The following is a 228,948-nucleotide window of genomic DNA, read 5'->3' on the forward strand; positions in this document are numbered from 1 at the left end:
TTGGGCTGTTCTCACGTTTTGACTATTGTGAATAATGCTGCTGTTAACATTCCTGAACAAGTATTTGTTTAAGTTCCCATTTTCAGTTATTTTTGGATATATACCTAGGAGTGAAATTGCTGGGTCATATAGTAGTTCTGTGTTTAACTTTCAGAGGAAACACCAAGCTGTTCTGCACAGTGGCCAAGCATCCTTTTACATTCCTACCAGTAATGTAGAGGTTTTCAGTTTCTCCAAACCATTGCCAACAATTGCTGTTTTCTGTTTTTTTACTTTTTTTTTTTTTTGAGACAGGGTCTTGCTCTGTCACCCAGGCTGGAGTGCAGTGGCACGATCTTGGTTCACTACAACCTCCACCTCCTGAGTTCAAGAGATTCTCTTGTCTCAGCGTCCTGAGTAGCTGGGTAGCCCAGCTAATTTTTGTATTTTTTTTTAGTAGAGATGGGGTTTCACCATGTTGGTCAGGCTGGTCTTGAACTCCTGACCTCAGGTGATCCGCCCAGCTCGGCCTCCCAATCTGCTGGCCTCCCAAAGTGAGGTACCACACCTGGCCCTTTCTGTTTTTTTAAATCATCACTGTTTTTTGTGTTTGTTTGTTTGTTTGTTTGTTTTTTAGACTGAGTTTCACTCTTGTTGCCCAGGCTGGAGTGCAAGGGCGCGATCTTGGCTCACCGCAACCTCCCCCTCCCGAGTTCAAGCGATTCTTCTGCATCAGCCTCCTGAGTAGCAGGGATTGCAGGCATGCACCACCACGCCCAGCTAATTTTGTATTTTTAGTAGAGGCAGGGTTTCTCCATGTTAGTCAGGCTGGTCTTGAACTCCAGACCTCAGGTGATCCACCCACCTCGACCTCTCAAAGAGCTGAGATTACAGGCGTGAGCCACCACGCCGGGCTTGAATCGTCACTGTTGCGAAGTATGTCATTGTGGTTTTGACTTGCATTTTTTAATGACCAATGATGTTGAACATCCTTCATGTGCTTGTTGCTCATTTGTATATTTGTGTCATTCAAATCCTTTGCCCATATAAAAACTGGACTGTTTGTCTTTTTGTTGTTGAGTTGTAGGAGTTTTAAAAATATTCTGTAAACTATACTCTTATTGAATGTATGATTTACAAATACCTCCCCCCATTCTGTAGATTTTCACTTGCTTGATCATGGTCTCTGCTGCACGAAAATTTTAAATTTTGATAACATGCAGTTTATTTATTGTATCTTTTGTTCCTTATGGTTTTGGTGCTCAATCTAAGAATTCATTGCCAAATCCAAGGTCATGAAGGCTTGTCCCCTATATTTTTTTCGAACAATTTTACACTTTTTAACTTTTACATATAAGTCACTGATTTGAATTATACAAAGTGAAGGAACCAGTTTTATTCTTTTGCGTCTGGATATCTGCTTGTCATAGCACCATTTGTTGAGAGAATTCCCCATTGAGAAATCTTGGCACCCTACTCGAAAATCAATTGGTCACAGATGTTTGGGTTTATTTCTGGACTCTTAATTCTATTCCATTGATGTGTGCATCTCGTTTTATGCCAGTAACACACTGTTTTGATTATTGTTGCTTTGTAATAAGTTTTGAAATTGGAGAATGTGAGTCTTCCAACTTTATTTTCTTTTTTAGTATTGTGTTTGCTATTCAGTGCCTCCTTGGAATTGTATATGAATTTGAGAGAAGGCTTTTTTGTTTCTGCAAAAAAAGGCCATTGAAACTTCCATAGGGATTACTTTGAAGAGTATTGCCATCTTAATAATACTGTCTTCCAGCATATGGACACAGGATGTGTTTCTATTTATTGAGATCTTCTTTAATTTATTTCAGCAGTGTTTTGTAGTTTCCATGTATAAGTCTTTTACCTCTTTGGTTAAAGTTTATTCTTAGGTATTTTATTCTTTTGGATACTATTGTAAATGGAATAGTTTTAATTTCATTTTTCGATTGTTCATTGCTGATATTTAGAAACACAGCTGTTTTTTTGTGTTGATCATGTACCCTGTAACTTTGCTGAATGTGGTTATGAGCTCTAGTAGTTTTTTTTTTTTTTTTTAGTTCTTTGGGATTTTCTAGATACAGAATGTTATTTGCATATGGGAATGGAGTCTTCTTTCTTTTCAGTTTGAATTCTTTTTATTTCCTTTTCTTTCTTAATTTTCTTAGTTTATTTCCTTTTCTTCCTTAATTGTTATGGCTAGGATTTCTATTATGGTATTGAATAGCAGTGCTAAAATCAGGCATCTTTGTCTTTTTCCTGATAGTAGAGGCAAAGGTTTCAGTTTTTCACAATTGTATATGATGTTAGCTGTAAGTTTTTAATAAATTTCCTTTACCATGTTAAGAAAGTTTCCTTCTACTCCTAATTTGCTGAGTATTTTTATAATGAAAGTATGTTGGATTTTATCAGATGATTTTTCTGCATATTAACTTTTAAAAGTCTTGTTCAGATTAACACCAAATTAATTTTAATAGTTGTGTCAGGCCGTTCTTGCATTGCTGTAATGAGATACCTGAGACTGGGTAATTTATAAAGAAAAGGAATTTAATTGGCTCATGTTTCTGCAGGCTTTACAGGAAGCGTAATGCTGTCATCCACTCAGCTGCTAGGGAGGCCTCAGGAAGCTTACAGTCATGGTGGAAGGTGAAGCAGAAGCAGGCATGGTGAAAGCAGGAGTAAATGAGAGAGAGAGAGTGAGAGAGAGAGAAGAAGAGGTAGTACACACTTTTAAATGACCAAATCTTGTGTAAACTCAGAGCAAGAGCTCACTTATCACTGGGGGATGGCCCAAGCCATTCCTGAGGGATCTGCTCCTATAATCCAAACACCTCCCACCATGCCCCACCTCTGATAATTGGGAATTACATGTCAACATGAGATTTGGCAGGGACACACATTCAGACTATAGCAATATTATATAGAAACTTTGTTCCGGTGTAGTTCTATTCTCTCCTACTTTCTTGGTGCTAATTCTGTATTAGCATTCCCCAGAGAAACCGGACTGATAGGGTGTGAGCATGTGTATAGATTTATTTTAACAAATCGACTCACACAGTTATGGAGGCTGGCAAATTCAAAATCTGCAGAATGAACCAATAGGCTGGAGACCCAGGGGATAGCTGATGTTGCAGGTCAGCTTTAAGTTTATCCTGCTTGGTGTTCCTTAGGCTTTGGGGATGTGTCTGTTGATGTTTTTCCTCAAATTTGGAAAGTTTTTGTTAATTATTTATTCAGATATTCTTTTTGCCCCTTACTCTTGTTCTTCTCCTTTTGAGACAACAAATATTTATATAATGGTGTGCTTGATGGTGTCTCCCAGGTTTCAGAGGCTGTCTTCATTTTTCTTTCTTATTTCTTTTTATTATACTGGATATAATCTAAACTGACATCACTTCTGGTTTGCTGGTTATTTCTTCTGCTTGCTCAAATCTTCTGTTAAGCACCTCTAGTAAATTTTTCATTGCAATAACTCTACTTTCCCACCCTTGAATTTCTATTTGGTTCTTTCTTGTAATTTCTATGCCTTTATTGATAGTCTTTATTTGGTGAGACACATTCTCATACTTTCCTAAAGGTCTTAAGACATGGTTTCCTTTAGTTCTTTGAACAATATTTAAAATAGTTGATATAAAGACTGTGTCTATAGGACCAGTGTCTCGGCTTTCTCCATGACAGGTTCTGTTGACTTTTTTCCCCCATGCATACGTGTCCTACTTTTCTATTTCTTGGCAAGCATCATAATTCTTTGTTGAAAACTGGAAATTTAAACTGGGCACAAGATGGCTCACACCTGTAATCCCAGCACTTAGGGAAGGTGAGGCGGGTGGATCACCTGAGGTCAGGAGTTCGAGACCAGCCTGGCCAACATGGTGAAATCCCGTCTCTACCAAAAATAGAAAAAATTAGCTGGGTGTGGTGGCAGACACCTGTAATCCCAGCTACTCAGGAGGCTGAGGGAAGAGAATCACTTGAACCCGAGAGGTGGAGGTTACGTGAGCCAAGATTGCACCAATGCACTCCAGCCTAAGCTACAGAGTGAGACTCTGTCTCAAAAATAAATAAATAAATAAATAATAAATTCTGACTACAGAGGATTCAGGTAATTGATCAGACACATTTAAAAGTAACTTTTAGCCAAGGTGGAAGGATTGCTTGAGGCCAGGAGTCTGCAACCAGCCTGCTCGACATAGTGAGATCTCATCTCTTCTAATTTATTTTCTTTAATTTCTAAAGCCCAAGGAGTTTAAGGTTGCAGTGAGCCGTGATCGCATTACTGCACTTCCTCTTTCAACAGAGCGAGACCCTGTTGCAAATAAAAATAAAAATGACTTTTACTTAAATTATTCAAAGAAATGAAATACAACATTAAGAATTTTAACAAAGAATTAGAAAGCATGAGAAAAATAATTGGAATTTTTAGAAATGAAAACTACACTAACTGAAATCAAACTCAGTAGATGGGTGTATTAGTTTGCTACAAATGACTAACAAAGTACCACCAACTGGCTTACCCAACAGAAATTTATTTCCTCACAGTTTTGGAGGTCAGAAATCCAAGCTCAAAGAGTTGGCAGAGTCGGTTTCTTTTGGGGGCCTTGGTCTTCCTTGTGTCTGTGTCCTCATCTCCTCTTCTTATGAGGACATCAGTCATACTGGATTAGGGTCCCCTCCATGACCTCATTTAACCTTAAGTACCTCTTTTAAGATCTTATGTTTAAAAAACAGTCAACATTCTGAGGTATTGAAGTTTAGGACTTCAACATATGAATGTTGTGGAGGGCATAATTCATCCCCTAACAATGGATAACAGTAGCTTAGATATAGCTGAGGCTGGAAAGAATCAACTGAAAGATAGGTGAGCAGAAAATAATCAAACTAGCCTGTAATCCCAGCATTTTGGGAGGCTGAGGCGGGTGTTTCACATGAAGTCAGGTGTTCAAGACTGGCCAACATGGTGAAACACTGTCTCTACTAAAAGTACGAACATTAGCCAGGTGTGGTGCTGCACCCCTGTAATCCCAGCTTCTCGGGAGGCTGAGTCACGAGAATGGCCTGAACCTGCGAGGCAGGCAGAGGTTATAGTGAGCTGAGATTGTGCCACTACACTCTAGCCTGGGCTTACACAGTGAGACTCTGTCTCTCAAAAACAAAAATAAAAATGATCAAACTGTAACAGGCCAATAGATAGGGGGTTAAAATATAATATGTACATAAGAAGTGGCTCAGAAATAGGTTAAAGAAGGTAGAAACAACATCTGAAAAGACAATGGTTGACTTACATTGAAGGAAAATATAAAAAGCATTGTTCATCTAGAAGGAACATGATCCCAGATAGAAGTTTAGAAATGGTTAAAGGGATAAGTAACAATAAAAGTAACAATTATGAAGGTAAATTTAAATGAATCTATTCCATCTAAAACAAGAAAAAAATGTCACATGGCTATATATTTGTATGTACATATAAATTGAAATTTATGACAACAACACATATATCAGGAAGAAGTAAATGATGTCCCAATATTCATAGGTCTTTGAATTGTTGAGGAAAAGGTAAAAGTACTCATTTACATTACACTTTGATACACTATAGATGTTGTACTCTCTAGGGTAGCTACTAAAGGAAGAGTAAGAGAGTATAACTATCAAGCTATGAGAGGAAAGAACAATAATATAAATTTAATGTAAGAAGAATACAGGTAAATAAACAGGATCAACAGCAAGCAATACCTACATCTTGAAAACATGCTGTGTGAATGAAGCCAGTCACAAAAGATCACATAGAAGAAATGTTTCTGGGCCGGGCGCAGTGGCTCATGCCTGTAATCCCAGCACTTTGGGAGGCCGAGGCAGGTAGATGACCTGAGGTCGGGAGTTCAAGACCAGCCTGACCAACATGGAGAAACCCCGTCTTTACTAAAAATAACAAAATTAGCCGGGCATGGGTGGCACATGCCTGTAATCCTAGTTGGTTGGGAGGCTGAGGCAGGAGAATTGCTTGAACCCAGGAGGCAGAGGTTGCGGTGAGCCGAGATCGCACCATTGCATTCCAGCCTGGGCAACAAGAGCAAGACTCTGTCTCCAAAAAAAAAAAAAAAAAAAAAGTTTCTGAACATTTATAAGAAATGTTCAGAACACGAACGTCTATAGAAACCGGAAGGTTAGTGGTTGCCTGGGACTGGGGTCGAGGAGGGAACTGGAGTATGGATAGGGTGATTACTCAAAGTATGAGGTTTCTTTCTGAGGTGATGAAAATGTTATAAAATTGACTATGGTGGTGGTTACACATATATGGGTATATAATAAAAAACTTTAATTCAGTGAATTGTAGCGTATGAATTATAGCTCAGATTCATAGAGACCAGATGATTTGTGATTTCCAGACAGTGAGGAGGAAGGGCAAGAATGAGGAAGAACTATTGGGTACAGGGTTGTTTTGTTTTGTTTTGTGTTTTGTGTTTTTGTTTTTTGTTTTGTTTTGTTTTTTGTTGGTTTTTTTTTTTTTTTGAGACGGAGTCTTGCTCTGTCGCCCAGGCTGGAGTGTAGTGGCGCAATCTCAGCTCACTGCAAGCTCCGCCTCCCAGGTTCACACCATTCTCCTACCTCAGCCTCCCGAGTAGCTGGGATTACAGGCGCCCACCACCATGCCTGGCTAATTTTTTCTGTTTTTAGTAGAGACAGGGTTTCACTGTGTTAGCCAGGATGGTCTCAATCTCTTGACCTCGTGATCCGCCCATCTCGGCCTCTCAAAGTGCTGGGATTACAGACATGAGCCACTGCACCTGGCCTTGTTTTTTGTTTTTGTTTTTGTTTTTGTTTTGAGACAGTTTTCACTTGTTGCCCAGGCTGGATGGAGTGCAGTGGCGTGATCTCAGCTCACTGCAGCCTCCGTCTTGTGGGTTCAAGCAATTCTCCTGCCTCAGCCTCCCGAGTAGCTGGGATTACAGGTACCCACTGCCATGCCTGGTAATTTTTTGTATTTTTAGTATAGACAGGATTTCATCATGTTGGCCAGGCTGGTCTCGTACTCCTGACCTCAGGTGATCCACCCTTCTTGACCTCCCAAAGTGCTGGAATTACAGGCGTGAGCCACCCTGCCTGGCCCAGGGGACAAGGTTCTTTTTGGGGTGATGAAAATAGAAAATTTGGGGCAGGGTGCAGTGGCTCCCACCTGTAGTGAAACCCCATTTCTACTAAAAATACAAAAATTAGCTGGGCATGGTGGTGGGTGCCTATAGCCCCAGCTACTCGGGACGCAGAGGCAGGAGAATCACTTGAACCCAGGAGGCGGAGGTTGCATTGAGCCAAGGTCATGCCACTGCACTCCAGCCTGGGTGACAGAGTGAGACTGTCTCAAAAAAAAAAAAAAAAAAAAGAAAATACAAAATTTGATAATTTTGATAGGTACATGACTTTGTGAATACACTGAAAACTACTGAATTGTACAATTTAAAATGATGGATTTTATGCTATGTGAATTATGTCTTTTTTTAAAAAAAAGAGGAATTAAGATATTCCCAAATAAACAAAAACCAGGAGAATTTGTCACTAACAGACCTGTCCTACAGGAAATACTAAAGGGAGTCCTTTACACTGAAATGAAGTGACACCTAGACAGTAACTTGGATTCACATGAAGAAATAAGTACCACCAGAATAAATAACTACATAGATAAATATAAAGGACAGCCAAAATGTATTTATGCTAGTAATTTTTCTTCTCTCTGATTAAGAGACCAACAAACAAAGCAGTAATTGTAAATGTAGCTGGATATGAATGCAGTGTGTAAAGATGTAATTTGTACAACAATAAAGACATGAAGGAGATGGGAGGGAATGGAGCCACATGAGAGCAAAGTGTTTGTATATTACCAAAATAACTTTGCGTTAACCAAGCAAATGAGATTGTTGTAAATTTTATTTTTTTATGTTTTTGAGACAGCGTCTTGCTCTGTCACCCAGGCTGGAGTGCAGTGGCCTGATCATGGCTCACCGCAGCCTTGACCTCCCTGTGCTCAGGTGATTCTCTCACCTCAGCCTCCTAAGTAGATAGGACTACAGGCACGCACCATTGTGCCTAATAACTTTTAAAAGTTTTTTTCTTTTCTTCTTTTTTTTTTTTTGAGATGGAGTTTCGCTCTTGTTGCCCAGGCTGGAGTGCAGTGGCGCAATCTGGGCTGACTGCAACCTGCGCCTCCCCGCTTCAAGTGATTTTCCTGCCTCAGCCTCCCAAGTAGCTGGGATTACGTGCATGCGCCACCACGCCCCGCTAATGTTGTGTTTTTAGTAGAGACAGAGACAGGGTTTCTCTGTTGTTCAGGCTGGTCTTGAACTCCTGGGCTTAGGTTATTCTCTCACCTCAGCCTCCCAAAGCACTGGGATTACAGATATAAGCTACTGTGCCTGGCAAGATTATTGTAAATGAAGATGTTAATTTTAGCTGGGTGTGGTGGCTCACACCTGTAATCCCAGCACTTTGGGAAGCCGAGGCAGGCAGATTATGAGGTCCGGAGTTTGAGACCACCCTGGCCAACATAGTGAAACCCCATCTCGGCTAAAAATACAAAAATTAGCTGGGTGTGGTGGCAGGCACCTGTAATCCCAGCTACTCGGGATGCTGAGACAGAGTGAGACTCTGTCTCCAAAAAAAAACAAAAAAAAGATGTTAATTTTAATCCCCAAAAGGACCACTAAGAAAATAACTCCAAAATATATAGTAAATAAGAGAATTATAACAGTAACTGGAAAATAGCTATTTAATACAAAATAAGGCAGTAATGGAAAAATCAAAGAATGACCAAGATATGAGGGATAGAAGAACAAATAGCAAAAAGGTAGATGTAAATCTCACCTTATTAATAATTAAATTAAGTGCAAATGGACTCAACACTCAAAAGATAGTGGTTGACAGTACAAATTAAAAGAAAAATGTGGCTAGACGTAGTGGTCGTGCCTGTAGTCCTATTTATTTTTTCTTGAGACAGGGTCTGTGTTGCCCATGCTAGAGTGCAGTGGTGTGATCATAGTTCACTGCAGCCTTGAGCTCCTGGTCTCAAGCAATCTTTCTGCCTAGTATAGGTATACTGTAACCAAAAGAGATGAAATAGCTGGATTAATATTAGACAAAATACACTTTATTTTTTTGAGACGGAGTCTTGCTGTGTCGCCCAGGCTGGAGTGCAGTGGCATGATCTTGGCTCACTCCAGCCTCCACCTCCTGGGTTCAAGCAATTCTGCTGCCTCAGTCTCCCGAGTAGCTGGGATTACAGGTGCACACCACTACACCCAGCTAATTTTGTGTGTGTGTGTGTGTGTGTGTGTGTATTTTTAGTAGAGACAGGGTTTCACCATGTTGACCAGGCTAGTCTGGAACTCCTGGCCTCAAGTGATCCACCTGCCTCAGCCTCCCAAAGTGTTGGGATTATAGGTGTGAGCCACTGTGCCCGGCCTCAGACAAAACAGACTTTTGAATAACACTTGTAAATAGAGACAAGGAATGACATTTTATAATAGCAAAAGGGTCAATCCATGAGAAAGACATAACAATTATAAATATATGTGCCCCTAAGAGTAGAGACCCACAAATACAGGAAACAAAAACTGATATAATTAAAGGGAGAAATAGGCAATTCAGCAATAGTTTGAGACTTCAAAACTTTATTTTCAGTCTTAGATGTAACAATTAGACATAAGATCAACAAGGAAATGGAAGATTTGCACAACACTGTATGTAGTCTGACTGTACCTAACAGACATTTATGGAACACTCCACCCAGCCACCAAATACACACTCTTCTTAATGTATGTGGCATTGCTCTCCATGACAAGCTATAAAACAAGGCTCAATACATATAAAAATGACTTTAATCTTTCAAAATATATTCTCAACCCACAATAGAATGAAATTTGAAATCAGTAAAGGAAATTTGGGAAATTCACAAATACATGGAAATTAAACAAGACTGACTCCAAAATAACCAGTGGCTCAAAGAAGAAATTAAAACGGAAATTAGGAAATAATTGGGAGATGACTGAAAACTAAAAACATATCAAAATTTATGGATGTAAGTAAAGCAGTGCTTAGAGGAAAATTTATAGGTATAAACACTGTATTTTAAAATAATAAAGATCTAAAAACAAACTAGCTTCCACCTTAAGGAAACAGAAAAGAACAACAAACTAAACCCAAAACAAGGAGAAGGAAGGAAATAATAGACATTAGAGAGCTGGGTGCAGTGGCTCACGCTTGTAGTTACAAGTAGTCCGGAGGCTGCGGTGGGAGATCATATGAGCCCAGGAGTTGAAGACGAGCTTGGGTAACATAGTGAGACCCTGTCTCTAAAAATATTAATATTAGTAGAGATTAGAGCATAAATAAATGAAATGGAGACTAGAAAAAGAATCAATGAAGCCAAAAGTTGGTTTAAGGAAATAAAATTGACAACCTTTAGCTTAGCCCATTTATGAAAAATAGAAGAATCTGATAACTAAGATCAGGAATGAGAGCGGTAACATTGCCACTGACCTTACAGAAATGCAGGGATTATAAGAGAATGCTGTGAACAACTATATACCAACAAATTAGATGCCCTAAATGGACAAATCCCTGGAAATACACAAAATAACTGAAATTTTGGAATTAGACCATACATTTAAATAAGAAACCAGTTTTGTTTTGTTTTGTTTTTACAAACTTCACCCAAAATAGGAGGAACACTTCCCTGCTTATACTATGAGGTCAGTATTACTCTGATGCTAAAGCCAAACAAAAGCCATCACAAGAAAACTGCAGAAGGATCCAGACTGGAAAAGAAGTAAAACAATGAAAGGAACTTGTATATAGAAAATCCTAAAGAGTACACACACACAATTAGAGCTAATAAATGAGGGCAGCAAGGTTGAAGATACAAGATCAGTACATAATAATCAGTTGTATTTCTGTACACTAGCAATGATCAATCCAAAAATGAAATTCAGAAAACAATTTATGATAACATAAAAATAAGCTATGTAGGAAAAATTTTTAACAAAAAAGATACTAGGCCAGGTGCGGTGGTGCACGCCTGTAATCCCAGCACTTTGGGAGGCTGAGGTGGGTGGTCACCTGAGGTCAGGAGTTTGGACCAGCCTGACTAACATGGTGAAACCACCCTGTCTCTACTAAATACAAAATAATAATAATAATAGCTGGGCGTGGTGGTGCTTGCCTGTAATCCGAGCTACTTGGGAGGCTGAGACAGGAGAATCGCTTGTACCTGGAAGGCAGAGGTTGCAGTAAGCCAAGATTGTGCCATTGCACTCCAGCATGGGCAATAAGAGCAAAACTCTGTCTCTAAATAAATGAATAATACTAGACATACTGGAAACGACAGAGCATTGTTAAAGAAATTGAAGATGTAGGCCAGGCGTGGTGACTCACGCCTGTAATCCTAGCATTTTGGGAGGCTGAGGCGGGTGGATCACCTGAGGCTGGAGTTGAAGACCACCCTTGCCAACATGGCAAAACCCCATCTCTACTAAAAATACAAGAATTAGCAGGGTGTGGTGGTGCATGCCTGTAATCCCAGCTACTCGGGAGGCTGAGGAAGGAGAATTGCTTAAACCCGGGAGATGGAGGTTGCAGTGAGCCAAGATCATGCCACTGCTACAGCCTGCACGACAGGAGCAAGACTCCATCTCAAAAAAGAGAAATTGGGCCGGGCGCAGTGGCTCACGCCTGTAATCCCAGTGCTTTGGGAGGCCAAGACGGGTGGATCATGAGGTCAGGAGATGGAGACCATCCTGGCTAACACGATGAAACCCTCTCTCTACTAAAAATAGAAAAAATTAACCAGGTGTGGTGGTGCGTGCCTGTAGTGCCAGCTACTCGGGAGGCTGAGGCAGGAGAATGGCGTGAACCTGAGAGGCAGAGCTTGCAGTGAGCAGAGATCGCACCACTGCACTCCAGCCTGGGCGACAGAGCCAGACTGCGTCTCAAAAAAAAAAAAGGAAAAAGAAATTGAAGATCTAAATAAAGGGAAAGACATCTCATGTTTATGGATTGGAAGACTATTGTTAAGATGCGATATTGGGAAGATTGGGAAGGAGAAAAGAAAACTGTCTTTGCGGTTGGCATGATTATGTAGAAAATCCCAGGGAACCAACAACAACAAAAAACCTGCTAGAACTAGTAAGCAAGAATTGCAAGGTTGCAGGATACACAGTTATTACACAAAAAGTCAGTCTCTTAAAAGTCAGTTCCTTTCCTGTGTGCCAGCAATGAACAATTGGAATTTGAAATTAAAACAACATTTATGGCCAGGTGTGGTGGCTCAGGCCTGTAATCTCAGCACTTTAGGAGACCGAGGTGGGCGGATCACCGGAAGTCAGGAGTTTGAGACCAGCCTGGCCAACATGGCAAAACCCAATCTCTACTAAAAATGCAAAAAACAAAAAAAACAGCTGGGTATGGTGGTGCATGCCTGTAATCCCAGCTAATAGGGAGGCTGAGACGGGAGAATTGCCTGAACCCAGGAGGCAGAGGTTGCAGCGAGGCAAGATCACGTCACTGCACTCCAGCCTGGGTGACAGGGCGAGACTCCATCTCAAAAATAAATAAATAAAAACAACATTTATGTATTAGCAGAAAACAATGGCGTACTTTGGTTTAACTCTCCAAATGTGAATCTACAAATGCAACAAGATCCATTGCAAAAGTAACATTTTTTTTTGCAGGAGTGGATAAGCAGATATTCAAGTTCATATGGAAATGCAAAATCACAGAATAGTCAAGAACATCTTTAAAAAGAAGAACAAAGTAGACTCACAGTTTCTAATTTCAGAACTTGCTACAGAGATAAACAAGACTGTGGTAGTAGCATTGAGATAGACTCAAATCAGTGAAGTAAAAATGAGAGTCCAAAAATAAACCCATGTGCCTATGGCCGGTTAACTGATTTTCAGCAAGTTTGCTATTCAGTGCGGGAAAGAATAATGTTTTCAAGAAATGGTACTGGGACTACTGGATATCCACATACACAAGAATGACATTGAAGCTCTTCTGTACACAATATACAAAGAGTAACTCCAAATGGATCAAAGACCTAAATGTAGGAATTAAAACTATAAAACTGGTCGAGCGTGGTGGCTCATGCCTGTAATCCCAGCAGTTTGGGAGGCCGAGGTGGGCAGATCACGAGGTCGGGAGATCGAGACCATCCTGGCCAACATGGTGAAACCACATCTCTACTAAAAATACAAAAAAATTAGCTGGGTGTGGTGGCACATGCCTGTTATCCCAGATACTCAGGAGGCTGAGGCAGGAGAATCACTTGAACCGGGAGTTGGAGGTTGTGGTGAGCTGAGATCATGCCACTGCACACTCCAGCCTGGCGACAGGTGAGACTCCATCTCAAAAAAAAAAAAAAAAAAAAAAGTAAAACTGTAGACGGTAACATACATGTAAATCTTTGTGACCATCTCTATTAATATTAGGCAACAGTTTATTAGATATGACACTGGAAGCAAAAGCAACCAAAGAAAAAATAGATTTGATCAAAATTAAAAACTTTTGTGCTTCAAAAGACACAAGAAAGTTAAAAGTGCATACAATGGGAGAAGTCATTCATCCGATATGTGTACAAAGGTTCTAGTATCCAGAATATATAAAGAATTCTTACAACTCGGGCCGGGCACGGTGACTCAAGCCTGTAATCCCAGCACTTTGGGAGGCCGAGACGGGTGGATCACGAGGTCAGGAGATCGAGATCATCCTGGCTAATACGGTGAAACCCCGTCTCTACTAAAAAATACAAAAAAAAACTAGCCGGGTGAGGTGGGGGGCGCCTATAGTCCCAGCTACTCGGGAGGCTGAGGCAGGAGCATGGCGTAAACCTGGGAGGCGGAGCTTGCAGTGAGCTGAGATCCGGCCACTGCATTCCAGCCTGGGCGACAGAGCGAGACTCCATCTCAAAAAAAAAAAAAAATTCTTTCAACAAGAAAAGCACAACCCAATTTTAAAATGGGCAAACATTTTGACGACATTTCTTCAAAGAGTATATACAAATATTAAGCACATGAAAAGAAGCTAAATATCATTTGTCATTAGGGAGTTGGGAATCAAAACCATGAGATGCCACTTCACACCAAAACCAGGTAAAGGCATTGCAAGAAAGGAAATCTACAGAAAAATCCTCAACAAAACATTAGCAGAATGAACCTAACTGTGTAAAAAGAATTCTGCATTGAGACTATACTAAGTTAAATTAACGATCCTCCAGATTTATGTCCACCTGGAACCTGTGAATATGATCATATTTGGAAGCAGGGTCTTTGTAGATGCAATCAAATTAAGATGAGGTAAGACCAGATTAGAGTGGGCCATAAGCCAGTGATGGGTATTATTGTAAGAAGACAGGGATAGGACACAGACAGGGAGAACACCATGTGAAGATGCAGAGAAACGGGAGAAGGTGACGGGAAGAAGGAGGCAGAGATTGGAAGAATGTCTCTACAAGCCAGAAATGCCAAGGATTGAGACACCAGAATCCTGAATAGACAAAGTTTTTTTCTTTTTTTTTCTGAGACAGTCTTGCTCTGTCACCCAGGCTGGAGTGCAGTGGCATGATCATAGCTTACTCCCTCCCAGGCTGAAGCAGTTCTCCCACCTCAGCCTCCTGAGTAGCTGGGTCTATGGGAATGTGCCACCATTTCTGGCTAATTTTTTAATTTTTTTGCAAAGACAGGGTCTCACAGTGTTGCTCAAGCTGGTCTGTAACTCCTGGATTCAAGCAGTTCTCCCGCCTTGCCCTCCCAAAGTGCTGGGGTTATAGGCATGAACCACTGCAGCCTAGCAAAAATTTGTTCATAGAGCCTTTGGGAGAAGCATGGCTCTGCTGATACCTTGGGAACCATCAGAGAGTAAATCTTTGCTGTTTTGAGCCACCCAGTTCGTGATACTTTGTTACAGCAGCCCTAGGAAGCTAGTAAAATCACCAAGTGGGTTTTATTCCAGTTATGCAAGGCTGGTTCAACAGTCAAAAATCAGTTAATGCAATCTATCCATCAACAAACTAAAGAAAAATCGTACGACCACTTCAGTAGATGAAGAAAAATCATTTGACACTCATTCATGATTTAAAAAAAAAAAAAGGCCAGGTGCGGTGGCTCACGCCTGTAATCCCAGAACTTTGGGAGGCTGAGGTGGGCGGATCACCTGAGGTCACGAGTTGGAGACCATCCTGACCGACATGGAAACCCTACTAAAATACTATTTTTAGTCTCTACTAAAAATACAAAATTAGCTGGGCATGGTGGTGCATGCCTGTAATCCCAGCTACTCAGGAGGCTGAGGCAAGAGAATCACTTAAACCTGGGAGGCAGAGGTTGTGGTGATCCGAGATTGTGCCATTGCGCTCCAGCCTAGGCAACAAGAGTGAAACTCCATCTCAAAAAAAAAAAAAAAAAACGGATTCCCAGCAAATTAGGAATAGAGGGGAACTTCATCAATTGATTTAAAAATCTACAAAAAACCTACAGCTAATATCATACTTAATTGTGAAAAACTAGATGCTTTCCCCCTAAGATAGATGCTATAGTCTTTATCACTACTTTTTTTTTTTTTTTTTTTTTTTTTTTTTGAGACGGAGTCTCGCTCTGTCACCCAGGCTGGAGTGCTGTGGCCGGATCTCGGCTCACTGCAAGCTCCGCCTCCCGGGTTCACGCCATTCTCCTGCCTCAGCCTCCCAGGTAGCTGGGACTACAGGCGCCGCCACCTCGCCCGGCTAGTTTTTTTGTAGTTTTTAGTAGAGACGGGGTTTCACCGTGTTAGCCAGGTTGGTCTCGATCTCCTGATCTCGCGATCCGCCCGTCTCGGCCTCCCAAAGTGCTAGGATTACAGGCTTGAGCCACCGCGCCCGGCCTATCACTACTTTTAATCAACTTCATGCTGGAAGTCCTAGCTAATGCAGTAAGAAAAGGAAATTAAAGCGTTGCAGATGGGGAAGGAGAAAACAAAACTGCTTTTGCAGATAGCCTGATTGTCTATGTAGAAAACCCCAAGACACCAACAACAACAAAACCCTGCTAGAATTAGTAAGTGAGAATTGCAAGGTTGTAGGATGCACAGTTATACAAAAGGCTATTGCTTAAAAAAAAAAAAAAAAAAAAAATCAATTTCATTTCTGTGTACCAACAATGAACAATCAGAATTTGAAATTTTAGCCGATAAATGTTTGTATTAGCAGAAGAAAATGGAGTACTTTGGTTTCAGCCTAACAAATTACATACAAGATGTACACATGGAAAACTATAAAACTGATGAAAAAATCAAAGAATATCTAAAAAATGGAGAGAGATTCTGTATTCATTGATAGGAAGACTCAATATCATTAGGATGTCAATTCTTGCCAACTTTGATTGCTAGATTGAATGCAATCTTACTCAAAATCCCAGCAAGTGATTTTGTGGATATCAACAAACTTGATTCTAAGGTTTATATGGAGAGGTAAAGACACAGGATAGCCAACACAGTACTTACTGCAGAGGTCTGATACTGCCCAGCCTAAAGACTTACTGTAAAAACGACGGTAATCAAGATTGTGTGGTATGATGAAAAGACAGTCAGATAGCTAAGTGGAACAGAATAGAAAGCCCAGAAGTAGACCCACACAAATATAGTCAAGTGATTTTTGATAAAGGAACAAAGGCAAGTCAGTGGAAAAACAGTGGTCTTTTCAAAAAATGGTGCTGGAACAAGTAGCCACCTACATGCAAAAAACTCCATGCATAGACCATACACCTTTTGCAAAAACTAAAATTATAGACATATGATTAAAATGCAAAACTATAAAACTTATAGAAGATAGCATAGAAAATCTAGATGACTGAGTTTGGTGATTACTTTTTAGATATGATGTCAAAAGCCCGTGAAAGGAAAAATTGATAAATTTTCATCGAAAATTCATCAAAATTAAAAACTGCTGGGAAACACTGATAAGAGAATGAAATGACAAGCCATGGTTAGGAGGAAATATTTGCAAAACACATATCTGATGAAGAACTGTTATAAAGTATACAAAGAACTCTTAAAACTCAACAGTAAGAAAATGAACAACCCAATTAGAAAATCAGCAAAAGACCTGAACAGACATCTCACCAAAGTGTATAGATAAGTAAGGACAGGTGTGGTGGTTCACGTCTGTAATCCCAGCACTTTGGGAGGATGAGGCAGACCACGAGGCCAGGAGTTTGAGGCCAGCCTGAGCAATGTGGTGAAACCCCATCTCTACTAAAAATACAAAAATTAGACTGGGCGTGGTGGCTCACATCTGCAATCCCAGCACTTTGGGAGGGGCCGAGGTGGGCTGATCACCTGAGGTAGGGAGTTCAAGACCAACCTGACCAACATGGAGAAACCCCATCTCTACTAAAAATACAAAATTAGCCGGGCGTGGTGGCGCATACCTGTAATCGCAGCTACTCAGGAAGGCTGAGGCAGGAGAATCGCTTGAACCTGAGAGGCAGAGGCTGCGGTGAGCCGAGATCATACCATTGCACTCCAGCCTGGGCAACAAGAGTGAAACTCCATCTCTTAAAAAAAAAAAAAAAAAAAAAGCCAGGCATGGTGGCACATGCCTGTAATCAATCCCAGCTACTCAGGAGGCTGAGGCAGAAGAATCGCTTGAACCAAGGAGGCAGAGGTTGCAGTGAACCAAGATTGCACTGCTGCACTCCAAGCGGGGTGATAGAGCGAGACTCCATCTCAAAAATAGATAGATGGCAAATTAGCTTACAAGAAGATGTTCAATATCACATGCCCTTAGGGAACTGCAAATTAAAACAATGAGATACCACTACACACCTGTAAATGACCAGAATTCAAAAACTGGTAATGCCAAATGCTGGTGAGGGTGTGGAGCCACAGGAACGCTCATTCACTGCTGGTGAGAATAAAAGTGGTATAACCACTTTGGAAAACAGTTTGGCAGCTAATTACTAAACTAAATATGTGCTTACATACACATACCAGCAGTCACGCTCCTTGATATTTTCCCAAATAAGTTGAAAACTTACGCCCACACAAAAACTTGCAGGTGAATGTTTATAGCAACTTTATTCATTATTGTCAGAACTTGGAAACAGAGATGTCCTTCAGTAGGTGAGTGGATAAACTGTCATGCATCCAGACAAAGGAATATTAATTGTGTTAAAAGAAATAAGCCATTGAGCCATGAAAAGACATGGAGGAATCTTAAATACATATTGCTCAGTGAAAGATGGTAATCTGAAAAGGCTATATATGATTCCAGCCATATGATAAATGGCATTCTATAAAAGGCACAAATGTAGAGACAGTAAAAAGTGACTGTCAATGGTTTGGGAGGGGAAGAAAGGAATAGGTGGCACACAGGATTTTTAGGGCAGTGAAACTAGCTAATATTATGTATTTGTCAAAACTCATAGAACTGTACAACACATGTAAACTGGACTATAGATAATGTGTCAACATTTAGTAATCAGTTGTAGCAAATGTATTGTAATGCGGTATGATAACAAAAGGGAAAACTGTTTATGGATGGGAATAGAGGGTGGGAGGGCATATGGGAACTCTGTACTATTGCCTCAGGTTTTCTTGTAAACTTGAAAATTCCTCTAAAAAATAGTCTCTTAATTTAAAAATGCACAGACACACAGTGAGGTACCACATCATATGCACAAGGATGTCTAAAATTTAAAAGAGGCCAGGCATGATGGCTCATGCCTGTAATCCCAGCTCTTTGTGAAGTCAAGATGGGAGGATTGCTTGTGCCCAGGAGTTTGAGACTGCCTGGGCCACATAGGTAGACCCCTATCTCTACAAAAATAATAAATGGCTGGGCGCGGTGGCTCATGCCTGTAATCCCAGCACTTTGGGAGTTCGAAGCAGGTAGATCACGAGGTCAAGAGATGGAGACCATCCTGGCCAACATGGTGAAACCCCGTCTCTACTAAAAATACAAAAAGTAGCTGGGCGTGGTGGTGGACATCTGTAGTCCCAGCTACTCAGGAGGCTGAGGCAGGAGAATGGCATGAACTCGGGAGGCAGAGCTTGCAGTTAGCCGAGATCGCGCCATTGCGCTCCAGCCTGGGTGACAGAGCGAGACTCCGTCTCAAAAAAATTAAATAAATAAATAAATAATGAAAATAAATTACCTGGGCACGATGGTGCACATCTGTGGACCCAACTACTCAGAAGGCTGAAGTAGGAAGATGGCTTGAGCCCGGGAGGTCAAGGCTGCAGTGAGCTGCGATTGTGCCACTGCACTCCAGCCTTGGTGACAAGAGTAAGATCTTTTAAAAGAAAAAAATTAAGTAGCTGAGCGCGGTGGCTCACGCCTGTAATCCCAGCACTTTGGGAGGCCGAGGTGGGGGGATCACAAGGTCAGGAGTTCAAGACCAGCCTGGCCAAGATGGTGAAACCCCGTCTCTACTAAAAATACGAAAACATTAGCCAGATATGGTGGCACACGCCTGTAATCCCAGTTACTCCGGAGGCTGAGGCAGAGAATTGCTTAAAAACCTGGAGGGGCAGAGGATAAAATTTAAAAGACAAGTAATAAAAGTGTTGTCCAGGACATGGAGAAATTGGAAACTTCATAGATTGGTAATGGGATTGTAAAATAGTGCAACCACTTTGGAAACCAGTTGGGCAGTTCCTTAAAAAGTTAAACATGCCGGGCTTGGAGGTGCAAGCCTGTGGTCCCAGCTACTCTTAAAGATAAGGTGGGAGGGTCACTTGAACCCAGGAGTTTAAGGCTGTAGTGTGTGATGATCACACCTGTAAATAGCCACAGTACTCCAACCAGGGCAACATCGACTCCATATGTAAAATAAAATAAAAATCAAAGTTAAACAGATTTACCACATGACCCAAGAATTCTAGTCCTAGGTATGTACCCAAGAAAATTGAAAACATAAGTCCACACAAAAACTTATACACAGGTGTTTGTAGCAACATTATTCATAATAACCAGAAATTGAAATAATACAAATGGGCCAGGTGCAGTGACTCACACCTATAATCCCAGCACTTTGGGAGGCTGAGGCAGGCGGATCACTTGAGGCCAGGGGTTCGAGACCAACCTGGGCAACATGGCGAAGCCGCATCTCTACTAAATATACAAAAACTATCAGCTATGCGTGGTGGTGTGCATCCGTAATCTCAGCTACTAGGGAGGCTGAGGCAAGAGAATCACTTGAACCTGGAAGGCAGAGGTTGCAGTGAGCTGAGATCACACCACTGCACTCCAGCCTGGGCGACAGAGCAAGACTCTGTCTCAAAAATAAAATGAAATTTTAAAAATCCACAAATGTCCACAGACTGACGAATGGACAAAACAAAATGTGACATGCATACAATGGAATATTATTCTGTAATAAGGAATGAAGGACTGAGACATACTGCAACATGGATGAACTGTGAAAACATTATGTTCAGTCAAATTATTTAAACATAAACCGTTTATGATTTTATTTGTGTAGTCCAACCCATGAAGACAAAACACATTAGTAGTCCAGGAGTCAAAGGAAGGAGGCACTGGGGGAGTGACTGCCAGTGGATATGGGATTACCTTTTGGGGTGATGAATATGTTCTTTTTTTTTTTTTTTTGAGATGGAGTCTCAGTCTGTCCCCCAGGCTGGAATGCAGTGGCTCGATCTCGGCTCACTGCAAGCTCCGCCTCCTGGGTTCACGCCATTCTCCTGCCTTAGCCTCCTGAGTAGCTGGGACTACAGGCACCTATCACCATGCCCGGCTAATTTTTTTTTGTTTTTTTTTTATTAGTAGAGACGGTTTCACCGTGTTAGGATGGTCTTGATCTCCTGACCTCGTGATCTGCCTACCTCGGCCTCCCAAAGTACTGGAATTACAGGTGTGAGCCACTATGCCCAGCTGGGGTGATGAATATGTTCTAAAATTAGATAGTGGTGATGGTTTCAAAATTCTGAAAGTATAAAAAAACTTTGAATTGTATAGTTTAAGTGGGTGAGTTTGGCCAGGTGTGCTGGGTCACATCTGTAATCCCAGAGCTTTGGGAGGCCAAAGTGTGAGTATTGCTTGAGGCCAGGAGTTGAAAGCTGTAGTGAGCTATGATCACACCACTGTACTCAGGCCTGGGCGACAGAGTGAGAACTTGTCTCTAAAAATAATAATAGTAAATAAAAGGATGAGTTTTATGGTATATCAAACTACATTTCAGTAAAGCTGTTCAAAATAAAAAGCACTCCTCCACCTGACAGCTTTTTAGTTCCCTTGGTGGAATCAGCAGCCCTGCCAGGGAAGCATGCCTTCGCATGCTTGACTGATTTCGCCTGAGCCCCGTCCTTCCTCCTCTGATGCTATGCTGCATCTAAGGCCTTCACAAACTACATGTTTTCATATTTTGCCCAGCTTTTCCAGATGTCCTGAGTTGTGGGGCTTCTCAGAATTTATGGTTCACCACCTGAAGCCCCCCAGATAATCTTAAGCTCACATGTGATTTATTTAATTTAATATCTGTATTTAGATTTGTATCTCTAGTTCAGGAGTTCTCAAAGTTTTTGATATTCGGGCCCCTTTATATTCTTAAATATTATTGAAGGCCCCCAAAGAGTTTTTATTTATATGGATACATATCTGTCAATAATTAGCATATTAGAAGGTAAAATTTTCAATGTTTATTAATTTACTTAGAAATCACAATAAGCCAGGCATAGTGGTGCATGCTTGTAGTTCCAGCTACTCAGGGGGCTGAGGTGGCAGGATCTTTTGAGTTCAGGGGTTTGAAACCAGCTTGGGCAACATAGCAAGACCCATCTCTACGGAAAATTTTTAGTTGGGCAGAGTGGCTCCTGGCTGTAATCCCAACACATTGGGAGGCTGAGGTAGAAGGAGCACTTGAACCCAGGAGTTCAAGACCAGCCTGAACAACATAGTGAGACCTTGTATGTATAAAAATTGTTTAGGTTAGCTGGTCATGGTAGTATATCCCTGTAGTCTCAGCTACTCAGGAAGCTGAGGTTGGAGGATTGCTTGAGTTCAGGACGTTAAGACTGCGTGAGCCATCATCACACCATTTTACTCCAGCCTGAGCAACAGAGCAAGACCTTGTCTCAGTCAATCAGTCAATCAATCAATTCAGCATGTTAACATAAACAGATTTTTGTTTGTTTGTTTGAGACGGAGACTCACTCTGTCACCCAGGCTGGAGTGCAGTGGTGCGCTCTCGGCTCACTGCAAGCTCCGCCTCCCGGGTTCACACCATTCACCTGCCTCAGCCTCCCGAGTAGCTGGGACTATAGGCATTTGCCACCGTGCCCGGCTAGTATTTTTGTATTTTTTTTTTAGTAGAGATAGGGTTTCACCATGTTAGCCAGGATGGTCTCTATCTCCTGACCTCGTGATCCACCCACCTTGGCCTCCCAAAGTGCTGGGATTATAGGCGTGAGCCACTGCTGCCGGCCTTTTTTTTTTTTTTTTTTTTTTTTTTTTTCTTTTGAGACGGAGTCGTGCTCTGTTGCCCAGGCTGGAGAGCAGTGGTGTGATCTTGGCTCACTGCACCCTCCACCTCTCGGGTTCAAGTGATTCTCCTACCTCAGCCTCCCAAGTAGCTGGTATTACAGGCACCCACCACCACGCCTGGCTAGTTTTTGTATTTTTAGTAGAGACGGGGTTTCACCGTGTTGGCCAGGCTGGTCTCGAACTCCTGACCTCAGGTGATCCACCCACCTCGGCCTCCCAGAGTGCTGGGATTACAGGCGTGAGCCACTGTGCCCGGCCAACTCATTCTTTATGCCTTTTCCTGACACATTTCTCCCTCTAGGGAGCAAATCTCTTACACTCCTCTGTTGCCAAAGCATTTTATTTATATCTTTATTATGTTATTTATAATATATTGAGGGCATTTACTTTATGTGTCTGCCTCCCTGCCTCCCCTTTTTGAGTTCCGTGAGGATCTAGATTGTATTAAAATAATGTTTTAGCTGAGTGCGGTGGCCCATGCCTGTAATAATCCCAGCACTTTTGGAGGCTGAGACAGTGAGGCACATCACTTGAGGTCAGGAGTTCGAGACCAGCCTGGGCAACATGGCGAAACCCCATCTCTACTAAAACTACAAAAATTAGGCCGGGCGCGGTGGCTCAAGCCTGTAATCCCAGCACTTTGGGAGGCCGAGACGGGCGGATCACGAGGTCAGGAGATCGAGACCATCCTGGTCTACACGGTGAAACCCCGTCTCTACTAAAAAAAAAAAAAAAAAAAAAAAAAAAAAAAAAAAACTACAAAAATTAGCCAAGCGTGATGGCGGATGTCTGTAATCCCAGCTACTCGGGGGGCTGAAGCGGGAGAATCACTTGAACCTGGGAGGCGGAGGTTGCAGTGAGCCTAGATCATGCCATTGCATTCTAGCCTGGGTGACTGAGCAAGACTCCATCTTGAAAATAATAATGTTTTAATTTTCTGAGATAAATGCAATGGCTCATATCTAGTGGACACGAAGTATTTGTTCCGTGAATGAATGGAGCCACACGTAAAAACATCTCAAACACTCAGCAGATATTTTTTGCCTAACTAACCCTTGCCCAAGGGATACCAAGATTAATAAGCACAGTCTTGTTTTCAAGAGCATTCAATACTTACTGTTTCATGTGTCTACTGAGTATTGAAGTGATTTTTTTTTTTTTTTTTTGAGACGGAGTCTTGCTCTGCTGCCCAGGCTGGAGTGCAGTGGCCGGATCTCAGCTCACTGCAAGCTCCGCCTCCTGGGTTCACGCCATTCTCCTGTCTCAGCCTCCCGAGTAGCTGGGACTACAGGCGCCCGCCTCGTCGCCCGGCTAGTTTTTTGTATTTTTTAGTAGAGACGGGGTTTCACCGTATTAGCCAGGATGGTCTCGATCTCCTGACCTCGTGATCCGCCCGTCTCGGCCTCCCAAAGTGCTGGGATTACAGGCTTGAGCCACCGCGCCCGGCCCTGAAGTGATTTTTATAACATACATTTAGGAGTTCCAACGTGGACAACATATTGAGACTGTGTCTCTACTATAAATTAAAAAATTAGCTGGGCTTGATGGCACATTGCTGTAGTCCCAGCTATGCTTATAGTCCCAGCTGCTCAGGAGGCTGAGTCAGGAGGATCGCTTGAGCCCAGGAGGTTGAGTGATAGAGCAGGACCCTGTCTCAAAAAAAGAAAAAAGAAAAAAAAAAACACATTTAGGAGTTATGTTTCAGCCTTGTAATTTGTCTTATATTCTGACTCCTCCCTCAACCATAGTTTTATAACTTATAAAATGAAGAAAATAAACTGGATGACCTAGACAGCTTAACATTGTTGATTATTTTTAGATTTTTCAGTTCCTTGATTCCTTTCAGTTCTGTTGGAGGCCTACATAGGGCTGAGTGTGGTGCCTTGAACTCAGTGGTTGGTTGGCAAATGTTAAAGAAGGAGGTGATGTCAGTAATTACCAAGGTCAAATTTGATTTCTATTTTTCTTTTTTTTTTTGAGATGGAATCTCACTCTGTCACCCAGGCTGGAGTGCAGAGGCACAAACTCCACTCACTGCAACCTCTGCCCTCCGGGTTCAAGCGATTCTTCTGCCTCAGCCACCCAAGTAGCTGGGATTATATAGGTGCACGCCACCATGCCTGGCTTATTTTTGTATTTTTAGTAGAGACAGGGTTTCACCATGTTGTCCAGGCTGGTCTCAAACTCCTGACTTCAAGTGATCCGCCTGCCTTAGCCTCCCAAAGTGCTGGGATTACAGGCGTGAGCCACTGTGCCCGGCCCTCTATTTCTCACTCTGTTGATTTATTAAGTCCCTTCTTTGTGCTTTGGAATATCTATATATCCTTGATATAGCTCAGTCTCAACTTTTGTGTACAGTATATATTATATATATATATATATATATTTTAAGATTTTACGTTATCCCTTTTAACAACCCTGAGAAGATGAGGTGATCATTTTTCTTCACTTCTCAACTGAAGAAACTGAGTCCTGAAGGTCATAGCTAAAGGAGCAGCAGAGTCAGACTCAGTCCCAAGGTCTCCTGATCCCAAATCCAGTGTACGCTCTGTTTCCTTGTCTGTCAAATGAGGGGTTTCTTCCAGATCTGAGCTCCTGGGTTATCTACCTTTTAACACAGCGAGTCAGTTAGGAGTCTGGGAATTAACAGGAACTGGTAATTTGAGCAGAATAGAAATTGGCAAGATCCTGCAGAGTCTCAGAGGATTGGTGAGAAGGTGGAGCCACAGGCTGGAAAATGGGCATGATTCAGGCTAACTCCTGGGGTTTCAGAAGCAGGGGCCTGAAGGGGCACTGCCACTGAAGGGCCAAATTCCAGTGTTTTTCATTCCCTACTCAAGATGGAGAGCAGGGGAGGAGCAGTCTGTTGGTGTGGCTTGAGTCATCTACACATCCTTTGGTTAGTGAAGTGGTTCTCAACTGGGAGCAATTTTGTCCTCCCAGCGGGTGATATATAAAGGCATTTTTAGTTATAAGGGTGAGAGATTGCTCCTGGCATTTAGTGGATAGAGGCCAGGGATGATGTTAAATGTGGATTCTGCAGTGCACAGGACAGCCCTCTAGGATGAAGAATTATCCACCGACAGATGTCAGTAGTGCTGACAGGTTGGGAAGCCTTGGGTTGGGTTAGGGCACACTGACTAATAGTCCCACCAGACAGGAGGAAACTCAAGTGCTATTACCGAGAAAAGATGGAGTAGATGCTGGAAAGCCAAAAAATTTTTTTAAAGGTACTACAGGTCAGGTGTGGTATCTCACACCTGTAATCTGAGCACTTTGGAAGGCCAAGGCAGGCATATCACTGAGTCCAGGAGTTCGAGACTAGCCTGGGCAACATGGTGAAACCTCTCTCTCTACAAAAAATACAAAAGTTAGCTAGGCATGGTGGCACACACTTATAGTCCCAGCTACTCCGGAGGCTGAGGCAGGAGGGATGGCTTGAGCCCGGGAGGTGGAGGTTGCAGTGAGCAGAGAGGGTGCCACTGCACTCCAGCCTGGGCAAGACAGTGACACCCCGTCTCAAAAAAAATAAAGGTATCATAAACTGGGGCAATCTGAGACTGTGAGGATGAATTACATACTTGTAATGCTTGAGGCTTCTTAGGAAAGGGGGTCATTAATAAAATATTTGAAATTCTGGGCCAGAAGTGGTGGCTCATTCCTGTAATCTCAGCACATTGGGAGGCTGAGGGAGGAGGATCACCTGAGGCCAGGAGTTTGAGACCAGCCTGGGCAACATAGTGAGACCCTGTCTCTAAATGTTTTGTTGTTGTTGTTGTTGTTGTTGTTTTTGAGACGGAGTCTTGCTCTGTGGCCCAGGTGGAGTGCAGTGGCGCGATCTTGGCTGACTGCAAGCTCCACCTCCCGGATTCACGCCATTATCCCTCCTCAGCCTCCCAAGTAGCTGGGACTACAGGCACCAGCCACCATGCCCGGCTAATTTTTTCATATTTTTAGTAGAGGCGGGGCTTCACTGTGTGTTAGCCAGGATGGTCTCGATCTCCTGACCTCGTGATTCGCCCGTCTCGGCCTCCCAAAGTTCTAAATGTTTTAAAATGAAATTAGGTTGGGCGCAGTAGCTCACGCTTGTAATCCCAGCACTTTGGGAGGCCAAGGTAAGCGGATGACCTGAGGTCAGGAGTTTGAGACCAGCCTGCCCAACATGGCAAAACCCCGTCTCTGCTAAGAATACAAAAATTAGCCAGGCATGGTGGTGCACACCTGTAGTCCCAGCTAGTCTCGGCTACTTGAGAGGCTGAGGACCAAGAATTGCATGAACCTGGGAGGCAGAGATTTCAGTAAGTCAAGATTGCATCACTGCACTCCAGCCTGGGCAACAGAGCGAGACTCTGTTTCAAAAAAAATTAATTGATTTAATTAACTGGCATAGTGACAAGCACCTGTAGTTCCAACTACTTGACAGGCTAAGGCAGGAGAATCTTTTGAGCTTAGGAGTTTGAAGCTGCAGTGGCTATCATTGCACCACTGCAGTCTAACCTGAGCAACAGAGTGAGACCTCAATTATTTAAAAAAAAAGAAAAAATTGAAACTCAGAACTTTTTAAAGGGATTCTAAGTGCTTATTTTTTAAAAGTATTCTTGGAAATCACATTTTCATGTAGTGTAACCTGTGCATACATATATGTAATTTATATCTAAACCTAATTCATAATTTAGGTTTTTAGGTGGTTTTTTTTGTTTGTTTTTGTTTTTGTATTTTTTGAGACAGAATCTCGCTGTGTCACCCAGGCTGGAGTGCAGTGGTGCAATCTCGGCTCACTGCAACCTCCACCTCCCAGATTCAAGCAATTCTCCTGCCTCAGCCCCCTGAGTAGCTGAGACTATAGGTGTGCACCACCACACCTGGCTAATTTTTGTATTTTTAGTAGAGACGAGAGTTTCACCATGTTGGCTAGGGTGGTCTTGAACTCCTGACCTCAGGTGATCCACCCACCTTGGTCTCCCAGAGTGCTGGGATTACAGGCGTGAGCCACTCATGCCCAGCCCATAATTTAGGTTTTTGAGGGTAAGCGTGAACACAAACTTAGAATGAACCACACTCCACTAGAATCAAAACCAAATTAAATTAAGGCACTTTTAAAGAGAACTTCCATTTTAAGTTGAACTGAACTTATCCTCCTGAATTTATTTTATTTTATTTTTTTTCAAGATGGAGTTTCGCTCTTGTTACAATCTCAGCTTGCTGCAACCTCCGCCTCCTGCGTTCAAGTGATTCTCCTGCCTCAGCCTCCCAAGTAGCTGGGATTACGGTGCTCGCCACCATGCCCTCCTACTTTTTGTATTTTTAGTAGAGATGGGATTTCAGCATGTTGGCCAGGCTGGTCTTGAACTCCTGACCTCAGGTAATCCACCCACCTTGGCCTCCCAACGTAGTGGGATTACAGGCGTGAGCCACCGTGCCTGGCCCTTCTTGAATTATTGAAGTTGAACACCTGCCGGGCGCGGTGGCTCACGCCTGTAATCCCAGCACTTTGGGAGGCCAAGGCTGGTGGATCATGAGGTCAGGAGATCGAGACCATCCTGGCTAACACAGTGAAATCCCGTCTCTACTAAAAATACAAAAAATTAGCCGGGCATAGTGGCGGGCGCCTGTAGTCCAGCTACTCTGGAGGCTGAGGCAGGAGAATGGCGTAAACCTGGGAGGCGGAGCTTGCAGTGAGCCGAGATCACGCCACTGCACTCCAGCCTGGGCGACAGAGCCAGACTCCGTCTCAAAAAAAAGAAAAAAGTTGAACACAACTAGAACACAATTATATTCCCTAAGTGGGGAAAAAAGTATTCTTCAAATTGATTCAAGCAAGCATTTAATTTAATTTGGACCCATAGACAATTCACATATCTAGCTGTTTGCTCATTACTTAGTTCCAGTACAAATGTTTCACAGCATACCAGGTTGTAGGATAATACTTAGTAAAGGTCCTTTTACCCATTGGCAACTTGAAATGTTGCCAATAGGTAAAAATCTGATGGCGGCGGATCTGTGGCATATGTGGTCTTATGTTAGAATTTCTGTAACACTTTTACCTTATTCTTTGCCCAGACAGTTATTAGTGTTAAATCCAAGTAGAAGGAAAATTGATTCAGCCTGTAGTTTTCCCACCATTCCTTTGAACTTGTTTGCATTGTTTGTGGATAAGCCGTATGCATGTGACTCATAACTTGCTTGTTTTGCTTTCATGTTTTATAACACCTTTGCTGCACCAGGCGTGTTTTACTACCCCAAGGAAGTCTAAAAATGATCAGAAGCTTTTTTTCCCTGCCCTCTAGGCACAGTAGCTTTGAGACTAACTGCAAAAGGATCTGCCCTGATTCCAGGTTGCACAATGTGAGTGGGCCTGTCACTGACTGTGGTCCGTAGCCTGAGGGCCCTGTGAGTCACCACATCCTGGCTGTCATTTCAGGTGAACCACTGTCTACCAGAGAAGATTGTGGTATACCGTGATGGAGTGTCTGATGGCCAACTGAAGACAGTTGCCAACTATGAGATTCCTCAACTACAGAAGTGTTTTGAGGCTTTTGAGAATTATCAGCCCAAGATGGTGGTGTTTGTAGTTCAGAAGAAAATCAGTACTAATCTATATCTGGCTGCTCCTCAGCACTTTGTGACTCCTACTCCTGGAACTGTGGTAGATCATACAATAACAAGCTGTGAGTGGTAAGTGAGTAAAATATGTAGTATTGGAGGAAGAATAAGTTGGAGATGTTATCGCTTTCCTGAGTATTGGAATGGGGAGGTTTCCTGGAGAGGTGTGGACTAGAATCTCAGAGATGCTACCATTAAAAGAATGAAGCTTTAAAAAATATTTAAGGGCCTGGCACGGTGGCTCACACCTGTAATCCCAACACTTTGGGAGGCCGAGGCAGGTAGATCACCTGAGGTCAGGAGTTCAAGACCAGCCTGGCCAACATGGCAAAACCCTGTCCACTGAAAATACAAAAATTAACCAGGTGTGATGGTGTATGCCTATAATCCCAGCTACTCAGGAGATTGAGACAGGAGAATTGCTTGAACCCAGGAGGCAGAGGTTGCAGTAAGCTCAGATCAGGCTACTGTAATCCAGCCTGGGCAATAGAGAGAGATTTGTTTCAAAACAAAAAAAGATTTAAAAACAAGAAAGCTTTTACCTCTTAAGTGTAAAGTTGAACATGCATTGTTTTGCTAAGATAGTGTATGCTTAACTTCTAAAGGTAGATAAGGGAGTTTCTACCACCATTTTTTTTTTTTTTTTCCTTTTTGAGGCAGGGTCTCTCTTTGTTGTCCAGGCTGGAGTGCAATGATGTGATCTCAGCTTACTGCAGCCTCAACCTCCTTAGGCCCAGGTGATCCTTCCACCTCAGCCTCCTGAGTAGCTGGGACAATAGGCATATGCCCAACTAATTTTTATATTTTTTGTAGAGATAGTGTCTTGCCATGTTGCCCAGACTGGTCTTGAACTCCCGGGCTCAAGCAATCTGCCTGCCTCAGCCTTCCAAAGTGCTAGGATTACAGGTGTGAGTCACTGCACCCAGCCTGCTACCACCACCACCATTCTTCAGTAGCCTCTTGAATCAGGAGACCTGGGTTCTAATACTGGCCTGGCCTCTGTGTCCTTGGTCCAATCATTTGACCTCTCTGAGCCTTAGTTGAAGGAACTAGAATGATCTCCAGGATCTTTGCCAGCTCTGTCTGGCCGAATCCGACCATATCACTGATTTGTGGTTTTTCCTTCCTAGGGTGGATTTCTACCTTCTTGCCCATCATGTACGGCAGGGCTGTGGCATTCCTACGCATTATGTCTGTGTTCTCAACACCGCAAACCTGAGCCCTGATCATATGCAGAGGTGGGCCCGTCAGTAACTTACTCTTTCTCTTTCTTAAATAATTCCAGCGTGCTAGCTAAGATGGGTTCACTGTTCAGCCCCAAATATATTTACCTCTTGACTTTCTTCTTCATATCTGTAACAATACTGGTGTCTTTTTGAGGAGTGATTAGAAATCCTGGTTTTATATTAAAATTACTTTTACTTAAAGAGCTTTAAAAAATATTGATGCCAGGCTTCCCCCCAAATATTCTGAGGCATCTGTATTTTTTAAATCTGTTCCAGGCGATTATGATATACAGCCAGACTTGAGACCCAACGTCATTGAGTTCAGATTATATAAATACTCCACTAGGGTACTTACCTTTCTCCAGCCTTTTCTTGTAAACAAGAAATATTTTCTCTTTGTTTTCCTCCTGTTCCTATAAAAACAGGAGGCCGGGTGCAGTGGCTCTTGCCTGTAATCCCAGCACTTTGGGAGGTTGAGGCGGGCGGATCACCTGAGGCCAGGAGTTTGAGACCAGCCTGACCAACATGGCAAACCCCTCACCCCCATCTCTACTAAAAATAGAAAAATTAGCTGGGCGTGGTGGCGCATGCCTGTAATCCCAGCTACTCGGGAGGCTGAGGTAGGAGAATTGCTTGAACCCGGGAGGAGGAGGTTGCAGTGAGCCGAGATTGCGCCATTGCACTCCAGCCTCGGCAACAGAGCAAGACTCCGTCTTAAAAACAAAAACAAAAACAAAAACATAAAAAACTGGGAAATGCCTACATTGAGAAGATTTACCCATGTCGTCTGACTTATGAATAGTAGGAATAGAAACAAGTCCACTTAAAAATAATGATTCTAAAAGGCTGCATCATGTATTCCTCTGCTCCCCAGTTTTCAGGAAGGTGTGCTCTGTGTCATATCCCTGTGGGTATTGTATTGTATTGCATGCCACAAATTCAAGGTGGAGGATGATGAGAATTATATTTTCTTCTTGGCCTACAGGCTGACTTTCAAACTGTGCCACATGTACTGGAATTGGCCTGGCACCATCAGAGTTCCAGCTCCTTGCAAATATGCCCACAAGCTAGCTTTCCTGTCAGGACACATCCTGCATCATGAACCAGCCATCCAGCTGTGCGAGAACCTGTTCTTCCTGTGACTGCACAGCCTGGAGATGGGCTGGTGAGAAGAAAGGCAGCCTCTGAACTCAGCTGTGACTATTGCAGAATCAACGGAGACTGAAGTGTGCTTTTGTGTTATTTTCCCTTTCTCCAACCCTGTAGAATAAGATTTCTTTTTTATCTTTTAAAGCTAATATTGCCAAGAAGTAAGTTTCTAAGTAACAGCTGAAAATGGCCTTGTTGTCTATGTAGAGCAAGTTACGGTAGTACTGCCGCTCTGCAGGTAGAGCAGGTGACTCTGGGGGACCATTAAGAGCCTCCAGGCCAGGCGCGGTGGTTCATGCCTGTAGTCCAAGCACTTTGGGAGGCCGAGGTGGGTGGATCATGAGGTCAGGAGATCAAGACCATCCTGGCCAACGTGGTGAAACCCCATCTCTACTAAAATACAAAAAAATTAGCCGGGCGTGGTGGTGCACGCCTGTAGTCCCAGCTACTCAGGAGGCTGAGGCAGGGGAGTCGCTTGAACCCGGGAGGTGGAGGTTTCGGTGAGCCGAGATTGCGCCACTGCACTCCAGCCTGGTGACAGAGCAAGACTCTGTCTCAAAAAAAAAAAAAAAAAAAAGGCCAACATGAGCTGCAGAAACCTGAAGAAGCAGCCATTATACTTCTAAGCTGTGCCCACTAAGTGGTTCCCATTTCTGGAGCCAGAGATGATAATTAATGAAGTCATTGCATGTTTCCTAAAGAGAATAACTCAGGCAACTGGGAAAGGTGGAAGGTCTGTGAAGCAAAGTTTTCAAGTAGATAACTGTTATTACTGGCACGTGTGCAAGGCGTGTAGTAAAATCAGTTTGTGGCATAGGTAGGTCCTTGCTGACTAAATCCTCTCTGGGGATTGAATTGATGATGTCCTGTGACTTGAGTTGGATTTGAAAATGGCTTCCCTTGGCCTCTTGAAAGAGTGCAGATGAAGCTTTTTCCGTGGCTTTTGGTAACTTTCCAGCATACCATGTCGATTTCTTCCTCCCCCAAATATACGCATGCTCTTTTGTGCTTTGTGCCTGGTCTTCAGTAATTTTTAGTTTTTTAACAGGTGGAAAAAATCTAGCAGCTAGGAAAGTTCAGGTTGGTGTGGGAGTTTTTAGTGAGCTTTTCTCCCAGGTATGTGGCCTTTATTTCTATTTATATATGTTTGTAAATAGAATGACCCCCTTTCCCTTGCAAAATAATCTCTTCCTGGCTGTTGGCTCACTTTGCTGGAATTTTTCTGAATCCAGGTTAAGATTTCCAGAAGTCAGCTTTGGAAAACGTGACACTCCTACCAAAGTCCAGACGGTTTAGAAAGTTGTCACATACCATGGGTTTCAGTGTTTTTGGAAAGCCATTTTTTTCTGGTTTTTTTCCCCCTTTGCATTTTAGAATCTTCTCCCAGTCCCTTCAGGCCTAGTTCTGTCTCATCTTGCTTTATTGGGTTTTAAAAGCCAGTCTTATTTAACCTTTTCTAATTTGTATTTATGTACTTACTTATTTTTTGGTATGATGGCAGGGAGGGGACAAAGCAGAAATACCCCTTTTATATGACTGTGTGTGAGAAAAGAAACTTTTGCTTAAAAATCCTTAAAATGTGCTCACTTCAGCAGCACATATACTAAAATTGAAATGATATAAAGAAGATTAGCATATAGAAAAAAAGAAAAAATATTTCCTTAAAAGAATAATACCAAGAATGTTTTTAGTTTGTTGCGGTGCTCAGCAGAGGTTGAGGAGGGATGGGTGTTGTTGGTGCACTTCTGGTTTCATTTGGAGCGTGGGACATTAGGGTGAGACAAGGACCTGGAATTTAAAAACCGCGGAATCAAACACTGTGAACCACTGGTCTCTGGCTAAACAGATCAGTTTTCTGATTTTCTTTGGAAGCATTTTGAATTTTTCTGTTGAAGTCAGATTTCCTAATAGTCTTTTTCTCTTAGATAATCAGAACAAATGGTTAAATACATTATAATACAAACATTTCTTCACTTTTTATTCTTGATTTTCTTGCCTTGTTTTTCGGTTTTAATGCCAAATGATTGGGTCATGGGGTGGGAAATAAAAACAACTTTGTATAACAATATGTAGTTGTGTTTGAAATAGTGTCATTTATTTATTATTATATTGATGTAATTATTTTTCTTCAGAGAGCTGCAGCACTTCCTAGAAACACTCATTACTCTGCTTTAAGGTACAACTCCAGTGTTAGTAGTCAGGTAATTTCATCATGAGCTGGATAAGAAGACTTACTGAAAAAGACAGTAGCCGCCTCACTTCTCGGACAGATGAGGCACTTTTACTCTGTGTGTGTGTGTGTGTGTGTGTGTGTGTGTGTGTGTGTGTGTGTGTGCTTTTTAGCTCTCTTTTTCCCATCAGACAATTTCTGTTACCCTGGTGAGAGCCAGAGTACGTCCACTTGCAAGGGCAGCCTCCTCACCACTCCACTCTTTTAACGCTTGCCCTTCTTTACATATACCTCACTGTGTGTCTGTCACCATTGAAATACCTTCCCTGGGTACAAAAATCCTGTTAGAAGGAATAAAATCCGGTGTTCAGTGGCACAGTAGAGCAACTATAGTTAACAAAAATTTATTGTACATTTCAAAATACAGGAGTGGAATTGGAATGTCCCTAACACAAAGAGATGATAAATGAGCCAGGTGCCATGGCCCATGCCTGTAATCCCAGCACTTTGGGAGGCTGAGGTGGGTAAATCATTTGACCTCAGGACTTCAAGACCAGCCTGGGCAACATAGCAAGACCCTGACTCTACAAAAGATACAAAACTTGGCCAGGCTTGGTGGTGTGTGCCTATAGTCCCAGCTACTCAGGAGACTAAAGCAGGAGGATTGCTTGAACCTAGGAGGCAGAGGTTGTGGTGAGTCAAGATTGTGCCACCACCCTCCAGCCTGGGTGACACAGCAAGATTCTGTCTCAAAAAAAAAAAAAAAAAAAAAAAGATAAATGTTTGAAGTGATAGTTACCCTGATTTGATTCTTACACATCATATGCTTGTATCAGAATATCACATGTATGCCATAAATATGTACCACTACTATGTATCCAAAAAATTTAAAAGTTTCAAGTACCTTCCCAAAGCACCTAGCTGCTCACTTAAGCACTACATTTATTTAGAATACTACAGTTTTCCTATTTATTTAGAAACTCTGTGCTTCCTGAACTCATTCTAGAAAGAACCTCATTTCTGTGCAGTAGTCTCTTATCCATGGGGAATACATTTGAATACCCCCAGCGGTTGCCTGAAACCTCAGATAGTACTGAATCCTATATATATGGTACTATGTTATTTGAATCTGAAACTCAGGATGTCTATTAAGTGACTAATGTGTAGCATCACTGGTGTGGATATTCTGGACAGACATGATTCATGTTCCCGGGGGATGGAGTGGGACAACGTGAAGTTTCATCACACTCAGAACAGTTTGCAATTTATAACATGAATTTCTGGAATTTTCCATTTAATAGTTTTGGACTTTGGCTGACCAAGGGCAACTGAAACCTCAGAAAATGAAACCATGGTAAGGAGGGACTGCTGTATGGTGTGACAGGGTCCTTTTTACTTGGGCAGCGTTTTGTTGAATGGTGTGAAAAATGAAGGAATTTTAGAAATGACTGTGTATTTTAAAACCTTGAAATTTGAGCCTGAAATTAATTTTTCTAGAGACTTGGGATTATTAGAGAAGACCCTGGTTTTTCTTTCTGGCTCTGTGGCTAGCTGAGTTACTTAGTAACTTTTCCTGCCTAGAGTTTTCTTTTTTTCAAAAAATGAGGAACATCAAGAGCATGAGAAGAAAAGCCACAGACTGAAAGAAAATATTTGCAGAATACACATCTGATCAAGGATTGTTATCCAAAATATACAAAGAACTCTTTAAACTTAATAAGGAAACTAGTCAGTTTTTTTTAAAAATCGGCAGTAGACCTGTACAGACATCACCAAAGATGCACAGATGGTAAATAAGTGTATGAAAAGATGCTCCACATCATATATCCTTAGGGAACTGCAAATTAAAACAAGGTACCCATTCCATACCTGGTAGAATAGCCAAAATCCAAAACACTAACAACACCACATGCTGGTGAGGTTGCAGAGCCACAGGAACTGATAGAGCTACTTGAGAAGAGAGTTTTCAATAAAAGTAAACAATTACAAAACAACATACATAATCTTATCACATGGTGCAGCAGTCATACTCCTTGGTGTTTATTTACCCAAAGGGGATGAAAACTCATGTCCACACAAAAGCCTGCACACGGACATTCATAGCAGCTGTATTCATCGTTTCCAAAACTTGGAAGCATCCAAGATGTACTTCAGTAGGTGAATGGATAAACTGCACCACGACAGTGGAATATTATTCAGCACTAAAAGGAAAGGAGCTATCAAGTCATGGAAAGACACAGAGGAACTTAAATGTATATTACTAAATTGGAAAAAGCCAATCTGGAAAGGCTATATGTGACTGCAACACATGACATTGTGGAAAAGGCAAAACTTTGTACGTAGATAGTAAAAGGATCAGCAGTTTGGCCAGGTGCAGTGGCTCACACCTGCAATCCCAGCACTTTGGGAGGCTGAGGTGAGCAAATCATGAGGTCAGGAGTTCGAGGCCAGCCTGGCCAACATGGTGAAACCCCGTCTCTACTAAAAGTACAAAAATTAGCTGGGTGTGGTGGCAGGCACCTGTAATTCTAGCTACTCGGGAGGCTGAGGCAGGAGAATCGCTTGAGGCAGGAGGCGGAGGTTGCAGTGAGCTGAGATCACGCCATTGCACTCCAGCCTGGGTGATAAGAGCAAAACTCTGTCTCAAAAAAAAGGATCAGCAATTGTGGAGAGAGAGATGAATGAGCAGAAACAAAGGATTTTTAGGGCAGTGGAACTATTCACTGTGATGCTGTAATGGTGAATACATGTCATTATGAATCTGATCCCACGGAATGTACACCAAAAGTGAACCCTGATATAAACTGTGGACTCTGGGTAATATGTCAGTGTAGGTTTATCAGCGATAACAAACTTACCAGGGAAGAAAGGAGAAGGGAGTGGGGGAGGGAGGAAGGTTAATATTTATTACAAGAAGGAAAGGGAAGCCGAGTGGTACTAGCACAGCTCCCAGGATTCTGGTTTCATTCCAGGTAGGGCCAGGACATAACAGCCTGAGCCCCTGCGAAGTGCAGGATTGCTACAGCTGAGTCTCCTGCATGAAGAGAGCAGGAAGCTGGAAGGAGACTAGAGAACCCCGTGCCAATCATGCTGGGGCAGCCACAGGGAAATGGATAGGGTGAAAAAGACATCCATGAAAAATCCCCAAGCCTGGGCCACGTACAGATGTGTGTAGCCTGAATTTTTGTTATCAGCAGGCTGAAGGGCCACAAGCTGAAAAATTAACGTAAAGATTGGCCCAGATTGTGAAAGCTCCAGAGCCTTGCGGACACCAATGCGGTCCATTCGATTGTCCCACAAAGAGGTATAAATAGGACCTATGGAGGAGAAGAGAGCAGAGAGAATGAGCAGGTCCAACATGTGTCTGAGAAGTTCCTGCAGGTTAGAATGGGTGGCACACAGTATGGAAGATGCAAAGACTGAGAATTTTCCAGAATGAAAGATATGTGCCAGTGTGGTGGCTTATACCTGTAATCCCAGCACTTTGGGAGGCCAAGGTGGGTGGATCTCTTGAGCTCAGGAGTTTTAGACCAGCATGGACAACATGGTGAAACCCTGTCTCTACAAAAGAAATAAGAAATTAGCCAGGCATGGTGGCATATGCCTGTAGTCCCAGGTACTCAAGAGGCTGAGGTGGGAGGATCACTTGAGCCCAGGAGGTTAAGGATGCAGTGAGCTGTGATCGCACCACTGCACTCCAGCCTGGGTGACAGAGTGAGACTTTATCTCAAAAAAAAAAAAAAAAAAAAAAAAAAATCATCCAACTGAAGAAACGTACGGGGATAAAGAAAAGCATATATGGCTGGGCACTGTGGCTCACACCTGTAATCCCTTTGGGAGGCTGAGGCGGGCAGATCACATGAGGTCAGGAGTTCGAGACCAGCCTCCTGGAGAAATCCCGTATCTACTAAAAATACAAAAATTAGCCAGACGTGGTGGTGCATGCCTGTAATCCCAGCTACTCGGGAGGCTGAGGCAGGAGAATCGCTTGAACCGGGGAGGTGGAGGTTATGGCGAGCTGAGATTGCGCCATTGCACTCCAGCCTGGGCAACAAGAGTGAAACTCCGTCTCAAAAAAAAAATTTAAAAAAAGCATATCCATTGCTAGATAAACTACAGTGAAACTATAGAACATGAAAGACTGAGAATCATGAAAACAAAACAGCCAGATATGATCCAGCAATTCCACTATTGGGTGTATACCCAAAGGAATTGAAATCAGTATGCTGGGTGGGGCGTGGTGACTCACACCTGCAATTCCAGCACTTTGGGAGGCCGAGGAGGGTGGATCATTGGAGGCCAGGAGTTCCAGACCAGCCTGGCCAACCTGTTGAAAACCTGTCTCTACTAAAAATACAAAAATTAGCTGGGTGCGGTGTTGCACGCCTGTAATCCCGGCTACTCAGGTGGCTGAGGCATGAGAATCGCTTGAACCCTGGAGGCGGAGGTTGTAGTGAGCCGAGATGGTGTCACTACACTTCAGCCTGGGTGACAGAGCGAGTCTCTGTCTCCAAAAAGAAGAAAGGCGGCCGGGCGCGGTAGCTCAAGCCTGTAATCCCAGCACTTTGGGAGGCCGAGACGGGCGGATCACGAGGTCAGGAGCTCGAGACCATCCTGGCCAACACGGTGAAACCCCGTCTCTACTAAAAAAAAATACAAAAAACTAGCCGGGCGAGGTGGTGGGCGCCTATAGTCCCAGCTACTCGGGAGGCTGAGGCAGGAGAATGGCGTAAACCTGGGAGGTGGAGCTTGCAGTGAGCTGAGACCTGGCCACTGCATTCCAGCCTGGGCGGCAGAGCGAGACTCCGTCTCAAAAAAAAAAAAAAAAAGAAGAAGAAGAAGAAGAAGAAAGAAATCAGTATGCCAAAGAGATATGTGCACTCCCATGTTCATTGCAGCACTCACAATAGCCAAGATATGGAAATAACCTAAGTGTCCATCAACAGATGAATGGATTTTTAAAATGTGACACATTTACACAATGAAATACTATTCTGCCTTAAATAAAAAACAGGACATTCGGTCACTCGTGACAACCTGAATGAACTTAGAGGACATTATGTTAAGTGAAATAAGCCAGGCACAGAGAGACAAATACCATATGATCTCACTTGTATGTGGAATCTAAAAAAGTCAAACTTATAGAAGTAGAGATAGAAAGGGAGTTACCAGATACTGGGTGGGGGTAGAGGGAGGTTGACGGGGAAAAGGGGAGACATTGGTCAATGGGTATAAAGTTACAGTTAGGAAGAATAAGTGCTAGTGTTCCATTGCACAGCACAGTGACTGTAGTTAATACTGTATATTTTGTTTGTTTGTTTGTTTAGATGGAGTTTCGCTCTTTTTGCCCAGGCTGGAATGCAATGGCGCGATCTTGGCTCACTGCAACCTCCGCCTCCCGGGTTCAAGCAATTCTCTTGCTTCAGCCTCCCGAGTAGCTGGGATTACAGGCATGCGCCACCATACCTGGCTAATTTTGTATTTTTAGTAGAGACGGAGTTTCTCCATGTTGGTTAGGCTCGTCTTGAACTCCCGACCTCAGGTGATCCACCCACTTCGGCCTCCCAAAATGCTGGGATTACAGGCGTAAGCCACCACGCCCCACCTAATACTATATGTTTTAAAATAGTGAAAAGAATTTTAAACGTTCCCACTACAAAGGAATGAATTTTTTTTAAAGGAATAGCCTGACAAAGACAAGGCAAAAAAGAATATGTATATATAATATATATATAATATATATATATTTGAGATGATAGATATGCTAAGTACCCAGATCTGATCATTCCACAATGTATACAGGTATCCAAACATCACATTGTACCCCATAAATATGTACAATTATTATTTGTCAGTTAGACAAAACCAACCAGAAGTTAGAGAGATTGCTTACAAAGAAAGTCAAACCACCAGCATATACTTCCTGAACCACAGTAGATGCCTTAAGACAAGAGGAATAGAAATTTTAAAATGCAACTGTAGGCCGGGCGCAGTGGCACATGCCTGTAATCCCAGCACTTTGGGAGGCCAAGGTGGGCAGATCACCTGAGGTCAGGAGTTCAAGACCAGCCTGGCCAACGTGGTGAAATCCCGTCTCTACTGAAAATACAAAAATTAGCCGAGTGTGTTGGCGTGCACCTGTAATCCCAGCTATTCCGGAGGCTGAGGCAGAAGAATCACTTGAACCCAGGAGGCAGAGGTTGCAGTGAGCCAAGATTGTGCCACTGCACTCCAGCCTGGATAACAGAGCGAGACTCCATCTCAAAAAAAAAAAAAAAAAATTGCAACTGTAAACTTGGAATTGTATTCCCAACTAAACATTCATTCACAGGTGAGGACAAAAATAATATTTTAAAAATAAAGATCAGGACAGAAATTAATGAAATGAAGAACAGAAAACCAATAGAGAAAATCAACAAAACAAGTTGATTCTTTGAAAATATTAGCAAATTGGGCAAACCTTTAGCTAGAATGACAGAGAAAAAAGACTCAAATTACCAAAATCAGGAATGAAAGAGGGCATATTGCTACCAAACTTATAGGGAATAAAAAATATATATACTATAAGGGAATACTATGAACAGTTGTTTACCAAAAAATTAGACAACTTAGCTAAAATGCACAGATTTCTATAGCTTACTAAACCAAGTACTTTTCCCAGTTGTCTTTTTTTGTGTGTCAAAACCATCAGATGACAACAGAAATGAACAATTGAGGCCTCTAAAGCTGTTCTCTTTCAGCTGACAATGCAGGGAGCTAGTACTTGAGTCCTCTGACATGATTTGGGGTTGAATAGAACCTTCACATTCCTTCCAATCCTCTTAAATTTGTTAAGCCATCCCAAAACAGAAAATTCATTTTCCCCTGAGAAAGTACCAGAGAAATCTGGTCACTGACCTCCAGACAGACTAAGAAAAGCGGGCCTAAGGCCAGCACGGTGGCTCACGCCTATAATTCCAGCATTTTGGGAGGCCAGGGTGGGCGGATTGCCTGAGGTCTGGAGTTTGAGACCAGCCTGGTCAACATGGCAAAAATCCATCTCTACTAAAAATACAAAAATTAGGCAGGCGTGGTGGCATGCACCTGTAATCACAGCTACTCGGAAGGTTGAAGCAGGAGAATCATTTGAACCCGGAGGTGGAGGTTGCAGTAAGCAGAGATCATGCCATTGCACTCCAGCCTAGGCAACAAGAGTGAAACTCCATCTCAAAAAAAAAGAAAGAAAAAAGAAAAGCTGGCATAAGACCTGGGGTGCAGAGGGATTTTGCTCCATCCACCTTATCAAGTTGCTTACCTCGTCACCACAAACCGCACCGAGGCTTTCATCTGGAGTCCCCAGCCCGCTCTCTGCACAATCAGGGCTGGAATCTCATTTCTCTGGCTTATTTCCCAAGGCTGTTCTGTTCACCTCAGCTACGGGAAATCTGGCTATGTATCTTTTGGCAGGTAGCTGTGGTGTCTTGTCAGAAGCGAAACAGTAGCAATGAAAATGTCAGATTTTTGCGCTAGGTTCCCTTAAATATTGCCCAACACCAAACTTTTAGTGAGCCAGCCCGTTCATTCATCCAGCAAATATTTATTGAGACTCTGTTATGTGCAAGATGTTACATTAGGAGATACAGGTATATAGGGAAATCTCATGTAATCAAGGCAGATTAAGGTCTAGTTGGAGATTAAAGTGAAATACTTTTTTTTTTTTTTTGAGACGGAGTTTCACTTTTGTTGCCCAGGCTGGAGTGCAATGGTGTGATCTCCAGCTCATCGCAACCTCCGCCTCCTGGGTTCAAGCAATTCTCCTGCCTCAGCCTCCCAAGCAGCTGGGATTACAGGCATGTGCCACCACACCTGGATAATTTTGTATTTTTAGTAGAGACGGGGTTTCTCCATGTTGGTCAGGGTGGTCTCTAACTCCCAACCTCAGGTCATCCGCCTGCCTCAACCTCCTGAAGTGCTGAGATTACAGGCGTGAGCCACTGTGCCTGGCAAAGTGAAATAATTTTAAGGGAAAAAATATAAATACCATAAACCATATAAAGTTTTAATTCTGTGGATTACAACCTAATAATGGTCATGAAGTCAACTTAGTGGGTTTGTTACCATTTAAAAAAAAAATTGAACTATAACAAAATATCATTGCAATGCATTTCTTTATGGATATTTTGTGAATTTTTTTTTTAAACAATCATTTTATTGCTTGAGTACACAGACAAATTTATGCGACCAGGGCAGAGGCTGTAGATGATTCATATTTCCAATTGGGAGGGAGGACTCGCTTGGTCTTATAATATCAAGCCAAACGGTGAATCCGGCTCTCTATCAGAATCAGATGGAATTTAGCATCCTTATCCTTTCTGTTCCTCTCAAGATGCTTTCGAACAGCAACTGCTTTCTTAATTAAATGGTAGAGATCTTCAGGAAGATCAGGAGCAAGTCCCTTAGACTTAAGAATTCTTAAGATTTTATTGCCTGTCACAAAACGTACTTGTGCAACACCATGTGAATCTCTCAGGATCACACCAATTTGTGAAGGAGTCAGGCCCTTCGTGGCCAGTTTGTAAATCTGCTCCTTCACATCGTCAGATATCAACTTCAACCAAGTGGGGAGGCTGCGTCGATAGGGCAAAGCTGACTGGGACAGGCCCTTCCCGGGAGCATGCATGCGACCCATGATGGCGGCGGTCAGGCCTATTTTGTGAAATTTTTGTTTGCTATATTGTTATTTATATTGGAGTTGCAGTGTTAAATGTTTTTAATGTGGGTTACAGTCAAAAAATATGAAAGGGTAGTTCAAACTTCTGGATTCAGAAAAATCCAGAAGTTTGCAGATGAGAGGTGACTTTGGGGAGTTAGAATTTTGACAAGTGAAAATGGGTAATGAGAGGAAAAAGTGGAGAGCAGAGGCCGGGTGCAGTGGCTCACGCCTGTAATCCCAGCACTTTGGGAGGCCGAGGTGGGCAGATCATTTGAGCTTGGAGTTCGGGATCAGCCTGGCCAACATGGTGAAACCATGTCTCTAGTAAAAATACAAATATTAGCCAGGCAGGGTGGCGGGTGCCTGTAATCCCAGCTACTCAGGAGGCTGTGGCAGGAGAACCACTTGAACCTGGGAGGGGGTGGTTACAGTAAACTGAGATTGCGCCACTGCACTCCAGCCTGGGCTACAGAGTGAGACTCTGTCTCGAAATAATAATAATAATAATAATGTGGAGAGCAGAGAGAAGTGGGTCTCCAAGCCTGGCACCAGGAATGAGAAACTGAGAACTACCCAGCAACAAGGAAGGATTTAGGGGATACCTAAAGAATTTTGTGCGTGGAAAGATATGGAGAGTAAGACCTTTTGTTAATAATTAATTGTATTCCCTAATGGATTACTGATAGCTTATCAGCTCTGCTTGCCTATGTGGACTTTGACAGCTCCACCTTTAGTGTGGTTGAAAACAAGTCAGAACGCCATGATAGGCCCGGTGGTGGGGTGTCTGGTCCTGCCCCCTCTCTGCCCAGCAATCTCCTTGAAGGGTGCCTAGTTCTCCTGTGGACAGTATTGACAACTAGCCTGGAAAAGCCATGGGATTGCTCTCCAACTTTGGTTTTAAGAGATTAGCAGTCCTATAGGATACGTGTTTACGGGCTTCATACCCTTCAGAGCTCTGTGTTGGAAGCATGCTTATTTCACTTTATCTCTTGGTGGACTTCTCACTCCTTTTCCAGTGCTTCAACAAAAGGTGTGGTGGGGATTGGCCCCTTTCTGACGGCCCACTACAGTGGGACGAGAGTCCCAAACGGATGACATAATGTCTGGAAAGCACCAAGTTTAACCAAGAGAGAAATAGGGTTATTACAAAGATGAAGGGGCTCTGAGGAAAATTCTGCAAGAGATATCATTACTTTGAAATCACTTGGAAAATAAATGAGAGGAATATCACCGCTGCCCCCATACCCACTGCAGCACTGTAATTACGGGGTGAGGATAATTGAATTTTAGAAACGCCCGGGGCCCAGCTAGACTCTTCAAAAGTAACATGAAGAATCTGACCCCCTCTGGCCTGGCGAAGAGCAAGCTGCTGAGTTCTTGCCACCGGCTCCAGCGACTGTCTGCTTTCCTTTCCTCCTTAGAGCCGCCATCACGGGGGTCCTCCCCGCAAGACCTACAGAGAGTGGGATGTGGCCCCCTTCCCTGCGCAAATTCAGAGAGAGCTAGTGCCGTCTGGGGATCAGTCACTGTGCTAGGAGCAGATCGAGTACTAAGCCGCGACAGTTGGGCTAGAAAGCCCTTCCTCCGAGCCCCGAAAGGCCCAGGTGGCAGCTGGCACAGCTCATAGAGGAAATAGTCCTGATGTCCTGCAGAACAGAAACAATGGGAGTCGAAAGAGTGGTTTATTTTCTCAAGAAATCTGCATTTCCCAGGCCTGATATACATCTCAATGGGATGTCCCACAGCGGAAGAGTCTACTCGGACATTCTTCACCCAATTAACATTTCTCCCAACTTTGGGTTAGTAGGGTTCTTTAGGCGTCTGATCATTGTGGGAAGCGGTGCGGCATCAAGTCTGAAAAGTGAATATAATATGGTTTATTTGGAACTCGACCAGGAAATTCTGGTTCTTTTGGCTGGTGGAAATATGCAGAAGAACCTTCGTCTAAGGGCGCGTCCCCTTCTGGAGTACCTTTCCGAACTGGGGAGGGAAGAGAAAAGCTTTTCGGATGAACCAAAAGTGGTAAAATGCACCTTCAAATCGAGTGGGTAAGGACTCTCCTCCTGGGGGAGCGGGGTGGAGGCTAGGCGGTGAGAGCTTCCCGCGCCCGGGGAGCAGGTCTTCAGGGGAGGTTTCCGGAGGCAGGAGGAGTCAGAGGTCCTCGGGAGTCACGGCCGGATGGAGGGTGGGAGCAGGCGCCACCACAGCCAGGGCCGCGAGGCGCAGGAGGGCGCAGGCTGGCCAGGTCCCGGGTCTGCCGGCCCCACGTGGCAGCCCCGGGGCGAGCGGGGCGGGTCGGGGGCGGGTCGGGGGCGGGTCCGGGCGCTGACGCGCCGGGTATATAGCCGGGCATGCGCGCGGTGCTGCGGCCCGGACGCAGCGGGGGGGGGTGGTCGGCGCGCGTGTCTACGCGGACGCACGGGCTGAGCTGCTTCTCCAGGCGCCGCCGGCCGCCTAGGACCTTGTGGTGAGGCTGCGTGGGGCCGGGGCCGCCTCCGAGCGCCAGGTGAGGGCGTGGACGCGAGGGGCCGCAGGATGGGCAGCGGCGGAGGAGCCGCGCGCCCCAGGCTGGGGCAGCGGGTGGGGGCGGGGACAGCGCTGCGCCGAGGACAGGGCACTGCTCCGGGGCACCAGCGCACGCCCGGACTGCTGGGTGGAGGCTACACCTGGCTCTGGTGCCGCGCTGGCGAGGGGAGAGGTCAAGGCGCGGCCCGTCCGCCTGGAGGGTGCAGGATGCTGGAGCCACAGAAGGGTGCTCAGAGCGTGGGTCGCCGCGCAGAAGGCTGAGCCCGGCTCCCGGAGCCCCCGCGCGGACACGGACGCAGAACGCAGACAGTAGGTGGCCAATCCGAGGGGCGGCTCCATGGAGCTCTGGGATCTGGACTTTGCTTTTCAAGAGCTGCGTCCCCGGGCCCCCGCCGGTCGGTCCATCTCCCCCCGAAGATAAATGTACTCGATCTTCCGCCTGAGCGAATCTCCAATCTGGCTTGCCCGCGAGGATGGCTTTCTGGCTATTTTTGGTCCTTAATGACCAAGTTAGGTGGTCGGGTTCAGGCTGCCCCCTCTTGGTGGGTGAGGGCAGTGGGACAAAGTCGCCATCGGAGCAGTTTCATCATCTGATCCTGAGATCCAGTTGAGCCGGGAAGATTTCCTCACCTCTAGACTGGGGGTTCACTTTTGAGGATCTGGTGCTTGCCAGGGCCTGGGCTCCAAAGAGAGGCTTCTCTAAACAGTTAAAGGGCTCGGCTGTGGAGGGTTGACTCCGGACACGATTTGGGGAGTGGCCAAGTGCTCTCTTGTGGCCCGAATAGTAGAAGCGTGGGGGTAGGAGCAGCTTTGACCTGACCCTTCTTCCTGGAGCAAGCCTGGTTTGGGTTTATGTCTTTAGTGGCCCTCCCCTAGGAGCCCCAGGCCATTGGGACGGCTGTGCTCCTGCCGAGGAGTGGCCTGGGAGTTAGCCCTGGCCTCTGTCCCTGCTCTGCACTTAACCGGCCCTGTGACCTTGGGAGGGTCAGGTCAGTAACACGGTCAGACTAGATCAGCTTATCCACAGCATATACAATTCCGTAACCCTTACCTTTTTTTTTTTTTTTTGGAGGCAGAGGCTTGCTCTGTCGCCCAGGCTAGAGTGCAGTGGCGCAATCTGGGCTCACTGCAACCTCCGCTTCCCAGGTTCACACCATTCTCCTGCCTCAGCCTCCCGAGCAGCTGGGACTACAGGCGCCTGCCAACACACCCGGCTAATTTTTTGTATTTTTAGTAGAGGCGGTGTTTCACCGTGTTAGCCAGGATGGTCTTGATCTCCTGACCTCAGGTGATCCGCCCGCCTCAGCCTCCCAAAGTGCTGGGATTACAGGTGTGCGTGAGCCACCACACCGGGCCTATCCTTACCTCTTAAAACACAAGCCCTAAATATGGACCAGAACTTGCATCCTTGGTAAAGCTGCAGAAGGGATGTCCAGAATCATAACTTAGCAGTTGGAATTAAAAGCCGCATGTTCCTTTTCCTGGTGGAGGCTGAGAGAAGTGAGTTTCCCATCACCTGTGTGGTAGCCAGGAGATAGGCTTGTGGTCCTCCTGCTGCGGTAGGTTTGCAGGTAAGACTAGAGGGCACCAGACAGTGGAAGGAGATCCTCTGGATACTGTCTTCCCAAATGGCCAGTCCAAAGCAAGTTCTTGCTTAATTTATCATTTTTTACTCATCTGGCCTCTGGGGCCTTGAGAGAGGGCAGTGCTGAGGGGGCGATACGATCCAGGTGTTGACTGACAGCTGGCCAGCCAGTGCAGAGGCTGACCTGAGAACTTTGGGGCTGGAGCAGCTGCATCATTGGCCTTGTAATTTAGGCCAGAGTGAGAATTTTGGGCTCTGGGACTCAGCCTGTAGATATACAGTGCCTGGTCTGTTTTGGGCTCAGCAGTGGCCACCGTGGCAGGTGCATGCAGACGGCCTGGCCCCCACCCTTCCAATGCAGACTCTGGGGAGAAACAGCATCCATGGATGAAGAACAAGATAACAACACAAGAGAAGCTTCCGTGCTGTGCACAATTCAGTTCAGAGAGTGAGCGCTGTGCTAGACACGGTTGTGCTGGTGGCGGAAGAATTCCTGCCTTTTCAGATAGGTGGGTCTCTGTTCAAATCCTGGCCCCGTTACTCTCCAGCAGTGAGAAATTTCTTAACTTCTGTTCTCACTGGCTTGCAGGATGTCGTGATTTTGCCTGGAACATAGTAGAGGGCTTGTCATCATTCTCATCGTCATAATTTTTGTGGGGTGGAGTGGGTTATTTAGGGGTGCCAGAAGCTGGTAGTTGGGTTGGGTTGTAGGAATGGTGTGAGCCCAGGCATAGGGTTGATTCATCTCTTCCTTGGCAACATGGATGCAATTTCCCTACCCTTCTGGGAAGGCCGCTTTTCTGTGGCCTGCCAGGGATTGTCCCACAGATCAATTGGGCAATCTTACGGAAAACAAAGTTTTTTCTACCTTTATTTCTGGGAGCTACTCTGATTCAGAGAAGAAATGCTCCTTCTCTGGGCTCATGGTGGCCAGGAAGGAGTAACAATGCCTTTGTGTGCCTGGGTGGTGTGTGTGTGCTTGTGTGTGTGTGCATGTGTGTACACGTGTGTGTGTGTAGGGTATATATCACTCACAAGACTGGTTCTGTTTTTATTTATTTTTTTTTATTTTTATTTTTTTTGAGACGGAGTCTCGCTGTGTCGCCCAGGCTGGAGTGCAGTGGCCGGATCTCAGCTCACTGCAAGCTCCGCCTCCCGGGTTCCCCCCATTCTCCCGCCTCAGCCTCCGCGTAGCTGGGACTACAGGCGCCCGCCACCGCGCCCGGCTAGTTTTTTGTATTTTTAGTAGAGACGGGGTTTCACCGTGTTAGCCAGGATGGTCTCGATCTCCTGACCTCGTGATCCGCCCGCCTCGGCCTCCCAAAGTGCTGGGATTACAGGCTTGAGCCACCGCGCCCGGCCTGGTTCTGTTTTTAAACCCTGCTTACCTTCTTCCTCCTTCCTTACCTGCTCACACCCTGCACTGTTCCAAGAGGAACCTCAATCCCTGTTTAATATTTGCAGAATCGTGGGGTTTACACAGTAGTGTTGTGAATAGATTGTGTGTGCCTGGGAACCAGGACCTCCCTGTCCCCACTATGTCAGGATAATAGCCTGCCCGCACCTGACTTGGCGAAGGTAACGCTCCGCCATGTTGTTGAGCCGCAGAACCATGGAATGTTGACTGGGGGGCTTTGGTGATCTTAGAGTCCAGCCCCTTTATTTTACAGTGAAAGAAACGGGATCCAGGGAGGTGAATTGGTGTACCCGAGTCACATGGTTGCCAGTGGCCAAGAGACTTGATGGAGAAGACCAAAGAAGGGTTCTATTTTTGATCCTAAATGTGATTATGAAATTGCTGACACCTCCAGTCTTTACTTGGAAACTAGAAGAGGAAGGGGCCATTTGTCCCTGCGCTTATTGAGGGAGGGGGTGTTAGTTTCTTCTGGAGGAGTGTCTGTCTTTCCAGACTCCCTGGAGACATGAGAGGCTGGGGAGTGAGCAGGGAAGGGGGCCTGCTGCTCAGCCCAGCCGGGACTCACCGCGTGTCTGCAGTGGGGCTTCTCTGACCTCCCGGCTGGCAGGCTGGTGGAATGCCAGGAGATAAGGAGTCCAGAGTCCGTCCCCTCGACTGTGGCCAGCCAGGGCCTCATGCCCACCTAGGGGACAGGAGGACAGCCCCTAGGACACAGGATCATGAAGCCCCACTGTCTTGTTCCCCCACCCCCTTACCATGGGCATTAAACCTCTCAGAGGCGGCCCCTGGTTAGGCCTGGCAGAGGCAGAGATGCAGAGGCTGGGCGCTCTGACCTGCACAAGGAGAAGAGGCTGGGGAAGCCACAGAATTGGCCTGCCCAAGGGAGCAAAGAGTGCCCAACCATGGGAAACTGAATTCCCCACCTTGGCAACTGGAGATCGGGCTGTTGTTAGAACTCCTAACCTCCCTCAAATGGCAGGCCCGGGAGAATCTTGGAGCTTGGTGGAATGAGACGGTGACTGTCCTACATTTATTACCACCGAGTTCCTAATGGCCCTCTTAGGCAGTGCACTCAGTATTAGTAGTTAATAAAAAAAATCAGATAAAAGTTGGGAATCTAAAAAAAAAATACATGTCTTAAATCATTTTTAAAATTTATTTTATTTTATTTTATTTTAGAGACGGAGTCTCACTCTGTCGCCCAGGCTGGAGTACAGTGGTGCGATCGACTCACTGCAACCTCCGCCTCCCGGGTTCAAGCAATTCTCTGCCCCAGCCTCCCGAGTAGCTGGGATCACAGGCACCTGCCACCAGGCCTGGCTAATTTTTGTATTTTTAGTAGAGACGGGGTTTCACCATGTTGGCCAGGATGGTCTCGAACTCCTGACCTCAAGTGATCCACCCGCCTTGGCCTTCCAGAGTGCTGGGATTACAAGCATGAGCCACTGCACCCATCCAGCCTGATCTTATCTGGAGCAACTCCATGGCCCCACATCCCTGTCCTCTGTACTGGTCCACTTCCTCCAGCCTCCTGCCATCTTCCTCAGCCCTCAGAAGCATGGAGCAGCCTCCAGTCTGAACACAGCCCTTAAAAGTCTCTCCCAGAAACTGTAATAGATGTGACTAACTATACACAGAATTCCCCCAAACAATTGTTTGGTATTTTTGTCAACTTTATTTTCTTCTGATTATCAGAAGTAATGCATGCATATTGTAAAGCCCAAAAAAATATTTTGGGGAAAGTCGATGATCCTGCTCCAGTCTCTGTTTTCATATTGGCATGTTTTCTTACAGTTTTTTTTTTTTTTTTTTTTTTTTTTTTTTTTGCGGGGGGTGAGGGAATAATACGATTGGCTGTCTACCCCCATCTTACCTTGACATCAAAATTTCTTCCTGTTTAGTCTGTCTTATGACTGTATCTTTTTTTTTTTTTTTTTTCCCCGAGACAGAGTGTCACTCTGTTGCCCAGGCTAGAGTGCAATGGCCGATCTTGGCTCACTGCAACCTCTGCCTCCCAGGTTCAAGCAATTCTCCTGCCTCAGTGCCCCCTAGTAGCTGGGATTACAGGCATGCGCTACCATGCCCAGCTAATTTTTGTATTTTTAGTAGAGGCGGGGTTTCGCCATGTTGGCCAGACTGGTCTCAAACTCCACCTCAAGTGATCGACCCGCCTTGGCTTTCCAAAGTTTTGGGATTACAGGAGTGAGCCACCGTGCCCGGCCATGGCTGTATCTTAGTTTGCTTAACCATTTCCTTTTATTTTAAACTTTTATTTTGAACTAGTTTTAGATGTGCAGAAGAGTTGCAAAAATATAGCAGAATTCCTTTATATTCCTCACCCCAGAGTATAATTATATAATCAGGAGCAGGAAATCAACATTGGCATAACACTGTTAACTAAACTGCAGGCCTTATTTAAATGCCACCAATATTTTCACTAATATCCTTTTGCTGTTTCTAAGATCTGATCTGGAATCCCACACTGTTTAGTTATTTCTCCTTAGTCTGCTGCAATCCGTGGCAATCTCTCCCTCTTTTCTTGCTAGAATGTTGGAACACAAAGTGATGTTGCATCCTTTCAAGGTATTCATAATGTCATGGGTTTTTTTCTTTTTTTTTAATTTTGAGACAGGGTCTCACTCTGTGCCTAGGCTGTAGTACAGTGGCACGATCTCGGCTCACTGCAGCCTCCACCTCCCAGGTTCAAGTGATTCTCCTGCCTCAGCCTCCCAAGTAGCTGGGATTACAGGCATGAGCCACCACACCTGACTTTTTTTTTTTTTTTTTTTTCCAGTAGAGACAGGGTTTCACAATGTTGTCCAGGCTGGTCTTGAACTCCTGAGCCCAAGTGATCCACCCACCTCAGCCTCCCAAAGTGTTGGGGTTATAGGCATAAGCCACTGCACCCAGCCATGTCGGAGTATTTTTTTACTGGTGATATTTATCTGGATTACTTGGTTGGTATCTGCTTGATTTCCACACTGAAAAAAGGTGGGTTTTTTGTTGTTGTTTTACAAAAACTGAATGGGGCCAGACACGGTGGCTCACACCTGTAATCCTAGCATTTTGGGAGGCTGAGGCGGGCAAAGGCTGAGGTCGGGAGTTCAAGACCAGCCTAGCCAACATGGTGAAACTCAGTCTCTACTAAAAATATAAAAATTAGTCATGCGTGGTGACGTCAGTGCACCTGTAATTGCAGCTACTCGGGAGGCTGAGACAGGAGAATCACTTGAACCCGGGAGGCGGAGGTTGCAGTGAGCTGAGATGGAGCCACTGCACTCCAGCCTGGGCAACAGAGTGAGACAATGTCTCAAAAAAAAAAAAAAAAAAAAAAAACCCGAATGGGTAAATTGAAAAAGTTATCTTTCTTTCCCTTTGTAGTTTCAGGAGATACTTTGAGACTATGCAAATCCTGTTTCTCCTTGTACTTTCATCCCCTAATTTTAGCATCCATCTGTGGACCCTGCTTGCAACAATGATCACTGTGATGTTTGCCTGATGATTCTCTATTTCCCTCTTGTACATTTATTTATTGGGATTCTTTGTAAGCAAGAGCTGGCCCTGCTTCCCCATTTATTTATGCATTTGATTATTCTTAATCAGATTTTGTTCTATGGGTGAAAATTGAATAATATTTTTTGCCTCAAATTGTTCTCGCTTTGACCGTTTTAGGAGCTCCTTCCGGTTGTCTCCTGTGTTCTTCTGGTAAGCCCCTGTCTTTCTTTTCAGTGTTTCCTTAATTTCCTTTACTATAAAATAGTCCAGGCTCGTCTTGTGACTTTGCTGCCCCAGCCCTAGAGTCAGGCACTTGTCCACGGAGTCTGGTTTCCTTTATTGGAGAATGCTGTTTAGAAACCAAGATCTGGTTGCTAGGTGTGTTCATTGCTATAGGAGTTATCATTGCTTCTGGGTCCTCTTAGCAGACAAAGCTAGGAAACAGATTATTCAGCACCTATCTGTATACATGTATGCTAAAAAATGCAAGTTTGTACTGATACCTCTTATTCTGATCTAACCTTACAAATTTCATTTTATGTTAGTCTTTCCCTTTTCATTATGACTTCTTTCTCCAACAGTGAAAAACCCTTTCAGTCATTTTCTTAGCTGGGGTGAAGGTTATTTTCCACTGGTTTTGCTCCTATTGTCGTGGCCCTGATGAACACACATTTGCAGGTGTGGACTGTAGAGTATTTGACTCAGCTCACCTTTCAGATAGTAACATCTGGAGGCAGAGGTGAGTGTTTGTGATTTTATGTTATTTTATTTATTTATTTATTTATTTATTTATTTATTTATTTATTTATTTTGAGACGGAGTTTCACGTTTCACTCTTTGTTGCCCAGGCTGGAGTTCAATGGCGCGATCTCGACTCACCATAACCTCCGCCTCCCAGGTTCAAGTGATTCTCCTGCCTCAGCCTCCCGAGTGGCTGGGATTAGAGGCATGCGCCACCATGCCCGGCTAATTTTATATTTTTTAGTAGACACGAGGTTTCTCCATGTTGATCAGGCTGGTCTCCAACTCCCAACCTCAAGTGATCCGCCGCCTCGGCCTCCCAAAGTGCTGGGATTACAGGCGTGAACCACCGCACCTGGCTGAGTGTTTCTGATTTTAAATATTCTGTGATTCTGCACGCAGAGCTGCACTAGGATGTACTGAATGCTTGATCAGTGTCTTACCTGCTGAATACCCTGTTTGGACCTGTACCTACTCGGCTACACTGTCCCTCTCTACAGTTCACAACTCTCTTGCCAATTGTATTTGTCTTAAACAATACTCCTGTCTAGTTCCTAGCTTTAGAATTCTTTTTTTTTTTTTTTGAGGAGGAGTCTCGCTCTGTCGCCCAGGCTGGAGTGCAGTGGCGTGATCTCGGCTCACTGCAAGCTTCGCCTCCCGGGTTCCCGCCATTCTCCCGCCTCAGCCTCCGAGTAGCTGGGACTACAGGCGCCCGCCACCTCGCCCGGCTAGTTTTTTGTATTTTTAGTAGAGACGGGGTTTCACCCTGTTAGCCAGGAGGGTCTCGATCTCCTGACCTCGTGATCCACCCGCCTCGGCCTCCCAAAGTGCTGGGATTACAGGCTTGAGCCACCGCGCCCGGCCTAGCTTTAGAATTCTTTGTGAGATGAGAACTGTAGCCTAATGTTAGAAGCTATAAAGCCTGCCCGGTCCAAGATCAGAAACCACTACCACTCATTTACCTACCACCCACTCTTGGTAGGCATGTGTCAGTAGAATGGATTAATTGGAAGTAAACTGGAATAGGACGGAGTGCAGAGACCCATACTGCCTGGCCCTGCCACCTGTGACCAGAACTTATCACAGAACTTATCACTTCACTGCTCTGGAGAGTGGAGGTCTATCAGAGCAGGCAAGCGTATTAGTATGACAAACTTAGTGGTTTAAAACAACACCCATTTATCATTTCACAATTCTGTAGGCCAGAAGGCCGAGCATTGCATGACTGGCTCCTTTGCTGGGGGTCCTAGAAGACTAAACTTAGAGCGTTAGCTGGGGTTTCAGGGCCTCTGCCAGGCTCATATGGTTGTGGAAAATTCAGCTCCTTGTGGCTATAGGATTGAGGTCCCCTGCCCCCTCACCCCTATTTTCCATTGCTGGCTGCTAGTCAGGGGCCACTTTCAGTTTCTAGAGGCCCCCGTATTTCCTTTCCATGTGGTCCCCTCCATCGCTGGTGACACAGCCTTTCTCCCACATGGAGTCCTGCTCACGCTTCAGTTCTTTTTGCCAAGAGGAGCCATGCTTGTAAGGGATCACCAGCTTCGTTCTGGCCCACTCAGGGTAATTTCCCTGTCTCACGTCAACTAATGTGGTCGACAAATACCTGCAGACTCGCTTTTGCTACACAGTGTGCCATGATCCCAGGAGTGATGTCTCATATTGATGGGTTCCGCCCACACACAGCAGTGAGGGTCACTGGAGGTATCTTAGCGTTCTGCCAGCTGCAGCTCAACATGATCAGGTCTTAATTCTGGCACCAAAGTATTTACCCATGGATCTGTGTCCCATGGTTCCCTTGACAAGTTACCAGAAACTTGGTGGCTTAAAAACGACAGACATGTATTCTCACAGGTCTGGAGGCCAGCAGTGTGAAATGCAGGTATTACCAGGACCACACTCCTTCTGACACCTCTAGGGGAGAATGCTTCCTTCTTTTCCCAGCTTTTGGTGGCTCCTGGTGTTCCTTGGCTTGTGGCTGCACCACTCCCTTCTCTGCCTCTGTCTTCACATGACCTTCCCCTGTTGGTGTGTGTCTACATGTCCAAATCTCCCTCTCCTTTTTTTTTTTTTTTTTTTTTGAGGCGGAGTCTCGCTCTGTACGCCCGGACTGGAGTGCAGTGGCCGGATCTCAGCTCACTGCAAGCTCCGCCTCCCGGGTTTACGCCATTCTCCTGCCTCAGCCTCCCGAGTAGCTGGGACTACAGGCGCCCACCACCTCGCCCGGCGAGTTTTTTATTTTTAGTAGAGATGGGGTTTCACCGTGTTAGCCAGGATGGTCTCGAGCTCCTGACCTCGTGATCCGCCCGTCTCGGCCTCCCAAAGTGCTGGGATTATAGGCTTGAGCCACCGCGCCCAGCCTCCCTCTCCTTTTTTTATAAAGACATACGTCATTGAATTTAGGGCCCATCCTAAATCCAGGACAATTTCATCTTGACATCCTTAACTGATTTTATCTGCAAAATCTGTATTTCCAAATAAAGTAACTTTCTGAGATTTCAGGTGGACAGTTATTTGAGGGGATAGTATTCAACCCACTAGATTCAGGGTTGCGGGAAGAGTTGCTTACTAAACTCTGGTTCACAGAGCTGCCAAAGAAAAGAGATTTCTTTTTAGACCTAGGAGAGAAGGCAGGCTTGGCTGTGTGGAGGCTGGGGCCCATCCTTAGGCCATCTGCTCCCCTCATGGTGACACAGATCTGAAAACCAGGTGGGTAGAAGGCTGGCCTAGAGGCCCTGTGTCCTTAAGATCCAGACACTTTGCAGTATAGTCAGCTCGCAGTCTCTGTCTCCGTGGATTCAACCACTGATGGAAAGTATTTGAGAAAAGAAACAAAACTGGCCAGGCGCGGTGGCTTACTCCTATAATCCCAGCACTTTGGGAGGCTGAGGCGGGCGGATCACAAGGTCAAGAGATCGAGACCATCCCGGCCAACATGGTGAAACCCTGTCTCTACTGAAAATACAAAAATTAGCTGGGCGTGGTGACATGCGCCTATAATCTCAGCTACTCAGGAGGCTGAGGCAGGAGAATTGCTTGAACCTGAGAGGTAGAGGTTGCAGTGAGCCAAGGTTGTGCCACTGCACTCCAGCCTGATGACAGAGCGAGACTGCATCTCAAAAAAAAAGAAAAGAAACAAAACTGACTATATAATGATTAAAAAGAGTACAAATAAAAAAAAGTATAAAAATTATTACATGCCGTTTACATTGTATTCGATACTGTAAGTAACCTAGAGATGGTTTAAAGCCTATAGGGAGGAAGTGCGTAGGTTATATGCAAATACTATGCTATTTTATATCAGGGACTTGAGCAATTGTAGATTTTGGTATCCTGGAGGCGGAGGGGGTGTCTTGGAACCAGTCCCCTACGGATGCCAAGAGATAACTGTACCAGCAACTTGCCTCTGTACAGAGAGCTCTGGTTGAGTGTGACACTGTCGCTGTAGGATGGTCAGGGGACAGATTGTGGTACCCCTGTGGCAAAGAGGGAAAACTGAGGTCAGAGAGCTGAAGTAATTGCAGAGTGTCGTACTTAGAAGGGACAGCGTGTTTGGTCCAGCAGTCTTGAAGTGTCAGGCCAGTTCCTGGGGCTAGAGAGAGGCTGATCCATCAGCACCTCTCTAGCCCGAGGTGGCCTGGGCCTCACCTAGAAAGTTCTGATTCAGAACCAAGATGAGGCCTCAGTGGTGCCACTGGGTTAGGGACCCACGCACAGATGCAGTCCAAGACTGGAATCTGTTTAATGCCTCCAAGTGAAGAGCTTCAAAAAGGGAGCAAAAAGCACCCCCCACCCCACCCCGTCCAGCCACCGAGCACCCTCCCACCCGCCCAACTTATCAGTAAGCCTTTCCAGTCCCGGTTTGTTTGTTTTTTTTTTTACCCCCTGAGACAGGGTCCCACTCTGTCGCCCAGCCTGGAGTGCAGTGGCTCCATAATGGCTCACTGCGGCCTTGATTTCCTGGGCTCAAGTGATCCTTCCACTTCAGTCTTCCAAGTAGCTGGAACTACAGGCATGTACCACCATGCCCAGATAATTATTGTATTTTTAGTAGAGACAGGGTTTTGCCATGTTTCCCACACTAGTCTCAAACTCCTGGGCTCATGCAATCCACCCCCTTTAGCCTCCCAAAGTGCTGGAATTGCGGGAGTGAGCCACCATGCCCCGCCTCTAAATTTTTTTTTTATACAGAGTCTTGCTCTGTCCCCCAGGCTGGAGTGCAGTCTCGCTCTGTCCCGCTGCCTCCCGGGTTCACATCATTCTCCTGCGTCAGCCTCCCAAGTAGCTGAGACTATAGGCGCCCGCCACCAAACCCGGCTAATGTTTTGTATTTTTAGTAGAGACGGGGTTTCACCGAGTTCGCCAGAATAGTCTCGATCTCCTGACCTTGGCCTCTCAAAGTGCTGGGATTACAGACTTGAGCCACAGCACCCGACCCCTAAATTTTTTTAAATGCAAGAAAATACAGCTGTATTGCCTATACTTTCAGGGCAGGAGAGGATTTTCCAAGCATGTTACTAAAAGCAGAAACTTTAAAAAGGAGAAGTATGATATATGTGCCTTTACCTCTTTAAAAATTATGTCAATAATACCAGTTAACAAAATTAAAAGGCAAACAACTAATTAGGAAGAATATTTATAACATGTGACAAAAGGTTAATATTTTGCCATATAATAAACCAATAAAAAAAATGAATGTATCAGCAAAAATGGGCAAAGAAGGCTGGACGCAATGGCTTATATCTGTAATCCCAGCACTTTGGAAGGCGGAAGTGGGTGGTTCACCTGAGGTCAGGAGTTCGAGACCAGCCTGGCCAACATGGTAAAACCCCGACTCTATTACAAATACAAAAATTAGCCGGGCGTGGTGGCACGGGCCTGTGATCCCAGCTACTTGGGAGGCTGAGGCAGGAGAATCGCATGAATCCTGGTGGGGAGGTTGCAGTGAGCCAAGATCATGCCACTGCACTCCATCCTGGTCAACAGAGTGAGACTCTGTCTCAAAAACAACAAAAAAAACGGGCAAAGAAGAGTAACAGGCAATTTGTAAAAGGAGTAGAAATATAAAAGTCAACCTTGATAATCAAAGAAATGCAGATTAAAATAATTAAGTAATTTTTAACCTATCAAATTGTAAAGATGGAATAATTTAATACTCAGTGTTGGTGAGAATCCTGTGAAATAGGCATGCATACATAGGTAGTGGGAGTATGGAACTAGTTAAATCTTGATCAGGGACAGTGGTACGTGCCTGTAGTCCCAGCTACTTGGACAGATGAGACTGGGGAGGATTGCTTGAGTTTTGGAGTTAGAGACTAGCTCAGGCAATGCAGCAAGACCCATCTCTACAAAAAAAAGTTAAAAATTAGCCCACCAGGCTTGGTGGCATGTGCCTATAGTCCTAGCTACCTGTGAGGTGGGAGGATCCCTTGAGCCCAGGAGTTGAAGGCTGCAGGGAGCTATGATCAGGGCACTGCACTCCAGCCTGTGCCACAGAAGTGAGACCCTGACTCTATTTTAAAAAAAAAAAAAAAGAATAAAACTTAAAACCTTGAGGGTTTTGTATTGTTCCTTTTTGAGACACTCTTACTCTACCACTGATGTCAGAGTGTAGTGTCGTGATCTCACCTCACCATAGCCTCTGCCTGCCAGGCTGAAGCTATCCTCCTGCCTCAGCCTCCTCAAGAGTTGGAACCACAGAGGCATGCTACCATGCCTGGCAATTTTTTTTTTTTTTTTTTGTAGAGACAGGGTTTCACTGTGTTGGCCAGGCTAGTCTCAAACTCCTGGGCTCAAGCCATCCACCCGTTTGACCTCCCAAAGTGTTGGGATTAAAGGCGTGGGCCACCACAGCCAGTGGTGTTTTTCTTTTACCCAGAGGATAGGGATCCTTGTCCATGCTGGCTTTGGTGGAAAGCTGGCTGTGGTATAAGCCAGAAGGGACCACTGCCTCTGCTCAGGATGGTAGCTTCAGCAAATCATATAGTAAATTCCTAATAAATATTTGTTGACTGCAACCCCTGAGGCCAGGGACTGCCTCCCAGCCAATTTTGTCCCTGCATCTCAGGATTCCTTTCATTCTTGGAAGATCCCTTCTGATCCTTTTCTTTGCTCCCTGCTGGGGAACAAGGAGCGAGCAGAGGAGGAGGCAGCCAGCTCACCAGAAGCACCTCGCCCACCGGCACAGGGATTACTGGGCTGGAGGGACCAGGAGATGGGGCAGACCTGGACCAGCTATATTGTTTCACTTATTTTACTGGAAGCCCTAAAAGTTGTATTTGTGTGGGAGCAAGTGGGGTGGGATATATGGGTGTGTATCTTGTTATTTGAGAGAGCCCTGTAAGATTGAACAGTCTGCACTCTCTGTCCTTTCCTGGAAGCAGAGGGCCCCGGCCAGGCCCCAGGGACTGGGCGCTTGTTTTCTTAGAGCACAGCGTGCTTGAGGCTTGGGGCCAGATTTCGCCGTGCTGGCCTGCAGGGAGGTTGGCCCTGCTTTCCCTACCAGGAAACAGAGAGGACAAGGCTTTGAGCCCTGGAATTCCTCCCTGCCTCCGCCCTTCTATCCTCCTGCTCACTGAGGGCGCATCCTGTGCCCTGTCATCCCAGGCCCATGTGACTCCAATTGGCGTATCTATATTCCAATTCCAATGCTGACCATTTCTCCAGGGCTGGCTATTTTCCATCTGATAGACTGGGCAAGTTCTCAGGATACCAGGTCTCTGGGTGGTTTCCAGGGGCAGCAAGCCACGCTGTTCCCATCTCCCTTCCCAGAAAGGTGCAAAAAGTACAAAGTCACCCACTCCCTCAGGCCCAGGCTGCTGACCAAGTGCCAGGTCTCAGAACAGAAATTCCACGTCTCAGTTCCTGTTCCCGGCTCCTCAGGACGCTCTGTGGTGCCTCCCACGGCAGAAGCCTTGGCCGTGGGTAAACTGATGTGTGCAGTGGCTCTGCTGGCCAGCTCCCGGCTGTGGCCATGGTGACTCTGGCATCACTCCCTCTTGACAGCACTGGCCCCCTCCCCCAGCGTTTCAGGATGTGTGTGATGGCAGGGAAACTCAAAATTTCCATGAGCCAGTGAGAAATTCTAGAAACAGCCTGTACTTGTGGACTTTCCTTTTTCTTCCCCTGCCACAGGGAAGAGTGAGAATGTTATTTTTGGTGGAATTATCAGCTGGTTGACCTTCTCAGGGATGTGGAAAGGGAGGCTGCCTGCCCGGGCCTCTCTCCCATTGCCTGCCTTTGTGTCTCCTGCCCCACCTCACTTTATGTTTAAAAAAAAAAAACAAAAAACACTGGCAGGCGCAGTGGCTGATGCCTGTAATCCCAGCACTTTGAGAGGCTAAGGTCGACAGATCACTTGAGGTCAGGAGTTCGAGACCAGCCTGACCAACATGGCTAAACCCTGTCTCTACAAAAAATACAAAAATTAGCCAGGTGTGGTGGTGGGCGCTTGTAATTCAGCTACTCGGCAGGCTGAGGTGGAAGGATCTCTTGAACCTGGGAGGCAGAGGTTGCAGTGAGCCGAGATTGTACCACTGCACTCTAGCCTCGGCAACAGAGTAAGACTGTCTCAAAAAAAAAAAAAAAAAAAAAAAAAAATCTTGGTCAGGCGCGGTGGCTCACACCTGTAATCCCAGCACTTTGGGAGGCCGAGGCGGGTGGATCACCTGAGGTCAGGAGTTTGAGACCAGCCTCACCAACAAGGTGAAACCCCTTCTCTACTAAAAATACAAAAATTAGCCCAGTGTGGTAGCAGGTGTCCCAGCTATTCGGGAGGCTGAGCAGTAGAATTGCTTGAACCCAGGAGGCGGAGATTGCAGTGAGCCAAGATCGTGCCACTGCATTCTAGCCTGGGCAACAGAGTGAGACTCTTGTCTCCAAAAAAAAAACTCCACCTTATGTTTTACGTCTCTATTCCAGGCCAGCTTCTCTGGCTCTCCAGGGTCTTCAGTTCTGTTCTACTGAAACAACTGCAGGAGACGGGGGGCGGTGGGGGGGGGGGGGTCCCTGCCCTCTCCCCAAGGTTGCCTGTACTTCACCCAAGCATAAAGACCAAGGAACAGTAAAACTGAAATGTGTGGCATTTCATGAATGGGCAGTGGGAAAATAACATGCTTTCAGTGGGTGTTGTTTGGGGATGGACACCAGGTACTACCCGGCCCTCCAGTCTCTACCCTCCTGGAGCTGACAGTTTGGTTAGGAGGAGATGGATAATGAAAAAAGACTGATGGGCATTAGGGTTCTCAGTGCCTGGGAGTGGGCTTTTTTGTCCACATTGAAGAGGTGACACTTGAACTGAGACCTGTTAGGATGATTTAGGGGAAGAGCATTCTAGGCAGAGGGAACAGCAGGTGCAAAGGCTCTGAGGTCAGAATGAGCTTCATATGTTAAAGGGACGGGAAAAAGAGCTTGGGTGACTGGAGCCCAGTGAGTGAGATGAGCCAGTTATATGGTCAGCAGGCCGGGCGCGGTGGCTCAAGCCTGTAATCCCAGCACTTTGGGAGGCCGAGACGAGTGGATCAAAAGGTCAGGAGATCGAGACCATCCTGGCTAACACGGTGAAACCCCATCTCTACTAAAAAATACAAAAAACTAGCCGGGTGAGGTGGCGGCACCTGTAGTCCCAGCTACTCGGGAGGCTGAGGCAGGAGAATGGCGTGAACCCAGGAGGCGGAGCTTGCAGTGAGCTGAGATCCGGCCACTGCACTCTAGCCTGCGCGACAGAGCGAGACTCTGTCTCAAAAAAAAAAAAAAAATATATATATATATATATATGGTCAACAGGATGGGCAAAGGCCAGTTGACACAGTGGTTTATAGACCAGGAAGAGGTGTTTAGATTTTATTCCATGTGGGCTGGGTGTGGTGGCTCACACCCATAATCCTAGCACTTTGGGAGGATGAGGTAGGGGGATTGTTTGAGGCCAGGAGTTCAAGAGCAGCCTGGGCAACATAGTGAGACCCCCGTCTTGAAAAAAGTTAAAAAAGAAATTAGAATAAAAAAGATTTTATTCTTCATATACTGGGAAGACATTGGAGGGATTGAAGCAAGGAAAGTGATGTGATCAATTTGTACTTTATTTTATTTTATTTTTTTGAGACGGAGTCTCGCTCTGTCACCCAGGCTGGAGTGCAGTGGCCGGATCTCAGCTCCCTGCAAGCTCCGCCTCCCGGGTTTTTGCCATTCTCCTGTCTCAGCCTCCGGAATAGCTGGGACTACAGGCGCCCGCCACCTTGCCCGGCTAGTTTTATTTATTTATTTATTTTTTGTATTTTTAATACAGACGGGGTTTCACTGTGTTAGCCAGGATGGTCTCGATCTCCTGACCTCGTGATCCGCCCGTCTTGGCCTCCCAAAGTGCTGGGATTACAGGCTTGAGCCACCATGCCTGGCCTATTTTATTTTTTTGAGAGACAGTCTCATTCTCACCTAGGCTGGAGTGCAGTGGCTCAATCTCGGCTGACTGCAACCTCTGTCTCCTGGATTAATGCAATTCTCCTGCCTTAGCTTCCCAAGTAGCTGGGACAAGGTGTGCGTCACTACGCCCGGCTAATTTTTTGTATTTTTTTGGTAGAGATGGGGTTTCACTATATGTTGGCCAGGCTTGTCCCGAACTCCTGACCTCAGGTGATCCGCCTGCCTCAGCCTCCCAAAGTGCTGGGATTACAGGCGTGAGCCACCGCACCTGACCAATTTGTACTTTAGAAGGATGACTTTTTTTTTTTTTTTTTTTTGAAATGGAGTTTTGCTCTGTTGCCTAGGCTGGAGTGCGATGGCATGATCTCGGCTCACTGCAACCTCTGCCTCCCGGGTTCAAGGGATTCTCCTGCCTCAGCCTCCCAAGTAGCTGGGATTACAGGCATGTGCCACCACACTCGGCTAATTTTTGTATTTTTAGTAGAGACGGGGTTTCTCCATGTTATCTAGGCTGGTCTCACCTCAGGTGATCCACCGGCCTCGGCCTCCTAAAGTGCTGGGATTACAGGCGTGAGCCACCGTGCCCAGCCCAGATGAATCTTTGATTAAGCTGTAAACTTACGATTTGGGCACTTGATATGTGCATATGTTAAACTTAAAAGAGGGGAGTGGGAGACTCTGACAGAACAGAGCTAGGTGCTGAGAGGAAGCTGGAAGCCCAGGTAAGAGATTTTATTTTATTTCAATATTTCCTCCACTCAAATTCCTTGTACTCCATCCACTTTGCAAGGAAGACTTGCATGAGCTCTTGTCCTCAGGGAGTTTACAGTGCAGTGTCTTCAGATGCAGAGAGTCTTTCCAGATTTTCCTGGAGGGAGCCTTGAAGAATGAGCAGCATTCAAAAGGCTATTGTTGGCCGATTGTGGTGGCTCACTTTTGTGATCCCAGCACTTTGGCAGGCTGGGGCGGGAGGATCTCTGAGCCAAGGAGTTCAAGACCAGGCTGGGCAACAGGGTGAGACCCTGTCTCTACAAAACAATAAAAAAATTAGCCAGGTATGGTGTTGTGAACGTCTGGTCCTAGCTGCTCGTGAGGCTGAGGTGGGAGGATCACTTGGGTCCGGGAGGTCAAGGCTACAGTGAGCTGTGATCATGGCATTGCACTCCAGCTTAGGTAACAGAGTGAGACCTTGTCTTAAAAAAAAAAAAAAAAAAAAAAAAAGCCAGTAGTTACTAAAAACTTGGCATGTCCAGTTGGTGTTGAAGTCGTATTGCAGTTCACTCCTCCCCTCTCTTGCTGATGGGCTTTTGGGTTGGCCCTGGTTTTTTGTTACTGCAAATAGCGGCTGCCATAAGACGTCCTCGGGGTTGAAAGTCACCCAGACAGGAGCCTGTCCGAGTTGCAAGCTAAAAGCAGAAACCCTTTCTTGGTGGTGATCCAATTGCTCCCTGGGGTTGGTGTTAGCTGGAAAGGGTAAGCCTTTAAGTCTGGTTAGAATTTTGATCCCTTGTTAATAGGCAGGCAGGTAGTTTGCAGGACGTGGAGGAGCGAAAGGGCAAGTGGAAGTACATAAGTGGTTATGTTATCAGGGAAGTCACTTCTTTTGTGCCATATTATCTGGAAAGTGCCACTATCCCCACTGCCTTGAGGTTTTTATTTTTATTTTATTTTATTTTTTGAGACGGAGTCTCGTTCAGTCCCCAAGGCTGGAGTGCAGTGGCGCGATCTCGGCTTACTGCGAGCTCTACCTCCCGGGTTCACACCATTCTCCTGCCTCAGCCTCCTGAGTAGCTGGGACTACAGGTGCCTGCCACCACGCCCGGCTAATTTTTTGTATTTTTAGTAGAGACAGGGTTTCACCATAGTCTCGATCTCCTGACCTTGTGATCCGCCCGTCTCGGCCTCCCAAAATGCTGGGATTACAGGCGTGAGCCACCGCGCCCGGCCTTGAGGTTTTTAAACCTGAGGATAGGAGGCCTTGTGTGAGCGGCTGTTGGATCGTCTGGCCCTAAGTGAGAGCTGGGTGTGATATGAGCCAGAAGCCTCTGTCCTGGAACCCATCTGTGCGTGTGCTCTAGGCAGCCTCTCTACAGAGTCTTGGGCGAGTCTCCTCCTGCTTCCTTTGCATCTCTGACAGGGAGCTTTAAGAAGACACCTGTAGCCATGCGCCTTGGCTCACACCTGTAATCCCAGCACTTTGGGAGGCCGAGGTGGGCGGATCACCTGAGGTCAGGAGTTTGAGACCAGCTTGACCAACATGGAGAAACACCGCCTCTACTAAAAATAAAAAATTTAGCCGGGTGTGGTGGCATATACCTGTAATCCCAGCTACTTGGGAGGCTGAGGCAGGAGAATCACTTGAACCTGGGAGGCGGAGGTTGCAGTGAGCTGAGATCATGCCATTGCACTTCAGCCTGGGCAACTGGAGCAAAACTCCTTCTCAAAAAAATAAAGAAGAGGCTGGGCGCGGTGGCTCAAGCCTGTAATCCCAGCACTTTGGGAGGCCAAGACGGGCGGATCATGAGGTCAGGAGATCGAGACCATCCTGGCTAATACGGTGAAACCCCGTCTCTACTAAAAAATACAAAAAACTAGCCGGGCGACGAGGCGGGCGCCTGTAGTCCCAGCTACTCGGGAGGCTGAGACAGGAGAATGGCGTGAACCCGGGAGGCGGAGCTTGCAGTGAGCTGAGAGCCGGCCACTGCACTCCAGCCTGGGCGGCAGAGCAAGACTCCGTCTCAAAAAAAAAAAAAAAAAAAGAAGAAGAAGAAGAAGAAGACACCTGTAGGCTCCTGCCCTTGACTTCTGGACTCAAATAATGCATCTGCATTGAAGTCCTTATCTTAGCCGCTGTGTCATGTCTGGGCACGGGGCTGAGGATGTGTCTCTCTGTTTATGTGTGCGTTTGCATGGTGAGTGTGTGCATGTACACATTTAAGCAGCAGGTGCTTATTAAGGTCCTACCAATCCTGCAGGACTCTTAGGAAACAACCTAAAATATAAGGCCTGTCCTTCTAGAACCGTATGACCTCGAAACTAAGCAGGAGGTGAGAATGTTTCCTGGATGGGGATGGAACTGGTGCTGGGGGATGGGACTGGTGCTGGAGGATTGGGGTGGATCTGAGGTGGTGCTCTGTCCTGCAGTATGCCTTGTTTTCTTCGTCCAGGCCCTTCACACCTCGTGGAGAGAGTGCATGGGGCGCGTGCAAACCACTGACATGAATGGGACTTCCTAGTCCTGTGGCAGGAAGGGGTGTGGAGATAGAAACATGCAGGGATGGAGGGGTAGAACATTTCAGATGCAGCCTAGGGCCCAGGCAAGAGAGCAGTGGCAGGTGAGGGTGACAGTGGGCAGGACCCCAGTTGGAGAGACCCCTGACTCCCAGGCAAAAGGGCTATAGTACATTGCTGGAGGGAGGGGAGTATTGGGAGGTTGTGCTTTGGGTGGGGAGGGGCAGTGATGAAGTAGGGGCAGGAGGTTCTGGAGAGGGGGTTGGACTGTGTGGCCAGGAGGGAACAGCAGGGGCTGGAGTGTTTCTTTCTCTTCAGGAGCCTGGAATCTAAGGGAGATGCTCTGGGTTCGTGGTGAGCCCCACAGGGAGAAAGCAGAGGATGTGGGAAGGCCTTAACTTCAGTAATGGGTTGGTGGCTGCCAGTGACCTTGAGCCAGAAGAATGTGTTGTGTGGGAGGTTTGGACAGCCCGAGGGAAAATGGAGGAATTATGATTCACTCGTCTACCTTTCTCACCCAATTTGGAAATATGGGCTTTTCCTTTCTTTCTTTCAGTAACCCTCTTTCTCATGAGAATAGGGCTTTTTTATTAATCTGTTGGTAAGTATTTATAGATACTGAGAAATCAAAAGTCCAAGATGCAGCCCCTGCCTTTCCTGCTGGCGCCCTGGTCGTGCCCTCTTGAGCAGTGACGACGCAGGGGCTGGGCGGGAAAGGGCCAGCGCTGAGCAGCAGCTCTTCTTACCTGCTTTGGTTAAGAGATCTGGAGATGGAATGAAAAAGCTCTGGCTCTGCCTCTGAGACTGGTGGCCCTCCGACTTCAGTGTGCATCATGATCACCTGAGCACTTCGTCAAACCCAAGTTGCTGGTCCAACCCCAGAGTGATTTAGTGGGTTGTGGCGGGAGTGCTAAGAGTTTGCACTTCCAGCAAGTTCCCAGGTGTTAGTGATGCTGCTGTTCCAGCAACCACACTTTGAGAACCCCTTTCCTGCAGAAATTACCACACACGACTCTGCATCTCAGCTGCAGACTGGCATGGGCGGGATCTTTGAGGAGGAGTTGGGCTTGAGTGGGCTTGAGTGGGCTTGAGGGCTAGGAGGTCGTCAGGGGGAGGTGGTGGTACAGGAGGCCCCGAGGGAGGTGGGGTAGGCTGGGGGCAGGTGGTCTTGGCTGCAGGCCCAGCAGTCGGGTCGCCACTGGAGCTTGGCTTCTGGGGACACTTGCTGTCCATCCAAGCATACCTCGCTACTGCTGCACAGGTGCTTGTCATGGGCCAGCGGATAGATGTGAGCAGAACACAAAGGCTAAAGGTCTGCCAAGGGCCCACCTCCCCTCCCCGGCGTGGTGAGGTGAGGGGCTCAGGGGGACTTCACCCATTTTGAGAGGTAGGGCGTACACAGGCTTCTTGTGAGAGGCCCTTGGAGGCACGTTTTGCCCAGTGTATTGCTGCCAGAGAGTTGGAGTTAGCATTTGTTAGTATTTATTTTACTACTTTGCTTTCTTTTTACAGTCCAGAGGTCTTTTGGTTTTTACACCTGTAATGCCGTGAATTCACAGGGAAGAGGTTCCAGCAGCTCAGGCCTGTACCCTTGGTCTTCACAGTGTCCTCCTCCAGGTGGGGCAGGCTGGCCCTTCAGTTGAACCCAGGTACTTTTCTCTCGGGCTTCCTTGTGTTTCTGGTCATTTTCCTGCACGCGTTCCAGGAAGCAGTCTTGGCTCTTAGAGCGCTCACTGTGCTCAATACGCACATTCATTCTCTTGGCCAGAATCTTGCCCTTGTTTGTTTACGGCAATGCCGACAGCACGGTAGGGAACACTGCAGATGCCTCCGGTTTTGCCATGGTAACATTTGTGGGTTATTCCTTTTTTGAACAGTACCCATTCCCTTGAGGTCTAATGTCTACAGTATCACCTTGTAGATTCCCATGTATGTGGTGAACGGAACAACTCCATGTTTCCTTCCTTTTTCACACTAGTATACTTTTTTTTTTTTATCTGGTCCTGACACCTGACCTCAGATAATCTGGGTTAAAGTTGGTCTGTGGGCCCAGGAGGATAGAATGTCTTTGGAAAATGGTTCTGAGCTCCCTGTTTTTTTTTTTTTTTTCTGAGATAGAGTCTTGCTCTGTTGCCCAGGGTGGAGTGCAGTGGCGCGATCTCGGCTCACTGCAATTTCCGCCTCCTGGGTTCAAGCAATTCTCTGCTTCAGCCTCCCGAGTAGCTGGGATTAAAGGTACCTGCCACCATGCCCTGCTAATTTTTGTATTTTTAGTAGAGACGGGGGTTTCACCATTTTGGCCAGGGTAGTCTTGAACTCCTGACCTCGTGATCCGTCTGCCTCGACCTCCCAAAGTGCTGGGATTACAGGTGTGAGCCACCACGCCCGGCAAGAGCTCCCTATTCTTTATCAGGCTGCAGGGGCGACGCAGGCAGATTTCAGTTAGGAGGGAGGCAAAGCTTCTCTGCCTCTAGCCCATTATGTGCCCAGCACTGTCCCAGGCACTGTGCTGCATGTAGGGAGGAGAGGAGGACATAGAAGAAACAGGAGGGAAGGATAACGTTTCAGGAAGTTATCTTCAAGGAATACAAATCTAGCTGGGGAGGCTCCCTGGGAGACAAGGTAATGAGGAGTCCATAAGAGCCAGAGAAAAGTGCTGGAAAAGTGATCCAAGACGACTTCTTCGATAGGGAGGTAATTGAACAGAAGCAGAATTCAGGACTAAGTAAAGGGGTTGTCCTAAGAACCCAGAATATAGGGAACTAGGAAGGTGCTGGCCTCAGTGCTGTGCCAAGCAGCCTTTAAGCTCTGTCTTGATCAGAGTGCCTCTGTGAGCTCGGTGCTTTCACAGTTTAATTGTGCCAGACACACTTGTGAAGTTCCTGGCAGGCCCCAAAGTTGAACCCAGGGCGTGTGGCACGTCGTGTCGTCCAGTGATTTGGCCACTAGATCATACTTTCTATTGATTTATCTGATCCTGAATAACAAGCCGGGAAGTTCTGCTTCATGGGGGTGACATAAGTGATGGATGTGAGTACCGCGTTTCCTAAGCCACATGCCTGGCCCCATGGTCTGACAAACGGGAGTGAACTTGGACGACAGGGAGAATTTTGCAACTGTCTGGGAAGTGTTGGGTGAATGATGAGAAGTGAGGTGACTCTGACCCTGACCTTGGGTGGGGAAAACACCGGCTGGCCACTGTGGGCTCTTCCCAGGTCCCTGCCCATCTGACTCAGTTGCTTTGGGAAGTCCCCTTTGCTCCAGCTCCAGCTGGGCTGCAGCAAGCCTGGCAAATGTGCTCCCTCCCTCCCTCCCTCCTCCTGGCTCCAGCGCCTGGGCCTGGCTGTCATTACACTCACTCTGTGCTCAGTGTGGGGCTAAATAAGCCATTCCCTGTTTGTCTGTGCCGGCTGCCTGGGGCCCTGACCACCCGTCTCTGCCTCATAACCTCCTCCCACAGGCGCTGGCACACACAATGGGGGCTCAGTAAATATTAGTTGGTGAACAGCAGGCTCAAGGTTCTAATTTTGTTCCCTGCTTCTGGGTCACCAGAGTTTTTATTATTATTTTTCTTAGTTTTCCCATCCTGCCCCTCCCAGCAGCGCGAGGTTTCACAAGGAGAGTGAGTGGGCTCTGCTGGCTGCCCTCCTGCACTGTCTGGAAGTTTCCCACCCTGGGTGGGCTTCGACTGTGCCAAGGCTTGAGGCGAAGGTCCTGGGAGCAGGAGCTGGAAGAGGAGAATGCATCCTTTTAGGGCAGGGCCAAGCCAGGGTTGGTTTTTCAACTGTGAGATTTGCTGTTTGCTTGAGTGAAGGTGTCAGCCTAGGTCAGCTTGTCTGGAGAGTGGCTTCTCACATGATGTTCCTTGGGTGAGTGGAGAGGGCCATGGGCTGGATGGTTTTTCTCAAAGCTCTTTCTACCCCAGAGAAGCCTGTAGGGCAGTATTCACTTGATGGCCAAGCTGGCAGATGATTGGTTTTCTGATTTCGTAAACTGGGACTTACACAGATGACTGTATCATTGTTAGTTTGACCATGAATATCCAGAGTGTATTTTTTTTTTTTTTTTTTTTTGAGACGGAGTCTCGCTCTGTCGCCCAGGCTGGAGTGCAGTGGCCGGATCTCAGCTCACTGCAAGCTCCGCCTCCTGGGTTTACGCCATTCTCCTGCCTCAGCCTCCCGAGTAGCTGGGACTACAAGCGCCTGCCACCTCGCCCGGCTAGTTTTTTGTATTTTTTAGTAGAGACGGGGTTTCACCGTGTTAGCCAGGATGGTCTCAATCTCCTGACCTCATGATCCGCCCGTCTCGGCCTCCCAAAGTGCTGGTATTACAGGCTTGAGCCACCGCGCCCGGCCTCCAGAGTGTATTAATCAAGCATTTGTAAAACATTTGGCAGTTTCTGTAGCCAAATGTGTTTTTTTAAATTGATTTATGTTATTTTGAGACAAGATCTTTTCTTTTTCCCAGGCTAGAGTGCAGTGGCACAGTAGCTCATTGCAGCCTTAAACTCCTGGGCTCAAGCAGACCTCCCACCTCAGGCCTCCTTAGTAGCTGGGATTACAGGCATGCATCACCACACCTGGCTAATTTTTGCATTTTTTGTAGAGACAGGGTTTCACCATGTTGCCTAGGCAGGTCTTGAACTCTTGAGCTCAAGCAGTCCACCTGCCTTGGCCTCCTATAGTGCTGGGGTTACAGATGTGGGCCACCACCCCCAGCCCTGTAATGATTTTTTATTATTTCTTACCTGAAGGGTTTTTGTTTGTTTGTTTGTTTTTTGAGACAGAGTCTCGCTCTGTCGCCAGGCTGAAGTGTAGTGGCGCGATCTTGGCTCACTGCAACCTCCGTCTCCCGGGTTCAAGCGATTCTCCTGCCTCAGCCTCCCGAGCAGCTGGGACTACAGGCATACACCACTGTGCCCAGCTAATTTTTGTATTTTTAGTAGAAACGGGGTTTCATCATGTTGGTCAGGATTGTCTCTATCTCTTGACCTTGTAATCCACCCGCCTCAGCCTCCCAAAGTGCTGGGATTACAGGCGTGAACCACTGCGCCCAGCCCTGTAATGATATTTTATTATTTCTTATCGGAAGGGTATTAATGCTCACCATCAGTCCTGTTACCATGCTTTCTGCATTCCTGAGCTCTCCGTATTTCCGTTTCTGTATTAATTACATGCATTTCATTGTTAAGTCATATTTCCCCCCAGGAAGGGGACTATATTTTCTGAGTTCTTTTATGCCCAAGAATTTCTGCCTATTGTCTTTACCTAATTGTGCGATGTGTTGGCTGGGGATAATATTCTTGGCTTATAGTTTCTTTTGCTCTGAATTGTGGAGACTTTCTGGCATTCTTGCATTCTCTTCTGACACTGAATGGTGCTATGGGGAAGAAGAAGGCAGTTGGATTTTTTCCTGTTTAAAAGACGTTTTAGTATGTTTCTCAATTTTCTTTTTTTTCTTTCTTTCTTTTTTTTTTTTTTTGAGACAGTTTCGCTCTGTCGCCAGCCTGGAGTCAGTGGTGCGATCTTGGCTCACTGCAACCTTTGCCTCCCGGGTTCAAGTGATTCCCCTGCCTCAGCCTCCTGAGTAGCTGGGACTACAGGTGTACGCCAGCCACCACACCCGGCTAGTGTTTTTTTTTTTTTTTTTTTAATAGAGATGGGTTTCACCATGTTGGCCAGGGTGGTCTCCATCTCCTGACCATGTTATCTACTTCCCTCGGCCTCCCAAAATGTGGGGATTACAGGCGTGAACCACTGTGCCCGGCCTCAATTTTTATAGTAACCCCTTCTGGGGGGAAAAAGAGTTTCTTCCAGATGCCTAAAAAACACTGTAATGTTTCAGTATTGAACATTGGCGGAATACAGTGCGTTATTTCAGTCTTCAGATTCTGTTTTTCCTTTAATTTCAGGAAAATCTTGTTTTGTTGTTGTTGTTGTTGTTGTTTTGAGATGGAGTCTCTGTGTCGCCCAGGCTGGGGTGCAGTGGCACAATCTCTGCTCACTGCAACCTTCGCCTCCCGGGTTCAAGCAGTTCTCTGCCTCAGCCTCCCAAGTAGCTGGGACTACAGATGTGAGCCACCACACCTGACTAATTTTTATATTTTTAGTGGAGTTGGGATTTCACCATATTGTCCAGGCTGGTCTGGAACTCCTGACCTCAAGTGAGCCACTGCGCCCAACCAGGAAAATCTTGTGTTTTATCTTAGAACACATCTTCCATTTCATTCTTGGGTTCCCCTCTCTGGGAACACGAGTTATCCTTTCGTTAGTCTCTTTGTCTTCTGTTTTTGCTTTAATTTGTCTTGTCCATCTGCATGTACTGTGATTATCTCAAACTTCCCTTGAGCCATTTATGCCTAGTGTTCCATTTTTTGAACAGCAAGCATATGGGAGTTAATTTATATCCTGCTCAAGGTCATCACCAAGGTCTGATTGCAAAAATTCAAAAAATTGCAACCTCAGGCATAAATGGGTTAAATGACCGGCAGAATTTTGTTCTGTATTTGTCATAATGTATTAGTTCTTCAGTGAGGTTTTATTCCTCTTTTTTAGTAAGCCTGCATCCTCTTCTGGTCTCATATTGGTTATAATCTCATCTTTGGGCTCTTGTCTCGTGGAATTGATGTTCTAATGAGGTTATTCCTTGGTGTGGAGCAGTGGTGAGGAACAGCTTTCTCTGGAGTTGTGGTTTACCTGTCTGTGGCTTGCTTTGCCTGCTGTTTCTTTTCCTCTTCCTCATGTGACTGCAGTTCTGCTCACATGTTCTGTTGGCTCTAAAATAAGAAAGCAACTTTCCTCTCCAGGTTTGTCCCCTCCTCTCAGCTCCAGGAGTGCTAAGGGCTAGGTATTTATGACCTGTTTACTGTAGCCTGAAGGAATGCTAACTGTGTGGTGAGGTGGGTCTGTCCTCTATTCAGGGATGTAGTTCCTGCAGTGTGGCTCAGCTCACTTCCCTGAGAGTGGTATTCTTTTCTGTTAGAAGAGAAGATACACTTGGCCGGGCATGGTGGTTTTACGCCTGTAATCCCAGCACTTTGGGAGGCCGAGACAGGTGGATCACCTGAGGTCAGGAGTTTGAGACCAGCTTAGCTAACATGGTGAAAGCCCGTCTCTACTAAAAATACAGAAATTAACTGGGTGTGGTGGTGCATGCATGTAATTCCAGCTACTCAGGAGGCCGAGGCAGGAGAAATCACTTGAATCTGGGAGGCGGAGGTTGCAGTGAGCCGAGATCGTGCTATTGCACTCCAGCCTGGGCAACAGAGCAAGACTCATCTCAAAAAAAAAAAAAAGAGAGAGAAGGAATACTAACTGGAATTTGGAATTGGATCATGTCCTCAATTCAGAATGTGGCCTGGGAGCCCTTATTTCCTTCCATGGGAGTCGGCCCATTGTTTTTGGTCCAGGTGCACTGTTTTTTTTTTTTTGCTCTTCCCCAGTGGCTTTTCCTCCTACTCCTCAACTGAAGAGGAAAAAGACTTCCTCTTGCCACACTTGGGGATGTGAGTGAGAATTCTGGATCTGCTCTTGTCATTCATTTGGTTTGTCAGTGTTGGGCCAGGAATAGAACATGAGCCGTGCGTGGTGCCTCCCTCATTTTTTCCTTGTCTCTGGTTTTGAAGTTAATATATATCTGATTAGATCTGTTTTCTTGTTTGGTTGCATTGGTGAATTTTTTTTTTTCTTTTAAAAGTTTTACTCATTTTGTTAATTATCAGGTGTAGGAAAATTACACTCCCATTTCATGTTTTCATCTTAAGTAGTTAGTGTTGCAATATGCTTTCTTGTATATACTCATTAAACTCTGCAAGTTTATTCTCTTCTTTTCTTTTTTTTTCTTTTTTTGAGACGGAGTCTCGCTCTGTTGCTTTGCCCAGGCTGGAGTGCAGTGGTGCAATCTCAGCTCACTGCAAGCTCTGCCCGTGGGGTTCTTGCCATTCTCCTGCCTCAGCCTCCCGTGTAGCTGGGACTACAGGCGTCCGCCACCACCCCTGGCTAATTTTTTTGTATTTTTAGTAGAGACAGGGTTTCACAGTGTTCGCCAGGATGGTCTCGATCTCCTGACCTTGTGATCTGCCTGCCTTGGCCTCCCAAAGTGCTGGGATTATAGGTGTGAGCCACCGCGCCCAGCCTGTTGTCTTCTTTTCAAACTAAGAATATGGGTTCATTGGCCAGGCGCGGTGGCTCACGCCTGTAATCCCAGCACTTTGGGAGGCCGAGGCGGGCGGATCACGAGGTCAGGAGATCGAGACCATCCTGGCTAACACGGTGAAACCCCGTCTCTACTAAAAAATACAAAAAATTAGCCGGGAGTGGTGGCGGGCGCCTGTAGTCCAGCTACTCAGGAGGCTGAGGCGTGAACCTGGGAGGCGGAGCTTGCAGTGAGCCGAGATTGCGCCACTACACTCCAGCCTGGGGCACAGAGCGAGACTCCGTCCCCCACAAAAAAAAGAATATGGGTTCATTGTAATAATACATCACTTGTAGTCCCTCCGAAAATTGGGCTTCAGATTCACGTCTGTGAGCCTTCCATTGCCAGGCAGCACTTCCCAGGCCACTAGCACCCACAGTCCTCAAGACAAGTAGTCCTTGATTTTTTTTTTTAATTCCTTAAGACCTCCGCCTTCCACCCTGAGGCCTGGCTTTGTCCTTTATCTGCAACTTGTCAGGGTTTTTCCTTATGCCTGGGCTCCAGATGGCTCTTGGCTCACCCCTGGCCTTTTGCTATTGTGTGAGTCACGGAGAGCTAGCCTTGAGCCATGGTTATCTGCTAGTGGGTATCTGCTAGCTGGAGATACATTCCTATCAGGCTCAGCGGTCACAGCCCTAGAGTGGCGCAGGGATGGGAGAGTGGAGAAAGCACAGTCTGCTTGAAGGACTGATGCAGAAATGAGCTGTTTTCCTGGGAGAGAACCCCAAGGGAGTGGTGGGAGCTGCCTTTGTAGTTACTGTCTTGTGGACAGTCATAAGCCTGGGTGATGTGCCAGGCAGGACCATGGGTCCCTCAGAGACCCCTTTCTCTGTCCCTGAGGAATATGTGAGAACCAGACGGCTCATTTTACATCCTTTAAGAAGACAGTTTGTGGGGAAGTGTTAGGATGATTCACTGAGGCCAGTCCGTGGTGGAACCAAGAGCTCTGGGGAACATAATTTCTATCAGCCTGGCTTCTACTTGGCTGACCCTCCACTCCCTCACCCACTCCTGCATCCCTGTGGTCTTTCTTTGTGTAGACCATCAGCCTTCTCATAATTTTAAGTGAAGTGCTTCATAAAACCCCAGTTTAGACTGCCTTCAAACCAACTGCCACCCTAGAGCCTGCAGCTGACTCTGACCCTGTGTAAGAGCCCCACTCTGGCGATGTCTTGTGCACCCACACAGCCTGTGCTTGGTGGAGCACAGTGGGCACTAGCGGACAGAGGGCAGACACACAGCTTCTTGGCCTCGGAAATCGTCTAAGTTGGGCACGTTTGTCTCTGGAGCATTTGAGCTTAGTTTTCATGTTTTGTTTCTGCACCCAGAATCTGAGAGCAGGAGTGTTGAGCTCCCTGGCCAGCGGAACACGGGTGCGGGGGGGTTAGTTATCAGGAAAGGGAGGGGACAGTGGATGCCCGGCTGCTCCGAGGCCTTGTTGGTTTCTGTTGCCTGTTCTCACATCTGTGCCCAGCCTGTAGACCCAACATCACAGAAGTGAATGTTTGCTTCTCTCAAGAGGGGAGGTGGGCTTAGAAAAGAATGCAGCAAGCTGAACATCACAGGTGCGTCCGTGCAGGACAGAAGCGCCGCTTCTAGGCAGAGCTACTTCTGGACCAAGTGAAGGGCGATGGTGGGTGGAATTCCAATTATGGGCCTCCGGATGGTAAGGCAACTTCTGAGCTTCCACGGAGGGTTCCAGAACAGGTGTTTCTTGCTTTCTTCTGTGTCTCCCTCCCACCTCCCCCAGGGTTGGGTCTGGCACCTTAGACACAGAAGGAGGGCACTAAAATAATTTTACTTCTTTGACCCCGAGGCAAGTGCACACTCAGGCAGAGAGATTCCAGCCTCTCTCCAGCAGGAAGAGCTGGCCTGGAGGCGTTCCCAGGCCACAGCACACTTCATTTTGTCTCCTTCCCACTTGTCTTTCTGCCCCTGAAAGGTGTCTATCCTTACTTGATGGCAGCTGACCCAACACCCTGGGGGGACTGGAGTGGCTCTCCAGGGGCCACATGTGGAATGGAACCTGGCATGGGGCTTCCTCCTGCAGCTGGGGCCACGCACGCGGACCCCTGCCCGGCCTCCCCGTCCCAGCAGCATCAGCCACTGTGTGTGGTTCCCTCTTCTTCCTTTCCTCTCTAGTACTTTTTATAAACCTTTACCTTGCTAAGAATAACTTGTAGTTAAGAAAAAAACAAAACTCCACCAGAGCAGAAAACTCCCCTTTCATGCCTGCCAAAAGGCCGGGGTCACGTGGACTTGAGTGTCACTCGCAGCTCCTAGATCCTCTCCAACCCTTGTGGGTGAGTGCATATCTCAAGCGCTGGCCAGGCAGGAGGGCTCTGCTTGTGAATCTGCACACCACATGGAGACAGGTCTAGACCTGAGCCCGGATGCTGTCTTGTGGGCGTCAATGCCCAGTGCATCACATGTCCTGGAGGAAAGAGCAGCTATGCTGCAGTGTAGAAAAGGTCACCTGGGAGAAGCGAAGGTGCTCTTGTGGGCTCGTTCTTCTCATGGTACAACCTGAAGGTGCCTCTTCCCTAGCACTCCAGGCTGTCATAGCCGCCACCTGAGGGGCCGAGGGGCCACTGGGTCTGGGAAAAGTAAATGCTTCATAAATGCTCACCTCTAGGTGAATACCAGCCAGGTAAAGCTGCTGAAATCACCCTGCGTTTCCCACACCTGAAGTCTTTTGGGGTTTGTTTGCTCAGTGGTTTGAAGTTACAGCAAAAAAGTTTGAGAAATGCAGCTGAGGGGGGAACATCTGTTGGTTTATCTTGTTGAAGTGGCCCCAGAGCACGAGCACTGTGACACAGTGTGTCCTCCAAAGGCTACCCGGGGCTATCCCTTCATAGCATTGCAGGGCGTTGTAAGCCAAGATCTGGATGCTTGTTGGGGCTGTTAGACATCAGGAAGGACCTGCACAGAGACATGCAGGACTTTGTGGATCTCCGTGGGTTCCAGGATGTGTATTTTTATGTCCGTGCAGAGGGTACGGTGGTGAAGAAAGCATTGAATTTAACGTCATTCAGACCAGGCTTCAATTTACAAAGCAATTCAACTTCTGGCTTTGCTGCTTGCTTCTGTGGGTCATGCTTCCTAATCTCTGAACCCCAGTGTCCTTGTCTGTTGCATGGTATAAGTTTCCCAGCTTCTGTTAAAGGAACTGGGGAATGCCAAGTGCTTAGCAAGGTCTGCGCTTGGTAAATGCTAGCTGCTGTCCATCATCTCTTTGCCTTTTCTTTTCTAAATGCAGGCAGACCTCCCCCTTGTTTTGACAGCACAACTCATGCCATCGACAGTTCACAGTCTGCTCCGATAGATAACTGCTTTCTTTGTACAACAGGTTTTTAGTCATTTTTGCCTAAGATCCACCCTGCTCGCCAAAATTTAACATTTGTCTCTTGGTGGAGATTTGAGAGTTGTGAATCTCAAAGTAGCACTTTTACAAACCGTCACTGTGGCTGATGCCGAATCCATCCATGTGGACTCAAAGTATATATTCCACTGAAGAGTGATATTTTATGTCCCCAGATTCTGTGCGTGCCCCATACGTGGATCCTAAAGCATGTAATGTCCCTGGGAATATCACAGTAGGGGACTTATGTGATGTGTGTGCCCCAGGGCCTGGGGTTAAGATACTTCAGTTGGCCACAGGATATTCCTGACAGTTGCATTAGCAGCCTAATGTTTGGGCTGAGGGAGTCAGAGTTGGGAACCCTGCTGATTATAAGTCTTATAATTATTATAGCTAAATTTTATTGAGTGCTTTCTATGTGGTTCAGGCAAGCTTGGCAAGGGCCTTGCCATAGCTTATGCTGTTAGATCCTCAAAGTAATATAATGAGGTGGATACCAATTTTATAGATGAAAAAGCTGAGGATAGAGGGAGACCGGGTTGCTTGTCTGTAGTTACTTATAAGCAACTATGTAGAAATTCAAGGTAGGTTTGTCTGACACTGAAGGCCATGATAAGCTGCATCACTGCTTTGAGTGATTCTAGAATATTGACTCGAGTTAAATAATTTATCCAAGATCACACTGCTGGTAAGTGGCAGAGCCAGGATTCAGGCAAGCCTGCTCTCAGCCTCTCTGCTGCTCTTCCTCTGTCGTAAGCAAAGCCCCAGGGCGTGTGATGTACTGAGATTAGTGCTTGAGCCCTGGGTGCCTGGGGAAGAAATGGCTGCAGTGATTGGCTGCTTCTTGGTCTGGAGCAAGGAGACTCATTTTCCCCTCTTGATAATTTGTTTAGATCACTAATGAAATTATAACCATACTACGGGAGATGGTTAACAAAAGAAAAATCGTCATCAATCTTACTTTAAGCTTTCGTTTGTCTGTTCTTTCTTTCTTTTTCTCTTTCTCTTCTCTTTCTTTTTTTTTTTTTTTTTTGATATGGAGTCTTGCTCTGTCACCCGGGCTAGAGTGCGGTGGCACTATCTCGGCTCACTGCAGCCTCCGCCTCCTGGGTTCAAGCAACTCTCTTGCCTCACCCTCCCGAGTAGCTGGGATTGTGTGTGCCTGGCTGATTTTCATATTTTTACTACAGACGGGATTTCACCCTGTTGGCCAGGCTGGTCTCGAACTCCTGAGCTCAAATGATCCACCCGCCTCGGCCTTCTGAAGTGTTGGGATTACAAGCATGAGCCACTGTGCCCGGCCTCATTTGTCTCTGTTCTTTCTCAGTTCTAAACTCTGCCAAATAATTGCTCTGCTTTTTAACTTGCCGTTATGCCATGACTCATTTATAGCTGCATAATATTCCGTGAAACTGATATGATTTACTTGACCCATAACACAACTTTCTGCATATAGCCTTTTTGCTTTTGGATTACGTCTGTTAGAGCAAATTAATTATTTAATTGTTAATTGAGGGATTTATATATTTTTATTATCACATAGCTTTTCAAGAGTCCCATTGTTTATCCAGTCACTGGTATCTTATTCTATTGTTTAGCCTCATTGATATGAAATGTTTTATCTTAAAAAAATCTGGCTGGGCGTGGTGGTTTATGCTTGTAATCCCAGCACTTTGGGAGCCTTGAGGCAGGTGACTCATCTGAGGTCAGCAGTTCGAGACCAGCCTGACCAATATGGTAAAACCCTGTCTCTACTAAAAATACAAAATGAGCCGGGTATGGTGGCCGGCACCTGTAATCCCAGCTACTCGGGAGGCTGAGGCAGGAGAATTGCTTGAACCTGGGAGGCGGAGGTTGCAGTGAGCTGAGTTGGCATCATTGCACTCTAGCCTGGGCAACAAGAGTGAAACTCCATCTCAAAAAACAAAAAAAACAAAAAAACTATGTTACTATTAATAAGTAGCAAAATGGAAGCAGCCAGGTTTTACATTTATGTTCTCAATACTATAGAGAGGCTGAGTGTTTTGTATGTGTTTACTAATTTATACAGTATAGAAATAAAACTATGTCATGTCATGGTATATATTTTTGCCAGTCTGTAATTGTTCTCTTTTAGTTATGGTGTTTGTTTGTTTATTTATTTATTTTGAGACAGAGTCTCGCTGTGTCACCCAGGCTAGAGTGCAATGGTGCGATCTTGGCTCACTGCAACCTCAGTCTCCCAGGTTCAAGTGATTCTCCTGCCTCAGCCTCCTGGGATTATAGATGTGCACCACCATGCCTGGCTAATTTTTTGTATTTTTAGTAGAGATGGGGTTTCACCATGTTGGCTAAGCTGGTCTTGAACTCCTGACCTTGTGATCCACCCACCTCAGCCTCCCAAAGTGTTGGGATTACAGGTGTGAGCCACAGCGCCCAGCTGATGTTTATTTTTTAATAGCTTTATTTCAGAGGATTTCAAACATATATAAAAGTAGACAGGGCCGGGCACAGTGGCTCACGCCTATAATCCCAGCACTTTGGGAGGCTAAGGTGGGTGGATTACTTGAGCCCAGGAGTTCGAGACCAGTGGACCAACATGGTGAAACCCCATCTCTACTAAAAATACAAAAATTAGCTAGGCGTGATGGCACACGCCTGTAATCCCAGGTCCTCAGAAGGCTGAGGCAGGAGAATTGCCTGAACCTGGGAGGCAGAGGTTGCAGTGAGCGGAGATCGCACCACTGTACTTTAGCCTGGGAAACAGAAAGACTATCTAAAACAAAAACAAAAAACTAGACAGAGAGTCTGATGAATTCCCATCTACCTGTCTCGTAATTCCAGTGAATGTCAGCTCATGCCTGATCATGTCTCATCCACACCCCCGTGCTCATACCCCCTCCTTTATTTTGAAGCAGACCCCAGATATAAGGATGTTAAATTCATGGTTATTTCAGTACCTCTAAAAGGACTTCTAAAAAATCGTAACTGGCCGGGCACAGTGGCTCACGCCTGTAATTCCAGCACTTTGGGAGGCTGAAGTGGGTGGATCACCTGAGGTCACGAGTTTGAGACCAGCCTGGTCAACATGATGAAATCCTGTCTCTACTAAAAATACAAAAAAATTAGCCGAGTGTGGTGGTGGACGCCTGTAATCCCAGCTACTCGGGAGGCCTGAGAATCACTTGAACCCAGGAGGCGGAGGCTATAGTGAGCTAAGATTGCGCCACTACACTGCAGCCTGGGCAATGAGTGAAACTCTGTCTCTAAATAAATAAATAAATAAAATCACCACATTGCTGTTTTTTTTTTTTTTTTTTTTTAATTTTTCAATCTAATCAAACCTGTTTAGTTTGTCCTTTTTATTTGTTTTTATTCTGTCCCTTCAAAAGAAGGGTTTTTCTCAAAGGCTAATTCAAGAAGGAGCAGAGAGGCAGAGACTGAGGGATAGTCAGCCTCACCATGTTTAGTGTGTGGCAGACGGGCCCGACGCAGTTGCCGGCACACAGGGAGAGGCCTCGGCTTTATCTGCCTTTTTCTCTCACAGGCTTGTTCAGTCACCATGAAGCTGCTGCACCCGGCCTTCCAGAGCTGCCTCCTGCTGACCCTGCTTGGCTTATGGAGAACCACCCCTGAGGCTCACGCGTCCCCAGGTGCGCCAGCTATCAGCGCTGCCTCCTTCCTGCAGGATCTAATGCGTCGCTATGGTGAGGGTGACAGCCTCACTCTGCAGCAGCTGAAGGCCCTGCTCAACCACCTGGATGTGGGAGTGGGCCGGGGTAATATCACCCAGCACGTGCAGGGACACAGGAACCTCTCCACGGTAAGGCTCCCTTGCAAGCCAGCAGCTCTGCCCAGCCCTGTCTCTGGCCTCTCAGGGTTCCCTGTCTAGTTGGGCCTAGGGCAGCGTGGCAGAGGTAAGATGAGGCAGGCAAGTCTCTGATAGAGTGGACAGGCTGATTCTTTTTCCCCCATTGTCTGAATCAGCAAATTCTGAGTCTTCTGCAGTACCTTCTGACCCCCTGCATAGGTGTTCTGAAGCCCTTAACAGAAGGCAGCCTGAGGCTGGGCATGGTGGCTCACAGCTATAAGCCCAGCACTTTGGAAGGCCAAGGCAGGTGGATTTTTCTGAGGTCAGGGGTTCGAGACCAGCCTGGCCAACATGGTGAAACCCTGTCTCTACTAGAAATACAAGAATTAGGCGGGCATGGGGGTAGGTGCCTGTGATCCCAGCCATGCAGGAGGCTGAGGCAGGAGAATCGCTTGAACCCAGGAGGTAGAGGTTGCAGTGAGCCAAGATCGAGCCACTGCACTCCAGCCTGGGCAACAGAGCGAGACTCTGTCTCAAAACAAAACAAAAGGCAGCCTGGAAGTGCAGTTCTCAGCGCCCCCAGAGTCTTCCCCAGAACCGCACTTGAGTGACTTAGAAATGCTGAGAAAACATGACTCCTAGGACAGTATTTCTCATAGAGTTTACCATTGACAGAGCCCATTACATCCCGGGTGAGCCCGCAGTCCCTCCAGGTGCAGGTGAAATTATCTGCATTTTATAGGAGAGGACACCGAGGGTCCTGCAGTGAGTCCCTGCAGAGACCAGGGCTAGAACGCCAGGTCTTTGGATGCTGTGTTCTTTCTTCCATATCATCTCTGCTAATCAGACTCTGGGGCTATTTGTGGCAGCCAAATATAAGTCAGCCAGCAAAATCTTTATATATCGACTTTGTTCCCTGTGCTGGTGTTGCGAGAAATAGAGAAAAGTGAGTCATATTTAGGGAGTTGACTATCATGATGGGGGGAGTTCAACCAACAGAGGACAAAGTCAGCAGGCGCTGAAATGAAGTGTTGCATTTTGTGGGTTGGACAGTAATTGTAGGATGCAGAAATGAGAGGGGGAGATGAGTATGCTGCAGTCATCAGGGAAGGCTCATGCATGGGATGTCCTCCAGCTGCCACTTGAAAGATGAGTGTAGTGTGGAGATAAAATGGATGGGGGTGCTGGACGTGCTGGCTCACGCCTGTAATCCCAGCACTTTGGGAGGCCTAGACAGGCAGATCACTTGAGGTCAGAAGTTCGAGACTAGCCTGGCCAACAGGGCGAAACCCCGTCTCTACTAAAAATGCAAAAATTAGCCGGGTGTGGTGGTGGGTGCCTGTAATCCCAGCTACTCCAGAAGCTGAGGTGAGAGAATCACTTGAACCCAGGAGGTGGAGGCCTCAGTGAGCCAAGATCTCACCACTGTACTCCAGCCTGGGTGACAGAGCGAGACTCCATCTCGAGAAAAAAAAAAAAAAAAAAAAAGGCAGGGCGGGGCAGGGTGGCTTAGCGCGATGGCTCATGCCTGTAACCCCAGCACTTAGAGAGGCTGAGGCAGGTGGATCACGAGGCCAAGAGAGCGGGACCAGCCTGGCCAACATGGTGAAACTCCGTCTCTGCTAAAAATACAAAAATTAGCTGAGCTTGGTGGCAGATACCTGTAATCCCAGCTACTCGGGAGGCTGAGGCGGGAGAATCACTTGAACCCGGGAGACAGAGGTTGCAGTGAGCCGCGATTATGCCACTGCACTCCAGCCCGGTGACGGAGCAAGACTCCATCTCAAAAAGAAAAAATTTAAAAAAAGGACAGGGGAACCACGTGGTGTGGATGCAGAACAACCTGAGCACAGCAGACGCCTAAGCCGGAGAGGAGCACACCCCCGTGCCCCCGCGGGGTGATGCAGCTGCATGAGCCTCAGGACCCGCCAGGATAGCAGCAGCATCTCGGGGTGGCAGGAGTTCAGCCCTCAGCCTTAGAGGCCCAGGCACTTATTTTGGCAGCACACCGAGAGGGCTGACTCTCAGAGATATGCCCATGTGAGACCGAACTCAGAAGAGGCCTGGCATGTTGGTGTAGACAGTATAGTTAGAAGTGGAGCTGCAGATTTCACAGGAACGGTTTGTGAGAAGCGCTTACCTGCCACCTCCCAAGGTGACTGTGTGTGGCGGCTGCCGGCCGGCCACGGCCCACTTTGAATCTTCAGGTTTTCCTTCCCTAACCTCTGTGAACATATATGTCTTTCAGGCTGACGGCAGTCCTATGGTTGAGGATGTGTGGGGCTGATCAGGCAGCATCACAGTTTTGGCAGAGCCCCACCCTCAGACATTTCAGCTTCAGAGAAGTAGCTGGAACCTGCATTTTAACATAATAGTGCCCTGGGCTATTGTGATGTGCAGCCAGATTTGGTACGAAGCTTGTATCTTCAGGCACATGCACAGAATGGTGTTTTCTTTCTTTTTTTTTTTTGGTGAGGGATGGAGTCTCGCTCTGTTGCCCAGGCTGGAGTGCAGTGGTGTGATCTCGGCTCACTGTAACCTCTGCCTCCTGGGTTCAAGTGATTCTCCTGCCTCAGCCTCCTGAGTAGCTAGGATTACAGGCGTGAGCTACCACACCTGGCTAATTTTTGTATTTTTAGTAGCGATGGGGCTTCACCATGTTGGCCTGGCTGGTTTTGAACTCCTGACCTCAAGTGATTTGCCTATCTCAGCCTCCCAAAGTGCTGGGATTACAGGCGAGAGCCACTGCACCCAGCCCCAGAATGGTGTTTTCTAGAAACCATACCACGCTAGTGACAATGGTTTTTTTTTTTTTCTTTTTTTTTAGAGGGAGGGTGTTGCTCTGTCACCCAGGCTGGAGTGCAGTGGCATGATCATAGCTCATTCACTGTAGCTCTAACTCCTGGGCTCTAGCAGTCCCCCGCCTCAGCCTCCTTGGTAGTTGAGACCACAGGTATGTGCCGCCACACTTTGCTGATTTTTCAACTTTTTGTAAAGAAGGGGTCTCATGTTGCCCAGGCTGGTCTCCAATTTCTGTCCTCAAGTGATCCTCCTGCCTTGGCCTTCCAAAGTGCTGGGATTACAGTGTTAGCCACCATGCCCGGCCACTTTGGTGACAATGATTGGAATCTTGTCATTCCCAAAGTTTCTCAGGCACTCATTTACTGATAGTTGTACTTATGATGTGTAACTTTCCTGGCTGGCTGAGCCATAAGGATTAGTTACTAGTTTTTTAAGTTTAGGGAACACCTTGCCCTCATCCCTAGACTAGATGAATCTACAAATTCCCTGAAATTTGGACATTTCTGTCTTCTTTTTTTCCTCTGGGAAGGCTGAGTAGGTTGCTGTTTAGCGGGGCAGGGCCTGACCTTTGGGGTCTAAGCGGCTTCCTGCCCTTCCTGTGTTTCAGTGCTTTAGTTCTGGAGACCTCTTCGCTGCCCACAATTTCAGCGAGCAGTCGCGGATTGGGAGCAGCGAGCTCCAGGAGTTCTGCCCCACCATCCTCCAGCAGCTGGATTCCCGGGCTTGCACCTCGGAGAACCAGGAAAACGAGGAGAATGAGCAGACGGAGGAGGGGCGGCCGAGCGCTGTCGAAGGTGAGCCAGGCCGGGAAGGCAGGAGCCCATCTCCCAGCTCGCCCTGGGCTCACGGGCTGAGCTGCTGCTGCTCCTCACTGAATGCCTCACTAGTGATGACCAGGATGAGGTTGTCAGTGTCAGGAGGGGGAGCGATGATTGGATGGATAATTTTTGTATTTGCAAGGATGGCCTAGACTCCTGGGCTGTAGCTGGCGAATGTTCAGAGCATTGGACTTTTTGAGCAGCCTATGGATGCCTTTTTGGTCCACTTTTTGTTTTATGTTGAACCACAGGGGCCCAACCCTTTGGTGTTTTTAATCTTTTTTTTTTTTTTTTTTTTTTTTTTTTTTTTTGAGGTAGGATGTCGCTCTGTCTCCAAGGCTGGAGTCCAGTGGTGCAATCATAGCTCACTACAGCCTCGACCTTCTGGCCTAAAGCGACCCTCCTGCCTCAGCCTCCTGAGTAGCTGGGACTACAGATGTGCACCGCCATGGCCAGCTAATTTTTAAGTTTTTTGTAGAGACAGGGGTCTCACTATGTTACCCAGGCTGGTCTCAAACTCCTGGGCTTGAATGATCCTCCTGCCTCGGCCTCCCAAAGTGCTCGGGTCACAGGCATGAGCCACCATACCTGGCTTACTTTGGTTTTATAGTTTTACCTTTAAGACCTCCCGGAGGCTGCTTTCAGCCCTGAATCCTTCTTCCCCTCCCTATCCCGGTATTCCTGATCCAGCCACAGTGGGATTGCCATGAGCTGTGAATGTACACCCTGATAGCCCTAAGCCCCATAGGGCCGGTGTGTGCTGCCTGACTCTTGGCACCTGGAATATATTGTCTGTGTTACTACAAGTCACTGTTTTCTGCTGTCATTATTTACTTATATGGCTTTTTCTTGTTTTTTGTTTGTTTTGAGATGGACTTTCGTTCTTGTTGCCCAGGCTGGAGTGCAGTGGTGCAATCTCAGCTCACTGCAATCTCCGCCTCCTGGGTTCAAGCCATTCTCCTGCCTCAGCCTCCTGAGTAGCTGAGATTTCAGGTATGTGCCACCACGCCCGGCTAATTTTTTTGTTTTTAGTAGAGACGGGGTTTCACCACATTAGTCAGGCTGGTCTTGAACTCCTGACCTCAGGTGATCCACCTGCCTCAGCCTCCCAAAGTGCTGGGATTACAGGCATGCGCCACCGTGCCTGGCCTACTTGTATGGTATTTAAGCTTCCATGCTGTTTGCATCTGTCTCTCCATGGAAAAGGTGTTTCTTTTGGATAGCAATTTTGATAGTTGCCGTAGGCTTCTCCACAGCATCTGGCGAGAGATGGACTCAGCGAATGTTTACTGATGGGCTGGTTGGTGGATCTCGGTCTGCCCCCATCACACCTGAATTCAGAACAGGCCCGCCCTAGACAGCAGGAATGTCCTCACCCTCAGTAATAGAGGCCCTCGTCTGTTCTTGTTCCTCCACAGTGTGGGGCTTTGGTTTTCTCAGTGTCTCACTGATTAACCTGGCCTCTCTCCTGGGAGTCCTCGTCCTGCCCTGCACGGAGAAAGCGTTTTTCAGCCGTGTGCTCACTTACTTCATCGCCCTGTCCATTGGAACGCTGCTGTCTAATGCGCTATTCCAGCTCATCCCAGAGGTGCAGTAGAACAGAAACGTGCGCGTCCTCTTTCCCTGGGGTGGTGCAGCTGAGCCAATCAATTCCTCCCCTACCCTGGGCTCCAGGGCACCCAGTGACTGCCACCTGAGAAATGAACCTGTCCCTCGTATCAAAGCCACAAACAACTTCTAACTCTGGATCTCAGGGCCCACGTCTCACTCCTCTGGCCTCTGCAGGTGCTGTCAGATGCAAGGTTCTTCCAATTTTCCCTCCTCCTGGGGACCTGACTGTCTCCTCTCCTTTCCTAAGCCCCATACATAGGGCATCAAAGGAAAGCTGCGGCTATCAGCTGCCATCCATGCCTTTGGTGCTAAGTACTCGCTCTGTTCTAAGGAGAAATCCTGGCAGGACTCAGGTCTGGGCACTAAGAGCTTATCCACCTGGAATGAGATGGAAGGAAAAGAGGTTACCAACTGATATGTAGAATTGGCCTAAAAAGCGAGTGTTCTTTAATTTTGAGCAGGCCATCATTTCCAGCATAGAGAGCCAAACATAGAACAAAGACTAAGACCAAACAAAATTAAAATGACAAGATAAATGGAAGGGGCTCTCCGTCCTTGGTACCTTGCATCTTGACTTTTTCCTGAAAGGACTGACTTCCTGGTACCTTGACTTGACTGTTTTGAAATGTTAATTTTGTTGTTTAATTGTTATCACAGAGGAGCTATAAAGATAAGACCCAAGTTGACAGTCTGCCCACTTTTGTAGCTCAGGCAGGGATGCTGCTGTCGGGGGTGAGGATACACAGATGCGTGGTTGACCCCATTAGGGAGTGGTGGACACTGTCCTTCACAAAGATCCCATGTCAGCCGCTTCCCAGGCTTTCTGAGTCAAAAGACTCACCCAGAAAAGACAGCAGATGGGATGCCATGCCTTGCCGGTTCTTCCTGGTTGAATGTGAACCATCTTAGTGCCATCTCAAAATTCTGCATGGATCTGACAGCACTCTGCAGGGGAGGCCTCAACTTGGGCTATTTTTTCAGCTTCAGCAATGGAATATGTTAATTTTTTAAAGATTTGAAATGAAGTGCCTTGTGACCTACTGGAATGGAAATACAGTTAATTGTGTGTGCTCTGCCCCTGTGGCCTGCCAGGGAGTGTCTCATCCTGGTCTGGTTCTGTCTTACCCTCTTTTGGGCCTGGATGGAGTGTCACACTGGGAAATGTTCAAGGAGATATTTTTGTGACAAGGTGTTCCTGGAACTCTGTTTTCTATGTTTCAGCCCCTCTCAGAGCACATGGAAATGAGCAAGGAAGTTGATAGGTGAAGACACTGAATTTTATGGGCATTGGGCATTCATTAATCGTTCTCTATCCCTTCTGCCCTGCACATCTGCCTAGGTTGTATCTCGCACAAAGCAAACCAAGTGGTCATGGTGTCACCTGACCCTGCGCTATATGAAATGGACATGTAGAAGCAAACACAGCAGCAGAGTGATCAGCCTCTTTCCGCCTGCCTGTATGTCCTATAAAGAGAGCCCTCGAGTCCAAAGTCTGTCCTGGACAGCCTCTGTGATAGGCCTGGGCAGACCTCGGGTGTGTGACAAGGCAGCACCCTGCCCTGCCAGTCACACCACTGGCAGGAATGATTTGGGGCCACCAGTGGCCACAGGGGCAGAAGTCACAGGATTCCAAGGCCACCTTGAATTCCTCTTTCTTCTGAACTGATTGGAGGGAATTTCATCAGATTTGAATCACTAACAAATTTTCTATTTCTCTCTCCCTCCCTACTTGTCTCTCTCTGATTTTTCTTTTTTTTTCCTTTAATATCCACCAAACTTTTCCTTGCGACCTCCTTATCTGCTCCACCTTCTTCCCCCTAAATGGTGGTTGCTGTGCAATGGGGCGCGTGCCTTCTCTCCCTGCCCTGGGTGGGGCTGGCCCTCCCTCCGCATGGCAGTGTGGGGATATGGTCTCCTCTGTGTGACCGTCATCTCCCTCTGCTCCCTCCTGGGGGCCAGCGTGGTGCCCTTCATGAAGAAGACCTTTTACAAGAGGCTGCTGCTCTACTTCATAGCTCTGGCGATTGGAACCCTCTACTCCAACGCCCTCTTCCAGCTCATCCCGGAGGTATGGCAAGCCAGGGCCTTCACCCCGGAGCACGCCAGCGGGCACAGTGGGAGGACCTCCGTTTGGATAGAAGGCATAGAGAGGGCACCTGGAGGCCCTTTCCTTTTGGAAAGTGAAGCTAGAACTTAGGCGTGAGCTAGGAGAGGGAGCCTAGCATAGGCAGAAGAGCTGCGTTCAAATCTCAGCTCTGTTATCAGTAGGTTCTGTAACTAGACACGCCACTGACCTCACAGTGCCTGTTTCTTCAGATGTGAAATGGGGAGAGCAATAGACCGGCCTCAGGACGATGCTGTGAGGGTGGAACGAGTGTTTTTGGCAGCACTGAGTGCCTGGTGCGGAAAGTGCAGTCTGATGCCGGGTGAAAAGATGCAGTGTAGCGAGCTCACTCTGGCTCAGTTATGGTGCTCAGATTGAGGCTTTGGGTACAGAAAAGTTTAAAACACATCATCAGCCGGGCGCAGTGCCTCACGCCTATTTTCTCAGCACTTTGGGAGGCTGAGGCAGGTGGATGATTTGAGGTCAGGAGTTCAAGACCAGCCTGGCCAACATGGTGAAACCCCGTCTGTACTAAAAATACAAAAATTAGCCAGGCATGGTGGCGCACGCCTGTAATCCCAGCTATTCGGGAGGCATAAGAATCACTTGAACCCAGGAGATGGAGTTTGCAGTAACCCGAGATCACACCACTGCACTCCAGCCTGGGTGACAGAGTAAGACTCGGTCTCAAAACAAACAAACCCCTATATCATCAGAACCCATAGGTCTCAGTAAAAAGATTGTCCATAGGGAGTTTTGGGGCAAAGGCAATGCAAGTCAAACACTCTCTGGTTTTATATACCTTGACGGTACCTTTGTCTGATAAGTTCATGAGAAAACTTGCCACAAAAGAAGAAGGCACTGATGGTTCACCTAATTTGGTGTAATCCCCTCAGCAGACCCATTAATTACAATAAGCGCAGGACGTCTCCCTTGTGGGTGATCTCGCAAGCCTGGACAGCACCTCAGTTGAAGCAGAGATGACTGCATGTGCCTCTTACAGCACTTGGTGTTTTGTAAAATGTCAGTTGGCTCCCTCCTAGTGGATCCTTAGATTAAATCCATGGCATCGATAAACAAGTAACGTTTCACCCCATTGGAATCTGACCTGCACCAGAGTGCATATCTCTGAGCCGAGAACCCAGCTTTTGGGATTTCTGAAGCTCATCTTGTGGTTCTGTATTCACCATCCTTTGTGGCTTTTTGCAGAGAGGTGTTAGTTGCCTGTTTTCACTTCACTTTTCCCCCAAGATGATTTGACTCCCCTGGAAAGTAAACACGAAAGTGTTGTTTCCCTGGAGGGTAGTGATTGGATTTGGCCCCTTTAAAACAGAAAGGCAACAAACAGCCCAGAGTTCCTTGAAGTTGGGATCAACTTTTATTTTGATCAATTCATGAGGGGGCTAGAGTTTATTCAAGGCCAATCAGAAAACAGAGGAACAACTGTAAATATATATACCTCCCATGTACCCACAAAAAATTTTAACAATAAAATAGGAGCAAGTCGTTACATACTGGTTTTTTTTTTTGGAGACGGAGTCTTGCTCTGTCATCCGGGCTGGAGTGCAGTGGCCAGATCTCAGCTCACTGCAAGCTCCGCCTCCCAGGTTTATGCCATTCTCCTGCCTCAGCCTCCCGAGTAGCTGGGACTACAGGCGCCCGCCACCTCGCCCGGCTAGTTTTTTGTATTTTTTAGTAGAAACAGGGTTTCACCGTGTTAGCCAGGATGGTCTCAATCTCCTGACCTCGTGATCCGCCCGTCTCAGCCTCCCAAAGTGCTGGGATTACAGGCTTGAGCCACCGCGCCCGGCCCCATACTTTTTGTTTTTGTTTTTGAGACGGAGTCACCCAGGCTGGAGTACAGTGGTGTGATCTTGGCTCACTGTGATCTCTGCTTTCTGGGTTCAAGCCATTCTCCTGCCTCAGCCTCCCTAGTAGCTGGGATTATAAGTATGCCACCAGGGCCAGATAATTTTTGCATTTTTTTTTTTTAGTAGAGATGGGGTTTCACCATGTTGGCCAGGCTGACCTCAAAACTCCTGGCTTCAAGTGATCCACCCACCTCAGTCCTCTAAAGTGCATGAGCCAGCGTGCCTGGCCAGGTCATTAGACATGTTCACAAGAACCTACCATAAATCAGGAGCGTAACCTAGGACAGAATTCTCTTGATTTCTCCTTCTGTCCTCTTCCCAGTGGATTCTCCTCTCCCTTTTTGATAAGTGACAATTTCAGAAAGGACTCAAAACAAAACCCAAAAACTGACGCTCGCAATAACACAGTCCGCTTTCTTGGTTCTGTGGTCACGGGGGAGTCTGCGGTCAGGAATATGCTGCAGTTCTTATTATTTAACTGGGAAATGGGTTTCCCGTTTTAGAAAGTATAATTACGCCATCTCCTTTTGTGTTTACAGGCAGGTCAGCCAGGAACACTAGATAAGATGAAAATAAATACAAGTGTCTGCTCCTTCAGTATGACATCTGCTGGCAGTGAATGCCTTCATAGCCAAGCACCCAGAGAAATCAAAAGTGGAAAACCATATTGGAGGTTTCTCTTTCTGGGATTAAAATTCTACAGATGATCAGTCTTTTGCATCAGGCAAATAAGCTGGAGAAGAACCTGGCAGGTTTAGTGTTGTCACATCCGGGAAACACCAAGGACTAGATTTTTGCTGGAAAGAGGATGGGTAGATGGCAGAGTTACTCCAGTATGCCTCTCTCCTTTCCTAGAGTCAAGGAAGTAGTTAAGAGATAAGACCAGTAAAGAGGGGGACCAGTAAAGATGCTTTATTTTCTTTAAAACTCATTTTCTTTTCCTGGGTCCACAGGCTTTTGGTTTCAACCCTCTGGAAGATTATTATGTCTCCAAGTCTGCGGTGGTGTTTGGGGGTTTTTATCTTTTCTTTTTCACAGAGAAGATCTTGAAGATTCTTCTTAAGCAGAAAAATGAGGTGAGGCTCAACTGTTGCTGAAGAAAGCTCTTGTAGGGAAAGCACCCATCTCAAAAAGTGTCGAGGTATTGTGCTGGTGGTGGTGACGGTCTTAGCCCAATATCACAAATTTCATGAAACTCGAATTTCTTGAGGAGACAATCCCATTTCACCTCCTGAGGATATCTGGCCAGAAGTGAGGCCAGACCAGAAACTAGATCTGGCCAGGGTGCCTTCTACTAAGCAGTAGTTTATCGGCTTTGTGTTGTTCTAGATTATTTTCTTAATATATTGGTATCTTTACAGGATGGGGAGAAGAGCTTGATAACATGCATTCATTCTGTATGAAGTATGAGGCTGCAGAGAAGCAGGACTATTATAGTACAGTTTCAAAAAGATATCTTTAGTGGCTGGCACTGCAGTTACTCCCTAAATAGCTGCCGAATTGAGTTGAGATTAGCCATTGCAAAAGAGGAGCTCTAAATATTTGAGCAGTAGCTGCCTTGCTGGAATAAGCATGTACCCCAAGGAGACAGCTTTGATATCTGTCTGACACCAGGTCCTTCGCACTTGGTGCAGCTTTATATATAGATATTAGAAACAGGGTCTCACTTCATTGCCCAGGCTGCTCTCAAACTCCTCAGCTCAAGCAGTCCTCCCACCTCAGCCTCCCACAGTGCTGGGATTACAGGTGTGAGCCACCGTGCCGGACCATGGCTTTATATAACAGCTTTTGCTACGTTTCTGGGCACGTGACCTGCTTGTGTCCTCTTTGATGGTAGGGCTGAGGTCTTCCAGTGTGTGAAGCGCTTCCTCGGAGCATGTGCTTAGTCAGGTTTGTGGTTTTGGTGAATGTCATGCTGATCCCTCCCTGTCGCCCCTCCAGCATCATCACGGACATAGCCATTATGCCTCTGAGACACTTCCCTCCAAGAAGGACCAGGAAGAGGGGGTGATGGAGAAGCTGCAGAACGGGGACCTGGACCACATGATTCCTCAGCACTGCAACAGCGAGCTGGACGGCAAGGCGCCCGTGGTGGACGAGAAGGTCATTGTGGGCTCGCTCTCTGTGCAGGTCAGTGGGCCACCAGCTGCTTGGTGGAGCCTCTAAGAGGTCAACTCAGGCTTACCTTGAGGGCACGCAGTCCAGCCTTTGACTCTGCGGGCCCCGTGGGTGTGCTTTCTTCCTAGGACCTGCAGGCTTCCCAGAGTGCTTGCTACTGGCTGAAAGGTGTCCGCTACTCTGACATCGGCACTCTGGCCTGGATGATCACTCTGAGCGATGGCCTCCACAATTTCATCGACGGCCTGGCCATTGGTGCTTCCTTCACTGTGTCGGTTTTCCAAGGCATCAGCACCTCGGTGGCCATCCTCTGTGAGGAGTTCCCACATGAGCTGGGTAAGTGTGCGTCCCCTGTTCCACAGGTGCTCCCTCGGGTGGTCGTGCAGGCCCTCTTCCTGTGGCCAGTTCCTTGCTCCCGTCTCCCTGTCTTCACAGTGCTTATTGTAGCTGATTAACACGCTCCCAAAGCTTCATGGACCCTAATCACCGTTCCTTTTTTTTTTTTTTTTTTTTTTTTTTTGGCAGATGGAGTCTCGCACTCTCGCCCAGGCTGGAGTGCAGTGGCACGATCTCTGCTCACTGCAAGCTCCGCCTCCCAGGTTCAAGTGATTCTCCTGCCTCAGCCTCCCAAGTAGCTGGGACTACAGGCGCCCTGCCAGCACGCCCCGCTAATTTTTTTTTTTTTTTTGTATTTTTAGTAGAGATGGGGTTTCACTGTGTTGGCCAGGCTGGTCTTGAGCTCCTGACCTCATGATCTGCCCGCCTCAGCCTCCCAAAGTGCTGGGATTACAGGCATGAGCCACCGCACCTGGCCTAATCACCATTTCTTAACAATTTAATAGATAATTTAAAATGATGGGGTTTTTATAGGGGTGTTTGTTTCCTGTTAGCCCCATATGCAGTGGCTCAGTTCTCACGTATACAGTGGGGTTAATAAGAATTGAACACGGGAGGCGGGTTTAGAATGATAGTGAGGATTAAAGGAAAACAAAGGGTGAGAGGGACTTCCCATGTGCCAGGTGCTATTCTGAGCACTCAGTAAAGGCTCTCTCTCCTAGCCTGTTAATATTGCAGGTGGATGAACCAGGAGGTAGGAGGGGCTTAGTTTGATCAGAGGGAGAGTGTAAAAAGCCAGTAATTACTCCAGAGGCTTTAGGGACAACTTAGGGTCAAGTTCTGGCTCTGCCATATATTGACTTGTGACTTTAGGCAAATCACTTAACTTCTCGCAGTCTCGACACTTCACTTCTCGCAGTCTTGATTTTGTTTCCATGGTAGTCGTGAGGAAGGGGGTTCCTTCTGTTTCACCATGAATCCAGAGAGAAATGAGGAGGCCAGTGCCAGCTGGTCATCTATTTTTAAAATCCTGGGAAAGATTTTCAGCCTCTAGGCTGGGTATACGGCCAGTTTGGTAAATGGAGACAGGTCTTGAACAGGAAGTTCAAGGGCCTGTCTTCTTCCTTCAGTCTTGAGTCTAGGGCTGTCTTGATTTTTTTCACCCACACTTTTAGCAGTCTGATGTCATCAGTGCACGCTGTCTCCCAAGACCTTGTATGACTGGCTCTCGCTCTGTTGCCAGGCTGAATTCAAACTCCTGAGCTCAAACGATCCTCCCACCTGAGCCTCCCGAGTAGCTGGGCTGACAGGTGTGCATCCCCATGTCCATCTGACTCTTCTTTCATCATCCCTCCTCTTTTCGTTCTCCCTGCTGTAGGAGACTTTGTCATCCTGCTCAACGCTGGGATGAGCATCCAACAGGCTCTCTTCTTCAACTTCCTTTCTGCCTGCTGCTGCTACCTGGGTCTGGCCTTTGGCATCCTGGCCGGCAGCCACTTCTCTGCCAACTGGATTTTTGCACTGGCTGGAGGAATGTTCTTGTATATTTCTCTGGCTGATATGGTAAGTGTTCCACAGTTCATTGGATGGGAGGGCAACTAAGGGGGCGTTAGGTAGGTAGTTTTTATTTGTATTTTTTGAGACGGAGTCTCACTCAGTCTCCCAGGCTGGAGTGCAGTGGCGTGATCTCAGCTCACTGCAACCTCTGCCTCCCGGGTTCAAGTGATTCACCTGCCTCAGCCTCCTGAGTATCTGGGATTATAGACGTGCACCACCATGCCTGGCTAATTGTTGTATTTTTAGTAGAGATGGGGTTTCACCATATTGGCCAGGCTAGTCTCGAACTCCCAAGCCTCAGGTGATCCACCCGCGTCGGCCTCCCAAAGTGCTGGGATTACGGGCATGAACCACTGCACATGGCTGATAGTTAGTTTTTAATAACAGCTTTCTTAGCTTTCATTCACATACCACAAAGTTTGTCTGTTTAAGGTGTACCTGCCATTCAGTGGTTTTTAAGAGGGCATTAGATTTTAAAGGAGGAAAAGTTTATGTTTTTGTTTGCATATGTCATTAAAGAAAATGATGATAATCAATCTATGGTCTTTATTACTTATTATGGAATAGCTGTATATAGATAAGAGACAGAAGGAAGGAAAGAAAACTACCCCGAAACAATAACGGCAATACTTTGGTTTGTTTCTTTTTTTATCTCAATGCATTGGACATGTCTTTGTCTTTAATATTTATTTTTATTTTTATTTTATTTTTTTTTTGAGACGGAGTCTCGCTCTGTCACCCAGGCTGGAGTGCAGTGGCGCGATCTTGGCTCACTGCAAGCTCCGCCTCCCAGGTGCACGCCATTCTCCTGACTCAGCCTCCCGAGTAGCTGGGACTACAGGTGCCTGCTACCACGCCCAGCTGATTTTTTGTATTTTTTTTTTCTAGTAGAGACGGGGTTTCACTGTGTTAGCCAGGATGGATCTCGATCTCCTGACCTTGTGATCCACCCACCTCAGCCTCCCAAAGTGCTGGGATTACAGGTGTGAGCCACTGCGCCCGGCCTAATTTTTTTTTAGACAGAGCGTCACTCACCCAGCCTGGAGTGCAGTCGCATGACCATAGGTCACTGCAACCTTGAACTCCAGAGCTGAAGTGATCCTCCTCCCTCCGTCTCCCAAGCAGCTAGGACTACAGGCTCCAGCCACCATGCCCAGCTAATTTTTTGAACTGTTATAGAATGGGGTCTCCATGTTGCCTAGGCTGCTCTTGAACTTCTGGCCTCAAGGGATCCTCCCATCTCTTAAAGTGCTGGGATTATAGGTGTGAGCCACTGCATCTAGCCTGTTAATAACATCTTGGTAACAAAAAGACCTCTTCAAGTGTTTAAAGTCCACAATAAGGCCAGGCATGGTGGCAGGCACCTGTGGAGCTACTCAGGAGGCTAAAGTGGGACAATTGCTTGAGCCCAGGAGTTCGAGGCTGCAGGGAGCTATGAGCACACCACTGCACTCGAGCCTGGGCAACAGAGCAAGACCCTGTCTCAAAAACGGTGGAGGGGGGGAAGTCTATAATAAAAAGTTTATTTTTTTATCAGAGTATATTTATATTTATTTTTAGCCAGCCTCTCAACTCATCCAGAGCCACATACACGTTGAGTACTTTGTGTTACCTGGATCGTTATAAAGACATGGCACCTGCTATTGTTAATTTTTTTTGTTTGTTTTCTTTTGTTTTGTTTTTGAGACGGAGTCTCGCTCTGTTGCCCAGGCAGGAATGCAGTGGCATGATCTCCACTCGCTATAGCCTCTGTCTTCCGGGTTCAAGCGATTCTCCTGCCTCAGCCTCCCAAGTAGCTGGGACTGCAGGCCTGCGCCACCACGCCCAGCTAATTTTTATATTTTTAGTAGAGACAGGGTTTCACCATGTTGGTGAGGATGGTCTCGAACTCCTGACCTCTGGTGAACCACTGCACCCGGCCCTGTTAATTTTCTTTGTCAACCAACCTGATCTGTATCTCCATCACTGTATTGCCCTGGACTTACAAGATTAAGCAAGGAATTGCAGCTGTGTTGTTTCTTGCTTCTTTCCCAGTTCCCTGAGATGAATGAGGTCTGTCAAGAGGATGAAAGGAAGGGCAGCATCTTGATTCCATTTGTCATCCAGAACCTGGGCCTCCTGACTGGATTCACCATCATGGTGGTCCTCACCATGTATTCAGGACAGATCCAGATTGGTTAGGGCCCTGCCAAGAGCCTGTGGGACTGGAGGTCGGGCCCTGGGCTACCCGATCGCCAGCCCGAGGACTCACCATCCACAATGCACCATGGAAGAGACCATTCTATGAAAAACTGACACAGACTGTATTCCTGCGTTCAAATGTCAGCCATTTGTAAAATGCTCTATCCTAGGAATAAGCTGCTCTGGTAACCAGTCTCTAGCTAGTGCCTCTTGCCCTCTTCTCACCTTTTCTCTCAGTGACTCTGGAACCTGAATGCAGCTTACAAGACAAGCCTGACTTTTTTCTCTGATTACCTTGGCCTCCTCTTGGAACCAGTGCTGCCAGGTTTTGAATCCTTTACCCAACAATGCAAAACTAGAGCCAGTGGTTAGAACTTGGCTAGAAATATCAAGAGTTGATTCCATAGTGTAGGGCCCATGACTCTAACTGGGCACCTTGGACCTCCAGCTGGCCAACAGAAGAGACAGGAGACGGGAAGCCTTCCCATTTTTTCAAAGTCTGTTTAATTGCCTATTACTTCTCTCAAAGAGAACCTGAAGTCAGAACACAGGAGCAGGGTGAGAGGCGAGGCAAGGTTCATCCTGAATGGGAGAGGAAGTCAAATCGCTGTTGTGTGTCTTGTCAGGATGCTCACTTGTTCCTACTGAGATGCTGGGTATTGATTTTGTAACAGCACCTGGTGTTTCATGGCTGTCCAAGTGAGCTAACGTGGCGGTGTGGCTGCCTGGACCCACTCTTTCAGGTTAACAACTGACAGAATGGAGGCTCGGGCTGTCTGCAAGAAAACAGTTGGTTTGGCTGTGATTTTTACCTCGTCTTCCCCACTGCCATCTTCTAAGAGACTTTGTAGCTGCCTCCCTAGAAGCACATTCTGAGCACATTTGAGACCTATGTGTTAGATAGAGGGGAGACTGCACAAACTATCCTCCCCCCCCAGCTGAGATGTCTGCAGAGTGGCAAGCTGAGTTGTAGAACTGGGGTGCCATTGATGCTGTACTTAGACAAGGATAATCAGAAATGGAATCAGTGCAGGCAAAATTTAGGATTTACTGCTTCCATAAATCAAAGCATGACTAACAGGGGGTCTCTGAAACATAAGGTCACAAACTTCACTTAGGGCATCGCAGATGTTTGCTGAATGGTGGGCCTAATGATTCTGCTGCAGATGGGTTTTCAATGACCCGTCTAGGTTACTGCTTCCTTGCAAAAAAGTCGAATCCTGTATTGAATTGAATATGAATTGCTCTAACTCTCTCCAGAAAATGGATGGAAATACTTGTCTGCAAAACTATAGGCCAGCCTCAGGCACTGTGGAGCCCTTGCCTCCGAGCTCTGGCTTCAAGGGGAGCTCATCTCCAGGTTCACTAGGTGAATTGATTTATTATTATCATATTGATAATGTGAGATTCTTTAGCCACTTTGGGGAGCCTGTCTCTCCAGAAGCCTTTCTTAGTGGTGCCCGCAGTTGGAGCCCAGGGGCCATGTTTGCGAACTGATTCATGTGCATGGCTGACAGGAGTACTGGTTCACTAGCAATGCCTGAGCTTTTCTCTTACATAGAAAAACTGTCCACTCTCAGTAATCACAAGCAGCATCCATTTTGTTTTCTCTTCTTGGGAGACATCTCTCAAACCAGGAATATTCTTGAAAAGAACATGAGCAGGAAAACTGCTGGTGATTCTTTTTTTAAGTTTTGTTTTTATCTTGCCTGTTGGCTTCGGTACATTTAAGAATATGCTGAAGAGGGAGAATTTCAGTGATGGAGATTCTAGATTAAATATCAGGACTGATTTCCTGGTACGATTATGGTCCAGTTTTACCAAAGAACCAATTCCTTGAATGTCGGAATCTAACTTTTTATATTGTCATTATTATTGTTGTTTTAAAATGGTTCTTCGTCTTTTCTGATTTATTTTTCTCAAGCTGCTTTTCAGGAGCTAGCAGAAAATAACTCAAAGTTGAAGACTCTGGAAGATTTTGCTTTAACCTAACTTGCATTGATGTATTAAATTTATAATTTTAGCATTCCCAATAGATCCTGTCATTCCATAAACATACTACCCTTTGTCTTGGAGTAGAATACTAAGTTAGAGTTAGTGGATTTCTAGTTTAGGAGAGGAGCTCAAAACTATAATTTTAACAAATTGAAATATGAAATAGGGTTTTTTTCCCTTTTTGTGCACACCTATATTACCTTAAGAAATTTCCTTCCATAGACAGCTGCCTCAAAGGGAAATCCTCTTTAAACTGTAATTGGCACAGAGGTCAGTCCTAGTCGGAGCTTGGGAGGGGTGGAGACACTCACATCGTCTGACTTGAGTTGCCACTGATTGTGGCAACAGCTTTGCCCCATGAGTCAAAAACTGGCAATTTCTTTCGATTTTTAGGTGTTGAATTTGCTGTTTCAAGCATTTGTACATATTAGAAGTCTAAGGAGTAGCAAGTCAGTGGGAGGACTTTTTCACCCCTGGCATTAGCAGCTTCAACCTTGTTTTCCAGATGCACCAGCTCCTATTAATAAATAAGCAAGGAAAGTGTATGTCACGTGCAGGAACAGTGAGGCAGGGACAGGGGTTCCGCTCCTTCTCACCTCATCACTGGCACACAACTTGCCCCTGTCTTTGCCCCCAAAGGTATTTTGTGTCTAGTGTCAAATGGGAGCGATTCTTCACTGGTCCTTAACCTTGGGTTTTAAAAAGGTGGCTTCCCTGTTTGGGTAGCGTAAGATCTGATTATAGTAAGTCCTCTTCCAAAGAGATGGCAATATGCTGGGCATCTGCTTCAAAAAAAAAGTCTGATTTTTGCAAGAGAGGTTAGGATTTTATTGTTCATATTTCCCTTTACAGTTCTGCAATTCCATCACAGTATTTTTTTAAAATAACTCAGGTGTTATGAGAAGAAATTAGAAAGGAAAATTAACTTATGTGGACTGTAAATGTTTTATTTGTAAGATTCTATAAATAAAGCTATATTCTGTAATTGTTGAGAATCCCACGTGTGATCATTTGCAATAAATATGGATGTAATGAAAGCTGTTGAACACAAGGTGGCGATGGTGTCTCACAAAGTTTTGTTTTTACCAGGTCTGGTTCATCATTTGGGATTTTAGAAGGAGCTGTTTTTTGATTTTTGTTTTCTGGTTTTTTTTGAGACAGAGTTTTGCTCTTGTCGCCCAGGCTGGAGTGCAGTGGTGTGATCTCGGCTAACTGCAACCTCCGCCTCCCAGGTTCAAGCAATTCTTCTGCCTCAGCCTCCCTAGTAGCTGGGATTACAGGTGCCTGCCACCACTCCCGGCTAAATTTTGAATTTTTAATAGAGATGGGGTTTCACCATGTTGTCCAGGCTGGTCTCGAACTTCTGACCTCAGGTGATCAGCCCACCTTGGCCTCCCAAAGTTTTGGGATTACAGGTGTGAGTCATTGTGCCAGGCCAAGAAGGAAACTTTTATACTCTCTTTTCTTTTTTTGGGAAAGGGTCTCACTCTGTCACCCAGGCTGGAGTGCGGTGGCATGATCTCGGTTCACTGCAACCTCTGCGTCCCGGGTTCAAGCAATTCTCATTCCTCAGCCTCCTAAGTAGCTGGCACTACAGGCATGCGGTACCATGCCCAGCTAATTTTTGAATTTTTAGTAGAGACGGGGTTGTGCCATGTTGGCCAGGCTGCTCTTGGAACTCCTGACCTCAGGTGATCAGCCTGCCTCGGCCTCCCAAGATGCTGGGATTACAGGCATGAGCCACCGTGCCTGGCCTATACTCACTTTAAAACTAATTGGTTTCTCTCTCTCTCTCTCTCTAGATATATCTATCTTCCTGTATAGATAGATAACTGTATCTATATATATAGTTTTATATCTATCTAAAGAGAGAGAGTGAGTTTGAACTCCCAGGCTCAGGCAGCCTTACCACCTTAACCTTTTGAGTAGCTGGGACTAGAGGCGCGTACCACCATGACTGACTGATTTTTTATTTTTTATTTTTTTTTTTTATAGAAACATCTTGCTATGTTGCCCAAGCTAGCCTTGAACTCTTGGCCTCCCAAAGTGCTGGGATTATAGGCACAAATCACCAAGCCTGGCCAAAATCGATTAGTTTATCTCTTTCGGAGGCTGTGATCTCACTGTTGCATGATCAAAGAATTGTGGTGTTTCCAAGAAGACTTTTCTATCACCCTGTTTTCTCTTAAATAAACTTGAAACTTGTAATGTGTGCTTAGTTTGTTTCAGCCACATTTCTGTATCTTACAGGGAAAAGTCCTCTGCCAATGAGACTTAAAATGCTGAAGTTATTCTCATTCCAATTTAGTTATAGGGTCAGGGATCTGTTTTTCTTCGACAACAGAAATGACGAGTAAGATTTTTTTAAAAGTTGGTTCAATCTTATGACTACCTCCATTATAGATTTCCAAATGCCTGTTAGTCCTTCCTTTGTTAAAACAAGAATAATATATGAAGTGGCTCGTGTTGGTCATTTAATTTGCATTACCTCACTACTATGCCATTTGCTGTCAAAATGACATTCACTCTGCCCTTCAGCTCCTGATACCTCGAGTCCATTTCTGCCTGCAGTCCTTCCTGCCTTTCCAGGAGTCTGTCTGTGCATACTCAGTTACAGGACTTGCATTGTAATTGCTATTCTTTGCATACCAAATTCCTTCTGGGTGGAGGCCGTATCTGGTTTCTTTCTGTGATGTCCGCTCTGACCAGTATGGAAAGAATGAATGAAAAGACTAAATGAGCTAGGTGCAGTGGCTCACCCCTGTAATCCCAGCACTTTGGGGGGGCCAAGGCAGGTGGATCACTTGAGGTCAGGAGTTTGAGGCCAGCCTGGCCAACATGGTGAAACCCCATCTCTACTAAAAATACAAAAATTATTGCCGGGCGTGGTGGCTCAAGCCTGTAATCCCAGCACTTTGGGAGGCCGAGACGGGCAGATCATGAGGTCAGGAGATCGAGACCATCCTGGCTAACACTGGTGAAACCCCGTCTCTACTAAAAAATACAAAAAACTAGCTGGGCGAGGTGGCGGGCACCTGTAGTCCCAGCTACTCAGGAGGCTGAGGCAGGAGAATGGCATAAACCCAGGAGGCGGAGCTTGCAGTAAGCTGAGATCTGGCCACTGCACTCCAGCCCAGGCGACAGAGCAAGACTCCGTCTCAAAAAACAAAAACAAAATTAGCCGGGCATGGTGGTGTGCTCCTGTAAATCCAGTTACTCAAGAGGCTGAGGCAGGAGAATCACTTGAACCCAGGAGGCAGAGGTTGCAGTGAGACGAGATCATGCCACTGCACTCCAGCCTGGGCAACAGAGTGAGACTCTGTCTCAAAAAAAAAAAAAAAAAAAATAGACTAAATGGAATGTCTTTAAGTTCTGTGTTGGTGGAAATGCTCCTTTTCCATGGAGAGCAGTTCCTGTTCTGTCGTCCAGTCATCGGTGATGGTTTCGCTTATCCTTTATTTAGAAACGTTAAGTTTGAGAGAGGTGTACTTGTGGCCCGCATGGAACAGAGCTAAGCAAACAGGCCATTAAGTAGATTAAAACCTTGACCTTAGCCATCTCTTTGTAATACTCTTAATCAGCTAAGCCATCTAGGACATTTTTGGTGGAAGGTGAAATAACTGAAATTCAAAAAATGCTGTAATGAGTGTACTCTCCTATTTTGTTCCTTCTGTGCACTTTACCATTCAGTGATGCTTGGATTGAATTTGGGCAAAACCTACTTCAAGAAATAGCAATCACACTAAATGTGGACATGGTGTTTTTGATGTGTGGAAAAACAAAATGCTCATCTATTTGAAAGATTTTGTACTTGTCATGATCTAGGGTGAAATACCTAGACTTCTGAAGAGTGACAGGTTCAAATCCCAGCTGGAGTGAATCCCTTTCATCCTCTGGAATAAACAGAATTACATTGCATTGGTGATTGGTGGCTTTCCGCTAACTTTTTTTTTTTTAATAGTGGAAAAAAAAATCAGTGGTTGGGAGCGATCCACAGGTCGTTTATCAGCCTTCGGCTAAGGATGCTAAGAACTGCCAGCCAAAAACCAGTTTTATTTCTTTTCAGCAGATGTCTATTCTTGCCCCATGCCTTGTCAGGTTGTTGGTGTTTTTGTTTTTGTTTTTTAATGAAGGAGGGGAGTTAATGGAGTATCCTTTGTAACAGCAATCCTTGATCCAGCAGTGGGTCAGATTCCAAGATGGTAGCATCAATTATGGCTAAGGAATAACCCCAAAGTGTTCTGACCCTGGCAATCATAAGCCAAGAAGAAGTTCTACTAGGTTGTAGATGTTTGTTTGTTTCCATTTTATTTTGAGACAGGGTCTTGCTCTGTCACACAGGCTGGAGTGCAGTTGCATGATCATGGCTCACTGCAGCCTCAACCTCCTGGTCTCAAGTGATTCTCCCGCCTCAGCTTTCCAATTAGCTGGGGGTACAGGCATGCGCCACCACACCTGGCTAATTTTGATTTTTAGTGGAAAAGAGGTCTCGCTAAGTTGCCCAGGCTGGTCTCGAACTCCAGGGCTCAAGCAATCCTTCTACCTAGGCCTCCCAAAGTGCTGGGATGACAGGCGAGAGCCACCGCACCCAGACTCGCTAGATGTTTTTCTACAACCAGTTTACTTACAGATCTGTGGAACACTGAGGTTCCCTAAGAATAAACTCAGGCAATAATCCACACAGGTTTTCAGAAATGCATTCGTGTGACATAAAGCCATCAGGATCTCCCAGAGGAGGCTCCTGAACAAGTTTTTTTGATGAACTAATTCTAAATGATATGCTTTTTTTCTTTTTTTTTGAGATGGAGTCTCACTGTTGCCCAGGCTGGAGTGCAGTGGCGCGATCTCAGCTCACTGCAATCTCCGCCTCCCAGGTTCAAGAGATTCTCTTGTCTCAGCCTCCCAAGTAGCTGGGATTTCAGGCATGTGCCGCCATGCACAGCTAATTTTTGTGTTTTTAGTAGAGATGGGGTTTTGCCATGTTGGCCAGGCTAGTCTTGAATTCCTGACCTCAGGTGATCCACGCACTACGGCCTCCCAAAGTGCTGGGATTACAGGTGTGAGCCACCGTGACCAGCCAATGTGCTCTCTTAAAATATGGTTTGTTGGGACTGGGCACGGTGGCTCATGCCTGTAATCCCAGCACTTTGGGAGGCCAAGACAGGCGGATCACCTGAGGTTAGGAGTCCGAGACCAGCCTGGCCAACATGGAGAAACCCTGTCTCTACTAAAAATACAAAATTAGCCCGGGATGGTGGTGCATGCCTGTAATCCCAGCTACTTGGGAGGCTGAGGCAGGAGAATCGCTTGAACCCAAGAGGCGGAGGTTGCGGTGAACTGAGATCACACCATTGCACTCCAGCCTAGGCAACAAGAAAACAAGAGCAAAACTCTATCTCAAAAAGAAAAAATATGGTTTGTCTTCCTGCATTTGGCTAACATTTTAAATGCATCAAAATCAAAGAATGACCCAAGCTAATTAATAGGACATTCACCCCAAAATTTGACGTCAACCTTTGGGTTTTAAGAAGGAAAACAACTAATTCAATAAAGGGAATCATTTTCTTGCTTAAAATAAAGGATTAGGTCTTTAATTATAGATGCTAGTAAGGAAGAAAAATAAACTCTTTGATCTTGAGTATGCTCCCAGAATAGGCGATTCTCTCAAGTGGCATGTTCTCTAACTTCTTGAAGTTTATAAAACAAGCTCTGTTGAAGCCATTGTCTGGTTTATTCTATAGATGTGGCCCTTGAAGTGAAATAGCTTAAGCTGCCAAATTCACACAATTTAAGCATTGTAGAGATTCTGCAAATACTGTAGAATTCTTTCCCCCTCTTGAAAATCAAGAGAACAGGAGAGAGAGATGGAATTTACATTTTTCTTTTCTGGGAAAGCTGATTTTTAAAAAGGGATCATACTGAGTTTTCAGTATACATGATTCAGTGAAATATTCTAACTAAAAGGGCAGGTAAAATCTAAACAGACTGGGTGTGGTGGCTCACACCTGCAATCCTGGTGCATTGGGAGGCTGAGACAGGAGGATTGCTTGAGGTCAGTATTTGAGACCAACCTGAGCAACACTGAGACCTATCTACAAAAATAAAAATCTGGCCTGGTGTGGTGGCTCACGCCTGTAATCCTAGCACTTTGGGAGGCTGAGGTGGGTGGATCACCCGAGGTCAGGAGTTCGACATCAGCCCACCAAACATGACAAAACCCTGTCTCTACTAAAATCACAAAAAGTAGCCAGGCGTGGTGGCAGGTGCCTATAATCCCAGCTATTCAGGAGGCTAAGGCAGAATCGCTTGAACCCGGGGCACGGAGGTTGCCGTGAGCCGAGATCATACCACTGCACTGCAGCCTGGGCAAAAGAGTGAAACTCTCTCTCTAAATAAATAAATAAGTCCGGGCACGGTGGCTCAAGCCTGTAATCCCAGCACTTTGGGAGGCCGAGACAGGCGGATCACCTGAGGTCAGGAGTTCGAGACCAGCCTGACCAACATGGGGAAACCCCCATCTCTACTAAAAATACAAAATTAGCTGCGTGTGGTGGTGCATGTCTGTAATCCCAGTTACCTGAGAGGCTGAAGCGGGAGAATGGCTTGAACCTGGGAGGTGAAGGTTGCAGTGAGCTGAGATTGCGCCACTGCACTCCAGCCTGGGCAACAAGAGTAAAACTCTGTCTCAAAAATAAAATAAATAAAAATCTAAACAGAGATCTCAATATCGTCTTTATTCAGCTTTAAGGTATATTTCTACAAATCTGTTTTTCTAATTATGCTCAACTAAGCTTAGTAGAAAATAATTTTGTGTTCCTCAGTTCCCATGTTCTTTTTTTTTGAGACTGAGTCTCACTCTTTTGCCCAGGCTGTAGTGTAGTGGTGTGATCTTGGCTCACTGCAACCTCTGCCTCCTGGGTTCAAGCGATTCTCGTGCCTCAGCCTCCCGAGTAGCTAGGACTACAGGTGTGCGCCACCACGCCCAGCTAATTTTTGTATTTTTAGTAGAGACAGGGTTTCACCATGTTGGCTAGGCTGGCCTCTATCTCTTGACCTTGTGATCTGCCCGCCTCAGCCTCCCAAAGTGCTAGGATTACAGGCATGAGCCCCCGTGCCTGGCCGGTTAGTATGTTCTTTCAACATTTTGTTTGAAATGGAGGCTGATTGCATGGAAGACTGCCTTGATCTGACTGATGATCATGTTTTTTCACTGAAAAACTTAAAGCAGCCTTGTAAACTAGTTTAAATGGGAGAATCCTTGGAAAAGTATTGATGTTTGGTAATTCCTGAGCAAACAAAGGTAAGAACCAATGCAAACCTACTTCCCCAGAGTTCTGGATTGTGTCTTTATCCTCAAAAAGAACACAGATTGGCTGGGCATGGTGGCTCATGCCTGTAATCCCAGCACTTTGGGAGGCCAAGGTGGGTGGATCGTGAGGTCAGGAGATCGAAACCATCCCGGCTAACACGGTGAAACCCTGTCTCTACTAAAAATGCAAAAAATTGGCTGGGCATGGTGGTAGGCACCTGTGGTCCCAGCTACTCAGGAGGCTGAGGCAGGAGAATGGTATGAACCCGGGAGGTGGAGCTTGCAGTAAGCCGAGATCACGCCACTGCACTCCAATCTGGGCGACAGAGCCAGACTCTGTCTAAAAAAAAAAAAAAAAAAAGAACACAGGATTTTGCATCCATAAGAATGGATTTGTGTCAATTCCATCATTGACTATCTGTGTGATCTCTAACATGTTTAACCTCTCTGCATCTCAATAATTTTATGAAGTAGAAATTATAATTTTATACTGCCTACCTTGTAAGGTAGGTATAAGCATAATGAGAACTAAATATGCAAAAGTGTTTTATAAATTAAAGCTCTGTACTAGTAGTAATTAACATTTTGTTATTTGGATTCCTTTGAGAATCCTTTGAGAAAAATACATGATTGCTCATACATACTCATAGCATGTGTAAATATACTCAAACCTTTAATTTCATTTATAGTTGGGAGCAGCATGGGGACGGGAGGTAGACGAGAAGGAAATGATCTCTTGAAGCCCCTGTGCTCCAGGTGAAAAACGTCTGCTCCAGACAACAGTAAGATGAAATCCATTCACTCAACAAATTATTGAGCTCCAACTTTGCCAGGTATGGTATGACATAGCAGTGAACAAGACAAAGATCCTTCCCTTAAGGAGTGAGGGGAAATAAAAACCAAGTACTACAGATAAATTAACACAGGGTAGTGAGGTAGAGAATGGGCAGACAGTGACAGAGGTGGTCAGGAAAGGGCTCTAACCAGATGACATTTGAGTTGAGCTTTGTGACTGTAGAAGAATGTTCTAAGCCAAAGGGCCAGTCAACACAAGAATGCTGAGACAGAAATAAGCTTCGTCTATTTGAGGCCAGTATGTGTAAACAGCAGAAACAAGGCCAGTCTGTCTGGACTGCAGCGGACATGGGGGAAGAAGTTTGGTCCCAGCTCAAAGTTGACGGGAGTCAGACCACTTCGGGAAAGGTGAAGACGTTTGTTTTTATTTGTTTTAGAGATGGGGTCATAGGTCACTGCAGCTTCAAACTCCTAGACTCAAGAGATCCTCCCACCTCAGCCAGGCCTGGCTAATTTTATTTTGTTTTTAGAGATGGGGTCTCACTAAGTTGCCCAGTCTGGTCTCCAACTCCTCAAGTAATCCTGCTGCCTTGGCCTCCCAGAGTGCTGGGATTACAGGCGTGGGCCACCGCTCTTGGCCCTAATGAGGGTTTTCACCAGAGGAATGACAAATCAGTTTTATGCTTTAAGTTTAGAAAGATCTGCTGTATAGGAAAATAGACGGTAGGGGGAGGAAGTTGACAGGATATAGTGTGTGGAAAGGCGTCCCAGATTCTAAATTTTTGGCCCAAGCAACTTGAATGCCAGTGCTGTTTACCTTGGTATCTTACCTGTGGACCAATCGACTGTTACGTAGTGGTTGCCGCCATTTTCTCCTGTTCTGTAATGATGCAAACAACAGTCACAAGCAGGAAGTGACAGCAGCTTTGGGGCTCCCAATCCTTTTTTTTTTTCTTTTTGGAGACAGGGTCTCGCTCTGTCTGGAGCACAGTGGTGTTATCTCGGCTCACTGCAAACTCCACCTCCTGGGTTCAAGCCATTCTCCTGCCTCAGCCTCCTAAGTTGTGATTACAAGCCTGTGCCATCACACCCAGCTAATTGCTGTATTTTTAGTAGAAACAAGGTTTCACCATGTTGGCCAGGTTAGTCTTTAACTCCTGGCCTCAAGTGATCCACCCATCTTGGCCTCCAAAAGTGCTGGGATTACAGGGGTGAGCCGCCGCAGCCGGTCTGGGACGCCCAATTTTTTCAATTTTTTTTTTGAGATGGAGTCTTGCTCTGTTGCCCAGTCTGGTGTGCAGTGGTGCAATCTCTGCTTCGCAAGCTCCGCCTCCCAGGTTCACACCATTCTCCTGCCTCAGCCTCCCAAGTAGCTGGGACTACAGGCGCCCACCACCACACCCAGCTAATTTGTTGTATTTTTAGGGAGACGGGGTTTCACCGTGTTAGCCAGGATGGTCTCGATCTCCTGACCTCGTGATCCGCCCGCCTCGGCCTCCCAAAGTGCTGGGATTACAGGTGTGAGCCAGTGTGCCTGGACTGGGACTGCCAATTCTTATCACAGTTTTCATAAGGGATTCTGCTGGGAAGACCGAAGGGATGATGTGCCATTAAGGGGTTTACCCACCCAATGCCTGTAAAAAGAAGTCGGGGAGAAAAGAAGGGTTTGTACAGTACCCAAACAGTGGCCTGAATATCAACCTGTAAATCTATATTTACCAGTTAGCAGAAATTTCATTAGCATTTTTTTACATGTATCCAAAGAGATTACTAATTGATATCAGGCTATTATTGGTAGGATGTTGCTTTGGGCCATGTTTTGCTAATTATAAAAAATTGCATTTTTTTTTTTTTTTTTTTTTTGAGACGGAGTCTTGCTCTGTTGCCCGGGCTAGAGTGCAGTGGCCGGATCTCAGCTCACTGCAAGCTCCGCCTCCCGGGTTTACGCCATTCTCCTGCCTCAGCCTCCCGAGTAGCTGGGACTACAGGCGCCCGCCACCTCGCCCGGCTAGTTTTTTTTGTATTTTTAGTAGAGACGGGGTTTCACCGTGTTAGCCAGGATGATCTTGATCTCCTGACCTCGTGATCCGCCCGTCTCGGCCTCCCAAAGTGCTGGGATTACAGGCTTGAGCCACCGCGCCCGGCCAAAATTGCATATTTTATCTGGACGTGGGTTTTCTTTTTCTTTTTCTTTTTTTCTTTAGACAGTCTCACTCTGTTGCCCAGGCTGGAGTGCAGTGGCGTGATCTCGCCTCACTGCAACCTCCGCCTCCTGGGTTCAAACAATTCTCCTGCCTCAGCCTCCTGAGCAGCTGGGACTACAGGTGTGTGCCACCACACCCAGCTAATTTTACTTTTAGTAGAGATGTAGTTTCACTGTGTTAGCCAGGACGGTCTCTATCACCTGACCTCGTGATCCACTAGCCTCAGCCTCCCAAAGTGCTGGGATTATAGGCGTGAGCCACTTTGCCCAGCCGACTTGGTCATCTTTTTAGATCACAAGACTGTGGGAGGGACAGGTCATTCCAAAGTAATTTAATCAAAACTAAATGCACTCATGGATATAAATTAAAATATATGATAAAATATAAATATGATATAGTACATGTTATAAATAATTTATGTAGTTTTTTGAGACGGAGTTTCACTCTTTGTTGCCCAGGCTGGAGTACAATGGTGCAATCTCGGCTCACTGCAACCTCCTCCTCCCAGGTTCAAGTGATTCTCCTGCCTCAGCCTCCCCCGTAGCTGGAATTAACAGGTGTGTGCCACCACACCCGGCTAATTTTGTATTTTTAGTAGAGATGAGGTTTCTCCATGTTGGTCAGGCTCATCTCAAACTCCCGACCTCAGGTGATCTGCCTGCCTCAGCCTCCCAAAGTGCTGGGATTACAGGCGTGAGCCACCATGCCTGGCCTATGTAGTGCTTTTTATATAAAATTGCAGATTATACATTATAAAATACCTTCTGTTCTGCATAGCTATTTTAGAAATGCTCATTTTACTCTAGTTTTTAAAATGTTCTACAGTTCTCTTACCTGCATTTAACACAGAAGCTTAACATTTAATGGCTTCATATAAATAGAAACTGAAGCCAGGTTACTTTCACACAACAGTGGAAACAAGGATTCTCTGTGCTTTTGTTAAATTAAAAGTGTTCATAACTGTGTCTCAGAGGAGCTGGTCATTAATTAAGGTTTAGGAAGTACTTAGGGAGTTTCATGAGGAAATACACCAAAGGTCACAAGCCCTGTAGGAAGGAAACCCAGATTCGAAGAAATGTGTAGAAATGATAGTTAAACATGAATCTTGGTTATCTAAAATATTTATGTCTTCTGACCAATGCAGAAAGTAAAAAAAAAAAAAAAAGTGGGGGGATGCTAAATTCACCAAGTGGACATCTGGCCAGGTGGAGAGGTCCACCAGCTGAATGAATTGGGCTCTCCAATGATTGCTGGGAATTGTTAATGTCTAAAACATCACCACACCAGCAGTGAACTTAATTCTTATTTGTTAGGGAAAACAATTGTTTGGGAAGGGAGCTCAATTAGAGTTTTCTTCTTTTTAAATTTTCTTTTTTGTTTCCTTTTTTTTTCTTTTTTTTTTTTGAGACGGAGTCTCGATCTGTCGCCCAGGCTGGAGTACAGTGGCCCAGTCTTGGCTCACTGCAAGCTCCGCCTCCCAGGTTGACGCCATTCTCCTGCCTCAGCCTCCCATGTAGCTGGGACTACAGGCGCCCGCCACCACGCCCGACTAATTTTTTGTACTTTTAGTAGAGACAGGGTTTCACCATGTTAGCCAGGATGGTCTTGATCTCCTGATCTCATGATCCACCCACCTCGGCCTCCCAAAGTGCTGGGATTACAAGCATGAGCCACCGCGCCCAGCCTCTTTTTAAATTTTCATGGAGTGGCTCTAGATGTTTTTTGTTTTAATCAGAGAAGACATTGAGAAAGCAAATGAATGTTTAACTCTATTGGAAGTAGGACTTTAAAAGAAAAGAGCAGCTGGCACGGTGGCTCATGCCTCTAATCCCAACACTTTGTGAGGCCAAGGTGGATCACTTTAGTCCAGGAGTTCCAGACCAGAGGGGACAACATAGGAAGACCCCCATCTCTAAAAAAAGAAAAAAATAGCTGGACATGGCAGTGGCATGCCTGTGGTCCCAGCTACTTGGGAGGCCGAGGTTGGAGGATTACTTGAGCCCAGGGAGATAGAGGCTGTGGTGAGCTATGATCATGCCACTGCACTCTGGCCTGTAGAGCAAGACCCTGTCTCAATGAATAAACATATAAATAAATAGGTGAAGATAAAGAAAAGTGCTTCCTTCTTTCTCTTTCTTTCTCTCTCTCTTTCTTTCTTTTCCCTCCCTCCTCTCTCTCTCTCTCTCTCTCGCTCTCTCTTTTAGAACAGGGTCTTGCTCTGCCACCCAGGCTGTACTGTGGTGGTGTGATCATGGTTCACTTCAGCCTCAACTCCCTGGGTCCAAGTGATCCTCCTACCTCGGCCTCCTGAGTAGCTGGGACCACAGGTGTTCACCACCGTGCCTGGCTTTTTTTTTTTTTTTGAGAAGGAGTCTCGTTCTTGTTGTCCAGGCTGGAGTGCAATGGCATGATCTCAGCTCACTATAACCTCTAGCTCCCGGGTTCAAGTGCTTCTCCTGTCTCAGCCTCCCATGTAGCTGGGATTACAGGCACCCACCACAATGCCCGGCTAATTTTTTTTGTATTTTTTGGTAGAGACTGGGTTTTACCATGTTGGCCAGGTTGGTCTCGAACTCCTGACCTCAAGTGATACACCCACCTCAGCCTCCCAAAGTGCTGGGATTATAGGCATGAACCAATGTGCTCGGCCACCCGGCTAATTAAAAAACATTTTTTTTGATAAAGACGGGGTATCCCTATGTCATTGCCTAGGCCAGTTTGGAACTCCTGGGCTCAAGTGATCCTTCTGCCTCAGCCACCCAAAGTGCTGGGATTACAGTCGTGAGTCACTGCACCTGGCCTTATTTTCACCTATTTATATAGCAATACTTTCTCACCATAGAATATTGGAAAGAAAGAAATTTTTTATTACACCACTAAGTGACGGCTGCTATTCACATTTTTTTCCATGATAGATTATGCTCAGTGAGGGTATGAATTATGTCAGTTTTGGTTCGTTTCCATATCCCTAACACAGTGCCTGGCACATAGTCCACACCTAATTCATACTTGTTGAATGAGTATATTAATATTTTCTTGAGGTCTTTTATTTTTAAAGAAATGGAGTCTTGCTATGTTGCCCAGGCTGGAGTGCAGTGGCTATTCATAGGCATGAAAATAGTGTAATATGACCTCAAACTCCTGGGCTCAACAGATCCTCCTGCCTCAGCCTCCCAAGTAGCTGGGACTACAGGTGAATACCATTATGCCTGGCTTAAGGCTTTTATTTTATGCTTTTTTTTTTTTTTTTTAGACAGGGTCTCACTCTGTCACCAAGGCCGGAGTGCAGTGATGCGATCTCAGCTCACTGCAGCCTCGACCTCAGAGACCACCCACCTCAGCCTCCCAAGCGATCTGCCCATCTCAGCCTCCCAAGTAGCTGGGACCACAGGCGCATGCCACCACACCCAGCAATTTTTTTTGTATTTTTTATAGAGAAGGGTTTCACCATGTTGCCCAGGCTGGTCTTGACCTCCTGAGCTCAAGTGAGCTTCCTGCCTTGGCCTCCAAAGTGCTGAGTTTACAGGCGTGAGCCACTGCGCCCAGCCATGTATTTGTTTTTGTTTTTTTAGATGGAGTTTCGCTCTGTTGCCCAGGCTGGAGTGCAATGGTGCCATCTTGGCTCACTGCAACCTCTGCCTCCTGGGTTCAAGCGATTCTCCTGTCTAACCCTCCCAAGTAACTGAGCCAGCCATGTTTGTTAATAAAAATGGGGACAATACTGTATATATATGGTTATATTTTAGCTTTTTCACTTTTCAGTATCTCCTGAGGCTTTTCTCATGTCATCAAATATTTTTCTAATTTAAAATATGGTATTTCCTAACTGCATGATGTTCCATTCAATCATACTTCATATAACCATTTTTCCTATACAGATGAAATGATATAGTAGATACCATTTTGTGGCTTGCTTCTTCTGCTCAACGTAATGTATTTTAGAGATTCATTCATGTTGTTGCCTGTATCAGTAATTATTTCTTTTTTATTAGCTGAATAGTATTCCATTCTATGGAATTTTACAATTACTATCTTAAAAAAAAGCAATGAATTGTTTATAGGTAGGAAGCTAGTGCTCTTTTCCACAGCACACATACTGAAATAGGAATGATACAGAGACGATTAGCATGGCACCTGTGCAAGGATGATGCACACATTTGTGACACATTAAAAGAAAAAAAAAGAAGGAAACAGCTTCAGGGAAAGAAGTGAGAATTTACTTTTCTTGTACATACTTTTGCAGTATTTAATTTTTTTCTTTTTTTTTCTTGAGATGGAGTCTCGCTCTGTCACCCAGGCTGGAGTGCAGTGGCGCGATCTCGGCTCACTGCAAGCTCCACCTCCCAGGGTCACACCATTCCCCTGCCTCAGCCTCCCAAGCAGCTGGGACTACAGGCACCCGCCACCATGCCTGGCTAATTTTTTGTATTTTTAGTAGAGACAGGGTTTCACCATGTTGGCCAGGATGGTCTCAATCTCCTGACCTTGTGATCCACCCGCCTTGGCCTCCCAAAGTGCTGGGATTACAGGCGTGAGCCACTGCGCCAGGCAATTTTTTTCTTTTCTTTTTTTTTTTTTTTCTGGAGACAGAGTCTCACTTGCCCAGGCTGGAGTGCAGTGGTGCAATCTTAGCTCACTGTGACCTCCGCCTCCTGGTTTCAAGCAATTCTCCTGCCTCAGCCTCCTGAGTAGCTGGGACTACAGGTGTGCGCCACCACGCCTGGCTAATTTTTTGTATTTTTAGCAGAGATGGAGTCTCACCATGTTGGCCAGGCTGGTCTCGAACTCCTGCCCTCAGGTAATCCACCCACCTCGGCCTCCCAAAGTGTTGGGATTACAGGCATGAGTATCATGCCTGGCCTTTAATTTTGTTAAACCATGGGCATGTGTTACTTTTGAAAAATATATTTAAAACATTAAAAAGAGAAAAATCCTGAGAGCAGAGTTGGGTTCAAATTGTACTTTCAACTACCTGTGTGACAGTGGGTAAGTGGCTTGATGCCTCTGGGCTCATTTCCCTCACCTGTAATAGAATAATGTTGGTCCATGTGAATCCTTGGTCTTTGGTCTCTTAGATACTTCAATTGGTCAGTTATCTTTTGAATCAAACTTTATCTACTGGTGCATACTAAATTATTGCATATAAGAAATAGAGGTGATTGGCTGGGTGCGGTGGCTCACGCCTGTAATCCTAGCACTTTGGGAAGTCGAGGTGGGAGGATCACGAGGTCAGGAGTTCGAGACCAGCCTGGCCAACATAGTGAAACCCCGTCTCTACTAAAAATACAAAAAAATTAGCCGGGCATGGTGGCAGGTGCCTGTAATCCCAGCTACTTGGGAGGCTGAGGCAGGAGAATCGCTTAAATCTGGGAAGTGGAGGTTGCAGTGAGTCGAGATTGTGCCACTGCACTCCAGCCCAGGCGACAGTGTGAGACTCCATCACAAAAAAAAAAAAGAAAAAGAAATGGAGGTGATTAGTGATTCATTATATCCACAAACACCTACTGAGCAACCACAATATAAATGGGCCATGCTAGAAACTGGAAATACAGGCTGGGTGCAGCAGCTCATGACTGTAAATCCCAGCACTTTAGGAGGCAGGCCGATGTGAGTGGACTGTTTGAGGCCAGGAGTTCGAGACAGCCTGGGCAACATGGCAAGGCCCTATCTCTACAAAAAAGAAATTTAAAAAATTAGCTGGGCGTAGTGGTGTGTGCCTGTAGTCCCAGCTACTCAGGAGGCTGAGGTGGGAGGATTGCTAGAGGTCAGGAGTTAGAGGCTGCAGTGAGCTATGACAGTGCCACTGCACTCTAACCTGGGCAACAGAGAAGATCCTGTCTCAAAATATATAAATAAATAACAATTTTTTAAAAAGAAGAAGCTGGATATAGTCTGCCTCAGTAGTCCAGGTGGGGAAAACAGCCACATGTGAATAAATAATATCCACCATGCATTAGGTGGTTGATCTGTTTACAAAATGCTCCTGGTCCACAGAGGAAGGCTTTACCCCTACCTGGATGGACTAAGAAAGGCTTCAGAGAGGTGATTATAACAGGGCTGGATCTTAGGCCATGGCTGAACTTGTGAGTCAAAGTAGAGAAGGACGGGCGTTTCCAGGCTATAAGGATCAAATATCCAAAGGGGTGGAGCCCTGAACATATCCACCATATTCCAAGCCCATGCCTCTGTACAGCTTTGCCCTATCTAGAACACCTCCCTTCCTCCTTGCTCTTCACATCCCATCCTTCCTTGGAGGGTCCTGGCCCTGAAAAAACATAGCAAATGGTTTCAAGTGGCCAGCCTGAAAGGTCTCATGGGGCTACAGACAGAGAGAAGCTGTAGAGGTGAGTCAGGGTCGGGCTGTGAAGGAGCTGTTGGGCCAGGTTACAGGGTTTGAACTCGATCCCAAGGGCTCCAGGGAGTCACTGAAGGGAGATGAGAAGCAGCATCAATAGTCAGATTTTCTGTACAAAGTTGACTCTGGGCCGGGCATAGTGGGTCACACCTGTAATCCCAGTACGTTGGGAGGCTGAGGCAGGAGCATCGCTTGAGGCCAGGAGTTGGAGCCCAGCCTGGGCAACGTTGCAAGACTGAGTCGCTATAAAAAATTTTTAAAATTAGCTGGGTGTGGTGGTGTACACCTGTAGTCTCAGCTACTCAGGAGGCTAAGGTGGAAGGATTGCTTGAGCCTGGGAGGTTGAGGCTGCAGTGAGCTGTAATCATGCCACTGTACTCCAGCCTGGCGGACAGTCAGACCTTGTCTCAAAAAAAAAAAAAAAAGTTGATTATGGGGTCAGTGTGGACAATGGATTAAGAGGTCAAGACCAAAGACTCAGGGACCAATTAGGAGGCTGATGCAGCGGAGCCCCTATTCACTCCCAGCCTTTATGCCCTGAGAATAGCTGATTCTATTATTGAATCAGTTGAGATGGATTCCCGTAGAGAGCAAGACATGTTCCCTATGTCTGCCCCAAACAACCCAAAGTCTTTTGAAACCTCTACCAGGATAGGAAAGCAAGGCAATGCGATGGGTGAAGGTTTCTGGTGGTCTCAGCTTATACAGATCAAAGCCTTTCCAACCTGGTTTCCTCTGGGAGAAATCCATGGATCTAACGCCCTTTTCCAAACACAGAGATAGAAAGTGAGGGGAACTATTAGGAGCAGTGCTGGACAGGAGGGCTGCAATCCCAGCTATCGGGAGGCTGAGACAGGGAGAACTGCTTGAACCTGGGAGGCGGAGGTTGCAGTGAAACTAGATTGTGCCACTGCACTCCAGACTGAGCAGCCTGGGAGACAGAGTGAGACTCTGTCTCAATTAAAAAAAATAAAAAATAAAATAAAATAACACATTGCAAAGCAATCTGAAGGGACGTATTATTCAATAATAGTAATGGAAAAATTAACCGACTACTGTATTTTGGGGCCATCTCATAACATCCAAATAAAATGAACCTCGTTTAATGTGTTCCTGCAGTTCAGTCTGTTCTCACAGCAAGCTCTGGAGCCTGAGTTGTACCACAAAGTTATTCTTACCTTGAGGCAAACTTAGTCTGACCTGGAGGCCCTGATAGCCATTGCTCCTAGGACTGGGGAAGGGATGGTCATAACTCCTTAGGGGAGGGGGCTCCCATTCAACCTAAGGCAATTCTCTGGAGAAGGGGCAGCAATGAACTATCAGCCACCAGCCCTCAAGAAACAGGCAGAGTACGGTAGCTCATGCCTATAATCCCAGTACTTTGAGAGGCCAACACAGGAGGATCACTTGAGCCCAGCAGTTCAAGGCTTCAGTGGGCTATGATGGCACCATTTCACTCCAGCCTGGGCAACAGAGCAAGACCTCATCTCTCTCTCTCTAAAAAAAAAAAAAAAAAGCAGCAACCAGAAGATGGTTATCCCTCATGGTGAAGGGGATCTGGGCAGAGCATCCCAGCCTCTGCTACCGGGAGGGCCTATTAATATTATTATAATCCCCACATTACAAAAGAGGAAAGCAAGGCCTGAGAAGTGAAGGAACTTACCCGTGCCCACAGCTGGAAGTGATGGTATCAAGGTCTGTTTGGTGTCACTGGTTGTTGTGGGAAGACTAAGCAGCTACTGAAACAGAGGACCAGCAAGGAACTTGGAGAAAGGCAGAGATACTGAGTGAATCTCCTTAGAAAGGGGCAGGGAAGGCCGAGGTGGGCAGATCACGAGGTCAGGAAATCGAGACCATCCTGGCCAACATGGTGAAACCCCATCTCTACTAAAAATACTAAAAATACAAAAAAATTAGTTGGGTGTGGTGGCACGTGACTGTAGTCCCAGCTACTCGGGAGGTTGAGGCAGGAGAATCACTGGAACCCTGGAGGCAGAGGTTGCAGTGAGCTGAGATCACGCCACTGCACTCCAGCCTGGCGACAGAGTGAGACTCTGTCTCAAAAAACAAAAAACAAAAAAACAGGGGGTAGGGATGTGAAGGGACAGGGCTGCAGGTTGCTTACAATTACTTTGCTAAAGCCAAGCTACAGAATAACATCTGTATTCTGTAAATTCATGTATACCATGCTTGAGGACTCAATGCCCCATGTTCCACGTGGTGCTGTAGAAGAAGTTCAGGTACTACATGTAGCTTGATGATGATGGTGTTCACTAGGCCTCCGACCAGCTGTGTGACTTTGGGCAAGTTTCTTCACATCTCTGTGCCTCAGTTTCCTTATCTGTAAAATGGGGATAATCATATAAATCAGGTTGGTGTGAGGATTGAACGAGTTAGTATTTGTGGGTCTTTTTGGTTTTGTTTTAGAGATACATGGAAAGTGTATCTGTGCCCAGGTTGAAGTGCAGTGGCACCATCTCGGCTCACTGCAACCTCTGCCTCCCGGGTTTGAGCGATTCTCCTGCCTCAGCGTCCCGAGTAGATGGGACTACAGGCGCCCACCATCACATCCAGCTAATTTTTGTATTTTTAGCAGAGATGGGTTTTCGCCGTGTTGGCCAGGCTGGTCTCAAACTCCTGACCTCAGGTGATTCGCCCACCTCAGCCTTCCAAAGTGCTGGGATTACAGGCATTGGCCACTGTGTCTGGCCCGCAACGTTTTCTTTTTCTTTTCCTTTTTTTTTCTTTTGGAGACAGTCTCGCTCTGTCACCCAGGCTGGAGTGCCCGGGTGTAATCTTGGCTCGCTGGAACCTCCGCCTCCCAGATTCAAGCGATTCTTCTGCCTCAGCCTCCGGAGTAGCTGGGATTACAGGCGTGTGCCACCACGCTCGGCTAATTTTTGTATTTTTAGTAGAGACGGGGTTTCACCACATTGACCAGGCTGTTTTCAAACCCCTGACTTCAGGTGATCCGCCCGCCTTGGCCTCCCAAAATGCTGGGATTACAGGCGTGAGCCACCTTGCCCGGCCCGCAATGTTTTCTTAAACTTTTTATTTTTAGCTATCCTGTTGAGGTTCTTCCAGATGAATTTTAGCCTCTGACCCAGAAGTATGATTTGATAGGCATGGAGTTCTGGTTACTTCTTAAATGAAGAACTTCCTCAGGATATCTGAACAATTCTCTTGGGTGGAAGCCTCAAGGACCATGAAAACAAAACCAAATTCTATTCGGCCCCTAAAGCCCTCTTGCCTCCTGGGGTTACCATCAAAGAGCTATGGTCAAAATTCCAAGGGATAATTCAGGGTCTGATTCCACTATCCATCCCCAGACCGCCTATACATAAATCTATTATTATTGGAGATTTACGATTAATCCTATATTTTAGGAGCTGTCCAGTATAATTTTCTGAAAGTCCAATAAGGTAGCTGCACGTAGTTCCTGAACGCTTGAAATGTGGCTAGTCCCCTAGAGGAACGGAATTAATTTAAATTTACATAGCTACATGTGACTACTCATTGGTCACTGCAGTAATTGTTAAGACTGGTTTTGCCTGTAACTTGCGTGTTTTATTAGACATCAGTTTCAATATTTTATTTGCATTGCTAAAAGTCAAAATCCTTTTGACTTCGCCAGTTACTCAGTGAGAGGACGGTTGGAGCCAGTTTCTGTTCTAGGCTTACAGTTTTAAGGGCAGATAAAGGTCAGTTTTTAACCTCGAGATGAACAGACTGTTAACTTTCTACGGACTTGCCCATGGGGTTCCACAGTGAGCCTGGGCCGGGGAGGCAAGTACTGTGTCACGGGGAAGAAAAAAGGGGCTTCTAGCTGGGGAGTGACACACAGCCCTGGGGTCCCAGGAGCAGGGAGCTCCCTTCTCTTAGATGTGGAAAGTGAGGAGGGAGCAGGGCCTTGCTCAGAAACGGAGCTCCCCAATCCCCCACCCCCTAGCTACTGGACTGGAACTAGGATGGACACGAATGTCCTTCTCACTGTACTGACTGCACTCAACACGCGGGTAAAATGAAGCGAGGGGATTTAAATGTGTGGGTTTGCTGAATGACCCACAAAAGCTGAAGGAGCGCGGCCGGACTTATCACACTCCTTGAGACAAAGCGGGTGGGAGACCCAGAGGTGAGGAGGGAGGCCTGGGAGGTCAGGGGCTCTCTGCGGGGCGGTCCCAGGAGGCGGCTCAGAGCGGCCGCGAGGCCGGTAGCAAAATGGCTGCGGCCGGGCCGGCCTCCCGCGCTGGCCACGCGGGCGGGTTTCAGGTGTTCCCGTCCTGGGCTGGGGGAGGCGGGGGCAGGAGAGAAGGGACCGGCTGCGAGGAGGGCTGGCTGAGGAGAAGCGAAAACGGGCTGTTGGGAGCAGGGACCCGGAGCCGGAGCAGCCGAGAAGAGCGCGTGCGCCGAGGCCCACGGCCTCCCGGGAAGACGGAAGCGTGCGGAGGGCGGTGCTCTGGGCGGGAGGCCCGGCCGGGTCGGCTTGGACAGCGGGGACGCGCGTGGGGCCTCGGCGCGCCGACAGCGGCGCGCGGGGCCGCTGGGAAGTTGTGAGAGCGGCGCGCGGGGGCGCGCTTGCGCGCACGAGGGCCCGGTCCGCGAGCAGCCGCGGCCGCCCGGGTCGCCACCCTTAGCAGCGGTCGCGGTCGCTGCCGGAGCTGTGTTCCCCGCCTTAGCCGCTGGCGCCTCCGAAGAGAGCGGCCGGTGGGCCCGCGTCCTGTCAGTGGCGTCGGAGGCTGGCGCTGCGGCGGCCGCGCCCTTCTGGTCCTCGAGCAGCGCTGAGGAGCCAGGGTCGGGCACGGCTGGCTGAAGGCTCCGGGCAGCTGAGGCCGCCCGAGGAGAAGGCGGCCCCCGCGGCGGAGGCGCACGTCGGGCGGGCTCCTGGAGCCTGGAGGAGGCGGAGAGGACCATGTCCGGGAGGCGCTTCCACCTCTCCACCACCGACCGCGTCATCAAAGGTGCCTGGCGGGCCGGGCCTTCCTCGGGGACCCGCGGGAAACGGCCCTCGGCTGGGCGGCGGCTCGGGGCAGAGGGAGGCTGGGGCCGGGCTGCGCCAACCCTAGGGGGGTTCGGAGGGGTGTAGACAGGGCCGGGCGGCAGCCTCCGAGAGCAGCCTCCCGGACCCGGCGTTTGCTGCTGCACCTTGTCAGGTGCCTGGCGGTCATTGCCAAGTTCCCTCCCGAAGGGTTCAGGGTGCAGTGGGGACTTCTCCCACCACCCCCAAAGGGCCCAGAACCCCGTCTTTTTTTCTCTTTAAGAAATGACTCTGGGGAAGCCATCAGGGGTGGTGTAGGCAGGGAGTTGAGTCGACTCTTCCAAGTAAGATATTTAAGATGAGATCTTTATTGACACCCACCCCCCCACCCTTTTTTTAGGACGTATACCATGTGCCTTTTGACTCAGTTTCTCTAGATCATTGCAAGTCACTGCTATTACTGAAATAAACTTAGTATGGGGAAGTCGGATACATCCATTATATGATGTTTAAAATAAGTTTACGGAGCTCTTGGCATGGTAATGGTATTTTATTTTCCCTTTGGTTATGAAGACTTGGAGAATGATGTTTTCTGATTCGTATGTGTACCTGCATTAATTAGATTTCTCTTGTTGTTATAAGAACAAAATGTAAAGGGCTTCTTGCTTTCTAAATCTTGTAGAGTTTTAGGTTAGTTGTTTCTGCCTTTAAGAAGATGGATTAAACATAACCACTAATTTACATGCTGCTTTTATTCAGCCGTAAGACTTAGGCACAACCCTTCTCTCTGAGATTAACAATCGGTTTGAAAGCGCTATTTTGTAAGAGTAAGAAGAGAATAGACTTAGACCAGCTATGTTAGTGGTGTCTGGATGCAGGGGTTAGCCTGACAGTGGGGAAAATTATTAAGATAATTTTCTTCTTTTTCATTTTGGTATTAGAGAAAGGCAACTAATACTGGTGACAGGAATACATTTTTAAAAGGTGAAACGCCTTATTGCATGTTCAGGGAGGGGGAAGAATTTTAGTGTATAACTTAGATTTTTCCCCCCCATATCCCCAAATCAGCCTCATAAATGTTAATTATCTATACTACATAATTATAAAGGGATTTTTGAGATTTATCTACTTAGCTTTTATATATTGTCGTTAGAGATACAACTGAATTGTTTATCTGACGGACATCCCCTGAACAGCTAAATTATTTTGACCATGTAAATGTAAGTCTTCATATTAATAGTGTATAGCCTATAAGAAGTATAGGCTTCTCTTAAGATTCAGAGTGTACTAAACATAACCTTTTTTGAGGAATCAAGGTCATCACTATGTACATTAATTTCTGTACTGTGCTGTTAATATGGCTGGTGTGTTCTGCTGTATAAAGGTGTTGGCAGTTTTGTCCTGTACTAAAATGACTCCTCACTGTTATACCAGTTCAGTGTTTTGTCTGCTTTTAGTTTCTCTCTCCAGTACTGTTTTCTGTCAGAATGTGCCCTTACTGCTTTCTAATCTGCTGCGTCTAAGCTGAAGTAGGCAGGGAAACCAGATAAGCCAGAACTGTGGGTCAAGTCAGAATAAATAGGATCTTAGTGAAGCTTAGTGCAGCCCTCAAGAATCTCACAATCTAATCACCATTGCACCATGTAATTTCCACCATAACATGTCATAAGATCAAAAGAAAATTAAAAATTTAAATGACCCTTAAATATAGTAATAAATATAGTAAAATAAAATGTAATAAAATAAAAGAGTTAAAATGCAGGGGTTGGGAGCAGGCATAGTGGCTCATGCCTGTAACTCCAGCACTTTGGGAGGCCCATACGGGCAGATCAGTGAGGTCAGGAGTTCGAAACCAGCCTGGCCAACATGGCGAAACTCCATCTCTATTAAACATACAAAAATTAGCTAGGCATGGTGGCAGGCACCTGTAATCCCAGATACTTGGGAGTCTGAGGCAAGAAAATTGCTTGAACCCGGGAGGCAGAGGTTGCAGTGAGCCAAAATGGTGCTACTGCATTCCTGTCTGGGTGACAGAATGAGACTCTCTCTAAAAAAAAAAAAAAAAAAAAAGGCCGGGCGCGGTGGCTCATGCCTGTAATCCCAGCACTTTGGGAGGCTGAGGCGAGCGGATCACGAGGTCAGGAGATTGAGACCATCCTGGCTAACACGGTGAAACCCCGTCTCTACTGAAAATACAAAAAATTAGCCGGGCGTGGTGGTGGGCGCCTGTTGTCCCAGCTGTTCGGGAGGCTAAGGCAGGAGAATGGCGTGAACCCAGGAGGCGGAGCTTACAGTGAGCCGAGATCGCACCACTGCACTCCAGCCTGGGTGACAGAGCGAGACTCCGTCTCAAAAAAAAAAAAAAAAGCAGAGGCTGGTTTATTGCTAGGCATGCTTATGGTTAAATAAACACTGTCATCATATCCTGCAGGATGCAAATTTTTTCTTTACCAAAATTAATTAGCACATATTGTGTACTTTTTTTTTTTTTGAGATGGAGTTTAGTTCTTGTTGCCCAGGCTGGAGTGCAATGGCATGATCTCGGCTCACTGCAACCTCCGCCTTCCAGGTTTAAGCGATTCTCCTGTCTCAGCCTCCCGAGTAGCTGGGATTACAGGCATGCACCACCACACCCGACTAATTTTGTAGTTTTAGTAGAGATGGGGTTTCCCCATGTTGGGCCGGCTGGTCTCAAACTCCCGACCTCAGGTAATCCGCCTGCCTCGGCCTCCCAAATTGCTGGGATTATAGGTGTGAGCCACCACACCCGGCCCTGTTGTGTACTTTTAAGACTACTCTTAAATAAATGAAATAGAAATAATTTCAGGTCCTTAGAATGTATAGATTTCTCTCCTATATAAAAACTCTAGCATAAGAGCTTGACCACAGCATTTGTGGCTTCATGGTGACTTATGTTGCTTTTTTCAGGGTTTTCCAGAGTTTGAAATAGTTGAAGAAAATGAGGTGTCACTGTGTGCATAGCTCAGGTCCATTGTATCAGGTACTGAACCTTGGTCTGATGCCATCTTGTTTAGCCAGAGCTGTCTGCATTTATTCACAGCTTGAAAGCTTTTTCAGAGGTGATACCACACCCCAGTTATTTTTGGTTCTGTCATTTCCTGTTAACTTTAAAGTGTACCTAATTGTTCTGTTTGAGCAAAATTTGGAGTAGAGTGGGTATGTGGGAGTGGTTTGTATTTTAGGTGTCCTTTAAACAGCAGCTTTCTTAAATTGAAGGATGTGGCTGGGCGTGGTGGCTCACACCTGTAATGCCAGCTACTGAGGCAGGAGCATCGCTTGAACCCGGGAGGCAGAGGTTATAGTGAGCCAAGATCGTGCTACTGTACTCTAGCCTGGGCGACAAGAATGAAACTCAGTCTCAAACCAAAAAAAATATCATCTGTAAAATAGGGTTAATCACACCTTCCCTGTGAAGCCTGGGTCATGCAAGTGACATAAAGGATGTGAAAAGGTCAAGTAAGGTAGTACTTTGAAACATTATAATAGGTTGGTAATAGATTGCTTACTACAGAAGTGGTTAGTAGAGGTATCATTAACGTTTGAAAATATCAGAATTAGAAAGTATATGAAATTATAAGCTACGAAACTGTTCCTAGTCGGGAGAATACCTGTTCTACAACATAACGGATATGTGGGTGAAATCTCATCGGTAACAATGTGAAGAGACCAGTACAGTTCTGTCTGGTACTTCCCAGGCAGCAGATTTCTTCTCTATCTGTTGAAGGTGTTTATGTTTAAACATTCTTATGATTTTACTCATTCATTAAATGTTTATTGAGTGGCATCTGCAATGTACCCTAGTAGGTTGCTCATTCATTTCTTCTTTGCTTTAAAAGTAGCGTTTCTGTGAGCCTCTAAAGCAGTATGTATGCACTGGGGCACCACTACTGGTATCTGAACCAGAGAACTAGGAACTCAAATGATTAAATTGTGATATTCTTTCTGCTTTTTTTTCCCCTTGTTTCCAAGTTTCTTTTCCTGTTTAAGGACATGTTTTTTCTTTGACAGTGATTTTTATAAAAGCAGTTTATTTCCCTGGAATGAATCTTTTCAGAAGCAACAAGGAAATTTCAGTAGGAATTACATGACAAATACAGAGAATCCATTGTCTTATTTTGTTATTTGATGGCCAGATGGGGTTTAACAGAAAAGTCAGATTTCTTTTTAGTAAGGTGCTGATACATTTCTCCCTTTCTCTTACAATTCAAATATATTGTGTATTTACAGAGTACTGTACCATTTTTACCACACACAGGAGGCTACTGTTTCTTTAATATCTTGGCACTGGGAATATTGTACTTATGGCTTTCTTAAAATATTTTAATATTAGTGTGTACAAAAATTGCTATTTCCACAAATATACCCTAAACCCGATTTTAGTCTCTGGTACCTGTACTTCATTTCTTTCCACAGCTCTCGCCCCATTCTCCCTTTTTTATATCGATAATGGATTTACCAAGGGTTTAAAATTTTTTCTCTTAAATATAAGCTTACTCCTGCTACTTATAGAATTTGAAAATCAGAGAGGTAAGAAAAGAAAGACTTCATATTCCTTCCCAGCAGAAATAACTGCTTTTAATACCTTTGTGTATTTCCATCTGCAAGTGTATTTTGAATTCAAAGGAAAATGGATCTCACATATTAAAGCTTTTGTTATGCAAATATTTCATACTATTTTAACATAACTATTGTATTTTTACCTAAATATTTCCATAGTGGTTTCAATCAGCATGGAAATGTTTTCAAAGTGCTTATATTAATGTTTTGGTTCTTTAGATTTTCAGTGGGGCACACATTAATCACTTGATACAATACCAACCTGGAAGAAACATTTTCAAGTATAAATTTTCAATGTGAATATGTTTTAAAGCTGATATCTCCTGGATGTATCAACAGTATTTGTTTAATTTATGCTTCGTTTACCATTGTAATTAACAAGCTGACAAACTTTCGAAACTTTCAAAATCAGTGCTAATTGAAATTCATACATCTGAGTAGAAATCTGGAACCTCTGAAAGGACATTTTAATTTAAACGCTTAATTTTTATTTTTATTTTTTGAGCAAGGATAAAGTATTCTTCCTTACCTACATGTTATTGGTTGTGATCAAAGCTTTATTTATGGTCTGACATTTGATAATTAAGCTTTCTCTCTTTTATTGCATTTTAAAATGGGATTAAAAATTTTTTTTGCCTTATGTAATTTTTAGCATACCATAACTTTTACTGAAGTATATACGGGAAAATGTACAAATTATAAATGTACAGCTTAGTGAGTTTTTACAAATTTAGCACCCATGTAACCGCTCAACCAAAATAAATAAATTACCAGAACCCCAGAAACAAGCATGAGTTCATGTTCAGTCACTGCTTTCCATCCCTAAATGGGCAACAGTGGGGAAAACATGACACTTGTAACTATTATTCTGGCTCCTAACGTCATATTTGTAAAGTAACATACTAATCACATCTTACTGTAAAGTGAAAAACAAAAGGGATTCTTTGAGAGAAAAATGCCAAGGACTCATTACTTAAAGTGGAATAATTAAAGACCTTTTCCTAAACATTTTTGGAAAAAGCTAATTTTTAGGACAGGCATTGTGGCTCACGCCTGTAATCCCAGCACTTTGGGAAACCGAGGTGAGTGGATCACCTGAGGTCAGGAGTTGGAGACCAGCCTGGCCAACATGGCGAAAACCAGTCTCTATTAAAAATACAAAAATTAGCTAGGGATGGTGGTGCACACCTGTAGTCCCAGCTACTCGGGAGGCTGAGGCAGGAGAATCGCTTGAATCTGGAAGGTGGAAGTTGTGGTGAGCCGAGATTGCGCCACTGCACTCCAGTCTGGGTGACAGAGCAAGTCTCAAAAAAAAAAAAAAAAAAAAAAAAGGCTGATTTTTAGACATATATCTATTAGAGACAAAATTATTCAGTTAATTCTGAGATTTGTAGTCATTTTGGAGCTTTGCTGCTACTTACTTGCTAAATGACTAATGGGAATAAAGGGATGTCTTATAATCATTACCATCCTTGGGTGCAATCATTACTAGACTATAAAGCTCCTTTATAGTTTTTTTTGGTGGGGGACAGGGTCTCGCTCTGTTGGAGTACGGTGGCGCAATCACAGCTCACTGCAGCTTCAGCTTCCTGGGCTCAGGTGATCCACCTCAGCTTCCCGAGTGGTGGGAACCACAGGCATACACCACCGTGCCCAGCTAATTTTTTTTTTTTTTTTTTTTTTTGAGACAGAGTTTTGCTCTGTCGCCCAGGCTGGAGTGCAGTGGTGCAATCTTGGCTCACTGCAAACTCTGCCTTCCGGGTTCACGCCATTCTCCTGCTTTAGCCTCCCGAGTAGCTGGGACTACAGGCATGAGCCACCACGCCTGACCTAATTTTTGTATTTTTTATAGAGATGGAGTTTTGCCATCTTGTTGAGGCTGGTCTTGAACTCCTGGGCTCAGGCGATCCTCTTGCCTTGGTCTCCCAAAGTGCTGGGATTACAGGTGTGAGCCACTGCGCCCTGCCTTTTATAGTTTTAATGTTAAAATTTAGCAGCATTTTAAATTTCAAAACTGAGACCTAAAACTTTCAACCTAACCTAAGTGGTATCTTTCTTGGTTATCTTTATATTCTATCTAGTTATCCAGATGAATGTAGAAAGAACTTTTAGTTCACCATATTCATTTTTGTTTTATTGGCACATTAGATTATCCTGAAATCTTTTAGTTTCTTGAGTCTTCATTTGTTGTTAGAAGAGGGTTTGACTTGGTAACCAGGATCTTTAAATTGGGCACAGAACGATATACTGGATGGCTGGACAAGACAATGTATTTCTTTGATGATCATGATTAGATTTACTAATTGCTAACAGTTAATGAAGGTTTTTTTGCAGCGTCTAGACAATGTCAGCCCAAGAGACTGAAATTCTAAATGAACAAACACTGAGAAATATTTGAAGAATTCATTCAATAATTACCTATGTAACATTCTTGCTGAAAGTGTTTAATTTAAGCTGAGCCTAGTTATAGTAGTCAGATAAATCCAGTTTGTGGGGCTTTCTTTTTTTTTTTTTTTTTTTTTGAGATGAGTCTCACTCTGTCCCCCAGGCTGGAGTGCAGTGGCGCGATCTCGGCTCACTGCAAGCTCCGCCTCCCAGGTTCACGCCATTCTCCTGCCTCAGCCTCCTGAGTAGCTGGGACTACAGGCGCCCGCCACCGCGCCCGGCTAATTTTTTGTATTTTTAGTAGAGACGGGGTTTCACCGTGGTCTTGATCTCCTGACCTTGTGATCTGCCCATGTCGGCCTCCCAAAGTGCTGGGATTACAGGTGGGAGCCACCGTGCCCGGCCGTTTGTGGGGCTTTCTACAGGACAGTTGGCCTGAACTCTAAAAATTTCAAAGTAATGAAAGACAAAACAAAACAAAAAGGGCAGGAAGACTATTCTAGATGAAAGAAGTTGAAAGATAAATGACAGTGTCAAGCCTGGATTAAGAAAATAAAAACTGTAGAGGACATTTTGGGGATAACTGGGAACATTTGAATATGTACGGAGTATATATTAGATGGTATTACATCTTTTTTTTTTTTTTTTTTTTTTTTGAGATGGAGTTTCGCCGCTGTTGTTGCCCAGGCTGGAGTACAATGGCGTGATCTCAGCTCACTGCAACCTCTGCCTCCCGGATTCAAGAGATTCTCCTGCCTCAGCCTCCCGAGTAGCTGGGATTCCAGGCATGCACTGCCACACCTGGCTAATTTTGTATTTTTAGTAGAGACGAGGTTTCTCCATATTGGTCAGGCTGGTCTCGAACTCCCGACCTCAGGTGATCTGCCCGCCTCAGCCTCCCAAAGTGCTGAGATTACAGGTGTTAGCCACTGCGCCTGGCCTATATCATTGTTAAATGACTTGAATGTGACGATATGGTATTATGGTTATATAGGAAAATGATCTTACTTTTAGGCAGTACCTGATGAAGTATTTATGTTGAAATATCATGATTTTTGCAATTTGCTTTTAAATTGTTTAAAAAAAATCATTTGTAGAGAAAAAAAGCAAAAGTGGCAAAACATTTACTGTGGTGAATCTAGGTAAAAGCATATGTGTGTTCATTTTATGATTCTTTCACTTTTTAAATAGATTTCAGTTTTTCAAAATGTAAAGTTGGGGAGAGCCAGGTATGGTGGCTCTCACCTGTAGTCCCAGCTGCTTTGGGAGGCTGAAGTGGGAGGATCACTTGAGCCCAGGAGTTCCAAGGCTTCAGTGAACTATGATTGCACCACTGTGCTCCAGCTTGGGCGACAGAGTGAGTGCCCATCTCTATTTAAAAAAGAAAAAAAGTTAGGGAGAAAAAAAGTACAATTAAGAAATGGCTCATCTGGGCGAAGTGGTTCATGCCTGTAATCCCAGTACTTTGGGAGGCCAAGGCGGCTGGATCACTTGAGCTCAGGAATTGGAGACTAGCCTGGCAACATGGTGAAACCTCATGTCTACAAAAAATACAAAAAAGTAGCTGGGTGTGGTGGCCTGCACCTGTGAACCCAGCTACTCAGTAGGCTGAAGTGGGAGGATCACCTGAGCCAGGAGGCGGAGGTTGCAGTGGGCCAAGATAGCACCACACTCCAGCCTGGGTGACTGAGACCCCATCTCAAAAAAAAAAAAAAAAAGAAAAAGAAAAAGAAATGCTTCAAAACAGCTACAGCTAGGTTTAGGAAAGGCTGTCATCATATTTGAGGATTCAGTAGTGTCTTAATGGGGGAAAGCTGAAAAGAACAAAATGAGCCTTAAAGAATATTATAGCTGACATGAAGTGGAGGCAACTTGTTTAGCATAAACAGTAGTTGTTTCAGCTACATGATGGGGGTTGGAAAACCATACAGAAGTCGGTATGGAGAAAGAAAAGGTACTTAACTAAGGAGTAGAGAGAAGATGGGCAAACTAGAAGGGCCAGAGAATTGAAAGACGTAAAATGAAGAAAAGGAAGAAGAGGGATAGTTGAAAACTGCTGGGGCAGTTGACATCAATTTCATTAAGGGGACAGCAACACTATTTTGATGACTATTTTTTTTCTTGAGACAGAGTCTTGCTGTTTCCCAGGCTGGAATGCAGTGGCGCAATCTCGGCTCACTGCAACGTCTGCCTCCCAGGTTCAAGCGATTATTCTGCCTCAGCGTCCTGAGTAGCTGGGATTACAGGTGTGTGCCACCACGCCCGGCTAATTTTTTTTTTTGTATTTTTAGTAGAGATGGGGTTTCACCATGTTGGCCAGGCTGGTCTCAAACTCCTGACTTCAGGTGATGCGCTCTCTTTGGCCTCCCAAAGTCCTGGGATTACAGGCCTGAGCCATTGTGTCCGTCCCCCAGCCTACTTTAATACTACAGGTTGAGTGTTCCTAATCCAAAATCTGAAATTCTCCAAAATATGAAGCTCTTTTGAGTGCCAGATAACACCACAAGTGGACACTTTCTTTCCTGACCTCATGTGATGGGTTGTAATCAAAACCTGGGAGCGTAACCCAAAGTTTTTTCAGTGTCCCCGAGGAAAAAAGACCCTCCCAGCCCCCTTCGGTTGTGATATATCTTTTCCATGCACAGCATAATGATGATGTCCAGGCAACCACAGATTGACCACGTAGGTGGCTGGGATAGTGACACATTTGCTTTCTAATCATTCAGTGTACACAAATTTGTTTTGTGCACAAAATTATTTAAAATATTTATAAAATTACCTTCACATTTGGTGTATAATGTGTATATGAAACATAAATGAATTTTATGTTTAGACTTGGGTTCCATTCCCAACACATCTCATTATGTATGTGCAAATATTCCTAAATCTGAAACAATCTGAAATCTGAAATGCTTCTGGTCCTAAGTCCTTTGAATAAGAGGTTGTACTTGTTCCTAGAATGTTTTATATCTGTGAATGGGCTCTTTGCTTCTGTGTGTAATTTTTTTTAAAATTTTTTAATTTTTAGAGAGAAGGTCTCACTCTGTTGTCCAGGCTGGAGTGCAGGAATGCAATCAATGCTCACTGTGGCCTCAAACTCCTGGCCTCAGTTGATCGTCCTGCCTCATCCCTCCAAGTAGCTGGGACTACAGGCATGTGCTGCAATGTCTGGCTAAATATTTTATTTTTATTTAAGTTGTAGTGACAGGGTCTTGCTGTGTTGCCCAGCCTGGCCTCAAACTCCTGGCCTCAAGTGTTCCTCCTGCCTCCCAAAGAGGTGGGATTACAGGCATGAGCCACTGTGCCTGGCCCTGCATAGCATCTTGTCCCTCAACTTGACCAGCTCCTGTTTATCTTTGAAGATTTAGTCAAGGGGACTTCTGAGAAGCTTTTTCTCCTCTGCTAAGAAGCTGTGGAGAGTGATGGTTTGAGAACATGGGCTTCAGTCAGACATACCTGGATTCAGATTCTGGTTTTTGTTTTGTTCTGTTTTGTTTTATTTTTCCAAGGAGATGGGGTCTTGCTCTATTAGCCAGGCTGAAGTGCAGTGGCACAATCATAGCTCACTGAAGCTTCAAACTTCCGGGCTTAAGTGATCCTCTTGCCTCATCATCATGCCTGGGACTATAGGCATGTGTCACCATTCCCAGCTCATATTCTTTTAGTGATGCGTGACTTTGGATGAATCACTTACCCTTATTTTACCTGCATTTCTTTATCTGTAGAAGAGGGATAATGAAACTTGCAGTGGCAATCACATAGTGAGTGCTCCGTATGTGTTATGTTAGGTGCTGCTGCTGCCATTGCTATCATCATTATCATCATCATCATCATCATCATCATAAGAGTTGCTGTCTCCTATGAGCTCCCATAAACAATCTCATTGCTTTGCAAATCCCTTTAAATGTTTTCTTGTCCTTTCTTCACAATAAACTGCTCTCTTTAAGGGCAACCACTGTGTATCCTTAATGCTGAATGCAGTGCCTAACACATGCTTAGGTGCTTAGTAAATAAGTATGTGCAAGCATAAGAAGCTTATTTTATGGATGACAGTGTAAGAAAGAGTACAGACTCTGCTGATTACCAGCCGTGTGGCCTTTGAGCTTTATTATTTATTTTCCTTGCCACAGGTGTGAAATGGGAGATAGTGCCTACCTCAGAATTTAAAGATTACATCTCATGTTGTATGTAAAGTGCTTAGCCTAGTGCCAATAGTGGGTGGTTAATAAATGTTAGCTATTATTTTAAAAATAAATCAATCTTGGATCTTGGCAAGATTTGACAGCAGATCTATTTTACTTTAAGTGACATGTGAAATGAAGATTTAAGAGTATTGTATTTTATATAGTCACACTTACATAGTTGCTTAATGATTCAGAGTTCTGAGAAATGCATCCTTAGGCGATTTCATCATTATGCAAACATCATACAGGTTACAATTAGCCCTTGGTATATGTGAGAGCTTAGTTCCAGGACCCCCACATATACCAAAATCCCTGAATACTCAAGTCTAGAAGTTGACCCTGTGCAACCTGAGTATTCAAAAAGTTGGCCCTCTGTATTTGCAGGATTGGGTTTTGCATCCTGTGTTTGGTTGAAAACAAATCTGCATGTAAGTGAACCAGTGCTGTTCAAACCCATGTTGTTCGAGTTAACCATACTTACACAAACCTAGATGTTATATATATCTGCAAACCTAGATGTTACACACCTAGGCTATATGGCATAGCCTGTTGCTCCTAAGCTACAAACCTGTGCAGCATGTTACTGTACTGAATACTGTAGGCAACTGTAATACAACAGTAAGTCTTTGGGTATCTAAACATATCTAAACCTAGAAAAGGTACTGTAAAAATACAGTATTAAAGATAAAAAATGGTCCACCTGTAGAGGGCACTTAACATGAATAGGGCTCGCAGGACTGGAAAATTGCTCTGGGTGAGTCAGGGAGTGTGTGGTGAGTGAAAGTGAAGGCCTAGGACATTACTGTACAATACTGTAGGCTTTATAAACACTGCACACTTTAGGCTACGCTAAATTTATAAAATACCTTTCTTCAATAGTAAATTAGCCTTAGCTTACTGTAACTTTTACTTTATAAACTTAAAAAATTTTAAACTTTTTAACTCTTTCGTAATCATACTTAGCGTAAAACACAAACACATATAGCTGTACATACTTTCTTTCATATCCTTATTCTTATAAGCTTTTACTGTTTCAAACATTTCTTATTTTTTAAAACTTTTTTGTTAAAAATGAACACACTGACCAGGCGCGGTGGTTCACGCCTGTAATCCCAGCACTCTGGGAGGCTGAGGCGGGCGGATCACGAGATCAGGAGATCAAGACCATCCTGGCTAACACGGTGAAACCCCATCTCTACTAAAAATACAAAAAAAATTAGCCGGGCATGGCGGTGTGTGCCTGTAGTCCCAGCTGCTGGGGAGGCTGAGGCAGCAGAATGGTGTGAACCCCGGGGGGCGGAGCTTGCAGTGAGCTGAGATGGCCACTGCATTCCAGCCTGGGTGACAGAGCCAGACTCCGTCTCAAAAAAATAAATAAATAAAAAATGAACACACACCACACACATTAGCTGAGGCCTCCAGAGAGTCAGGATTATCAGTGTCACTGTCCTCTACCTCCACCTCCTGTCGCACTGGAAGGTCTTCAGAGGAATTAACAGGCATGGGGCTGTCATCTATGACAACAGTGCCTTCTCATGGAATACCTCCTGAAGGACCTGTCTGGGGGCTGTTTTACAGTTACCTTTTTGTGTTTTGTTGTTGTTGTTGTTGTTTTTTGAATAAGTAGAAGGAGTATACTCTAAAGTAATGATAAAAAGGGTGGTATAGTAAATGTATAAGCCACTAACTTATTTGTTGCAGTAGGTTTGTTTACACCAGCAATATCACAAATGTGAGTAGTAGTGCCTTATACCGTGATGTTAAGACAGGCGAAAACATCACTAGGTGACAGAAATTTTTCAGCTCCATTATAATCTTACAGGATCTCTGTCTTATATATGGTCTTGTAGGCTGAAATATTGCTATGTGGCACATGACTGTTTTTTACCTTTAATGTCTTAGATATTGAAAGGATTTAAACCTAAATTGCTTAAGAAGAAAAATTGTGAAATTTTCCTTTTCTGTAGTATAGATAGAATTTTGGAAGTGATATATTCATAAATATTTGATGAGTTCCTATTACATGTGGCACATTTCTGATTATGCTTAGAAGGTTAAATACTGCTTGAAAAGTACTCATGCAGTGTAACATATAATAGCCTCTCAAAAATGTTACAGAAATTTAGAACAATGTAGTGACCTACGACTAATCCCACTGCAAAAGGAGCAGATGACTAAATTGTAGACAATACCTGGTGTGAAATGTTTGTTCCTTTGATCTATAAATTGATAATCCTTTAATGTTTAATCTGACTGTGACTAGTGGCCTGGAGAGGTAAGAATTCTTCTGTGTTTTTATGTGTGTGCCTACGTATGTTTTTTTCTTGTGACCTAAGGCTTTGTTGAAGTTTAAAATAGAGTGATTTTAATGAATGGCTGGAGTAATAAAGATAATTGGTGGGTTTCTCCATGGAAGCAAGTTGTATATTTTTAACTATTTTGCACTGCTTTATGGAAAACATATGCCACTATAGAAATTATTGTTTCTGTTGACTATTACTGGTGGGGATTATTACTTAGTTGGTTCCAGGAGGCCCAGTTCTTAGCTTATACTTTGAAAGTGAGTTCTGTGACTATCAAAGACCAGAAGGAATAATCTCAAAGAACCCGATCAGGTCATTGAACTAAAATCACTTGTTCTAGTGAGGAACAGTTGAAAAGACAACATAAGACTTTTGGTAATAATATTTAATGTAACTTATTTGGCAGTATTTAATTTGTTCATGATTGACAAAGCAGGTGAGTAGATTAGGAAATGAGTCTGAAAAAGTAGGGCAGGCCTGCTGGCTTAAAATAGGAATGAAAGCAGTGAACAGAGATAGCTATTTAGGCAAATCCTAGTGTCCCATGAGGATAAGACTACCACAATAATCTAAAAATAATAGCTTATAGGCCAATAACTTTTAAGGTTTATGTTTCCTACTTACCGCAGGTCATCACCTATGTGGCCGTTTCTCATTTATGCAGATCTACATCAGATTTTACTTGTGTTTACCTGAAAACACATATTGTTTATGTAGTCGGTGTATATTGTAGCATGCAGAATCTGACCTTGAAAAGGCTGCAGAATTTCTTGAGTGTACTTTAGGAACTTAGTTTTTCAAAATTTATTTAATTTTTATTTTGGTTATTATAGATTCACAGGAGGTTGTAAATAAAGAAATGTAAAGGGAAGTCCCATACACCTCTCCCCTAACTCCCTTCCCTCTCTTTGCGGTGTCAGTATCCCACACCACCACAGTACTATACCAAAACCAGGAAATGGACATTGGTACAGTCCATAGAGCTTGTTCAGATTTCACCAGTTATATGTGCATTCCTGTCTGTATATGTGTGTTTAACTTTATGCAGTTTCACATATAGATAGCATAACTACCAGCACAATAAGGGTACTCAACAGTACAGTGACCACAAGATTTAGTTACTTCCCTTGAATAGCTACACCAGTCCCCTTTCTCCACCGGAAACTCAGTTTTATAGTTTGGCTATTGTTTTTAATCATGTGCAAACCCGGTTTGATTAAAGTTTTTGCTTCTGATTTTGGAAGGCTTGTTAAATAATTTTTAATGAAATACAGGTAATCTGAAAGCAACTGACACATGGTAAAAAGCTAGATTTGGGAACACTGAAAGACTTCTTGGATGCATAGGCTTAGAATGATTCTCAGCTATGATTTATTTCCTTCCTCCCTTCCTCTCTTCCTTCCCTCCCTCCCTCCCTCCCTCCCTTCCTCCTTCCCTCCTCTCCCTCAATATTCTGTAATATTGAAATATTTCATTAAAAATATACAGTATATTACGTATATATCTGAAATTTTCTCCTTTCTTCCTTTTAATATACCTTCTATTTATCTTGATACCAAGAATAGAGTGCTGCTATAGCAAACACCTATTTATTTATTTATTTATTTATTTATTTATTTTTAAGAATTTTTAAAAAAATTCAGTGGATCTCGGCTCACTGCAACCTCCACCTCCTGGGTTCAAGCAGTTCTCCTGCCTCAGCCTCTGGAGTAGCTGGGACTATAGGTGCGTACCACCATGCCCGACTAATTTTTGTGTTTTTTAGTAGAGATAGGGTTTCACTATGCTGGCCAGGCTGCTGGTCCAGGCCTCAAGTGATCCACCCGCCTCAGCCTCCCAAAGTTCTAGGATTACAGGCATGAGCCACTGCACCCAGCCCAGGTCTCAACTTTCTCATACCCTTAACTGAGTTCTGTAGCCATCTTTGATTTCCCCCTTTATAATCTTCCGTACTTACAGTCTGAACCATACAATGTACTGCTTAACTATTCTGTGTTTATATCTTGTTTTACTGAATTCTACTCAACTAGAGCATGTGATTCTTCAAGGTAGAATAAATGTGTTAAACTTGTATATTTCGGCCAAACGCAGTGGCTCATGCCTGTAATCCCAGCACTTTGGGAGGCCAAGGCGGGTGGATCACCTGAGGTCAGGAGTTCGAGATCAGCCTGGGCAACACGGTGAAACCCCGTCTCTACTAAAAATACAAAATTAGCCAGGCGTGGTGGCACATGCCTGTAATCCCAGCTGCTTGGGAGGCTGAGGCAGGAGAATCGCTTGAACCTGGGAGGTGGAGGATGCGGTAAGCCGAGATCGTGCCATTGCACTGCAGCCTGGGCAACAAGAGTAAATCTCCGTCTCAACAAAAAAAAAAAACAAAAAAAAAAGCAAAAAAAACTTGTATATTTCACACATTACCCATACACCGTGAGCATGTAGTAGGTACCAGATAAACATTTAGTTATTTAACTAGAATGTAATTACTGCCCTCGTATTTTTGCCTAGCACTTTCAAACTCAGTTTGAAATACTTCTAGCTAGAAGTATACTAGCTAGAATACTTCTAGCTCTTTGATACAAATTTTAGAACTTCACTATTAACAAATTTCAGCTAGGCTTGGTGGCTCACACCTGTAATCCCGGCACTTTGGGAGGCTGAGGTGGGTGGATCACCTGAGGTCAGGAGTTTGAGATCAGCCTGACCAACATGGTGAAACCCCCATCTCTACTAAGAATACAAAAATTAGCTGGGCGTGGTGGTTCTCAACTGTAACCCCAGCTACTTGGAAGGCTGAAACAGGAGAATTGCTTGAACCCGGGAGGCAGAGGTTGCAGTGAGCCGAGATCACGCCACTGCATTCCAGCCTGGGCAACAGAGCGAGACACCGTTTTAAAAAATAAATAAATAAATAAAATAAAAAACATACATTTATCACTAATATCTAGGAAGGCTACCTATAGAAACTTAGATATTTTCAGTTACCGATTGTTTTGTTTTTCAGTTGGTAATGTACACCCTTTCAGTGTTTGAAAGGATGACACTGGATAATTAGATTTGAATTGTAAATCTCCCCAACTAGTGTTGGAGAAACCAGAGGAGTTGATGATTTTATACACAGTTTTTCCTACCTCTTATTATTGAGAAAAGAGTGTTAATTGTGGTCAGTGAATTTCTTCAAAGTTTGCTGTTTTTAAATCAAATTAAGGAAGTCAGCAACCATAAGTAGAATTGTATGTGGTGAAGAAGAGTTAGTAGCACATGTCATTATATGTTTTACATATGGAAGTTGACACCAGAAAGATACATTTGTAATTTTTTTTTTTTCTGAGACACAGTGTAGCACTGTTGCCCAGGCTGGAGTATAGTGGTGCAGTCATAGCTCACTGCGGCCTGGAACTCCTGGGCTCAAGTGATCTTTCCGTCTCCACCTTCACCTCCCAGGTAGCTGGAATTACAGGCACATGCCACTGTGTCCAGACCACTTTAGTGATTTATTTATTTTTTTAAAATCTCTATTCTCTTTTTATTATAGAGTTGCAAATTTCTTACTTTTCTTTAGTGCAATCCATGTGTGAAATATGTGTTATTAGTTGTTACTAACAATATTTGAACTCCTGAAGTTTTTGAATGATTTTGTATGTAAGATTAAAGTGGATTCATGGTTTCCACTAATAACCACTTCATGATTATCACTTTGTTATGTGTGTGTGTGTTTAAAGAGATAAACTTATGGTAGATTATCTAGAATTGTGTAAAATCCTTTCATTTTCATGAGAGAGTATCTTGCATGTGAATATTGTCATGTGTTATGCCTACATTATTGGTTAGACTTAAACTTTAGTGGCCTCTCAGAGATTATTTTCATTCTAGTTCATGCCACATTACTTTGATATATGTATTAAGAAGAAGTACAAGAGATTGTTTAATGCATTTGTCTGAATGTTTGTGACCCCCCAGAATTTGTATGTTGAAATCCTAATCCCCAACATAATGGTATTAGGAGGTATAGTCTTGGGGAGGTGACGTTTTTATAAATTTCTAAAAGAAAATATAGGAAAAATCTTTGTGACTTTGGGGTAGACTATTTTCTTAGATAGGTCATCGAAGGCATGAACCGTAAACGCTGATAATTGGACTTTTAAAAAATTAAAATCTTTTGTTCTTCTAAAGATGTTTAAGAAAATGAAAGGGCAAGACACAGAATGGGAGAAAATATCTATACTGCATTAGTGGAGGTTACTACTAAATTAAGAAAACAGAAGATTATATAGTATAACTGATTATAAAATAATGTGTTTACGTATTTAAAATATTAAGATATACATTGGTATCTTAACATTAGTTGTCTTGGGTTGGTGAGATTCTAAGAGTTTTGTTTTTGTGGTGGTTATTGTTTTTTGTTTTGTGCTCTTTATCTTTTAAAAAACTCTTTTGCCTCAAGGATGTAGTATCTTTGATTTAGAAAAATCTTTAAATAAAGATAGGATAGTTTGAAAGATTAGCAGAATGTTTACAACCAATACTTGATACTGCATGGATAATACTTTGTTATTCTATTTTTGTAAATTCTGTGCTTGAAAATTTCAAATAATTTTTTGTGTGTGAGTGTGTGTTTTGAGGTCGAGTCTCACTGTGTTGCCCAGGCTGGTCTCAAACTCCTGGCCTCAAGTGATCTTCCCACCATGGCCCCCCGAAGCATTGAGATTACAAGCATGAGCCACCACTCCCAGGCAGAAACTTTCGAAACTTTAAAAAATAGCATGAAAACCTTTATTTTAGTCCAGGTGCAATGGCTCACATCTGTAAACCTGGCACTTTGGGAGGCTGAGGTGGGAGAATTGCTTGAAGCCAGGAGTTTGAGACCAGCCTGGGCAACATGGTGACGCTCTGTCTCTACAGAAAATTTAAAAATTAGGTGTCATGGTGCATGTCTGTAGTCCCAGCTACTCTGGAAGCTGAGGTGAGAGGATTGCTTGAGGAGTTCGAGGCTACCATGAGGCATGATCAAGCCACTGCACTCCATCCAGCCCGAGTGACAGAGTGAGAGACCCTGTCTCTAAAAATAAAAAAAGAAAATCTTTATTTATTTATTTTTTGAGACAGAGTCTTGCTCAGTTGCCTAGGCTGGAGTATAGTGGTGTGATCTGGGCTCACTGCAACCTCCGCCTACCGGATTCAAGTGATTCTCCTGCTTTAGCCTCCCGAGTAGCTGGTACTATAGGCATCTGCTACCAAGCCTGGCTAAGTTTTATATTTTTAATAGAAACGGGATTTCACCATATTGGCCAGGCTGGTCTTGAACTCCTGACCTTGTGATCCGCCCACCTTGGCCTCTCAAAGTGCTGGGATTACAGGTGTGAGCCACCATGCCCAGCCGAAAATCTTTTCTTTATTTACAGCACTTCATGAGCCATATTTAGCAAACATAGTTCCACATATGAAGTTTGTTTTTAATGATAGGGGGTTTTTAAACTTGACTTTTAGTATAAATACACAGTATAATAAAAGTTTGTTTATATTAGATATGAAGCTAATTATCACCCCTAACTGCTGGCTGGTTTTCTAGAATTGTAGAAGCAGGTGGTGAATTTTCCTGTGTGCTGATATCCGAAACACTCTGATTCCTGGGTGTTCCAGCAATACTGGATGTTGGTAATATTACTGTTGGTCGATTAATTTATGATAGTATTATATTCATCTCTAAAGTCTAATTCTATTCATTTTTTGAGTAAATAGTACAGTAACATGGCATAACATTTTAAAAGGTGTGTGGTAAAAAGTCTTCCTATCCCTAACTGTCAGCCACCAGTTCCCTGGCATGGGACTGTTAAATCTCACCACCAAAGACCACCAAGAAAACATCTGTAGTCAAAAATAAGTTACGCTGATACGGCTTGCTGCAGGAAGGAGTGACATACATCAGAAGAGCTGTGGGACCTCTCAAAAGGATGGAGTTAAGAAAGAGGATATACAGGGTTTTAGGAGCTTTTAGTCACAGAGTGATGTTAGGATAAAGTTAGTAGTCTGGGCAGGGATTGGCTAGCATATGTAATTTGAGTGAGTTGCTGGAACAGTCAGTAGTTTTGCCTCTAGGACACACAAGTCCCTGAGGATTTACTGTTAGATCAGTTTGTGGTACTAGAACATATGGGTCTGGGTGAGCTGATATTAATGAAGGTTTGAGGCTGGGCACAGTGGCTCACACCTCTAATCCCAGCACATTGGGAGGCTAGGACAGGAGGATCTCTTGAGGCCAGGAGTTTGAGACTAGCCTGTTCAACTTAGTGAGACCTCAGTCTTAAAAAAAAGTTTTTTTAATTAAAATTAACTGGGTGTGGTGGCACATACCTGTGGTCTTAGCTACTTGGGAGGGTGAGGGGGAGGATCACTTGAGCCCAAGAGTTGGAGGCTGCAGTGAGCTATGAACATGCCACTGCACCCCAGCCTGGGTGACATAGGGAGGCTCTGTCTCTTAAAAAGAAAAAAAAAGGTTTGAGCTTAGATGGCCTGTGATGCACAGTACATTGTGGTTTGGTTTGGTTCAGTTTATCTGTTTTGCAAGTACTAGTGCTTTTCTGCGTATGTGCGAGCAATTTGTAGTGTAATTGCAGTTTGGTTTCCATTTTTAATCTCTGTTTCTGATCATTCATCAGCTAAACTGGAACATTTACGTTTTAGGGGAGGTGATCAATCAAGATTTCAAACTGTTGTTTGATGGGTTGTGAATGTTTATGAAGCTTTGATGGTAGACATTTTGGCCTCTACAGGCACCAGGCCGTTTTGTTCTTTTTCTTTTTTTCTTTTCTTTTTTTTTTTTGAGTCTTGCTCTGTCGCCCAGGCTAGAGTGCAGTGGCACGATCTCTGCTTACTGCAAGCTCCACCTCCCGGGTTCACGCCATTCTCCTGCCTCAGCCTCCTGAGTAGCTGGGACTACAGGTGCCTGCTACCTCGCCTGGCTAATTTTTTGTATTTTTAGTAGAGACGGGGTTTCACCGTGTTAGCCAGGATGGCTTCAATGGTCTTTTTCTTAGATGATAATCTGTTGAATCAGCTGGTGTGACAGTGGCTGCATAGCAGCATTTAAGACTCTAAAGATAACACACTTGGCATCTGCAACACACTGAAACGCAGACAATTATTATTCAAGTTTAAAATAATGCCCCATATATCCCATAATCTATTTGGATTTTCTTTTGGGCAACCAAATATTTTTTTTTTCCTTTAATTCGGATATGGGTCATTCACCTTTGCAACTGTCCTATATTTGATTTATATTTTGCCAAGGATAAGGGTCTTGATAGTACTAACAGTAAGGAAAAGTTATCTGTTAACAGCGTAAAATCTTACAACAGTGGAGAGAGAAGAAAATGCCAAGAGAATAAAGGAAAAAATCATGCAAGTCTGTAGTCATCAGTGGCTTCTGGCATCTGGGAGGTTGTGTTCTGATTATCTTGGACATAAATAGTCTATTCATATTATCTTCTGCTTCTGGACCACAACAGTTCTGGAAATCCTGACTCAGCCACTGTTTGTCCATGGCAATGATGTCGGCAGTATGTATCATTAATTTATTCTCTCTAGTGTCAGTAATGGGTGCATGATACAAACATTTACAAAAGTTCTTTTGATAAATCTTCCACAAGGCTCAATTCCTATCTTTAGCTTATAGCCAGGAACTTTAGATGAATGTAAGGAAGAAGCGGAAACCACCTGTGGATCATGGGACTGTAGGCTTTAGTTGGTTTATTATATTAACCAGCATTATCAGAATGGAAGGGAGTGGAATATTCTATTGCAGAAAGTACATAATGAGTTTTATGAGTCGTCAGTTACTGATTATCCTAGAAGTAAGAATATCTCACAAACAGGGAGGACATTGACAGTCTCCAGGACTTTCTTTCATTTATCCTATAAGGTATGTTATAAGTTTCACCAGTCCAAGTTTACTGAAACCATGTTTACTGAATCCTTTTTTAGATAGCTGTTGTGGCAGTCTTTGTACTTGAATGTATGTCTTCTTTTTTTTTTTTGAGACAGAGGTTCGCTCTTGTTGCCCAGGCTGGAGTGCAATGGCGTGATCTCGGCTCACCACAACCTCCACCTCCTGGGTTCAAGCAATTCTCCTGCCTCAGCCTCCCAAGTAGCTGGGATTACAGGTGTCCACCACCACACCCAGCTAATTTTTTGTTTTTTTAGTAGAGACGGGGTTTCACCGTGTTGGTCAGGCTGGTCTCGAACTCCTGACCTCAGGTGATCCGCCCACCTCAGCCTCCTAATATTTTCTTTAAACTGAAAGATACTTAAATGTTGAAGTATATTTATTTTTAACACATGTTATTATACATGATTAAATTAGGAAGGCTTAACTTTCCTTATGATTTGTGAGGTTTTTTCCCTTGTAACCCAAATTTAATAAAGCAAAGATTTCTCACAATAGTTTTGAGTTAATTAAAATTCAGAGTATGCCAAACAAAGCTAATAATTTTTATAATCCTTTAAAAAAATTTTAATAAAGGACTAAAGCTTTGTTTTACCTAATGGCCATTTAGTATAAACCCAAAGATGTTGTAGATATAAAAGACATCTTAACAATTTCTTATTATTTACTTACTTTTTTAGAGACAGAGTCTCTCTCAGTTGTGTAGGCTGGAGTGCAGTGGCTCAATCACAGCTTACTGCAGCCCCAATCTCCTGGGCTCAAGTGATTTTCCTGCCTCAGCCTCCTGAGTAGCTGGGACTATAGGTGTGTGCCACCACATCCAACTAATTTTTATGTTTTTTTGGTAGAGACAGAGTTTCACCAGCTGGTCTCGAACTCCTGAGCTCAAGCAATTCACCCACCTCAGCCTCCCAAAGTGCTGAGATTCTTTTTATAGGTGTGAGCCATCATACCTGGCCTACTTTTTGCTTTTTGTTTTTTAACTGATGATTCCAAGAGCTTTAGCACATAGTGTTTAGCACATAGATGTATATAGCTGTAGTCTTTACTTAAGTTTGAATGAAGTAAGTTATGTGTGGGCTGAGTTCACTCAAAGCTTGCCTCAGCTGGGATTATTGACCATATACCCACTTCACTGGAGAATGAGTATGCCAAGAGACTGAGGCAGAATTTGCAAAATCACTTCTGCTGCAATGTATTTGTTAAAGCAGGTCACTAAGGCCAGTTCAGATTCTAGGGGAGAGACATTAGACTCTCCCTTTTTTTTTTTTTTTTGAGACAAGGTCTCACTTTGTCAACCAGGCTGGAATGCAGTAGTGCTATCTTGGCTTACTGCAGCCTCAACTTCCTGGGCTCAAGTGATCCTCCCACCTCAGCCCCTGAAGTAGCTGGGACTACAGGTATGTGACACCACATCCAGCTTATTTTTGTTGTATTTTTAGTAGAGACGGGGTTTCACCATGTTGCCAAGGCTGGACTCAAACTCCTGAGCTCAAGCAGTCTGCCTACCTCAGCTTGCCAAAGTGCTAGGATTACAGGCATAAGCCACTGGGCCTGGCCTTAGACTCTACCTCTTGATAGGATAAAGTCAGGTCACTGCTATGCTTTAAATATGACCCCCAGAAGCATATGTTGGCTATTTGGGTGATGGGTATACTAGAAGCCCAGACCTTGCCATTATGCAGTATATCCACGTAAAAAACCTACACATATACTCCTTGAATCTAAAATTTAAAAATAAAATAAGTATGTGTTGGAAAATTTATCCCAAATGCAATAGTGTTGGGTGGTGGGGCCTAATGAGAGGTGTTTAGGTCATGAAGGCCACCTCTCATGAATGCATTAATATTGATTATAAAAGGACTTGAGGCTGCAAGTTCTATCTCTTGCTCTCTTTTATCCCCTCTTTGCCCTTCCAGTATGGGATGATGCAGCAAGAAGACCCATGCCAGATGCCTAGCCCCTCAATCTTGAACTTGTTTGCCTCCAGAACTATGAATGAATAAATTTCTGTTCATTATAAATTATCCAGTCTATGATATTTTGTCATAGCAAAGCAAAACAGACCAAGACAGTGAGATTACAGAATAGTATGTAGAGTGAGAAATACTCTTGCAGCCATTTTTTTTGTTGTTGTTGTTTTTGTTTTGAATTATACTTTAAGTTCTAGGGTACATGTGCACAATGTGCAGGTTTGTTACATAGGTATACATGTGCCAACTCGTCATTTACATTAGGTATTTTTCCTAATGCTCTTCCCTCCCCGAGCCCCCCATCCCTTGACCAGTCCCAGTGTGTGATATTCCCCACCCTGTGTCCATGTGTTCTCATTGTTCAGTTCCCACCTATGAGTGAGAACATGCGGTGTTTGGTTTTCTGTCCTTGTGATAGTTTGCTTAGAATGATGGTTTCCAGCTTCATCCATGTCCCTGCAAAGGACATGAACTCATCCTTTTTTATAGCTGCATAGTATTCCATGGTGTATATGTGCCACATTTTCTTTATCCAGTCTATCATTGATGGACATTTGGGTTGGTTCCAAGTCTTTGCTATTGTGAATAGTGCTGCAGTAAATATACGTGTGCATGTGTCTTTATAGTAGAATGATTTATAATCCTTTGGGTATATGCCCAGTAATGGTATTGCTGGGTCAAATGGCATTTCTAGTTCTAGATCCTTGAGGAATCGCCACACTGTCTTCCACAACGGTTTAACTAATTTACACACCCACCAACAGTGTAAAAGCATTCCTATTTCTCCACATCCTCTCCAGCACCTGTTGTTTCCTGACTTTTTAATGATCACCATTCTAACTGGCATGAGATGGTAGCTCATTGTGGTTTTGATTTGCATTTCTCTGATGGCCAGTGATGATGAGCATTTTTTCATGTGTCTGTTGGCTACATAAATGTCTTCTTTTGAGAAGTGTCTGTTCATATCCTTTGCCCACTTTTTGATGGGGTTGCTTTTTTCTTGTAATTTAAGTTCTTTGTAGATTCTGGATATTAGTCCTTTGTCAGATGGGTAGATTGCAAAAATTTTCTCTTTTTGCTTTTTGAGGTGGAGTCTCACTCTGTTGTGCAGGCTGACGATTGTAACTGACTGCAGCCTCAACCTACTGGGCTCCAGAGATCCTTCTGTGTCAGCCTCCTGAGTAGCTGGGACTATAGGCAGATGCCACCGCTCCTGGCTAGTTTAAAAAAAAAAACAAATCTGTAGAGATGGGGTCTCACCATGCTACCGAGGCTGGTTTCGATCTCTTGGCTTCAAACAATCTCCCCAAGTTGGATTCTCAAAGTGCTGGGATTACAGGAGTGAGTCACCATGCCTGGCTGGTTGCAGCCATTTTTGGAAAATAAAATGTGCTACAGACATTGTAAGGGCAAAATATTTAACAATAAATGAGATTTCTAAAAATTGAAGATTGGCTAAATATTAATAAATTATGATGTAAGTAAATTATATCTACCTAGAAGAAAATTTTAAAATTTTATGGTATTTTAAGGTATCTATGTATGTACTTATGCATTGAGATATTTATCATCAAAATTTTTTACTAGTGCGTATAAGTACTTAACACATAGTAGCAATTCAATAAAATTATTTGAATGAATGAATTGAGGATACTTTTCAATCATTCATAGTTTTTATGGTGAGAGTTTTCATTTTGTTCTGTCTTATGTGTATTTTAGTTAGATGTTCACTTAGTCTGTTCAAGATATGTTTTTTGTTTGTTTGTTTTGAGACGGAGCCTCGCTCTGTCGCCCAGGCTGGTGTTCAGTGGTGCAATCTCAGCTCACTGCAACCTCCACTTCCTGGGTTCAAATGATTCTCCTGCCTCAGCCTCCTGAGGCAAGCACGTGCCCCCATGCCCGGCTAATTTTTGTATTTTTAGTAGAGACAGGGTTTCACCACGTTGGCCGGGCTGGTTTTGAACTCGACCTTATGATCCACCTGCCTCAGCCTCCCAATGTTCTGGGATTACAGGTGTGAGCCACCACACCCGGCCTGTTCAAGACATTATAAAAAATGCCTTAGACTGGGTAATTTGTGAACAACAGAAATTTATTTCTTACAGTCCTAGAGGCTGGGAAGTCCAAGAGTCAGGTTACCAGCAGATTCTGTGTCTGGTGAGGGCCTGTTCCTTATAGGTGGCACCTTTTATGTATCCTCATGTGGCAGAAGGGACAGACAAGCTCCTTTGGACCTGTTTTATAATGGCACAAATCCCATTCATGAGGGCAGAGTCCTTATGACCTAATCATTTCCCAGAAACTCCGCTTCTTAATACCACCACGTTGGAGATTAGGTTTTACCTATGAATTTTTGAAGGACACAGACATTCAGATCATAGCAGCTGTTAAGAAACATTGAATCAGAAGTTTCTAGTCATTCTTTTTGTTTTTTTGAGGCAGAGTCTCTCTCTGTCACCCAGGCTGGAGTGCAATGACGCGATCTTGGCTCACTGCAACCTCCGCGTCCCAGGTTCAAGTGGTTCCCCTGTCCCAGCCTCCCGAGTAGCTGGGATTACAGGCCCCCGCTACTATGTCTGGCTAACTTCTGTATCTTTAGTAGAGACAGAGGGTCACCATGTTGGCCAGGCTGATCTCAAACTCCTGACCTCAGGTGATCTGCCCGCCTTGGCCTCCCAAAGTGCTGTGATTACAGGCGTGAGCCACTGCACCTAGCCAGACGTTGCTAGTCATTCTGAACTGGAAAGTCAACATAATATTTTGAATCAAGCATTTTAAAAATGTCTGCTTTTCATAAATAGTTTATTTTTACATTTTTATCCCTTTCATTTATTTAGGAAAGAAGAATCATGAGTTGTTTTTTTTTTTTTAAACAGCTGGCAAATTAGAGAAAATATTTATACAGCTTCTAATAGGCATCTCAAATTATTTTGAAACATTTGGGAATATATCTTCTGTAATGTTTTGCCTGTAATAGTTGAATAGATATTCTCATTTGGTAATAACTTGGAAAATACAGAGTGGCCCATTTAAAATGGACTCTGATTTAAAGGTACTGTTGGAGGCATTGGTGACTGGCCATTTTTCCTTTTAAATAGAGAAAGTATGACAGAATCTATTTTCAAGAAACAGCCATAGCAATATATTTAGTCTCATATGCTCGCACAGAATTTTGTCACTCCCCACCAGTAGATGGAATCTATTTCCACTCTTGAACCTGGGCAGGCTTGTGACTCTTCCAATCAATTGAATATGTTGGAAATTATGTGATGTGATTTCTGAGCCTATGATATAAATAGGATACAACTGATCCAGCAATCCCACTACTGAGTATCTACCCAAAGGAAAATAAATCAATATGTTTATTGCAGTACTGTTCACAACAGCAAAGGTACGGAATCCACGTTGAGTATCTATTAGTGGATGAATGGGTAAAGAAAATATGGTATATATACACAATGGAATATTGTTCAGCCATTAAAAAAAAAACAAAATAATGTCACTTGCAGCAACATGGATGGAACCGGAGATCATTATCTTAAGTTAAATAAGCTAGGCACAAAAAGACAGATATCGGCCGGGCACGGTGGCTCAAGCCTGTAATCCCAGCACTTTGGGAGGCCGAGGCGGGCGGATCACAAGGTCAGGAGATCGAGACCATCCTGGCTAACACGGTGAAACCCCGTCTCTACTAAAAAGTACAAAAAACTAGCTGGGCGAGGTGGCGGGCGCCTGTAGTCCCAGCTACTCAGGAGGCTGAGGCAGGAGAATGGCGTGAACCCGGGAGGCGGAGCTTGCAGTGAGCTGAGATCCGGCCACTGCACTCCAGCTTGGGCGACAGAGCGAGACTCTGTCTCAAAAAAAAAAAAAAAAAAAAAAAAAGACAGATATCATATATACTCACTTATATGTGGGAGCTAAAAATTTGAACACATGGAGGTAGAGAATGGAAAAATAGATAATAGAGACTGGGAAGGGTGAGTGGGGGAAAGGGGAAGGATGAAGAGAAGTGAGTTAAAGGGTACAAACATACATTAAGATAGGAGTAAGTTCAATGTTTGATAGCAGAGCAGGATGACTATACCTAACAAAAATGTATTGTACCCAGTGATGAACATCCTAAAGACCCTGGCTTGATACTATGCATTATATACATGTAATTCCTCATGTACTCTGTAAATTTGCACAAATAAAAAGAGGAAAAAAAAGATACAACTTCTTCCTGGCTTTCTCTTTGTCTTGGGGTGCTTGTCGTTGGAACTAAGTCATACGAAGAGGCCACATGTGGGTATTCTCATCAAAAACCTGAGCTAAGGTGTAGCCAACAGCCAGTATTAACCATGGTACTAGTGAGAAAGCTTTCAGGTAATTCCAGCCCCAGGCTGTCGAGTGTCCTGCTGAGGCCCCAGAAGTTGCGGAGCAGAGACAAGCCAGCCCCACTGTGCCCTGTCTGAATTTATGGTCCACAGAACCTGTGATAGATAATAAATGATTATTGCCTTAAGCCACTAAGTTTTGGAGTAATTTGTTACATGGTAGTAGATAATTCATACATATAATTTCTAGAAACATATAGGGAAATAAAGATTTGCCAGAAGACACATATATATAAATGATATATAAATGATCCATATGGATCATGTATGATCCATGTATATATGATATGGGTGATATATATAAAATATGGGTTATATGTATATATCCTCTGCTGTATCATTTATTTATGTTTTCTTTCTTTTAGAGGCAGAGTCTCACTCTGTCACCCAGGCTGGAGTGCAGTGGCTCAGTCTTAGGTCACTGCAGCCTTGAACTCCTGGGCTCAAGCGATCCTCCTGCCTCAGCCTCCCAAAGCACTGGGATTACAGGTGTGAGCCACGATGCCTGGCCCTGCAGTATAATTTACAATTTTTTGAAATAGTCTAGCTATCCAACAATAAGAAAATGTTTAAATAAATTATCATAAGCACAGTATTTTCGTAAATAAAAGTTTCTACATTTTCTATATTCAAAAACAAAGTTTAAAGAATTGGTATATAGTCAGTTGTTATAATGATAAACCTAATTGACTTATATATTTACATAAATAAGATGATTAAGAACAAAAAAGGCCTTACATCTGGTTAAGGACACGTACCCAGAACATACAAGAACTTTTGTCAGTCAATAAGAAAACATATTAAATGTTTTAAATGGTTTTAAATTGAACATTTAAATTTAAATGTTCAAAAGAATTGAACAAGCATGTCCCCAAAGAAAATATTCAAATGGCCGGCCATTAAGCAAGTAGAAAGGTCCTCAACATCACTACTCATCAGAGAAATGCAAAGTAGAAAACAAAGAGATACCAGTAGATGTTCACTGTAATGGAATAAAATTTAGCAGATGAGCAATATCAAGTGTTGGCAAGGATATGAAGTAACTGGAATCCTTCCATACCTGGATGATGTGAGGGTAAAATGGTATCACTTTGTGAACTGTTGGGTGAAACCAATGTTGACCCCATAAACTTTCAGTCCCATTCCTGGGTATATGCCCAAGAGAAAATAGTGCTTATGTCCACCATAGCACACATAGAATTATATTCATAGCAACTGTGTTCATAATGGCTCAAATTGGAAAGCTGCTCTAGTCATACATTGTGCTGCCCTTATCTTTATTCACGCAGTAGTACTTAGCATGTAGCTACCCGTGTTTAGTTTAATATGTGTGTTAATGAAAATTTATTTAGGGGATTTCACCCCCCAATTTTTTAACTTTAAAACTATGGTTTCACATTTCTTAAAACTTTTCTCTTTACATCAGTTTGGTTTCGGAAGACTAAAAGAAAGAGCTTGTTGCACAGATGGCCCAAAGCACAAATTATTAAAATGCTAACTTTTATCTACATCCAGCTCCAAATATTCCCTTACTCCTTGATCATTCTTTTTTTTTTTTTTTTTTTTTTTGAGACCGAGTCTCTGTCGCCTAGGCTGGAGTAATAGATATATATGGTCCCCTATTCTAAGGTGATACAGTCATGCATCTGAGAAATGTGTCATGAGATGACTTTGTCCTTGTGAGAACACCATGGAGTGTACTTACAGAAACCTAGATGGTATAACTATTATATACCTAGATGGTATAACTACTACTATACATAGCCTATATGATATAGCCTATTACTTCTAGGCCACAAACCTGTACAGCAGGTTACTGTACTGAATACTGTAGGCAGTTACAACACAATGCTAAGTATTTGAGTATGTAAACATATCTAAACATAGAGAAGGTACAATAAAAATACAGTATAAAAGATAAAAACTGGTCCACCTGTATAGGGCACTTAACCATGAATGGGGCTTACGGGACTGGAAATTGCTCTGGGTGAGTCGGAAGTGAGTGATGAGTGAATGTGAGGGCCTAGGACATTATTGTACACTACTGGAGACTTTATAAGCTTTATAAACGTTGAACACTTAGTCTACACTAAATTAAAAAAAAAAATTTTCTTGGCATGGTGGCTCATGCCTGTAATCCCAGCACTTTGGGAGGCTGAGGTAGGCAGATCACTTGAGCCCAGGAGTTCAAGACCAGCCTGGGGAGCATGGTAAAACCCCATCTCTACAAAAAATACAAAAATTAGCCAGGCATGGTGGCGCACACCTGTAGTCGCAGCTACTCGGGAGGCTGAGGTGAGAGGATCATTTGAGCTAGGAGGTTTAGGGTGCCGTGAGCCATGGTTGCGCCATTGCACTCCTGCCTGGGCAACAGAGCAAGATCCTATCTCAAAAACAAAAAAAAATTTATTTCTTCAATAATAAAGTAAACAGCATACTGTAATTGTTCACAAACGTTTTAATTTTTAAAAACTTTTGGACTTTTTTATAACACCTAGCTTAAAGCACAAATACATTGTTTAGCTACAGAAAATAATTTTTCTTTATGTCTTTATAGGCTTTTTCTATTTAAAAAGTTTAATTTTTTTTAACTTTTAGAATATTTTGGTAAAAATGAACACACACACACACACACACACACACACACACACTGCCTAGGTCTACACAGGGTCAGGATCATGAATATCCCTGGCTTGCCCCTCTACATCTTGATCCACTGGAACACCTTCAGGAGCAGTAACAGGCATGGAGCTGTCATCTTCTAGGATAACAATACCTTCTTCTGGAGGTCCTCCTGAAGGACCTGCCTGAGGCTCTTCTTGAGGAGATATCACTCTTTTCAGAAATTAGCCCATGTGTTTTGCTTGGTTTATTTCTGTTTTTCATTGTAGAGTTGTTTGTAAGCAGTTAATGCAGCATGAACGTTCCTGTGTATTAATGAAAAGCTTTCTGTTTTGGGGGTCCATGTTTTCACACTTCTTAAGGAGTTTGTTGAGGTCTGTAAAAGCTCCCAAACCCTTCACTGTGAATTTTCTTGGCGATTCTTTTTCTTTCTGCAGCAAACTTCTTTCTCTCTTGCTGCTGCTTCAGCTGCGCATTCCCATTCCAGTTCCGAATTAACGTCAGTCAATTACTATGACGTTATTGTGGCTATAACGTTACTAGATGACAGGAGTTTTTCAGCTCCATTTAACTACAGTCCATTGTTGACCAAAACATCATTTTGTGGCACACAACTGTATTTAGTTAAGATTAGGTAGCTGCTATCCTTTTTTCGGTGAAATTTAAGTAGTTAAAATGAGTCAAGTAGTAGCTGAAAGCATGATGAAACTTACAATAGGACTTTCTTTACTTGTAAATGGTACAATATGGTATGGCTAGATTAAGTCTTTTTAAAAATACCCATAGATTTCAACTTGGTTCTTAAACTTGGTTCCTTATAGCTGGAAGTGGAACCATTGGACATATATCAGAAATTCAACTGAACGCCTCCTTTTAAATTTATGGTTTACGGACTTGTGGCTCTTCGATCCCAGGGGATCTAAAGTAGACTGTTCTAAAGTAGGCACATAATGAGACAACAGCCAATTTAAAAATATTAAATGAAGTTGCTAATTCTCCATGATATTATATATATAAACTTTGTACTTAATGTAAACTGAAGGTAATTATTAGCATTTCCAGATTAGAATACATAACTGGACTTCCCTTATCGTTTTTTTTTTTTTTGTTTTTGTTTTTGTTTTTGAAACGAAGTCTAGTTCTGTCACCCAGGCTGAAGTGCAGTGGCACAATCTCGGCTCACTGCAACCTCCATCTCCCAGATTCAAGCAATTCTCCTGCCTCAGCCTCCCAAGTAGCTGGGATTATAGGCGTGTGCCATCATACCCGGCTAATTTTTGTATTTTTAGTAAAGACAGGGTTTCATCATGTTGGCCAGGCTGGTTTTGAACTCGTGACCTCAGGTGATCCACCTGCCTCGGCCTCCCAAAGTGCTGGGATTACAAGCGTGAGCCACTGCACCAGGCCCCTTATCTATTCTTTTATGCTCTGTTACTACAGCAAATTATTCTCAGACACAGCTCCATCCTGGTAGTAGTGTTCTTGTTATTATCAGTAACAAAGTACATTAAGCTACTGCTTTTGTTTTATTTTGTTTTGAGACAGTATGTTGCTCTGTTGCCCAGGCTGGAGGTCAGTGGCACGAGCTCAGCTCACTGCAACCTCTGCCTCCCGCGTTCAAGCGATTCTCCTGCCTCAGCTTCCCGAGTAACTGGGATTACAGGCCCTTGTCACTACACCTGGCTAATTTTTGTATTTTTAGTAGAGACGGAGTTTCACCGTGTTGTCCAGGCTGGTCTTGAACTCCTGACCTCAAGTGATCTGCCCGCCTAAACCTCCCAAAATGCTGGGATTACAGGCGTGAGCCACTGTGTCCGGCCTAAGCTACTGCCTTTTAAGAATAAAGTATATATACACAGTTCCCCTGATGAGGAACTATAGTGAGACTGCTATTTTATTTGTTTTTTAATTTTTTTGGAGATGGAGTTTTCGCTCTTGTCACCCAGGCTGAAGTGCAGCGGTGCGATCTCGGTTCACTGCATTCTCTATCTCCTGGATTCAAGTGAGTGTCCTGCCTCAGCCTCCTGAGTAGCTGGGATTACAGGTGTGCGCTACCATACCCAGCTAATTTTTGTATTTTTAGTAGAGACGGGGTTTCACCCATGTTGGCCAGGCTGGTCTTCAACTCCTGACCTCAGGTGATTTACTCGCCTCAGCCTCCCAAGGTGCTGGGATTACAGGCGTGAGCCATGGCGCCCGGCACAGACTTCTAAGACATAGGTGTTATTAGGTCAGTTATATGGGAGAAATAAATGCCATTTTAGTATTGTGATTACTTTTCTTTTATTTTCTTTAACCATAGTTTCATTTTTTTTTTTTTTTTTGAGGCAGAGTCTCACTCTGTCGCCCAGGCTGGAGTGCAGTGGCCAGATCTCAGCTCACTGCAAGCTCCGCCTCCCGGATTTAGGCCATTCTCCTGCCTCAGCCTCCCGAGTAGCTGGGACTACAGACGCCTGCCACCTCGCCCGGCTAGTTTTTTTTGTATTTTTAGTAGAGACGAGGTTTCACCGTGTTAGCCAGGATGGTCTTGATCTCCTGACCTCGTGATCCGCCCGTCTCAGCCTCCCAAAGTCCTGGGATTACAGGCTTGAGCCACCGCACCCGGCCTAACCATAGTTTCATTTTTAACACCATAGATAGAAAAACAAAGATACTCGTATCATCTAGTGTCTTATTTATAACTTGTTCCCTGAATCAGCTTCAAGTCTTTCATGTTTATGTATAAAACATTATAGGGCTGGGCACGGTGGCTCACGCCTATAATCCCAACTCTTTGGGAGGCCGAGGCAGGTGGATCACCTGAGGTCAGGAGTTCGAGAGCAGCCTGGCCGACATGGTGAAACCTTGTCTCTACTAAAAATACAAAAATCAGCCAGGTGTGGTGGCATGCGCCTGTACTCCCAGCTACTCGGGAGGCTGAGACAGAAGAATCGCTTGAACCCAGGAGGCGGAGGTTGCAGTGAGCCGAGATCGTGTCACTGCACTCCAGCCTGGGTTGACAAGAGCAAGCCTCTATCTAAAAAAAACAAACAACAAAAGCCATTATAATTTATGCACACACAAATCTTTAAAATGACTTTGTGACCTTTTTATACTTAGAATTGATGATTTATGATATATAGTATCTTAGAATTTTTTTCCCACGTACTGGTATTGTGGATATGAAGTCATGGTGATTTATTAGGTTTAATTTGTCACGTAACAGGATTGTGTTCTGTTTGTTCTTTATACGTTTAAACATTTTAAATTACTATTTTTTTTTTTTTTTTTTTGTAGCTGTCCCTTTTCCTCCAACCCAACGGCTTACTTTCAAGGAAGTATTTGAGAATGGGAAACCTAAAGTTGATGTTTTAAAAAACCATTTGGTAAAGGAAGGACGACTGGAAGAGGAAGTAGCCTTAAAGATAATCAATGATGGGGCTGCCATCCTGAGGCAAGAGAAGACTATGATAGAAGTAGATGCTCCAATCACAGGTATAAAAAGTATTTGCATTATAGTTTTTACAGTATAGATTTGCATGAGCAGTTTTGAGAAATAATTACAAATAACTAGCTAAAAAGTGGTGTGATAATTTTTCTAGAAATTATGAGACAGTCAGGATTGGTTAGGATATTTGTTGTTAATTGAAGAAATACAATTTTAACTGTCTCATATTTCCAGTAGAACTTGAGTATGAATAGATTGACTACAGTTATACAGCCATCCTGTCAAAAGCTAGAGTGATTTAAGTTAGAAGTTAAACTGTGATCCCTTTTGGTATAATGCCCTTTTGTCTTCTAAGATATAATTTCTCATCTCACTTTGTAACTTTTTTTCCTAGTGTGTGGTGATATTCATGGACAATTCTTTGACCTAATGAAATTATTTGAAGTTGGAGGATCACCTAGTAACACACGCTACCTCTTTCTGGGTGACTATGTGGACAGAGGCTATTTCAGTATAGAGGTAAAATTAAACTGGATATGTTGGTACTATTATATTGTCTTTTAAAAAAGATGATTTCCATTCTTCAATATAAATTAAAATGAGAACTTTGGCAGAATTTATAAACTTTGTTACTTTCAAAATTAAAGTAGTAGAAATGTTTTCTTTGATAGAACAGTTACTCCTTTTTCAAAATCAGTAGAAAATCTGACAGATAGGCTATATATTAATATTAACCCAATTTTGCAAATAGTTAAATGTTCACTAACTTTTCCTCTTGAAGATAGTACACAGAATTGTATAAAAATGACATAAATGGCCGGGCGCAGTGGCTCAAGCCTGTAATCCCAGCACTTTGGGAGGCCGAGACGGGCAGATCATGGGGTCAGGAGATTGAGACCATCCTGGTGAACACGGTGAAACCCCATCTCTACTAAAAAATACAAAAAACTAGCCGGGCGAGGTGGCGGACGCCTGTAGTCCCAGCTACTTAGGAGGCTGAGGCAGGAGAATGGCGTAAACCCAGGAGGTGGAGCTTGCAGTGAGCTGAGATCCGGCCACTGCACTCCAGCCTGGGCAACATAGCGAGACTCCGTCTCACACACCAAAAAAATGACATAAATTACTGTTTGCCCCAAATGGGGTTTAGATTAGCTGACCTTAATTATAAGACTATAAGCTGCTGAGCTACAATTAACATGTAGATTAACTGCCAGTGCTAAATAAGCACTAAGCTTTTTGTAGGAATAATGTTTGGTACTGGTGCACGTAGTAAGCACTTAATAAATGTTCACTGAATGGGAAAAAGGAGTTGTAGTTAATGAAAACTTATACTTTCCTTTTATATATTTTGAAAAAGGAAAGATAGGAACGTGGTTAAAATTAAACAGAAGTTTTTATGTGTAAAAGATAAAACTACTTTAGCACTTTATGCAAGGACTTGAGTACAGTGGAACCACAGCACATTCATGCTTAATGTTCGTTGATTCAGCTCTACATGCTGGCAAGTAAAAGAGAAAAAAACTTTTGAAATAGCGTGGGTAATAGAATTTGTAATGTGACCAAGAATAAGCTGTGAGCTGAGAAATTGAGTCTGCTTTCTGTCTTTGCTGTCTGTAGTCCTGCCTGACCTCATTGTGTGAGAATCTCACTGTACTAAGTGTGCTTCTGGTGGTTAAAGGTTTATTGTCATGCAGCCTCACTCCTAAATGCAAGTCAGCTCTCTCACCTGATGCCCAAGCAAAGGAGCAGCAGTTGCTCTATAGCTGGAGAAAAAATAAGCAACAAAATGGATTTTTAGTTTTCAGCTAGATAGGCAGTCTAAATTCATGAATCAGAAAAGTTCAATGTTGGCCGGGCGCAGTGGCTTACACTTGTAATCCCAGCACTTTGGGAGGCCAAGGTGGGCAGACTACGAGATCAGAAGATCGAGACCATCCTTGCTAACACAGTGAAACCCCGTCTCTACTAAAAATACAAAAAATTAGCCGGGCATGGTGGCGGGTGCCTGTAGTCCCAGCTACTCGGGAGGCTGAGGCAGGAGAATGGCGTGAACCCGGGAGGCGGAGTTTGCAGTGAGCTGAGATTGCGCTACTGCACTCCAGCCTGGGTGACAGAGCAAGACTCTGTCTCAAAAAAAGAAAAAAGAGAAAAAGAAAGTTCAATGTTAGCTGCCAGTGAGCAAAATTCATTGAGTGTCAAATGTGAGGACAAAAGTTAAAGGTAAAAACTGAGAAAATGGAAAAGCCCATTTTCCTGCTGCTCAGTAATTGTCCAAGGTCTCTAAATAGGTACCGGGAATAGGTGGAGCTCATCCTTGGCAGACTGTATCACTGAAGAGCTTCCCTGTTGCCACTCATATCATGCATGTTTCAGTAGACAGTAAGTCACATGCATGGACGTGGGGCCGCCCACAGTGGCTTATGCCTGTAATCCCAGCACTTTGGGAAGCCGAGGTGGGTGGATCACCTGAGGTCGGGGGTTCAAGACCAGCCTGGCAAACATGGTGAAACCCCATCTCTACTAAAAATGCAAAAATTTGCCAGGCATGGTGGTGGGTGCCTGTAATCCCAGCTACTTGGGAGGCTGAGGCAGGATAATCGCTTGAACCTGGGAGGTGGAGGTTGTAGTGAGCTGTCGTGCCACTGCACTCCAGCCTGGACAACAGAGTGAGACTCTGTCTCCAAAAAAAGAAAGAAAGAAAGTATGGATGTTAGAAAGACACATTGAGTGTTTATTTCTTTGTGTGTTTGCTAGCGTGAGGAGGTTTTAGAAGGTAAAGATTAGAAGAATACAAAACTTACTGAATTTCTAATTAGCCATTTTATTTTATTTTTTTTTTTAGAGATGGGGTCTTGCTATGTTGACTAGGCTGGAGTGCAGTGGCTATACACAGGTGCGATCATTTCGTACCTCAGCCTCCGACTCCTGGATTCAAGCCATCCTCCCACCTCAGCTTCCTGAGTATCTGGAACTATAGATGCACACAACTGTGCCTGGCTAGTCATTTTATTTAATAAAACAACTTTTTAAAAATTTATTTATTTATTTTTTGAGACAGAGTTTCGCTGTTGTTGCCCAGGCTGGAGTGCAATGGCACAATCTCGGCTCACTGCAACCTCCGCCTCCTGGGTTCAAGCAATTCTCCTGCCTCAGCCTCCTGAGTAGTTGGGATTACAGGCCCCTGCCACCATGCCTGGCTAATTTTTTGTATTTTAGTAGAGACGGGGTTTCACCGTCTTGGCCAGGCTGGTCTTGAACTCCTGACCTTGTGGTCCACCTGCCTCAGCCTCCCAAAGTGCCGGGATTACAGGTGTGAGCCACTGTGACTGGCAATAAAACAACCTTTTTTTTTTTTTTTTTTTGAGACAGAGTCTTGCTCAGCTACCCAGGCTGGAGTGCAGTGGCGTGATCTCAGCTCACTGCAAGCTCTGCCACCTGGGTTTTAAGCAGTTCTCTGCCTCTGCCTCCCGAGTAGTTGGGATTACAGGTATTTGCCACCACATCTGGTTAATTTTTGTATTTTTAGTAGAGATGGGGTTTCACCGTCTTGGCCAGGCTGGTCTTGAACTCCTGAACTCGTGATCCACCCGCCTCGGCCTCCCAAAGTGTTGGGATTACAGGCATCAGCTACTGTGCCCAGCCTAAAACAATTTTTTAATGATAAATTATTATGCCAAATTATCTTCTGATTAACTCATATAACTTAAAATAGCTTTAAAATAGTTTTAATTCATTAATACATTCAATAAAGCACATAGAAAATATCAACGATTTTGTGCACATATATCATGTTCAGAATATTTTGTGTTATGCATTTTTTTCCTCACTCATCAATAACATTTCCTGAGTGCCAACTTTATGGCAAGCTATGAGAATAAAATAAAGAATAAAATTTATGCTCTGTAGGAGCTTCCAGTCTAATAGAAAAGATACACTTACGAATAGATTTTCATTATAATAATTATGTGCTTTTTGAATTAAGTGTTTTTCATGTTAGGACCTAGCACAGTGCCTGACACATAGTAGGCACACAGTTAATATTTGTTGAATGAATGAATGTTAATAAATCATAGTTTGTATTTAGCTTTATCCTGTTAATTGCATGTTTGCTAACTTAAAGGTTTTTTTCTGCAATAACTTTAGAGATAAATGAATCAAAACTTTAAGGTGACAATGAAATTTTATACCAGTGTTAAAACTGAAGTATGAGATCTATCTAGTGTTCATTGGAAGTCACTTTTTATAAACCACTAAGATTATAAACCTGTATAGGCTATAGCTTACTCTAACATGTTGCAAGTATACACTTGAAAAATAATTTTTTAATCAATATTCTTGATAACCATGAGTGTGATGTTTTTGTTTAATAGATGAAAATAAGGTCATGGAATTCTTATTAAAATTTTTTGTTATAAATTATTTTTTAATAGAAAAATTGGGAAATGCAGAATCTAGGAAACAAAAGCTTTCTACAAATCAGAGGTAGTCACTGTTAATGTTTTATTATATTTTCTTACAGCCTTTTTTCTTCTTTTGCATTTGTGTACATTTTGTTTTTAAGAAAATTGAGGGCATTTTGTATGCTCCTTTTCTGATCTTCTTTTTCTACTCAAGATTATATGGAAAGCATTTTTCTTTATTGTTAAGATTTCTCCAGAAGTGTAGTGTCAAAGTCAAATAAAATAGAGACAAATCTCTGAAATTAAAACATTTTTTCTGGGAAGAAAAAAGACCAGCCTGGCCAACATGATGAAACCTTGTCTCTACTAAAAATACAAAAATTAGCCAGGTGTGGTGGCAGGCACCTGTAATCCCAGCTACTTGGGAGGCTGAGGCGGGAGAATGGCTTGAGCCTAGGAGGTGGAGGTTGCAGTGAGCCCAGATCACCCCACTGCACTCCAGCCTGGGTGACTGAGCGAGACTGTCTCACACACACAAAAAATGATACATGTACAGAACATGCAGGTTTGTTACATAGGTGTACATGTGCCGTGGTGGTTTGCTGCATCCATCAACCTGTCATCTACATTAGGTATTTATCCTAATGCTATCCCTCCCCTAGCCCCCCATCCACCGACAGGCCCTGGTGTATGATGTTCCCCTCCCTGTGTTCTCATTGTTGAGCTCCCACTTATGAGTGAGAACATGTGGTGTTTGGTTTTCTGTTCCGGTGTTAGTTTGTTGAGAATGATGGTTTCCAACTTCATCCATGTCCCTGCAAAGGACATGAACTCATCATTTTTTATGGCTGCATAGTATTCCATGGTGTATATGTGCCACATTTTCTTTATCCAGTCTATCATTGATGGGCATTTGGGTTGGTTCCAAGTCTTTACTATTGTGAATAGTGCTGCAATAGACATACATGTGCATGTGTCTTTATAGTAGAATGATTTATAATCCTTTGGGTATATACCCAGTAATGGGATTACTGGGTCAAATGGTATTTCTAGTTTTAATCCTTGAGGAATCGCCACACTATCTTCCACTGTGGTTGAACAAATTTACACTCCCACCAACAGGGTAAAAGCGTTCCTGTTTCTCCACATCCTCTCCAGAATCTGTTGTTTCCATTAATGGTCACTCAGACCATTAATGACATGCTTGGACTTTCTGCTTTGTCCTGTATTTCCTTTCTTAAATAACCATTTTATTTTAGGACAAAAATTTGCCACATAAGATTCTTTATCATACAAAATTATTTCTCAGTAAAGAACACATTTTTATGCCTATCTTATAATTAAAAAAAAAAAAATTTAAGAAACAGGGTCTTGTTATGTCACCCAGACTGGAGTGTAGTGGTGCAATCATAGCTCACTATAACCCTGAGCTCCTGGGTTCAAGCAATCCTTCTGCCTCAGCCACCCCAATTAGCTAGGATTACAGGTGTGTGCTGCCACACTCGGCTAATTTTTTTTTTTTTAATTTTTTTTGGAGATGGGTCTCACTGTGTTGTTCAGGCTGGCGTTGAACTTCTGGCTTCAGGATACCCTCCAACCTCAGCCTCCCAAAGTGCTAGGATTACAGGCATGTGCCACCACAGCCAGCTTTTATCAACAATTTTAAAAACAATTATGTACTTAAGTCACAAGAACTGAAAAAACATTTGGGTTAATTACTATATATTTTATATGAGCACACATTTATTTAAACCAATCAGAATAAAGTTTTTAGGGATTTCTGGCTGACTACATCAGATTTTATTATGTAGACACAGCATATAACATAGTATATATATAATATAAGCATATCTACACAGATATACATACTTATAAATAAATTCTTATGGTTTTTGTTTTAGAGTTTTGGTCATGAGATAGTAAAACACTCGCCAATTTATAAAAAACAGTTGGATCCAGGTTATCTTTCTGACAAAATGGAATAAGGCCAAACTTAATGTTCTTTTTTAAAACTGGCAATATTATAAGGGTTGTGAACTAAATTTTGAGTAACATAGTTTGAGTCAGTTACCAATAAACTGGATTCCACACAGAATAGTTAATTGTGGAAATATGACTGAATTATCTTCTTTTTTTTTTTTTTTTTTTTTTTTTTTTTTTTTTTTTTGAGAAGGAGTCTCGCTCTGTCGCCCAGGCTGGAGTGCAGTGGCCGGATCTCAGCTCACTGCAAGCTCTGCCTCCTGGGTTTACGCCATTCTCCTGCCTCAACCTCCCGAGTAGCTGGGACTACAGGCGCCCGCCACCTCGCCCAGCTAGTTTTTTGTATTTTTTAGTAGAGACGGGGTTTCACCGTGTTAGCTAGGATGGTCTCGATCTCCTGACCTCGTGATCCGCCCGTCTCGGCCTCCCAAAGCTGCTGGGATAACAGGCTTGAGCCACCGCGCCCGGCCTGAATTATCTTCTAACAAGATCTGTTCAATGTTTTCTTGGTCTCAATTCTTTATCCTTGAAGATAAAAGTGTTGCCATTCCTTTTACTATGGGCAGGCTGTCTTTACATGGGAATTTCATTTTTGCAAAGGGAACAGCATGAAGGTCAAAATGATTTTCTTTAATATCTGCCGGTTTTAAGTGTTTTACTTAAATGGTCAGTATGCCAGAATAGCCAAAGAGTTTTGAAAAAAGAGAGTTTAGTTTAGAAAAAGATGAGAGGAGGCCGAGCGGGAGGGGAAAGCTCTAGAGAGGAAAGTGTTTCAGCTAGCTTTGAGGGAGTATTTTTTTTAGGAAGTCATTCTTTGAGTCCTGAATCCTTTTTTTTAGCCTTAAAATATCAATTGAGATATGCATATCTTATTTGCTGTGATTGTTTTATAACTGTGGTCTTTTAGTTTAAAGAACAACAGACTGTTTGAATGATCCTTATAATGTTTGAACATGTTACCAGCTGGAATCCCAGAAAATATCTTGGCATGCCTTTGAATTTTGAGAGCCCATTTTATTGTGGGTGCTCTGGTTTAATCCCAAATACACAAAAACCAATTAAATGTAAGCACTGAATTTGGAAAGGCCAAATAAACGCAAGCACAGATGGGAAAATAAAGTACCCACTTACCAAGAAGGACGATAAGAAGCCTTCTCCAACTGAAAGAAAAAAGAGAGATCCCAAGGCCTCAACCCAAAGGGAAAAAGCCCTTCCCTGAGACCCCACAGCCAGGGTCTACAAGGAGGAAGAGTCTTCCTTAATAGGAGATCTCTCAGCCAGAGCAGACTGGAAGGGGAAAGACACTGTCCCATCCAAATCCCAGATAAAATAGAACTCAACCAAAATCGGGAGTTCAGTCCAAGAATGACTCACTAAGGGAAAAAGAGGCAGCTTGCAGAAGCTGGTAGGGGAGGGGGTGGCTTTCAGAGTGTGGCTACCTCATACTGTAGTTCCAATGGCTGCTGATATTCTCTGAGATGAGTCAGCCTTAGACTTATACTTGACTAAGTATATCAAAGTCAAATGAAACATGGAGATGAATCTCTGAAATTAAGATGTTTTATTCGTGAAGAAAGAATTGCAGTTTAGGGCATGCATGCAGACAGAATGGTATGTCTGAAGAACAAAGAGAAGGTTAGAGGTTTTATGAAAAAGAGAAATGTTATATACTGCTCTTTGAGAAAGTTCATCGACACTAGTAAGATTCTGAAGGGCTTGCCAGTTTTGAGTGGTGAGTGATGGCCGTGAGTAAAATTAGCCTTAGAATTTCAGCAGATCATTTCAGTAGCCATTAGATAAAACTGGTTTCCAGTAATAGCAGGCAGTTTCAGCAGACATGGTTTTTGCAGAGAATTACATTTTTGGGGCTATGTTATATGTCCTGAGTGCTTCCCCCCCGCCTCTGCCCTCTTGACTTTGTTTTAGTTGGGTATGACAGGAATAACCCAGTTCATATGATCAACTTTCACAGTAGTTAATGATATAAATACCTTAATTTATTTCACCATTGCTCTACTGTTGGAAAAATAGGTTTATAGCAGGTCATGCTATTGCGTACATTTTCCCTCCATCTTCCCTACAAACAATATCTCTATTTTATTCAGATAAATGAGATTCGGGTTGCAGGGAGAACCTTTGATTTCAGGGAAGGAAGGCCCTTATCCCATCCCCAGGGAATGAATTCTGATTGGTCTTAACTAGACAATCAATTTCCTGTCACTCATGACTGGTCTAGGGGTAAACACTGGATTTTTTTTTTAACCAGTAATAAATAAAAGGAACTCAGCTGGGTTTTTGTTTGTTCGCTTGCTTTTGGAAACACTCTTTCTTGATGAAAAGACTATTGCAAGGTCAAAGCTTTTGGACTCCCTTTCCACCATGTCACTTCATATGTGGATGTGTGTACTGTAGCAGCCATGCTGTGACTATGAGGAGGAGACATGACTAAGGAGGAAAAAGCAGACCTGTCAATCGCAGATCACAGAGATACAGAGGGCTTGGTTTCTTGGTGAAGATGTTGAACTAGTACACCAAACCTGGACATCTCATCTCCAGACTTGATGTTTTTTTTTTTGAGACAGAGTCTCACTCACTCTGTCGCCCAGGCTGGAGTGCAGTGGGGCACCATCTCGGCTCATTGCAACCTCCGCCTCCCAGGTTCAAGTGATCCTCCTGCCTCAGCCTCCCGAGTAGCTAGGATTATAGGCACCCACCACCACGCCTGGCTAATTTTTGTATTTTTAGTAGAGACAGGGTTTCACCATGTTGGCCAGGCTAGTTTCAAACTCCTGACCTCAGGAGATCTGCCTGCCTCAGCCTCCCAGAGTGCTGGGATTACAGGCATGAGCCACCGCGCCGGGCCCAGACTTCGTGTTTTATGAGATATTTAAATATTTTACACAACAGCAAGTTGGATTTGGTTATCACTTGTATTTAAATGGTACAAGGTTGTTTTCCAGTTATTTCCATTCTGCACATTGCTGAAGTTAACATCTTTTTGAATATATCCGTGATGGCATTTCAGATACTTAGATCAGATTCTCACACATGAAGTAACTGGATGAAAGAGTAGATCATTTTTAAGACTGCTGTCGCCGATAAAACAGAATAGTAAGGTTTTTTTTTTCTTTGAGCCTTTTGATGTTCCCTCCTCATTTGTACCTATTACAAAGTGCTGACTGGGCACAATGGCTCACGCCAGTAATACTAGCACTTTGGGAGGCCAAGGAGGGTGGATCATCTGAGGTGAGGAGTTCGAGACCAGCCTGGGCGACATGGTGAAACCCCGTCTCTACTAAAAATACAAAAAATTAACCACATGTGGTGATGCATGCCTGTAGTCCCAGCTACTCGGGAGGCTGAGGCAGGAGAATCGCATGAACCCTGGTGGTAGAGGTTGCAGTGAGCCTAGATCATGCCCCTGCATTCTGGCCCAGGTGACCGAGTGAGACTCCGTCTAAAGAGAATAAAAATAAAAACAAAGTGCTTCCTCTTCCTCTGTGAGAGGGGAAGCTAAATTTGAGTTTTCTTTAATTGATTTTGAGAGAAAAGAAAAGATTAAAGGGAACATTTTCAGCAAAGATATATTGTATTAAATGCACAGAAGCCAGTCTGAGCGGCGGTGGCGGCGGCGGCAGCAGCAGCGGGGGTTGTGGGCGGTCGGGGCTCCGGGCCGGGGCGGCGGCGCCATTTTGTGCCCGGGGCCGGTGGGGAGGCCGGGGAGGGGGCCCCGGGGGGCGCAGGGGGACTACGGGAACGGCCTGGAGTCTGAGGAACTGGAGCCTGAGGAGCTGCTGCTGGAGCCCGAGCAGGAGCCCGAACCCGAAGAGGAGCCGCCCCGGCCCCACGCCCCCCCGGAAGCTCCGGGCCCTGGGCCTGGTTCGGGAGCCCCCGGCAGCCAAGAGGAGGAGAAGGAGCCGGGACTGGTCGAGGGTGACCCGGGGGTCGGCGCCATTGAGGACCCGGAGCTGGAAGCTATCAAAGGTCGAGTCAGGGAGATGGAGGAAGAAGCTGAGAAGCTAAAGGAGCTACAGAACGAGGTAGAGAAGCATATGAATGAGTCCACCTCCAGGCAATGCTGGCCCAGTGATCATGTCCATTGAGGAGAAGATGGAGGCTGATTCCCGTTCCATCTGTGTTGGCAATGTGGACTATGGTGCAACAGCAGAAGAGCTGGAAGCTCACTTTCATGGCTGTGGATCAGTCAACCGTGTTACCATACTCTGTGACAAATTTAGTGGCCATCCCAAAGGGTTTGCGTATATAGAGTTCTCAGACAGAGTCAGTGAGGACTTCCTTGGCCTTAGATGAGTCCCTATTTAGAGGAAGGCAAATCAAGGTGATCCCAAAACGAACCAACAGACCAGGCATCAGCACAACAGACCGGGGTTTTCCACGAGCCCGCTACCGCGCCCGGACCACCAACTACAACAGTTCCCGCTCTCGATTCTACAGTGGTTTTAACAGCAGGCGTCCGGGTTGCGTCTACAGGGGCCGGGCTAGAGCGACATCATGGTATTCCCCTTACTAAAAAAAGTGTGTATTAGGAGGAGAGAGAGGAAAAAAAGAGGAAAGAAGGAAAAAAAAAAAAAAAAAGAATTAAAAAAAAAAAAAACAGAAGATGACCTTGATGGAAAAAAAATATTTTTTTAAAAAAAGATATACTGTGGAAGGGGGGAGAATCCCATAACTAACTGCTGTGGAGGGACCTGCTTTGGGGAGTAGGGGAAGGCCCAGGGAGTGGGGCAGGGGGCTGCTTATTCACTCTGGGGATTCGCCATGGACACGTCTCAACTGCGCAAGCTGCTCCCCATGTTTCCCTGCCCCACTTCACCCCCTTGGGGGCTGCTCAAGGGTAGGTGGGCGTGGGTGGTAGGAGGTTTTTTTTTTACCCAGGGCTCTGGAAGGACATCAAACTGTTCTGCTTGTTACCTTCCCTCCGTCTTCTCGCCTTTCACAGTCCCCTCCTGCCTCCTCCTGTCCAGCCAGGTCTACCACCCACCCCACCCCTCTTCTCCGGCTCCCTGCCCCTCCAGATTGCCTGGTGATCTATTTTGTTTCCTTTTGTGTTTTTTTCTGTTTTGAGTGTCTTTCTTTGCAGGTTTCTGTAGCCGGAAGATCTCCGATCCGCTCCCAGCGGCTCCAGTGTAAATTCCCCTTCCCCCTGGGGAAATGCACTACCTTGTTTTGGGGGGTTTAGGGGTGTTTTTGTTTTTCAGTTGTTGTTTTTTTTTTGTTTTTTTTTCTTTGCCTTTTTTCCCTTTTATTTGGAGGGAATGGGAGGAAGTGGGAACAGGGAGGTGGGAGGTGGATTGTGTTTATTTTTTTAGCTCACTTCCAGGGGTGGGAATTTTTTTTTAAATATGTGTCATGAATAAAGTTGTTTTTGAAAATAAAAAATAAAAATAAATAAATAAATAAATAAATAAATGCACAGAAGCCACCAAAGAGAAAAATGTTATTAGATGACCAGGTGATATAAATGTTATTAGATGACCAATTGATGAATAGGTATTGACATACAGAAATGATTCTGGAGGCAGAGTAAAAATTCTGCTCACATAGAAGTGAAACAATAATTGAGTGGTTGAACAGATGTCTTGATAATCATGACCTTGTAATTGAACTATACAAGACAATTGTACAGTTGTGTCCTGATACATAAAATAAGGAAATAAAACTTGAAATTAGAGGCCAAGAAGCACATCACCAAATGACATTGTACTATGGGTGGATTGTGCCTTTATATATTTCATTACCTCAAAAAGGTGAGTTAGAAGGCACAAATGTATACCCAAATAAATCAAAAGATGTATTGTGTTCTTCGGCCGGGCACAGTGGCTCAAGCTTGTAATCCCAGCACTTTGGGAGGCCAAGACGGGCGGATCACGAGGTCAGGAGATCGAGACCATCCTGGCTAACACGGTGAAACCCCGTCTCTACTAAATATACAAAAACTAGCCGGGCGAGGTGGCGGGCACCTGTAGTCCCAGCTACTCCGGAGGCTGAGGCAGGAGAATGGCATAAACCCGGGAGGCGGAGCTTGCAGTGAGCTGAGATCCAGCCACTGCACTCCAGCCCGGGCGACAGAGCGAGACTCCGTCTCAAAAAAAAAAAAAAAAAAAAAAAAAAGATATATTGTGTTCTTGGTTGGGAAATGTAGGTATAGAAAAGATAAAGTGCATTCTAAATTTATATATTGATTTAATATAACTTTTCCTTGGAATATTTTGTGAAAATTGGTATCTTGGTAATGAAATTTAACCCCTCAAAAGAATAAAGCCACATAAGGTTATTTATTTATATATGTCTATATGTTTAAGCTTTATGATTATTTTGCAATGTCTGTTTGAAAATGTGTACATGCTTTAATGCAACAATTCCATTTTTGAGAACCTATGCTTTAGATGCATTCATAATTACATACAATGATGTTTAAATTGTTTGTCACAATGATTAAAAGTTTTTTTTGGCATTTGATAAACAGGCTTCAGGGATACAAAATACCCTGCAATGTGTAGGAGACTCCTAAACAACGAAGAACGAATGATTCTCAGGTTGTCAACAGTGCCTGTGTTAGATTCTGGGGATCTAACATGGAGATGCACAAACAAAGTCCTTTACTGTATTTTCTGTTGACAGGGACTGCATCATGTATTTATTTACCATCCATGAGAACCAAATCAGAGGAAGGGGCTAAGGCAGGACAGGAGCAGCTAACTTGGAGTGGTCAGGGTAGGATCTTTTGAGGAGGCAATTTTTGAACAGAATGACCTGCGGGAACAAGCTGTGCATAGATCAAGGGAACTACATTCCAGGCAGAGGATACAACCAGTGTAAAAGTTCACAGGCAGAAGCAAGTCTAGGGCAGTCCATGTATAGAAATGAGGCTGTCGAGGCTAGACAGAATAGTGAGTAAGGGAGAGATGGAAGAGATGCAGAGAGTTGGACAGATAGATGATGTCAGGACTAGTAAACCATGTCAATGCATTTGGGTTTTATTCTGAATGTGCTAGGATGTTGTTGGAGGAATTTTTTTTTTTTTTTTTTTTTTTTTTTTTTTGAGCAGGGGAGTGACGTATTCACATTTATGTTTTAAAACAATTACTTTGGCTGTTATAAGGTCAGTCGACTTTTGGAGCCCAAAAGCAAGTGCAGGGAGACCAGTGAGGATTTAATCTAGTAATATGGGTGAGAGATGTCAGTGATTAGATTAGGCATACTGAGAAACATTTGGATTCAGGATTTTGAAGTCTTTCCTTTTTGAGGAGGTGGGAAAGTCTCAGCCGAATTGATCAAGCTCCTCAGGTCATGGCACATTTCTCACCAGTCTTTGCAAAGTCCTTCTTTTTTGTTTTATTCTTTTTGTCCTTATCTGTGATCTCTGAGTTCCCTACTCTCTCCCCAGTAAACACATGCTTCTCCTATATTTAATATATGCTTCAGAATACATCTAATATATATATGAATGAATGATTCTCAGACTGTCAACAGTGCCTGTGTTAGATTCTGGGAAGCTAACATGGAGATGCACAAGCAAAGTCCTTTACTGTATTTTCTAGTGAGAGGGACAGCATATATATGTAATAAATATATGTTATATATATTATATACATATAATAAACATATACATATATAATAAATAAATAAATATATATATATTCATTAATTTGAGACAGAGTCTTGCTCTGTCTTCCAGGCTGGAGTACAGTGGCATGATCTCGGCTCACTACAACCTCCACCTCCCAGGTTCAAACAATTCTCCTGCCTCAGCCTTCCCAGTAACTGGGATTACAAGCACATGCTACCATGCCCAGCAATTTTTTTTGTATTTTTAGTAGGGACAGGGTTTCACCATGTTAACCAGGATGGTCTCGATCTCCTGACCTCGTGATCCACCTACCTCAGCCTCCCAAAGTGCTGGGATTACAGGCATGAGCTGCCACATCCAGCCAATATGTCTAATATATTAATTTTTTAATATATAGAACTTTTACAGATAAAACATTTTAATTTTACATAAATGATATGATGCTGTCCAGTAGTCCTGAAATGTTACCATACATCATTATTACCTGGAAGGCTTGTGCAAACACAGGTTGCAGGGCCCTGACCCTGTTTCTGATTAATCAGGCCTGGGGTGGAACCTGGCAATCTATATTCTGTCGGGTTCCCAGGTGATGCTCTTTATCACACTTTGAGATGAATGTGACTATACTTTGAGAACCACTGTTGTAGTGCTATTTATACTGTTGACTTTTTTCACTTACCACTGTGTTTTTAAGATGTACCCAGGTTACTAGTATATGTGCCTCTAGTTGATTGCTTTCTGCCTGTTGTATAGAATTTCATAGTATTTCTCTGTGACACTTTAGTTCTCTGTTCTGCTTGGTGGACACCTAGTTTAACTCCAATTTCTTTCTAAAATGAACACTGCTATGATGAACACCTTCATATAAATCTACCATGATTTAATGTCTATAGGGTTTATGAACAAAATGGGATTGCCAGGAGAAAGGGTGTGTGCATTCATACTTGAACTGAGCATTGATTGCCAAATGGCTCTTCAGAATGGCTGTGCAAGTCTCTGTTCCTACCAGTAGCACTGAAGAATTCCTATTTCCTCACATCCCTCCTTCCAGAATATGATTTTATCTCATATTATAATACTTGCCAATATAATGGGTATAAAGTAGTGTTCTACTGTTTTAATTAATGTTTCTCTAATTACTAATAAAATCAAGCATCTCATATGCCAGCCATTCAGCTCTTGCACTCACTCTCAGGAGTTTCTTATATGACCTTTCAGAGATAAGTTAAATGTATACTAGCATATTTGAAAATCTAATGAAAAAATAGTGTACTTGTCGCTATACATTGCCCTTTAAGTGTTGCTTTATCTGAGTCCCACAGATTTGGATATGTATTGCTTTCATTGTCATTCAGTATTTTATATTTTAAGAATTTTCTTAATGAAGTAGTATGTTTTTTCTTTACAGTCATGTAGGTTTTTTTAGAGCTAGTATTTTGTTACTGATTATTGATTTAATGTAATTTGATTAAAGAACACGATTGGAATAATATTCATTCTTTGAAATTTATTGAGACTCCTTGTGGTATAGTACAGAGTAGATTTTTGTGATTGTCCCATATATACTTGGAAAGAATGTGTATTCTCTAATTGTTGAGCTATTCTTTATAACTTTGACTATTTTTTTCTGCTTGCACTATCAGTTACTTTCAGCATTGTGTCAAAATTTCCAACCACAATTACAGTGTCATGCATCGCTTAATAAGGAGGGTACATTCTGAGAAATGGGTGCCGATTTTGCTGTTGTGAAATCATCATACAGTGTACCTACATAAACCTAGATGGTGTGGCCTGCTACACACCTAGGCTACATGGTATAGCCTGTTGCTCCCAGGCTACAAACCTGTACAGCATGTTATTGTGCTGAATACTGTAAGCAATTGTAACACAAGGGTAAGTATTGTGTGTCTAAACATATCTAGACATAGAAAAGATATAGTAAAAAAAATATAAAAGATAAAAAATGGAATACCTGTATAAAGTACTTACCGTGAATGAATTGTACAGGACTGGAAGTTGCTCTGGGTGAATCAGTGAATGATGAGTGAATGTGAAGTCCTAAGACATTGTTGTATACTACTGGATACTTTATAAACACTGTACACTTACTCTGCACTAAATTTATTAAAAAGTATTTTTCTTTCTTCAATAATGAATTAGCCTTAGCTTACTGTAACTTTTTACTTTATAAGATTTTTAATTTTGAGCTGCCATCTTGCATATCCCGTGTGTGTGCACCTAATCTCAGCTGGTCCACCCGAGACCCCCTAAGCACCAACCCTAGCCCCCTGCGTGGCCCCTTATCTGCTGAGAGAAGATGAAAGAAACAATTATGAGCCAGGAAAAACTCGCCAAACTGCAGGCACAAGTGCGCATTGGTGGGAAACGAACGGCTTGCAGAAAGAAGAAGGTGGTTCGTAGAACAGCCACAGCAGATGATAAAAAACTTGAGTTCTCCTTAAAGAAGTTAGGGGTAAACAATATCTCTGGTACTGAAGAGGTGAATATGTTTACAAACCAAGGAACAGTGATCCACTTTAACAACAGAGATGCCAGCAAACATTTTCACCAGTACAGGCCATGCTGAGACAAAGCAGCTGATGGAAATGCTCCCCAGCATCTTAAGCCAGCTTGGTCTGTCTGACTGTCTGACTTAAATTAGTCAGACTGTCTGACTAGTTTAAGGAGACTGGCTGAAGCTCTGCCCAAACAGTCTGTGGATGGAAAAGCACCCCTTGCTATTGGAAAGGATGACAATTATGAAGTTCCAGATCATGTGGAGAATTTTGATGAGGCTTCCAAGCATGAGGCAAACTGAATTGAGTCAACTTCTGAAGATAAAACTTGAAGAAGTTACTGGGAGCTGCTATTTTATATTATGACTGCTTTTTAAGAAATTTTTGTTTATGGATCTGATAAAATCTAGATCTCTTAATATTTTTAAGCTCAAGCCCTTGGACACAGCAGCTCTTTTCAGTTTTTGCTTATGCACAATTCATTCTTTGTAGCTAATTAAGCCGAAGAAGCCTGGGAATCAAGTTTGAAACGAAGGTTAATAAAGTTCTTTGCCTAGTATACCCCCCAAAAAATTTTTTTTTTAAATTTTTTTAACTTTTTGACTCTTTTGTAATACCACTTAGCTTACAAGTGGTATTATGAGTGAATGTGAAGGCCTAAGACTTATGCAGCTGTACAAGAATATTTTTCACTTATATTCTTATTCTGTAAACTTTATTAAAAAATTGTTTTACTTTTAAAATTTTTTGGTAAGAATGAAGACACACGCACACACACCACACACACACACGTGCATGCACGCGTAGGCCTATAGAGGGTCAGGATCATCAGTATCACTGTCTTTCACCTCCACATCTTGTCCCACTAGAAGGCCTTCAGGGGCAGTAACAGTCATGGAGCTGTCATGTCCTATAACAGTGCCTTCTGCTAGAATCCCTCCTGAAGGACCTGCCATATTAACAATGAGCCTTTTTCTTTTATAAATAGAAGAAACAAACTTGAAAATAATTATAAAAAGTACAGTATAGTAAATACACAAACCAGTAAATTTATCATTAGGTATTATGTACTGTACATAATTGTATGTGCTATACTTTTATACAACTGGCAGTGCAGTAGGTTTTTTTACATCAGCATCACCACAAACATGAAATGCCTGCATGTAGACATTATGATGGCTACATCACTAGGATGTGGGAATTTTTCAGTTCCATTTTAATTTTATGGGACCATTGTCCTATATGTGGTGTGTTGTTGACTGTAACAGCATTACGTGGTGCATGACTATATTGATTCATCTGTTTTTCAACATAGTCCTCTGTATTAGTTCTTTTTCATGCTGCTGATAAAGACATGCCCAAAATTGGGAACAAAAAGAGGTTTAATTGGACTTAACAGATCCACATGGCTGGGGAGGCCTCAGAATCATGGCAGGAGGCAAAAGGCAAAAGGTACTTCTTACATGGTGGTGGCAAGAATGAAGAAAAAGCAGAAGTGGAAACCCCTGATAAACCCATCAGATCTCATGAGACTTTTTCACTATTACAAGAATAGCACAGGAAAGACCAGCCCCCATGATTCAGTTACTGTCCCCTGGGTGTGGGGATTCTGGTAGCTACCATTCAAGTTGAGATTTGGGTGGGGACACTGCCAAAGCATATTAGCCTCTCAATTTTTGCTTGTGTTTTGAGGCTGTGAAATATATACGGAATATTTCATAATTGGTGTATACAATTGATTATCATCATTCATGGGTTCTGTATCTGCAAATATGCCTATGCTTCCTTCCTAAAATTTATTTGTAACCTCAAAATCAATACAGTGCTTTTGTAGTCACTGGTAGACATGTGGAGAGTGATCTACTACTTTGAGTCTCCCAACGCACATGTTGCCACCTCAGACTAAACAAGGCCACACTCTCCCTTCTTGTTTTAGCTCTCATGCTTTAAACAAGTATTCTTTTCATAGTCTATTTAGTGCCTGAATGCCTGCTATAGGTAACCAATCTCTTTAGTTTTTGGGTTTATCTTTCCTGCATTTTTTATGTACAAAGGAGATACATACATATGAATTTCATGTATCTTCTTTATTATATAGAGGGTGGCATACTATAGCTACTCTTGTACTTTTTTTTAGGAGACAGAGTCTCACTGTGTCACCCAGGTTGGAGTGCAGTGGCATGATCATTATCATAGCTCACTATAGCCTCAAACTCCTTGCCTCAAGGGATCCTCCTGCCTCAGCCTCCTAAATAGCTGGGACTACAGGCATGTGACCACCATAGCTGGCTAATTTTTAAAGGTTTTGTAGAGATGGGATCTTGCTGTATTGCCCAGGTTGATCTTAAACTCCTGGCCTCAAGCTATCCTCCTACCTTGGCCTCCTAAAGCACTGGGATTGCATTTGTGAGCCATTATGCCCAGCCATACTTTGCTTTTTTCATCTAAAAATGTATCCTGGAAATCACTCTAAATCAGTTTATAGAGATCTTCCTCATCCTTGTGCTTTATTGTTTGAGCGTATCATAGCTTAGCCTCTCTCCTGTGCATGGTCATTTAGGTTGTTCCTAATATTTTACTATTACATGCATGCTACAGCCTTGTGCATATTCATATTGTTGGAAGTGTATCTTCAGGGTAGATTCCTAGAAGTGGGTCAAAAGTTAAATGAATGTGTAGTTTTGTCAGTTTGGCCAAATTGTTTTTTTACTATGCAAATTATATTATTATTATTATTATTATTATTATTGGGATGGAGTTTTGCTCTGTCGCCCAGGCTGGAGTGCAATGGTGTGATCTCAGCTTACTGCAACCTCTACCTCCCAGGTTCAAGCGATTCTCCTGCCTCAGCCTCCCGAGTAGCTGGGATTACAGGCACCTGTCACCATGCCCAGCAAATTTTTGTATGTTTAGTAGAGACAAGGTTTCACCATGTTGGCCAGGCTGGTCTCAAACTCCTGACCTCAGGTTATCTGCCTGCCTCAGCCTCCCAAAGTGCTGGGATTGCAGGTGTGAGCCACTGCACCTGGCCTATTTTCATTTTTGTGTGGTCAAGTTTACCCATCTTTTATTTTATTGTGTCTGGATTTTTAGTCATTGGTTACACAGTTCTTACCTACATCAATTTTGACCTACACTGGGCTTAAGAACTCACTCATGTTTTCTTCTAGAACTTGTGTGGTTTTATCTTTTTACATTTAGATTGCTCATCCTTTTGTTGTTTATTGTACACTGTGTAAGATGTGGATCTAACTTTATCTTTTTTTTTAAATGGCAGCCACCTGACCCAGAGCCATTTATTTAAAAGTTCATCATTATTACAGTGATTTGAGATGCCACCTTTATTATTTACCATGTTTTTATAGGTACTTTTATACTGTATCTGTAGTATAAAATTCCACTGGTATATTTATCTACGTAAGGCCAGTACCACTGTTTTGATTATAGACGTTTGTATGTTTTAACATCTAGTAGGGCTAGTCTGCCCTCATAGTGTCTCTTTTTAGCATTTTCCTGGCTATTCTTTCTTGCATGTTCATTTTTCCATGTTAATTTTAGTGTTAACTTGTCTAACTCCATAAAATAGCTTGTTTGTATTTTTCTTGGAATTTCAATGACTTAAATTAGGGAGAACTGTAATCTTTTTTTTTTTTTTTTTTGAGACAGAGTCTCGCTCTGTCACCCAGGCTGGAATGCAGTGGCGTGATCTTGGCTCACTGCAACCTCTGCCTCCCATGTTCCAGTGATTCTCCTCCCTCAGCCTCCCAGGGTAGCTGGGATTACAGGCACTCGCCACTACGCCTGGCTAATTTTTGTATTTTTAGTAGAGGCGGGGTTTCACCATCTTGGCCAGGCTGTTCTCGAACTCTTGACCTCAGGTGATCTGCCCACTTTGGCCTCCAAAAGTGCTAGGATTACAGGCATAAGCCACTGTGCCCCGCCGAGAACGGTAATCTTTGCATGTTGATTCATTCTGTCCAAGAACAAGGAATGTCTTTCCATTATTTCATGTCTACTTTTATGTCTTATAGCGACATTTAAATTTTTTCCTTGTATGGATTTTGCACATTTCTTGTTAAATTTATTCCTGTGTCTTTAGGCCTCTTTGTTGCTGTTACAAATGGGGATTTCTCTACCATGATGTTCTGTTGATTGTTTCTGTATAAAAGGTCTTTTTTTGTTTGTTTGTTTTGAGACAGAGTTTCGCTCTTATTGCCCAGACTGGAGTGCTGTGGCGTGATCTCGGCTTGTGGCAACCTCCGCCTCCCGGGTTCAAGCAATTCTCGTGCCTCAGCCTCCCGAGTAGCTGAGATTACAAGCATGTGCCACCATGCCCGGCTAATTTTGTATTTTTAGGAGAGACAGGGTTTCTCCATGTTGGTCAGGGTAGTCTCGAACTCCCAACCTCAGGTGATCTGCCCACCTCGGCCTCCCAAAGTGCTGAGATTACAGGAATGAGCCACTGCACCTGGCCCTATTTTTTTTTTTTTTTTTTTTTTTTTTGAGATGGAGTCTCCCTGTGTTGCCCAGGTTGGCCTTGAACTCCTGGGCTGAAGTGAGCCACCTGCCTTAGCCTCCTGAGTAGCTGGAACCATATGCGTGCCGCTGTGCCCCACAGCTGTTGATTTTGTATGTTAATTTTATATCCTGCTACTTTACTGAATTATTTTATTATTTGAGTTAGTTTTATTGATTTTTGGGGGTTATATCTGCAAATAGAGATAGTTTTATTTTTTACTCATTCTTAACCCTCTAATTGAGGTGTAATTCAATTGGCTAATACCCTTACACCAGTTTTGAACAGTAGCAGAGATAGTAAATATTCTTGCCTTGTTCCTGGTCTTAGTGGAAATGCCTTTAGTGTTTCAGAATTAAATAAAATACAGGTTTTAGGACTAATATATGTGTGAGTGGCTTTCTGAGATAGTTCTAGATATTTAGAACATGAGAACAGAGATTAGAGAGAGATTTCTGTGAAAAAATCTGTGAAAGTTACTCTAGACTCTGTCAAATTCTAGGGCAGAAGTATATCACATTCAAAAGGTTTCATTTTTCAGTTTTGGAATAACAATGATATATGCCATTACAATAAGTCATTTGAATTATATAAATTGTGTTTATGCATTATAATGGTCACAAAGAAAATTTTATCTGTCTTATAGTGTGTGCTGTATTTATGGAGTTTAAAGATTAATCATCCCAAAACATTGTTCCTGCTTCGGGGAAATCATGAATGCAGGCATCTTACAGACTATTTCACCTTCAAACAGGAATGTAAGTATAATCACTCCTCTAGAACTTTTTTAGTTACCCTTTAACCTGTCCCAAGTAAATCAAACATAAAGAAAAAGAACTAATGGAATTCAAATGCTTCCTGTCCTGTTGTTATTTTTTTCACCTGCAAAGAACTAAGACTATCTTCTAAGGCATTTATTTTGAATATAACTTTTGGGTTCCCCTTTGTTTAAAAAATAATTAATTTGGGATATTTGGAAAGCATAGAGTAGTCTAAAGAAGATAAAAGTGTCCATAGTCAAGGCCAGGCGCGGTGGCTCAAGCCTGTAATCCCAGCACTTTGGGAGGCCGAGACGGGTGGATCACTAGGTCAGGAGATTGAGACCATCCTGGCTAACACGGTGAAACCCCGTCTCTACTAAAAAATACAAAAATCTAGCCGGGCGAGGTGGCGGGCGTCTGTAGTCCCAGCTACTCGGGAAGCTGAGGCAGGAGAATGGCGTAAACCCGGGGGCGGAGCTTGCAGTGAGCTGAGATCAGGCCACTGCACTCCAGCCTGGGCGACAGAGCGAGACTCCGTCTCAAAAAAAAAAAAAAAAAGTGTCCTTAATCAGGTTGCAGTGAGCCAAGATCACGCCACTCTACTCCAGCCTGGGCGACAAAGCAAGATTCCGTTTCAAAAAAAAAAAAAGTGTCAGTAATCATGCCACTTAGAAGTAATCAGTGTTATCACACTATTTGAAATATGGTTTTCCATTCTTTTTCATTATTATGAAATAGTTCAGGTATATATATATATCTACCTGTATATATTTTTAAAATAAAATTGGGCTCATATGTAGTGTTTAATACATTTCTGTTTCACCTAATAGCATTTTTTCCATATCATTAAATATTTTTGACAACATGGCTTGTAAGTGTTATTTTAATTTTTTAAAAGTATTCCATCTTACAAATGCACAATCATATATGTAGCTAATTTACTAACAATCATAGGATAGTTAGGTTGTTTCTAACTGTAAGCACTATTGTAATAGTAAAAATAAGTTTAATATAAAAGTAGAATTATTGGCCGGGCACGGTGGCTTATGCCTGTAATCTCAGCACTTTGGGAGACCGAGGCAGGTGGATCACAAGGTCAGGAGTTCAAGACCAGCCTGACCAACATGGTGAAACCCCTGTCTCTACTCAAAATACAAAAATTAGCCGGGTGTGGTGGTGTGTGCCTGTAATCCCAGCTACTCAGGAAGCTGAGGCAGGAAATGACTTGAATCCGGGAGACAGAGGTTGTGGTGAGCTGAGATCCTGCCACTGCACTCCAGCCTGGGCAACAGAGCGAGACTCTGACTCAAAAAGAAAAAGTAGAATTATTTTGAAAGTCAAAACATTACTTGCTGATTTAAAAAACAACACAGTGGGAAGCTGAGGCTAGACGATCCCTTCAGCCCAGGAGTTTTAGACTAGCCTTGGCAATACAGTGAGATGCTGTCTCAAAAAAACAAACTCATAGATTTCCTTGACTAGCATTTAGTACTCATAATTGGCTGCTCACTGACACACAGTGTGATGCTGACTATGTTGGGGATGTTTGGGAGATCCTGCCCCAGGGCATTTGCATTTTTAGTTCTTCTTTTCCCAGATCTCTATCTGCTTATAAGACATACATTCTATTTCATTCATGTCATTTCTTCTGAGATTTTCTCCTCTGGTTGCTTTTTAAATCATAATCTCATGATTTTACCCTCATACCCTGTTTCTTAGTGTTTCTCAACACCTGAGATTTATGTATATTTATTTGTTGACTGTCTTTCTCTGCCACCAGATTGTAAGCTTCATGCCAGCAGGGATACATTTTGTTCACTGTTGTTTTCCCCAACACCCACAACAGTATTAGTTGCTCATCGAAGTTGCTTAATAAATACTGATTGAGTTCATTTGAATGAATGAGCATCTATGATTTGTATCTTCAGAACAAACTCTCAAAAAAGAATTTCTGGGTTAGAGGGCACGCACATTTTAAAGTCTTTTGACATACTCTAAAGTAGTCTTCCAGAAAATATGTATATTGGGTTATACACTAAAAAAATTTTTTTTTTTTGTGATGAAAGTACTGAAATAAACGAAAGCAAAATTTTACCTGTTTTGACTTCTAAAATATTAGCATATTCTCTATAAAATAAGCTAAACTAAATCTCTTGGGTCCCATCTGGCTCTAAAATCTACCACCTTTTTTTTTTTTTTTTGAGACGGAGTCTCGCTCTGTCGCCCGGGCTGGAGTGCAGTGGCCGGATCTCAGCTCACTGCAAGCTCCGCCTCCCGGGTTTAGGCCATTCTCCTGCCTCAGCCTCCGGAGTAGCAGGGACTGCAGGCGCCCTCCACCTCGCCCGGCTAGTTTTTTGTATTTTTAGTAGAGACGGGGTTTCACCGTGTTAGCCAGGATGGTCTCGATCTCCTGACCTCGTGATCCGCCCGTCTCGGCCTCCCAAAGTGCTGGGATTACAGGCTTGAGCCACCGCGCCCGGCCTTTTTTTTCTTTTTTGAGGCGGAGTCTCGCTCTGTCGCCCAAGCTGGAGTGCAGTGGCCGGATCTCAGCTCACTGCAAGCTCCACCTCCCGGGTTTATGCCATTCTCCTGCCTCAGCCTCCTGAGTAGCTGGGACTACAGGCGCCAGCCACCTCGCCCGGCTAGTTTTTGTATTTTTAGTAGAGACGGGGTTTCACCGTGTTAGCCAGGATGGTCTCGATCTCCTGACCTCGTGATCCGCCCATCTCGGCCTCCCAAAGTGCTGGGATTACAGGCTTGAGCCACCGCGCCGGGCCAATCTACCCCTTTTAACGAATCCTGAAGATATAAGTATACTTTAGTGTTTGTATGGTTGATATTTTGATCGTGGATTTCATTTTGTATCTTATTCAGATTTTTCTGCAGATTATTATCTTAGAAGAATCTATTATAAACTATTTAAACTTTTATTCCAAAAATAATTTTCAAAGTTAAAAAAACTTTTACATTTGTTTTCAGAGACTCAGAGTTTATTCATCTGCCACAGATCCATTTACTGACAGGTAGATTGCTATTTATAGTGTTTCATAAGCTCATACGAATTCTCGCTGCCAGTAGCTTCTTACATTGGAGATGGCAGTTGTAATGACAACCTCTCTCCTAGTAGAGCCTCAAAGAAAAGGTCTTTGTTATTAAGATAAATTTTAGAGGATAATCACTTTTTAAAAAGTCCCTCTGTCAAAAATGTCAGCTACAAGAGGGCAAGATACAGATCCTTCCGGCCCTTGGTGACTTAGTGGAATAAACACTTTAAATCAGCAGATAATTACTGGGAAGTTTTAAATCTACTGTTGGTGGATGTTTAAATTGGTGTAGGCTGAGCATGGTGGCTCATGCCTATAATCCCAGTACTTTTGGAGGCTGGGGTGAGTGGATCACTTGAGCCCAAGAGTTCAAGACCAGCCTGGTCAACATGTTGAAACCCCATCTCTACAAAAAAAAAAAAACACAAAAAATTAGCTGTGCATGGAGGCACTCACCTATAGTCCTAGCTACTCAGAGTAGGAGGCTGATTGAGGTGGGAGGATCACCTGAGCTCAGGAGTTTGAGGCTATAGTGAGCCATGATCACCACTACCCTCCAGCCTGGGAGACAGAGTGAGACCCTGTCTCAACAACAACAACAACAACAAAGATGTAAAATATTGGAAGAGCAATTTTGTAATATATATATAAATTTTAAGTGCATATCCCCTTGATCTGGCAGTTTCATTTGTAGGAATTTATTATGCAGATTGTATTACTTTTTGAATGCTGCATAAAAAATTATGACAAATTTAGTGGCTTAAAAGAACACATTTATTATCTCATAGTTATTGTAGGTCAGAAGTCCAGGCCACAGTGTGGCTAGATTCTCTGTATAGAATCTCACTGAAATCAAGGTGTTTCCAGGGTTTCAGTTCTCACCTGGGGCTTAGGGTCTTTATCCAAGGTCACTTGTTGGCAGTCCTTGTAACTGTAGGATTAAGGTCCCTGTTGTCTTGTTAGCTGTTGACCAGGGATGACTGCTCAGCTTCTGGATATTGCTTGCAGTTCCATAACATGTAGCCTCCAGTGGTAGTTCGCAATATGAATGTTTGCTTTTTTCCAGGCTGCCCTGAATGCATCTCTCTGACCTTCTCTTCTGTGATCAGCTAGCTGGAAAGAAACCCTCACTCAGTTTTTAAAAGGCTCATCTTAGGTCAAGCATGGTGGCTCATGCCTGTAATTTCAGCACTTTGGGAGGCCAAAGGGGAGAGGATCACTTAAGGCCAGGAGTTCAAGACTAGCCTGAGCAACATAGTGAGACCTCCTCTCTACCAAAAAGAAAATTAAAAACTTAAAATTCAGTCAGCCTGCATGGTGGTGCAAGCCTGTAGTCCCAGCCATTTAAGAAGCTGAGACTGAGGGATAGATTGAGCGTAGGTGTTTGAGATTACAGTGGGCTGATTGTGCCACTGCATTCTAGCCTGAGTGATAGAGTGAGACCCTGTCCCTAAAAATAAATAAGTAAATAAATAAATAAATGTTCACCTGATTAGATCAGGCCCTCCCAAGATAGTCTTTCTTTTGCCATGTAATGGGACAAAATAATGGGAGTCTCATCATACTTAGAGTTTTCATCCACTAAAAGAGGAGTGGATTATACATACAAAGATGTAGGTCAATTCAGGTCATTTTAGAATTCATCCACCAAACAAATATACTCACAAAAAGACAGTAAGATATGGATGCTTAAGGATGTTCACTGCAGTGTTAATTATAACAACAACAACAACAACAACAACAAAAAGATAATCTAAATGTCGACAAGACAGTGATGAATAATATGCCTTTTAACAATGGAATGCTAGGCAGCTATTGAAAGACCAAGGTGGCCAGGTGCAGTGGCTTATGCCCACACTTTGGGAGGCTGAGATGGGGGCATTGCTTGAGCCCAGCAGTTTGAGACTAACCTGGGCAACATAGTAAGACTCTCTCTACAAAAAATTTAAAAATTAGCTGAGTGTGGTGGGTGGCATGTGCCTATAGTTATAGCTACTTGGGAGGCTGAGGCAGGAGGATTGCATGAGCCCAGGAATTCAAGGCTGCAGTGAGCTATGATCACCACACTCCAGCCTGGATGATAGAGCAAGTCTCTGTCTCCAAAAACAAAAGACAGACCAAGATAGACCCATAATATGTACTGATATGGAGAGATGCTATTTTTAAAGCCATTTGCAGAGCATGTAAATGGTTATCTCCTTTGTAAATTAAAAATATATAATGTACAGAAGAAATCATTAACAGTGGGAGGTTGGGTTAGGAGGACTTATAGTTGTTATTGTTGTTGTTGTTTTTTTTGAGATGCTGTGTTGATATGTTGCCCAGGCTAGTCTCAAACTCATGCAATCCTCCAGCCTTAGCCTCCTAAATAGCTGGGACTATAAGTGCATGCCATCACGCATGACTGACTTTTAATTTTATATCCTCTCTAGTATTGTTTGAGTTATTTTTTACCACCACTGTGTACTACTTTTATAATTATTATTATTTTTCAAATTGGTAATGTAAAAATTACCCAGTTGGGGCCCAAGCATTTGAAAAGCTTTGTAAGCACCCGAGGTAGTTCAGCTGTGTGCTGCTGGTTAAGAATGACGGCTCTGGAGTCTTTAGGAAGCTTCTTTTTTTTTTTTTTTTGAGACGGAGTCTCACTCTGTCGCCCAGGCTGGAGTGCAGTGGCCGGATCTCAGCTCACTGCAAGCTCCGCCTCCCGGGTTCACGCCATTCTCCTGCCTCAGCCTCCCGAGTAGCTTGGACTACAGGCGCCCGCCACCTCGCCCAGCTAGTTTTTTGTATTTTTTTTAGTAGAGATGGGGTTTCACCGTGTTAGCCAGGATGGTCTCGATCTCCTGACCTCGTGATCTGCCCGTCTCGGCCTCCCAAAGTGCTGGGATTACAGGCTTGAGCCACCACGCCCGGCCAGGAAGCTTCTACTATTCTTTGGGAACCACTTCACCAAATACAAAAATTAGAAATATTTTATTTTATATTATTTTTCTAAATCAAACATTGGGGTATTCTTTAACACCTTCATTTCTTACCTGGGAACATTAAATAATGCATATAGCAGTTAACAAATGCCCTGGAATATAATGCTTGATAACAGTCAGCTAATTTTATTAATTAGGAGTAGATACGTAGTGAAGAAAGCTCCCTATGACTGCCTTTGTTTTGAATTAAATTTCAGAGGTTTTTTAGGTGACATTTTTCTTAATTATTCTTCTGTCTTTTCAGAATTGTTTTTTAATTTTTAATTTTTATGGGTATATAGTAGGTGTATGTATTTATGGGATACATGAGATATTTTGATACAGGGATGCAATGTGTAATAATAACATCAGGGATTTTTTTGACAGGTATAAATGGTTCAGACTATTTTTAGAAGCTGGAACAATAGGTCCTGGAAACATTTTAAGTGTCTCCTTTTGCCCATAATTTCTAATCTCAGGTTTTTATTTGCTTTTCACATGATTTAACTGTAGTTAAACCTGATAGCTTTCTTTTTTTCCTGTCTACCAAGATAGTCCTTCTTTTTTTATTATAATGCTGCATCTGAAATGTAAATAAATCTTGGAACAAGCACACAAATTCAAGTATAAGTTTAAAATTTTATTCCTGTATAAGGAGAGAGCATGTGTGTTGCTGTGCATGGGTGTTTTTACTGATAAGCTCATCTCTCTTCAGTGGCCACTGTGGCTTCAAGAATTAGCATCTTATAATTAGTAAGGGATGCTTAGTTTCAGATTGTGCAGCTGTAATCTTGTTCATGTTTTTAAGGGGGAAGTGGGTGAAGGCTTTTCTTGTATCAATCTTAAATTGCTGTATAATGCAGAGATTTTTTAAAAATATTCCTTTCTTTATGGAAAAGTATACTGCTTTTTTTCCTTTTTTAAAAAACTGATATGTAATAGTTGTACCTATTTTTGAGGTACATGTGATATTTTTACTATATGTGTACAATGTATAATTATTAAGTCAGGGTAACTGCAATATCCATCACCTCAAACATTTATTTTTTGTCTAACAGTTAAACAAAATTTATTTTTTTAAGAGACAGGGTCTCATTCTGTTGTCCAGGCTCGAGTACAATTGTGTAATCATAGCTCACTTCAACTTTGAACTCCTCGACTTAAGTGATTCTCTTGCCTCAGCCTCCCGAGTAGCCGGGACTGTAGGTGTATGCCACCATGTCTGGCTAATTTTTAAATTTTTTTGTAGAGACTGAGTCTCGCTTATGTTGCCAAGGCTGATCTTGAACTTCTCAAACGATCCTCCTGCCTTGGCCTCCCAACATGCTGAGATTACAGGTGTGAGCCGCCATGCCTAGCCCCTAACAGTTAAATTTTGACATATCATTTGTTTTCGCAAAAGTATTGTTTCATTGTTATCTACTTAGAAAGCAAGAGGCATAGTGTCTGTCTTGTTTTGTCTTTTCCTTTTCTTCCCTTTTCCCTTCCCTTTTCCCTTCCCTTCTCTCTTCCCTTCTCCCTTCCCTTGTCCTCTCCCCTCCCCTCCCCTCCCCTCCCCTCCCCTCCCCTCCCCTCCCCTCCCCTCCCCTCCCCTCCTCTCCTTTCCACAGGGTCTTGCTTGTTGCCCAGGTTGTAGCACACTGGTGAAATCATAGCTCACTACAGCCTCAACCTCCCAGGCTCAAGCGGTCTCTACACGTCAGCCTCCTGAGTAGCTGGGACTACAGGCTTGAGCCCTCATGCCCAGCCTATTTTTATGTATTTATTTATTTATTTATTTTCTTTGAAGGAACCTCGTGTTTATATTATTCCATAAATGCTGTGGGTTCAAGCTCATAGCTCTGGGTCAAAGTTTCTACTAAAGTAAATGAATTTCTTATTTCCACGAACCTGTTTTTTTTTTTTTTTTTTGAGGCAGAGTCTTGCTTTGTCACCCAGGCTGGAGTGCAGTGGCACAATCTCGGCTCACTGCAACCTCTGCCTCGCAGGTTCAAGCGATTCTCCTGCCTCAGCCTCCTAAGTATCTGGGATTACAGGTGTGCGCCACCACGCCTGGGTAATTTTTGTATTTTTAGTAGAGATAGGGTTTCACTGTGTTGGTCAGGCTGGTCTCGAACTCCTGACCTTGTGATCCACCCACCTTGGCCTCCCAAAGTGCTGGGATTACAGGTGTGAGGCACCGTGCCCGGCCCTTCCAGGAACCATGTTTTTAAATGTATAGTTAAATAGCTTACTGACAAGTTCCAGAAACTCCTGTAATTTTACTAATGAAAGCAGTATTGTTATGACAACTGGATTTTTAAAAAAAAATAAACAAATATTGTTTGTCATTGCTCACTGCAGCGTTTTTTTAGAGTAGCAAAAGATTGGTCTAATTAGATTGTGGCATATCTATAAAGCAAAATACTAGGTAGATGTTAAAAAATTACAAAGCTCTTCAGTAGGGGAGGCAAAATTTTACCTTTACTCTCAGAGTTTTTCAGCAGGGCCGGAGAATTAAATTGACATAAGATAAATTAATAGGAGAAGAGCATACAGATTTATTTAATATAAGTTCTATATGACATAGGAGCCGCTGTAAGAAAATGAAGACCCAGAGACTCAGAGTTGAACACTTACATGCTGAATTGGATGAAAAGTAATAAGTTGTGAAAAAGGAACTAAATGATGTGAGGAGGCTAGAAGATAAGAGTTATGTTATTTGAATTCAGCCTCAACTATTAATCCTTGGTGATAACAATGTTATTTTCCTTCTTGTACACGGAGGGCATCTTTCTTTTCTTTTTGTTTTTTTAACTTTTATTTTAAGTTCAGGGGTACATGTACAGGTTTGTTATATAGGCAAACTTGTGTCATAGGGGTTTGCTATATAGATTATTTTGTCACCCAGGCACTAAGCCTAGTACCCAGTAGTTATTTTTCCTGATCCTCTCCCTCCTCCTACCCTCCATTTTCAAGTAGGTCTCAGTGTCTGTTGCTCTGGGAGGGCATCTTTCAAATGGGAATTTCATCTCCTGCTTTTAAAAAGCAGCATAGGCCGGGCGCGGTGGCTCAAGCCTGTAATCCCAGCACTTTGGGAGGCCGAGACGGGCGGATCACGAGGTCAGGAGATCGAGACCATCCTGGCTAACACGGTGAAACCCCGTCTCTACTAAAAATACAAAAACTAGCCGGGCGAAGTGGCGGGCGCCTGTAGTCCCAGCTACTCGGGAGGCTGAGGCAGGAGAATGGCGTAAACTCGGGAGGCGGAGCTTGCAGTGAGCTGAGATCTGGCCACTGCACTCCAGTCCGGGCGACAGAGCGAGACTCCGCCTCAAAAAAAAAAAAAAAAAAGCAGCATAAGCTGGGCACTGTAGCATGTGCCTGTAATCCCAGCTACTTGGGAAGCTGAACTGGGAGGATCACTTGAGGCCAGGAGTTTGAGACCATCCTGGGCATGTAACAAGACCCCGTTTCAAAAAAAAAGAAGAAGAAGAAACAGCACGAAGGCCAGAGTGATCTTCTTGCACCTGTGGTTTTTCAAGTGCCTTTTTTTTTTTTTTTTTTTTGAGACGGAGTCTTGCTCTGTCTCCCAGGCTGGAGTGCAGTGGCCGGATCTCAGCTCACTGCAAGCTCAGCCTTCCGGGTTCTCGCCATTCTCCCGCCTCAGCCTCCTGAGTAGCTGGGACTACAGGCGCCCGCCACCTCGCCCGGCTAATTTTTTGTATTTTTTTAGTAGAGACGGGGTTTCACCGTGTTAGCCAGGATGGTCTCGATCTCCTGACCTCGTGATCCGCCCGTCTCGGCCTCCCAAAGTGCTGGGATTACAGGCTTGAGCCACCGCGCCCGGCTTTCAAGTGCCTTTAACTCAAAGTTGTCAGTGTGCTGGAGTGGCGTATTTTGGGGTGGCATACTCTTAATTCCATTCTTCCTCTGAAGATGTGGCATGATAGCCAAAATGTGTTCTTAAGTACAAAAAGCAAGTAAAGAACAGTACATATGTGCTATCGTGTATGTAAAAACCAAAAGGATGTTTTGGAAAGAGAAGAAACATACATATCTGCATGTGTATGCATAGAATATCTTTGTAAAGACACCCAGGAGACTGGTAATATTGGTTACTTGCAGAGAGAGGGCAGGAGGCACATTATACCCTTTTGTGGCTTTTAAAATTTGAGCTATGTCTCACGTCTGTAATCCCAGCATTTGGGAGACTGAGGTGGGAGAATCTCTTGAGGCCAGGAGTTCTAGGCCGCAGTAAGCTATGATAATGCCACTGCACTCCAGCCTGGGTGACAGAATGAGACCCTGTCTCAGATAATAATAATAGTAAATAAAGCAAATAAAAATGGAAACAAATATATCATCAGTGACTAGACCAGATTGTGATTTCTTGCAGGTAGTGCTGACTCTCAGAATTGCTTTCAAAGGGTTTTGTTGAAAATTTTGTTTTGTTAATGTTGTATTATGGATACTAGTTAGAACTTATATCCGTGTCATCCTATGGCTGTAGTGCATTTTCCCTTCGCTATAGAAATAACTGTTTTTTGGGATATATCCTAAAAATTTGTCTTGAAAATAAAGCACTTAAATCAGCTAATTTAACCACTGGGAATTATGTATTTGGCTATTTAGATTCTCCTATTCAAAATCTTATTTAAAAATAATGATTAGGAGAAATATTAGAGGGTCATTAAGAGCATGAACAGGTTTGAGTCCCAGTTCTGCCAGTTACTAGCTTGCAGCTTTGGGCAAGTAAGCCTAATTTCCTCAGTTTTTGAATGAAGACAGTAACAATATCTACTTCATAGGGTTTCTGTGAGTATTAAATACTTTATCAGTTAACACTTACCTAGTATGTACTAAGTGCCAGCATTATTCTGCATATTTTACATAAACGAATTCATTTAATCCTCACAGCAACCCTGAATCTACAATTCAGGGTATTACTATTATTATGACCATAGATAAGGAAACCAAGGCAGAGAGTTAAAATGTTTATCCAAGGTCCCATAGCTAGTAAGTGGAGGGGGCTGAGTTTCTTCAAAGCAGGCAACAAGTTCCAGACTCCATGCTCTTCACCACCATGCCATGCCACATGCTTAACTCACTGACAGACACATCATAAGCCTTCAATACATTTAAATAATAAAGGTAATATAGGCCAGGTACAGGTACAGTACCTCATGCCTATAATCCCAGCGCTTTGGGAGGCTGAGGCAGGAGGATTGCTTGAGGCCAGGAATTGAAGACCAACCTGGGCAGCATATCGAGATCCTGTCTCTACAAGTAATTTTTAAAAATTAGCTGGATGTGGTGGTGTGCACCTGTAGTCCCAGCTACTTAGAAGATTAGTCAGGAGGACTGCTTGAACCTATGAGTTTGAGGTTACAGTGAGCTACGATTGCACTCCAGTCTAGAAAACAGTAAGATCCTGTCTCTAAAAAAATTTTTTTAAGGCAGTATAATAATGTTATTGTATAAAGATTACATATTCATCATAAAAAAAACAGCTAAACTAAGAAAAATATAGATACCATTGTCAATCTAATCCCCCAGAAAATTAAATATTGGTGATTATATATGCAGTTCGTATACTTTGAAAAAATGAAGATGGTAACATTTTGTAGCCTATTTTATTCACATATTAATATAATATGAACTTCTTTTTGCTTAATTTAATTTTTGACCTCCTGATTTGATTTACAAAATAACAATATACTTCATTACTTGCCGTCTTCAGACTTGGCATTCTTTTTTGGAAGTAGACTAAGGAATTATGTTGAGTTTGGAATTGAAAGGCATTTATCAATGTAAGATGTTATGGAGCATAAATTAGTAAGTAATTGAAATTCTTACCTATATTCAAGTGTAGAACTCCCATGGAGGAATTCCTTACTGACACTGGCAACAGAGGGAACTCTGGTTTCTAGGATTTTCAGGAGAAAAAGTCAATCACTGACCATAAATTAAAGAGTTTTTTGTTTGTTTTTTACTTCTGACAGACTTTATGGCCAATGCTGGATCTACTTTGAAATGGGCAAAATTTATAGTATTTAAGACAAAGCAGAGCATAAGGATGTAACTGTAAGGAGAGGCAATGATGCATAAGACATGGCTCTTGTTAACTTTGAGCTCCTAATAAAGTTAGCATATGTTGTGGAATAGATTGTGCTGACTGCTATAACAGCAATACAAAATGTTCTGAAAACCTCAAAGAAACCCACAGGCTCCCTTAATGAACTCAAACCCTGATCACCCAGTATTGGCATTAAAGAGAAATCTTCACACTCAGGGATGGAAGGCCTTACAACCTCAAGTGTGGTCTACTGGTTTACATCTTCCTTAGGGATCTCTCTCTAATCATTCCTGTCACCCGTACAGTACTTCAGTCTGGCCCAAACCTGAATCCATCATTCTTCGCTTTATTCCCCAAAGCCTTGCTAGGACCAGGCTCTCATTATGTCTTTCTAAAGGCTTAGAGATCACAAAAAGGAAATAAACACAGAAATAATTACCAACTAGATAGTCTGACTCACTCGATACAGCTTTGTTCTCTTGGTCCTGTAGGCCACCTCATCTTCCCAGAATCCTAGAAGAGGAGAAGGAGCTCACAGTTCTGCAGGGATGCCTGACTATACTTCTGGTCTTCTCTACCCACACACATCCCTGAGCACAGCTTGACTTTTTGAAACCAAGGCCAAGGAAGAAGAAAATGTTCCTTTTTCTCTTTAAATGCCCATTTTCCAGTTTCCCACCTATTATTTCATGACTTTTCCTTTCTAGAGATTTGTAGAGATTCCTCCTTCCACCTGCTGATGTATTTCCTTATTCTGTAGCCCCAAGTTGACAGCCACATCAAAACATAATTTATTAAACCAAACATTTATTTTTTATTGTTTAGAGGCAGAGTCTCACTGTGTTGCCCAGGCTGGAGTGCAGTGGCACTATCGTAGCTCACTGCAGCCTCAAACTCCTGGGCTCAATCTATCCTCCCACCTCAGTCTCCCAAGTAGCTTGGACAGCAGGCATGTGCCACCACAGCCAGCTAATTTTGTTTTTTAATTTTCTGTAAAAATGAGGCCTCGGCCGGGCGCAATGGTTCACACCTGTAATCCCAGCAGTTTGGGAGGCCAAGGCAGGTGGATCACAAGGTCAGGAGTTTGAGACCAGCCTGGCCAACATGGTGAAACCCCGTCTCTACTAAAAATACAAAAATTAGCCAGGCGTGGTGGTGTGCAACTGTAGTCCCAGGTGCTCGGGAGGCTGAGGCAGAAGAATCGCAAGAACCCGGGAAGCAGAGGTGCAGTGAGCTAAGATCCTGCTGTTGCACTCCAGCCTGGATGACAGAGCGAGACTCCGTCTCAAAAAAAAAAAAAAAAAAAAAAAAATTAAGCCTCATTGTGTTGCCCAGGCTGGTCTCAAACTCCTGGCCTCAAGTGATCCCCCTACCTCAGCCTTCCAAAACACTGGGACTGCAGGCATGAGCCACCACATCAGCTTAAGCCAAATGTTTTTAGAGAAAAGAGAATCAAGACATAATTTGTTTACAGACCTTAAAAATCATGAGCAAAAACATTACTGACATTTTATTGATATCACCTAAGACTCCAGTTTTCACTTATATATCTTCAACATCCCTAAGGGATCTTTAAGACCCATAAAATATTCAGACTCACAAGACTACCATGGACCCTACTTATCATCCATATACTTAGAAGGATATAGACAGGAAGGGCAGCACTGGGCGTTCCTTTTCAGTGGAGTGGTCCTCACAGCAGTGCATACCACAGTCCAGCAGCTTTCCGTCTCTTTTGCCCCCTCCCATCTCACCAGCTCAGGTACAAGGAAACAATATCCATACTGGGAAGATTAGGGAGCCATCCTGGTATAGAAGCCTCATGCATCGAAAGTGTCAATGTGTGTTGTAAAACTACCTTCAGAGGAGCCCAAAGCTATAGCTTCCCACCAGGTAACTGGGTAATTTTTACCACAAGCCATGTTGCCTAGTAACACAGTGGACAGTCACCTTATCACATTTCCAAGCAACAGAGCTAGAAAGTTAATCCAAGGTCACACTTGTCTTTAAGAGGAGAGAGGTATTGTTTACCTATTATCCGCAACTTTTCAAAATTATCTTTATAAAGATAATTGTGATTTCAAATTATCTAAAATAAATGGCTTTAAAATAGCTTCATATTCTCCTGGCCTATATCCTTTTTCAAATGTGATACATTTTAGTTTTTCTTCCATTGACTGGTTTTCCTTTTTTGTTAGGTCGAATCAAATATTCGGAACAGGTGTATGATGCCTGTATGGAGACATTTGACTGTCTTCCTCTTGCTGCCCTCTTAAACCAGCAGTTTCTCTGTGTACATGGAGGAATGTCACCTGAAATTACTTCTTTAGATGACATTAGGAAAGTAAGTAATCTTTTATTATTCTCATAGAGTATATTTTTAAAATGTGTTGGGTTTTGTTGTTGTTGTTGTTGTTTGCTTTAAGACAGAGTCTCTCTTTCACCCGGGCCGAAGTACAGTGGTGCTATCTCAGCTCACTGCAACTGCCGCCTCCTTGGTTCAGCCTCCCAAGTAGCTGGATACATGTGCGCACCACCACACCTGGCTAATTTTTGTATTTTTAGTAGGCTAATTTCTGTATTTTTAGTAGAGGCGGGGTTTCACCGGTTGTTGGTAAGGCTGGTCTTGAACTCCTGACCTCAAGTGATCTGCCCACTTTGGCCTCCCAAAGTGCTGGGATTACAGGTGTGAGACACTGCGCCTGACCTAAAATTTGTTTCTTTTTGCAGTCAACCAATATATCTTTAGCTGAAATCTTTAAAATACAGATAATCAAAAGTAAGAAAATGGAAGATACCTCTGATTTCATCACTATAACTACTGTTAACATTTTGATATGTATCTACCACAAATTATAATTTTTAATAAGCTCTATGTTTTTACCAACTAGAAAGCTAACATTCTTATAGTCCTGAAACTTTAAATTATATCACGGTACAAAAGGAAGGAAACCAGGGTTCTAATCACAGTCCTGCCATTAATTGTGTAACCTTGACCAAATTATTGAATCTCTTTGTCACATTTCTTTTCTATGACATGAGGAAGTTGGAAAGGATGGTCTGAGGACACTGCCATCTCCGAAATGCATTGGCTTTGACATTTTAGATGATACGGTTTCATTGTTTTACTTGCCTTCCTTGGTGATTATTATTTCCAAGATTCTGTATCTTCATTATGGAAAAAGATGACCAATTTTTATTGTACATAGTCATCTTATCTTCTCTACCTTTGAATTCTTCTACCTGTCTCTCTCTCTGTTTTTTAATCAAAGTGATGGATACTCATCCTCTCTTATAGGTACTGAGACTAAAGATTTTTCTGTTTATAAAACTATTTTCTCTGAATGAAAGTCTCCTCAGGGTAAGAGGGTGTACTTATATGTACTGGCTTTTCTCTTGCCTTACTGTCTTTTAAATAACCAGCATTTCTCTTTTACATAGTAAAATATGAATTTTATAATTCTGAATCAATCGTATCAATAAAAAGCTCTTTCACTCAGTAGAAATTATCTTCTTGGCATTCAGCTATTCTCTTACTTACTTTCTCTTGGTTTTTATGCTTTTAACTAAAGCAGCAGTGACTAAAGGCTTAAGTTAATAACTCATATTGAAATACCTCAGCTGCATAGAATGGAAAGGATAAATGCCCTTACAAAATTAGCATTCTTTAAAATAAAGAAATCTCCACTGGAATGAGGTTTGCAATGAACAGAACCATTGTAAAACATTTCTGCTCTCATGGTAACATTGGCTCACCTAGACAATTAAAATTAATTTTATATAGTCATAGTCTTTCTAAAATAGTATATCTCTATAGTGGTTGATTTCACATTTGAATTAAATTAGTACTCCTTTACGATTAGGATGTAAGAGGATCCTTTACTACAGCATGGTTAAATGACAGGGATGTTTATAAAAATTTATTGCAGGCCGGGCGCAGTGGCTCACGCCTGTAATCCCAGCACTTTGGGAGGCCGAGGAGGGCAGATCACCTGTGGTCAGGAGTTCGAGACAAGCCTGACCAACATGGGGAAACCCCATCTCTACTGAAAATACAAAATTAGCTGGGTATGGTGGCACATGCCTGTAATCCCAGCTACTAGGGAGGGTGAGGCAGGAGAATCGCTTGAAGCTGGGAGGCGAAGTTAGCGGTGAGCCGAGATCATGCCGTTGCACTCCAGCCTGGGCAACAAGAGTGAAACTCTGTCTCAAAAAAAAAAAGAAAAAAAAGTTATTGCAGAAAAAGAATAAAAGTTATTGTATCTAAAATTGTTAAATGTTCCTTTTCTTGCAGGAAAATCCTTTAGGGGCACACTGGCTTCTCTCCTAATACATTCTTGTGGGTGGAAGGGGTTTTTCTTTGATGCATACCAATTTCCAAGAAGCCTTTTGCTCTCCTGATTTTTTTCTTTTGGCTTTTGTGTGTCTTCTAGTTAGACAGGTTTACAGAACCTCCTGCCTTTGGACCTGTGTGTGACCTGCTTTGGTCTGATCCTTCAGAGGATTATGGCAATGAGAAGACCTTGGAGCACTATACCCACAACACTGTCCGAGGGTGCTCTTATTTCTACAGGTAAGCTAGTCCTTGAGATAGAAAATTATGAAAGGAAACTGTAATTCATTTTATCAGATTATTTTTCAGCATATTATATTTCAGATCTGTGTAGTATAAGCACTTGTGTTTAATTTTTCGATTAATAGGAGACAAGAAACTTATTTGTTTGGCTTTTTATATTTTCTTAGATATTATGCCCTAAGAAGTGTAATACACTAAACATGATTGGACATCCTACAGTGCTCTGATATTTTTGTCCGACTCTAACTGATCTAGACTATTTGTTCCTAAACATTAGCTATACACTTTTTTTTAAAAAATCAAAGCTTTCTTGGCTCTTTCCCCCGAGATTCTGATACTGGGTCTGAGAGGAATCCTATTGTGTTTTCAAAAGCTCTCCAACTTTTGTAACCACTAGTGTAGACTAAGATATAAAAAGAACAGGACATTGTGAACTAAGCCCAGTACATTTCCTGGAAGTTGGTTGTTGTTTTAAATTTCACAGGAGCTTTCATTGTGATTAGACACTCAAAAATAGGAAGACAGGCAGGGCGTGGTGTCTCATCCCTATAATCCCAGCTCTTTGGGGTGCCTAGACGGGCGGATCACTTGAGGCCGGGAGTTCAAGACCAGCCTGGCCAACATGGCAAAACCCATCTCTACTAAAAATACAAAAATTAGCCAGATATGGTGGCAGCACTCCTGTAATCCCAGCTAATTGGGAGACTGAGGTAAGAGAATCACTTGAACCTGGGAGGTGTAGGTTGCAGTGAGCCAAGATTGTGCCACTATACTCCAGCCTGTGCAACAGAACAAGACTCTGTCTCAAAAAAAAAAAAAAAGACATAGAGAAGTTGGAAATCTAAATTATTTTTAATCCCAGTATTTTATTGTGGCAAATAATATATTTATTTCCCTAAAAATCTCTGTTACTTGGCTAAGATAATGTGTTCATTAAAATACATGCATGCACACACACATGAAACTTTGATTTCACCATTACTTTTAGCGTTCTTCTAAACCTTTTTTCTTTAAAAAAATTAAAAAAAAATTTTTGTGAGTACGTAGTAGGTATATATATTTATGGGTTATATGAGATACTTTGATACAGTCATACAACATGTAATAATCACATCAAAGTAAATGAGGTATCCATCACCTCAAGCATTTATCCTTTGTGTTACGAACAATCCAATTATACTCTTTTATTTTTTGTTGTTTTTTTTTTTTTCACTTTGTTTTTGACGGAGTCTTGCTCTGTCGCATAGGATGGAGTGCAGTGGCGTGATCTCAGCTCACTGCATCCTCTATTTCCCAGCTTCAAGCAATTCTCCTGCCGTAGCCTCCCGAGTACTGGAATTGTAGGCACCCACCACCATGCCTGGCTAATTTTTGTGTTTTTTAGAGATGGCATTTCACCCATGTTGGCCAGGCTAGTTTGGAACTCCTAACCTCAAGTGATCCACCCACCTCAGCCTCCCAAAGTCCTGGTGTGAGCCACTGTGGCCAGCCTCTTCTAGTTATGTTAAAATGTACGATTAAATTATTATTCACTATAGTGACCCTGTTGTTTAAATCTCACAGTAGCAAATACTAGGTCTTATTCATTCTTTCTGTTTTTTTGTACCCATTAACTATCCCATTTCCCCTCTCACTACCCTTCCCAGCCTCTGGTAACCATCATTCTACTGTAATCTCCATTAGTTCAATTGTTTTAATTTTTAGCTCCTACAAATAAGTGAGAACATATGAAGTTTGTCTTCCTGTGCCTGGCTTATTTCATTTAACATAATGACCTCTCTAGTTCCATTCATGTTGTTGCAAATGACAGGAACTCATTCTTTTTCATGGCTGAATAATACTCCATTGTGTATATGTACCACATTTTCTTTGTCCTTTCATCTGTTAATAGACACTTACGTTGCTTCCAAATCTTGGCTATTGTGAACAGTGCTGCGATAAACATGGAGGTGCAGCTGTCTCTTCAATATCCTGATTTCCTTTCTTTTATATATATACATAGTAGTGGGATTGCTGAATTATATGGTAGTTCAATTTTTAGTTTTTTGAGGAACCTCTAAACTGTTCTCCATAGTAGTGTACTAAACATTCCCACCAATAGCGTATGAGGGTTCCCTTTTCTCTACATCCTCACCAGCACTTGTCATTGCCTGTCTTTTGGATAAAACTCATTTTAACTGAGTGAGATGATATCATAGTTTTGATTGCATTTCTCTGATGATCAGTGATATGGAATACCTTTGCATATACCTGTTTGCCATTTTATGTCTCCTTTTAAGAAATGTCTATTCAGATATTTTGCTCATTTTTAAATTGGATTATTGGATTTTTCGTATTGAATTGTTTGAGCTCCTTACATATTCTGGTTATTAATCCCTTGTCAGATGGATAGTAAACTGTCTTTTTTTTCTTTCTTCTTCTTTTTTTATTTTATTTTATTTTTTTTTTTGAGACAGGGTCTGTCTCTGTTTCCCGGGCTGGAGTGCAGTGGCGCCATCACAGCTCACTACAGCCTCAACCTCCTGGGCTTGAGCAGTCCTCTTGCCTTAGCCTCCTGGGTAGCTGGCACTGTAGGCGTGTGCCGCCATGCCCAGCTGCTTTTTTAATTTTCTGTAGAGACAGGGTCTTGCTGTTTTGCCCAGGCTGGTCTCAAAGTCCTAGACTCAAGCACCCCTCCCTGGTTGGCCTCCCAAAGTACTGGGATTACAGGGATGAGTCCCACCCAGCCAGTAACCATTTTTCATTCCTCCATGCCAACTTTTCCAATGACTAATGTGATGAAATCAATTAACTTTTATTTCTTTTTACATTGCTTAAAATAAAGAGCATAATACGTATTCATTGTTGTCAGAATAGAAATTGGTACAATTTCTGTGGACATCAACTTGGTAATATCTATCAAAGGCATTTGTACATGGCCTTTGATCCAGAAATTCTACTTCTAAAACTTAATCCTGTGGATATATACTTGATTCTCATTACTTATGGATTTCATATTTGTGAATTCCCCCACTTACTAAGATGTGTTTGTAACACCCAAATCAGTACTTACAGAGGTGTCATAATCATTCATGGGAATGCAGTGTGCAGTGCAACAAAAAATTTGAGCCACCTCACTCACATGTTCCTAGCTGAGATTGAACAAAATGATGCCCTACCTTCTTTTTGCAGCCCTCATATTGTAAACAGGCATTCTTTTGGGTTTTATTTAGTGAAACATGTTTTATGTTTTTGTGCTTTTCATGAGTGATTTCACTGTTTAGAATGGCCACCAAGTATAGTGCTGAAGTGCTGCTGTCTAGGGTTCCTAAGCACAAGAAGGCTGTGGTGTGTCTTACAGGGAAAATATGCGAGTGTTAGATATAGGCTTTGTTTAGGCATGAATTATGGTGGTTTTGGGCATGAGTTCAATGTTAATGAATCAACAGTGTAAATGACCTAAAGTATTATTAGACAGAAACACATCTGAAACAAGGGTATATATTAATTGGTGGGTGAAAATGTTATGACCAGAGGCTCACAGGAACTTTACCCTGTATTTCCCTTAGCAGTAGTGTTTCATTATTTGCTAATTCTGTTTTTGCAGCAACATTATAGAATGTAGCTACTGGGAATAATGACATAAAAAATTTGACTCACCCAGGACACATGCATGTTCCCAGCTGAGGTTGAACAAAGTGATACTCTGCCTTCTTTTATCCCAGGGATAAATCCCATTTAGCCATGGTGTATAATCCTTTTAGTGTGTTGTTGAGTTTGGCTTTCTAGTGTTTTATTGACGATTAAAAATCTATGTTCATCAAAGATACCTGTACTTTTCTTTCTTCTGGTGTCTTTGGCTTTGGTATCAGAGTGATCCTGGCCTCATAATGTGAGTTTGGAAGAATTCTCTCCTCTTCTATTTTTTGGAAGGTTTAAGAGAGATTGGTATTAATTCTTTTTTTTAATGATTGATAGAATTCACCCATGAAACCGTCTGGTCCTGTGCTTTTCTTTGTTGAAAGCTGTTTGATAACAGATTCAGTGTCCATATTTGCTATTCGTCTGTTTGGGTTTTCTATTTCTTCTTGATTCAGTTTTGGCAGGTTGTATATTTCTAGGACTCTATCCATTTCTTCTAGGTTTTCCAGTGTTTTGGTGTATGGTTATTCGTAATAGTCCCTTATGATCCCTTTTATTTCTGTGGCATCTATTGTAATGTCTCCTCTTTCATTTTTTATTTATTTATCTGTTTTTTTCTTAGTCTTGCTAAGGGTTTGTTCAATTTTGTTTAGTTTTTCAAAAACCAACACTTAGTTTTGACTTTTTTCTATTGTTTTTCTGTTCTCTATTTGATTCATTTCTGCCCTAAACTTTCCTTTCTTCTGCTAACTTTGGGTTTATTTGATTCTCCTTTTTCCAGTTTCTTGAAGTGTAAGATAAGGTTGTTGAATTCAGGTCTTTTTTGTTTTTTAAATTGGCATTTATTACTATAAACTTTCCTGTAAGTACTGTTTTTGCTGCATCCCATACATTTTGATATGTATATTTTTGTTTGTTTTCATTTGTCTTGAGGGTTTTTTGTTTTTTGTTTTTTTTTTTTTTGAAATACGGTGTTTTGCTCTGTCACCCAGGCTGAATGCAGTGGCACAGTGATACCTCACTGCAACCTTGAACCTCTGGGCTCAAGCAATCCTCCTGCCTCAGCCTCCTGAGTAGCTGGGACTACAGGATGTACCACCATACCCAGCTAATTGTTTTTAAAATTTTTAGAGGAGACGAGGTCTTGCTATGTTGCTTAGGCTGGTCTCGAACTCCTGACCTATCTAGAGATAATTTTTAAATTCCTTTTTGATTTCCTCTTTGACACAATAGTTGTTCAAAAGTGTGGTGTGTAGTTTCTACATATTTGTGAATTTTCCTGTTTTCTTACAGTTACTGATTTTTAGTTTCATTCCATTGTGGTGGGAAAAGATACTTAGGATGATTTACATCTTCTTAAGTTTGTTGATACTTCTTTATGATTATATAGCCAAAAGAATATTCTGTATACACTTGGGAAGAATTGTAGTCTTCTGTTATTTGGCAAAAAGTTTTGTATATGCGTATTAGGTCCATTTGGTCCATAGTGTTGTTCAATTCTGTTGTTTGCTTATTGATTTCTGACTGGATGATTTATCCATTCTGAGAATGATGTGTTGAAGTTACTTGCTATTGTTATATTATTATTATTATTATTATTATTATTATTATTATTATTATTATTTTGAGACAGAGTCTTGCTCTGTCGCCCAGGCTGGAGTATAGTGGTGCGACCTCGGTTCACTGCAACCTCCGCCTCCTGGGTTCAAGCAATTCTCCTGCCTCAGCCTCCCAAGTAGCTGGGATTACAGGCATGCACCATCATGCCCAGCTAATTTTTGTATTTTTAGTAGAGATGAGGTTTCACCATGTTGGCCAGGCTGGTCTCAAATTCCTGACCTCAGGTGATCCACCCACTTCGGCCTCCCAAAGTGCTGGGATTAGAGGTGTGAGCCACCATGCCCGTCCTACTTGCTATTATTTTATTACTGTCAATGTCTGCCTTCAGATCTGTTGTTGCTTTATATATTTAGGTGCTTTGATGTTAGGTACATATATATTTATAATGGTTATATCTTTCTGTTGTATTGACCCTTTTATCATTATATAATTACTTTTGTTCCCTCTTGTGATGATTTCTGACTTAAAGTCTATTTTGTCTGATAAAAGTTTAGCCACTCATGTTCTCTTTTGGTTACTATTTGCATGGAATACCTTTCTCTACCCTTTTACTTTCAGCTTATGTGTGTCTTTAAATCTAAAGTGAGTCTTTTGTAGACAGCATATAGTTGGGTCTTGTATTCATCCATTCACTCATACTGTATCTTTTGATTTGGGAGTTAAAGTAATGATTGATTGGTAAGGACTTACTATTACCATTTTGTTGGTTGCTTTCTGTCTGTTTTGTGGTTCTACTATTCCTCTCTTTTTCTCTTTGTGATTCGATTTTTATTTTTGTAGTGGGGTATTTTGGTTCTTTTCTTTTTATCTTTCATGTATCTACTGTGCTTTTTCATTCATAGGGTTCGCATCAAACATTTTATAGTTATTGCAGTCTGTCTTAAGCTGAGAAGAAATTACCTTCAATGACGTATAGAAACTCTACACTTTACTCCCCATTCACACACCTAATGTAATTAATCTCAGATTTTACTTTATTTTTGAGACAATGTCTTGCTATGTCACCTAGGCTGGAGTGCATTGGTGCGATCTTGGCTCACTGCAGCCTCTGCTTCCCAGGTTCAAGTGATTCTCCTACCTCAGCCCCCCGAGTAGCTGGGACTACAGGCACACACCACCACACCCGGCTAATTTTTTATATTTTTAGTAGAGATGGGGTTTTAGCATGTTGGCCAGGCTGGCCTCTAACTCCTGGCCTCAAGTGATGTGCCTTCCTCGGCCTCCAGAGTGCTGGGATTACAGGCACGAGCCACCGCGGCCAGCTGCATCTTTTAATTTCTACTTTAACTTCCTTTAGTTGCTCTCATAAGGCTGGTGTAGTTGTGACAAACTCCAGTTTTTGCTTTCTGGAAAAGTCTTTATCTCTCCTTCATTCTTAAAGGGCAATTTTGCTGAGTAAAGTATTCCTGGTTGGCAGGTTTTTTTTTTTTTCCTTTCTTTTAGCGCTTTTAATATATTGTCTCCCACTTTCCTGGCCTGCAAGGTTTCAGCTGAGAAATTCACTGATAATCTTATAGAAGCTTCCTTGTATGTTATGTAACAAGTAGATTTTCTCTTGCTGCTTTCAGATTTTTTCTTTTTGAGTTTTAACAACTTAATTATAATGCGTCTCGGTGTTTAACTTATTTGGAGACCTTTAGGCTTCATGAATTGAGATGTCGATTTTCCTCCCTAGATTTGGCTAACAACTGTTAGCCTTTAGTTTTTAAAAATAAGCTTTCTGCCCCTTTTTCTTCTCCTTAACTCTCATATGCCTATATTATTTTCACTTGATGTTGTCCCATAAGTCCCGTATACTTCCCACATTCTTTCTTATTCTTTTTTGTTTTTGTCCCTCTGATGGTATCATTTCAAATGACCTATCTTTTTTTTTTTTTTTTTTTTTAAGATGGAGTCTTGCTCTGTCAACCAGATTGGAGTACAGTGGCACGATCTCAGCTTACTGCAACCTCTGCCTCCCAGGTTCATGCCATTCTCCTGCCTCAGTCTCCCAAGTAGCTGGGACTACAGGCACCCGCCACCACTTCTGGCTAATTTTTTGTATTTTTAGTAGAGATGGGGTTTCACCGTGTTGGCCAGGACGGTCTCGATCTCCTGACCTCATGATCCACCCTCCTCAGCCTCCCAAAGTGCTGGGATTACAGGCGTGAGCCATCGCGCCCAGCCTCAAATGACCTATCTTTTAAGTTTGCCGTTTCTTTTCTTCTGCCTGAGTCTGCTGTTGAAGCTGTCTCTTGAGCTTTTCAGTTGAGTCATTGTGTTCTTCAGCTGCAGGATTTCTATTTGCTTCTTTTTATGGTTTCTGTTTTAAACATCTCTCTTTATTCATTTATTGCTTTACTGATTTTGTTTAGTTATAGTTCATTGAGCTTCTTTAAGATGATTATTTTGGATTCTTTGTTATACAATTCATACATCTCTATTTATTTAGGGCCAGTTACTAGAGCTTTATTAGTTTCCTTTGGTGATGTCATTTTTGCCTGGTTCTTTATAATTCATATAGCCTTGCAATGGAGTCTATGCATTTGAAGGAGCAGGGGCCTTCCAGTTTTTATGGACTAGTTCATCAAGTAAATACCTTCTCCTATTGAGTCCCTGGATTGGTGGGATTGCCTGTGGTATTGTGATTAAGCAGGGGTGAAGCTAGCTTATGGGGCTACATTAGGGTTCACAGTCAGTGGGCCTGCCACTAGGGGCATGGACAAGTATGTCCCATGGATGGGGAGAGCTGTTTCTGGAACTCAATAGGGTGGGACCCAAGAGGCTGTTTTGGGTTTATGTTTGGGTCCAGTCAGCAGCCCTTTTACCAGAGGAATGGACAGGCATGATTTCCACAAGGTCCCTGTTAAGACAGGCCTTCCTCTTGGCCATAGTAGAGCACAGCTGGAGCCAGGTCAGAGTGCTGCTTTGAGTTTGCAGTTGGGTCTGGTTGGTTGATCTGTTACTAGGGGCATCAATAGACATGGTTCCTTCCCAGGATGGATGAGGTTGGTGGTAGGACTGTAGACAAGTAGGACTGGAACCAAGTTTACAAGGGACGGGCTGATTCTGGGTCTATAACTGAAAGGTCAGTGGGCCTACCTTCTCAAAGCAGCTATTCCTAGTCTTGGGCTCCACCAAGGTTTCATAACCACCTACCTCAATCCCAAGGTTCTCATAGTGGCACTTATGGTCATGGATGGCTTCCAAACTATTGTTTCTGTAGGAGGATCACGGCTGGGGACATTCTCTTTTGCCATCTTGCTGACGTCATCTACAATCTACTTTAAAAGTAATTTTTTTCTAATGAGCATAAGGAGAAACAAAGATTTTAAAAATAAACTAAATAATTAATGCCTAAGTAATTCCAGGTTAATTTTGTATACTCCAGTTCTTCCTATCAGGTATTTGTCATTCAGAGAGGTAATAGTATGACGAGAATATTTTAGGAGTATGTGAGAATATTGTATCTTTTTTTAGAATATGGTTGGCTAAAATATTTACATCTACTCCTAAAATATTCCTGCATAAGCTTGCAGTGAGCCGAGATTGCGCCACAGCACTTCAGCCTGGGCGACAGAGCAAGACTCCATCTCAAAAAAAAAAAAAAAAATATATATATATATATATATATATTCCTGCATAATGTTATCTTGGTGTTGATATTACCTGTGAAGCTGTAAGTACATTCTTTTATTTTTCTAACAATTTGACAATTGAAGAAAGTATGTGTTGAATTTTTAGCACCTACTATATATACACACACACTACTGTTGCACTTTTTAATATCAAGACACTGATAAAAGTTTTTAGTGTTGTATTATTATCATTATGGATTAAGACAAAAATTAAAAGATGGGAGGGAGGAGCTCTTGCTATTGTAGGATTATCTAGTGTCTTCATGTTTGATCTGTAGTGAGGTATATTAGTGAAATAGAAAAACAGAATGATGAGTACTAATGTATTCATAACATTTCAGTAGTGTGTAATACTTGTAATTTTGAAACAAAATCAGCTAATATCACGTTGACTTTTCTCCATCTTCCTATTTAAAAAATTGTTTTAATTCTGGATTTATGTTTTCTGATTTTCTTTTCCAGTTACCCTGCAGTTTGTGAATTTTTGCAGAACAATAATTTATTATCAATTATCAGAGCCCATGAAGCCCAAGATGCTGGGTAAGTCACATTAAAATTGTACCAAATATCACTGCAGAGTCTTTGCATTTAATATGAAGACAGATGGGCTTTCATCTCTTTTTCAGGTATCGAATGTACAGGAAGAGCCAAGCAACAGGCTTTCCATCACTTATTACAATTTTCTCTGCCCCCAATTACCTAGATGTCTATAACAATAAAGGTAAAGGAGTCCAGCAATATTTGAGTTTGAATTTATGAGTAAACGTGAGCTCTGGTTTAATTGTATGTATGTATGTGTGTTTGTTTCATTTTAAAATATAAACTTTAAATAAGAAAAAAAGGGGTCTTCGTTGAAACAAAGGCCAAGAAATTTAGAATTTATGCTGCTGCTTGGTCTTTATCTCCTAAGGATTACTGGCTTCTTTGTGAGTATAAATAATGATCATAATAGGTCGGATTGATACTACAGAATCAAAGTATAAGAAGAATAAATTGCTTCAGGCTCATGTTAGAATAGTTAGCATAAATTATTGGTTTTGGTGAATTTAATGTATTTATAACAGTATCTCAGAGTCATCATTGGTATTTTAATATTTGTGAATTGTTAAACTATTTTTGTTTTTCTTGAGATATGGTCTAGGTAGAGTGACCTAGTGTACAAAGTAAAAAAAAAAAAAAAAACTTCATTTTTAGTTTAAGCCCTGCCAGAAACTAATACTGTGACTTTGGGTGAGTCACATTATCTTTCTAATCTTCAGTTTCCCGTATGAAAAAAGAAGAATGGATATATACATGCCTTTTGTTCCAGAAATTTTATTTCTAACACTTTATCCTGTTAAAGTGTTTTTTTTAATTTAAAACTTTTATGATTAATAGTTTATAAGTTTTCTATCGAAGCAGTGGTCCTCCTAAAAACTTCATATTTCTGTAACTATTTTGTTGTTTATAAAGTATGACTATAAATTAATAGGACTTTGAAAATAAACATGCCAGAACGAACATATCCAAATGAGTATTGTCCCTTCAAAGTAGTTACCTTGGGAGGCTACACACCTATTCCAACAATGCTGTCCTTGTTCAAAAACATTTTTGGAACTCCTCTTTTGGCATTGCCTTCAGAGTCTGCGACACATTCTTTTGATTATCCTCAATGATGGGAAATCTTCGTCCTTTGAGGGTGGATTTGATTTTTGGACAGCCAAAAGTCATTCGGAGTCAAGACTGATAAATAAGGTGAGTGATCAAGCTAGATGATACCATTTGGGGTCAGAAACAAGGTATGATTATAAGGTAATGAGACTGGTTTTTCTCGTGTTGCTGATACAGTGGCTCTGGAGGCACTTCCAAAAGAGGAGTTCCAAAAACGTTTTGAGTAATGGCAGCATCTCTGGATTAATTGTATGGTAAGGCAATAAGTTGTGCTGAAAAGTACACAAAGCAAGGAATCAGTCTAGTACTGCTTCACTTTTAAGTGTGTCACATTTAACAAGGTACTTCTCTGAGCCTCATCTTTAAAATATCTGTCATATAGGGTTGTTGAAGATAAGTTGGAATAAGGAAAATGGATCTTAAAGTGTTGTTCAAAATATAAATTACTATAGTAATACAGATTTTACTGTTATTGTACCTGATGTGATGATATCAAAGGACCACACTCATCTGATACAAAGGTCTGGTGTGTTTGTAGCTGGTGGTTTCTTAAGTCTCATTACTTTATAGTTATACCTTGTATATGCAGTTGGGGAGATAAGTTCCAAAGATGGCCAAAATATAATTAATATTTACTCTGTTTAAAAGTAAACTGTGGAATGGCACATCTCATTTAAATCTGATTTGGGTCAGTCATTTTAGTTTGTCCTCCAGTGACTTGTCTATTTTAAAAAGCATGTCTTTGACTTAAGTTCTGTCCTAGCCTTATGTTTTCATTTACGTTAACATTCTTCTCTGAGCCTTATCTGTCCTACAATGCTCTGCTTCTCCCTAAGTTCATTTGTTATTTCCTTTTTCCTGATATTTCCAGTATATTAGCAACTTAGGTTTTATTCTTATTTATTCTCTTGTCAATGGTGTGGACTATTTGTGTTGTTAAACGTCTTCAAGGACTGTTAGTGGCCCTAGATCTGCTATTTGTAATGAAGGTGTTCCTTTCTCACTTTCTTTTTTAACTTCATCAGAAAGAGTATCTATTGATTGCTCAATGGATTTATCAGTGTGCCAAGCTGAAACATGCCACCTAAGTCAGCAGCCACTATACAGTTAACTCACTACTAGCTTGTTTTTTGTCTCAATCTAACCTGATTTTGTTCTTGATTATTCCTTTAGCAAACTTTTAATGTCACAGTCCTGGCCAGGCACAGTGGCTCATGCCTGTAATCTCTGCACTTTGGGAGGCCAAGGGGAAGATCACTTGAGGCCTAGAATTCAAGACCAGCCTGGGCAACAAAATGTGACCCCGTCTTTACAAAGAAAAATTTAAAAGTTAGCGAGGCAAGGTGGAGCATGCCTATAGTTCTAGCTACTCAGGAGGCTGAGGTAGGAGGATCCTTTGAGTCCAGTAGTTCGAGGCTGCAGTGAGCTGTGATCACACCATTGCATTCCAGCTGGGCAACAGAGCAAGACACTGTCTAAAAAATAAAAAAAAAAAAGTAAAAGTCACAGTTCATTCTACTTGAGTTTTCTGTCAACTTTGACATAATTAGTAACTTTTATCTCAAAACAATCTTATTTTCATTGGTTGTTTCGTAAGCATTTTAGAAGGAAAAAGGCAGAAAATGTGGCATTTGGAACAGTCCCTGGTGGTACTCAATTACTCCCCATGCAAGTGCCTTCTTTTCTGAAAAAGGCAACTCTATTGTTCTTTTTCTTCCCTTTCTTCTTCTGTTGCTCTTCTTTTTCTCTCTCTTGACCTCTCCTCTCCTCTCCTCTCCTCTCCTCTCCTCTCCTCTCCTCTCCTCTCCTCTCCTCTCCTCTCCTCTCCTCTCCTCTCCTCCCTCCCTCCCCTCCCTCCTCTCTCTCTCTCTCTCTCTCTCTCTCTCTCTCTCTCTCTCTCTCTCTCTCTCTCTCTCTCTCGGTCTCTGCCACTTAGGTTGGAGCGCAGTGGCACGATCTTGCTTCACTGCAGCCTTGACTTCCTGGGCTCAAGTGATCCTCCCACTTCAGCCTCTCAACTAGCTGGGACCACAGGTGCATGCCACCACACCTGGCTAATTTTTAAATATTTTTGTAGTGATAGGGTCTCATTATGTTGCCCAGGCTGGTCTCAAACTCCTGAGCTTAAGCAATCCTCCTGCCTCGGCCTCCCAAAGTGCTGGTATTACAGGTGTGTGCCACCACACCTGCCCTCTTTCATATATATATATATATTTTTTTTTTTTTTTTTCAGAGACAGAGTCTCGCTCTGTTGCCCAGGCTAGAGTACAGTGGTGTCCCGAGTAGCTGGGACTACAGGTGCACATCACCATGCCTGGCTGATTTTTTGTATTTTAGTAGAGACGGGGTTTCACCACGTTGCCCAAGCTGGGCTCGATCTCCTGAGCTCAGGCAATCTGCCTGCATCAGCCTCCCAGAGTGCTAGGAGTACTCATATTCTTTAGACTTCTTGGTATCTACAGGTATTTCTTAGTTCCACTGGTTACACGAAAGACCTTTAATCATGATTTTTAAAGATTCTTCTTGTTTTCTTCTGTCCACTGGGAACACACCCAAAGGCAGTTTTGTTTTTGTTTTTGTTTTTGTTTTTTTGAGACAGAGTCTCTCTCTGTCGCCCAGGCTGGAGTGCAGCGACGCACAGTCTCTGCTCACTGCAAGCTCCGCCTCCCGGGTTCACGCCATTCTCCTGCCTCAGCCTTCCCAGTAGCTGAGACTACAGGTGCCCGCCACCTCACCCAGCTAATTTTTTGTATTATTTTTAGTAGAGACGGGGGTTCACTGTGTTAGCCAGAATGGTCTCGATCTCCTGACCTCGTGATCCACCCGCCTCGGCCTCCCAAAGTGCTGGGATTACAGGCGTGAGCCACCGCGCCCGGCCCCAAAAGCAGTTTTATAAACTCGTTTCCAGTCATTCACTGTTGAGACTCACCTCCCACTTATTTTTCCTGTGTAGAAATTGAGGGAGTTGTTGAATAATGATATATGACATATTTACCTAAACTAAATAAATACATACACGTGAAAATAATGGAACGTGTGCGTCATAGCCAGTGTTAGGCTTTTTAAGAGCTAGAGATTATATTTTAATTTATTTTCTTAATAATCTATGGTGTACATTTTAGACATTCAATAACTTAAATTTTAAGAACACTAGATTGTCCTATAACAAAGAAACAGAAACAGGGACGTGACCTATATCTGTCATTTCTAGAGAACTGTTACACCCTATTTTATTTCATGACCACGGAATAATTAAGAGAATAGTGCCAACAACACTGCTGGTGATAGAGGCTAAGGAATTGGATTTTAAGACTTTCAAAATATAAAGAAAATCAGTTTGGCATCAAAGTATGTGTGCAACTCTGAATGGTTAATATTAAACATAGCTTGCTGGCCATATACTGCTGTGTATTGGAGAAATCGGCGATTTTAAAATCCATATATTGAATACAGAGATGATTTAATATAATTTTGAACATTTAATTGTAAATTGCTCCAAGTTTGCCTTTTGTATCTTCCAGTATGAGTTGGTAACTGCACTATATAAACTCCCAGAGAGTGTATACAATATTTAACTAAGGCTAATGACTAGCAAAACAGGCTGTGGCCATTTAATGAGTGATATTTGCCTTCAAAGGAGAGTTGTAATTATAACCATTTGGCCTATAAAAGGAAATTGTGGGGAAATTTTCCTCATGTGGATCTTGAGGGTTATATAGATAGTTACTGTGCAGTGACTCCAAAGTTTCAGTTTCTTTTGTACTTTTATTATATGAGCTCTTCAGGTGACTTTGTTCCTTGGAATAACTCTTAAGAGAATGAACTAAATAAAAGGCTTTAAAATTTTCCATCTGCGCTTTACCTAGTCAAGTCCTGACTTTACAAATGGAAAGTTCTCGAATTCTGTGTAGCAGGTACACAGCTGTACAAAGCATATCAGTTGCCATGCCATGTTCCTCTTTGCCAGATTTTCTTGCTTTTTTCCTTTTTAGCTGCTGTGTTGAAATATGAAAACAATGTCATGAATATCAGGCAGTTTAATTGTTCTCCACACCCCTACTGGCTTCCAAACTTTATGGATGTTTTCACATGGTCTTTGCCTTTTGTTGGGGAAAAAGGTAAGAGAACTAAAGCACGTGTCTCATCAGTTGTTTGGTGACTGAGCACACCTTATATTTGCATGAGCCCCCCCAAGGTTCAGAAATGTTTTCTAATTTTGTTTGTTCTCTACATAGATTTTTTTTTTTTTTTTTGAGACAGAGTCTCGCTCTGTCACCCAGGCTGGAGTGCAGTGGCACAATCTCGGCTAACTACAACCTCCGCCTCCTGGGTTCAAGCGATTCTCCTGCCTCAGCCTCCCAAGGAGCTGGGATTATAGGCATGTGCCCCTGCACCTGGCTAATTTTTGTATTTTAGTAGATACAGGGTTTCACCATATTGGCCAGGCTGGTCTCAAAGTCCTGACCTCAAGTGATCCGCCCTCCTCAGCCTCCCAAAGTGCTGGGATTACAGGTGTGAGCCACTGTGCCCAGCCTCTACATAGATTTGTAAATGGCATGTAATTGGTTCTTAAATTTTCATACATTATGGTTTTCTTACTGTAAATATCAATTTAAAGTAGCTGACCTACTATGATCAAGATGATAAAACAACATAGTTACTTGTCATTGCCTCAGATTTCTTCACTACTGAAGAGATTTAAACAGAATTTATTGTCCTTACAATTTTATTTGTACAACTACTCACATAAGCTAAGCCTGTTGGACATAGGCCTGTTGGGTTAACTTTGTAAAATGGGAAAAAATTTTATCACATGTGTATCAGTGTGGGAAGAAGCTCTGAACAGCAACCCAGTAAAATCAAGTAGTTATGCAATAGATCTTCAAAGACTCCATACTTGTACTGGAGCAAGTAATCTACCCAAATTATTTTTAAACCTGAAAGTTTACATTTATGCTACTTTTTATAGCTATTGTTACTAACATAATGATAAATAATTTTTGTTCATGCTTACTTAACGTGTGTTTATTTAGATATACACATTATTTTAGAGAAAGTACCTCATAAATTTTGGATTATTTTGTTTTACATAGTCACAGAGATGCTGGTAAATGTGCTCAACATATGCTCTGATGATGAACTGATTTCTGATGATGAAGCAGAAGGTAAACTTTTCCTCCTTTAAACTAAAACTAGGGAGAGGTTTGGTTTTGGTTTTAGTTGTTTTAGTTTATTTTGAATGATTTTCTTTGTCATATTAAAAATAAATTTAGTTCATTGTGGAAAAATAAAATTTGAAAAATACGAGAAACCATAAATAAGGAAAAAAAGTCACCCCAATCCCATCATCTTATAGATATCCACAGTTAACATCTTAATGTATATGTGTTAGCTGTCTTTTATCTCTGCACATAGCTTCCCTCTGTTTTTTTTCTTTTTAATGAGAATGAGGTCGTGTAATAAGATCTAGTACACTTACTATTTTTGTGGAGTTTCTTGTAGACTAGTTTCTAATGGATCTGTAGTTGTCCATGCTGATCAATGTTTTATCTAATCCCAGTGGTGTTAGATATTGGAGTTTTTCCAAAGTTTTTGCTGACAAAACCCATACAGTTTTGAAAATTTGTATAGATAAAAATGTGCACATTCTCTTAACCAATATTTATTACATGGTTGATATATACCAAGTACTGTACTGTTTATGTCCTTCTCTCAATAAGCTTATTTGCTAGTGCAGGGAGGAAAAACAGTAAATAAATATGTCAGATGAAAGGAAGTAAAGCAATATTAGAAAATCAAGAATAACACTCCTTATTTCCATAGGATGAATTTCTAGAAATTGAATATCTGTGTCAATTAGTACTTAAAATTTCAATTCTGATACAGATAGAAATTTCTGATACAGCCTCTAGATAAAGGCTGTACCACTTTACATTTTGCAAGGTGTGTAGTCACAGTGCAGTCTCTAATACTCTTTATGATACTCGTTATAGTCTGGTGTTATTAAGTTTTTAATTAAAATTTTAGTTTATATTTTTATGAGACTAATGGACAATTTTTTCTTGTGTTTATTGGTCATGTTTATCTCTCTTTTGTGACTTGTCAATTCATATCTTGTATCCTTTTTTTTTTTTTTTTGAGACAGTGTTGTTCTGTCACCCAGGCTGGAGTGCAGTGGCGCGATCTTGGCTCACTGCAACCTTCACCTCCCGGGTTCAAGTGATTCTCCTGCCTCAGCCTTGCAAGTAGCTGGGATTACAGGCAGCGTGCCACCATGACCAGCTAATTTTTGTATTTTTAGTATAGATGGGGTTTTGCCATCTTGCCCGGGCTAGTCTCGAACTCCTGAGCTCAAAGTGGTCTGCCTGCCTCGGTCTCCTAAAGTGCTGGGATTACAGGCATGAGCCACCACGCCCAACCCCATTTTGTTTTTTTTTCTTATTGGCGTGTGAGGAATCTTTTTATTCAGTAACATTTTATTATATATGTAGCCAAGTACTTTTTTCCTAGTGTGCTGTGGGAGGTTTGATTGTAAAGGTAGGTCCTGACTTGTCTGAGAATGCAAGAGATTCTGGAAAAGTGGTGGTTACCCAAGCACAAACCGGCCTCATCCTATCCAGGCTCTGTGCTAAGTTGGTTCCCTTAACTGTGAGGATAAACCATCTCCATCATGGAGAAAACAGAACTCCCTTTGGGAATCTAGAGGAAATTACCATACATTCTCATGCTTCAGGTTCTGCACTGAAAATCAACAGCATATGGAAGATAGCTTGCGAGTGTATTTATTTATGGTATAGGAGATCACTATAAGGAACCAGTTCTTCTTGAGGAAGTAGTGCAGCCAAGTGAAAAACAAAAGAAAAACCGAATATCCCCCTGAGCAACATGGTGAAACCCCATCTCTACTAAAAATGCAGAAATCAGCCAGATGTGGTGGCGAGTGCCTCTGGTCCCAGCTACTTGGGGGCGTGAGGTGGGAGGATTACTTGAACCTGGGAGGCAGAGGTTGCAGTGAGCCGAGATCTTGCCACTACACTCTAGCCTGGCAACAGACGGAGACCCTGTCTCAAAAAAACAAACGAACAAACAAAAACACATGTATTTCTTATTCTTTCCCACCACAAACATAAAAATAAATAAATAAATAAAAAGGAAGAATGAGCCGGGCACAGTGGCTCACGCCTGTAATCCCAGCACTCTGGGAGGCCGAGGTGGGTGGATCATGAGGTCGAGATCGAGACCATCCTGGCCAACGTGGTGAAACCCCATCTCTACTAAAAATACAAAAATTAGCTGGATGTGGTGGCACACGCCTGTAGTCCCAGCTGCTCAGGAGGCTGAGGTAGGAGAATTGCTTGAACCTGAGAGGCAGAGGTTGCAGTGAGCCAAGATCGCACCACTGCACTCCAGCCTGGCGACAGAGCAAGACTCCATCTCAAAAAAAAAAAAAAAAAAAAAAAAAAAGGGAAAAACGATTATATCCCCTGAAAAAGAAGCTGTGAAGCTGTAGAATCCATTAAACAAAAAAAACATACTATTCCTACAAAGAGATTTGTTAACTGTTCTGTCCTCCGTTTTTGTTCCTTGTTTTTGGCATCGTTTATTCCACAAATGATATCTTTGTTTAATGTTATTTTCATGATGTGTGGGGGTAGAAAATGTTGGATGCTCATAGATGTGAATTAATGTAAAACCATAAACTTTTAAGAAATGGAAGAAACTACTGACAAAATAAGTTTGTAATTTAATGTTGTATCATGATTCCAAGGATATCTCTTATGAGCTGGTAAAGATAATAGCCTGTTTCTCTCATTGCATTTCACTGTGATTTTTTTTTTCTCTTTTCCATGTAAACATAAATTTCTCTTCTCATATTTCTGTCTTCGTCTCCTTGTTTCTTGGTGTCTCTTCTCCCTGAAGATCACTACATTCCAAGCTATCAGAAAGGTATCTGACTAAAGTGTGCTAAGAGCTTAATGCTTACTCTCTGTCCCACCACAGTCATCTATTGGTTAGACTTTTAAAATTGGTAGTTAAATAATTTCAGAAAGGCTCTCCGTCCTCCCCTTCAGTTTTAATGTGTATGTTTTCTCTGGACCTGTTGCATGATCCGGCAAGGTGTTGAGGGTTGGATGTGAGGAAGGAGAGGCCATGTTTCTTTTTCTGACTTTTGACTGTAGACACCTGGTGCATGCTGGACCTTGACTTCTCATTTGTGGGCTATTTTCAGAATCTTAGATAAGAAAAAGCCATAAAGTCTCGCATTAACTTTTTCTGTTGTTGCTTTTTAAAATAGTGCACGGTTGTAAAAGTAGTATTGTGAGGCAATAATTCACTAATGTAAGTGAAGATTATAGAATGAAAGCAGCACTCACTAAGTTCAGGAGAGCTAGCTGGGTGTTGTGTTTACATACAGAAGACAGCTGCTGGAATGATCACTTGCCATTTGGCAGGCCAAACCCTGCACCCTAAGGTGGCCCACAGCATTGTCAAAAGACATCTTTGCTGTAGCAACTTGCTTGGTGAGGTTTGTTTATGTATGTGTGTATTTCATTCTTTGCTGTGTTCTACGTTTCACAACCACAAATAAGTTCCTACCTCTCATAGATCCACCCAGTCTGTCTCTTTTGTGGCCTCTCATTTTTTACTTCATCTTTTTATCTTCTGGGTCATTTTTTCTCTTGCTCCTTAGAACTTCCTGAGATTTTTGTTTGTTTAAACAAACTTAAGCCTTCATTTCTGTTTTTTAAAAACAATTGTTTCTTTAACTTAAGACACTTCATCCTGAATTTTTTAAAGGCAGCCTATTAACACATCCCTTTAACTTACTTATTCTTTGTATTCTCTAAGGAAGCACTACAGTTCGTAAGGAGATCATCAGGAGTAAGATCAGAGCCATTGGGAAGATGGCACGGGTCTTTTCAATTCTTCGGTAAGGATATCTGTCATTACAGTATGGATTAAAGGCATTTTGAGAGTAAATTAGACGTCGAATTCAGAACAGTTTTTTTAGAATTGGAATTGAGTATTGAAACTGCAGGTCTTTAGGTCGAGTGCAGATTGAATGAACATGTTAAAGCGACTAAAAATGTTCCATCAAACATTCAATTTGTTAGTAGCTTAGATGTAGTGAATGTAGTGGTTTAGTGTGGACTTTCCAACCAGATTGCCTGTGTTCAAATTCTGGCTCTACTTCTTATCTGTGTGATCTTGGGTTTCATCTCTGTGCCTTAGTTTCCTTGCCTGTAAAGCAGAAATAATAAATAGGCCCTAACGCACAGGTTGTTAGGTGTATTAAATGGGATAAAATATGGGAATGTTAGAACAGTGCCTGGCTGTTAAGTGCTTCTAATTGAAAAACAAGAACTGGCTGATTGTTTAAAATGAAAATATTTGTGGAAAACATCCCTTTCTTTGAGTCAGGGAAGGGGTAGGAGGTAGGAGAACCTATCTTCCATCTCTGCTCTCTTTCTTCACTTCCTTCAGTATCTTTGAGTTGCTGAATGGAGGGTTCCCTGGCATTAACCCAGGGCTTTGGTCTTCCTTTGCAGGCAAGAAAGTGAGAGTGTGCTGACTCTCAAGGGCCTGACTCCCACAGGCACGCTCCCTCTGGGTGTCCTCTCAGGAGGCAAGCAGACTATCGAGACGGGTGAGTATGAGAGCTCTCCTCCATGGAAGGTGTGCTCCCATTACCTAACAGTAAACGGGGGCTTTCCTCAGTGAATGCCACGAGAGCAGTTGGTTATACCATAAGCGGGGAAATGAATCTTCACTCCTACTTCCCTCCATACAGAAAACCTAAATCAGAATGGCTTATTATAACTTCAATGTGAAAAGCAGGATAGTAAAACGAGAAGAAAGTATGGAGAGTAGACACTGGGGTAGGCAGAATCTTTAAGTAGGACACAAAAAAGTACTAACCTTAAAAAGCCAGCCAGGCGCGGTGGCTCAAGCCTGTAATCCCAGCACTTTGGGAGGCTGAGGTGGGTGGATCACGAGGTCAGGAGATGGAGACCATCCTGGCTAACATGGTGAAACCCCGTCTCTACTAAAAAATACAAAAAAAAAAAAAAAAAACTAGCCGGGCGAGGTGGCAGGCGCCTGTAGTCCCAGCTACTCAGGAGGCTGAGGCAGGAGAATGGTGTAAACCCGGGAGGCGGAGCTTGCAGTGAGCTGAGATCTGGCCACTGCACTCCAGCCTGGGCGACAGAGCGAGACTCCGTCTCAAAAAAAAAAAAAAACAAAGAAAAAAAGCCAGTTGAATTTCATTAAAATTAAGAACTTCTTTTCTTAAAAATACATGATTAAGAGAGGAAAAAGGCAAGACACAAAATGGAAGAAAATTTTTGCAATACACCTGTCTCACAAAGCCCTTGTATCCAGAACATATAAAGAACTATAAATCAATAGGAAAAAACAAATTTCAAAAATGGTCAGAAGATTTAAACAGGCACTTCACAAAAGAGGATATCAAAGTGGCCAATAGACCCGGTGCAGTGGCTCATGCCTGTAATCCCAGCATTTTGGGAGGCCAAGGCAGGCGGATCACCTGAGGTCAGGAGTTCGAGACCAGCCTGGCCAACATGGTGAAACCCCGTCTCTACTAAAAGTACAAAAATTAGCCAGGTGTGTTGGTGGGCACCTGTGATCCCAGCTACTCGGATGACTCAGGCAGGAGAATTGCTTGAACCCGGGAGGCGGAGGTTACAGTGAGCTGAGATTGCGCCACTGCACTCCAGCCTGGGTGGCAGAGTGAGACTCCATCTCAAAAAAAATCAGTGGCCAACAAACACATGAAAAGATGGGCTGGGCGCGGTGGCTCTCACCTGTAATCCCAGCACTTTGGGAGGCCAAGGCGGGCGGATCACGAGGTCAGGAGATGGAGACCATCCTGGCTAACATGGTGAAACCTCGTCTTTACTGAAAATATAAAAAATTAGCCAAGCGTGGTGGCGGGCGCCTGTAGGCCCAGCTACTCAGGAGGCTGAGGCAGGAGAATGGCGTGAACCCAGGATGCGGAGCTTGCAGTGAACAGAGATTGCGCCACTGCATTCCAGCCTGGGTGACAGAGCAAGACTCTGTCTCAAAAAAAAAAAAAAAAAAGAAAATATGAAAAGATGTTAATATTATTACAGTTTTCAATCTAGGAAGTAGATATTAAAACCACAATGAGGGTCGGGAGCAGTGGCTCACGCCTATAATCCCAGCACTTTGGGAGGCTGAGGCAAGCAGATCTTTTGAGGCCAGGAGTTCAAGAACAGCCTGGCCAACACAGCAAAATCCCACCTCTACTAAAAATACAAAAATTAGCTGAGCGTGGTGGTATACTCCTGTAATCCCAGCTACTCAGGAGGCTGAGGCACTAGAATCACTGGAACCCGGGAGGTGGAGGTTGCAGCGAGCCGAGATCACGCCAAGACTGTTTCAAAAAAAAAAAAAAAACCACAAAGCACCGCAGTGAGGTACCATTACATACCCACTAGAACAGCTAAAAATTAAAAGTTTGGGCCAGGGCGTGGTGACTCATACCTGTTATCCCAGCGCTTTGGGAGGCTGAGGTGGGAGGATCACTTGAGGCCAGGAGTTCGAGGCTGTAGTACGCTATGATTGTGCCACTGCACTCCAGTCTGGGCAACAGGGCGAGACCCTGTCTCCAAAAAAAAAAAAAAAGGTCTGCCAATACCAAGTATTGGTGTGTTTGTGGAGAACTAGAACTAGGTATGTTGCTGAAGTGCTTGTAAATTGATTCAAGCACTTTAGAAAACTATTGGGCAGTAAAGCTAAACATAACGTCTACCCTGTAACGCAGCAATTCCACACCTGGTATATATCCAAGAGAAACTGGATGTGTTCACCAAAGGTTATGCCGGGAATGTTCACTGTAGCTTTATTCATAATAGCTCAAAGCTGGAAACAACCCAAGTGTCCATCAATGGTAGACTACATAAATAAATTGTATTCTAAAATATAAATAAATAAACTGTATTCTATTTATACAACGGAGTAATACTCAGCAATAAAAAATAGCACATTATGGACACATGCTACAACATGGTTAAATCTCATAGACATTACGGTAAACTGCAAGAGCCAGACACAAAAGAGCACAGACTGTCTGATTTATATAATATTTAAGAACCGTTAGACTAATCAGTGATAATAAAGTCAGAATATCACTTTCTCTGGTGGGAGAATATTGTCCCAGAAGGGCACAGGGAACATCTGGAGTGTTAGGAATGTTCTGTATCCCTGTCATGGTGGTAGTTAGACATGTGTATAAATATGTAAGAATGTATCGAGCTGTACACTTCAGATTTGTGCACATGCTATGCCTTGTGTGTATTTTGTACCTTAAAACGGTTTGAGAGGGTTGCGGTTTCTCAATCAGAGAGGGAGTTTGCCTCTTTCCATGCAGCCATATTCTATTCCAGTGCCAAAATCACCTCTTCATTCAGAGTACCAATTCTGAAATTTACCCAGGAGCCGACTTCTTAGGAAAGGGCTTTCTGGAATCCTGGAATGAAAAGATTGGTGTTTGTGAGAATAAACATACAAAGGGAAGGGACAGGAGATCACATTACTGGGTAACTGACACTAGGTATGAAAATTGGTGTTGAAGCATTAATATCTTAAACTAAAGTTTCACTGCTTTTTTTTGCTCCCCTTGTTTTGTTGAATTGTTTCTACTTAAGTTATTTTTCCCACATCATCCTTCATCTGGCCTTTTTTCTTTTTTTTTTTTTTTCCCAAGAGACAGAGTTGCCCAGGCTAGAATGCAATGGCTATTTACAGGTGCTGTCATAGCTCACGGCAGCACCCAGTTCCTGGGCTCAAGCAATCCCCCTGCCTCAACTACTTGAGTGGCTGGGACTATAGGCATGTGCCACTGTGCCTGGCCATCCTACCATTTATAGGAGTCCTTTTCCTTGTGTAGAAATTTCATTGCTATTGACTAATAGGGACAAACCCATTTTTTTTTCTTTTTTTGGAGACAGAATCTTGGTCTGTTGCCCAGGCTGGAGTGCAGTGGCACGACCTTGCCTCACTGCAACCTCCGCCTCCTGGGTTCAAGCAATTCTCCTGCCTCAGCCTCCCAAGTAGTTGGAACTACAGGCGCACGCCGCCATGCCCGGATAATTTTTTGTATTTTAGTAGAGACAGAGTTTCACCATGTTGCCCAGGCTGGTCTCAAACTCCTGAGGTCAGGCAATCCGCCTGCCTCAGCCTCCCAAAGTGCTAGGATTACAGGCATGAGCCACCATGCCCAGCCGTTTTTTCCTTTTTATAAAATTGAATTCCTCCTTCTCTTTCAAATTGAATACTGAAATATTAGAGTTCAGCTATTTAGAAGGAAGTCTGAACATTTTCTCTTTGGAAGTATAGTTTATTTTCCTAGTTCCTTTAGTTTCACAGAAAGTATCAGTAAACTATTTCCAGTTGAATATTTTTCTCAAATGTGCAGTTTTTTTTGTAAGCAGAATATGTTCCCACCATTGCTTTGCTTGGTAATTAGTCATCTGAGATATTCCGAGAGCAGCTCTGATAACAAAGATATCTTAGAGTAATAGGCAGTAACATGAGTTAAGAGAAAAAAAGGAGTGTCCTATAACATCCTTATGTGAACATTATGCAAATTTGCTGACCAACAAAATTGTTGTTTTAACTGAAACCAACTTTGTCTAAACCTTGAGAAAGCAAATCTTCAAATCAGGGCTGAGCAACAGAATTATATAGCTGTGTTATTTGGAAAGTTGTTTCTAATTCTTGGTCATCTTTTGGGCTCAGCCCCAATGTATGAGTTGAATATAAGTGTTTTAATCAAGATAGGACCATTTATTGATACTTCCAAAATTGATAGAAATCTTCAATCATGTGTGAGAACAAAGGTAAAGTTGGAGCCAACTTTTTAGAGTTTCTTGTTCTTACTGATTCACAGGAAGTGCGTTTATTCTGTTATTTTCACATTGGAGTCTCAGTTCCACCGGCTCATTGGCGAACTGGAGCATTAACTAAAAAAGACCTTTTATTCATATAACTTTACTTTTATTCATATAACCAACAGTATCCCATATGGCCATGTAACATATATTCATGTATGCCCCACCTTGATCTAAGAGGGACTGGCATGAGTTACAGTAAACATAAAACACAGTGGAGTAAAATAAATATGCTTGGAAATTGAAGCACAAAGGAAAACAAAAATAAAGCGAATAGTTAGCCACAAATTTGACTCTTAAGAATCCCAGTAGCCAAAATAGTGGGGAAAGCCAAGGACAGGACAAGATTCATGAAGACCATCAGATTAAAACAGATCAGTTATAAACTGGACTACATCAAAATCAAAAACTCTTGTACTGCAAATGGTGCTATCAAGAAAATGAAAAGACGACCCACAGAATGGTTGAAAATGTTTTCAAATCATATATCTCCTAAGAGATTGGTATCTTGAAAGTATACTCTTACAACTCAATAAGACAACCCAGTTAAAAATGGGTAAAGAATTGAATTGACATTTTTCCCATGAAGACATACAAATGGCACATGAAATGATGTTTGACATCATTAGACATTCAGAAAATGCAAATCAAAACCACAATGGGATACCACTTCATAGTCGGTAGGATGGCTGTGAAAAGACAGCAGTTAATAAGAAGTGTTGATGAGAATGTAGAGAAATTGGGACCTTCTTAACACTGCTGGTAGGAATGTAAAATGGTACAGCTGCTTTGGAAAACATTCTGACAGTTCTTCAAATGATGAAACATAGAGTTGACTTACTACTCAGCAGTTCCAGTCACAGCTACATACCCCACAAAGAAAAGAAAATATGTCCTCGCAAAAATTTGTACACAAGTGTTCATAAATGACATTCATCATAATAGCCCAAAATGGCATTTTTATAATAGTCAAAAGGTGGAAAAAAGCAATTGTCCATAAACTAGATAAACAAAATGTGGTAAACACAATGGAATACTATTCATCCATAAAAAGGAAAGAAATGCAGGTATACATGTCAACATGACTGAACCTTGAAAACATTACGCTAAGTGAAAGAAGTCAGTCACTACAGACCACATATTATATGTAGTCAGTCACTACAGACCACATATTATATGATGCCAGTCGTATGAAATGTCCAGAACAGACCAATCTACAGAGAAAGTAGATTGTGTTCGACTAGGATTAAGGGGAAGAGGTGAGAGAAGGAAATGGGAAGTGACTGCTAATAAGTCGGGGGGTTTCTCATTGAGGTGATGAAAATATTCTAAGCACAGATTGCGGTGATGGTTGCACAACTCTATATTAAAACCTTTGACTTGTATACTTTAAACAAGTGAATTTTGTGGTATATGAATTCTGTTTCAGTTAAGATGTTAAAAAGGAAAAAAAAGTTCAGGTAGTTTGATATGACTGTTTCTTATAATGGCCCTTACTGCAGGCTACTATCTTTATACCCAATGCGAATAACAATTCTGGGAGGGCCCCAAACAACGTCATATCATACACATTTTACCATGTAGCTTTTAAGCTCTAATTAGACCAACACTCAGTATACAGTTTCAGCAATGCTTTGTTCTCTCACTTCCTAACAGTGACATCAGTGATGTGCTGTTAGAAGGCACTGTAGCTTTCTTGTCAAGGGTATTTGTTCTACTTAAGGAGATTAGAGAGGGTGTGACAGTGATTTAATACATGCCTACCTATGGTTGACAAATGAAAGCACTTCGTAAGTAGATTCCAATTATCCATTTTTCACATTGCTTTAGGTATTTAATGTTGTAGTTCTTTCCATTTCTTTTCTCATATTGATATATAAAGTCTTGGGAATAGCAGCATACTGTTACTGCTCATTATTCTTCCCTGCCTTCTTTTGGCAAATTGGTACTGGAGTAACTGACAGAGTTCTCCTAATAGGATCTTTCTTGCTGCACCCTGTACCTTTTCATATATTAGCGTTTTTACTGTCTGAGAAAGGAGATGCAAGGGAGTTTACCTGTTGGTACTAATTTTTAAGTTGCTTCCTTTTCCATTGCTAAGAAAGAAGAGGGATTTCTTAGTTATTGGCCTACTCTCTTGAACACTGTGTGGAAGCCATATGAATTGTAAACATCAGCCTCTGCTATATTTTTAAGCCCAGATGGGTACACACATTTGCATTAGGAATTCAGTAGTTCTATGCTTTTGTTAACTTCGTACTCCACTCCTGGACAAGGAATAACCCTTCACATGGAACCTATTTTTCCTCTCCTTCCAAATGCCAGTCTGCTGTTTAAAGGCCACTCTTTTTTTTTTTTTAATGAAGTAATTAATAGGACAGTTGGACTGCAAATAAGTCACTTGAGAGCAATAAGATGTAGTTGTAAATAAGCTTTTTGAATAGGACCCAGCAGTAGCTCATTTAATATCACCTGAGCTATTTTACAAACTAAGGATTATTGTGATGTCAAACTATTTGATTCTACATGTTGTTTCGATATGTGGATGTCAAGATATAAAGTAGCAGTTGGCTATTTAAATTGAAGAGAGCAATGTTCAATGTCACCCGAAATGTTAAAAATATTAGAAACTCTCCCCACCCCATATTCCTCCCACCCCAGTTGAGTCTCTGGCAATAATCTTCTCGCTTCTCTAACTAGTTGACTTTCATTGTGGATGGGGATAGGCTAAAAAATGGGCCCCTGGGATGGCTGTGCTGCCAGCAGTGCTGTTGGTTTACTCACTCTTTTTCTGTCTTCATTTTTGCATGCTACTGCTCCTGCCCTCTTACAGCCACAGTAGAAGCGGTAGAGGCCCGGGAAGGTATGGCCGTATTACTCTGATAGATGTGATCCATGTGTCTGTGTACTGGTTTTTCAAAGCTTTATCAGCATTTCAAATATTTTATTATTGCATCACCAGAACTGTAACAGTGAGAAAAGGAATAGTTGTTTCTAGGCATGTTAACGAAGCAGGTGTTTCCTTTGTGTCCTATCTTTACATTAATTTTAAATAACCTTCACCACAGCTACAGTTTTTGTTTTTTTTCTGGGCTTTATCAGCTTTAATACAATGGCAGAAGCTTAAGCAGCTGGTCATGAGAGGTCAAGTGGTTTACTTGTGTATCCCTTCCTTGTACAAGAGACATCCATTTGGTTCTAAAGAGAGCCGAATAGGTCAGCCTCTTCAGCGATTCTAAAAGACTGCAAGAGCAGAGGCAGAAGTAGACTGGAATTTAGTTCATTTCTGAGGTTGCCCTAAGGTAGGCAAGTTAAATTAACTTTGTTTCTATGAAAACCATTGGAATTGATAAACTTGTATTATACATGTAATTGTTTTATTAGGTAAGATGGTTCAAAATGGGAATGCCTTTCTTTGGTGATACAAAAGTTGAATCAGAAAGAAAATATCTAGAAGCTATTTTTAAGGTTTTAACTTATGTACAGCTCCTGGTTGTGCAAGATAAAAAGCTGTCCTAAACAAAAAGATTAGCTCTTTTGTTACCTTTTTTTTGTGTGGTCTATGTGGTCTTTGTGCTAAAAGCAACTACCTGGGTTCAACTTGTTCAGTTATTCTAGTGTTGCCTTTGTTCTAGCATTGCGTATGTTTGTAGTGCATAAGACACTCTTTCTTAAATGTATTGGGGCCCAGTAAGTACTTGTTAGCTTTTTGTTAGGTATATGTCTACCATAATTATGCATATAGAGCTTTTATGAAAATTTCTTTCACAATTTCAGCTGCCCTTTGGGCTTTAAGGAAGCAGTAGCTTCAGACAAGACTGATTCAGGCAAACATTGCCCATGACTTTCACCAGACATGTGCTTCATAGCCACCTTTCTGTGTGCTTCTCTAGGAGGTTGCTGTGTGCTAAGAAACTTTTTTTAAGCTTGTTGCTTTGCTGCCTAATTGAGCTCTCTCCACCTGCTTCCTGTTTTTCTGTAGCCATCAGAGGGTTCTCGCTTCAGCACAAGATCCGGAGTTTTGAAGAAGCACGAGGTCTGGACCGAATTAATGAACGAATGCCACCCCGAAAAGATAGCATACATGCTGATGGGCCAATGAAATCTGTAACCTCAGCACACTCACATGCTGCACACAGGAGCGACCAAGGGAAGAAAGCCCAGTAATGACTTAGAGTCCTGCCGTGGCTCAGGTGGATCTAAAACTCAAGAACAAATTTTATTTATTTATTATTGGAAAATGAAAAGCAACTCAAACAATTTCAACCTGGAGGTGCATTTATAATTCAGTCTGCATTTATTCTGTAAAAAGGTGACTGTTTTATAAATTCTTTTAATTTATGTTCAATATATATAAAAAGTGTATCTGTTTTGTTTTTCCCTTTTCTCTCCATAATTTTAAAAAATGAATCTGATTGTTGTCAACACATTTGTGAAGTCTTGTGCTATAAAGGGGAACTTCCCCTAATAAAGGGCCTTGGAAATCTGCTGGGTTTCTGACTTGAACTAGTCAGTCTTCATTATTGTTTTTTGGAAGTTAATGTCTTGTCTTTCATGTAAGACTAATAACTTTTCAAATGCAAGAAGATTTTTTTCCTTTTCATTTTTTTCCTTTCTGCTGGGTGCCACTGAAGAAAGTCCTCTTAGATTTCAATGGCTAAAACTGCTTCTCTTCTTATGGGAAACTGGATCATAGTAGAACTTCAAAGTGAATAACCCAAACCCAGTGATTTTAAGGGCGAAGAGAAATGTTTTCCATAATAACCTACTTTCTCTGGACTCTCAGTTCCTTTAAATATGTTCTAGTAAAACAAAATAAAAAATAACAAGGGATGTTCTTAGAGTTACTTAAAATTTGTTCATCTGACCATGGGCATGATTGGTTTAAATTTCCTTAGAACTTTGGAGGAGAAATATTTTCAGAAAGCTTTCACAGTTGCCAGATTCTTGTGCTTTCATTTTTGAACCCCAGGTGACTTCTATAAAGGAAGTCACTTTCTAAATACTTGATAAATGCCCTCAACAGCACCTTCTACAGCAGGATGTATATATACCCTTCTAGGCTGTTGGCATCAGCTCTCCCATCTGCCTTCCCATCATCCTTCTGTTGTTCCCTGTCAGTATTACTGAAACCAGCTGGGGTAGTAGAAACTGACAAGAGTTCAATGGTCTCCTTGTGAATTGAGGGTCTTGCTAAAAAGGACATTGGATAAGTGAGGATTTCCTGTCTTCTATATCAGTTACTCTTTAGGTTGAATGGTATTTCAGCCTCCATTAGCATATTTTGAAATGCAAAAAACAAGTGTTCAGATGTAGTTTGTGAATTATTTTCCCTTAGTTTGATTTTCAAGTCACAACCAACTAGTGAAGGAAATTTTGGGGCAACTTAGGCTCCCATTTTGGCCAGCCTCATCTCAGGATCCGTGTCATAATACTCATTGGTCAGCTCTGCAGTGAATGTACATGCCTGAGAACATTACATCAGAGCATGGAACATGCACATTTATGGCATTCCTTAGTGTTATTTGTGATGTGGCTGGCAGTCTAGCACTAAAGCAAGTATTTCAGACAGTAATACGTCATATTGGGAGTTTCCAGGAAACCAGAAAAACAAAGAACAACATAATTTTGGTGTTTTTTTTCCCCCCAAAAAACCATACTTTTCATTAGAAGAATGAAGACTTAGCCCATCTATCTCTGTTTTCCTGTACCTTTTTTCTAACAGTTCCTGATTTGTTTATGGCAGAAATCAAAGCACTCTTAGGGACTGGAATCTGCCTGCATGGATTGCTCCGTTAATAAAAAGATAAGAAGGAGATAAAGGATCTCTGAATGGGTTGTGAGTAAAACCTGTGAAAGAAGGGAGAAAAAGTCTCTAGTAACTGTCTTTTCCTGATTGTCATTGAACCTAAATTGGGTATTAAGCACCTAGATATCCTTATGTTCCTTTCTGTTCCAATCCTAGGATTAGAAAAGAGCTTGTCTTGGGAAATTTCACTGATGAAAGTCATTCCACATGACAGATTGCAGAGTTGCTAGTACCTTATCCCTTTCTCCTTTTCATTAAGGCTGTTGTTACACATATACAATCCACAGGGAGAAACCACTCTTACAGGCCTCCATCAGCAGGCAGTAGTAGAAATAGTTACTGTAAATCCTTTTAAGCAAAAAATAATAGTTTGTTAGGGATGATTATTTAGGAATGGCTTCACTATTGTCTCAAAAAGCAGAATGATAGAGCAAGTTTCCTTAACAGAAGCATCACAGAATTATATACAGTACTTCACTGGTTCCTTCTGAGCTGTCGAGGAATCAGCCAGAGTAGAGAGGTTATGTGGTCCTGGTTCAAGAAAACCTGAGTGAGTTTTAGAGCAGCACTAACTTTTTTTTTTTTTTTTTTTTTTGGTGAGACGGAGCCTCGCTCTGTCGCCCAGGCTGGAGTGCAGTGGCGATCTCCGCTCACTGCAAGCTCCGCCTCCCGGGTTCCCGCCATTCTCCTGCCTCAGCCTCCTGAGTAGCTGGGACCACAGGTGCCGCCACCACGCCCGGCTCATTTTTGTATTTTTAGTGGAGATGGGGTTTCACCATGTTAGCCAGGATGGTCTCGATCTCCTGACCTGGTGATCCGCCCGCCTCAGCCTCCCAAAGTGTTGGGATTACAGGCGTGAGCCACCGCGCCCAGCCAGAGCAGCACTAACTCTTAAGAGGAGGCTAGATTTGAAAAGTCTGTTGAATTCTAAAGGTAAAGTTATCCCTTCCGTTCTGTAGCTGTTTTAATGTAAAGAACAGCTTCCAAGGTGGCTGGACCCCTGCCCTGGGTTTGCTCTCAGGCTACTTTTCCTGCCTAGGGCCGTGATTCAACAGACATTTTAACTGCTGTTAAAGCTCTGCAGTCTTGGTGTTTTCAAAGTCTCTTCTGTTTTATTGAATGTTTCCCCCTGTGTATGCGTAAAGATACTATAAACAGTTTTATTGTGTTCTCCGTCACAGGACCTTCCTTGTGGAAGGCCCACGGGGACCTTCTTTTTCTGCAACTTCTCCCATTTAGGAAAACATAACAATTTCCCAGGCATGTCAGGACTTCTTTGTAAACTTTTCTGAAATACCATTTTGAAAATGATGCTTCACATGGAGCCAGTTTCTCACTTTTGGTGACATACATATCACAGGACATTTAAATCGATCGGATGATTATTTCTTTTAAAAATTTGAAAACTCATGTAAGTTCAAAACATATATCCCTTTTTGATTTCTGTGTTCTGAATGTTTAGAGCAAAAGCAAAACAAGCCAAGGGTGTGTGTGTGTATGTGTGTGTTTGTGTGTGTGTGTGTGTGTGTGTGTCTTTAATAGAATGCTGAAACAAAAATAGCCTTTGTTTTCCTTAAAATCTCAAAGTAACACTTTGGTTACAAGTAGAGACATTGCTGATTTGCTGGTCTTTTGTGACTGGATATTGATTGGCAAGGTAAGAATTGCTTATCACACTCTGATGAGCTTGATACTGCTCCTTGCCTAGGAGTAAAAGACTCAGCCTCTCCAGCAACATCAGTATTTTTCACATCTTTCATTGCCTTTTTTGGTTCTTCCATGAACAATTCAGTGAGGCAAGTTTCTATCAATAGCAAAGATTTGCCACTTTAAGTTTAGCTTTCTTTGCTGTCCTCATAACTTAGGGATGATTTCCTGACTGACATTGTTCAAAATAGGAAGAGAGAAACCCTTATTTGTTTTGTCAATAGACTATTGTTGAATGTCATTAAGGAGCAAGGGTAAGATTTTTAAAAACTGGATAACTTTGGGGCCTCTTTAGCCTTTTTGGCATTGTTCCTTAGATCCTCTACCCTCTGAGTGCTTTAAAAACACACAGTTTGAGGTGCAGCTGATCTCTATAGGAAAAATGTAAGCCATGCCTGCATGAGACACAGCTGGGCTTGCTGTTCATGGTCATCACTCAGGAGTCTCTCTAGCCTCAGAATGAGTAAGGCTAAAATCTGTTCCCTTTACCCTGCCCTATTTTATGTAAATAAATAAATCTCCAAAATTTTCTACTGTACCTTATCTATAAAGTTTAAGCTCTTAAGAATTTTCATCCAAGCTGGGCACGGTGGCTCACGCCTGTAATCCCAGCACTTTGGGAGGCTGAGGCCAGTGGATCACGACGTCAGGAGATTGAGACCATCCTGGCCAACATGGTGAAACCCTGTCTCTACTAAAAATATAAAAATTAGCTGGGTGTGGTGGTGCATGCCTGTAATCCCAGCTACTTGGGAGGCTGAGGCAGGAGAATCGCTTGAACCAGGGAGTTGGAGGTTGCAGTGAGCTGAGATCACACTGTTGCACTCCAGTCTGGTAGACAGAGCAAGACTCCATCTCAAAAAAAAAAAAAAAATTTTCATCCTGACCAATCTGGGTGACCAATCAGTTAAATTGGTTTAGGAAGAACTTGCCCTAGATTGGTTGATGCATAATTTTTATTTTTACTAATTATCGGGTTTTTCTCTCTTGATCTCTGCATTGAAAATTATTTCCTAAGCCATAAAGATTTGTTGAGGTACCATTCTAGAATCCCCAATACTTATTCTAGTTGTTATAGTAACAGTGGAACCCAAGTTTCTCCTAAAGCATTACTCAGCTTTCCTTGCCCAGGCAGAAAAGATGTCAGAGGGAGGGTGAACCCAGGGCCCATCTGTGGGTATGGGCTCCAATTTCCTAAATTGTTTGTGGTTATAACCATGGCTTCCACCTTGTCTGGCACCCGGTCCACATCTTTTCTGAGATCTGCTAGAAGGTGAGTAAAGGACAGCATAGGAAGGCCCAACAGTGGATTGAGGAGGGTCGGGTTATCTGGAGGACAGGGCCCAAAACTGGCTTCCCACAGTCCCTTTCAGTATTGCTGTGATGAGATGCCCGGAGGAAAGCTGTCAGAAAGAGCAGATGTGTGTAGAGGAAGAAAGTTGTGTAGTGGAAGGACAGTGTTGTTTACTCTTATCTTGAGTGTGAGTAGAGAACTGTATTAACAATAGGGCTTTGTGCCATTGACAGTGTGAAAGAGGGAGCCTATATTCCATTGGGGCTTGGGACCTGACCTGCCTATATCTAGCCAGCCAGAGTGAATGGGGTCAGTGTTAGCTGCCTTCATCTATGCAGTCACAAAGGTAAAGATGATACTGGAGAGTATATTCCCTCCCAGGAGGCCTTGGCCTCACACCCCTGCCACCTTGGCAAGACCTGCTAAATAACACCTTTGTCTGAGACAGGGTTATGCCTCATCTCCTCTTCTATGCCCTCATGACAAGTCTAGGTGGCTTCAGATCAAGAAGCGAGGACATGGAGGCGGACCGTCCCTCTGAGCGGCTCTAAAGTAGGGCCCAGCACACTGCCTTCCAGTAAGTTCTTGCCCACATTCCTTCACTCCCTTGAGGTAGATGTCTCCAAATACTCTTAACATGAAATGCATGTAATGAGGAGCAGGCCTATCATAGATCTTGATTTGGGGCAATAAAGATGTGTTTTTGTCACAGAACTTTTGAGGATGACATTGTAAATCCCTAACTTTTCTTTTCTTGGTGCATGGTGACCCCAATAGCTGTTTTTTTTCCCAATAGATCTGTCAGCAGACATTTTCCAAGATGGGGTCCCAGTATTCCTTCCTAAATGGTGAGGTGGTCAGACGTCAGACTAACTGGTGGTGTGATATTTTTTTCAAGGTTCTGAATGATGGATTTTTTGCTTGTGCTTAAGAGATTGCCTACCTTTTCTTGCTTTCAGCTATGTTGAAGAAAGTGGGGGAAATGTTACTTATTGGCCGAAATCATCTAATGTCTTTTTTTGTGAACAAGAAATTAATTTGTTAGGACTTTTGACTATAAATTAGAGGTCATCTTAAGATTTTAAAAAAAGAAGAAAACACCCTTAAAATTAATTGATAACTTTATTGGCTCCCTGTGTCTTTATTTCCTATATTTTCTGGTGGAGGTACTTATATTTGGCTTTTACTCATTTAACAATTCCAGAGGCCAGGAGAAAGCCTGGCTTTTGATGTCTGGCCTCTGACGATGCCAAGGAATTCCCCTCCCAAGGGAGGGAATCCCATCGCAATAAAAAGGACCTCTTTCTTTCCTCTCTCCAGCCCTTTCATTTTAAAGCAGCTATGGTGGCCACAACGTGTTTCTGTTTCTCCCAACTCAGAATCCACTCCCTAACCCTGGCCTCCTCCTTGCTCAAGTCCCAGCCCCCTCTGCAGCTTCTCCAATAGAGGCTGCTACTTGAAGAAAAGGAATAAAGACATCCCAGAAAACATACATTCTTTTTTTTTTTTTTTTTTTTTTGCTGGCTGAAGGAAAATTTGTATTTTAATTATTTTTATGTACAGAAAACTCAACAGTGTACATTTAACCCAGCTTAGTGGCAAGTTCTTTAGCCTTTGCCTTTTCAAGCTTGGCGATACGAGCCACAGACTTGGGACCCAGGACGTTGCCGCCCCAGTGACGGCGGATCTCATCGTATCTGTCGTTGTAATTGGTCCTGATAGCTTCCACCAGCTTAGCCAAAGCGCCTTTGTCTTCCGAGTTCACCTGTGTGAAGGCGACAGTGGTGCAGGTCTTCCTGTGGACTAGACGACCCAGTCTGGCCTTCCCCTTGATAATGCAGTAAGGGACCCCCATTTTACGACACAGGGCAGGCAAGAAGACAACCAGCTCGATGGGATCCACGTCGTGTGCAATCACCACCAGCTGAGCTTTCTTGTTCTCCACCAAGGTGGTGACGGTGTTAACTCCTGCTCGAAGGACAGGTGGTCTCTTAGTGGGGACATCCCCTTTGCCAGCAGCTTTCTTCTCGGCCCGGGCCAACAGCCTCTGCTTCTTCTCTTGCTTTGTCTCTGGTCTGTACTTGTGGGCCAGCTTAAGCAGCTGAGTAGCTGTTTGGCGGTCCAGGGCCTGGGTGAACTGGTTAATAGCAGGAGGCACTTTCAGCCGCTTATAGAGGATGGCTCTCTGCCGCTGCAACCTGATATAGCGAGGCCATTTCACAAAGCGGGTGAGGTCTCTTTTGGGCTGGATGTCCTGTCCAATGCCAAAATTCTTAGGTCTTTTCTCAAACAGGGGATTCACCACTTTCTTGGCCTCCTGCTTTTTCACGACAGCAGGGGCCGGAGCCACCTTCTTTCCCTTGGCCTTCTTTCCTTTCGGCATCTTGGGCGGCGGGAGGAGAAAAACATACATTCTTTACCAAGGATAAAAACAGTTTTGTATTCTTGTAATATAATGACCGTGCATGTGATCCTAATAATAGACATGGTGAATTCCATCTTGGAGAAGTTAAGGCAGCCAAAGAGGATTTGAACATGGAGCTGGCCTACCAAGAACGGGAAGTGTCAGACTAGCCTTTTCATTCCTCTGAAAAGTAGAAATATGAGGTGCTGTGGATTCACAAGGAAAAACAAGCTCCCCTGCGCAAGTGGGGAATTGGGGATACAGAAAGAGCCGGGGCCCTGGAGAGTAAAGTGTGTCAGTGAGGGGACTCTACAGGTTATGGCAGTACAGGTAGAAAGGCTAAATCCAGCACTGCCAGGCCCCAGTGAGATGACTTTTACACTAAATACAGCCACGTTAAGGGCCACAGTGCAGTTTACAGGCCAGAAAACAGGCCCAGGTTTCTAATTTCCAATAAGATGACTATGCATTGTGTTCTTTGTTATCCCAATGGCATCCTGATGTAGCAATGTCCCTATTCCTTAGCTAAACCTTCAGTAAAATTAGGTAAGATTTGCCCATATTTCTGGAATTGTGGAAAGATTTTAAAGAGCCTGGAAATGAAGGACTTCAGTGCAAATTCATATTAATCCGTTGTTCCATCTAGATCTGCTCCTCACTTGGTTGCCTCCTGCATGTAATTGCATGGTCTTGCTTTTTTTTTTTTTTTAAATTACAGCTTTCAGGCTTTAGAAAGAAAATGTAATTTTGATACAGTGGATGAATAATTTAATGGTAAATGAAGCAGACTTTTTAATGTTGATGCTGTTAAGGAGAAGGTTAATCATAGAATTCAAGGAGGTGGGAAGACAAGGTTATTCTTTGTTTGGAGGCCAGAGCCCTACTTTATGGTATCCACTGGGCCAGCAGATCAGCCCTCTTATCCTACCCATCGCAGTCTACCTGAGCTGGGGAAGAAGGCTGATGCAGACCTAATTTCCCAGCTCCTGGGTCTGTGCCCTCCTTTGTGGCTGAGTTGACTTGGCTAGGTTTTCCCTCTGAGGTCATCACTTATTTATCCTTCCCTTATAAAATCTACTCTCTAGAGCTGACAGCCACTTGTTTGTTTCATCTTTCCTGAGAACTAAGAGAGGTTCACCCAGCTCAGTTCTTCTCAAAGACACCCCATCTGTGCATTGTGCTTATTTTCTCATCCATGAAAAGAGGAAGAGAGAACAGCCGTGGATGTGATGTCAGCATCAAAACTTCCTTGAGGACAGGCGGGATAAACTGGGCAAACGGCTGAGTTATCCCGCAGCCTTTGGGAGACTGGCCCTGAGAACCCAGAATAGATGCCTATTACATCATGCATGTGCTATGGAAAGGTCTGTGCCAGGCAAGCCTGAGAGCCTCATTCTCTATTCCTATGGGGTTCCATGCACCTATCCTGGCTGCCAGACTCCAACACCCACCATACTTGACCTGTATTTTCCCCCCCAGATCCCTCACTCTGTATACAGTGACTCTACCAGAAATATTGAATTCCAGATGAGCCAGGTCATGCCATTGTCAGCATAGAAGGCCCTTTGAAGCCCCAAAATGGGTCATTTGCACTCTCTTCTTCTGCCTGCTCCTGTTCCCATGAGTGGTTGGCATGGAAAGGGCCATCAGTAGAACTTGGCTGGCAACATTTGCAGGAGCAGGAATCAAGAGAGGACCCAGGAGAAAGGAATGGAGCCCAGGGGATGAAACAGTCCAGATTCTTGCTGGTGTGTCCATGTGACTTGGTTTCAATTCCTCACCATTGTGTCACTGTGGCCTTCTAGAGAAGTCCAAACTGCTGGAAACGGGCAGTGCTTTCTGTGCTAACCCCTTCTGGTCTAACTGCTCAGCTTAGAGGAAGGAAGAAAACACTCAGAATTCTAAGAGCAAAACCCCAAAAAAAATCTGCTCGAAGCACCTGAAGTTCATCCCTGGGGAG

At 43.4% G+C, this 228,948-nt stretch overlaps 4 protein-coding genes, 1 non-coding gene and 2 pseudogenes across 13 annotated transcripts in view; 5 read left to right on the forward strand and 2 right to left on the reverse strand.

The window, feature by feature from the left end:
- PIWIL2 (piwi like RNA-mediated gene silencing 2) overlaps positions 1–33,589 on the forward strand; it is a 95,601-nt gene extending 62,012 nt beyond the window's left edge. For 2 of the 3 annotated variants that reach the window (XM_010365364.2, XM_010365365.2), the window contains exons 21-23: positions 28,932–29,185; positions 30,244–30,351; positions 31,325–33,589. In XM_010365364.2, coding sequence (XP_010363666.2) covers positions 28,932–29,185; positions 30,244–30,351; positions 31,325–31,481 — 519 coding nt within the window. In that variant the 3' untranslated portion in view covers positions 31,482–33,589. The remainder of the gene's footprint in view (positions 1–28,931; positions 29,186–30,243; positions 30,352–31,324) is intronic. The other variant, XM_010365366.2, reaches the window with a different exon arrangement.
- Positions 33,590–41,832: 8,243 nt separating this feature from the next.
- Positions 41,833–42,337, reverse strand: LOC104663964 (40S ribosomal protein S13-like). Its single transcript, XM_030937759.1, has one exon. The coding sequence runs from the start codon at positions 42,324–42,326 to the stop codon at positions 41,946–41,948; it is 381 nt and encodes a 126-aa protein (XP_030793619.1). The 5' UTR covers positions 42,327–42,337; the 3' UTR covers positions 41,833–41,945.
- A 2,357-nt stretch (positions 42,338–44,694) lies between these two features.
- Positions 44,695–98,486, forward strand: SLC39A14 (solute carrier family 39 member 14). 2 transcript variants are annotated; one of them, XM_010365368.2, is made up of 9 exons: positions 44,695–44,856; positions 79,840–80,115; positions 83,513–83,699; positions 85,142–85,311; positions 90,263–90,385; positions 91,251–91,439; positions 91,556–91,763; positions 93,142–93,326; positions 95,355–98,486. In XM_010365368.2, the coding sequence occupies exons 2-9, from the start codon at positions 79,855–79,857 to the stop codon at positions 95,499–95,501; spliced, it is 1,470 nt and encodes a 489-aa protein (XP_010363670.2). In that variant the 5' UTR covers positions 44,695–44,856; positions 79,840–79,854; the 3' UTR covers positions 95,502–98,486. The 2 variants fall into 2 exon arrangements, with proteins under 2 accessions (XP_010363670.2, XP_010363669.2); XM_010365367.2 differs by lacking the exon at positions 85,142–85,311 and adding an exon at positions 87,233–87,402.
- A 13,390-nt stretch (positions 98,487–111,876) lies between these two features.
- On the forward strand, positions 111,877–111,983 carry LOC115899755. The gene has a single exon (XR_004059366.1). It is a non-coding gene; the product is annotated as a U6 spliceosomal RNA (small nuclear RNA).
- A 6,658-nt stretch (positions 111,984–118,641) lies between these two features.
- PPP3CC (protein phosphatase 3 catalytic subunit gamma) lies at positions 118,642–220,607 on the forward strand. 4 transcript variants are annotated; one of them, XM_010365370.2, is made up of 15 exons: positions 118,642–119,117; positions 152,771–152,968; positions 153,316–153,440; positions 174,571–174,682; positions 188,952–189,097; positions 191,187–191,326; positions 200,650–200,727; positions 200,814–200,908; positions 205,830–205,955; positions 206,931–207,002; positions 209,758–209,784; positions 210,688–210,769; positions 211,389–211,486; positions 218,608–218,637; positions 219,757–220,607. In XM_010365370.2, the coding sequence occupies exons 1-15, from the start codon at positions 119,069–119,071 to the stop codon at positions 219,939–219,941; spliced, it is 1,563 nt and encodes a 520-aa protein (XP_010363672.1). In that variant the 5' UTR covers positions 118,642–119,068; the 3' UTR covers positions 219,942–220,607. The 4 variants fall into 4 exon arrangements, with proteins under 4 accessions (XP_010363672.1, XP_010363674.1, XP_010363673.1 ...); XM_010365372.2 differs by lacking the exon at positions 218,608–218,637; XM_010365371.2 differs by lacking the exon at positions 209,758–209,784 and having other exon boundaries at positions 118,645–119,117.
- On the forward strand, positions 162,918–163,916 carry LOC104663968 (annotated as a pseudogene). Its single transcript, XR_748196.2, has one exon. The product of XR_748196.2 is annotated as a polyadenylate-binding protein 2 pseudogene (transcript).
- Positions 220,608–226,109: 5,502 nt separating the features above from the next.
- LOC115899656 lies at positions 226,110–227,001 on the reverse strand (annotated as a pseudogene). Its single transcript, XR_004059270.1, has one exon. The product of XR_004059270.1 is annotated as a 60S ribosomal protein L7a pseudogene (transcript).
- Between the last annotated feature and the right edge of the window lie 1,947 nt (positions 227,002–228,948).

Source organism: Rhinopithecus roxellana, chromosome 9 (assembly GCF_007565055.1).
Source record: "Rhinopithecus roxellana isolate Shanxi Qingling chromosome 9, ASM756505v1, whole genome shotgun sequence".
Lineage (NCBI taxonomy): Eukaryota > Metazoa > Chordata > Mammalia > Primates > Cercopithecidae > Rhinopithecus > Rhinopithecus roxellana.

Bases quoted from the DNA above. Each gene is read 5' to 3' on its own strand.
- LOC104663964 (XM_030937759.1), bottom strand. From the start codon at position 42,326: ATGGGTCGCATGCATGCTCCCGGGAAGGGCCTGTCCCAGTCAGCTTTG.
- SLC39A14 (XM_010365368.2), top strand. From the start codon at position 79,855: ATGAAGCTGCTGCACCCGGCCTTCCAGAGCTGCCTCCTGCTGACCCTG. The intron at 83,700-85,141 runs GTGAGCCAGGCC...GTTCCTCCACAG, and splicing joins GCGGCCGAGCGCTGTCGAAG to TGTGGGGCTTTGGTTTTCTC. The intron at 91,764-93,141 runs GTAAGTGTGCGT...TCCCTGCTGTAG, and splicing joins GGAGTTCCCACATGAGCTGG to GAGACTTTGTCATCCTGCTC.
- PPP3CC (XM_010365370.2), top strand. From the start codon at position 119,069: ATGTCCGGGAGGCGCTTCCACCTCTCCACCACCGACCGCGTCATCAAA. The intron at 153,441-174,570 runs GTAAAATTAAAC...TCTGTCTTATAG, and splicing joins GAGGCTATTTCAGTATAGAG to TGTGTGCTGTATTTATGGAG. The intron at 218,638-219,756 runs GTATGGCCGTAT...GTTTTTCTGTAG, and splicing joins AGCGGTAGAGGCCCGGGAAG to CCATCAGAGGGTTCTCGCTT.